At 35.5% G+C, this 266,911-nt stretch overlaps 20 protein-coding genes, 1 long non-coding RNA gene, 2 other non-coding genes and 1 pseudogene across 46 annotated transcripts; 11 read left to right on the forward strand and 13 right to left on the reverse strand.

The window, feature by feature from the left end:
- The first annotated feature begins 7,541 nt into the window (after positions 1–7,541).
- On the forward strand, positions 7,542–11,054 carry LOC121259263 (rho GTPase-activating protein 2). 2 transcript variants are annotated; one of them, XM_041160781.1, is made up of 4 exons: positions 7,542–8,110; positions 9,225–9,354; positions 9,467–9,817; positions 10,089–11,054. In XM_041160781.1, exons 1-4 carry the CDS (start codon positions 7,791–7,793, stop codon positions 10,707–10,709), a joined length of 1,422 nt encoding a protein of 473 aa, XP_041016715.1. In that variant the 5' UTR covers positions 7,542–7,790; the 3' UTR covers positions 10,710–11,054. The 2 variants fall into 2 exon arrangements, with proteins under 2 accessions (XP_041016715.1, XP_041016716.1); XM_041160782.1 differs by having other exon boundaries at positions 7,554–8,110; positions 9,234–9,354.
- Positions 11,055–12,288: 1,234 nt separating this feature from the next.
- Positions 12,289–13,522, reverse strand: LOC121259264. The gene has a single exon (XM_041160783.1). The coding sequence runs from the start codon at positions 12,833–12,835 to the stop codon at positions 12,521–12,523; it is 315 nt and encodes a 104-aa protein (XP_041016717.1). The 5' UTR covers positions 12,836–13,522; the 3' UTR covers positions 12,289–12,520.
- Positions 13,523–18,238: 4,716 nt separating this feature from the next.
- Positions 18,239–22,240, reverse strand: LOC121259265 (RNA-binding protein BRN1). 4 transcript variants are annotated; one of them, XM_041160788.1, is made up of 9 exons: positions 21,959–22,240; positions 21,685–21,767; positions 20,375–20,426; positions 20,079–20,204; positions 19,879–19,958; positions 19,568–19,747; positions 19,029–19,347; positions 18,789–18,892; positions 18,239–18,638 (listed from the first exon to the last, which is right to left on the reverse strand). In XM_041160788.1, exons 1-9 carry the CDS (start codon positions 22,128–22,130, stop codon positions 18,588–18,590), a joined length of 1,167 nt encoding a protein of 388 aa, XP_041016722.1. In that variant the 5' UTR covers positions 22,131–22,240; the 3' UTR covers positions 18,239–18,587. The 4 variants fall into 4 exon arrangements, with proteins under 4 accessions (XP_041016722.1, XP_041016720.1, XP_041016721.1 ...); XM_041160786.1 differs by having other exon boundaries at positions 18,749–18,892; positions 21,959–22,239; XM_041160787.1 differs by having other exon boundaries at positions 19,002–19,347; positions 21,959–22,239.
- A 6,395-nt stretch (positions 22,241–28,635) lies between these two features.
- On the reverse strand, positions 28,636–34,983 carry LOC121259266 (mitochondrial substrate carrier family protein ucpB). Of its 3 annotated transcripts, none has more exons than XM_041160789.1 (9): positions 34,720–34,983; positions 34,339–34,458; positions 32,665–32,726; positions 32,334–32,570; positions 32,091–32,258; positions 31,888–31,937; positions 31,251–31,383; positions 29,490–29,527; positions 28,636–29,039 (listed from the first exon to the last, which is right to left on the reverse strand). In XM_041160789.1, exons 1-9 carry the CDS (start codon positions 34,757–34,759, stop codon positions 28,943–28,945), a joined length of 945 nt encoding a protein of 314 aa, XP_041016723.1. In that variant the 5' UTR covers positions 34,760–34,983; the 3' UTR covers positions 28,636–28,942. The 3 variants fall into 3 exon arrangements, 2 of the variants coding, with proteins under 2 accessions (XP_041016723.1, XP_041016724.1); XM_041160790.1 differs by having other exon boundaries at positions 34,339–34,466; positions 34,720–34,850; XR_005939546.1 differs by having other exon boundaries at positions 28,943–29,039; positions 31,251–31,366; positions 34,720–34,879.
- A 650-nt stretch (positions 34,984–35,633) lies between these two features.
- LOC121259270 (U1 small nuclear ribonucleoprotein C) lies at positions 35,634–51,438 on the forward strand. 5 transcript variants are annotated; one of them, XR_005939549.1, is made up of 7 exons: positions 35,634–35,789; positions 35,862–35,904; positions 36,375–36,416; positions 38,108–38,363; positions 39,178–39,475; positions 40,263–40,381; positions 51,426–51,438. XR_005939549.1 is itself a non-coding variant. In XM_041160798.1 (6 exons), exons 1-5 carry the CDS (start codon positions 35,782–35,784, stop codon positions 39,420–39,422), a joined length of 594 nt encoding a protein of 197 aa, XP_041016732.1. In that variant the 5' UTR covers positions 35,634–35,781; the 3' UTR covers positions 39,423–39,435; positions 40,263–40,566. The 5 variants fall into 5 exon arrangements, 1 of the variants encoding a protein (XP_041016732.1); XR_005939550.1 differs by lacking the exon at positions 51,426–51,438 and adding an exon at positions 40,465–40,566 and having other exon boundaries at positions 40,263–40,344; XR_005939551.1 differs by lacking the exon at positions 51,426–51,438 and adding an exon at positions 40,465–40,566 and having other exon boundaries at positions 39,178–39,435; positions 40,263–40,344.
- LOC121260215 lies at positions 42,984–43,595 on the forward strand. Its single transcript, XM_041162053.1, has one exon. The coding sequence runs from the start codon at positions 42,984–42,986 to the stop codon at positions 43,593–43,595; it is 612 nt and encodes a 203-aa protein (XP_041017987.1).
- A 221-nt stretch (positions 51,439–51,659) lies between the features above and the next one.
- Positions 51,660–55,553, forward strand: LOC121259269 (zerumbone synthase). 3 transcript variants are annotated; one of them, XM_041160794.1, is made up of 3 exons: positions 51,660–51,941; positions 52,310–52,399; positions 54,554–55,553. In XM_041160794.1, the coding sequence occupies exons 1-3, from the start codon at positions 51,751–51,753 to the stop codon at positions 55,356–55,358; spliced, it is 1,086 nt and encodes a 361-aa protein (XP_041016728.1). In that variant the 5' UTR covers positions 51,660–51,750; the 3' UTR covers positions 55,359–55,553. The 3 variants fall into 3 exon arrangements, with proteins under 3 accessions (XP_041016728.1, XP_041016729.1, XP_041016730.1); XM_041160795.1 differs by having other exon boundaries at positions 52,325–52,399; XM_041160796.1 differs by having other exon boundaries at positions 52,328–52,399.
- A 1,275-nt stretch (positions 55,554–56,828) lies between these two features.
- LOC121259267 (bifunctional 3-dehydroquinate dehydratase/shikimate dehydrogenase, chloroplastic-like) lies at positions 56,829–65,386 on the reverse strand. Of its 4 annotated transcripts, none has more exons than XM_041160791.1 (10): positions 64,976–65,382; positions 64,014–64,122; positions 60,932–61,153; positions 59,863–60,203; positions 59,460–59,523; positions 58,754–58,862; positions 58,144–58,293; positions 57,907–58,055; positions 57,653–57,815; positions 56,832–57,512 (listed from the first exon to the last, which is right to left on the reverse strand). In XM_041160791.1, exons 1-10 carry the CDS (start codon positions 65,260–65,262, stop codon positions 57,469–57,471), a joined length of 1,638 nt encoding a protein of 545 aa, XP_041016725.1. In that variant the 5' UTR covers positions 65,263–65,382; the 3' UTR covers positions 56,832–57,468. The 4 variants fall into 4 exon arrangements, 3 of the variants coding, with proteins under 3 accessions (XP_041016727.1, XP_041016725.1, XP_041016726.1); XM_041160792.1 differs by having other exon boundaries at positions 57,455–57,556; positions 64,976–65,383; XM_041160793.1 differs by lacking the exon at positions 58,754–58,862 and having other exon boundaries at positions 56,829–57,512; positions 59,447–59,523; positions 64,976–65,383.
- A 10,853-nt stretch (positions 65,387–76,239) lies between these two features.
- LOC121259271 lies at positions 76,240–80,240 on the reverse strand. Its single transcript, XM_041160799.1, has 2 exons — positions 79,803–80,240; positions 76,240–76,618 (listed from the first exon to the last, which is right to left on the reverse strand). Exons 1-2 carry the CDS (start codon positions 80,076–80,078, stop codon positions 76,358–76,360), a joined length of 537 nt encoding a protein of 178 aa, XP_041016733.1. The 5' UTR covers positions 80,079–80,240; the 3' UTR covers positions 76,240–76,357.
- Positions 80,241–80,432: 192 nt separating this feature from the next.
- On the reverse strand, positions 80,433–80,523 carry LOC121261738. The gene has a single exon (XR_005939964.1). It is a non-coding gene; the product is annotated as a small nucleolar RNA snoR31 (small nucleolar RNA).
- Positions 80,524–80,640: 117 nt separating this feature from the next.
- Positions 80,641–80,737, reverse strand: LOC121261755. Its single transcript, XR_005939977.1, has one exon. It is a non-coding gene; the product is annotated as a small nucleolar RNA R30/Z108 (small nucleolar RNA).
- Positions 80,738–84,526: 3,789 nt separating this feature from the next.
- Positions 84,527–85,021, forward strand: LOC121260216 (annotated as a pseudogene).
- Positions 85,022–101,236: 16,215 nt separating this feature from the next.
- Positions 101,237–108,803, reverse strand: LOC121259272 (auxin response factor 4-like). 3 transcript variants are annotated; one of them, XM_041160801.1, is made up of 15 exons: positions 108,613–108,803; positions 108,095–108,522; positions 107,322–107,434; positions 106,277–106,372; positions 106,015–106,071; positions 105,775–105,930; positions 105,557–105,641; positions 104,428–104,518; positions 104,001–104,165; positions 103,741–103,860; positions 103,402–103,477; positions 103,113–103,287; positions 102,372–103,036; positions 101,850–102,040; positions 101,237–101,734 (listed from the first exon to the last, which is right to left on the reverse strand). In XM_041160801.1, exons 2-15 carry the CDS (start codon positions 108,201–108,203, stop codon positions 101,584–101,586), a joined length of 2,250 nt encoding a protein of 749 aa, XP_041016735.1. In that variant the 5' UTR covers positions 108,204–108,522; positions 108,613–108,803; the 3' UTR covers positions 101,237–101,583. The 3 variants fall into 3 exon arrangements, with proteins under 3 accessions (XP_041016735.1, XP_041016734.1, XP_041016736.1); XM_041160800.1 differs by having other exon boundaries at positions 108,095–108,803; XM_041160802.1 differs by lacking the exons at positions 108,095–108,522; positions 108,613–108,803 and adding an exon at positions 107,926–107,986 and having other exon boundaries at positions 101,238–101,734.
- Positions 108,804–125,565: 16,762 nt separating this feature from the next.
- Positions 125,566–143,643, forward strand: LOC121259273 (protease Do-like 2, chloroplastic). 3 transcript variants are annotated; one of them, XM_041160806.1, is made up of 22 exons: positions 125,566–125,860; positions 126,122–126,293; positions 126,443–126,493; positions 127,236–127,309; positions 127,511–127,574; positions 128,924–128,968; positions 132,188–132,295; positions 132,873–132,950; positions 133,047–133,113; positions 133,295–133,353; positions 133,557–133,656; positions 140,492–140,571; positions 140,773–140,829; positions 141,279–141,382; positions 141,553–141,640; positions 141,752–141,837; positions 141,957–141,981; positions 142,097–142,168; positions 142,574–142,624; positions 142,703–142,763; positions 142,840–143,202; positions 143,401–143,643. In XM_041160806.1, the coding sequence occupies exons 1-21, from the start codon at positions 125,685–125,687 to the stop codon at positions 143,082–143,084; spliced, it is 1,863 nt and encodes a 620-aa protein (XP_041016740.1). In that variant the 5' UTR covers positions 125,566–125,684; the 3' UTR covers positions 143,085–143,202; positions 143,401–143,643. The 3 variants fall into 3 exon arrangements, with proteins under 3 accessions (XP_041016740.1, XP_041016737.1, XP_041016738.1); XM_041160803.1 differs by having other exon boundaries at positions 125,567–125,891; positions 126,115–126,293; XM_041160804.1 differs by lacking the exon at positions 143,401–143,643 and having other exon boundaries at positions 125,567–125,891; positions 126,115–126,293; positions 142,840–143,357.
- A 112-nt stretch (positions 143,644–143,755) lies between these two features.
- Positions 143,756–145,860, reverse strand: LOC121259275 (probable indole-3-pyruvate monooxygenase YUCCA10). The gene is made up of 4 exons (XM_041160807.1): positions 144,966–145,860; positions 144,582–144,815; positions 144,103–144,228; positions 143,756–143,995 (listed from the first exon to the last, which is right to left on the reverse strand). Exons 1-4 carry the CDS (start codon positions 145,791–145,793, stop codon positions 143,831–143,833), a joined length of 1,353 nt encoding a protein of 450 aa, XP_041016741.1. The 5' UTR covers positions 145,794–145,860; the 3' UTR covers positions 143,756–143,830.
- Positions 145,861–151,414: 5,554 nt separating this feature from the next.
- LOC121259276 lies at positions 151,415–156,579 on the reverse strand. The gene is made up of 3 exons (XM_041160808.1): positions 156,423–156,579; positions 156,080–156,300; positions 151,415–151,951 (listed from the first exon to the last, which is right to left on the reverse strand). Exons 1-3 carry the CDS (start codon positions 156,433–156,435, stop codon positions 151,811–151,813), a joined length of 375 nt encoding a protein of 124 aa, XP_041016742.1. The 5' UTR covers positions 156,436–156,579; the 3' UTR covers positions 151,415–151,810.
- On the forward strand, positions 156,472–159,609 carry LOC121259277. Its single transcript, XR_005939552.1, has 3 exons — positions 156,472–156,585; positions 156,675–156,766; positions 159,558–159,609. It is a non-coding gene; the product is annotated as an uncharacterized LOC121259277 (long non-coding RNA).
- Positions 159,610–162,480: 2,871 nt separating this feature from the next.
- On the forward strand, positions 162,481–163,202 carry LOC121259278 (classical arabinogalactan protein 26). The gene has a single exon (XM_041160809.1). The coding sequence runs from the start codon at positions 162,580–162,582 to the stop codon at positions 162,988–162,990; it is 411 nt and encodes a 136-aa protein (XP_041016743.1). The 5' UTR covers positions 162,481–162,579; the 3' UTR covers positions 162,991–163,202.
- Positions 163,203–163,709: 507 nt separating this feature from the next.
- On the reverse strand, positions 163,710–166,976 carry LOC121259279 (protein NETWORKED 3C). 2 transcript variants are annotated; one of them, XM_041160810.1, is made up of 4 exons: positions 166,777–166,976; positions 166,418–166,512; positions 165,905–166,019; positions 163,710–164,502 (listed from the first exon to the last, which is right to left on the reverse strand). In XM_041160810.1, exons 2-4 carry the CDS (start codon positions 166,421–166,423, stop codon positions 163,823–163,825), a joined length of 801 nt encoding a protein of 266 aa, XP_041016744.1. In that variant the 5' UTR covers positions 166,424–166,512; positions 166,777–166,976; the 3' UTR covers positions 163,710–163,822. The 2 variants fall into 2 exon arrangements, with proteins under 2 accessions (XP_041016744.1, XP_041016745.1); XM_041160811.1 differs by lacking the exon at positions 166,418–166,512 and having other exon boundaries at positions 166,777–166,971.
- A 13,042-nt stretch (positions 166,977–180,018) lies between these two features.
- LOC121259280 (sodium/hydrogen exchanger 2-like) lies at positions 180,019–192,013 on the reverse strand. Its single transcript, XM_041160812.1, has 15 exons — positions 191,677–192,013; positions 190,475–190,681; positions 190,207–190,325; positions 189,568–189,665; positions 187,369–187,428; positions 186,936–186,982; positions 186,641–186,835; positions 184,518–184,564; positions 183,655–183,721; positions 183,440–183,540; positions 183,233–183,334; positions 182,872–183,010; positions 182,734–182,796; positions 182,323–182,406; positions 180,019–180,526 (listed from the first exon to the last, which is right to left on the reverse strand). The coding sequence occupies exons 2-15, from the start codon at positions 190,643–190,645 to the stop codon at positions 180,209–180,211; spliced, it is 1,611 nt and encodes a 536-aa protein (XP_041016746.1). The 5' UTR covers positions 190,646–190,681; positions 191,677–192,013; the 3' UTR covers positions 180,019–180,208.
- Positions 192,014–202,644: 10,631 nt separating this feature from the next.
- LOC121259282 (tubby-like F-box protein 3) lies at positions 202,645–207,278 on the forward strand. Of its 4 annotated transcripts, XM_041160813.1 has the most exons (7): positions 202,646–203,832; positions 205,358–205,445; positions 205,621–205,750; positions 205,834–206,016; positions 206,186–206,670; positions 206,957–206,989; positions 207,113–207,278. In XM_041160813.1, exons 1-5 carry the CDS (start codon positions 203,482–203,484, stop codon positions 206,655–206,657), a joined length of 1,224 nt encoding a protein of 407 aa, XP_041016747.1. In that variant the 5' UTR covers positions 202,646–203,481; the 3' UTR covers positions 206,658–206,670; positions 206,957–206,989; positions 207,113–207,278. The 4 variants fall into 4 exon arrangements, with proteins under 4 accessions (XP_041016750.1, XP_041016748.1, XP_041016749.1 ...); XM_041160816.1 differs by lacking the exon at positions 206,957–206,989 and having other exon boundaries at positions 202,645–203,832; XM_041160814.1 differs by lacking the exon at positions 207,113–207,278 and having other exon boundaries at positions 202,645–203,832; positions 206,886–206,989.
- Positions 207,279–208,636: 1,358 nt separating this feature from the next.
- On the reverse strand, positions 208,637–209,614 carry LOC121259283 (protein FAM98B-like). Its single transcript, XM_041160818.1, has 2 exons — positions 209,108–209,614; positions 208,637–208,900 (listed from the first exon to the last, which is right to left on the reverse strand). Exons 1-2 carry the CDS (start codon positions 209,362–209,364, stop codon positions 208,711–208,713), a joined length of 447 nt encoding a protein of 148 aa, XP_041016752.1. The 5' UTR covers positions 209,365–209,614; the 3' UTR covers positions 208,637–208,710.
- Positions 209,615–221,144: 11,530 nt separating this feature from the next.
- Positions 221,145–221,744, forward strand: LOC121260217 (protein FAR-RED IMPAIRED RESPONSE 1-like). The gene has a single exon (XM_041162054.1). The coding sequence runs from the start codon at positions 221,145–221,147 to the stop codon at positions 221,742–221,744; it is 600 nt and encodes a 199-aa protein (XP_041017988.1).
- A 29,969-nt stretch (positions 221,745–251,713) lies between these two features.
- LOC121259284 (protein TRANSPORT INHIBITOR RESPONSE 1-like) lies at positions 251,714–255,546 on the forward strand. The gene is made up of 3 exons (XM_041160819.1): positions 251,714–252,397; positions 253,648–254,140; positions 254,294–255,546. The coding sequence occupies exons 1-3, from the start codon at positions 251,934–251,936 to the stop codon at positions 255,089–255,091; spliced, it is 1,755 nt and encodes a 584-aa protein (XP_041016753.1). The 5' UTR covers positions 251,714–251,933; the 3' UTR covers positions 255,092–255,546.
- Positions 255,547–266,911: the final 11,365 nt, after the last annotated feature.

Here is a 266,911-nt window from a genome sequence, read left to right on the forward strand (position 1 = left end):
ATGCAATACAATTATATGAAACCTCAAATGCCACTCGTAAGGAAACTAAACCACAAAAGTCAATAAAAAGAATAGTTTTATTTGAATGTCTTTACACCATACACTATCCATGTGACATAATTATAATCTTATAAATTAAATTATAACATGTGGATGTGGTGAATAAGTTTGAAAAAATTGACACTGTGGTAATTAAGTTATTTTCTAAAAACTTATATGTTGAATTTGAGAGTAAAACTATGCGTGTAGACCAGATCCGAATCTAGACCCGGATATCCGACCATAATCGGATCTTGATCCGGGTTTTAAAACCGAGCGATTATTCACTCGGAATCTTTTCGGATCTACTAGGATAAGTCCAAGAAAAATCCGGGCGATAACCGGATGTAAACCCAGATATCTGGGTTTACTACCTTTTTTTATTTTTTTAAAAAACTTTTTAAAACTTTTTAAGAAAAATTTATAGAACTTTGTTTTTTAAATTCAGATATCATGTTTGATATCCATATTTTTTTAAAAGAAAAATCTTTTTAACAATTCAAAGGGCTTTTTTTATAGGCTTTTATGTTTTGTTTTTTATACAAAATAAATAATAATACATCAACACACACAATGCATGCATACTACATATTACATTGTTGTTTAGATCACAATGCAAAACATCAATTTACAAAGAACAAAATAAATAATAATACATCACAACAATATCAAGGTGTAACACTCAATACTATCTGTCTCCAATATAAATTATCCAAACTGATTATTTCAATTTACTTAGTAATTACTTAGTCGGTGATAAATTCAAAATATGTATATCAAGAACTAAAAATTAAGATTAACTCTGGTGAGAAATGCTACTCCAAGCATTAATTTATCACAAAACTAGTGAAAAATATGCCAAAAATTCCCAATAGTCTTGCATGGGACAATCACTCAGGCATTAATGTTGGTATATATATGACTTCAACAATTCAGAATAAGTACTCGAGAAGTTTGTGAAAATACACCTTCTGAAGACAGTATGTTTGCGTAACAAATAGGTTAAATCTAAGGCAGCTTCAAAGAAAAAGAAAAAAACAGAAAAGTATTGCATGCATGATTAATGTTAAGATTTTAGCAAGAATTTTCTCTTAAATCGTGGTTTTGGATGTTAAAATGAGATTACTTGATTTGGATAGTAAAATGAAATGAGATAATTTGTTAAAAATAGTGAAACAATTTGTGAGTAGTAATAAATTATTTGAGTTAATATGTTTTATAGAGTTTTGATAAAAGAGAGAAAAAAACTGAATAAAAGTATTATAAAATTAAAATATTATTAGAATATAATTTTTGTATATTACTTTTGTTTTAAGATTTGAAATAGTTGAATTATTTTTTGTATTTTTTTTTATATAAGACCCGGTTACGAATAACTGGTTACATAACTAGAACCGAAATTGGGTCTATATCGAATCTGGTTTCATCTTACCCATCCGAGTCCAATCCGGACGGATTATCGCCCGGATTTCCAGGTTCCGAACTAAAGCACACAAGTATGGATAGGGCTCGGGCTAGGCCCGAGCTCGTCCTCATTCCGTCCTTCGTAGTTATATATATATATATATTAAAAATATACTATTTTTATTAATAAACGACGTCACCTTTTGGAATTTTTCAATACGACTTCATTTTGAATATGAACTTAGTACTATATAATGAAAGTTGAAACTGAAACCCTATATCGAATCTTCTCTTCTCTCTCTCCCCCTCCATCTCCTCTCTTTCCTACTCTCTTATCTCTCTTTTGGGATAGCAGCACTCTATTGATTTCTTGATATCCTTTGCTCTATGGTTTCACATCTTCTCTCTCCCCCTCCATCTTCTCTCTTTCCTACTCTCTTATCTCTCTTTTGGGATAGGAGCACTCTATTGATTTCTTGATATCCTTTGCTCTATGGTTTCACATCTATAAAAGATCAACAACACCCTCCACTCTTTATTAATGTCTTTTCTCAAGGCTTAAAAGTCTAAAGGCCTGTCAAAACTTAAGGTACAAGACTTTATACATATAGTAACGTTGCAAGAACAAGTACAAAAGAATGAAAAGGAGAGAGACTGCAAAGCCTTTGGTGATGCTGCAAAGTATTGAGATTTGAGAGAGAGAGAGAGAGCAATTTCAAATTCGAATGGTAGCTTTTTGGAGGGAGTTGATCCACGTAGGATTTGTACACGAATTGGGACCCTCAAGTGGCCCCCACCTGTGTCTGCCTTTACTTTACAGAGACCAGACAGTAAAATCCAACATAGATTCAAATCCAACCCGGTCCGCTCCTTCTCGGTTCCCTACGCATGGGCCGCTCGATATCTCTTCCCCACGATAGAGTTTCCCGATTACTGAATTTACCAGAATGTCCTTGTCTACGTTAATTTTGTTGCAGGTCTCAACCATAATATTAATTAATTTATATTAATATTAATAGATATTCCAAAAGTCTTGTTCCATACAACAGATTTTGATTGTACAACAAATATTGGGACAGGTAGAGGTGGGTGGACCTGATGATGTATTCGTGTGCATAGTTCTCTATTTTAACCTTTTCAATGGTAGATTTTGAAAGCAACGAGGCATTGTGATTAAGCAAGAGACTTAGATAAAACATGCGAATCATGTGAACAATTTGAGCAACGTGATGAATTTTATACACCATATTATCTTTTCATTTTTATCTCATACACTGTGTTATAAGAAGTGACACATTTATCATTATTAAAATCAATCATACTTTCATCTTATACATTATGTAATACATCTTATATAATAAATGAGATGAAAGTTAGATGAGAACTTGGTATATAACGTTACTTCATTCAAAATTAGTAATTATGTAAATAATTTTAATGGTATATACACGAACCCATCTTGTGATATATTTTTATGGGATACGATTTCATTAAATTATAATTATATACAAAAGAGGGGTGGAGGATTTAACAAACATTTTGTTACAAATCTAACATTTAAAAATATAATTAAAGGAAAGATACTGGTACAAAAAATATAGTCCGGGCCCATATTTTTTGGAGTAGACAAGGAAATTGATGTCATAAAAAAGGACGTTTTTGTGCATTTGGAACGATAAGAAAAATGAAATTCATCATACATAATACAATATTTGCGTGGTTTAACAAGATGTCTACGTCTACAAATCTGTAAAGATTTTTATTTTCTTGAAAGTAAATACATAATGTTGCAGTACAATGAGCGGCCGTAGGAAAGAAGAATATATATGTGGTGAAACTCTAATTAAGATTATTAACGGATAAATCTTAATTAAGAGTTGGGTTGGACTGGTTGAAACCTCATTAAAAATCTACTGGAAAATCGCAACAAACTCTTATAAAGTCGGATCATCAAATTAGACCGCCACATAAAGAACCAAACTCAAAGTCGTAAAAGATAATTTTGTATTGGATGATGAAAGTGTTTCATCTCATCATTACAACTTTCTCAAATTTTTACACAAAATATAATAAACAATTCAATTTTTTTCAAATCTCAAAATAATAATAATATTCTAATAATATTTTATTTAACTTATAACTTTCATCTCAATTCATCACATCTCATGATCTCTCCATCCAAACAACTTACTTAAAACATCTCATGGATCTCCCTATCCAAACAACTTACTTAAAACATCTCATGGATCTCCCTATTCAAACAACTTAAAAGAATTTGGTGAAGTTTGCCATGCCTTTATTCTCTGTATCCTTGAAGAAGAAAATAAAAACGAATGTCTGAAAAAACTAGATTGTTGAGGAATAGGTAGAGGAAGAGGGAAGTGGGCAACTAGAGTCTAGAATAGAAGAGTGAAAGATACACGGGCGTCTAGATTAGAGTGATATGCAGTGGGTGGCTGTTGGCGATCGAGTGGACCAGTACGATAGATCATATATGTATGTTTTAATTTCCATATAAAAAAGAGTGAAATAAATAAAAAATAAGAGAAAATATAATAAAATTACTGAAAAATGAGTTGAAGGTCTGTATCCGGTATAGACAAGAAACAAAAAATCTGTCGATAAAGGATCGAAACACATGGTTTTGGGACCATGCATGCATGCATGGATGTAATAGCTAGAGGTGGTCTGTGGATATTTAATGATATAGGTCGTGTAATATTTTTGTGGGAATAGAGATGTACATCTAGGCCCATGCATGAGACAGACATGAAAATACTAATGAAAATTTACGAAAAGAAAATTAAGGAGAAGACGATAAAAAAAAAAGGGAGGATCAGATATAGAGAATGGTTATAGGAAAAGAAAAGAGGATCCCTTCCTCTCTCTTGTAATAATACACAACCATTTATATATATATATATATATATATATATATATATAAAACATTTTATATAATCATATTTTAAATTACGAGTATTTCTATAAAATAATGTTATTTTTATAAATTATTTTATTGCAATGTTCTTCATTTAAAACATAATTGTATAAAGAGTTATACAAATAATTCTAAGTGTATCACTTTTTTTTTTTTATTAGGAAGGAGTCTAAAGTTAGATAAACGTTTTATTTTTTTCTTAAAAATATTGAGAGAGCATCCAGCTTAGTGTTAACACCACCATTATAATAAGATGTTAGCATTTTTATTAGGTTCTGTTTGGATGCTAAGAATATTTCAGATCATCTGTGAATAATGATGAAATAATTTGTAAATAATAATGAAATAATAGTGAATAGTTTGTGAATAGTGGTGAAGTAATTTGGATAAAAGTTTTGTTTCCAAACATACCCTAAGATTATCTTATAATTACTCAAGCATATAACCCTAACTCGTCATCCCTTACAACAATATATACTCAATGAATATGTATTTTATTTCTTATTTCAATGAAACCAGCAAAAAGGTTGAAAAATACAAATTTATGTATATACATTTTCTGCTTTTGCATTAAGGGAATTATTAGTACTTAAAAGTCCAAAGCATTATGTCATAGTCTTAATTTTTCTTCTAAAATAATAGAATCTGAGCTTTGGACTAAATAATATCTCCTTTTGCTTTCGTGAAGTGAAAATGACAGTTGTGTTGGAAGAATTGGGTCTCATTGTTAATAAATTTTTTATTTCTAATATTAAAAACAATATGGAATCCAATGTTTTGCCCCAACTTGCATTCCTAAATCATGCAAAAGATTTTTTTTTGTTTTGTTTTTGTCTGCATTCTTATTATAAAGAATTATATCAACTATTATTCATTCTTACACTCTATACTTGATAGTTGTGTAGTGAATAGTATCTGATGAGAATAATTATTTTATTATAAAAGATGATTCAAGAGTGATTTTTACAACTTCAAAAATTACTAATTATTGATATATGCCGAATTATTGTTTTCAATTTAACTTTTTTTTTTTCGTACTTAAACTCATGAGTACTAGACAATTGAAGCCATTTATCGTATCTACGTTGATTGCAATTATTTTAACATTAAAGACTGCTAAAGTTGGAGACAAAAGAAGAAATGTTTGGAAAAAAGTTAGGAAAAGAAGAAGAAAAGCAAAATCCATTTCCCATTAATCACGCGAAAGACAAACAGATAGAAAAAGAAAGGTCATCATTGGAAATATCAAAGTTGTCCTCTCCTCACTTCTGTCTATATATGCTATTCACAATCATCCTTCCCCCAACGGTCTCCTCCATTTATTCGAAATTGCTTTTGTTTATTTTCCAAAAGGAAGCATGTCTCGGTCTCCTCCATTTTCCCAAGAAAATGACACTGTTATATCGATTATCAACTCCATGAAAGATGGTCGTGTCCCCTAATTTCCTTTACCAAATGCTATAATTACTTCCAACCTACTTTCCTTGGATTGACATCTTCTTGTGACATAAAGCTGTTCTGTTTGCGGAAGAGTAATAATTTCTACAATTGCAAATAATCTTGTGCAGTTTTTTTTTTTTTTTTTAAGAGTAAACCGTATCATAAAAATACATAAAAGAAAAAATATATTTTCGTGAATATGTATATTTGATATAAAGAGTAACACTAGATATAGTTATAAGGTAAAAGTTTCACGTATCCTTTTTTTTGAAAAAAATTGAATCTATTATTAAAAAATAATTTTTTTTTACATGGGTATCAGGTTTATTCACTTTTAAAAAAAAAAATGTACGAAATTTATACATCCTAAAATTATAAATATCATTTATCTTATTACAAAAAATGGAGTCCTAGTAGAAAAATGATTTTTTCATGTGTGTATAAGATTTACCTACTTTTATTTTTAAAGAGAATTCATGAGATTTACACTACAAATATCATTAATTTTTTTTTTTTTTTTTGAAATAACCTCATTCATTGATAACATGATCATTACAAGGATTGAAGACTGTTTGGAGTTTCCTCCATGTTAACTATGTAATTAGTTACATGTAATGTAACCTTTCCTAGTTCATGAGTAAATGAATTATCCTCACGATTCATGTGACATATTTTTCACTTCTCATATTGAGCCAATGTTTCTTTCAGATCTGAAATTATCGTTCCAAAGTAACTCTCTTGTTATTTCATCTGATGTACCTCTTTAAAAACTGTTAGGGAATCTCCTTCCAAAATTACTCTGCACATACCAAGTTCCAATCTAAATTTTGCTACTCTATGTGCTGCTATGGCCTCTAGTAACTGGAATTGAGTTTTGTATCTCTCTCAAGGTAGTCAAAAAAGTGTTACGTTCATCTTTGACAGTAACACAAATTTCTATTTTACAAATCTTCTTATCAACTGTCACATCCCAGTTGATTTTGTAAAAACCTTGAGGTGAACATTCGCACATTATTCTTCTTGAGTTAAGAGGTGAAGTTTGAGTAGCTTCTCTTGTTTGTATTGATGAGATCTCATCTTGCAGATGTCTAGCTCTTTTAATTACAGAGTTTAGGTCAATGTAAATATTCCTGAACATTTCTTCTCCATCATAAGGTCCAAAATATTGAAGTTAAGCTCTTGCATTTCATCTTTGTTCAATTTCTTGAACATATGCTGCCACAATTCTTTGAGACTCTTGACTGAGCTCTAACTTCTATATATATATATATATATATATATGCGAAATTTACGCAACTAAAATTGGTAATCTTCTTAGTCACCTAATCAGGATTTAGACTCTTGGAATTGTGTTGATATGTTCATAAATTTAAGCCGTCAAAGCTAGATGAGGACTGCCAATCAATCAAGTCAAGCTGGTGGAAGTAGCTATTTGAGTGAATGATCAAATAAAGTTGAGAAAAAAAAAGGTTTCATTGATGTTTGAAGCAAAAAAGACCCTTCCAACGTCTACAGAATAAAGGTCAAAAGTTTCAAAAAGAAAAGTCATGCCTAAATTGTATTTAATTTCATAAAAGCCGTAGCTTTGTCAATTAGCCAAGTTTTGGTGTCCTTATGAGCAATTGACTGTGAGTGTCATCCATGTAATTTTCTTGAAATCCAAGGTTCGATAATCTAATACTTTCAGATAAAAGTAACCCCAGGAAGAAACAAATTCAATTTGAAACGAGTGGCCGTTTGAAGTCCCGAGAGAGAGAGAAAGGGAGAGTAGAGAGATACAGAGAGACAGATTCATAGTTATAACTTCAAAAACCAAACTTGAATGCAACCCAACAAAATCCATTAAAGCAAAACAAACTGAGCCTCAGGCCCTCAGGCCCTCAGGGTGGTAATAAACACAGACACGGTTTCAGATAAGAGACTCCACACGGTTGGTTTCTCAGAGTGTGTGTGTGCGCGAGGAAGAGAGATGACAGGGCTCGTGATGATAACGAAGGGAGCGGGGTGTGGTGGTGGTGGTGGTAGGGGAGCAAAGGGTGGAAAGAGGTCCGAGGAAGAGCAAAACCAGCTCTCGTTGGTGGCGTTTCTCGTGGCGGCTCTGAGGAAATCCATGGTTTCTTGCCGTGTTGATCGGCGGGAGGATGTGATGTCCGCCGTTCATAACATGGAAATCGGGTGGCCCACTAATGTTCAGCACATTACACACGTGACGTTCGACCGTTTCAATGGGTTTCTGGGTCTGCCTGTGGAGTTCGAGGTTGAGATCCCTGGTCGAGTTCCGAGTGCAAGGTATCAACTGCTCTTTTCTTTTTCTTTTTTCCTCTCTTTTTTTCCTGTTTTCGTTCTGGGTGGTCTTGGCTTTGTCTGTTTTTATCTTGGTTTTCTTGGCTGAAAATATGGTTTCATTTTGGAATCTTAGATCTGGTAGAAGTAGGAAGCAAGTTGTTTTATTTACTACATTTTGGATCTTGAGGATGGGGCACAGAGACAGTAAGAGATTTGCATTGGTCCTGAACTTTTAGCTGCACTAGAGTTGAAGTTGTATAGCCTTCTAGCTGAACAAACCCCAGATTTCACATACATTTAATATGAACTTTTTATCTTTTAGCTTAAAGTGTTTGGGGTTTATAAATGGTCTTTTGAGGGTTTTGGATGTGATGATTGGAAGCCTAAAAAACCCCGTTTATTTGTAGAGTAAGTGGAGGAATAGAGAAATGACAAAAGGTTAAGCTTTATCTAGTTTGTGAGTCTTATTTCATTGCAAATTCTGAAGGCAACAAGTCGGGTAGTTCTACTGAGCCAAGTTCAAGTTATTGTTTAGTGATCTCCGTGTGTCCGCAAGTAATGAAGTCCGGCATTCGAATTATAATCTTTTATTCTTTTCCTCTAGTTCCTAAGCAGGGAACTGTATATGGATATTTGGGTTCGCATTACTCAATGAAATAGAGTCCCAAGTATATTTAAGAAGATCCGTTGAGTTTATGAGTTGGGCTCGTCCAAGTGTCCCAAACTGTTGTCATCCTCTTGTGGTTCTAACTGAGCTGATTTTTTTCGGTCATTAGACGATGCCTATTATATTTCCTTAGCCACAAAATACTAAACCGAAAATACTATTCATGTCTTTTTAATCATCATCCCTTCCCTTTGATGTGGTGACAGACATTTTCTCTTTTATCAATTGAATTTAATCCGAATTCCTTGCAGAGTCAGTTACTATGAAGTATGTTGGAATTTATTTTCTTCACTGTTCCATCATTGACCTGTTCACTTTGGATTTATTTTTCATTACAAAATCTTTCTAGCATCTCAAATTTATTGCCGGTGCTTTTCTTCTCTTAGAAATTTCTCCTCCCTGATGATTGGTTTCTGTGTTTTGTGGATTGTCCTAACTTTTATTTCTAAGATTTTGCAGTGCTAGCGTGTTTGGCGTGTCAGCAGAATCAATGCAATGCTCTTACGATACAAATGGAAATAGTGTGCCCACCATACTCTTGCTAATGCAAGAGCGCTTGTACTCTCAAGGAGGTCTAAAGGTACTAGTGTTTGATAACTTCTATTAGTTTACTTGCATGTAGTTGCTTGTTTATCATAATCTGGCTAATAGACGAGTTTCCTTGCTGGTTTCTGTAAATGATTTGTTTGTAGGCAGAAGGAATTTTCAGGATAAACCCAGAGAATAGCCAAGAGGAGCGTGTAAGGGATCAGCTGAACCGAGGCATTGTCCCTGAAAACATTGATGTCCATTGCTTGGCAGGACTCATCAAAGCCTGGTTCCGAGAGCTTCCTTCAGGGGTCCTAGATGGACTTTCTCCTGAACAAGTTCTCCAGTGCAACACTGAAGAAGAATCTGTTGAGCTTGTGAAGCAGTTAAAGCCAACTGAGGTTGCATTGCTTAATTGGGCTGTTGATCTTATGGCAGATGTTGTTGAGGAAGAGGAATCCAACAAAATGAATGCCAGAAACATTGCCATGGTTTTTGCTCCTAATATGACTCAGGTACTTGACCATGATCTGGTCAGCATTTTCGAATAACCTTTCTTCCTTATGGTAGCAAGAAAAATATAACTACTGAGAATCTGTTTTGGTTTTAAAAGTTCCAATGTTCTACCAATAATTTTCTGTGGTTAGTATTGCTTTTCATTTTCATTCTGTAAATTTATGTTTCATTTTTTTAGCACCCCCAGGATTAGTTGGGACGCTGTTCCTAGAGACCCGGTGCCAATAAAAAAAAAAAAAAAAATTTATGTTTCATTTTTTATTTGTTTAGATGTCTGATCCATTGACGGCTTTAATGCACGCGGTTCAAGTAATGAACTTGCTCAAGACCCTGATTATGAAAACAATAAGAGAACGGGAAGAGTCTGCTACTGGAGAATATTCACCTATGTCATCACGTTCTTCCCATCAGCAAACCGACGAGGATTTTGACAGTCAGCAGGAGATGGATATAAGTTGTGAATTGCAAGCACCTACGTCAGACAATGATGATAATTGCCCTTATAACCACAGCAGCGAAGATGAAGATGAGGTGGAGTTATTAAGTGAGATAGAAGAATGCTTCTTAAGGCAATTGGACGGAAAGAATACCACCACAAATAGTTTTTCAGAAGAACCGTCAAATGATTTACAGTCAGAGCATGCAAGCCCCTCGAGTTGCTTGGGCTTCAATGGGGAGTCTGGTATCAGCAGCGTTTCATTCACGGAAAGCAAAAATGGGAAATCTAGCTCAAGTTCAAGTGATGTGGAAGACTTGGAGACAAGCCTGATTGCTGTGGAAACAAAGTTTGATAAAGAGAGCCCATCAATAGCATGTGCAAGCGCCAATGACGCGGAGATGATTGATAAATCGGTGTCCACTTCGCCTACGCCATTGTTGACATCTACATGATCTGCGTGACTTCTTTCATATTCATAGTGCTTGGTAATATACTTCGTTTGATCTTGAATTTCTCTCGACAGTCACGATTACTCCTGTAAATTATTAATACAGCATTGGGTGTGAGGCTCTCCTTAAACTGGGGTAGGGAGGGAGTGTTTTGCTTGTGGATTGTGAAAGATTCAGGGTTCAGTTTAGGGCTGAACATGTGTTTGTTCTTTGTACCTTTCAGTAGTGAACCATTTTCTAACCCTTTAGCATTTTCAGATTGGAATGAATTGTCAGTCAGAAGTCGAGTCCTGTTTCCTTCCACGTCGAACAATTTCAGTCTATTGAATTCGTAGGGAACTTTGCTTTTAAATTGGCGTGCATGTTTTCATATGAAATGTCTTCTTTCCTTTTTTTTTTTTTTTTTTTTTTTGGGTGGAAGTCAACGTATGCATGTCTAGAGAAAAGATATTTGCAACTGTAAATTATGTAACTGTCGCATAATCGTTTTGAAAAAAATAAATAAACTATAAGATTCACATAAAAAAATTAATTTTTAAATAGTGGATTCTAGTATTCTACTCTTTCAAAATGATTATGCCATGTTTAATCATCTTCTGTCTATTTATGCGTATCGCACCATCATCACCACCCTTCCTGCTGCTTTTGCATTACATTACCCACCCGTCCCACAAAGTGAGGTTGGCGTCCTTCATGTTGTTTTCTCTCGTCTCATCTGATTTCTCTGTGATTGTTTCTCTCTCTCTCTCTCTCTCTCTCTCTCTCTCTCTCAATGTAGCTCGTCATTTAATTTTTATAGTCATATCTTTTATTTATTCATTCAATCGAGTTAGATATCAGAGTAAATAGATTTCACCAGTACTTGAGAGGGATTGTGATCGGTTAAAATTTTAGAGATAATAGTGGGATCCAATCCAACCATTATCCACTCCCTTTGTAATGGCATATCTTTCATATCACCCTTTATTTGTGCTGTAATAGTTCCAGCCTATAACTCTTCACTACATTATTCATTCAGCCACTGTGCTAATCATGCCAAACCCAGTTGCCATTTTCTCACCCTCATGTAATAATACTCCGTTGTCTAGCTCTGTTTTACACCATCTCGAATAACACTGTTGTCACACACGTTCTCAGCGGATTCCCTTTCTTTCACCTCGTGACAACCTACTCCTAGTCTTTACCTCTCTCCCCCTCCCCTCCTACCCCAAATAAATTAAAAGAGAGAAAAATTTGATGGGCACCAAATGAATGTGAGTTGATCTGCTAATTACAGAGCTGGGAATAGTTGGTCTCGATTGAACAAGAACAAGACAGCTCCTTTGCGATTTTGGGATCCATATCTGGCTTCGTAATTAGCAAGAACAAGAACAAGAACAAAACAAACAATAAATCGGCATAGCATGCTGTGAATAAACCGTATCTGGCTTCTACTCCTCTCAATTCATTATTATAATTTTTTTAAATTTTAATACAAAATATAATAAATAATTTAACTTTTTTAAATTTTAAAATAATAATAATATTAAAAAATAATATTTTATCATCTCAACTCAATTCAGTTTATCATCCAAATTCAACTTAAAAATGCTAGATGGCAATTCATGTTATCGTATCTAACTATCTATTGGCACAAGTTATGTACAATTGTAATAAAACCTAATCTAGATCAACAAACCACCACCGCCCCCTACCTGTCCTAGCCGTTTCTCCTTAAAAATCCACCAAGAGCTAGAGAGAGAGAAGAAAGAATACCATGAACTAGACGTACGAAAGACTGGAAAAAAGACTCGGGAAAACTAAACTCAAAAGACTTAAGAAGCCAAGCATGCCTCCCAGAACCTCCTGCTCTTCTCCGCCTCTGTCATCAACTGATCTTTTCTTGAATCGACGGAAGCACCCGATTTCTGGTTGCCTGTCGGATTCCAATTATGTTCACTATTCCATGTTTGGTAGCTATGGCCCTCCTCTTCCTCGACCTCCTCCTCCTCATCATGTCCACAGTCGTCGCCTTCGTCGTCAGATGATTCATGAAGAACAAATGGTTGAAGATCACAATCATCGAACTCGTTATCTCTAGGAGCATCGGACAAATCATAGCTACACGATTCTGCATCATCGTCGGCCATGGCAATGTCGACGTGGCCAACATCACCTTCGGCGGCGGGATCACAATTATCTTGGGAGTCCCGGTGGCTTCAAAGAGAAAGAAAGAAGAGACATCCACAAGATGATTTCTGACGTCCATAATGTTTAGGAAAGAAAAGAAAGCATGGGTTGGTACTTGGTACCCCCCAAAAAACTGGTGCTCCTCCTATACATACATACACAAAAGAGAGACACAGGCACTTATCAACAGGAAAACTGAAGTGAGAGGACGTGGGTTGTCTTGTTTGACACTATGGGCTTCGCTTCTTCTAGTTCTAACTTAATTCAAGGCACCTCCTCCATAAAGGAGAAAGTAACTGGTTGAAAGTATCTGGCAGAAGTCTTTTCTAGAAGGACCAAAAAAAACCGAAGGCATGCTAAAAATAATCCAGCACACCCTTCTAGATGCAAAAGGAAAGCAAAATGATTTATATCGATGGACCACCGAAACCATCTAGAAGGAAAACCTCGACTCCCCACCTCCCCCAATACACGCGTCGGGCACACGCGTTTTTGGTGGGTGGGGGCAACTCATTTGCTTTGCTTTGTTTTCCTGCACTGGGTTCAGTTTGGTGTTGTAGAACGAACTCGAAGTTAAAACGGTAGATGAAAACAAACATGTGCAACAGTGCAACTTAAAAGATACAGCGTGGATAAAGGGAATACGGTGGGGTGGGATTGGAGGTTTCTGTCCGAATAATGATATATATACAGTATATTGTACAATATATTATATAATAATATTATAATATAAGAATATTTTTATAAAATGATGTTATTTTTATAAAGTATTTTATAAAAATATCTTTAATTTAAAATATAATTATGTAAAGTGTTATAAAAAATATTGTGTGTAAATAATTTTTCTGTCCGTTTATATCCACCTAATTATCTGCAACAGTTTTGTGTTATCAACATTTAAGTAAAAAAAACAAAAAAAAAAAAAAAACAAAGCCACTTTGTTAAAACGACTAGAAAAATCGTTAGTGGTTTATTTAGATTACATCTTATAATACCCCTGTTCTCATTCATACTTTTTATGTAAGTTAAATAATCTATTTAGCATTTTCCATTAAAAAAATCTCTTCTTTACTTTATATTATTATTATAAAAACTTTATTAATCATCATTTTTAACATTATTTTCTCGATATCTTTTGATGTAGTATTAAATAATTGACTTATGAGTAAAATATAATAAATAATTTCTAATTATTATTATTATTATTTTGATTTGAAAAGAAGATTTTAAACTTCATATCTCTATTTTAAAAATTGAAAATTATGACAATCTGGTCAGATGCCTTTAACAATAATCTCCAATTATTAAATACAACATCACAAAATAAGAGTAAAAGATACGACGGGCAGCTAAGTTGAGAAAGGGATGGTAGCTAAAGGTATTATTATTATTATTCACTTTGAAAAAGGGGAAAAGCGAGTTCATTAAAGGGCGTCTATATAGAGTATTTATTTATTTTCAGGCCCTTAAAATGAAGTAGATAAAACGTTGCGGGGGGTAGACTACCATTTACCAAACTGAAATAATTAAAGGCTGCATGCGGAACGTTTGAACAGGGAAACGGCGTCCATTATTCTTGTTATTGAATATTTTATTTAAACGATTGAAACGTGGGTTAAGTACAAAGATCCATGGTCCACTGCTTCCTAACATCAAAAAGAATAAAAACCCAAAAGAAATCTTCAACCAAAAAATTATGTTGTGGGGGTTAGGCTGAAGTAAAATTCAATTCTCCAAAATATACCCACCACTACTTTTAACAGCAGCTTGACTTTTGTGATAAAATTCAATTCTCCTATGTCTATCCACTTCTACCTTTTACGTGTATTAAATGTACACGTAACATCATTAGGACCCGTATCACGTAACCATCTGATTACAGGAGGTCACTCGGTTGGACCGACCACATGTGCTATGCCGGACGTCTCTGATGATGTTCCATTAGACACTATAACATTGGTGTTCATTAATAATGGTTTCCACAGACAAGTAAACGAGGGAGGGGGCCCATGTCTCTGTTTTCTTATGTACATCCATACGAGAACCATCGTTTTTTTTCCCATTTCTTGTTGGTAAACCTTTGGCTCAAAGATGAAGAAAACGAACTTCTTCTTCATTCCAGTCATTTAATTCAACACACCAATCAAATCCTTTTTCAAAAGGGTGTCCATGTAGCACTTAATTGATTTGACATCATATCCTAATCCAGCACGAATCTAAGACGGCTTGGTGATAAAGACTAGGCAACTCGCATGAGACTAATCCCCCCACAATTGATGAATTTGACATCCAAATATCATACTAGCATTAAAATTGGACTGTTTCTGATAGGGAGAATACGCACCTCGCATGAGAGTTGTAGACTCACCCCCACGTCAACACACTTTTATCTATGCTGTGGTGGCATTCAGCAGCTTCCATGCACGCCAAGTAAATACGACTGTTCATCTGAGTCAGATTTTTTTTCAGCCCGGTCCGGAACCCAAAAATTTCGAGTAAAGATTCCAACTCGGGACATATCCGAGCTGGTACCCGCATGATTAAAACCAATTTTATCCAGCCCGGGTACCGGATTTAAACCCGGTACATGTTTATATCATAATGACAAGCTTAAAACTACGGCAGATAACCCAAAAGACAAATTGCTCGAGTGCTAAGAGCCTTGATCTTGGGGTTATGCTCTCGGTGTGCCACTAGGTCTAAGGTTCGAATCCTTGGATACAAACAATTTCTAGAAGCCACATCTTATCGGTGAAAAACCGATGATTTACCTAACCCGTACATGGGTCCAAAGTTCAACTAGGTAAAAAACTTGTAGCATTTGCAGTCTCTGAAGTTCTGTCATAGAAAATACTATAAATAAGCAGACAATGCCCACTCTGTCCAGACTTCTATATACATTCACCACAGGCATTGTACAGTTAGATCTTAATCTTTTTTTTTCTTTTTTTGCATTTTATCACCCGGAACCCTGAGAATTAGAATTCACAACTCAATCTAATAAGACCCAGATGCCGTGTTTCAAATATTTTTCCAGCTATACAACAAAGTTCTCCAAATAGTTCTTTTACTCAAATTTGGTATTAACAGCCATCACGTGTAAGTAACATATGATGCCAACCAGCCAAAAAAATGATGCAGCAATGGTCCAAAGGCACATATTTCTAGTTAACTTTGCCTCACAGAAGTCCTTACTAAGAAGGTGAAACTACAAGAGACGAATCACTTAATGACTAAATCAACCAATTCAGCACCAATCAAGTTCTTTTGTGCTTCTTTGGCCAAGATTTCCTGACGAAAAATCTTTTTTTTTTTTAGTAAATGATGTGAATCTTAAATCTCAGAATATAAAAGAAGCTACATATCAACAACAACAGTTCCAAATTCAAGCACATTGATATTGGTCTGAATTCTCAAAGACAAACCAGATGAAACTGTTCAAACTAAACTATTACTTCTGCTTCCTTATATTTGTAAGTAGTTCCTCTTCCTTAATTTTAAACTCACTGATTGACTGAAATCATCATAATCATTTTGGGTTGTAGTTCAGCAAAGCAATTTCTAGGCATGCCTCTAGCCAGCTAGCTATTCGTGAAGAACAACATAAGAAAGATCTTCTTCACATGTTTGGTATCATATCTGAAGGTCAGTGTGTTTAATTCTTCCAACTCTTAGCCTCTGTATATTTGAGCTTATAGTTTTTGCTTGTATTGCAGAGTACGGCCTAAGCTTTTGGTTTTGTAGTTGCTGTTGGCCCTTTTGTTATGTGTAGGACTTTTTGGTGCTAATGATGAGTCCTCTAGTCAGCAAGAGTGCCATTGGGTTTTTTTTTTTTTTTTTTTTTTTTTTTTTTTTTTTTTTTTTTTTTTTTTTTCGGGGGATGCCATTTGCTACTGCACTCTCTGTTTTATTCTTTATTCATACTTGTACACTTTGCATTACTTAATAAAAAAATAAACTTGTACACTTTGCTCCTGAAATTACGAAAACCAACACATTGCAGCCTCTTAACTTCCAAAAAGTTGCAGTGTCAGGTTTGGTAGTTTGGAGTGCAAAATATAAAATGTTGGGTGGTTGGGGGGTGCAAAGAATTTTTTTCCCAATATTGGCTGCGGCCTAAATCTAAATGAGCAACTTAAACAGTTAATACAAAGACCAAGCCTGCATACCACCATTCCTATTTCTGACATTGAAAGATAGAAGTTTCAAGAAAGGAACATCACTTGGTAATAATCTGAAAGAGTGTGGGCTAGACAATAATTCATGATATTGATGCAAAGAAAAAAAGAATGGATATTCATCATAATGGAAAAAAAACATATCAAAAGATCATTATCTAAACCAGCATAGATAAAATAGAATCTCATGGTTCAAGATGAGTTCAGTTACACGATTGGCTAAAATTAAAAGCATTAAACAAGGAAATTATGAGGTTTCGTAAGTCCAAAGGCACAATACCTTCACCAATTTTTTTACCCGATTGAATGTGAAAGTGCTTCTTTTCAATCTTTTCCCAGTCAATATAAAAATCCTCAGTCTTGCTTGGTATATCAGATTGGTTAAAGCAAGAAAGCACCAACAGAGACCTGAGATGCAGAGTCCCCAATATCCTACAACAGCAATGTTCATGCTCATAAAAACTCATTAACAAAAGCAAATTACAAACAAAAAACACACTGACTTCAAAAATAGAAAAATACCTGAACACCAAATGAGCCACTTACAAAACATATATTACGTTTTGAAATGAATGACTGAAAGAGAAGATTAGCTACTAGCATGTGATGGGGAATAATCAATATTCTTAAGGCAACCATATTTACTATAAGTAAGTTGATGAAGATAATCAAACATATATGTGATAAAACCCTAAATTCAATTGCAAGCCAACTGGCTTTGGGTTACAAAAGGATGACATGAACCCAGATGGAAGTGGCTACATGAGCATACGCCTCCACCAGATGAAACATGGACAAATGGTTTAATTAACTTGCCTTTTGAAACACCCATCTCTATAAAAATCTAAGGCCGAATGCTAAATATCTACAATTTCACAGGCATGTCACACTACACACACAGTAACTACAATGACTTACATAGAGGAAAATGCTCTGTGGGCCTTCAATAAAGAGGAACTAGAAACTTGGTATTTAACTTCAAACAGGATAGTTTACAACTGTAAATACTTTTTTCGGAAGAGTAATAAAAATCTTACCTGTCAATATTACACTGATGAGAAAACGATGATATAATGAAGCATAGTTGATGTAGCTGTGTAAAAGGCAAAAAAAAAAAAAAAATGAAGCAAAAAATCATTTTGTCATGGATGTTTCCACGAAATTATACAGCTAACAGATGTTCTCTGGGAAAAATCAATAAATTAATAATAAATGTCTAAATGAACTTCCATGATACATAAATTACATATTGTACTGGCACAGAATGGGCCATGAATTACAAGTTTCTGGGGTTTCAGTCCCATGAGGCAATTACAAGTAGGATGGAGCACCCGCATATAACCACAGATTATCTTGTCCGCTCCATATGACGATGCTGTCGTGGTAACAATATGACCTGGTTGAATGCGTCCACATACAAACAAGAATTCTGCTTTCTTCCATTACTCACCTTCAGTTCAATATGATTTAATCTCTTTATTATCTCTCTTAAGCTGAACCTTTAATTTTTTACCACCTAATTGGAATCCATTCATCACGGTAATGGCAGATTGAGCAGCCTCGGGTGAGTCATAGCTGACAAACCCTGAAAATGGTGAATGAAAATTTATTGGGGGTAAGTAAATAGTGAATGATTAGAGACAAATCTCAGAAGAACTTATGTCAGATTGAAAGTTAACTAGGTAATGTGATCACCAAAACATTTGCTAACACCAGTTGCTTTGTCGATAAAAACCTTAGCACTCAAGACCCTACCATATGCCTGAAAAGCATTGGCAAGCTCTTGATCTCCAAAATCTTGAGGTACGTGATAAATAAATAGATTGGCGCCAGGTGGACCTAAGTAAGAGGAGACAAAATACTTAATAACACCACCCAGACTCCCCCAAAAGAAAAGCATCAAATGAAAAAGCAGGAAAAAAAACAAGAACAATATACAGATAACAACCTTCAACCTGACCCCCAGAACTTTTACCAGTGTTCGAAGATGCCGTGGGATTACTGTTCATAACAGCAGGTGGCACTGACCCAAGTGAAGCACTTGGAGGCCGATGACTCATCATTCCACCAGGATATGCCACGTGATGCTGAAGACCTGGTATCCCATGATAAGCAGACCCCACATAACTTGCAGGAGGCATAGCATAATTTCTAGGGGCCATATTGGTGCCAAGTTCAGGCGTAACTCCTCGCAAGGCATTTCCTTGGTTTATTGTGGGAATGATATTATGAAATCCAGAATGATTATGCATTGGTGGCAGGCGGTATTGCATAAGTCCATAAGTTCCAGGAGCCTATAGAAAGAAGAGATGGTCGTTACATTCTGAACACATAAAGATAGTAGATCAAAAGTCAAAACAGTGTGAATGACAACCATACAAGAATGAAAAAATTTCTTGAATGGCAAGATAGTGCGATAATGGAGCATGGTTAGAAAGTGATAACAGGTTTTTATACATGCCCGCAAGTTCCAGCATATTACCTTATTAGCACATACATGACAGTGAGACTCACCTGATAGCCATATCCATTATATGAAGGAACATAACCCATTGGCAAAGTTCCAAACAATGAAGGATGTTGTGAATCAGTATTTGGCACATTAGAAGCTTGAGATTGAGCTTTCTGAGCCCTCCGAGCTTGCCTTTCTTTTTCAGTATCTGCCCATTTGACAACCAAAGGCACACTTGATCCCTAATATAGGAGAAGTTGACGATCAGATTTGCAGCAACCACAAAATAGCCCAACTACCTGGGAAAAACTATTAACAATAGACAAGATGGTTCTAAATGAATGGCCACCAGAATTTTTATAATATCACGAACCTCCATTTTATGCTTTCCATTGATAGCCTCCAGAGCTGCGATTGCTTGCTCTTTCGTCTCATACTTTAAAAATGCACAACCTACATTGTGAAAAGACATGCAGAACAACCAATGAATAGGCTGGGAACTGTAGGAGTTAAGATTTATGCGGCTTACAAGCAACCAATCAAGAAGAAAATCCAAGATTATGAAACTAGTACCTTTACTAGTTTGCTGAGAACCTCTTAATATCTGCAAGTCTTTTATAGTTCCATATTCAGAAAAGAGATCAGAAACTTCAGCTTCCGAAACATTCTTTGGAAGCATGCCAACAAAGAGCTTGTGCTCTGGATAGCAGGGTCAGTGAAAAGTTTTTTACGTAAATAACATATGATGTACAGAGACTTCATGAAGGAGAAAAGAAAAGCATCAGGCAAGGAAGGAGAACCAAAGTAGCAACAATTCATAGTAACCATCTTAAGAACAAAATGCATAATTAAAATGGTGAATATTACACCTAGTCTTTCCAACTCGCCATCTGCATACTTCACTTGCAACGGGCTAGATGCCTGAATTAGAAAGAGATAAGGACCCTTTACAATCAGAGTGAGAAAAACAAGAGCATATCATACAGTAATACGAAAGAGATTGTATAATAAGTACATTAGACTCTGGGCAAAAGAATTAGGGTGCCAAGTACTCGAGTACAAACTTACTATCTGTCCTTTTTAATACTTTTGACTAACTTGATTTGCATGGTTGAATCACTACAGATCATATCACAATTGCTATACAGGCAAAGGCAAGAGCCCAAATGAGAAGCTTGCCTGGGCAATCACTTGAAGGTCCAGCAAGGCCTACATAGGGCTCCGCCAGTCACTTTAATACCTAGGTCAGAAAATTGCCAAAGTTGCATAAGCACACATTTTTAACAACACTGGTCCATATATCAATCTGCTAGCCATGTTCTTGGTGCACATATCGTACCAAAAGATAAATTACGCATGATGCGAGCATAAATAAACTCTACCACAGCACTGTAATCATTCTCAGGCTGATTGGCATTCACCTTACATGCCTTTAACCTTATCTAATTTTCTGTTCATTATTTCACAACCAAAAAAGGAAAATGGTTGTTCATTTCTTGGGATAATGCAAGTAGACAATGGTTTTTCAACGTCAATTATCTCCCACTAATCAACATAAACTAATCTCAAGACACAAAACTTGGCCAATTTCTCATTTCATGTCATTTGTCTTGCTACTCTGCCACAAGTTGGATTTAATTGACTTATTTTTAGTTTTTTTTATAGGCACCGGGTGTCCGGGAATAGCATCCCGACTAATCCTAGGGGTGCACAGGCGAATTGACTTATTTTTAATCAAACAAGAGTCTATCCAAGTATTTACTGGATGAAATCGAGTCACAGCAATCAAAGTCCATATGCTACCGGACCTTATACAAGCAACAATGCATTTGCGTGTACATGTTCCACACCCACACTGTAGCCATTTATGATACAGTAAATCTACCCAAGGAGACAACTTAAGCCGTTGTTTCTGAATTGAATGTCGAAACCTGGCTATCAATTGCTATAAATGGTCATTATTTAATTACTGCTAACTTTTTTATCCAAACATTAACCAAAATATACAGCATTGTTTCAATAACTCCGTGGGTGAAGTCTTTTGCCACTTGAAGGTCGTCAGGTCAAGATCAGTGACTTCCCAAAAGAGCTAACTTTCCAGTTTCCAATACAAATATACTTGTGATGTTCAGAATTAAGACAAAAGAAGCACACGCACGGAGATCAGAATTGCACTAACCCCAGGGAGAGTTTTCTTGTTATGACACGCATTGACGGCCTTATCCGCCTCTTGCCTCGACGGACATATTAAGAAGCAACACCCTGGAAGAAAGAGAAAAATAAAAGAAAATTAGGGTTCTTAAACGGAGTCTTAACGGTACTCGAGCACAACGAATCTCAACGGAAAACGAACAAATTAGGCAAATCACACATTCGGAACCAAAGAGGATACTAGAGACAGAGAGGGAGGAAGGAGAATCCAGAATGTGAGTGAGAGGAAGGAGAAAACGAACCACGTGAGGCGCGCGTGGCCTTGTCCTTGATGATGTTGACCTCGTCGACGAGAGCGAACTCCTTGAACATTGCGATGAGCTGAGCCTCGGTCATGTGCTTCGGCACCTGACCTACGAACAGCTTCACGCTCTCCTCGCTGCTTGCGCTTCTCTCTCTCTTCCCCTCCGCCATTAATGCTTACACTGTCTCTCTTCCTCTCTGAGTTCTTGCTTCCCTACCTCTGTTCGGTGGTTTTCGTGTTTCCGTTTCCGTTTCGGTTTTTCTTTTTATTTTTCTTTATTCTTCGCAGAGAAAAATGGGGGTTTTCTGGATGGCAGACGTCATTTTTCGGGCTTGGATTTCGCTTGTATCTACGAAAGTGCCATTACAGCTGTTCGAGTTCTGGCTTCCGAGTGCAAGTGAAGTACGCGACAAGCAGTCTTTCGATATTTTATCTCTTTAATATTATCATTATAATTTTTTTAAATTTTTATATAAAATATAATAAATAATTTATTTTTTTTAAATTTTAATTTAATTTTCTTAATTTAAATTTTAAAAAAATAAATATAATATAAAATAAATAATACTACATATACTTATAATTTTATTTACAAGATTTATTTTATTAATTTTTTTAATTCAAATTTTATAATTTTTAACGTATGAAGAAATAAATTTTTTTTAAATACATTTAATATTTTTTATATAAAAATTAAAATTTTCTATTAATAATTTATATACACTATATATTATATTTTTTAAAAATTAATTAAATTATTATCTCATCTCAATCTACTATTCCACCTAAACGAAAACATCGAATCCTTGGCATGTTTCGTTTCGGTATTTAAGAAGTGTGCAATGAACTGACAGTAATACCCCTACCTGCTGATTTGTGATACATAAGACAGCATGTTCATGTAATCGCATTTAAGGTGTGTCCTAGTTGTATTGTCAAATCATAGGTTTAATAATTGTCTACTTAATAGTCGATGATTGATATATATTTTTTTTCGAATTTTAGAATCTATAAATTATAATTTATATTCGACTATGAGTAATTAGATTATAAATTAAGCAACTTAAAATTATACGATTTGATTAATAATATTCAAATTTCAAAATTTATATTTAAAATCAAATTATACTATATGTAAACATTTTATTAAATGTGTTTTACACACAAGCTCGAGAGTCAAATTTTTATTTATTTTTTAAAACTAAAAGAAAAAAAAATCCCAATTTATATTGGGACAAGTTGCTATCCAGCAGTGATGAAGATATTCAGAGACTCTGGAATCACATGACTTGTGATTTAGGATGCTAATTATGGTAATAAATTTCAATGAAAGCAACAAAATCCAATCATAACTGTGCTTAACTTTGCTTTCCCTTTCTCCATCTTGAAATTTAACTCAAAAGGGTTGTCATATCTTTAAGCTTTGCTTTATTTGGTCATGGCTCAGTCACAGCATGCACTGCTTCAAAAAAGGAAGACATCCCATTCATCTTTTGGCTTTTATAACTCATTTCCTCTTTGGTTCACTTTATATGGAAAGGTTTTTTGCATATATATGGATGCATATTCTTTGTAATTTATACTCAAATTTGTAGTCTAAAACACATGCATATTAAAATTGTACGATGTAAATTTTATAAAGAGTCGGGCTACTATATCGTTTAGAGTAGCTTGCTCATTTTGACCGATAGTGCTTTTCTAACTTTTTTTTTTTAATTTTTCTATTCACATTTTTTAATATTTTTAAAAAATAAAAAAAATATACCAATACACTTAAAATAACTTCTTTAATCACTAAATAAATAAAAAATTATCAAGCGGTCAACTTGAGCGGTCAAATTAAGAGGCAAAGTATTTTTTTCCTTTTATAAATAAGTTAGTCTACATACAATCTCCAAATTGGAGGCTACTAATACAAACTCATACAGTTATGTTTAAAAAAATTTTAAAATTACAATGATATCCTTTTTAAAAGAGTAATGCTGCGTACAATTCCCATTTTCCCCAAATGGGGACTGCTCATGTAAGCTTGAATGATTTTATCTTTAAAAGTTTTTTAAAATTACAATAATATCACTCTCAAATTACAATAATTTCTATTTAATGAAATATATCAATAGGTCTGTATACACAATCCTCACTTGGAGATTGCAAATATAATTTTTCTTTTTAAAATGATATTTTTTCTTTTTACAGTCATTCATCAATAGGACTGTACATACAGTTCTCCACTCAAGACTGCAAATAAAATTTTTCTTTATAAAAAGATAAGAGTAATGAGATTCATAATCTCAAAAAATTTATTCCAAATTTTAAAACATAAAATAGAAGAGAGATAAATATATAAAATGAGTCTTACAATATTTAAAACTGCACGAATAAATTTATTAAATAACATTAAATACTCAATAAATGATATAAAATACGCTTTATATTTCTATATTTTTGTCACTCTAAGCCTACGTTGCACTCATAAATCGCAATAGTTACTCAACAAACATCGTGAAATAGGTATCGTTGTGTTTATATATCCTAAAATCCAAACAAAAATATTATTTATCTACTTAGATTGTAAAATATGGTATAGATGATAACAATAAACCATATACATTGTTGAATAATGGCTTCAATAACCACTATAGGTGGAAAAATGCCCAACACAATCTCCATTATTACCTAAAGATCTCGATTTAATGTTTGAAAATTTAGCACATGCCCTCTGATCAGTTGATTTTTTTTAAACACAATTAATTACGTGTAAATACGGTTTCCTTTTTTTCATATTAATTATTATTTTTTTAAAAAAAATCAATCGTATTCAAAGATGATAGCTTAAAATCGAAATAAGATAGAAAAAAATATATATATATTTATTGTCTTCCGTAGTTGACCAACTCTGTCTGGTCCGTGTCATTTTCATGGAATACGGAGATGGTTAGATGGATGATACGGTAAAGGAAGAACGGAAGGGTAGAAGCGTAAATAGAGAGAACGGAGGGGTAGAATAGTAGATAATCGTGGAAACCGAGGCATAAAGATAAGTACGCCAGACTGTCCCCTCCCGCCAAGCTGCTCCTTCTCTCTTCTCTGTTTCGCCTGCTTCGTCTCCACACGCCAAAACGACAAAACAAAACCACTTGCCGACGTCAGTTCTCTTTCGTAAATGGATTAAGCTGTATTTAGACGTTGAATTGAAATGATTTGAGTTGAGTTGAATTGAATTGAATTGAATTTAGATAAAAAAATATTATTAAAATATTATTTTTTAATATTAATATTATTTTAAAATTTAAAAAAATTAAATTATTTATTATATTTTATATTAAAATTTTAAAAAATTATAATAATAAATTAAAATAAGTTAAGATAAATTTACGAAGCAAACGAAGCTATTTTTCCTAAAACCAAATTTTGCTTAATAATTTTAAAATATATTACTATATAGCAAAGAGATCAGAGGCCAAATTAAAGAAGAGATAATACTAATTTTACATAAATGTTTATAAAAATGAATTTACGTGGGACGGAATCATTTTTTTTTTAAATTATATAAATCAAACTTAATAAAATGTTTATCTGACATTATTTATTTAAAAAATAAATTTTAAAATTCAAATCTCATAAATCAAATTTTATTATTTAAGTGATCTTGATAGTTGTTAAAAATATAATACAAATAATTAAATCTATATCTTTCCGTCAGTATAAGGTTTTGGGATAATTAGTAATTTCATATGTTATAAAAATAGAGATCTAGAGTTCGAATTCTAATTCTATATTCTATCCTATTTATTTAAATATTTTACGTATCATACCATCTATTAAAGGAAAGTTTAGCCCATACATGAAAATGAGTATTAAAAATATAATATAAATAATTAAATCTACTACTTCTTATTAGTGTAAATTTTTGAAAATATTAATAATTTTACAATAGCGTATTTTGTACACCAATTTAAAAATAGAATAATTAACTTTTTTATACCGAAGCCAAAAGAAGTGGGAAATACTAAAAAGTAGAGATTGATTTGCAGCGGAGGGAGCTGGGGGAAAAGGGGTTCGAGAAAATGGCTAGTAGGTTCCCCCCTTACATGCGCCTTGCGGGGTTGCACACTTTTTTTTATTTTTTCAGTTTTTTAAAAATTAAAAAAATTATATTATCAAATCGTTATATAAAATACACATAATAAAATATTTATATGATATAATTTAATTTAAAAGATAAAATTTAAAATTTAAATCTTACAAATCAAATTTAACTATTTAAATTATATAGATAATATGTTTTACACATCGACTCAAGAATATAATAATTCTTTTAAATTTAAATTTTTTTTTGTTTTTTTTATAAATTTTGTCTGTCGTTATTTGCTTTTTCAATTAGTATGTTAGTTTTTCATTGTATGTTATTTTTTCATTTTCTTTAAAATTTTGTTGTTTTAGTTTTTAATTTCATCACTAATTTTGGGTTTCTTTTAAAACGTTTTTTGGATTTTATATGTTTCTCCCTCTTCTTTTTAATCTTATTTTCTAGGTTTCAATTTATTTCTAAGAGTAATGTTATAATCTAGACGTGCAAGTCTAGACGTGCAAGTGTCGCATACTTTATTTAAAATAGTGAGACTTGTTATTAAAAAATAAAATTTTTATGTAGATCTCAAGTTTATTATTTTTCTAAAAGGAGTGTGCAGAGTTTGTAAACTCTAAAATCTATAAAAGAAAATGTTATGTGCAGTCAATTTTACGTATTTGTTATGTATTCCACTAATATAATTAGTTGCATCGCTTTTTTTAATATAAAATAATTAGTTTGGTCAATCACATCAGTAGAATGCACAAAAATATATATTGTATGTAGCAAAACTCAAAATCTATTTCCTTGTTATTTATTTATTTACTTAGAAATGATTTTAGGCTTGATATGATTTTTCAACTCTTTCAAGTAACTCAATTTCAATTTTCCAGTAGATTAATAATGAAATGCGACTGGTTCTTGTTGAAAAAATTTACAACCAAACGAGAGAAATGATAAAATTGAAAACCATAGAATTAAACAATAATCATGCAAAGCTTAGAATTTTTTTTTAAATATAATCCTAAAGAGAATTACAAAATCAATTAGATGCAGTACATTAAACTTACCATGTCGAATTATATTCAATTTATTTGATGAATTTATTGTTATTTTCTTTCTAGGATATGGTTTCATTTTAATAAAACCTCTTTTAAACAACAAAGAGACGCCGTAATTACAACTTCCCAGTTCCCATCTTTGAACTCAAACCTCTTGAGAAAAAAAAAAATATATATTATTTTAAAGGCAATGTGATTTGCAAAAGAAATTTACTACACATCAGTTACTATTTACTCTCGCACTCTACCTATAACTTTTTCACAGGGCGTATGAATGTTTTTTATAGGATATGAAGATATTTTCTTTTATAAAATATGATGTGGTAGATAGCGACTGATAAGAATATTTTTTCTTTACAAAAACTTAAAAGTTTATACAGAGAATATTATCTATTTAGATGGTGTTAACATATGTATGACTCAAATCAGCCCCCCCATGAATTGACGATATTTGTGAATCGAGGTGACAGTACTAGAATTTATAGGTATACATATAAAAATCATAATTTCGTATGGAAAACACATTCTTTGGCAGGCAAGGAAGTTTGTCACTGAAACCCTGTTTGTTTCCCAGGAAAATTGTTTCGATAAATCCTTTCACTTTAAACGCGAATGATAGAGACTTGCATTTATTATGTTATTTCAAGTTACACCATACATTTCTACCTAGTTCCAAGATGGGTTTTTCCCGTCAAATCAAAAAATGCCACGTACACAATATCCACTTCGGATATTTTGTGCGTGAATTGTGTGGATTGGCACTTGGCAACTATACCAATAACCAGAGAACAACTTAGTGCGACCCTCAAACTTTTGCATGCCATGTTGGAATATCTCTTTTAGGTCAAGTTTTAGAAAGTAGGCTGCCGGTGACTCGTGTTTTCAAACATTCTACACTGCACATTTTTTATATTTTAAAATTATTTATTGTTATCATTTATTATTATTTTATTTTATTCTTGTTAAAATAATTAAATTATTCAACTAATCATTCATATACCACATATTTATTATAGAAAAATGAAAAAAATAATATAATATATAGTGTGCAAAGATGATAAGTAGAATTATTCTTTCAAAACTACTGTCAGACTTGGACTTAGTCATGCCCAGCTGGCTACAAGGCATTGGTTGGAAATTATTGGAGTGAGATCGAGACCAAAATAGGGGTGGTTGTTGTTCGAACCAACGTGGAAGATATAAACAATTAACAAATATGAGAAGAAAATGAAGATTAGAGTATATTTTAAACCAATTGGAAATTTGGAAAAGATTAGAGTATATTTTAAAGAAAAAGCAGGACAGTCATGACTATTTTAGAATTGGCTGGAATGATGGACCCTATTGTGAAAAAAACACAAAAAAAAACTCCTTCCAAGTCAAATGCTGAGTTAGTTGTACCTAAATCTTTAATCAAGGGAGTTTGGCTTGCAAGCTGTTCCTCAATAGGCTGTCAACTGATCCAAGTCAACACAATAAAGATCTTGATGGACATCTTACCTTAATTTATGGAAAAATAATAGAAATAGCACCATGGAAATATAGAGAAGCTCAGCCATCTTTACTGAATATTCAAAGAGAAGCTACAAATGGTTTTATTAATACAATCATGGCAGTCATACAAGAAGAACATGCATTCTGTTCAACTGGATTTAGCCGACCCCGGGAAAAAAGTGGGAACGGCAGGCAAAGAATATTATTACAGTAAAATATGAAGAAATGACCTCAATTGATCATCTTCATGATGGAATGAGGTTCCTGTCACCCCACAACTGAATATGAAAACTTGAAAGAGATAAAGTAGAGATAGTCAGAAAATGATGGTAGTTGCAAACAGACAACTCCAAGACTAGATTGCGTTCAATCCAGCAAGCGTGCGTAGCTTCTCACAGAGTATAAAGGTAATTGTAGTCTGTGGGCCTAATCTTGCAAATATGGCAAGCCCCCTGATAAAATATAGAGGTTAGCCCTTTATGTACATAACTAAAAAATACTTGAAAATTCTCAACCTGATAATTTGGCGATTGCAATGTTTCTGAGACAAATAATTGAGGCATCTGATGTAGTTGTAACATTATATAGGTTGCATTTGGGTAGTGAGGTATTTTGAGGTATTCTGTGAATAGTAGTGAAGAGGTAATGAAAGAATAATGATAGAGTAGTGAATAGTAGTGAAAAGTAGTGAAAAGTATATGAAAAGTAATAATAAAATAATAAATAGTAGTGATGTATTCTTAGTACTCAAACTAGGCCTAAAACCTAGTAGTGAAGATATATCTGAAAACTTCATGAAAAAACTTTGCAATTACTCATAAATGTCATGAATCTTTGAATGTAACAAAGAAGTAAACATGTACGCATAAACTACATGAGACCATTTTTGAATTAAGACTCACCCCTTGTAAAGACCCCTAGGACCTTCAGTACGCAAAACCTGAAATCATACATCACAAATGCATTAGACAAAAAAGAACAAACTATACTTTTTCCAGATGAGGGAAAAAAATAGAAGGAATAATTCCCACCACTATCACTCTAGCCAATATTGGTGTCCCCAATATTGGCTACAAAGAGCCAATACCATGGAAAATATATTAAATCAAAGCACCCAAAAAAAAAAAAAAAAAAAAAAAAGAAGAAGCAATGCAGAATTTGCAGGTAGAACTGCTAAAGACTGCTAAAAACACTTTTTAGCAATATGTATTGGATACTAGAGTTTTTAAACTTTTTTCACAAAAACTCTTCAAATTCAACCCAAACATCTTTAAAGCTTAAAAAAATTCATATTTCCCAAAAAAAAAAAAAAAAAAAAAACCCTTTTATCTAGATCTCTGTGAAAAATAAAAAAGACAAACTAAGAGAACTTTCACCAAAACCCAAAAAACAACCCTAAAAAATTATATTAAAACAACTTTTCAAATCTACCTATCCATTTTAAAAAAACCAATAAAAAACATATTTAAAAAAAGTTGTCCAAATTTTCCCATCTACTTTTAGAATACCAATAAAAAAACACATCTCAAAACTTTTCTAAAACAATGCTCAAATATTGTCAAAGTTTTCATCATCCAAACAAGCCTTAGTTCTCCATAGAGAGCAGCATTATGGAAGATGATTCAGTGCTGTTTGTTGTGGTGTATATGGAGAAAAACAAATGACCATAGGATGGTGGACTGTGAAAGATATCTTTTTTAAAACCTGTTACAATTGGATGGTTGCTCATTTTGGTTTCTGTTTTTAGTTCTCATAATTTCTTAGCTCTTTTTTCTTGGTATGTGTTCCTCACGACACATCATGTGTACTCAGGCAATGTGTTTTCTACCCCAAGCACCAGCATCGGGAAATAAACCCAATGGAACCCTAAATATCAAAGTAAGTCATAGAATTTGTAAAATACCTTCCAGTACCATAATAGTACATTAAGAAAAAGCAATTACTTCAGCTGAAATCGACCAAAAAACTACCAAGAAGTTTTCCTATCCCATTTCAACAATTCATATTCAGGCTACCACCATTTACAAAGCTAACTTCTAGTAATCACCTCATGCCCAATATTCTCTTTCAGTAAAATGTTCATGAAATGCCTACTAAAAACCCATGTTCCATTTGGGCTTATACTCTAAAAGGACTAATCAAAGTTATTGAATTATACACCAAAATGACTAATCAAATTTACAATTGGAGCCATTTGAAATCATTATAATCTAGAAATTACTTTTTTTTTCAGCAAAGTGGGATACCATTTTCTACCCCCTCATTCTAATTCTTGACTGTTACTATCTTCCTCTTAATTCTCCGATGTTCTTGTCAGGCTAATTTCATTGTAGGTGGCACAAATCAAGTCTGAGACTTCTAGCTGGAAATTGACTATGATATCATTGGTAACGGTCCAAGGGAAACCTCCAGCCCATATATAAAGCTCAAGCCACATCTAGGCTTATATTTTGAAAATGTTTGTGAAGGTTACTAAAGTTAGAGTGTTTTAGACCAGATCTACCCCTTTAAAAAGAAACCTGACTGAGATGGGTAGAAAAAAGGCTTGGTGATATTAGTAATCAAAGTTACAAATTCCAAAAATAACAATATGAATCAACATACACACGTAAGGAAGAAATGAAATAAAACATTCAATATAAAATGAAAACGAAAGCCAAAACCTGATATGCACAATGAAATCCAGTTTTGTAGCTCCCAACTTCTTTCGATTCTCGTTGCAGCATGAGACGAGTTTTAATCATGTCCATGGGTGCAGTTATCAAAGTACTCACAGTGCCTGCAACCATACTTGCACTTCAAAAGGTGAAATATACAGTTAGCTATATAAGCTAAATGTTTGAAACAAAGAATTTGCCATACTTGCTATGTAACAACTTAACATTAGGATGAGCTTATAGTTTATACATGCCTCAAGTAGTGTTTAACATCACCGGGCTAGGTTTTTGACTTCATCAGTTTTCACCACTTTCTGAGCAAATCTGATTAGATGTAATGCATTATAGTATAGATAGTTCATATTTCTGATATACCATTTTTGTTTATGTCTCAAAAATAATGAAATTTCCTCAATCATTTATTTCAAAATAGACTACAGACTTACCACTGTTTAATATTCTAGTTTATACACACACACACACACTTTTTGCAAAATTATTTTCATATCGATGTAAACAATCTTCCTCATCCTGAACTGCCAGATTTTGCAATTTATATGCGGAGTCACAGTTTTAAAACATTTTGAACACATTCTAACTCAAATTGCATAATTGGGAAAAAATGAAAGCTAAGAGTGTATACATGAGATGAAGGGGAAATCCTTCTTCAAGAGGTGTTCGACTGATCAAAATCTGCACATATAAGAGCCTTCACTAAACAGAAAAAAGCAAATAAATTAAAAGAAAAACATTATTTTATTACCATCAAATATAATTACTATTCAGAAACAGTGGAAATTACTTCGAGGATATTGAAACTGAAAAAGATCATGCTAAGAACTTGACCCGCTTGGATTCATCATATATTGCCAGCTGTGATGCAGTCAAAGCAGCGGCCCTGGACATAGCAGGACCAACTCCCTTCCATAGAGCTCGAATTCCCTCTTCAGAAATAATTCTTTGCAATTCTCCAATCGGTCCTCTTCTCAAGTTTGGATTCATTTGTAGCCGTACCTGTTGACAGGAAACTGCATTTTAAGATCAAATCTCAGAAGAGAAGTCAAAATTCAACTGACAGGATAGCATTACCTTTAGAACCTCAACTGGATTGGTCAATGCAGTTGCAATGCCACCAGAAAATGCTCCAGATGCAATCTTGAACAAGATATTGGTGGAACCAAAAGCCCAATTGCAAACATTCTTTGAGGGTTCATACAAGCCTAAACGAAGACCACCATAAAGAACTGACCTTGTCAATGCCGGTGCCAGTCCTAGATACATAGACCTTGTTCCTTCATTCTTCAATACTTGAAAAAATAACTTCCCCTGTGCAAATCCATATATAACAAACCTCAGATCAAATTAATATGATAAACTAGATCAAAATTGCAAAACTACACCACAAAGGTTTGGCAAATACCATTCCCGTCAAAGGACCTCTCCGGCCAACAAGTTGCATTTGCAGCCTAACCTTGAGTACGTCTGCATTTCAGTCTGAGTTCATTAGAAAACACACCAATAAAATGCCAAGAAAAAAAAACAGCAATGCAATGGTTTTTCTTCATAATTTATTGTTTTCTTGTGCTTTTATCTTATATCTTCTTTGGTATTATCAAAAGTCCTCACTAAATCCAATAGAAATTCTTGATCTAATGCCACCCTTGCAACCAATTATGTCGGGTCTACTTGTTTGAAGATCCGTAACTCTGTCTTTACCTCAAGTTCATACTGTTCTTGCTAGCATTCATGTCCCAAAAATCAAGAATGGTTGCTAAAAAGATTATTTCACATGAACATCCTAAGAAATTCAAAGACATTATTGTAACAACTTCCTTTCTTTTACACGAAGATCCCCAGCTAGCAAGATTAAAAGGTCACCAACCTTTAAATTTTTACTTGATCCATAAGCTATAAGCTGCAAGGCCAGTAGACAAATAACACCAAATATGCTCAAAATGCAAGAATGAACCTTTAAAACGTGACCTAACAACATAGATGGCCTTCTTCAATTCAAGTAGCTTGGAGATAATGTTCTACAAGATTCCCAAAAGTTTGGGGGGATTGTGGCAAGAAAACCATCTGTCTAGCTACTATAGATCATTCACCGTTTGCATAGAGCCAGCAAGACAAACTTTATTTTAAATACACAATCTTCTCTAGAATATGGATCCACTTGCAACTTCACCCTCGGCCAAGACAGCATCGATACAAAAAACCAAGAACATTCCTCAAGGAAAAAACCTTCATTCTTAGACAACTCGAATCCAAGGCTACCAACAAACACAGTTTTGTCCATTTATCAGTCATCAAAGGGCCGAATCGGTCGATTGACCATGGTCGTGTTTTGCATCAGGTGCACAATTTATTGCAACAGTTCGATGCATTTGTTAATGTACTTAACGGTCAAGTTCTCATAGTTGATAAAAATTTTAGAAGCTCCAATATACCCATTAGATCCAACATACAATTGCATTGCATCCCAGACCCCTTTTAAATTTCAATGAAACCACCACAAAAATCCTTTCTTAGACGTCAATCACATTAGCAATCAATGATAGAGAATATGTAACAATTTCTAAATACCATTCTCTATATCCAAACTTATTAACCATGATGTCTACGAACCACACTCCATTGAGTTTTAATCAACCATTTACTTCACATAAACACCAGTAAATCACACTTACATGATCAAGTACACACACATGTGGAACTTTTTGAAGAAATTCATTGGCCTAACACGTATCATAAAACTGGTTCTATAAGAGAGGATTGTTTATTTCTTATAAACATATTCAAGACCTTGTCCACATACAATGTAAGATTATTCCTCAATATCCTCCCTCACGTGCACACCAGTATTTTTCCCAATCCTTGTCACGGGATAAGTAGTGTGGGCCCCAATTTGTCCTGTGACAAACTCTAATACCATGAAAAAATTTATGAGTCTAACTCATCTCATAAAATCAGTTCTACAAGAGAGATTGTTTATTCCTTATAATCGTACCCAGACTTTGTCCACGACACTTTTTTCAAGTCACGCATATAAAGAAAGCATAGAAAGGGAAGAAGAAGAAGAAGAAGAAGAAGAAACCTAGAGGATGGGTAACACCGGTGGCCACAGCAACTGATAGTCCGCTTGTACCAAAGTGATATAATAAATAAGACGGCGAGACCATCCAACTTCCCTTCTCAATATTGACTTTCCGAGACCCTGATTTGCTAAATAATTATTCAAGCAAAAATGTATTGAAATGAGGTAAAAAAAAAGCCGTAATTACATGTCAGCCAAAAAAGTCAAAACATTCCTCGTCGTTTTCGTTTGGTTGCCGAGAAAAATGTTGGAAAGACAGCCTCGCTTTTACACGATTGATGATTTGTTTTTTGTTCCTTTTGAGAATAGGACTTTTTTCCCGCGGCTTTTATCGGCGACCAAAACAACGAGTAAGATTGTTAGATGAGAGGCAGATAGAACCTGGGATTGAAGATTTCAGGGAACCGGGTTGGTCATCCATTTTCCGATCTCCTGGGTGCTCCAGCTCGCGTCTTGAACCAGAGCATGCGACAGAGTTCGCACCAATTGTATGCGATTATAAGCAATACGACGGCGTATTGATTTTAGTTTTTAAAGAGGGATACCACTTTTAAAGTTTCTGGTCCTGAACCAGGTTTTATATCTTCCGCTGTCAAGCCCTCACGTCATGACTCTACAGATTTTGTCATGATCTAAATTACGAGAGTAATTCTACGTATACGTATAATTATAATTGGTAAATATTGTATAATTATTTTTAAAAAAATAAAATTTATTATTAAAAAATTAATTTTTTATATAAATCTGTATTTTATATATTTTTTTAAAAAAATTACGTCACAGTTATATAATTCATAATTAGAAATATATTTTCTCAATTTTTAAAATAAAGAAAATCTAAAACCCTAAAATATGAATATTAAAATTTGAAATTTTAGTACAATCTTTTATTGGGTTAATTTTGTTTAAATAATGATATATATATAATTTTTTTACAATTATTTATATAACTATGGTTTAAAATGAGAATGTTTATATAAATTGATATTACTTTTATGAGTTATTTTTTCAAAATATCCATAGTTTAAAATATAATTATTTAAAAATTATAAAAATGATTATATTTGTTTTTTTATTTTATTTACCACTTAAGTCTAAGGTTATATTTGATTATTGAATCAAATTCAACTCATCTCAAATTAATTATCAATAAAATTTATTATTTTTTAAATTCATCTCAATTTAAAAAAATTACACCTCAAAATTTATAAAATATTACTATTTACCCCTAAACTTTTGACTGATCTCAACATCCGGTTAAAGTTGTTATTAACTTTTATAAATAAAATATCGTTAAGCAATGTATCTTCTCTCCCCTTTACCCTGTGATGAGTCAACGCTCTCATAGACCTAGAAGCTTCTCTCTCCTCTAGGGTTTTGCTCTCCCCTGCACCCTGGGAAACCCTGCTCTCCGATCAGTTACTATTCGAGCTGCACACGGCCATGCCTCGGTATGGCCTTATTTTTCATCTCTGCTATTCTTACCTCCTTGCGATTTTCTCATGCCTCGGTCGATTTTGCAGGTATTACTGTGATTACTGTGACACCTACTTGACCCACGATTCTGTAAGTCCCTCTGTGTTCCACTTGATTCTTTTTTGTTTTTGTTTTGTTGGGGCGTTTGTTTTTAATATCTGGGGCTACTGTGCTTGATGTTCAACTTCAATTGGCAATCTTGATATTACGTGTCCGTTCTAAGAGTTTCTAACTCTCTCTCTGTGAAAATTTTAAGGTCTAGTGGTACGAAATAGCAAAATGATGCCAATGGGGTTAAATTGTGAAACAAAGAACTTAATGCTTTGTTCTTATAGTCAAGGAAAATGTCGTGGTTTGCAAAAAATAAAGAAAGAAAATAATGTGGTTCTTATTGAGCTTAGTGTTTAAGGTGACATTATTCTCAGTGGCAGCTTCTCTCAATCAAGCGGAATTTTTGTTGGTATCTGTTGTCAACGGAATTTTGTCAGAATAGGTTTTCTGGAACTTTTCTTTCGTTCTTTTTTCTCTCCAGAGCTGACTGTCTCGTTTTTATATTTCAGCCATCTGTAAGAAAGCAACACAATGCAGGTTACAAGCATAAGGTATTTTACATCTCTCTTGCGATGATACTTGTGTGCTGACTGGTTGATGATGCTTACAAAGGATTTAAGAAGAAATCCCAACAATAATCAATAAAATGGTAAAGACGAGAAAATAAGACTAAAGTAGGAACAATTGCTTTGTAGGCTTCAAAGAGTCTAAGAAATCAGAACTCTGAAATTGCTTATTACAAAAGAGTCTAAGAAATCAGAAATCTGAAATTCCATATATTAGAAAGAAGTCCCGTGCAATAACTTAAAAATTTGCTATTTGTAACAGCCTTTATTAACCATATAACATATCTTGTCACCTTTCCCAGAACAGATAAATCTTAGCTATCAAACTTAATTACTTATCAAAGAAAGCTATCAAACTTAATTACTTGTCAAAAGAAAGCTATCAAACTTAATTAAAAGTCATGTGATCAATAGATTCATCACTAACTTCTTTTTTTGATAAATGGTACTCATCATTAACTGGCTCTTTAAAGCCCAGCTGCTAAATGCTTCTCATCGGTCACAATCCATACTTTAACTAGCTCTTTTAAGGCTCATAATGGTGACTCTCATTTAAAACAACTCGAATAGAGAGGTTGTTGACTTCTACCTATAAACAAAATAGATGTTGTTGACGTCTATGTGTACCTAAATGGACATCCCTCTGTTTCAATGAGTGGAATCTTCCTTACATATCCATTGCAGAATTGGCTTCCGCAACTTCACATTCATTTGCAAGGTTGGTTTTTGGCTTGCATTGTCGAGCATGTTGCTCTTCGACTCTTTTCCCCCATTGTAGACTTGTAGTGCAACCCTTCAATTTAAGCTTCACAAACAACATATTTTTGTCTTCACTTATGGGCTTCCACTCAAAATAAGTCTCCAAACTAGTCCCAATGGAAAAAAAAAAAAATAAAAAAAAAATCTTCTGCATGCATCTTCCCAAAAGAACCAGCAACTTCTATCTTGATTCTTCTACCACTTAAGTCAAGTACATGCACCGATCTTCCTCGTGCTGTATGATCTATGGTTCCAGCATCATGAAAAAGCTCCTTTATCTTCTATGCCATCACTCTCATCCTCAAGACCACCTCCCAGTGTCCAAAGCCTCACAGTTGCCTTCTAGAATCTCCATATGGGTTTCTCACTGGTTCTTGTCACCAAATAGCTTGTACAGCTTGCAACAAATATTCAAGCATACACCTAATCTCATCCATTTTGGTCTGCTGGCCTTGATTTCATCTACCCTGTGGCCTTCATAATAAGCACGAATATGGTAAAGAGGAGTAGATGGACTGAACTATGAAGAATAAAATCAACTCTTTCTAGGCCTGAAATTAATCGGTTTTGTTATGACTAATAATTCATCTTTTATCTGAAATTTCATCTATTGGAATCATATACTTTATTAATTCTAGAATCCTAGCTCTTCATCTTTTGTAGCACAAAAAAATCTTAACCAACCAACTCCATAGGCCACATGCTAACCACATGACCTTTAAAAAGAATACTGAAGACAATAGTATTTAAAAAAATACTGATATAATAATACTTATAAAAAAAATACTGATATAATAATATAACAATATAACAATAAAAGACTGATCTTGTAATAGCTAATGGGCTGGATAAATAGACTGGGGGCCTTCTTTGATTTGGACTCAGATGCTCTTGCATCACCGTTGACGTAAATTCAGGCAAATGTTCGAACATACTATCAGCAATTTGAGGAACAACAGACCCAAAGCTTGATTGATCAGAGGATTAAAGAACATCTTGGACAAGCTGCCGCATTCCAGCAGGTTGGTGCTGCTTACAATCAACATCTAATGGGTCAGAGGCCCCGGCTTCCTGTTCTACCTACACCTTTAATGCCACAGTTACCTGGAAGTTCACCATTAATCCCAGGGATTAGGCCACCTGTTTTGCCCAGACCAATTCCTGGAGCTCCAGGTAAGTTGGAACATCAGTATATTTCTTTTTATTGGCACCTCACTTGTTGTCCATGCATTGATTCATGGGTCTGTGCATTTGCATATAAACTCTCATATTTTGCAGTGTTTGGCTTTGTATGTGCCTGCTATCCTTTCTTTTAGTTCAAACCATTATCATTTATCTGAGTTGATGGCTTTGCCACTGCTAGTTGATATTATTGCGCATACATGTTCTCTTCGTTCTATTGTTTTTCTACTGCTGTAGGTCATGCAACTTTCATTAGGTTCCACGTGGTAAATAAATGCTAGATGGATAAGAACATTGGTGATTACCTCATTATGTGTCTGCATGTTTTTATAAGAAATCACCAACCCTTAGGGGTTAGCTCTAGTGGTAAGGGCCTTGGTCTTGGTGGTATGCTCCATTCATGTCTAAGGTTTGAATACTCTTGGATGCAAAGAATTTCTAGGGGCCATCAGACTGGGGGAGTTTCCCCTTGAATTACCCAATGTGCACTTGCAGGAAAACTCCTTATCGAGGACTTGTGCACCCCTGGGATTTGTTAGGGGTTTTTCTCGGACACCCGGTGCCAATAAAAAAAAAAAAAAAGAAAAAGAAATCACCAGATTTTTCTCAATCAAAAAATGTTTTTCTGTCATGGTCTACCAGGTTGGACACTTGCAATACAATTTTGAAGCTAGTTACCTCCATATTTGTGGTTAATGGTTATATCTTCATGCCACCACCTTTGATCCATTTGCAACACATGCACTCTTTTTTTTTTTTGTAATTAACGATGTCATATATTCAATATTTCTCTTCTGTTTGCTAGGGTACGGACCTTCTCCAACAATGGCACCTATGATGGCTCCACCTGGTGCTCCTTCCTTACCTGGTCAGCTAAATGCTATTCCAAGGCCAACCACAACAGTTCCTGGAAGCACACCAGCATCTGCTTCCCTTGGTGCCCCACCTATGGTCAACCTGCCAGTGTATCAGGCCAATCCAGTGGCATCAACAAGTGGAGGCTACGATATTCTCAATGCCAATGCTCAAGCTCCCGAGGCTAACCATTAGGGTTGACAAACTGGTTGGCTTTACTTCTATACCTAATGTCTAAATGAAATGAGGTATTTAATGTAATTCTAACATACAATGGGGTCTATGGGGCATGAAGCATGTTGAAAATTTATCTGATACAAAGAAATGATTAAAATTTTCTGTATGCAGTGCATATAACTCATATTTACCGATGGATAGGGTGGGGAGGTGCTTGATATTTTTATTAATACCCTTGAGAACCAAATGTAGAGGGATTTCTACAGCACTTTGGTCCTAGGCCATTACCAGCACATGGAGTAACTAAGAATGAACTTTATTCATGTAGTAGAAGTCACTGAACAAAGATAAGTGTGAGGACGAAGATTAAAAGAGGACGGGGTTATCACATATAAAAAAAATTGTTGTTGTAGAATGAAGAGAATGAATACAGGAGGGACTCTTAAGGCAGCTTCAAATGAAGTTTCCACATTGTTTTGTTTTTCCTTTAGTAACTCTTCAAACTTTTTCCTTCCAGTTACCAGTTAATTCACGGTAACTGCTCCATGTTTATTTACTTGCAAAACATAATTACTCCATGTTTTTAAGGCAATTTTTTTTTTCTTGTTTTTGTTGTTTTGTTTTGCTTTGATAAGTACAACTAATTTACCTTTTGTTTTGATCTTTTTCTTGTTCTTGCTAGTTGGTTGTATCCTTTTGCATACTTCTTGGGTACTACGGTTGCGCCCCCTCTGTGCATTCAATAAATTGCAGTAATTCATTATTTTTCCTTGAGAAAAAAAGTTCATCTGTATGATACCTCGAGTATTATACCCGATATATGTGATTGTGACATCAGTGATATGGTTCTTGACACAGGCAAACAAAGGGAGCCAAGAAATTATCGTGGTGCAATACCTGTATATGGGACTTCATCACTTAACCTCATGATTCTCACTATGTAATGCCCGTCAAGAGCTTTTCACCTGATGCTGAATGTCTCATTTTTGTGCACATTACAACTATGGTGTTCGCTGCCCGGAATTCTTATCAAATTTAACTGGCTCTTATTCTGTGGCAGAGATTGTTGCATGAAATATGTATTTGGAAACCAATTTAGAAGCAAATGCTAGATGAAGAATGAGACAGATTGTTTTCGGCCAATCCATATTATAGTAGTGTTTGTTATTTAGGGATCTACAATAGATTGGGGTTTTTAACTTTGTGGACTTTCATATATATGATACTGCTTTGTCGAAGCGGTTTATTCTGTAACACCCCATTCTCGTAGGATAGGGATGTCACACGTGCTTATATAAATAAAGCTAGGCAAGAGATTTCTAATTTAATAAATCAAACTAAATAAATAATTAAATAAAGTCAGGGACTAAATCGAATTGCTCCAACTAAGCATGGTCCGTTTGCTCGTATTGATTATAATCCTCACTTGGTGGTTTAAAAATATGAAATAAAATTAAAATGAGTCGAATATTTAGTAAGAAATTCATCATAATGTAAACATAATAAATGCAAAGTTTTTATAAAATTTTTCATGCTACGAGCTTAAAATTATGATTTTTCATTCTGATGTTTATGCTAAGCATGATTGATTTATCTGAATTACTGATTGATCTAATTTATTTGACTGATCTAACTAGCTGACACACTTAACTCTATGTGAGAGGTTGTGCCCCACGTCCCGCTGTTGCAAGGGGAGCCGCTGATAGTTTTGGCATACTATGGTGGACCACGCTTGCTTGAGTATGTGGCTTGCACATCCACTCTAAAACTGCATTGGTATCATGCATCTGAATGGTCATATGATTAAACTGATTTGATCTTATATTGTACTTGAACTTAAAATAGCTTACGTGTTTTATGCAATGTGAGATGCATGGCATACATGCTAATATAAATAATTGTTAAGTGTTGAATTTGAACATGATGAAAAATGACATGATCGTGTGCTATGCTGGATGTCATGTTTGTATATATCATGACATGCATGGTACATAAAAAGTGACTATCGAGAATTGGCCTTAATAATAATAATCTGACTATGTGTTAATCCTAATTTATGATTAAACTACTTACATCGCTGCGCTGCTTCTTGAATTTTTCTTCATAGCCCATTACGAATCGTCACTAACGTTTCTAACAAAACTTGCCGTAATATTTTACTTAATTAATACATACCATGGAGAATAATTTAATAAATATTATGTTTCATACAAAATCATTGAATACTAATATTATATAATTAATTAAATAATAGTAACATATTTTCACTTTAAATTATAATTTAGAAGAATAATTAGACTTTATATGAGTAGTTAAAATAAGTCGCAGAAATCTTAATTCATAAAACAACTTAATTTTTCAAAACATTAACATAATTATTTGATTTTATAAGAAATCTAATAAATACTAATATTATTTAAATATTCTTAACATATTTCTTTATTTTCTAATTATAACTATAATAGAACAAATTTTATCAAATTTGACGAAATAAACAATGGCATTCATTTCATAACTAGACTTAATCACATTTAAAGTATTTAAAACAAAGATTAAACTCTTTCTATATTACCATTGAATTCTAGTTATAAAAATTTAATACTTGATAACACAATTTAAATCCTTACATATTTTTCTGTAAGAAAATAAGGTTAATGAAAAATAAAGTTTTTTTTGGGCTAATCATAGATTAAAACTGAGTTCAATTTAAAAGTCAAAGTCAATATAAAAATCGGTAACATTTTCAGAATATATAAACTAAACCCATGTGAAAATTAAGCCCAACCCACATAAATGAGACAAGCTTAAACAAATACTTAAAGTTCACAGGAAAGGATGAAATTATAGTTTGATAAGCATCACATTGAAAGGGAATTTGTCATGGGAGATTGGATTTATCTAAGGCTTCAGATTTATAGATATAGCTCATTAGCAATTAGACGAAATTTGAAATTATCACCCAGATTTTTTGGTCCGTCCCAAATAATGAACAAGATTGATCAAGTAACTTATAAACTCGATCTTCCATCACAGTCCGAGACTCCCAATTACATTTTGTGTTCCATATTTCATGTTTCAAAAATAAGATGGGACATCATGTATCTCCACTGTCTACACTATAAAGGATGATTCCTCAAATTAAGCTCAAGATAATAAAGTTGATTCTTAGGCTAAAATCAAGGTTGTAATAGCTAGGAAATTGAAGCCACAAACTCAATCTAATTCCATAAAATAAACTCTATATAATGTGAATATATGTTGTACGATCTTGTATATGAAGTGTGTGAAAAATCTTATTGATTTAGAGCAGTGAAAATTTTTGTCAATATTAAAATTCTATCATGGCATCCACAGAGCCAGCCTCTCATGAGCAATCGATCCCCTCCTTAGAAATCCCTTCTTCCACAACGCAAACACCCCTCACAAACCCCCTCCAATCGATACTACCCTGATTTCCCTCAACATTACTGCTCAGGTCAATGAGAAACTAACACCATCAACCTTTCTCCAATGGCGCGCCCAATTTGAAGCCCTCCTCATTAGTTATGATCTTCTTGATTATGTCACCAAAGACAACCAATGCCCCACCCATGTTGGCTCATCCACTCTGTCCTCCAAAAGACCCATTGGGTTCGTCAGGATAATCTTATCCTCAGTGATATTTTGACCTCCACTGTCACCACCGTCACCCCTCTCATCTCTATAGCCAAGACATCCCATGAGGCATGGAAAAAACTAAATGCCATGTATGCAAGTAAATTGCGAACAAGAGCCGTGCAACTCAAGGAGGAGCTTACCTTGATTAAGTGGGGAAATCGCACAATATCGAATTCCCTGCACACATTGAAGGCTCTTGTAGATGAAATTGCCCTCATAGACCACCCCATATTCAATGATGATTTCACTCTCTACATCCTCAATGGTCTGGGTCCTGACTTCCGTGAGATTGCTGCACCCATTAGAGCTCGGGAAAAATCCTTGGCCTTTAAGGAGCTCCATGATCCCCTTATCGGCCATGAAAGCTACATGCGCCGTCTTGAAGCCACCACCAAGCAGCTAGTTGCCACAACAAACTACTCCAACTGCCGCTTTGTTCGAACACTTCGACTGGGAGCCCTTAACAATGAGGGTCTTATAAGTCAAATGGGCCTTCTCGTCCTTCAGGCCCAGCTCACAACAATGATGACCTGAATTGTGATAATAGGAGGACACATAACTCCACAGGACAACCCAATTCGGGCTAGCATCGCTATCAGCCCAAGTGCTAGTTTTGTGATCAACTGGGTCACACTACAAAAAATTATCCTCGGTTGCACTCTTTTGATGCCACCATAAAATGTGCCTCCACTTCTCATGCCAAGGATAGTAAATGGCTCATTGACTCTACTGCATCTCACAATATTAGTGGTAATCTGGCTAATTTATCTATCCACTTTGAATATGATGGTACATATGAAGTTGTCATTGGTGACAAATCAGATTTGCCTGTCTCACATACTGGTTCTTTGATGTTTCAATTACCTACCTGCACCTTCCTTTTAAACCAAACACTTTGTGTTCGAAGCATGCACAAAAATTTAATCTCTATCCATCATTTTACATCTCAAAATAGTATTTTTGTTGAATTTCACCCTCTTAATTTCTTGTGAATGATCAGATCATGGGGATGATCATACTCAGAGGTGCATGTGAAAACAATGTCTACACACTCCGAGACTCACTGGTGGCTTCTCCTTCAAAAATGGTTGCCTATGTGCATGAGTGGACCTTGATTGATGGGTGGCACAAGCGTCTTGGACATCCGTCTCTCAAAATTGTTCACAATCTAGTTAACTCATTTTCCCTTCCAGTAACAAAAGAGCGAATGCCTCATCTATGTACTTCTTGTTCAATCAATAAAGCGTATTAAACAACCATTTTGTTCCACTAGTTTTCAAAGTCATGCTCTCCTTGATCTTATTTACACTGATGTTTGGGGGCCTTCTCATATTGTTGGACTTGATGGCTCACGATACTCTTTGATTTTGGTTGATCATTTTACCAAATATGTGTGGTTCTATCCTATGGCCACCAAATTCGGTGTAAGTAGTATATTTCCAAAATTTAAACATCTTGTTGAAACTCGATTTCAAACCAAAATCAAAAGTCTCTACTCAGATAATGGTGGTGAATTCTTTATTCTTAAATAATATCTTTCAATTCATGAAATTAGCCATAATACCATCGCAGCCCATACACCACAGCAAAATGGGTCTCCAAACGCTGTCATTGCCACTTGGTGGAAATGAGTCTCACTCTCTTACATGATGCCTCATTACCCTTATCCTATTGGCCTCATGTCTTCCATATTACCACATATCTTATAAATCGTCAACCCACACCACTGTTAAATAAAAAATTCCCCTATGAAGCCTTATTTGGTCAGCCCTCAAATTATCTCAAATTCAAAAAATTTGGCTGCCTTTGCTTCCTGCTCACTAGGCCCTATAACACCCACAAACTTCAGCCCAAATCTATTCCTTACTTGTTCCTTGGCTACTCTAAAACCCAAAATGTATATAAGTGTCTACTCACCACCAACTAGATGTATATCTCTAGACATGTTTTGTTTGATGAAAGCCAAAGCCCCATCAAGACCCAAGTCGCACAGATCGAGTGCCCTCCATCTCTATAGGCTGCTTCACCAGCACTAGTGCTGCCACTATCGATACTGCCTCCAGTGACTCCGGATTGTGTACTTGCCGCTTCTACATCACTTCCAGGTAATCCTTATGCTTTATCTTCTCCTAATTTGCATAATTTCTCCTCCCATACCCCTTGTACTGAACCACCCACATAGCACCACAACGAGGTCAATGTGAAAGCCTGACATCACCCACCCTTGTGAACACCCCGATAGCTGTTTCCTCCTCTACACAGACCGAGTCACCTCCTGCCCAACCACAGAGAACCCACCCTATGACCACCCGATCTATGAATCAAATTTACAAACCTAAACAATTTTATTCAGTCACAAAACACCCAATCCAACCCACCATTGAACGAAGTTGTGTGAGTCAAGCACTCTGTGATCCTCACTGGCGAAATGCTATGTCTGACTAGTTTACTACCCTAATGAGGCATGGTACATGGGAGTTGGTTCCACCTCCTAAGCATTGTAATCCAATGGGTTGTATATGAGTGTTTAGGGTTAAGAGAAAGGTGGATGGGTCCATTGATTGATTCAAAGCTCGGCTTGTTGCCAAGAGGTGCAATCAGCGCCTCGGGTTGGATTACAATGAGACATTCAGTCTTGTTGTGAAACTTGCTACTATTAGGACCATCTTGACAATTGTTGTGATGTAGAAGTGGATATTAAAACAACTTGATGTGAACAATGCATTTTTGCATGACGAGCTAACTGAGAATGTGTATATGGTCCAGCCTCCAGGGTTCAAAGATATGTCCAATCTTGACCATGTTTGCAAGTTATGCAATGTAATTTATGGTCTCAAACAGGCTTCTCGGGCGTGGTACTCTGCTCTGAAGAACACTCTTATTGATCTTGGTTTTCAGAATTCAAAAGCTGATTCGTCACTGTTTATCTATCAGTGTGGTTCTGTTATATGCTATTTTCTGGTTTATGTGGATGATCTTGTTATTACAAGCAACGATCCCAACTTTGTCTCTTCCATCATTCACAAACTTGGAGTTCTCTAAAAGACATGGGGCTGATCATTTTTTCTTGGGTGTGGAGGTCATCTCCATTGCAGCAGCTTTATTTTTGTCGCAGCATAAATACATTCATGACCTGCTATCCAAAACCAATATGATCGGTGCTAAGGATGTCTCTACTCCGCTATCTACTAGCATTGAACTAAAATTAGTTGATGGTACTTCTTTTATTGATAGCATATAATTTCACCGTGTGATCGGTACTCTTCAATACTTGTCACTCACAAGTCCGGATATCTCATTTGTCGTCAAAAAATTGTCTCAGTTTATGCATAAACTGACAATCACACATTGGATAGCTGCAAAGCAACTTCTTCGCTACCTGAAGCAGACAATTTTCCATGGCATTCAGCTCCACAAGAGCACTAGTCCAGTTCTCACCACATATTCCAATGCCGATTCGGCTAGTAACTTTGATGATCATACATCTACATCCACCTATATAAATTTTCTTGGCTCTAATCCCATTTTTTGGAGTTCCAAAAAACAAAGGGTTGTCGCTCGTCGTCTACTGAGGCCGAATACAGAGCCCTTGCCAATCCTACCTCTTAAACAATGTGGCTGCTTGCCTTGTTCAATGAGCTAGGATTTCCACTCAAGTCTCCGCCAACACTACTATGTGATAATCTGGGAGCAACATATCTTAACTTCAATCCAGTTCAGCATTCACGGATGAAGCACATTTAGATTGATCTACACTTTGTTCATGACATGGTTCAACGGGGCATAATTCATGTTCGTCATGTCAACACCCAAGATCAGCTTGCGGATCTTCTCACAAAACCATTGTCACGACAACATATGGAGCTTCTTCGAAACAAGGTTGGTCTTGCCGATGGCAGCTCCATCTTGCAGGGGTGTATAAATGATGATTCCTCAAATCAAGCTCAAGATAACAAATATGATTTTTAGGCTAAAATCAAGGTTGTAATAGCTAGGAAATTGTAGTCACAGACTTGGTCCAGTTACTTAAAATAGACTATATATAATGTGTATATATGCTATACGATCTTGTGTATTAAGGGTGCTACCCGACTCCTATAGGGCGGGGTAGCCCCCACCCCACCCCTAGCCCTTGCATGGGCGGGGTCTCATGTTTTCATCCTGTCCCCTGCCCCCAGAGTGCGGGGGTGGGATACCCAGTCCCAGATAACGGGGTGCGGGTGGGGGGGGGGGTTAATCTGCCCGCCCCCTACTGGGCCAAAAGCCCAAAAACCGCTGAAATTGGCCTCAAATGGCCCAGAAACAGCTTTTAGGCCATTTTAGGCCCATAGAATTATAAGTTTAAAAAAAAAGAGTTAAAAAACCTGATTAAAAAAAAAAGTTACATAAATAAAAATAATATATACATGATACAAATTTACTAATTTAGACTATAATGAAGTACTACTACAGACTACAAATTTACTACCTAATAAACTAATAAATAATAATAATAACTAAGCTATTACAAATATAAAATGGAAAGTCTAAATAATTACAAAATTACAAACAAAAAAGTGTCAAATGGACATTGTATCAACATTACAAAATTACAAATCAAATACATAATACGTACAAATGATTCAAATTTCAATATTCTAAGAAATTAAGAATCTAAAGATAGAGGCGAGCTGTTTGAGTCTTTGACTGTGACATTTGGGGCAACTCGGATGGGTAGTCTTTTAAGGCTTGAGCACATATTCATATTGTAGTGGAGGTAAACATCGTTTGAGTCGTCTCATGTGTTGTTACAACAATCAATATTAAAATTAATACTGATGAAATCGAAATGCATATAAATAAATCAAAATAATAAAATAAAAACAATAATTACAAGATGGTCCAGATCCAAACTGATCACCACCCTCTTCGTCGGTCTCCTTAAAATCTAAAACATCTGGAACATAAATATCATTTTCCATCATCCAACTCTATGTACATATTAATGCCTCCACAGTTGTAGGAGACAATGAACTGCAGAAAGGATCCAATATGCGCCCTCCGGTACTAAAGACTGACTTCGAGACATCGGTGCTAATAGGGATGACCAACATATAACGGGCAATCTTAGAAAGGATGAGATATTTCTTTGATGCTGCCTTCCACCATCCTAATATGTCGAAACCATCATCATCTTGAATAAGATGCCCTGACAAATAGTTGTCTAACTCTGAAACCACCTCCGTAGATTAACGGACTAGTGTGAGATTATGTGCGAGGGTCTTAGTCCATGCCAATCTACGCTTCTTTGTTGCCTCGGTGTTTGGAAGAGGTGTTAGGATAGGTGTAGGTGTAGTAGATGCAGTGCTACCCTTAATTGCATTAAACTCATCATATAATTTAGTCAGGATATCTCGGGCCATCTCACCAATAAGATCAGTCCATGCCTGATCGTGCACAAATCTCAAACCATATAACATGCTTGAAATTTTCAGACGGGGATCAAGAAGAACAGCCACATATAATAAAATATTTAGTCTAGTCAAATCTTTCCAATACTTGTCATATTTGATCCTCATGGTCAATGTCATTCCCCTCATCCTTAGATTGGAACCCCTATACATGTCTTCTAATTATTCTTTCACTCTACATATTTGTTGACAAAATTCATGGGATGTAGGGTATAAAGAAGCAGATAATTTCAATGTGACAACGTAAAAAAGCTCAAGAAAATCAACAACAGTAGAAACTACCTCCCAATCATCATTATTAAGCTTTCCTAATCCCCCGTGCTCATCAAAGTATTTGACATATTGAATGTCTTTATCACCCAATAATTGAAAGACTGCCTTATATTCTTGGGCTGCCTCCAACATCAAGAAGGTTGAGTTCCATCTGGTAGGAACATCAGTACAAAGACTCTTCTTTGATGTTATGTCCATAGTCTTCACAACGATCTTGAATTTCTCCAATCTAGAAGGAGAATACCTCACAAATTTCACAGCCAGTCTAACTCGTGCAACCGAGTTATCAACATCTTTCAACCCCTCAGTCACAATTAGATTCAAGATATGTGCAGAATATCTAACATGCAAATATTCACCACCCAAGAATGTCTTATTTTCCTCTCTAAGATAAATTTTCAGATATCCCAATGCGACATCATTAGAAGAGATATTATCAACCGAAACTGTCAAAACCCGTGCCAACCCCCACTCCTTTATTGAGACCTCCAAGGCTTTCCCAATCGTCTCACCCTTATGATCAGTTATTTGACAAAACTTAATAATCTTTTTATGAAGAATTCAATCATAATTAGTAAAATGAACAGTAAAAAACATATAATTGAAATTTTGGACAAAAGTTCAAGTATCGGTAGTGAGGCAAACTACCAAACTCGCCAATTGGCCCCTCAAAACATCTTTATCTTTCTAATACATCTTTTTAATATCTTTTGCCATAATGTAGCGAGAAGGAAGTATAAATTTAGGTTCTAATTCTTGGATAAATTCTTGGAATTCTCTCCCATCCACAAACTGAAAAGGTAGCTTGTCTATGATAACCATACGAGCTAACTTCATTCTACATTTATTAGCATTATACTTCGTATACCCCTTCAACGTTGGACCCATACTACTTTTATCCGCCATTTTTTTAGTCCAATTTCTAGTCTAGATTGACTCTTCTCCAGTAAGGATCTTAATATTAGACTCTTCTTGCATTGTTCCTCTAAATGAGCATTTAACTGGGATGTACCATGTTTCTTATAGTGACATCCATATATTTTTCCACAACAATTACATTTAGCTTGAGGGTTATTGGGGTCATCATCCTCAAGTTTGGTAAAATGAGACCAAACAACGGAAACAGGTTTCTTGCTTTGTTTGGGCTTGGGGGCAAGGTAAGGTGTACTCCCACTCCTTGGGGTTGGAGTAGGGTTAGGTTCTGGGACAGGAGTACTAGTAGGAGTAGGAGAGCTATCAGTGAAATCTCTTTGATAAGACATTCATGATTCCACAATACGATAAAAATTTATAAAATCAATCAACACACGACATAAAAAAAAAATCATAATAATACACCACACATGAAAAAAAAGGCAAAGTACAAAGCCAACACAATTTAGGGGTTTTGAATTGAAACCCCTAAATCAATTTAGGGGTTCAAATTGATTTAGGGGTTCAATCCGAAAATCCTAAATAAATTGATTTAGGGGTTCAATCCGAAAATCCTAAATAAATTGATTTAGGGGTTTCAGATAATTATAGGAGTTTCAATTAATTTAGGGTTTCGGGTTGAACCCCTTCTAAATTGATTTAGGGTTCCAAATTCGAACACTCAAAAATACAAACTACAAAAAAAAAAAAAAAAAAAGAGCCGACATCAATGTCAAACACATGCACAAATCAGAATCCATAGCACACAAATTCACAATCATTCCCATCCTCCATCTCCGATTCAACTTATCCTTCCTCCAATCTCCAATCCAAAACTCAAAAAATAAAATCTAGGTCCGGAAGTCTTACCTTTGGAGTTTGGCGTAGCGAATGCGAAGTTGCAAAATGCAAAGTTCAAATGACGGTGGATCGGTGGTGTTCGTGCAGTCATTCGAGAGAGAGAAGAGATCAAGAGAAAGAGAGACTGAGAGACTGTGAGAGAGTGAGTTTGAGAGAGAAGTGAATTCGAGAAGGACACAACGTGAGGGAGGGAGGGGAGAACTTAAACTAAAGTTGTAACGACACCGTTTTGTCATGGTGCCGTTTCACTTACTTATGGGATTTATATATATATAATTTTAATTTTAATTATATATATTTATTTAAGAGTGGCGGGGGAAAAGCGGATGGAGGCTTAGCCCCCTCTGTTCCCCACCTCTGCTGGCCTCCAGGGGTGCGGGCGGGGCCCCTCGCACCCCGCTCGAGCGGGCCGGAACCTCTACCCTGCATGGACTGGGGGTGGGGCGAATCGGGGGGGGAGGCAGCGGTACTCAGCTGCCCACCCCTACTGTGTATGAAGTGTGTGAAAAATCTTATTGATTTAGAGTAGTAAAAAATTCTGTTAATATTAAAATTCTATCATACACTATCACCAGTAGATGTCCACGATGAACTTATACCTGAGCCTCAACAAATTATTTAGCGTTGCAACAGGAAAGTCAACAATAGAGCCTTGGTTGAGGTCTTAGTACAGTGGCAAGGGACATATATTGAATAAGCCACTTGAGAACCTTGCTGGAAGCTTCGACGGAAATTTCCTCATCTCATGGGCAAAGTGTTTTGAAGGGGAGTGTTATGTTGTGTAGCAAAAGCTAATCCAGAAGAGTATACTGTGTAGTGGAGAACTGAGTCAGAAAAGCCATTGCAATTTGCAATGAAGGGTAACAAGGCAGAAATAGGAGGAGAAAGAAGATGGTAGTTAAATTCGTTAGTCGTGTAGAGGCCTTGTCGTCGTTTTGTCATTTGTGTAAATAAAACCTTATCGTTTTATTTTAGTCTGAATGTAAAGTCTGTGTAAATAGAGCGCATCGTTTTGAGTATTGAGTTCTTGTAAAAGAACGTGTAGAAGGTAAAGGATGAATAAAAAGGAGCGGAAAACCCATGGAAGTTTACACTGATTCTCATCTCTCTTCTCTCTTATTCTCTCTCTTCCCTGTTCTTGGAGAGTGACGATCTCGAACTCCGAGGCCCATTACAAAAGGGCCTTTAATTCCATGCATAAAAAATGGGTGGGAGCTGGGAACGGAGCACGTTGCTGTCCTTGTTTACCCCTCTCCCATTGTTGTTCTTTTTCACTGTCGCGTGAACTCAGCCAGAAGCTCAAAACACAACACAACTTTCTCCTCTCTCTGCGGAAACAACCTTTTACAAGAACTGAAGAAACTATGTTCAGGGGTGGGCTAAGGTTGAATTTTTTGTATTTCTCGAAGATTCAGTTTTTTTTTTTTTTTTTTTTTTCTTTTTTTTGGGGGGGGGGGGGGGGGGGGGGGGGGGGGGGGGGGGGTGCTGCGTGGGCAATATAAGGCATATATGATTTCAAATTCCCATTTTGAGAGGAGGACTCAGTTGTCGACAATGGATTATCAAAATGGTCATTTTTTCTGGCAATTTGCAATTTGATCAAGATGGGGGAGAACCCCATAAGCCTTGATTTGAGGAATTTTCTTTTGAGTTTTTTTTCCCCCTTGTTTTTAAAGGTTTTTGGGGCTGATGAATTTGCGTTTGGTTGCTTTCTTACTTATGCATGCGGGACTGAATACATCTCATAACTAGTTCCTATTGTTATAGCAGCAAAAATGTCTCCATATCAAGAACTTCGCTTGTTCGCGGCTTCTACAGGTTATTTTCGATCCGGACTGGAAGGTTTGTCGAGTTTCTTTTTCTTTTAATATCATTTTAAACTTTACTTTTGTATCTTGTTCTTTTTTCTCATTGCATTCCTTTTAATTTGTTGGTAGCTTGGATATGATGGCATAAACTACATTCTTATCTCTAAACTACATTCTAATATTTATTGATATGACCTTTGAAATCTTTTGAAACTAAGCTCACCAAATTTATGGTCATTTGATGCAATATTGGATGATGTGGCTCAACAGGAACAAAGCTATTGCTTCGAAAATTATATATACTATAGAAAAGTTTTACAAATAAGGGCCTGCCCTCTCTTATATTTGATCAAAAGTTTGTTGGAAACTATTATAAACACATACGTTTCTTTCAGAAAAGAAAAGTGCTCTGGACTTCTAGTAACTTGCTGTCGGCAGTTATTTTGAAAGTATGTTCTATGGTCCCCTGTGGTTGCGGCTGGAGCTGCCATAGCTTATGGCTTACCTATATGTGAGAATTTGACAGTCTTATCTCATTATATTCTTGATTTCCCTGGATGAGGATCCAGAGGTAGTGGGCATCGTAATCTCTATCGAAAGCATTAAGCTAGTTGAATGTGGTTCCCTTTATTGGTTGTGACCTCCAATTGCAACTCATCGTTCCACCAGATGGATCACAACAAACTGCCTCTTTTGGCGGTAATCTGTATCCCATTCTTCAAGCATTGTTTTGTTTGATCACAGATTGACAGGTGATCTGTCCTCTCTCTCTCTCTCCCCCCACCCGGTTGTTGCCAGAGGGTCTTGAGCTAGCTTCCTTGAAGAGGCTTGATGGGAAAGAGAGGTGAAAAAGGAGAAGGAAGGTCTCTCTCTACCTCACAAGCTCTTGGATTCCATGGCTAAGGCTTGAAATGGTGAGGGTGGAGTAGGATAGGTGGTGAGTGTAAGATAGAACCTCAGGATGCTAGGGAAATTGTGGCATATAAGAAGGGTGGTGCTAGGGCTCAAGGCCATTTTGAAGGGGCTTGTACCTTTAGCCTTTTGTCTCCTTTTTATTTTCTTTCAAGCAATGCGTCTACTGCATTGGGGCTTTTGTTTGGGAGCATTCCACTCCTCTTGTACCTCTGATTTATATTGATTTTTCTACATAATGATCTCTAGAAGAATGAGAATGACTATTCTAACCAAGCTCTTGTGGAGGACTTTAACATTTTTTATGGGAAAAATACTGATTCTACCCTCCAACTGACGTGTTTTATGCTTCACACCTGAGACTATAAAAACTGATAAATTGCACCATCAAATTACCAAAAAATGAAAAACTAGCTTTCATCTAATTCTAACCAACGAGATGGATGAAAAATAAGTGATGTGGTACAATGTTGATAATCATATTCTTAACAAGGGGTATACGTTTTAACTTTTTGGGAGTTTGAGGGTGTTATGTGTATGTTTTAGTAGTTTAAGGCCTCGTTTGGTTACGCAGTTCAAATGAAATGAGATGAGATGTTTTGTTAAAAGTTGAATAAAATATTGTTAGAATATAATTTTTATTTTGAGATTTGAAAAAATTAAATTGTTTATTATATTTTGTGTGGGAGTTTGAGAAAGTTGTAATGATGAGATGAGATGAGATAGTTTTGTGTATCCAAACCGAGCCTAAGATTCAAAATGTAAAAAGCCTATTAAATGAAGGGTGAAAATTGTATTCCCCCCCCCCCCCCCCCCCCCCCCCCCCCCCCCCCCCCCCCCCTTTTTTTTTTATTATCATCTGGCAAATTCTCCTGCACTTTCTACTCTCACCGGTTTTACTGTTGGTATATCTAAAATAGTTGTGTAGGATAAGAGAGTGCATATTTTTAATCACAGAATTGTTGTTGACGACTATAAATAGGGTTTTGTTGGAGGTGCCTCCATACAAATAATTAATCGGGCAGTTGTACATCCACTGCCATCCCTATAGGCTCATTAGATTCAAACAATTCCTATTTCAGTCTACTTTAAGTTCGCCAGAGTTATGCTAACCATACATCCTCACCAAAAAACAAAACTGCATTGGACCATAAAAATCTCATCATGTCGTATTTATCTAAAATGACCCTCTCAAATTGCTCTGATTTTATATTCCACCCAAGTTGGGATCAGTTTTGATTTGATGGCTAAAATCCCTTCTTATGTTGTCACATAGCAAGCTAGAAGGCAAGGTAGCATTAATAACTGGAGCCGCAAGTGGCATTGGAAAGGCAACTGCAATCAAATTTATCAACAATGGTGCCAAAGTTGTTGTTGCTGATATCCAAAACCAACTTGGCCAAGAAACTGCAGAAGAGCTTGGACCCTATGCTACTTTTGTTTCCTGTGATGTCACTAAAGAGTCGGACATATCAAATGCAGTTGATTTTACGATCTCTAAGCACAAGCAACTTGATATCATGCACTGCAATGCAGGGGTGCCCTGCAAAACTCCCCCCAGCATTGTAGAACTTGACCTGGAAATGTTCGATAAAGTCATGGATATCAACGTGCGGGGAGTCATGGCCGGGATCAAGCATGCATCACGTGTAATGATCCCACGGCAAACTGGCTCAATTCTTTGCACAGCTAGTATCACCGGACTAATGGGTGGGCTATCGCAGCACACATATTCTGTGTCCAAGTCTGCTGTCATAGGCATTGTTAAATCTGTGGCTGCAGAGCTATGCAAGTATGGAATCCGAGTCAATTGCATATCCCCGTTTGCCATTCCAACTCCATTCGCAATGGATGATATGAGACAGTTTTTTCCTGGCGTTGATGATCAACGGCTTGTGGAAATGGTTCGTAATGCTGGTGTCTTTGAGGGTGCATATTGTGAACCCAGCGATGTCGCTAATGCTGCGCTCTATCTTGTGTCTGATGATGCCAAGTATGTTAATGGGCATAATTTGGTGGTCGATGGGGGTTTTACTTCTTTTAAAAGTTTGACTTTCCCTGCACCTGATGAACTTCAGTAAAAGCTTTAGTGTTCAAGTATAATTTGAAAAGAGAAAAGAGCCACAAAAACAAGTTTTACAAGTTTGGATGATATGTTGTTAGCACCAAAAGTCTCATATCATGGATTGTGAGGCATCACATGGATGTGAAGTAACACCTTAGGTGTTCTACCAGGCTCTATTGCTAATTCTAGAGAACTCTAATTGCAATTTCAACTATTTCTGTCTGGTTGTAACACAAATATATATGTATAGATGCCATTTAGGGGCAGAGAGATGCCACGGTTCCCCAATAATATCCAAACCCTGCTCCTCTACTCATCTAAAAAAATTATAGAAGAAAATTAATCATGAACCCTAAAATTATTTGAAATAGCCTCTTTAATACCCAAAAACCAGTTAATACTAGCATTAGCATTGGATTGGCTATCCATTAGGTAAACTTTACACTTTTTTGCCTTTTGCCTACCTATTCAAAACTTAATCACATTAGATTATCCCTCTAAACTGTTTATAATGATAGAATATTAATTTAATTTTAACTTTTTATTATTTTTAAAAAAATCTTTTGGTCATATTTTACATATCTATTGTATTTTATTTCTTTTGAAAATAATGGTTATGTAGTTCATTTTAATTAAATTATTATTTTTACTTATATTTTCAATAATTATTATTTGCAAGTGAGAATGTAACGGTAAATATCTAAAATTCTATGAAGTTTGTTAATTTAATATTGGACAAACTTTTCTTGTAAGTTGTACTGTTCGACAGGGGGAAATAGAATACAAAATTTTAGTTTGGATTCAAAATCACTATCAACTCATCTCATCTCATTTTATCTAATCATTACAACTTTTCTAAACTTTCAAACAAAATATAATAAACAATTTAATTTTTTCAAATCTTAAAACAAAAAATATATTAAAAAGTTATATTTTATCAATATTTTATTCAACTTTCATCTTATTTCAACTCAACTCGCTATCTAAACTGATGGCTTCTTACGGCTGAAGCCAAATTTGTTGAATCTCTTTCAATTACTGTAGCTAAAAGCTAGGATAATTTCATTTTGGCAAATACAATGGATTTCCATTAGCCATTTAATGGATCCCTGGCAGTGGTCTTTTATGAAAAAAAAAAAATTAGAGATGAGGTATTTTGGGATTTGTGAAAGTGGCAGACCTATAGAAAGTATTTATGAATTGAGAAATTTTCTAAGAGTTTGAAAACAGTGGGGGTTCTATTGAAAATGTTGGGTTAATTACAAAATCATTCCTAGAGTTTTCACAATTTTACAAAATAATCTGAAACTCCTCATTTTTTGCACCGTCATACATGGATTTTGAAAAGTAGAACTGATATTTGTAGTAATGCGCAACTATTGCGCACTCATTTTAAAAAAAGTGTAAATATGTGATCCGCGTGAAAAAATTAATTTTTTTTTATGATGGACCCTATTCTTTTACAAAAGGAGTGTCTAGCACGTGCATAACCAATGACTATATTTAACATTACTCGATCCTCTCACAATGAGGCTAGATGTTCTGATGTTCATGGTATTTGTATGGGTTTCATAAAGTGACTCGTATGAAATGTGGAGGTTGAGTTGGTGATCTGCTTGGGTTCACAGAAAATGTATGGATTAAGCTGTAGGGGAATATCATATGCATGTACATTTGTGATCATTCCACACTCGGACTGTACTAAACATTGAACGGGGGAATCCCTTCTTGTTCTCAGCAAAGAAAAAACAGGGGATAATCCTTCTTGCACAAGGATGAGAGAATTTTCAAGGAACCTGACTGAACTCTCTTTGAAGCAATTGTTGCTCAGTCAAAGTGACACAGTAATCTCGGACCACCTTGCTAACTCCACCAAACACATAGCTAGACTCAACCAAACACATACCTATCTATAATCTTACAAGCCTCGTACTGGCATTCTATTTTACAACAGAGGCAGGGGGGAGGGAGAGGCTCTCGGCATTGACAAGCTGGTGTAAGTGTAGTACAACCTCAAACATACCATATAAGCTGAGGTATTCATAGATTTATTACTTTGGTGCCGAAGATGAAACTGAAGGAATTTACATCAACCAATTTGATCTCGGCATGCTTGGGTATAAGAATCAGAATTGTTCCAGAACCAGCTTTCGCATGAAATCCTCTGGAGCTGCAAAGCAATACAACCGAAGTGTTACCCAACTACCAAGTTTCCTGCCGTAAGAGGAGATTTTAACCAAAGATATATTGCTCAAATATAGCATGCAAGTATGATAGAGTGATGGCTTGTCTTTGGAGGAAGATTGGTACCTAAGCCACCAGTGAACAGTCTGAACTGCCCAAGGGCCTGCCTGATAAACATCTCAACTCCACTCACCACAGTGGCCCCTATCTCTGCAGCCTCTTGCAAGAGCCGTGTATTTCTAGGCGTATAAACCGCATCAAAAACTAGTCCATATGCTCTCAGGGCGTCCTAAACAAGCATGAAATGAGAATCAATCTATTGATCAGTATGTGGTACTTTGAGCAATATGTGCTCTTTGATATATAAGGAGAGAGAGAACCTTCGAAACAGGAGTTTGATCTGAATTAGGTTCCATTCCTATTGCAGAAGCATTGGCAAGGATCATGTCCTTCTCTGGGCTGAATCTTTCTAGACATTCATATGGAAAAGCTTCTCCTGAAACTGCATCTGCAAGAGCCTTTGCTCTTTCTTTTCACAAAAGAATGTCATGGTTAGAGAGGATAAAGCTGTATTTTTTTCTTTAATGTTATGGTAAAGAGAACATATGGCCTATTACCATAACTCCTGTTGAATATGACAACCCTAGCTCCTCTACTTTTAGCTCCAAAGGCAAGTGCTCTTCCTGCACCCCCTGCTCCAACCAAAACAAAAGTTTTCCCAGCTATAGGAGAAGTATCTGATGCTTCTCCTTTGAGAAGTCGTCTATCTGCTCACACAAATGAGAAATTAATAATTTTACCCAGACTATCACCTGATTGATCAATCTATAATGTTACCTACACTATCATTATACATGGTCTTCCATCAAGGAATCATCCTTTTCAGATTGCTTGTAGTTCTGTTTAAGAAAATCTTCATATTAATGATGGTATTGGAAAACAACATAAGTATAGCTCATGGACCATTCTATGCATAATTCAATAAAGTAAACCAGTATGAAACTTTGAGAGATTCCATCATAAAGAAAGTACACTTTTCTCCCGAGAACAATACCCATTTCAGCCAGTAGGCTCTCTCAACACCACCTTGAAGATAGAAAAACCACCAAATCATGTTCTTAGCCACAGTACTAACCAGGTTTTAGGGTATGGTAGATTAGAAAGGCGGATAGAGGCATACAGCCAGATTCCAAATAGTCAACAAAGTCAAACTTGGTATTTTAGTACCTCTTAGTGCATCCTCAATTGCAGTGATAGAAGCCTCACAATCTGTATTATAACCAATCAGCTTCCCATCAATAGGCCTTCTTACTATAGTGTTCACAGCTCCTATGGACTGATTGAGAAAGCACAGCACAATTTAGAAGATATTGTAAACATGATCCCACTATTAACACAGCAAGTGAAACAAAATAGTGTGCCTTAGAACTGAAATTATCAAATACGATAATTGATGTCTAGTATCTAAGTCTCCATGGATGCTTGTAAATGTCAAACTGATGGATTTGAGCAAATTGCAATTACTGAGCTGAGGCCTATATATCTTCTACACCTTCATACCAGGACTTGTACCAGATTCTTCAGCTCAGGATGGAATTTGGCTTCATAAAGTAATAGAGCAGGTAACAGTACAACACCGGATAATAATAAGTTCATTAAACATAACCTCAATTTGTCTGACAGGGGATTGCGCCCAAAAGAAAACCGACCCAACCAAAGAACCAAGCTGGAATACATAGTTTGACCCCTGATGTGTCATCCAACACGACTTTTCCAAGCAAACCATGAGGGAGTGTGTGCTTAATTAGCTAACTTTTGGCACTTTCTTTTCTTGTTCCCGTAGTAATTTGTTTACCAAAAGAGAAACTAATTAGTCAACATTAAGTTTAATTTAGAAGAAGAAAACGCAATGCACATTACCAAGTCTACTGACCTTAGCCAATGGATGTACTTCATCACAGCATCCAACAGCTGCTTCCTTGTGTGGGATTCCAACACTACAATTTTTGTCAAATAGAGGGAAAAACATTCATATGAGAACCAAGAATCGAGAGCACTACAATTTATAAATACTGACCTGTGCAAAAATGTGGAGCACCACATTGAAAAAACAAATGCCTAATAAGCAACATTGGATTCTGACAACCAATGAACTAAATTGCGAAAACTGAACCCTGTTATGGATTGTGAACAGAAGGTTTGGGTAATAATAGGAGTTCTAACAACCTAGGTGGTAAAATTATCAGGAAGTTTAGAAAAGGAACCAGGTTGAAAAGACATAAACCTAGCTCGACAAGCAATGGGAAGCTCTTCTTTTTCTTCTATCATAAGCATACCTGAAACCTGCGAAGTCGGTGCCCGTATAGGTTTCAAAGAACTCCTTGATATCATCGACGAGCATGGGGACGTAAATTCCATTATATCCAGTGTGTCTGAATGCGGGGTTGTGCAGAATGGGACCCTTGCTATGGCCTACCGGGTTTGAAATGAGACCAAAAACTTTCGTATCTGCGTTCAGGTGTTCAAGCTTGTAAACGTGTTTAATGCTGAGTAAAGTTGGCAACCCAGGTATTGATTTGCATTCCAGAGATCCATAGACTAGAAAACCACCAAATTTAGGACCCAATAGTTGGCTTATTAGACCTCTACTGCCCGCTGCAATAACAATTAATGGCACCTGAATAGACATAACAGCAGTAAATATGCCTGGTGTTGTTTAAACAAAAAGACACAAAGGAAAGGAGAAAGAAGAATACGAGTTTTGCTATGCACCAGAAAAGCTTTTCATTTTTCAAAACAAAGGAAACACTAGAGTTGCAATCGATTTTCAAAGTCTGCCTTTTAGTTTTTCTGTGTTTAAGCTGAATGTGCAATATTGCTGAATTTTATTGCTGTACAAAACACATTTTTATTGCGGAATAATCTCACATTGCCTGTGGACAAGGTCTTGAGTATGTTTATAAAGAATTAATAATTCTCTCTTATAGAACCGGTTTTATGAGATGAGTTAGGCTCATGAATTTGGTATCAGAGCCTGCCACAGGATGAATGGAGGCTCACACTACTTACCCTGTGATAAGGACCATAAAAAAATACCGGCCACCACGTGATGGAGGGTGTTGAAGAATAATCTCATATTGCCTGTGAACAAAGTCTTAGACATGTTTATAAGGAATACATATTTCTCTCTTATAGAATCGGTTTTATGAGATGAACTAGTCTATAAATTTCTTCAATTTTTAGGCACGATTTTAACAAGAGGTACTTTGCGTTCTCCTAGAAAACATTTGAGAGCAATTACAAAATCTTAAGCACGAAAGTTTAGAATTTGTGGCGTGATTATGAAAGACATGCATAAACATCATTCATGTATGTGAATCATCCTGGTGAATTTTCGGAAAATACCTGGCAGCGAGTGAGCATCTCAAAAACCGGTGCTAGATCAGTGATATAATCCACGTCAATTACAAGCTTGATAACATCTGCCCCAGTAGATTGCATGCATGCAATCAGATGACCCAGTTTCTCTGTCGAAGGTTTCCCGCCGTTCACATAACTTGATACGATAATTCTGCTATTCACACGCCCGTACAAGTGCTCAGCCATGACAATAATATCCGATGCTACCTGCAGCAAAGCTCCATTAATTCAGCTACGTTAACGGACAGAGCAACACGTCTACAAAGCAGATGTACGTATATCTCCTTATACTTAAAAGTGCCTATCGCCCCATGAAAAGTGAGATAAACAGTAATGAACAGTAACCATTTTCTTCCTCCCGTCACGTCCCTCTCTACCTCACAGCAAAATCCCCACTTCCCCCTACGTCCCTCTCTGCAAATTCACCACAAAATCACCACATACATGTCCCTCTCTACCTCACAGCAAAATCCTCACTTCCCCTTACGTCCCTATCTGCAAATTCACCATAAAATCACCACATATACTTCCCTCTCTACCTCATAGCAAAATCACCACAAAATCACCATACAAATCACAGAATTACCAAACAAATTTCCACACAAATCACAAATCAACAGATCCGTGAAGAGAGAAGGGAAGCTGGGGCTTCGACTAGAGGAGGAGGGGTCGTCGGCGAAAGACGATGCTGCTGGTGGTGGTGCGGTGGCGTAGGGGTGGCCAATGGCGGCGCTACGGGAAGAAACCCGTGCGTCAAGACCTATTTCGGGTTGGTCGCGTGCGGCTAAGGAGGACCTGCCAAGGGGCTTCGAGAGTGGGGTTTGCTCGCCGGCGTGAGGGGAAGCCGGTGAGGTGGTTGGTTACGCCGCAGGATGGCGCACAATGGTGTTGGGCTGCTTGAAGGAGGAGATCGGGTGAGAGAGAGAGAGGGAAGACGCGCGCGGAAGGGAGGAGCTGCCAAGGGACTTCGACGGTGGGGTTTGATCGCCGGCATGAGGGGAAGCCGGTGACGTGGTCGGTGAGACCGCAAGGTGGCGCACTGCTGCTTGAGGGAGGAGATTGCGTGAGAGAGAGGGCGGACGAGGCTGAGCGGAAGGAGAGAGAGGGAGAGAGAGAGAAAGTGAGGGGAAAAGGATCGTTTTCGGATTTAAATCCAGTCATTCATCATAATCTCTAAATTTGATTCAATGGTAAAAATTTAATAATGATTAAATTAATTTAAAATAATTAATTAATATATAAATATCATATCATAAATAAATTATCAAATTTAATTTATAAAATACTAATAGTTTTGAGATTTAAATTCAATTCTTCATCATAAATCTCTAAATTTGATCTAATAATAAAAATTTAAATACAGATTTAAATTAATTTAAAATAGATAATTAATATATAAATATCATACCATAAATAAATTATCAAATTTAATTTATAAAATATTAAATTTTTTGAGATTTAAATCTAACCCTTCATCATAACTCTCTAAATTTGATTCAATGGTGAAAATTTAAATACTGATTTAAATTAATTTAAAATAGATAATTAATATATAAATATCATATCATAAATAAATTATTAAATTTAATTTATAAAATACTAATATTTCATCATTAAATAAATGATGAAATTTTGTTAAATATTTTAAAAAAAATAAAAATATATAAATAATTAGAGTTTTAATATAATTTAAATATGATAATATTCTTAATTAACTAAAGAGAACTGCTACAACTACAGAAAAAGTAGTTCGAAAATGTGTCCTGAATGTGTCTTTCACTTTTTTATTTTTCTTTTATTTTTTTCATGTATTTTTTTAATCATCATAAACATTTTTTAAAAAAATAAAAAATTAACGACATCATTAAAAAACACTTCCTTAATTACTAGGTAAAAAAAAAAAAAAAAAAAAAGGCCGAGAGAGGGAAGACGTGGCTGAGCGGAATGAGAGAGAAGGAGAAAGAGAAAGCGAGACGAAAATGAAACTTTTTAGGATTTAAGGGTTCGTTTGTTTTCAGAGATGAGATGAGATGAGATTAAAGTTAAAAAGTTAAATAAAGTATTATTAAAATATATTTTTTAATATTATTTTTATTTTGATATTTGAAAAGGTTGAATTGTTTATTTTATTTTGTATTGAAAGTTGGGAAAGTTGTAATAATTAGATGAGATGAGATGTTTTCTGAAAACAAACGAAGTCTAAATCTAACCCTTCATCTTAACTCTCCAAATTTGATCTAATGGTAAAAATTTAAATACTGATTTAAATTAATTTAAAATCGATAATTAACATATAAATATCATATCATAAATAAATTATCAAATTTAATTTATAAAATACTAATCTTTCAAATGATGAAATTTTGTTAAATATTTTTAAAAAAGTATAACTATATAAATAATTAGAATTTTAACATAATTTAAATATGATAATATTCTTAATTAACTAAAGAGAACTGTTACAGCTAACAAAAAAGTAGCCCGAAAATATGTCCTGAATGTGTATTTCATTTTTTTATTTTTCTTTCCTTTTTTTTCATATATTTTTTTAATCATCATAAACATTTTTAAAAAAATAAAAAATTCACAACATCGTTAAAAAATACTTTCTTAATCACTAGATAAAAAAAAAAAAAAAAAAAAAAATAGGCAAACGTCCAATATATATATATATCACAATTACTTGCACATAATTTTCAAATCAGCAAACAGCTTCATTGTCAAGCTTTACTTTGCTCCCAGAAAATTGGAGAAATCTTCATAACATGCTGATCAGAATCCAACTATATGCTAACTGTAAAGGAAAAGGAGTGTATTCGTATTGTGATATATATATCTATATATATGAAAGTTGAGAAATACTTAGTATATACAAAAAAAAAAAAAAAAAAAATCTTACAAAAAGTAAATTTATAAACTACTGTGAATAGATTATGTCAGATGTCACATCTTAAAAATCTTATTATTGCAAAGTATATCTAACGTGTCACATATCAAGTTACGTTAATTTACTTTTATAAGAACTCTATGTAGACCAAACATTTAACATGAACAAGTGAGAATGCACCTCATAGTCCATTTCAACGAATTCAACATCTACTTCAAGAGCTAGTCTCAGTACTTGCAAGCAGAGAAACTTGCTGTCTCCTTTGCCTGAGGTCCTCGACGATTTGAGCCTGTATTTCAGCAAGTATTGGAGATTACTCGATGGATCTAATTTCTCTCTTATTATTTATTACTAATAGTCGTGTAAAAGCAGGGAAAAAAATGTTAGTTTTTAATAATGTTTATAACTTGATTATGAAGTATTTTGGAAGTGTTGGCATTTTCAATTGCTGGTATCCTTGGAAGAGATTAGAATCGAGTCCAAGGGGGTGTGAAGTACGAAAGATATTTTTTTGTTCTCTTTTTTCGCCCTATCATGTCTGATCTTATCCTTAAATAAGCTGCAGTGTAATATAATAAAAAGCATAGATCAATAAAATGAAATCCAGATATTTATGGAAATTTGGATTCCCATTGTGTAGCCTTTCATTAATTCAAGGGAATGTGGCATTGATCTTTAGTCAATGATCTTTTGGATGCTGGTTTTCGTTCAACATTGTTTTATTTACACGTTTGGATTTAGAAATGAGTTGAGATAGTTTTAGATAAATTAAATAAAATATTATTAGAATATTATTTTTAATATTATTATTTTTTTAAAATTTGAAAAAATTAAATTATTTATTATATTTTATATAAAAATTTAAAAAATTTATAATAATAAAATAAAATACGTTAAAATGAGTTCTGAATACAAACCTTTGTGTTACTATTTGATCAGGAAATTTTATATACGCCATGTTATAAAAGTCTTTTTACTGTGAAGTAAATGTAATATACGAGATTTTTTTTCAGAAGACTAATATGCAATATTTAATGATATAAAAAATGTAAAAACAAAAAGGATGTAGGTAGGGATGTAGTGCACAGATATGGACAGAATTAAGGATGAGTAGTACTAGTGATAAAATAGTAATAGGATACCTGTAAGAGACAATGGCAGGGAGAGTTCTGTGCTGAATGAGCTTCTTAACCTCAGAAATTTGGGAGAAGGACATGGAATCGACACAAAGCTCCACAAGGTCTGCACCTTCTGCCTTGGCTAACTCCATGGAACCCACCATTTCTTCCTCAGTTTCACATTCTAGTGGTGTGCAGACTAGGATGTTGTTCTTGAATGCCATTTCTGTGTATGTGTGAGTCAGAGAGAGCGAGAGAGAGAGAGAGAGGAGGGCTGAGTTTTTCAGTAGCAACCACTCACCATTGGTCATGCCCCGTGACTTTAATAGCAACGATGTCGCTGTAGAAGAGAACAGTACCGAGAGTGACTGAATTTATGAATCATCGTGATCTACTGCTTCGCTAGTCTGAGAGACGGGTTAGAGAGAGAGAGAATACCAGCGAGAACAGGCCACGTGTTGAGTTATATAACCAACACTCGGTAGGTCACCCGACAATAATTCTATTTATTATTTCAATTTTTATTACTTTATAGTATTAAGTGATTGAAAATTATTTATAATTTTTTTATAAATTTATTATTTAATGCAATATTATAAGATGGTAAAAAAATAATAAAAATTAAAATGATGAATAAATTTTTTCTAATCGAGATCCATTAATTTCAAGTACGAGCAAGGCGGCGTTAAGTTTTTTTTTTTTCTTTTTCTTTTTTTTTTTTAAAAAAAAACCCAAATGGTAGCGAGTCTAGGGTGGGAATCGCCTACCCGAATTTAATCCGCTTATTCGCTTATACATATAAAATCCAAGAAAAAAAAAAGCTAAATTTTTAGAGTAAAGTTGCGTTTGGATGTTGAACTGAGTTGAGTTGAGTTAAGTTGAGATGATAAAATATTGTTAAAATATTATTTTTTAATATTATTATTATTTTAGAATTTTAAAAAGTTAAATTGTTTATTATATTTTGTGTTAAGATTTGAAAAAGTTGTAATGATGAGTTGAGATGATTTTAAATTCCAAACGAAACCCAATTGTAAATAGAATAAAATTGTAGATACTCTCAACCTATCTCATTTCATCTCATTTTATCATTATAAATTTTATAAATTTTCACATGAAATATAATAAATAACTCAACTTTTTCAAATTCTAAAATAATAATAATATTAAAAAATAATATTCTAACAATATTTTATTTAACTTCTAACTTTCATCTCAATTCACTATCCAAACCTAATTTAAATGTAACAAAACCTACATGGTAATGTTGTTGCTCGTTAGGAAATTGGAAAATAAATCAATTAAAGGAATTTGATTGCATATTTAAAAACCAAACAAACATCTATTTCTAATTATTGAAGATTGAACTTGTTAAGACTAAGCTCTTGTTTGAGAATTCATTTCATCTTATTTTTAAACATTACTTAAATATAAATAATTTTTAATTTTTAATTTTCAATTTTTTTGTCTAATCATTATCTAATTATTATAACTTTTTCAAAATTTTAAATAAAACACAAAAAATAATTCAACATTTTCATATTATAAAATAAAAATTATATTAAAAAATTATATTCAAACAATATTTGAATTATAACATTTTTATTCTAATTTTTTTCCTCAATTTTCAAAATCTAATAAAAATATCTTAAGTAAACTATTTTATTATTATATATAAATTATTTTACTATTATGAACAAATTCCTTTTCACATCTCATTTCCTAAACTAGACCTAAAAAGTATATAACAAAACAAAACAACTCCTGAAAATCCATTATATAGCATGTGGTGTAATTTGCTATCTGCCTCGTGGCTAGCTACCACTCCGCTTTTCGTTCCTCCTCCCTCTCTATTAGTAATAAATAATTATGAGTTCCGCTGCTTCTCCACGTTCTGACTTCTGGGGAGACATCAATTACAGTCTCTTCTATACATGTTTCTCTCGTGCCAACCTGACTCATATCATTAATCCAATAATTTCGGTAAAAATCTCATGTACAGTATTTTTCTGTAATTTTTTTTCTTTTCTACCTTTTTTTTTTTTTTTTTTTTTTTATAATAAACAATACTAGAAACTTCTGCTCGTTAGGTTTTGATATGTGTTTTTTAGTTATTTTTTACAAAAATTCTTTTAATACTTTTAAATATTTTTAAAAAATAAAATAAATTTAGAATATTATTAAAAAATACTTCCTTAATTATAAAGTAAAAAAAATATTAGTCTTCCTGTTAGGAGCTCTCACTGTGATTTTTTTTTTATTTTACTTAATGATTAAAAAAGTATTTTTTAATAGTGATTTTTTTTTTAAATATTTAAAAGTGTTAAAAAAATAATTAAAAAAAACACATAAAAAACATATGCTAAGCTTAGCAGGAGCCCAACGATGACTCCAGCATTATTTTTTTTATACATTCTATTAATATAATTGAATGCATATATTTTTATAAAAAATAATTATTTTGATTAATTACATCATTAAAGTAAGCAAAACATATACAAAAATATGGACAAATTTGGTTGGTTGGACCACATCAAGATTTGATTGCAATTTGCATGCGTACTTACAGAATGCCTTTATTTTCCGGGGCTCAGTAGGGTTAAAAGATTCAGCAGTTTGGCGCATGAGATGGGACCCGTCACCAGGTCTGAGTTTCAGAATAGAGTAATGCAAACATGTCTCATTTATTTGAATATTAATTAATAATCAATAATATAAATATAAATATTTTTTTTTTAGAATCAGTAATCGTTTACATCATACACTTTATATATAATGTAATTTATTTTTTTATAAAATGTGAGAATATTTTTTTATAAGATATAAGAATATTTTTTATAAAATATAATATATAAAATGATAAATAATAATTGTTAAAAAGAAATTTTCAATAATTAATGATACGACGCAGCTTGGTAGGAATGAAAATGGGGCACTTTTTACAACAAATTTATCTTCTAAAAATTCGTGCAAAATGATAACTTTGGTAAGATTTGACATAAATGGACTTATGAAAGATTTGACATTTAAACCAACCTAATTATAGGGCTTAAACTTTTCTTTTTCCTAATTTTATTTTTATAATTAATTATTCGCATTTTACACCATTTAATTGAATTGTCAAATTTTTGTGTTAGCTTTCTTTCTCCAACTGGCTGGCCGTCGGTTAGGATTTTGCGGAAATGAAAGTTATGGAACCGATCTGAATATTGATACAAACGAATTTTATCAATTTTTTTTAATAGAAATAATTTGTATAAATTCTAAATAGACAAGTTATATATAAATTTTTTTAAAAAAAGTAGATCTCGCCTTAAAGAAAATGTAAAAAAAGTTATTCTTTATTAGTGAGATTTCATTTTTTTACAAAAAGATTTATATGAAACTTATCTATTTGATACTGATACTTGTATCTGACGTACTTGTACCCACTTTTTTTTTTTTTTTTAATCATATGCTTCCCTCCTACCACTAATTTATTATTTTCTTTATTTTTAATTTTTTTTTTACTTAATGATTAAGAAAATGATTGTTAGTAAAATTATATATATTTTTAACTTTTTTAATAAGTAAGAATTTTAAAAAAATACTTAAAAAATATAATAAAAAAAGAAAAAATTTCAAATATAATATATAGTAATAAATGAGTAATAGAAAGGGAAAAATTTGGGGCCAGATGAGTTTAAAATCAGTTTTCACACCAGCCAATACTAATGTGCCACTTAGACAGTCCAAAAAACACAATATGAACCCGCGTCCACCCGATCCTCGTCTGTTTCCTTCGAATCTATCTCCCTCCCCCATCATCTACACTCTAGTCCAAAAGAGAAAGCTCTCTTTCTCTCCATCTCCCGCCCGATCCCACGACGATGAACAAAAGGAACGCCATCCCTGCTCCCGCCACGACTCACGATGGATGCCGGCAAACTTAAATATTTTTTTCTCTGCATTTTCTTGAGATTAGGGTTTTCTTGACTGGAAACTAAATTTGTAGTCCTTCATTGCCTAGTTTAGTACATGTATCTAGTCCATATGTATTTATGATAGTTTGTTGTGTTGTAACTTGACCCAGACTTGTAATCAGTGTGGGTCTTTCGAATTAAGATAATCAGTATATTTAATCAAATTTTAAAGCACACAATAATTTTTAATTTTTTGGATTTAAAATATTTTTCGAATGAAGTTAAAAACTTAAAGAAAATATATATTAAAAAACATTGAAAAAATATGGAGCCCAAACCTGAACTTTGATTTTAGGTAGCCACATTAGGAACTGTTTGAGGTAAACTTTCAGACGAAATGTCCACCCCTGCTTGAAGGCTAGTGAAAGTAGTTTCACCTTGTTGAAAAATCATGCTTGGATTGAACATTCACAAATGGGGTTAAAATCTTTCAGTTTCTAATGGTGAACCCTTCACCTAACACAAAATTATTGTTTAAAATGACTTATTTACATCGACTTATAAAATGACTTATTTACTCTAAGCACACAAGATTCCTATGTACTTAGGCCATGACGACTTTTATATTATGAATAAATCTTCTACTTATAAAAAATAGTTTGAGGGTTGTATATTCAGTTTGTAAGTGGTGTATAAAATATCATATATGAAATTGATAGATTTATTTCATACCTAGAACGCTTGTGTAATTCTTCAAGGGAATTTGTACGCTTATTTCCTCTCCCTTTGGCCATAGCCTTAGGGGAAGGAGGTGTTAGAAAGGGGTGGAAGTGGGGAGTTGATTTACATTGGTTGGTGTTCAATTATAACTGTTACTAGGAGACAAACCCCATATGATCAATTTAGTGTTTATTTCTTTATATATTTTTATTCTTTTGGCATTGCATTGCATTTGATGATCATATTGAGTGCCTTAGGATGCAACCATTAGTTGATGGAGTGGGTTTTTTCTCCTCTTTTTTTTTTTTTTTTTTTTTTGCAACAATATGGAAAGTAGTGGAGGAGACACTATATTTAGCTTACGATCTATGAGGGCAAGAGATTATGTGATATCAGGACGAAGACCGATATGTTATTGCGGCATTCCCTCCAAAATGTGGACATCGGGCAACCCAAAAAGTTTTAGTAGATAGTTTTTCAATTGTCCAAATTATAAGGATAAAAAACAGTGTGGCTTTTTCAAATGGATTGATCTTGAAATGGAACAACCGGATTGTTGTAAACGAATCTTGGAATTAACACATCGAATAAATGAAAGGATAGCAACTGAACATGCAAGAATTGAACACATAAAATTTCAATCGATGAAGAAGAAGTACAAATGTGTCTTAATTGCATCTTAGATTCTATTTATTGCGTTATTTCTTACTCTAAAAGTTTATGAGCCTTCATGCTCTGTAAATCGTTTAATGCTACATTAAGATGTTCTTGGCTTATCGGGACAAGTTGTATTTATTTTTTGGATAAGTTTTTGTAAAAGACTATTTTATGGGATCAGTGGATGTGGGTTATTGAAATGGTGAGATCACCATGCAAATTAATAGACTATTTTTTGGATCAGTTTTCTCATTTCTTTTTCTTTTGGCACCACTGACGTTTTCTGATCAGTTTTTACATTTTTTGCAAATGTTGGTGTGAACTCAGGGAACATGGCATAACTTACAATACAATAAAAGCTTAAAAAGTAGAGGTGGGTCTTTTTCATAATGGAAGCAAGGCGAGAAGCTGTAGAGAAATTTTAGTTGTGAAAGCAAAAGATAATTACCGTATGTATTCAATTAAAATACCAAGACACATTAAAAAACCAAATCAAATGATAACAAAAAACAAAAAAAAAAAAACAAAAAGACAAAATAGAGATCTTAGTTTATCTTATTCAATTAAATATTAATAGCATGATATTATGTAATAGATTAATAGAAGCATGTGTTTCTCTTGGAATCACCAGGCTGTATGAAAAGATTAAAAGAATATAGGAAGATGTTATTTCTTCGTTCAAATGCCTTACAACCAACTTACAACCACTTACACAGACACCTAAATTCTACATTACAACCAACTTACAACCAACTGGATTCATCATTACAGCCAACAAAAGTATCATGGCTACAAAATATCATGTCTACAAAAAATATTGAATAAGGAAACAACAAATTTAACGAAAGTCCACTCCATCAGCTACCCAAAAATTAATTCTCTTCTAAAAAGTAAAAATTTCACGATGCTTCATACTCTTCATCTTGTGACATTGTTGGGAATTGCATATTTTTACAAATCAAGAAAAATTTTCACAAAAGGATGACAATAAGTGAACAAAGAAAACATTTAAATATAAAATAAATAAGATAAGATTAGTATTCATACATATCAAATGTTGTTGACATAGTGACCAGGTCTGGAGGTAATATAGTTGAACTTGGTTCGCCCATAGTACTATAAAAAAATATTTCATCAAGTAAAAAGTTTCACACAAGGAACATACGACATTACTCAAATAATTCTGAATATCCTTAGAAATGTAACTAATGTTATAATCACCACTATGGTCCTTACTCCAAACAGACATTATTTTTCGTGTTGGTATCACCAACTCATTTAGTGTGTCTATTAAATTTTTTTGACCCGGTGTCACCCGTCTATGCCCACGAAGCAAACTTCTACTCCGAGGTGTCAACAAATCATGATTATTCTGGAGTACAAACTTGGATACAACCCATTTGCCTCCATTCTTATTTATTTTCAACATCATTTTACACCCACACTTTGTTTCCAAAGCCTTGGGTCTTGCTCTCTCTTTAAGTTTAAGATTATACCGACAGAACCCTTCTCTCAACACACATGCTCTACACCAATTAATGATTTGTTTATGCCTAACAACTGAGTATGATTTGTTTGAGTTCTAAAACCAGTTCGTCTGGAGAAGGCTTTATAGCAACTAAATGCATCATCTACGTCGTCAAACTCTAGCCCCACATACGGCTCCACATATGAAGATGACATTATATGGCCGTCCTCGAGCATGTTCCTGTTGAGTCCAACCTCACCATCCTCTTCAATTATCTCAACTTCATCGGCGTTAGAATTAGAACTATCTAAAATCTCAACATGATCTCTTGATATACTCATCATTCACGCAACCTGATATCATTTACAAGATAGAAATGGTGAGTAGATCTTCTTGCATAGAGAATGGTGAAATTAAGATACAAGACATAAATGCTCAAGTTCCTAACCTGAAAGATACAACACAGGTAATATTATCACGTAAATCACTAAGTTGGAGTCGAGTCATGGTTATGTTCAATCGAAGTAAAATACAGGTGCAATGGAGAAATTTATTTACGATACTTCATATCTGACCATAGAAGGACCCATTTTCATTTTTTCAAATCAATAGTATCCTCCATATTCACAAACTATTTCAAATCAGCTTTTATAAGTTATAACAATAAGTGATTTAATATGTTATTATAACAGAGGTAATTCTGTCACACTCTAATATTAAGCCACTGAACTGGTTACCCTCAAAGTGAGATATTGATGTTATCCCTTTCTATAGGTAATCATTCTATAAAGGCCACTTGAATGACCCAAAGATCCCTTAGTTGGATTCAAACAAGGAAACAACCTTTTCTTCCCTACCAATTACATTAGTGGATGGCCGATACGATGAATTTAGTGATGTGTACATGCGTATGTTAAGGTTAAGATTATTAAAGCAATAAACTTATCTTGAGTTGGCTATAGTGAATTGTAAAGATTATAGGTATGATTTCAAAGAAAAATAACAAAATAATAATAATAATAATAATAATAATAAGACTATGTAACTTGTAAACGAAATAATTTTCCAAAATATCTAATCACAACCTCAATTAAGCACTAGAAAATTATCTTTAGACTTTATTAGAAGACCTAAGATGGAATTGGGGACACTTAGGCTAGCTGATCATGGGTGTAGTTATGCCCGAGGGACAATGTATTTAGCTAGTAACAATCAGTTTATATCTGGGTCAAGCAACAACACAACATACTATCATAACTACATATAGACTAGATAGATGTACTAAACTAGGCAATGAAGAATTACAAATTTAGTATCTAGTCAAGAAAACCCTAATCAAAAGAAAATGTAGAGAAGAAAATACTTAAGCTTGTCGGTGTCCAGTGTAAGTCGTGGTGGGAGCAGGGACGACGTTCCTTTTGTTCTTCTTCGTGGAATCAAGCAGGAGATGGAGAGAAATAAGATTTTCTCTTTTGGACTTCAATGCAGATAATGGGGGAGGGAGAGAGATTCGGAGGAAATAGAGGGGGATGAGGTGGACGCGGGTTCATATCGTGCTTTTCTAGAGTGCCTATGTGGCACATTAGTATTGGCTAGTACGGAAATTAATTTTAAATCTTAAGCTTTTTCCTAATAGAAAGTAGTAAATTATATTATTAATTATTTTTGACGTGACAGAAAGGGTGAAATGAGCTTTGAAGCTTTTTCCTAATAGTGTTTTTCATTTATTTTTTATTTTTTAATTGTAAATTTAAAAATGGTGGGATGCAGCACGTTCTGAATATCTCAAACCTGGATGTCCTTAAAATCTTACAAAATGGGATGAACGGCAATCTAAGACATGAATAGGATTATAGGTGCCACACCACACGATATATAACTGTCATTAGATTCTAAGTACGGTATGTATTGCAGATTTCATCCAAGTACAATCCATAAAACATGCTACTTTGATCAATCACCAATGAAGTAGTGCCAGTGGTACTAGTCTTCACAAGGTACATGGATCCCATGAATTTTTTTCTTTTGTAATGTTTGTGCAAGCCTTTTTGTTAAAAAATAAATCTATTTAAAGATCTTACTTTTTTAATCATTATTCAAAGAGTTTGTACGATCTTACATGTAACAAGTAACAAACGTATATCTACCATTATTTTAAATTTTAAGGACAATACAAAAATAACATGGTCCTCTTATTTTCTTATTAAAGACACACGTGGCATCTTTCAACTTAATATAGGAGACTCCTATCTAAAGATTCTATCAAATAATTCTTAGGCCAACAATTACAACTTTTTTAAATTTTCATACAAAATATAATAAATAATTTAATTTTTTAAATTTTAAAATAATAATAATATTATAACAATATTCTATTTAACTTTAATCTAAAACCATCTCATCTCATCTCACTATCCAAATCAGGTCTTAGTTTCTTTAAGTGTAACGTGCATAATTAAGCATGATACACCTATTTTTTGTACCTTTGTTTTCTTTTTTCCATTGATCTGTTGGACTAAGTTAATACAATAGGTACCATCTTCATTTAATAAATAATATGCATTCAAAAGAATAACTTTAGCTTAGTTAATGTTGTATCATTCTTTGAAAATGAATTATACTATTTAGAAGTTTCGTGCCTAACATATCACTTATTGTAAAATTCATTATATTTATAAAATTATCAATATTATTTTAAGAAGCAGACGTGGCATATCTCTACTTCATGATATGTCAATAAAAAAAACTTTGTAAATAAATTTATTATTTAAAAATAACCCATTAAAAATTGTATTTTAATTAAAAGGTTGGTACGTACGTACATCATTGTACGTATGATCAAGAAGGTTGCAAAATATTAGAGTTTGATGTAAATTGCTTATACAAAACAGTTTTTCTATATACAGTCGGTAGATATAATCGGTGTGCAGTCGTCCATGTCACGTTAGATTTAAAATGAATAATTCTTCCTCTCTCATCAGGTCGGTTTTTTTCTCTCATCAGCTCCAGCAGCTCGGTCTCTTCCTCTCCTCAGCTCTCTCTCATCTCTCTCATCAAATGTCTCCACGTCAGTCACGTTTGCACGTTGTTAATCCCAGGCGCTTGTAACAAGCGTTTTTCATACAAAAAGGGTCGCACAAAACAAGCTGCAGGTTCATTCGAGTTGTAAGGCTAATAGAAATGAAGAAATTCCTCAGTTTGTTTTCACTCCTCTCAACTCATCTCATTTAATCATTACAATTTTTTTAAATTCTCATACAAAATAAAATAAATAGTTTAATTTTTTCAAATTCTAAAATAAAAATAATATGAAAAAAAATATATTATAATAATATTTTATTCAACTTTTAACTTTAATCTCATCTCATCTGTAAAAATTATATGTGCACGTAATTGTCATATATACGTACATTGCCAAGAATGTGAAGAAATCTTTGTATTCTAATATTCTATATATGTATGTTAACTTGTATCCAGTATTTAGCGGTGGAACAAGCAATTTTTTTTAAGAGGAACCAACTTTTCAACCGTGTGAAACGTTTATGTAAAATAAAAAGAGATAAATATTAATCTTAATTTTACAAAAAAGCATTAAAATATAACTATATATAAAATTATATTTCAATAATTTGCTACATATATGTAGATCAAATAAAATTTTGAAAACATAATTTAATATCTATTTCAGATTTGATCCAATAACAATGTTTTGTAAAATAATATTTATCCATAATTATTTTTGTAATGAAATATATATATATATATATATATATTTTTTTTTTTAAAAAAATCTTCATAAAAACTATCAACTGATCTCTTTAAGTCATTTTTCATTTTGATATGTAAGATAGTTTATGTAGAATCTAGATATTTTCATGCAACATTAAATTTATACTATATATGCACTAAGTTTGGCAATAAGTACTTCTTAGAACATGGAGTTAGCTTTTATAAAGGAATTATTGCAGATAGTCCCCTTACTATATCAACTGGTTACCTCAACAATTCTATTCAGAAATTTCAGGTTTTTTAACCCCTTTAGGACAACTTGAATCCTTGTGTGTGTCAATGAGATCACTTTAGAGCTCGTTAGATCTCACATCATCTCATCGAATTCCAACTAAAAATCTCGCTACTATTCACAAATCATCTCAATTCATCTCATCTCTTAATCTCAGTACATTCATCTAAATCAGAATCAATCATTTCATGTCTTATAAGAAAAGGAAAGGTTCATCTCCTCCGATCTATATAATCAAATAATTCCTGGTCATGCCTTCACTAACAATTTCTCCATGTTTTAGTGCAAGCAAGCTTTAGCGATGGTATTTTGTTTCTTATTTTGCATTAACTAGATTGTAATAGATCGAAGATGGAATAGTGTGGTTTCATTGGACATAAACAAAATGGAGCAAAAGGAGAAAAGAATTAATTGAAAAGAAAATGAGCAATGGAGAATTGAACCTGTTCCTTTTGCCCTTCCAAAAAGATGCACTCAAAGTAAAGATACGGATCTTCAGTACTCAAAGAGGATCATGCAATTAGTAAACTCTGATTAACATTGATTTGCAGAAAATCAGACTACATAAGCAAGGACAGAAATGTGTTTTATTAGGGAAATAGCAGTTAGTTACTTTGAGACCGCAACCGGTTAAACAACTAAACCTGCTCTATGCGTTGGGCAATTAAGTTTACCGCTGCATTGGCTGAGGAGAACGCCCCATGAAAGCTCTCTTGGTAGGAGATGGATTCCAATTCTCTAGCCATCGTCAACAAGATTTCACCAAGGTCTGTTTGTTTCTCTAGCAAAGATTTGTAGAATGAGTTGGCAGCAACCTTGCTGATTTCCACGTTGGTTTCCTCAGGACAATACTCATCATCCAACCATTTGTGAAGGGTAAACCTGAGCCACTCAGATTCCTGAAAGAGGCTGGATTAAGCGTCAGTCACGCCATCTACAACCTGAGTTATACAAGCATGCACATTGAAATTGCTAGCAATCATCCCAAAGAAAATCACAGAGAACTCCCTTTTTCAATTAAACTATCGTTTCCTCACCTGTGAACAATTAAAATATGATTTTGGCTCTTGAAATCATGTCAAAGATATTTTCTTTTCTTTTCTTTTCTTGGCATCATTAAAAAACGCTAGAAGGTGCAGTACATGTACATCATGATGCATACAAGACAGTCATCTGATTGGAAATAAAAAGAGACATAAGATAATCATGGAGAATAAGACCTTGTTTGGGTAACAAGGTATTCTCATATATTCTCAAAACTTCTCATAATTTCCTTCTCAAACACAAAATCTAATCATTATCCAAACACAAAACCCAATACAGCTTTTCCAAACTTCCAAACAAAATACAAAAAATAATAAAACTTTTTCAAATTTTAAAACAAAAAATTATATTCAAACAATTTTTTAATTTTTATAATATTTTTATTGAACTTTTTCTCTCATTTCCCAAAATCCAATAAAACATCTTAAATCAAACCATTTCACTACTATTTACAAAATTCTGAGATACTCTCCAAATGAGCCCTAAGCCTATGTGTGCTGCTCAGAGAAGGTGAAAAAGAGAGTCTTGAGCTCCTTTATCGTCCATTTCTGATCCTCAAAATTTTCTATCATTCCTTTCCATCTTGATACACCATATGAGACATGTAGGAACCATTTTGCAAACTACCAAGATTTGTGGACAACCGCCTAATCCTCTCCATGAGTTAAAAAGGTCTACTATGCTCTGGGCATAACCCAATCCAAACCAACTTGAATGAAGAAATCATTCCATAGAGCACTAGCCACCTGGAAATGCTGTAAAAGATGGTCCAAGATTCCTCAATCCTTTTGCACACTAATACTCAATCACTCTTTTTCTCAGAATGTCCATGATAAAAATCTTCCCCGAGAGATTTGTCCAAGCAACAAGTGGAGCTCTTGGGTGTGCATTAGTCTTCCATATTCTCTTCCAAGTAAATGGGTTCGTATTAAAAGGATAAGGACATTATAGAAAAACCGGATATTGAATCTTCCTTTCTTGGATGGAGCCCAAAGCAGCTTGTCTTTACCTATTGTTCTGAAAATAACGAGTACAGAAGATTAAAAGGATGCAGTCATGGCCTCAACCTCCCAATCATGAGCCACTCCGCTGAATCTACAATCCACTAACAGATTTCACTATTTGTCTCCAAAAGGTCTGCCACTGAAGCATCCTTCACCCAAGCCACCATGTTCACCTTTGGGCAAGCTTCTTTGAGAGCCCTACTACCACACCACCAATCAAGCCAGAATTTAATCCTAACACCATCTCCTACCTCGAAACTAGTATGCTTAGAAAACTTCCCCCACCCTTTTCTTATGTCATTCCATAATTTCACCTCATATGGTCCTTAGACCTCATTAGAACGTCACCCGCCCTACAAACATCCATACTTAGTGCCTACTCATTCTACACATGGCCTCTCTCTCGTTCAGATAGTGCAAAGCCATTTTTGCTAGAGTGTATGATTATAGAAATCAAGTTTCAAACTCCTAAGCCACCTTTGGAGATTGAAAAAATACTTTGGCCCAACTTACCAGGTGTATGAACTCTTGTCCCAACCCACCCCGGAGGAAGTTTAAAGAAGTCCCTATGCAACTTTTAGGCAGTTAGTTGCATTGGCTGGGAACAGAAATAAAGATATGAAATGCATAGGCAGGCTGGAGAGAGTACTCTTTATCAAAACAATCTTACTACCTTTGGGAAAACATACTCTCTTCCAACTAGCTAGGTTTCGTTCAGTCTTCTCAATAACCACATCCCAAACTATCTTAGCCGTGAAAGTGGCCCCCAAAGGAAGACCCAAATATTTCATAGGTAAGTATGACACATTACACCCCGGAATGCCTGCCAAACTATCCATATTGGTGACTTGATCCACTGCAACCAACTCAAATTTATCCAAGTTAACCTTTAGTCCTAAGACTGCTTCAGAGAATAAGAAAAGAGCATGCACACGATGAAGATGAATTGGATTTTTCCCACAAAAAAATAAAGTATCTTCAACATACAAAAGACGTGATAGCTTTATGTTACCAATATTCCTGGCCGCCACAGGGAAAACCTGAGAGAACCCTCCATCAATCGACACAGATAACATTGTGTGAAAGAATTCCAGAGCAGGGTGGTGGAACACAAGTCTAATTCTTGCATCCCATGCGATGCAAAAAATACCAAAATATTGAAAAACATTTTTACACAAGATACCTAGCAAATCAAGAATTTTGAGGATAAAATTCTAAAATCTGCAAGGTAGAGGACTTCGATAACATTATGAGAGATGCGTACTAAAAAGGGGCAGGGATCTGGCAGTTTCAGTATGATTAAAAAACAAATAAATGAACTGAGCTTTGATACGATACTATACTTTAGCTATTTGGTGGAGAGGTCCAACAAATTAATAATCCTGCACCATCCACATTGCATATTAGACCCTACGTGCATAGATTCAAGAGTTTTAAGAATACAGCTCGATGATCAGTGGTTGCTGATGGCTCTAATAGCTGGGTTGTCTGGCTGGAATGGCACTATAATCAGCTATGACAATAGAAACAGCAACACATAACCGATCCATGCTTCAAAATGTAGAACTGCCTAGCATAGGAGGTCTGATTTCTATCTGGCATGTCACTTCTAAAGGAAGCAAGCGTCATGCGATTAATTGTATATATCTAGAACACTCGGAGAAAAGGAAAAAAAATAGTGTAGCAGCATAAAACACGGAGTCCTTAACCGGTTAATAGCACTAAGTTAAAAAGAAGAAAAAAATATCCTCTCACGAGATTCACTATAAACTAGTCTCAATCAATCTACAAAATATATACTCTTTTTTGGTATCCATCGTTGTAGTACAGCTCATGACATCACAACAATACAAACTTAAAGCTCATGACATTACAACAATACAAACTTAAAGCTCATGACATACAACAATACAAATAAGTTTGATCAACTGGGTAATATCAATGTGAATCTGGCTACTCAAATTAACCGATGGTGCTAATTAAAAATGAATTTAACGACGAAAATGGGGGTATGAAGAAACTGGAGAAGTTATACCTCCAAGGCCTTGGAGGGAATCAACCAATGCTCTGGGACCCTCAAGTCTTGAACTTGAGCCACTTGGGAATCTGGGTCTTCTTCTCCTCCTCCTCCTGCATTAATCTGTGGCTTCGGATAAGACTGGGGTTTTAGAAGAGTGACTGAATGTTTAAGAGGTTGAATTGGCATAAATGAAATTCGGAAATAGAGGTCAGGAGAGCCACTTGCGAGTGATATACGAGGATTAACGTTTGAAATTAGAGTAATTGCTGGTGTAAAATGCAAGGACCTCATAGTTATCGGATTTTCGGTTTCTTGATTTTTCTTTTTGGTTTCTTATTTTCTTATCACTTTCTCCAGAAAAGTTTGGAGAAGGATTATGAACCTGCAAATGAAGTTTTGGATGAAGACGGGAAGGGATAGGCTGAATGGACTGAAATGACGTCGTTTTACGTTCCCTCTTTAACCCTTACTTCCTTAATTAGCACATTTATGTGGAATCTGTAATTTTAAAAAAAATCTTGTTATCAGTTGGTTGTTGGGCGCATACACCCGGGGCCCACGCTCCATGTGGCAGACCGAATTCATTAAAAGTGAATCGATCCTGCATCTATCCCAACCCGTCTAGATTTATGTGCAAAAACATGCGAGGATTCAGAAGCTAATAATTTACAATGACTCGACAATGAATGTCTCAGATCAAGTGTTGGAGTACGTTGTTCTGTTTCATCCCAATCTTGATTTCACACACACAAACACATCTAAATGTCGGAACTCAAAATAAATTCATAGAAAATAATATCCCATAATAGCATAGCATTGAAAACTTCAGGGAGTATATGAAGTGGGAAAAAGATTACTCAGTGGTGGCGATAAAGTCGTAGGTTCGATTCTGCCAACTCTCTCTCTTCAAACTTCAGAAGAGGGAGCTAAGAATCCGTATCGTAACCTTCAAATTCCCCACAATATAAACTTGAAAAAAAAATGCACTCGAGCAATAGTTTGTTTGATTTCCAAGAAAATGATAGAGAATATCAAACCCTAGGAATTGGTCATTTGTAATTAAAAATGCTTTGGAAAACCAAAACAATCAAAAGAAGAGAGAAAGGGAAAGATCGCTTAGTTCAACGGGGTTTTCGACACGCAAATTTCTCCAGAGAGAGAAGCCTGCATTTCAGTCTGTTGATATCATGAACTTGACGACTGGGACTCTAACACAGAGAAGTGGAAGGTGAGGCTTAGAGCTGGGAATCATAACACAGAGAAGTGGAAGATGAGAGTTAGAAGTCGGAGTGTGAAGTGTGTACGAGTGGGTGAAGTGATTAATGCTCGGTTTAGATATACAAAATCAATAAATCTGCTCAAACCTCGAGTCTGCGGATCACACACCACACTCCTCACGTGGTGAATAAGGTTTATCTGGTAAGAACTCATGTGTTATGGCCCATGGCCAAGCCACTAGCCATGCCCATGGCCCATGCCATGGGCTAGCCTAGCCCACCCATGGGCTCATGCATGCCATGGGTCAACTTGGCTCATGTCAACTATGATATTTTTTATTATTTATTTTTATTTAATTATTTATTTTCCAATGGACCTATTGGGGTTTTCCAAGTTGTAATCCTTATAAATAGAACCCTTAGTCTTTGCATTTACATCTTTTGGCAAATTTCCTAGTGGGTAGACTATTTTGTTCTTGAGATCACCATTCGGTGCTAAGGTACTTGGGCTCTTTGGGGTGCAATCCGTGAATCCCTTAAGAGAGAATCACACCTTGCAATTCGTGAATAGATGTGGTTCAATCTATCTTGTTCTTGCAACTTGGTGCAATTCGTGAATCCAAGTTGTTGTTCTCTTTGTTATTTTCAAGTTCATCAATAAAGAGGTTTATTTCATCTATGTGCAATACGTGAATCATAGTTGAATTAGTTATCTTTTGTTCACTTTGTTCTTGATTATTTATCACTTGTTCATCGTGTTTTTCATTTGTTCTTGGTGTTCATCCATTTCATTGCTCATTTGATCCATTCCATACCTTATACTCGACCACATCTTGTTTGTCATCCTTTCTATAAGTTTGTCACTTTCCATAATTGGTTTGCCTCATCAAACTATGCCATAGCCGAAACACATGATCCTTGTTAATTCAAATTCAAACTTCAGCAATCACTTGCCTTATTTGAGTTTGCCTAGCCGCCCATTCCACTTTTCAAATCCATCCACTTACCAAATTTGGCCATCCTTAAATCATCCATCATCCACATAAGCCCTAGCCATCCACCTCAAGATTCCATAAGGAAACTCATTCCTTTTAGGAGTCTTGACTCCCTCCAATTCAAATTCAAATTCAAATCCAAATTCAAATTTAAATCTCAATTCAAATCCCCTAATTTAAGGAATTGCAAATCCTCTTCAATTCCTTAAATCACTCTTCCTACAATCTAGGGGTGGGCAGCGGGGCGCCGCCCCCGCTGCCCCGCCTCCGCATGGGCGGGCGGGCTAACCCGCTCCGCCCATGCGGGGGCGGGGTCCCCCGCCCCGCATAGAGAGGGTATAGCGGGGGCGGGGGGCGGGATGACCCCCCGCCCCGCACCATGCGGGTAGCAGCCCTACTACAATCTCTCTAAGTCAATTATTGACTTGTCATCTTAATTCAAATTCAAATTTCCCTCTTCACTCAAAGATTCCTTCCATCTTACAAACTTCCCATATCCACTCCTAAACCAACCAAATCTAGTCAATCTCAATCCACCCACCTTAGCCTCCAAAACCTAGCCTTACTCTTCCATCTCATTCCCAAACCTTAGCATCATCCTAAACTCCAACCCTAAGCCAACTCTTCCAAATCTCGAAATCCACCCTAGCCACCCCACAAAACCCTAACTATACTTCACTATACCAACCCTAATCTCCATCCAAGTGGCCCAAACATCAAGGGCAACCCCCAAGCCATCCCCATTGCATCAAACAACCATAATCAACTCTTAGAACACTCCCACTCCATCAACTTGGCGCCACTCTCCAAGAACAAACCCTAACCTCATCTCTTCCATTCAACCCTAGCCTCCATCATCTTGGCACCTCACTCAAGAACAAGTTTAGCCACCCACATTGATTTGCCTTAGCCTACCCAAGTGCATCATCTTCATCTTTCCATTACTCAAACACCATTCCTTTGGTGAAAGCCAACTAAGATAGCAAGATCACTCGGTCATCATCTTCACCAAGGCAAGCTCGTGGACCTTAGTGTTAGGGACAAGACCGAGGTCCCTAACATTATCGCCCACGTCACGGTTCTTCTCTGAGCTTCCCTCATACTGACGCCCCTCACCCCAGCCCTCGATTTCCTCTTCTCCCTTGTCGGCCTCACCCCCAGCGTGATCTTCTCCCTCATCGGCCTCACCCCCAACGCTCTTTTCTCCTTCTTCTCCCTCACCCCAGATCCTCAACGAACTCTCAAACTCGAACCCTCTCCCGTCACCTTGACGCCCCTTACCCCAGATCTCAAACCCAGACTCTTCTCCCTCACCCCTTACCCCAGCGCCACAGAGAAACCCAGACGATGCAGAGAACCCAGATTCCCAGATCTGCTGTTCACTTCACGGTAACACTGATTACGTGAGGGTTTTTTTTTTTTTTTTTGGTTGATTTTGAGTCAATTTTTTGTGTAGGAATATCAAGCATTAGAATTTATGGTTCTAAATGATTCTGTTAATATCCCAAACGATGAAAAAATGGAAAGGGTACTACATGTTAATATCTAATGTTAACTTTTGTTAATATCCTGGACGATGAAAAAACGTTTTGATGCGGTTTGGTTCATCATCTGTTAATAACCCAGACGAGCGGTGAGAAGAGGAAATCTTGTCGACGAAGCCTTGCGGAAGTGATTTGTCACATGTGGTGAGAAGAGATCCGGATTTGAGCGGTGAAAAGAGAACGTGGGATGTGCGAGGATTTATGAAGAGAGATGGATTTATGGAAAGGTTTGGCTTGTGCGCCTTACGGAAGGGATTCGAGCTGGGTGGGAGAAAAGCGAACGCTAGGTGAAGGGGGAACGCAAGGAATGGGGGAAATGCAGATTCTTGGTTTTAATTTTCAACCTCTTACTTAAAAATAAATAAATAAAATCCACGTCACCTGGTGTGGGGTGGTTGAGCTACAGTGTGGAAATTGTATAGAATGACTCATACAAAATATCTCATCTCATCTCACTATTATAACTTTTTCAAACTCTCACACAAAATATAATAAACAATTCAAATTTTTCAAATCTTAAAATAAAAAATAATATTAAAAATAATATTTTAAAAATATTTTATTTAACTTCCAGAGTGGTTTGGATTCAGAAATGAGTTGAGATGGTTTGTGAATAATAGAATAAAAGATGAATTATTTATTATATTTTGTGTGGAAATTTGAGAAAGTTGTTTTGAGATTTGAAAAAATGGAATTGTTTATTATATTTTGTGTAGAAATTTGAAAAAGTTGTAATAATAAGATGAGATGAGTTAAGATAAGTTGAGGTGGGTTTTGAATGCAAACGAGGTAAATATCTCATTTTATCTCATCTGAACTGCGTAACCAAACGAGGTGAAGAACTGGAAACGATGGGTTTAATAAATCAATTCTCCTAGGTACAAGCAATCTTGTGTACCGATTGTGCACCTATTGCTAACGTGGCTTATTATATTTAAAAAAATAATATCAGTTCCCCTTCGTCTTCCCCAAAATATGTCCCTATGCGCTTCCCTTTCTTGTTTTCTCAGCCCCCGAAAAGCTCCCCTACCGCATCCGCAGTACCACCTCCTCTCGAAGCTTCTCCTTTGCCACCACTGCCGCATTAGTTGTTGCGTCTGTTGCTGCATCCGTTGCTGCCATAGTTGCGGCATCCAAAGACCCAAAATACCTGTTTCTCCAAAATGCGCTGAATTCCCTCATCTTCTCCATAGTTGTGCCATTCTCGATTATGTCTTTGTGCAAGGGTTTATGCTAATAAAATTGGCCTAAAAGAATCTTTGGGTGAGAAATATGAGAAATTATCCACCTCTGAGTTCAAGGAAAACAAGGAGTTTAATGAAGATCTTATTGATAATGATATAGACATGACAGTTAGATTTCAAATAGTCTATAGCAAATTGAGCATCCGCTCTGTATGTAGTGCTTTTGAACAGTCAATACGAAGCAGACTCCAAAAGTTTGGCGGATCAGATAATAAAGAATTGCTACAAAGGTGAATCATCCTATGACTTAATAGTTTCTTTCCATACCAATGGTGAGTATCTGTTGGATGTTATATTTCAAAGAATGAATGACTGGAAATTGCTAAGAACTTTCATAATCGGAGGCCATTTTATGAAGGGATATCACATCTCTCTCTCATTTTCTACATTTTTCTTTGTCCGTATTGTATTCATAATTGTCGGGTGCTCTAATTTCACCATAGGAAATGTTTTCAAATTTTTCCCAAAAACCAGATCCCCTTCGTCGATCAGTACACGAAATTAGCTGCATTCAAACTTTTCCTTAATAAATGTAATATGCACTGTTTGAGTTTAAAGACTTCAAACGGTGTATTTGGGGTCAGTGGGATTAGTAACCTGTGTTATACGCAGTGTTTGGCTTTCCAAACGTTGCATTTTGATGAGCCTGTGTTGCGTATTGTTGAGTCTGTCATGGTCAGTTTAACTAAAGCTACAGTTAGTTACATGTCAAGAAATGGGAAAATAAAAGAAATCAGAGAGTGAAGTGAGAGGTATCGAAAGGCATATTTTCTGTAGTGAATTTTGGAGGTTAAGGGATTCCCTCGAAGAACCCTCTTGACAATACAATTCTCAGGCTTGAGCTATTTTATCAAACATCTTGTGTGCATCCCCTTGCTTGTCATTTGCAAGAGCATTTCCATCACTCTGGCCAACCTGTTACAATCAGATTACGCAGGTCATTTCACCATTCCATTCCTTAGTCCATTACACAGCACTATTCAAGAAGTAAACACTTAATAGTTGAGCTTGGATTTATTGGAGTCATCACTGTGATCTTTCTCTCTTCCACCCAAAAACATACAGATGGAAGAAATTCATTAAACATCGAAAAGAAAAAAAATGAAGAGAAATATTTATAGAACAGAATGGAAACCCCGAAAGGGAGAGAAGGGTGTTGGTAGCATAATCTCCAAATGGAAAAATCTTGCTGGGTTAGGAGGAAGGTGGTCTTCGTGGGATTGCTTATTTGAAATGAAATGGGGTTGTTTCTCCAAAACGCACATTTCTGTAGAGAGAGAGAAAAAAAAATTCCACATCATGAGTGGGGTGTGCAATAGTGAATAGTTGCTGATTTGTAGAAAAACTCTACCCTAAAATCTTATGTTTTTGGAAAAAAACAAAAAAAACAAGAGTAATAAATAGGTGGTAGGAAGTAGTAAGTCTATCATTATACCATTCAAAAATTCTTGCAGTTGTGACTTTCCACTATACCAAATGTTGTTTTGAAAAAGTGAATGGTTGCTTCTTTTAAGAAATTATAATCTTTTTTTGCCATTTAGGTGTAATGACTTTTTAAATGCCTTTGCCTACTATTAAGTTCGTAACTAATGAACAGGAATGGATATGGGCAAAAACACAAGAAGAATCATCATGTTTTGAAACGAGGTTTTCACTAACATGTTTTCCTAATCTAATATTTAGATGAAAAATGATATTTGCAGTCATATTATTTTAAGTCCCACGCCCATTTTGTTTTAAAAAAAAAAGTAGATAAATTTGAAATTTGCATGAAAGTCATTTTTTTAATGGTGTACCCCACTTTTAAATAGAGAAAGCGGCAACTGTTACCATTGTTGATGCTAATCTCTCATTTTCTTTGATATTTCCAATTCACACTCATGCCATACTCACGAGGTTCCGAAAATATAGTGTTGGACATAAATACACGTTATGGGTTAAGAACAAATAGTTTGCGACCAATGGCACAATCTCACGTGACTGAGGATGATTGAAGGGTAAAACTAATGCATTGTACGAATCTAGGGATAAAGTCCATGAGAGACATCATACACGAGAAAGAATCTCAACCGATCGAATCCACCAAAAATTGGAATTCATGGAGATATATCTGGATGAGATATATGCACTAGAAGGATGCTATCAATAGCATAATCGCATTTCTAAAGGGATCATACCAAACTAATCATCTAGAATTGTGCCCCCGAAGAGGTCATGCCATACAGAACACCCTAATCCTATAAATAGACTACTAGGTATATGTTCTAGTATAGATGATTGATTCGACTTAACCATCATAAGCATGCCCCACTAAGTTTCTCCAGGCTCTTTCTCTCATTGTAGGTTTGCATTGTAAGCATAGTTGGAAATTGTGGCACCCCCAATCCCCCTTATATAAATACACAGGGATTGAGACACCAGGATGGTGACAACACGGTCACATATCCCAACGAAGTGCCAGTGTGTGTACATGCAACAGTGTACAAATAAAATAACGCAGCGGATAGTCAACTAAGTACCAGAATTTATTTACAATCAAACATCAGTAAAGATTTAAATAGCAGTTATACAGTCATCCATAAAATATATTACAATAGTTTCAGATAGACAAACGAGTGATCCCAGATCACTCCTCGGGCGGAGCCGTCTCCTCAGGCTCGCCCTCCTCCTCCTCATCTGCATCAAAATCTGCGTTACCACAAAATGGTATCGCAGGTAAGTATGACCCCAAATAACAACGTAATATAAAATGCATTAAATGCAACTAACATGCATGCACATGATGAAATATGCATTTTTCCACAAGACATCATTTTTTCCGAAAATGATAATTTTCCAACACACGCTAAAATCCTATTTTGGCCCAAAATATCCGTAAAACATTTTCCCAGAAAATGATTTACCCAAAATCCAACTCGCACTATTTTTCCAGAAAATAGTGCATTAATTCCATATGCACCATGGCCTCCCCTATGGACCATCCGCACGTCCTGGCTTCGTAGCGGTGCTCAGTTCCGCGCCCAGCGCGTACATGGCCAAGCACCCACACCACGCAACGAGCGATGCCCAGTTCCGCACCCAGCGCGTACGTGGCTAGACATCCTCTAGTCCCCGCCAGCAGAAGGACCACAAAGTTGGCACGAGACCATCTCGTCGTATCCCATTGTCGCCCGGCGACAATCCAGGGGACGTTACTCAGTATATTCCGCTCCCGAATAACTAGAGGAGCTCCACCGAGTTAATGCCCCATCTCGGCTTGGGGTCGTGATACACACGCACCAAAAATCCATTCTCACATGAAAATCCAGTTTTCTTAAACATATGAACATGAATGCAATACACGAAAACCCAGTTTTCTTTACAAACATGATCATGCATGAAATAATGAAATGCACATGTACCAACACCAATCCAACGTCCATCAATAACCAGTCCCAACAAATCCAATCAAAACAACTCATCAACAACCAAACCAAATAAACCAAACAACTCCAATCACAAATCCATCCGACCCCCGAACTCCTCGGACTCAGTCCGGCATGCCAAAAATACAGTGAAATGGGTTAGTGCAAAAATACATTTAAATTACGAAAGTTCTTTGGAGAAATACTTACAGTGCAATATAACAATTTCTGAAGGATCACGAAGTTGAAAAAGGCTACGTTTGAGCAACACCACAGTGTAAAATACACTGTGGCCGTGGGTCACAAATACCAACTTTCAAACGGAGGCAAACGAAGACCCAAGATTGATAGGGTAGGGCCTAGGGAGGTCGGTGAAGCTAGTGGTGGTGAAGGTTGGCTGTGGGTAGCGGCGCAATGGGCGGTAGAAGACCAAAATACCCAAATCGGAAATGTAGATGGTGGAGCTTCACCGGTGGCGGATCGGAGGTGGGGTTGGGTCCAATGGGTTGCCAAGAGGTCGAGGATGAAGTGGTGTGAAGATGGTGGCCGGAGGTAGCGCGACGGCGGCGCAGTGGTGCATGGAACGCCGTGGCTTCAATGGGTTCGTGGTGGTTAACGGCGGCGATGGAGGAGCTGGAAATGGAGGGGTAGCGTCGCCGGTGGCTGGGAAAGCTAGCGGGCTGGGCGGTGTCGACCACCGCCGACGCATGGCGGCGCTGGGTGGTGAAGAAGGAACGGACGGAAGAGAGAGGGAGAGAGAGAGTGTCGCGCGCGCGGGAAGGAAATCAGGGGAGGAGAAAAAGAAAAGAAAAAAAAGAAAAGAAGAAAAGAAAAAGAAAAGGAAAAGAAAAATAGAGGGAAAAGAAATGAGGTCCAATCCTCATAACTTGGGTCACAAAAATGATCCAACGGAAACGATTTCAAAACCTCAAGTTAAATAAAATAATTTAAACGTAATGGTAAAGTCAAATTGAAATAATTAAATCCCACAGTAATTAAATAAATATTAAAAGTAATTTAAATGCATAACAATAAATAAATATTAAGAAAGCACATAAAAATAATTTTCACCAAATTAAAATCATAGAAATAAACTCATTAAAAATTCAACCAATTTTAAAATACGAGAATAAAATTTAAATAAATAAAAATAATCCTTTAGTAAAAATACATTAAAATGCGGGGTGTTACATCCTCCCCCCCTTGAATAAAATTTCGTACTCAAAATTGGCAAGGTCAACATTAAGACTAAGACAGGAATAAGATTCAACTAAGAGCAAACTAAGAACATACCACCAAAATAGTCCGGCAAGGCCACTCTATAAGCAACAAACCCAACCTTCTCTACGATCTGAAAATGGCCAACATATCTTGGACTAAGCTTTCCTTTCTTACCAAAGCGCTTAACGCCTTTCATAGGAGAGACTTTAAGATAAACCCAATCACCTACTTCAAATGATAAGTCTCTTCTTCTTGTATCTGCGTAACTTTTCTGGCGACTTTGCGCTTTAGCCATCTTCTTCCTGATAAACTGAACTTGATCCTTCATTTCTTGAATTATCTCAGGCCCAAGCAATTTGTTCTCGCCAACTTCATCCCAACATAAAGGCGATCTACACTTCCTTCCATACAAAATTTCATGCGGAGCCATCTGAATGGAGGAATGAAAACTGTTATTATAAGAGAACTCGATAAGCGGCAGATGATTCTCCCAACTTCCTTGAAATTCCATGATACAAGACCGCAACATATCCTCCAGAGTCTGAATAGTACGCTCTGATTGACCGTTTGTTTGAGGGTGATAAGCAGTACTAAACTTCAACTTAGTGCCTAAAGCTGCCTGCAAGCTCTTCCAAAATGGGAGGTGAACCGCGGGTCCCGATCTGACACAATACTCTTGGGTACTCTATGCAAACGCACTATCTCCTTGACATATAACCGAGTCAACTTACCTAAAGAGTCAGTATTAATAATGGGCAAGAAATGAGCACTCTTGATCAACCAATCAACAATCGCCCAAATTGAGTTCTTCCCACTAGGAGTCCTCAGCAAATCCACAACAAAATCCATAGAAATATCATCCCACTTCCACTTTGGAATAGGGAGAGATTGAATTCTACCTTGATGCTCAGCCTTAACTTGACGGCACGTGGCACATTTCTCAATAAACATGACGATATCCAACATACTCATTTTAGTCCCCCAATGACACATCACGCCCTGTAATCCCAGGGTGACTATGCTATCCAAAATCTCATTCCTCGAGAACCTTAATACAACATTCAATAAATTTCAATGATCAATAGATCCATACAATAATATGTGCCAACTGCAATCAACTCCTATTCTCCAACTTCTAAACCTTCATTGAATTCTACTATTGGAAACCTAATAGCCACTTCCAATGTTAACCATCAGTAACAAATTGCACAACCAAATGATTAATCTCCAATTACAAGTATCTTCTCAAAATTCAAGTCACCATTTATTTTTCAAATCAGCACAATTTGAACTCCTGACTACAACAAAAATACCACGCTTCTGCTGCGCACTCTGATATTCGCCACATGCATAAAACTTACGTCCTCATGAAACTAACACCATCGAGTACAAGGTGGCTCCATTCCTACTAACCAAAACTCTTATCACAATTTGGTAGAAAAATACTCTCTCCCAAAACCACGAGTTATAACTCAAATTCCTCAATTAACTCCAGCTGCCTTGATCAAAATCAAATTCCATAAAATATACCCGTGATCATTGACAGAAAAATCAATATCAAACAACCTCAACATCTCAAATTGAAATAAGCAACTTCAACTCAAAATACATTCATCTCATCTACAATAAGAAGCATACTTTAAAAGACTCAATTCCAACCTAGCGAACCAAAAAGAGAACCTATAAACTCCTACCTAACAACCTAAACCCAAAAGCTAATCACCTACATTCTGAACAACATCTAATCTAAAGGTGACTAAGCTCAATACGAACCATTATTGACTTCACCAAAACATTAACAAAACCTCCTTGATAACTCGCCTAGCTACTTCTACTCCTATAAGCTAGTATTAGCACGACTAGCTCATTCAATAACACATCACTATTAAACCTCAAGGCAAGCCCTACTGCTCAAATCATCAATCCACCAAAAGCCAATGCAAAGCACCCAAGGATCCTAATGCTTTATTACCCCACATACTTGATCATATTATCCGCTGTTGATGCCTAAGCTTCAACTTCGAAAATCTTTTCATACACCATACATGACATCCCATCAATCTCTCTTCAAGTTAAATAACCATGTCCTTCATTCAACCAACTAGATGCTCAAACTCCAAAAGAAAGTATAGCCTCAAAAATTTAAATTCCTAGGTGACCTCAAGTCACAATTAATTCCTGAAGATAATCACAATAACTATTCCCAACCATGATTTCATTGAGTAACCCACTCGACTACACACTTCGATCAACTCACCAAAAACTCCAAGCCAAGGTCTCTTAAATTACTACTATTGTGTCGACTCCTCTTCCACACCTACCAAAACCACTTCTTGCAAACCAAAATGAGACTAGGACCTGAACTCTCCGAAATATGCATAAACACTCACCACTACCATACGTCAATCTTACGCACCCTTAGCCAAAACCAAAAATGCTCCAAATGTGCAAGTGATCATCATTACCATTTCCATCACTAAACCTATATCCTCGAAATCAATAAGAATCATTTCTTAAATCATCACCATCTATTATCCTTAAAATTGATATAAATTAAATCCTCAACCTGACACTGTAACCTCAAGCTAAAAACAATTATTAACCGAACTAGATCAACATCTTCCATCTCCAAAGAAATTTTCCCCTAAAAAATTCTCATATCAGTAACTTAACTCAGATCAATCCTATTTTAATTCAGCCATTCAACTCTGCAATTCTAAAACCTTAACCAAGATATAAATCATTTCCTGAAATCCTCAAGATCGATGAACTTAAATCTAAAACATTCGCCTTATAAAACTTGTAAATTCTAAAACTCCAAATGTTATCAAATTGCTTATCGAGATCGGCAAAATAAAAAACTTCTAATCTAAGTAATCCCTTAATTGCTTGTTGAACCTACCAGCTTAAATCCCATAAACTTATTTCCTAAAAATTATGGGGCCACAACCCTTAGATGAACTTCTCATAAATTTAACATTGACATTCGTTGAACTTACAACCTCCTACCCATAGACTCACTACATAAATTCTACAGAACCTAAAACCTCAATTATTCTAATCAATTAAAAACTATTCCCCTCCTTAGCAGCAACTTGAGTACCTAATCCAAAGAGTTCACCCAGACCCTGATGTTCAAGCCTTGATATTAAAACAACCAATCACCAAGAGTTCAGACCTACTACACTAATGTTTAAGCCTAACAATGGCCTTCTCAGTCGTATCATCTTCCTGTCATAACATAGCCCTTAATCCGCCTTTCAATTTCGAACAAAACAAAATAAAATAAAATTCTATAAATAAAATAACATACGACAAAATGCATAAAACCAATGAAGTAGTTCATAATAAAATAAATAAAACAATAAAATAATCCGCCATAAAATAAAACAATTAAATTAAAATGACATACAATAAAATAAATAAACAACAAAATTATTATACAATAAAATAAATAAACACGAAAATTATTATACAATAAAAAAAATAAACAACAGAATTATTATACAATAAAATAAATAAAGCCAATAAAACCATACTCAACCAAAGGTAAACACTAATTAAAGCAATAAAATCAAATAAATCAAATAACATCAATTAACATAAAATAAAATAGCAATAAACTCATAATATAAAATAAATAACTTAACTTACACCACTTAAACAAAAATTTTATTATTTTAAAATAATAAAAATAATTTTCTGGTACTATCCTAAGGGACATGTGGTTTTACCCAGAGCCGAACTGCTCTGATACCACCTGTGGCGCCCCCAATCCCCCTTATATAAATACACAGGGATTGAGACACCAGGATGGTGACAACACTGTCACACATCCCAACGAAGTGCCAGTGTGTGTACATGCAACAGTGTACAAATAAAATAACGCAGCGGATAGTCAACTAAGTACCAGAATTTATTTACAATCAAATATCAGTAAAGATTTAAATAGCAGTTATACAGTCATCCATAAAATATATTACAATAGTTTCAGATAGACAAACGAGTGATCCCAGATCACTCCTCGGGCGGAGCCGTCTCCTCAGGCTCGCCCTCCTCCTCCTCATCTGCATCAAAATCTACGTTACCACAAAATGATATCGCAGATAAGAATGACCCCAAATAACAACGTAATATAAAATGCATTAAATGCAACTAACATGCATGCACATGATGAAATATGCATTTTTCCACAAGACATCATTTTCTCCGAAAATGATAATTTTCCAACACACGCCAAAATCCCATTTTGGCCCAAAATATCCGTAAAACATTTTCCCAGAAAATGATTTACCCAAAATCCAACTCGCACTATTTTCCCAGAAAATAGTGCATTAATTCCATATGCACCATGGCCTCCCCTATGGACCATCCGCACGTCCTGGCTTCGTAGCGGTGCTCAGTTCCGCGCTCAGCGCGTACATGGCCAAGCACCCACACCACGCAACGAGCGATGCCCAGTTCCGCGCCCAGCGCGTACATGGCCAGACATCCTCTAGTCCCCGCCAGCAGAAGGACCACAGAGTCGGCATGAGACCATCTCGTCCGATCCCATTGTCGCCTGGCGACAATCCAGGGGACGTTACTCAGTATATTCCGCTCCCGAATAACCAGAAGAGCTCCACCGAGTTAATGCTCCATCTCGGCTTGAGGTCGTGATACACACGCACCAAAAATCCATTCTCACATGAAAACCCAGTTTTCATAAACACATGAACATGAATGCAATACACGAAAACCCAGTTTTCTTTACAAACATGATCATGCATGAAATAATGAAATGCACATGTACCAACACCAATCCAACGTCCATCAATAACCAGTCCCAACAAATCCAATCAAAACAACTCATCAACAACCAAACCAAATAAACCAAACAACTCCAATCACAAATCCATCCGACCCCCGAACTCCTCGGACTCAGTCCGGCATGCCAAAAATACAGTGAAATGGGTTAGTGCAAAAATACATTTAAATTACGAAAGTTCTTTAGAGAAATACTTACAGTGCAATATAACAATTTTCGAAGGATTACGAAGTTGAAAAAGGCGACGTTTGAGCAACACCACAGTGTAAAATACACTGTGGCCGTGGGTCACAAATACCAACTTTCAAACGAAGGCAAACGAAGACCCAAGATTGATAGGGTAGGGCCTAGGGAGGTCGGTGAAGCTAGTGGTGGTGAAGGTTGGCCGTGGGTGGCGGCGCAATGGGCAGTAGAAGACCAAAATATCCAAATCGGAAATGTAGATGGTAGAGCTTCACCGGTGGCGGATCGGAGGTGGGGTTGGGTCCAATGGGTTGCCAAGAGGTCAAGGATGAAGTGGTGTGAAGATGGTGGCCGGAGGTGGCGCGACGGCGGCACAGTGGTGCATGGAACGCCGCGGCTTCAATGGGTTCGTGGTGGTTAACGGCGGCGATGGAGGAGCTGGAAATGGAGGGGTAGCGTCGCCGGTGGCTGGGGAAGCTAGCGGGCTGGGCGGTGTCGACCACCGCCGACGCACGGCGGCGCTGGGTGGTGAAGAAGGAACGGACGGAAGAGAGAGGGAGAGAGAGAGTGTCGCGCGCGAGGGAAGGAAATCAGGGGAGGAGAAAAAGAAATGAAAAAAAAGAAAAGAAGAAAAGAAAAGAAAAAGAAAAGGAAAAGAAAAATAGAGGGAAAAGAAATGAGGTCAAATCCTCATAACTTGGGTCACAAAAATGATCCAACGAAAACGATTTCAAAACCTCAAGTTAAATAAAATAATTTAAACGTAATGGTAAAGTCAAATTGAAATAATTAAATCCTACAGTAATTAAATAAATATTAAAAGTAATTTAAATGCATAACAATAAATAAATATTAAGAAAGCACATAAAAATAATTTTCACCAAATTAAAATCATAGAAATAAACTCATTAAAAATCCAACCAATTTTAAAATACGAGAATAAAATTTAAATAAATAAAAATAATCATTTAGTAAAAATACACTAAAATGCGGGGTGTTACAGAAATTGCATTAACATATAACATCTTATGATAATCATTTAAACACTAAATAATCATCAAATTCTAAGGGATAGAAAAAGATTCCATTGTTCGAACTTAAGGGTATCAAGCGGGAGGAAAAAACATAAATTTAATATTACCCTAAGTATTTAACTGTGTAGCAATAAATTATTGTTTGGCCTGTTTTATATATTTCTCTTTTCCACTTGAGAACCTCAAAGTTCTAATAATACCCGAGAAAACCTTCATTCAGATTTTTCAATTTTCCTCTAATCCTGAATCTTTGGCATGCTGATTTGCTCAAAAAATGGTCACATTACATCTCAGCCACCAATTAGTTAGGAGTAAGTGTTCAAGCAATATGTGCATCACATGCAATCCATGCAAACCACGGAACACAACTTGCAGCTAATGCAAACGAGTCCAAGCAACACACACATTAGCATCCAATGGCAGCTCATGCAGATTCCATGCAACGTATGTAGCAGCATCATGAGCCTTCCAAAATACTCTCAACAAACCATACGTTGTAACAAACGCATATTTGCTAGCTGTAAAATTGTCTTGACATTAGAGAATATTCTTTTATTCTATGTATATATATTGAGAGGCTCTGCCTCATTATATTGTAATGAAAACATATAATACAAAAAGGAGCACTGATTTTAGCATGGTATCAGAGCATACATAGGACTCATCGTCCACCTTTTTCCTTTGCCATATGGCACCATGTCTGATTCCTCCGCCACCCTCTCCTCTTCTTCCCCCTCATCCCTTCCTTTTCTACCCTTACTTAACTTCTATTATATTCTTTCAGGGAAACTTATTCCCAAAAACTATCTATTGTGGAAAGTCCAACTTGTACCCTACCTGCAAGGCTAACGTCTCTTCAAATATGTTGATAGTTCTTGCCCAGCTCCACCTGACCAACTACCTAATACCTCACCCAATCCAGAATACGAAATTTGGGTCCAACAAGACCAGCTGGTCATGTCGGCGTTGATATTCTCTCTTTTCGAATCCATCCTTGCTCAGGTAGTGGGTTGTGCTTCTACTCGTGATGTTTGGCTATCATTGGAATTTACTTATGCCTCTTCCTCTCAAGCCCGTCTAATTCAAACCCAACTTTAGCTTGCCTCCCTTAAGAAAGGTTTCGATTCCATATCCGTTTACTTTTAAAAAACCAAAACTCTCATCGACACCATGGCTACCGTTGGACATCCTCTGCCCTCCACTAAGTTTGTGCCTTATCTTTTGGCTATCCTTGGCCCTAATTATGATGCCTTAGTGTCATCTATAACCACACGACTCGATCCCATCTCTACTAAGACACTTCTGGGTCATCTTCTTGCCCATGAAGCTCGACTACAACATCACGTTGCTACTGCCTTTATTTTCTCTTCACCTAAAATCTCAGCCAATTTTTCCACTCGCTCTCCTTCTTTTAGTCGTGGTCGTCAAAACTCTGGCCGAAATCTTGGAGTTCGTTCAAGCACCAGTGGTCGTGGTTCTTCTAGTTTTAGTGGTACATCCTATACTAGTTCATCTTTTTCCTTAACTGACTCTAGACCTGTTTGCCAAGTTTGTAACAAGGTTGGCCATACGACCCTTACTTGTATCTACCGTTTCAACCAAGCCTATACATTTGTAGCTCCTGCCTCAACCCACTACAGTGCCTCCAACTATACATCAAATGGTGCTTGGTATCCTGACACAGCGGCAACAAATCACATTACGAGTGAGCTTGCAAATCTGAACCTCCAGTCTGCAGAATACCATAGTCTTGATCAACTTCATGTTGGCGATGGCTCCTCTGCCCCAATCTCACACTCTACTTCAGCTCTCTTCCCTTCTTCTTCATCTCAATTTCTTTTTACTAAGCTACTTTTTGTCCCTATCTGCCAGTTTTGTTCAGATAATAATGTTTTCTTTCAATTTTTCTCTTATTGTTTCTATGTAAAGGATTGCACTATAGGAAATCTACTGCTCCAAGGGACAACAACAGCTAATGAACTTTATACCTTCTCACCACAATCCCCTCATGCTCATTCTAGCTCACTTTCTTATGTCCCACTATGGCACTCACACCTTGGCTACCCTTCCCTCAAGATTGTATGTTCTGTCCTTTTTAAGCATGGTCTTCCTTTTGATGAAATGTCCTCTATGAATTTTTGTAAGGCCTATGTTATGGCAAAGCATCATCGCATATCAGCTTATACTAGAACCACTAAGTCTGTTGCACCTTTTAATCTTGTTTTTAGTGATTTATAGGGTCCTTCACCTCATGTTTCAGTTGATGGTTTTTGGTTTTATATATCATTTGTAGATGATTACTCTAGACATACATGGTTGTTCTCCCTGCAAAACAAGTCTCAAGCATTATCTATCTTTATTAAATTTAAGGCTTATGCTGAATTGCAGTTTAATACCAAAATTAAGCAACTTCAAATCGACTAGGGACGAGAATTTAGATCTTTCTGTGAAATTCTTTCTACCCCTGGCATTATTCACCGTGTAACTTGCCCTCATGCCCACACCTAAAATGGCATAGTGGAACATAAGCATAGGCATATTGTACACTCAGGTTTGGCCTTACTTGCACACGATTTTGTTCCATTAATTTTTTGGCCCTATGCTTTTCAACATGTCATACATTTAATAAACATGCTTCCATCTTCTTCTCTTAATAACTCATCTCCATTTTTTCTTTTTCACAAAGCTGATCCTAATTTTAACTCTCTACGTGTGTTTGGATTAGCCTGTTGGCCTTTAACTCGTCCATTCAATCATCATAAATTCAATTATAGGGCCCTTCAGTGTGTTCATTTTAGTCTAAGCCCGACCCATCGTGGATCCATCTGTTACCACATTCCATCAAAACGTGTCTATATATCAAAAGACATTAAATATGATGAAGCCCATTTTCCCTTTGCAAACATCTCCAAGCCCAAACATCTATCTGAGCCCAAGTTTGTTTCTCTCCCACTTTTCAACTCTGCTCCAAGCCGAGCTCAACAAGCCCAGTCCATTCTAGGCCCAATCCCCACTTCATCTTCTTCACCAAACCTTCATCTCAGTCCACACAACCTGGAATTCTACAGCAACCATGTTCAATGGTCACAAGCTCTCAAAGTGATTCCTCTCACTCTCGTCAGTTTACTGACGGCACCATTCGGTGGCCACCTCCACGTGCTCATTTATCCCTTGCTTCCAAAATTCCGAAACGCCCTCTTGTTTCTCTATTGCCTAGAAATATTCAGAGTGGAGAGAAGCTATGTCTAAAGAGTTCAATGCACTCTTAGTCTATGATATGTGGACCCTTGTGCCTACCTCTGAAGCTCCTAATGTTGTGTCATGTAAATGGGTCTTTTAAACAAAACATCTTGCCGACGGCACCATTGAATCACGAAAAGCCCGTTTGGTGGCCAAAGGATTTCTTCAACCCTGTTGTAAAAGCAACAACAGGGCCTTGTTGTCCGGTATTGACTATGATTTCTTCAACAGTCCAATCTTGACTATGATTGGACCTTCAGCCTTGTTGTAAAAGCAACAACTAGGGGTGTAACGGGTCCGGTTCTGTTCAGTTTTGGACAAAATTTAGAATCGAACCGGTATGTACTGGTTTTTCATTTTTCAAAACCGATTACGCCCCAGTTACCCTCCTAAACCGGTACATCCGGTTTTACAAGTTTTCGGTCCGGTTCCGTTCGATTTTCTGATTTTTTTAAAATGTAAAAAACATATAACAAAATGTTACTTCTTATGATAAAATGTTATTAATAATTTAATATATATATTATGTTTAAAGCATATGATCTATTAAATTTTCATCTTTAAGATTAAACTTTTATTTTATAAATTATAATAACATTATCTTATATATAATTATATTAATAACATATGATCAAACAAATTACAAATGTTCATATTTAAGATTAACATTTTATGTTATAATTTATAAATTATAATATGAAATTATTTCATATATGATATATAATTATATATTATATATAAAAATTTAATATATAATTATATATTATATCTAAAACTTATATATATAAATATTTTGTATAATATATAAAATTAATTTTTATATATATATTTTTTCCAACCAGTCTGGTCCGGTTCCGAAAACTACGGAACTGAAACCAGACCGGTTCCGGCCTGTTTTCATAATATAAGAACCGGTTCTGAATCGGACCGGTCTGGTTCGGTCCGGTCTGGTTTTTCGGTTTAAATTTACACCCCTAGCAACAACAATTCGACTTATTTTGGCCCTTGTTGTGACCAAAGGTTGGCCTATTCAACAATATTACGTGCAAAATGTTTTTCTCCAGGGCCCTCTGTCTGAGACAGTTTTCATGACACAACCACCGAGCTTTGCTCATCCTCAATACTCCATGCACGTGTGTAAGTTGCACAAGGCCATTTACGGCCTTAAGCAATCGCCAAGGGCTTAGTATTCTCGCTTGAGTCAAAAACTCAATGATCTTGGTTTTAACATATCCTCTGTTGATTCCTCTCTGCTTGTCTACTTTGATTGTGATGTTGTCATTTATATATTAGTCTATGTAGATGATTTGCTTGTCACAGGTTCAAGCATAGCCCTTATCACTAATCTTCTTCAAGCTTTAAATCTAGAATTTCCCATTACAGACTTCAACAAGCTACACTTTTTCTTGGGTATTGAAGCAAGCTACACAAGTGATGGACTCCTTCTCGCGCAAAGAAAGTACATTGCCGATTTACTTGATCGAACCAACATGGCTTTAGCTAAGCCTGTCAAGACACCAATGGCAACATCAGAGAAGCTAAGTCTCCACACTGGAAATCTGTTTGAAGATCCCTCATTGTACTGTAGTACCATTGGCTCCCTCCAATACTTATCATTCACAAGACCTGATTTGGCCTTTGCCATGAGTAAGGTCTGTCCGTACATGCATGCTCCTAGAGTTCTCTATTGGCTGGCAGTAAAAAGGATCCTCAGATATCTTAAGCATACCTCTCAACTTGAACTGTTTATCTGTAAATCCACATCGATGAATATCACTGCATTTTCGAATGTAAATTGGGCAAGGTGCCCCGATGACAGGAGATTAACTAGTGCATATTGTGTCTTCTCTGGTACTAATCTAATTTCATGGTCCTCCAAAAAGCAACCCACAATAGTTAGGTCCTCCACCGAAGTAGAGTTCAAAGCCGTAGCCAACGCCATTGCAGAAATCATATGGGTTCAACATCTGTATCGGGACCTTGGAATTAATCTTACTACTACTCCAACTCTATTTTGTGACAATTTGGGAGTAACATATTTGTCTTCTACCGCTGTTTTCCATGCATGAACAAAGCATGTGGAAATAGATTTCCACTTTGTGCGAGATAGGGTTCTCAACAGGTCCTCTGTGGCGTTTATTTTAGGAAAAGAACAGCTTGTAGATATCCTAACCAAACTGTTGTCTGCTGCAAAGTTCCAGTTGCCCTTCTCCAGTCTTCGCTTACATTCACTGCCACTTGACTTGAAGGGGCCTATTCAAGCAATGCATGCATCCCATGCAATCCATGCAAACCACAGTGCACAGCTTGCAGCTAATGCAAACGATTCCAAGCAACACACACAGCAGCATCCAACGGCAGCTCATGCAGATTCCATGCAACATACGCAGCAGCATCAGGAGCCTTCCAAAATACTCTCAACAAACCATCCATTATAACAAACGCATATTTGCTAGCTGTAAAATTGTTCTGACATTATAGAATATTCTTTTATTCTGTGTATGTATATCAAGAGGTGCTGCCTCATTAAGCTAAGTAAAACCTCTGAAATTATTCTTGGTGAACCCACCAAGCGTAACCTGAGGACACAAATAATAAGTTTCCCTAGGAAACATAAATACTTGAGGAGAGGATGGCTTTCTATTGCAAAGTATAGTTGGAATTTTTTGGACGGCAATAAATAAAGCATTATTATTTGTGTCCTCAGATAAATAAAGCATTATTACTCTACAAGCAGTACAAGTACAACAACAAACAACCTCGTCCATAGAAACAACACCCTGCAGCGTTCACATGACAAGCATAGCTGCATTACATATACTGTGTATATTTTTCATCCCACGTCTTCATATAACTGCATAGACATATTTTCACATAATGCTCTGACACCATCTATCTCTCTCTCTCTCATTTATCTAAGTTGATGGATGAGAAAGACGACATAATTAACCTTGACAATGAGCAACTAGAGGTGAGTTGGATCTCTTGAGTTTGAATCAGCTTGTCAATTTCATCCTTTGGGCAGATGAACATTTTTTGCACATTGAAGCAAAATTCCCTGCATATATGAAACAATATCATTAAATTAGCCGAGTCATACCAACATTAGATCTAACTCTAGCATACCACCTAGGACACATTCGTTGAAAGAGTAATATGTGGTTGGTTCTTACTGCCAGGGGCAATCTCCTATCAGCATCATATCTCCTTCATAATCAGTGTAGGTTACATGCCACCCACTGCTTCCATCAATCAAGCTTCCTTTGAAATCAAACATCTCGTCAAACTCAGAAATGAGTTCATCATACCCATTGAAACGCACAAGATCAACTGATCTACCGAGAGCAGTTCCATGCTTGAGAACCTGGAAGGGTTACAATTCACAATTTCACAAACTTAGCTTGTCCAATTATTTCTTGACCATCACAAGGGCATGAGAAGAAGCAACTTTAGATTCCATATGTCATCTTGTGCTTAGAATCACATAACCAAATGCATACACATATACACACATACACATAAACATATATGCATTTGACATATACAAAATTTAGAAATGCAGGCATCTTAATTTGTGTGATGTTACTAAGCCATAATCCAATACCCCTTACCAAGCAAGATTACAGGTAATTCAATTGGTTATTTCCATCAAGTTGTTCGAACCATGTATGAAGGAAATTCAAAAAGTAAAGTACCTTTGTGCAACTTCTGTTAGTGACAGAACAATTCTCGCATTGTTTCTTCAGAAGAATGCAAGGGCTATTCTTAGAGGACTCTGAAACCTGGATAGTTTCAGAAACACAAGACTCAGATGTTGGGGGGAAAGAACAAGGACTTGAAAGCTCACAATAAGTGGCAACTTGTGGTGAAGGGAGCTCCGGGTGACTATTGGCCAAATTGACCCCAAAAAGCATGTATCTTGCACAACTAGTTGGTTGGGAAAGTGGACCGTCATTTTCATCCCTCGATTCAGAAGACCTGAATTCATGGGACCCGGAATTGCTTATGGTAACATTTGAAACTGAAATCATGTTCCTGCTAACTGAAATATTGTCACAAACTTCATTAGCAAATATTGGGGGCCACTGGTAAGTGGGGCAAGGAGCCATTATATTTCCACCAGGACATGATATTGTGCTACGGTTATGTTGATGAAAGTGATCATGTATTGGAAAACATGGTTTATTCTCCAATCCCATTAGTCTGTGGCACCAATCAGGATCTGATAAGGGTAACAAATGTGGTATTGTTGGTAGGGTTTCTGCATCCAGTTCTTGACCACTGGTTTTCTTGTTTTCTTGACCTTGCAAGACCTCTTTGTGTCTTTTAGATGCGTACCCAATCGAACCATGAAATAAGCCTAATAGAAAAGGGAATTTTGACACGTTAGAAAATAAGAGTGAGAGTCAAAATAGTAGATAATGAAGGCAACCGACCGTCTCTGGTCAAGCTAGAAAACCCAGGCAATGATGCATTAATTGATCGTGTCCTCTTTCGTTCAGATATTGTAGAAGTGGGCTTCTTATTAGTTGATTCTATCAGCTCGATGTTCCAAGGGGAAACCCTTTCAGGTTGCAGCAAGAATGTGTCTGATGTGCGATCCCATTGCACCTGAAATGGATATATTAATGAAATAACCTGAAGTATAAAGAATAATATGAAACCTACAAAAATGTCAGTTTAAAGGTTGAAATATGTCTTAAAGGTTAGGAAAAATCCCGTTACCTTCAGACATCTCCATTCTGAACCAGGCCACCTAATACAATCGATATTTTCAACACCAACTATGGTACCTGAAAATCTGGTTGACACAGTACAACATTCGGGCAAAAGAATAGAAGGGGCAAATCTGTGCTTATAAGTTGGAAGAATATCAGTAATGACTATTTTTATCTGACATTTCTTTAAATTATAGCATGTCATAGACTGCATTCATTTTTCTAAACAGCACGGCCTTGAGCAAAAATGATGATGTATGTCTTTTCTTTTTATTTGGAAGGGGTGTGCAGTTGAAGTGATGTACGTGTGAAAGAGAGCAAGTTCAGAAAGGCTTGGCTGAGTTACCTCTTTTCTGAACATTCTTCCCCTTCAAATGGCATTGTAAACCTCGTTCCCACAGAATAGACAATTTTAGATAACTTCATATATTGCTCAGAAGGAATAATAAATTCAGAAGGACTTGTCCTGCAGAATGGATTAAATGGTCACATGATTATTACTGAAAAGAATCGCTTGCCCAATGATATAATTTGCAGAGATACAAAGTAAACCCCTACTAGAGGCCTTTCATTTGAAAATTCTATGTATATATAATTACAGCTTACCAAGGGCGATAGTACACTGTGAACAAAGTTCCAGTAGAAACAGCATGGGAAGCACTGGCAAGTATACCATGGTGCATGCTGCTGCCAGATATGACGGATGCTGAGGCATTATTTAGTAGTTTAACTGCACGGCGAACCCCTACACGAAGTTGCCCATTCTCTCCTCTGTGACACAAATACCAACGATGAGAATGGAGACACTGACTAACAATAGAAATAATGGTTATTAACAAAGTGAAAGATAACAAACAACTGAAGACAGCAAGGTACTATAAATTTCTTCAACAAAGAAAATTTATAAACGTTTCATGATTTAAATGTCTACTTGGATTCAAGAGGTGCATGGAAATTTAACTACAAAAAAAGCCTAGAATGATTCACTCACAGACATGAGAGAGAGAGAGAGAGAGAGAGAGAGAGAGAGAACCTAAGGAAGATGCATGCATCACCAGCAACAAGCTTTTTTGCAGTCACAAAGGTACTCCAACCACTGGTGAGCAAGTGTCGCTTTGGTCGACCTACATTTAATGAGAAATATTCTCCAAACCTTTGACAAATTATCTGAGATCTCAATTATAAATGTAAAATCAACCACATTGTGGTTCCATAAACATTGATCAAATATGCATTATTAAAATTGAAAAGTACAATTGGCTATATCTATTATCTACTGGACCTAGAAGAGTGGGGCTGAATAGGTGCTATTGGCTAAACTAACAATTTGCAATATTATTCATAATGGATTGATTTAAACATTATGTCAACCAATCAATCAATATATATATATATATATATATAAAGGAATTAGTACAAATGGTTCTTCAAATGAGTGGGATTGATTTAGTACAGCCCCAAAGTGGGGGTTTTTGGTGACTGATGGCTAGAAATGTGGAGAGAAGGATGGCAGTTCCAATGGTAGGGGCATGTGTGTGGTATTTTGTTAGTAGATCTATTCTCAGTAGCAAAAATAAAAGAAGAAAAAGTAGGAAAATGGGTGGAAAAGTAGGAGGAAGATGTGCGCAGAGGGAGGACTGATCTAGAGAGGAACTGGAGGAAGGGAGAAGCGGTGTGGAGTTTTCTGGAGGGTGTTTGCTTAGGAGGGGTTGTTTTCTAGGTGGGAGAATACCAGAGAGCTTTTTACAAAAATGTTAGTCCATCTATTTTGGTGACTTTTTACAAAAAAAAAATGTCCATTTGTGTCAAGAAAATATAGGTTTTTTATGGGACTAGCCCCATTTGTGTCAAAGCCAGGGGCAAATCTGGCCCATTAACTGTCTCTCTAGATATCAACCCTTTGAGAGTTAAAGTTGTTGGTTTCCCAGAAAGAAAGGCCTTGTCCTTAAAGAGACGACCCTTCTTCTATGTCAATGCAGTAACCACAGCAATGCTTCTAACCTACATGTTTAAATGATAAGTAAATCACAGTGATTTGTTCATTATTCCAAGGAACATCGGACATCCATGTTAGGTTAGTGATTTTTTGATGCACTGATCGATAATAGTAGGATTAATTCAGGCTTAGATGCTTTTAGACAAACTCAGCTTAGTAAACATACCACGGAAAACATGGCGAAAGTTCCATTCAAGCCCTTGCAAGTCTCTAGCGACCAGTTCTTGTACTGGTGGTTGCTGAGACATGTCCTGCAAGAACATAACTAATAAACATATGAATGACTGACTTCGCATATAACCTTGATGCAATCTTGATCAACCATTCAAAGGCTTCAATTAACTGTTCTCCGCTCACAATATATGTTATAGAGCAGATACTAACCAGAGGTGGGAAGCACTTGCGAGCATGTGGCTTACGAACAGAGAATCCACCATGTGTGCTTGTGTCAGAGGCAGTGAGTTTTTTGACAAAGGAACATACACTGGTTCTTGGAGGTGATGACAAAGCAGTTTCATCCTCCAAAATTAGCCTGTCTTGCTGCGAGGATAAGATATGAAACCCATTCAGTTATGCAAAAATGATTTATCAAACCCTTAAACATCTCAGCAGTCATTATCTGACCTCTGGCTCTGGAAGCAAAGTAACTTGAGCAAAAACCTCATCTGTTTGAGCTTCAGCCTGCAAAACCAAATAAATTATCAAGAACTCCATAAAAGAATAATAAAATACATAAACAAAAAAACACTATCAACACACACATAAAGAACAAAGCCTAAAGAAGTTTCTGTTGTTTTCAAGTGTCCTTGAGTTGCAATTCGAACACACGATCAGAAGAAGTAAATAAAAATCTTGAATAGAAAAGAAAAAGATAGAGATGATGTACCTTTAGATGAACATTAACAACCTTGCAGAGGATCTTAGAAGGTACATTGTAAATTGGCATTTCCCTCATACCATCTTGTTGGGTGTATGCCTCAACCTATACCGGATTCCATATAACCAAGTATGACCTCAAATAAGCAAAAGACGAGAGTGTGATACATGATAATATGTCAGGCAAAGATGTCGCTTATTTAAAACATACAGGGCACTTCGGTTACTAAATGGTTTTTAAAGCTGCGAGTCTATGATCTTGATCAGGACAAATGAATAAAAATGGTGGCACCCCAGAACTAATAACATGGTATAATTTTCAAAAATTTCACTTACTGCCAACCCTTCGTGCTTCTACGTATTATCAGATGCCAGTGGCTGCATTTGACAAATTGGTCCATCCAATTTATAAATTCAACTAGCATCGTACGTGACCAAGCATGCCCCTAAAGTTTGTGTTATTTAAGTTTAATTAGCATCGATTGCGCGCAATTTACGCACTTGTTATATATAGAATTATTCTAATCTAATTGAGAAATGATAGAACTATCGTAAAACTACTACACAATTCTCCAATAAAATATTATTTTTTAGTTTAAACCCATCAAAATCAAATAAAATTCAAATAATCGTAACTTTTATCATTTTGCTATCTAATTATAGATTCCTAAACGTGCCGGTATATATGTGCGTAAATGTACTCCAGGAAAGCAAGGGCAGACCCACAACCAGGCTTAGGAGCTTCTCCTCCAAAATTTTGAAAAATCCTAAAAAATTTTTACTTTTTTAAGTTTTTAAATTATAAAAATTAATTTCCCACCGAAAACAAAAAATATGGTTTGGCTCTGAAGTTAAATTTTCTGATTTCGCCCCTTAATTGGCTGAAAGCAAACTTCAATATGGTTCTTTTTCCTTTTCCTTCTACAATGGATCAGTGGTGATAGAAGCTACAAAACTCCCATCAGATCTCAATAAATTCAGTTCAGAAGACAAAACGGTGCAAACAGACGGGAGCCGCTAAAAACAAAGAAAAAAAGGGGAAGGGAGAGTAGAACCTGTTCCATGTGACCTTGGGGGAAGTAGAAGACCTTTTCCCCAGGACGCGGAACGTAGACACGAGGGCCCGCACAGGCATGCCACAGTTTAGCGTCCAATATATCTCTCTCTCCTAACATCATAACACAGAAAAATTAACACCCGAAGGCAGAGCCAGTTTACGTAAAACAAAACGGATAGGAATCATGGACTAGGAGAGACAGGGAAAGGCAAATCCGAGAATCCATTTCTGGGATAAGAAAAAATATAAACAAATAAAAGCCACTTTAGGGAATGATTGCGTAAAACAAGTACTGTAAAATGACTTACAGAATAGAATTATAGGAACCCATTTTTTGAATCGATGGGACAAATTAAGACCTCACAGTCATTTAATTTGCGTGATTTTTCGCGGAAATATAGAAGTAAAAACCAAATACAGGAGTGTTTATCAATTGTAATGATATTTTTCTGGTAACTTCGTAAGTTTCCCAGCGGGATTTGAGAAATTCATTATGACGAAGATAAACGGCCACCAATCGCAGCCTTCAAGTCCCAAGAAATTTAAAATTTTGATTATTTAACATAGAAAATGTTAAATATACAACTGAATGGGAAAGTTACATTTTTTCCAATAGAAATCACTTGAAAAACCAGAAATCATCAGCATGCAATATCAAACACCCCCCCCCCCCCCCCCCCCCGGGCACAGTAGACAAACTCCATAAAAGAAAAGAAAACACAGTCATGAAAAGGAAAATCTTAGTGAAGGACCCGAGTCCCAAGAGCTTACCTTGGTCGTATTGATCAGCAGGCAAGCCACCGCCCATACGTGCTCTGCTGTCACTTTCCGAAACGGTGGCACTCAAATTAGCCCCTTGTAGATCGCCAACGCTACCCATGTCTCTCTCTCTCGGAGCAAATGAGGGAGGCACAAGATAAAATGAGGAAGACCTAAAAAATACAAAGCTAAAAGAACAAGAGAGGGAGAGAAAACAAGAGAAAGGACAAAAAGGGCTTTGAGAACAAGGTATGCCGTGTCCAACTGCGGAGCGTTCAAGGAGTGAGACTGTTACACCTCGCTCTGATATCTCAGGTACCTCCACTACCACGCCAGAGCACGGAGCCTAATCTCGCTAAAAGTTTCTTTCTAACTGTAGAAGGCTCTCCCCGAGTGGCGTGATGTTTACTGTTGTCCTTGTAACGTATGTTTCTATATCTCTGCGTGCTGGAGAGAGAGAGAGTGATGTGCCGGGTGGGGGATGGAGTATAATGAGGTGAAGTGGGGGGAGGGTGGGGTGTTTGTACAACCTGCAGCGTTTTTTCCGCGTCTTTCTGATCGATTCGTCGTCTCCGCCTCTCTCCTCGACCTTGCACGCACATCACCCTCTCTGTCGTCTCTCTCTCTCTCCCCCAAAGTTCTAAACTGATGTCTAAACCTAGCTGCGAGTGCCTGGCGATATTTGCTACTTTGGTGCCGATATAATCGATGTGCTTTGTTGCCTTCGCTTTCCTGTCTGCATGCACACATGCATATGTACGTATTTTCTTTCGTCTGCCTTTCTCCGTCGGTCTATATTCTGTTTTTCGTCCGTTTTTCGTTTCCGGGTTTACCACATCTTCTTAGGTGCAGCTAGGATGTCACGGTTTACTCAAAAATAAATCAAAATTACGTCATTTCACGTGATTTATTAAATTTATTTTATAATAAAAATAATTTTATAATTTAAATTTATTTTATATAATCTCATTCAAAATATTTCGATTTTACAGTAACTAATTAGCTCCATTACTATGCTATCTCTACTTTCTATGTTTAAGAGTTGTAAATTTATTTTATTTTCTTATCATAATTTAAATAAATTAAAAATATTATAATATTTTATTAAAAATTGTGCAAAAATTATGTAATAGTTGTCTCTTATATCTAGACATAAAAAGTTGGGAAGTTTTTCTTTTAAATATGAATAGTGCTACGTATAATTACACTTACAATACTCATTTTATTAATTTTTTTTTTAAATTCAAATTTCAAATTTCATGATTTTTAATATATCAGTAATTGACATGTGTAGAAGTAAGTTTATTGTAAATTTTTCTTAAATACATTTAATATTTTCCTTGAAATATAAACGGTAAACAAATAAAGTTGTGCCCAGAGTTTTATAAATTTTTATTCAAGTTATGGTTCTAAGTTAAAAATTAATTGATAATAATAATAAGTGAAAAATAATCGTAATTGGGGTAGTCGATGGCGGCCACCACTTAGGCGGCTCGATGTGGGTGGTTACAATATTGGGCCACCATAGGGTAGCTGGTGACCACCTCATCAGGTTTTTATAAATTTATATCTTTTTTACTTTTAATAGAAAAGTAAAAATAATTTAAAGTAATAAGTTTTATATGTTTGGAAAATAGGTTAAAAAAAAAAAAAAGCTTTTTATTGTAAAGTGAAAATCACTCTATTATAGATTAATTGGCTTGTGCCAAACATACACAATAGCATTTTTGTTTAAGGTTGTATTTGGATGTTGAGTTGAATTGAGTTGAGTTAAGATGAGATGATAAAATATTATTAAAATATTATTTTTAATATAATTATTATTTAGGGATTTGAAAAAAATTGAATTATTATTATATTTTGTATTAGAATTTGAAAAAATTATAATGATAAATTGAAATGAGTTGAGATAGGTTCATGAACCAAATGAAGCTTGTAGGATTGATGGAGTATTTGTCGGAAAATGCAATAGAAATGAGCTATTAATTAATACGATCTTATTGGGACTTATAATAAGTTATTAAGTTAGATATTAGGCTTTACATCCTTAGAATTTTTCACCTTATATCTCAAACTATAAAAAAATTAAAATATATATTAGACTAGTAAACTGTAAAAAAACTTGCACATTGCATTTTAACTCTAACATAACTTGAAGCTTAGATGCTAGGGGATAATGCCAAATGTTAGCTTTATGTAGTAGTATGATAGTTTTGATAATTTAAGGGACAAAATTTAAATTTCTTCATCACAAAATGTATTTATATTATATAAATATTATACATTTGATCGGGATTCTCCCAGGGGATCAACTCTATTAACCCTAATCCAACAAAAACACAAATCTCTCACCGCTAAGTTAATACCTTTTGTAATTAACTAAGAGGTTAAACTAATAAATGTAAAGAAAGATATTGATGAATTTAATTCAACATAAAAATTATATATTGTTTAGAAATCATTAGGAGTGTTACCCACACCCCCCAGATGGGTAGTAGCCAACCCTACCCCAACATGGGCGGGGGGCGGGGGAGGGGAGAGTTGGGCCCCGAGTTCACCCTCAGTGGGCAGGTGCTCCCGTTCAGAGACCGGGGGATGGATTGGCACCCAAGGTCGTTCACCCACTACTCATGAAGAGAGAGAGAGAGAGAGAGAGACCTGGGGTTGGGGGCAACAGTAAGAGGAAGAGAGAGAGAGACTGCGATGGATGATGACCAGACAACTGGCTACAGAGTGAGCACAGAGAGAGGGAGGAACGAGGGAGGGAGGAAGAGTTTTTAAAACAAAACATAAGGCAAAATGACAACGTTTTGTAGAGTTCTCCAAAACAACGATGTATTATTAAAAGAAAATTAAAGTTTAAGATAAAACGACGTCGTTTTATTAAAAAAATATTTTTTATGTGTGTGTGTGTGTTGGGCTGGGCAAACAAGAGAAATCTCGTGTCGGCTTCTACCCGCACATCATCCCTATGCAGGTTGGTGGCCCACTGCCCAACCCTAGAAATCATCTATCTAGCTAGTATAAATAAACTAGAAATACTAGTTCAACACATAAATCTTACAAAAGTAGGTTTACAATGTGACTTCATGTAATGTGTCATATTTACTTTATAACAAAAAGCGCGTAACAATCAAACGTACCATATCAATATCACTTTGTAAAAATTTTTTTATAAAACTTAAGTGTAGACCATTTATTTAAAGAGTAATGCTAGGTATAAGTCTCAAATAGACAAATTTCATACAAGTATTTTGTAAAAAAATAGATCTTATTAATAAAGAATAATTTTTTTTATACTTTTTTAAGTGGGGTCTACTTTTATATGAATTTTATGTATTTGAAACTTATACAAATTATTTCTCTTATTTAAATAAATAAATTTATGAAAATCTTTTTTCACCATTGCGAGTGAAAAAAATAAAGAGACACCTTTTACTTGTATGTACACACATATAATAAATATTTTGTTTGTTAGATATATGGGATTTGCAAGTAGACAAAATAATTTAATTACTCACAAAAACAGCCCATTCTTAATTATTTATCCCGTTACAAACTAAGCCCGACGTAGTTTTCAACCAACCCTCAGTGTCGTACTATATATATTTCAAATTATATTTTTTCCTAATTGAACTTAATTTGTTCGTATTATATGAAAAAACAAAATTACGAGGAAATGGACCATCCAAAACAAAAGTTTAAAGGCGATGAAAACGACACGACCGTGGAGCATGCTGGGGGCATTGATGGCGAAGGTGGCTCCGCTACTGTACAGTGCCTTGTCGCCATTAAAGTTCACACTTTAGAGTTTAGAGTTTAGAGACCCACCTGGTCCAATAATTAGAGCAGTTCAGATAAGGACACGTGGTACTTTCCATCACCGACATGTGTACTGATAATTTTATTTTGAGTATCAGGTGATCTGAAAGTCACCTTTGAAATTTACCGTTTAGCGGTTAACGCTGCGTTCGAACGTTTAGCTGAAATTAATTGAATTGATTTTTTTATAAATAGTTATAAATTAAATAGTAGATAGAGTTATGTAAGATTCATTTAAATTGAGTTTAAAAAATATTTAAATATTAAAATGAGTTTAATAATTTTTATGAAAAATTGAAAAAGATTGTGGATCTCATATATAAAGATATTTTAAGTTGAAAAATGTTATGGGTCTTACGTGTATGAAGGTATTGAGTTGAGATAAGATTAATAATTTGAGAGTTGAATGTTTGGATTGCAGACTTAGTTTAAAATTTGACTGAACTTATCTGAGCTCAACTGAGTTTGAGAATCAAACACATATGGTATATAGAAACTTTCTCATCTCATCTCATCATTATAATTTTTTAAAATTTTTATATAAAATATAATAAACAATTTAATTTTTTCAAATCTCAAAATAATAATAATATTAAAAAATAATATTTTAGCAATATTTTATTCAACTCATCTAAAACTATCTCATCTCATCTTACTATCCAAATGAAACCTATTAAAAACAAAAATAAATACAGAATAAAAAACGAATTGGACATCCGAAAATATAAAAGGAGTAAGACTAAAATTTTAAGTTTCCACTACCCATTTTGTATTTGTATTTTTAATTTTTTTTAATACACCATATAGAATCACATAGTGATGTTATGTCAAGAGATCATTGAGCGGCAAGTTTCAGATGGCTAAATAACATTATTTCTTTTATTTTTAAACTTTTTCCTGGATAATTTTGAACACGAAAAATAATATTCTATACTGGTATATAGTGCACACATATTAAAATATCTATATGACATAATTTGATTTGAAAGATAAATTTTAAAATTTAAATAGTACAAATTAAATCGTACCATTAAGTATTGTGCATGGTGTACTCTACATATTGACTTGATAATATAATAATTCATTTGATATAAATGATATTACCATAGACGATAATATTACAATGATAAATTATGATAACACTTTCATGTGTTCTTGCATTTGAGAATTTGGGACCAGAATTTTACGACAATTGGATTCGATTCATATTCTACCATCTTCTTTACATTGATTTGATGCCACATTTAAGATAACAAGTAAAGAGGAAAAACACTTGTGTGTAATAAGAAATATTTATTTCATATAAAGCCCTTACTAATGTCCACTCAAGAGATAGGATTAGGAGTGCTACCCGCCTTATGTGGGAGGGTAAACCTGATGATTCGTAATCGTTGGCAGGGCGGGCATGTTGGCATTACCACCGTCCAATCATCTCATTCAACAATAGAAAAGCATAAAAAATAGCACAAAATTGCATATACCATGAAATAAACAATTTCACTAAACAAACTAAACAAACAAATTGATCATCTCAAATTTGTAGACCTGTAAATTTATGCACAGATCTAAAACGCAAACCCATGACCATGTCTAATATTGATTTGTAAAGAGGAAGAAGAAAAAGAATAAGATGAGGAAGAAGGATGGTGTGTTTAGCAAATTTGGGACGGGGATATATAGAACGAAACTATGTCTTTTTCAAGTTTTATATGCTCGAAAAATACAACCCTACCCACCCCTAGCTGCACCTAGGGCAATCCGAGGGTTACCCACTCATCCTTTAGCAATGCATCCTATCTAGAGTGAGTGTACAAAGGAGGGATGCTACTCGTACCCGTAGATGGGTGGTGCCTTTGTCCCAGCACCATATGGACAAGGACGAGGGGAAGAGGTTTGGGCCCTCGGGCTCCGCCCCATCCAGCAATCGGGCTGCGGATTAATCCCCTGGTTTATCCGCCTACCCCAGTAAATACATAGCATCCGCTACCCACCCATGGCAGATGAAAAAACTAAAACCTACTCGGTAAAGAGTGAACCACCAACCAACCAGTGAAACAACATTCCAAGTTACCAAATATCAACTAGAGAAAGAGAGAGACCATGATGGTGTCGGCGACTGAGTGGGGGCAATGATGACACCAGAAAACACTAAAACAAAGGCGCGCACGCGTACACACACAGAGGGAGAGGGAGGTGCGAGGGGAATGGTTGGGTCCTAATGGATTTTCCATTTTATACGAAATCTTATATTAAAACAACGTCGTTTTAGATAAAATCCCAAAACAACGTCGTTGTATTAAAGAAAATATATTTTTAAATGTGTGTGTGTGTGTGTAGAAGGACTAGGCTTAGCATGGGTGGGCTTGGCCCTAGCCTAGGCCCCATCCTCGCCTAGGTTTAAGATACAGGTGGGGGCCGTACTGCAACATATGACGGTCAAGGACGCATGGCCACCCAAGCAGGGTTTACCAATTGGGATGGCGAACAGGTGGCGGGCCCTTGCCACCCACTCCTAGAGCAAAGAGATAATTGCCCCTTTACATGTACCGAGCAAGTCGTTGAAGGGTTATCCACCTCATTCATGGCTTATTTGGTGACGATAGAGTGCATGCTATATATATATATATATATATATATATATATAATATCCACCTAAGCCATTGTTGCAAATAAATTCATGGAAAATGAGAGCAAGTCTCAATTTTTTTGTTTGTCTTCTTGAAACTCGTATCTATGTCTAAATTTAAAAACTTATATTTTAATTGAAAAAATACAACCCAAGCGTCTAAATCATATATAATTTTGTTTGAATTCAAAAACTCCTAGATAAATTATTTGATAGTTTGTGTAAGTACAAGGTTTATTAACGCATAATTGATTCTATTATCCTTTTTCATTTCGAAAAGCTCTCCCAAAATCTATCTCCTAAAATTCTTCCTCCGTCGTCCAGGGTGTGGAGCCTTGCCTCATCCCTCCACTATTCTCCGACAATGTCCATTGGCTTTTATCCGATCTTTTCCTTTATTTTTCAAAAATGGCATGGAGATGTGCCGATGATATAATACTTTCTAGCAACCTTCGACCATCACATGCCACCCCATAAGACTCCCTAGTGTCCATGCAAGTAGCATGTGAGATCCAAGTGTCGCTACGTCACGATCCGCATTCTATCGCCACATGCAGTAGAAATGGGATCAACGGCCTTAGATATTGCAAATCCAACAAACGTCTTCTCACCAGCAATGTCGCGTGATCACCACACGCCTTCACAACCATTGATGGTTGTCTGGCTGCATATCGGGTCATTTACTAGATGCTATTTTATTATGTTATTACTTATCCTAACCAAAGATCATGAGAAAAAAGAAGTAGATGTTTGTTTCAACCAAGTTGGACCAGCAAAGTGCAGCACAACATAATTTACTACGGCTTTTAGAGTAATGTTGTAATCCATTTTTCAGATTGCAAAAAAAGATCAAAGTGGCTTCTCCTTGTAGAAAATGGATAGGAGTCATTGGCTTCCGATCCCCTTTTTCTTTTTCTAGTATTGTATTAGCTGGTTTGAGATTATTATTGGAGCCACCCACCCTTTAGACTCTTATTTCTTGTAACTGTTTAATATATATATATATATGATTAGACAAAAAAAAGTACAAAGTTTATTACTTCCCTTTCACAAATCAATTTGGCAGTCCATGTGACACTTACGCATCAACCCTATGGTGAAAGTGGATAGTATCTGGGGCCACATATTTTTAAAAAAGTGAGTAATATTAGATATAAAAGCAAAGTGTGCAGGCCTTACATAGACATTTTTGTAAAAAAGTGGATCTCACTAAAAGAAAAGAGTAATGCTATATGTAGTTATAGAGTGTGCAAGTGTCGTACAATCATTTTGAAAAAAAGTAAGGTTTACTATTAAAAAATTAATTTTTTTCATGTGGGTCTCGTATTTATTCACTTTTTTCAAAGTGATTGTACGGTACTTGCACACTCACAACTGCAACTATTATTTCTCAAAAGAAAATAAGTGGGTAGTAATAATCTTCATACAAATCATTACTTTGGAGCTTGTACAAATCATTACTTTAAGAAAGTAAACAAAAATATATATATTTTTTAAATTATAATTCTATCCCTTGAGGGATGGTCAGCCAACTCGTGACTGTCATCTCATAGTGGAGTATTTGGGAGCCAAGCAACAAGTAGGGGTGGCAATTCGTATTTGCATGTTATGTCAAGTCATGGATATTCAACTGTATAGGTTAATCTGAATTCGACCCGTTAATCTAAATGTGTCAAGTTATCAAAGTCTAAAACTATTAATTTAAATAATAGGTCGTATCGTGTCACCCGTTTTAATCCGTTTAATAATTAATTAGAAATAAATGAACACGATTCATGTAAATGGATGGAATTAACACGCATAACTTATTTGACTTGATTAACATAATTTCATATAAAAGTTAAAATATAAATTTATTAGTAGTTACAATATCTAAAATAAATAAAACTACCTACTAACAAAAAATAACAATATTTTTCAATTTTTAACTTATAATAAAATCTATATTACAAACCATACAATAACAAATATGAGTATAGGTCCAGAATTACAATCTCAACAATAAAAATAGAAGTATATTGAAAAATATGAATATTACAACTCAACAATAATAAAATTTTAATTTTGAGATAAAATTTAAATGGGTTATTGAGGTTTGATTTCAGGTAAAGCAAGTTGACTCGTTTATTAATTGTGTCTTAACGGGTTAACCCGTTTTAATCCGAGCTCATTTATATCAAAGCTAAACCTGTTAATTTTGTATTGTGTTTGTATTCGTATTGAATTCACGGATCGTATCACATATTGTCATCTCTAACTCTAAGGTGGTGGTGGGGGATACCACAAGGGAGTGGTTTATCTCCAACCATCACCTTAGGGTGGACCACCGCCTTTAGGGTGCATCCACGTTAGTTTAGTGGCTAATGTAATCATGAGTACTACTACATTGACCATCATGTTGGTTTGCAAAGATGATTAGTAAAATTTATATTACACCTAGCTAATGCCATTATTCAATAAGATCGAATCATAGCACCGTTTTTCTTTTTTTTCTTTTTTAATCTATCTTAATGATCAAAATTTAATAAGAATGGGTTAATTTGTGCTTTCAAAAAGACGAAGATGTATGCATTAATGGCCAAATCTTGATGATTGAGTGAATTATGATTTGTTTTTTAAATTACACAAGTTATAACTTTGTTTGTTTAATTAATTAACGGTAATATAGCAAAAGTTTAGTGATGGTTTTTTTTTTTTTAAGAATAAAAGAGTGATGATTTTTTTTTCTCAGACTGGTATGTAGAGCACAATTAATAAAGTGTTTGAATGTCATAATTTGATTTGAAAGATAAATTTTAAAATTTAAATAGTACAAATAAAATTTTACAATTTAAGTAATATGAATGATATACTATACACACTAACTTAAAAATAAAATAATTCAAGAGTGATAACTCCATGCTGTAAAATATGATTTTTACATAACATGATGTATTAAGAAATTATTAAATGTATGTAAAATCAGGCCGGCAAATGCCACCAAAATAAACTAAAAGTATAATGTAAGGAATAATTTTATTTGAAAGTCTTTGCACAATACATTATCTACGTGTCTTACACATACAAATATACTACACAATTATTCCATCTTATAAACGTGAATAGACTTTTTATCTAGTTTTTTATAGTCTATTATCGTAATAAATAATTATTTTTATTGTAAATAATTCATCATGAATATTTATTTTTTAAATCGTCGATAATCTTTTAATCTTGTGATTTTAACTCTTTCGAACACAAAATGGCACAACCAAGGGATAGTCGGGAAATAGTAGTGATAGACTTAGAATCATATCATAATTAATTTATAATTCTTAATAAAATGGTATCTTTTAAATATTTAAAAATATCAAATTAAAATAAAAGTCAAATTTAAAAATATATTATTTTAATTCATAGTTATAAACAAATTGTCAAAGGTCATCATTTTTGCTCGGGGAATGATATGCTAGATCAGGATTCAGGAGTGACAAAAAGACTCATTCGGGAGTTTAATTAGATTCTTTTCATAGTTTTCGTGAGAAAGTGCTCAAAGTGGTGTAAAAGTTAATCCTAAAAAAGAAAAAAAAAAAAGATTCTTTCATTTTTTACGTGTGAGGTAGCAACGTACGTACGTAGGCGAGGTTGCAGGCCAATGTCATGTGTGACAATGTAATCAAACGTACGTACGGGGGACGCACTACTGCTGAAAGAGGCTATAGGCATATGAATCGAAATGAATAGTATTTTTATTTTACACTTTTTATTTGTCTATTTGTAATTGATTGTTATTACAGTTATGTTCAGAATGTTCTGTACAGGGTGAATAATATTTTTTTATCCAATTTGTCCTATATTTTCTTAAATTCTCATCCTTGTGTATTTTTCTTTTTCTCATTGATTATGTAAAGTATATTTTTACGATATTTCATTTATTTCTTTATTATTTTATTCTTATCTAAAGGTTAGTTGAAATCTTTTTCCTCTCACTTTCACATATTTTTAATGTCTTTCACTTTCCATTTTTTCACACAAACTTCTAAGTTCTTCAGTGTTAAAATTTTTCTTCTTACTTACAGATCTTATCGTTACGTGAGTATGAGTTTTATTCATCTCTCTTCTCTTTTGAAACTCTTTAGATTTTTAGAAACTTTGTAAAAAACTCACACGTATAATTTGGGTTAGCCTTCATTCAAAATAATGGGATCAATAGACATGCATCAACTTGGATGAAACTAGTTATCAAATCAGACGAAATAAACACTATATAATATCTGTTTAGATCCAAAAAAAGGCAATGAGACGATTTAATTGTTAACAAACACCAAATCGAACGAAACAAAAATTATGTAATATCTATTGAAATAAAAAAAATGGTGATGAGACAATTTAACAAACACAAACAGGTGAGATCATAGAGATCATTACACCGATGTATTGAGGCGACATGAGTGAAATCAAATTTATGTAAAAAATTGTGTTTATAAACTTAGTGATTTTGGAATGCAACTATCACAAGCTTGTCAATTGAATAATGATTTGTATGTTGGCCCATTTATGTAAATAATGATGTTTTTAATTAGGTATTGTTTAGAATATGTTTTTAAAGAGTTTTTATTTAATGAATTGTTACTATTATATGCTTCTACGAAGAGATTTTAAAACTTTTTTCTTTCAATCAGAGCATTGGCATTGGATTAATCAAATGCCTTTTCATATTCAAATTTAACAAATCTCATCCATATTTATTATTTGCATCACATTGAATTAGCTAAATTGTTTTCATTCAAAATATAAGTTACAGTAAATTCATTATTCTTTTCAAATATGAAAAGAACTATAGTAAGTCTAAAAATATTTTTTGAGATTATTATATTATAGATATGAGATTTTACCATCTATATACATATGATATTATTATGAGAACCGCTTCATACCGGTCGGGCTAGTTTTTCCACAAAAACAGCCCTCCATTCATCTCAAGCCACATAGGAAAAAACACTCAAAGAGAAATACACCCCACCACACACAATCAATACATATGTACTAGCCTTCTCTTCCTCATTTGCACTGTCCTCTGCCTTTTCTTCCTCCCTACTCTCTCTGCCCTTAGTCCAACGCCGACGTCGACGCAAGCATCTCAGTTCGACCCCGACGCTGACTCAACCATCACAGTCCGATGCATTTGTATCGCTGATCTCCTCCATCTCCGTCGATCATCTCCATCTCCTTTCCATCAAAACCTAATCAAACCAAAATCCACAATCAAACCATAATTCATTCAAAATCACAATGAAAACCATATCAAACCCGCAATCTCAGAGCATCAAGTATAGATAATAAGTTCAAAATCACAGTGAAACCATCGCAAACCTGCAATCTCGGGTTGAGCTTCGATGAAGGGGGTGCGATTGATTTCTTTCGAATTGAGCTTCGACCCAGGGGTGCAATTCGAAGGTGCAACTCGGGGGTGCGGATGTGATTCGGGGTTGCGATTTGGTATGGTGCGAGGGACGAAGGGGGTGCGAGGATTTCTCTGTTTGAAATCAGTTTTCTAATGTTTACTAGTTTAGGATAGATATGGTGTAAGGCATATGTGTACCTATATAAGTGGCAGACTGTTTTTGTGTGAAAACCATCCAGACCGGCCCTAAGGATTTCTCTATTATAATATTATAGATTGTTAGATTGTGAAAATGAAAAATGAATATGATGGTTGGAGGTTATTAAAAATTATAAAATAAAATAAAAATTAATTAAAAAAATATAAATAATAAAAATTATAATATTTTATTATTATAAAATAAGTAATGACTCATTTAATATAGATTTTAAATTTTAAATGATTAATTAAAAATAAAAAAATTACATATTAATCTAAATTTAAAAAATAAAAGGATCAATCTAATGCTAATACTTTCAGACGCCACGTAAAGGGGACCTTTCCAAAAAAAAAAAAAAAGAAATAAAAGAGGGGCGACATCATAATTACGGTACGATGGTATGGTCGTTTTCGATGTCCATACGTGTACGGTGTTTGATAACTTCTAAATTATAATTATAATTTACAGACCGAACGCGCTGGTCCATCCGACACATAAAGGAATCCGCGCAGTGAAGAACCATTATTATTACTCCGTTTGGGTGCCGGGCAGTTGTAACAACCCATTCACAATTGATAGATAATTTTAAATTTAATAATATTTTTTATTATATTTAAACACATCAAATTAAAAATAAAAATAAAAATTAAATATAAAATAATAATATTTTGTTACATAATTGTATACAAATTATTATTTAATAGTAATTTTATCATTTTCCTTAGATACTATCTCGTATCATGACTTGAATTACAGTCCAATATTAATAAATAGATGATGCTACGTCCACCACTCCCAAGTCCTGTGGAGCTATTGTAAGGTATAGTTGATTCTTTTTATTTTGTTGTTTTTTTCATGTATTTTTTAATATTTTTTAAAAAAATTAAAAAATCACAATATTATTAAAAAATATTTCTTTAATTATTAAATAAAAATTAAAATAAAATAAAAATTAAAAAATTTCAACAATAACATCGAGTCGTAAAAATCATTGGTGAGAATATTATTTTCCTTAAAAGATTAAAGAAAAATAAAACACTACAACCACCTATGGTCGCTCCTTGGAAGCTACCGCTAGATATTTTGAATTTTTTTTTTTTGCTTTTTTTATATATATTTTTTAACACTTTTACAAAATTTATAATATTATTAAAAAATATTTCATTAATTACAAAGTAAAACAAAAAACAAAATAATAAAAAACAATACAAACGGTAGCTCTAAGCGAGAGCTGAGAACGATTAGACTAGCATATTTATTAATAAATAGTTATATTTACAATTTATTTATAAATAATAATAAAATAATTTAAGAATAAGAATAATTGTATTCTTAAATATGTCTTAATTAATATCATATATAATTTTAAGATATATAAATTATACACATTCTTTTTAGAAAAATATAGAATTCACCATTTAAAAATTATTTATTTTATAAATTTAAAATTTATTCAGTTTTCTTTGTAAAAAAGTACCATCCTACCTAAAAGTGTATAATTTCTCATGTCATTATCTCATGAGACAGTGTCACAGTACAATGTGTTATGGATGGCCTCTCCAGTCGCAAGCATAATAGCATTCTCATTAGCCTGTTCAAAATTGAATGATAGGTAAATTTTAGTTAATATGTGCTAAAAAACTATCCTATTAAATTAAGTATCTCTATAAAATTTTCGACTTTTGTTACAGTGATTTTCTAAATTTTTAAGTGAACATTATAGTAGCCAAACATTAAAATATTTAATTCTTACTCATCTTACAAAATATGTAGGTATTTTTTATAATTAAAAAACTTGGTTCGATTTATTATTATTAAATATAAAATGTGATAAAAATAAATTAATTAGTTAATATTAATTAGAATATTAATTATTAAGTTAATTATAATGATAAGTTAATTATAATATAATTATTATTAATATTAATATTTAATATTAATTTAATATTTAATAAATGTGATAAATATTAATATTAATTTAATTAGAATATAATTAATATTAATATTAATATTTAATGTTAATTTAATATTTAATAAATGTAATAAATATTAATTTAATTTAATTATTATTAATATTAAATTGGTAGAATTATAAAATGTGATACAAATAAATTAAATACAAAAATTATTAAATTAATAATATTTTATTATTATATATAGAGTAAATAGCTAATCCAATGTGGAGATTGAATTTAAATAGAATAGGCAAATGTAAAAAAGTATGATATTGACTAAATTTTAAAAATGAATTTGGCAATGACCAATTGACAAGTCTAAAATTTGGCTAAAATCTTAATTTTTGACTATAATATTAACTTTTGGCTAGGTTAATGTATATTATATTAATCATCTTAAAATTAAAATAATAATATAATATTATATATTTTAATAATATTTGACTTTTAAAAAAAAAAATTTGTAAATACACTTCATATATTTTTTTCCTCAACCTAATTAATTAATAAATACATTTTGCCAACCCTTCACACCCAACAATTACATATACAAAGATGGCATGCACGTAAGTTATGCCTATATTTTGGCTACTGAACTACTGTTAATTAACCAAACATATGTTGTCTATGGGTACCTAGTTTTTTTTTTTTTTTTTCAACAAAAAGGGAAGGCGGGGGTGACCATGGGAGCAACCTTCATTGGGCGTGACCATAGGAGCCCATTCCCGTTATAGAATGTCTAGTTTGAGCCATAACTACTGCTCAAAGGGTGAGCCCATCACACAACACCACCAAAATATCCAGCTGATCTAAAGCCATCTCATGATCCAAAGGTCATGCTTTACTACCACAAGTGGTTTCAACTTACGCCTTGATTTGAACTCCTAATCTCGAAACCATAAAATACCATCTTATACCAACTGGGCTACCACCTTAGTGGTCTTTAGGTACGTAATTATTCGAATATGAATTGAGCTTGAACTTTTCATCCAGTGGTATTTTATGATCACAAGCCACTTTATTTATATAAAACATCTTATTTCTATTATATTTATAACTTATTTACAAATTTTGAAAAACATATACATTGACATTTTGTTAATATATTTATAAACTTACATATACATATAAATATTTAAAATATTTTTTTTTATAAATATAAAGATAATACTATAAAAAATAACAAATACAAGCGTATTCGAGTCGCGCCAAGTTTTTTAAAAGTTATATAGTTTAATAATCAATCATAATTTTGTATTTATGAGCAATTTGTTTAATAAACAAATTAAGCTTACCTTGAATTTGATCGATCCAAACTCGAGTAGCTTGTCTAGCTAATAATTTTGTTTATTTACAGCCCTAATGTAATTGCATGTGATGGTCTACCAAACGTATTTACAGTCCAAAAAACCAATTTAGGTTTGTTAGAGTCTTTGATTAAATTCTATGTTAGAAAGTAAGAGATTAGATATACAAATGAAGTAGATTTCACAATATGTATGGCTGGCCGAGTGAATGATATGGTGCCTATTTCATGTATTTACCTCTTTCATAAAATTCTGGATATCTTTATCTCTCCAAAATATATCTATCGTTACTCTACAACTCATTTTACGTGTTTATCTCTATTTTATTATCGGTCTTGAAAATTCTTCCTTATATACTAACTCTCATATAGTATATATACAACAAATATTTGAGGGCGCGGTAATTTCTTAATTACTACTGTGACCCTATGTTTCCTTCCACACAAATATATCATTACCGACCCAAGTCATTAATTAGATCAGCATAAATATTGATGTATGATTACAAGTTTTATCTATTCAAAATATTGACTAGAAGAGACCAAGCTAGCACAATATGTACGTATATCGTTCGTATTGTATGTAAATTTTAATGCATGCTGAGATTCACATATAATGTCTGCAAATTATTTTAATCAGTATTATGAAGTCTATATTATTAATGTAAATCTCTCACTTAATTATAAACAAATATTTACACGTGTACTACACACATTCGAAGTCAATTATATTGATCATGTCATTGCCAATTCCAATTGATATTTGTGGATCCATCATCCAACCATCACTCTCCCGACAATCTAAGTAGGGGTGTTAAATTGTGTTAATGAGTCGTGTTCGTATTATATCAATATATATACATTATACTTAATAGATCAACCTGAACACGACCCGTTAAGGATTTTGTATCAAAATCTTAAACTCTAATATGACTCATTAAGATAATGGGTTGACAATACACGACACGACACTACCCGTTACTGAATACAAAATAGATTGACACAATATGTCACGACCCAATCCGATCCGACCCGTTTCAACCCGTTTACGTTAATGGGTTGAACAGACCCGTTTCAATCCGTTTGACCTGATTGATTTTATATAAATATTAAAATATAAACAATATCTATAAAAAATAAAAAAACTAATTACAAGTCCAAAATTACAATCCAAACGCTAAAAATACCGACATTAAAATTCTAACAGTACCAAATATGATAAACACACAATTACATAAATATGATAAATATACATTGTAATAATATTAAAGTTACAATCTCAAATATGATAAACAAACATTGTAAAATATTAATGTTACAATCCCAAATATGATATAAATGTAAATTAAACTTTAGAGCATTAACATTGGTCTAGTCATATTTGCATAATATGGCCCTAAAATCCTCCACATTGGCTTATACATATCCAAATATTTAACTACCTATGAACAGTACTTATCCAAATTTAGATAACCACTATTCACCATACAAATCATATTTTAATCATTATTTCTCTCTCATCCCACTCTCTCTCTCACAATTATTTCATTTTCTCCCTCCTTCAACAACACAATAAATCTTCACTAGCACATTCATTTTATTATAATAATATATTATATATATTTTTTATTATTGCATTTGTATTATTAATGTCAAATGTATGTAGTGGATGCTAATTGTAAAAAATATATAAAAAAATTGATTTTAGCAAAAAATTAATAATAATAAAATAATAATATTTTGTCTCAAATATACATAAGCCAATGTGAAAATTTTGTTTGAATGGCAAAGTGGATATGCAAAAGAGGTGATTTTGCATACGCATATGCATAGACCTATGCTAATGCTCTTAACGGGTCATAATGGATTGACCCATTAAGCAATTGTGTCTTAATAGGTGCCTTTTTACCCAAACTCGTTAAAGCCATACCCAAACCCGCATTTATCATGTCGTGTTCGTGTTGGATTAACAGGTCGTGTCACATATTGTCACCCCCACATCCAAACTTATGAGTATTCATGATGCGTGTCATAGGGCTTGGTATTTCGCTTTATTAAAAGCCCATCTCTTTTAAAGTGGGCTTCGGCCCACACCTACGTAAACTAAATTACCCATATAACAAAGGAATGGGCTCCACCAGCTAACAAGGGAACCCAATTGGTTAAAAACACCGAGGCGCCAAAGGCCCAAAACTCATTAGACCTAATCCTAATCCAATTTCGCACACAGGATAAGGGAAAACCGAGAAAACAAGCTCAAAACACCGCTGAAACTGGAACTGGTGCTCCAAGCTTTAGCTTTGTGCTTCAAATGGCCGCTGCAGTCACCAGTTGCTGCTTCTCCGTTCTCACCTCCACCGTTAAATTCCGTTCCTCTCTAACCTCCCAACGCCGCTTCGCCACTTCTCAGGATTCCATTGCCTCTATCTCTCCCAAAGCTTCCGATCACAGGCTCAAGGCTACAAATCCTAAAAGAAGCCCCTCATCGTCATCTTTTTCCCACAAGCCCATCAGAGAGGTAAGCCTTAAATATCTCTCATTTTAGATGTTCGATTTTCTTTGACATTATTGCTTAGAGCTACATTTAGACCTTGTGGAATGAGACGATTTGAAGTAAATTTGGAATACGATTTATAACATAAACAATCTGCGTCCGTTATTTAGAAAGAAGCTACATTTTTTAGTATTGGTTGAAATTCCTCTTTTTTTATTTTTAAACTGTTGGGTTGCTATCAATGCAGAAACAAGCTGTTCCCCCAAGAACATTCCAGGAAGATCAAACGATGGCAGGAATTATTCGTCCGCTGATGAAAATAGTGGAAGAGGGGATAGGGGGCGTGTGCAATCAACATCTTTTAAATCATTTGGCATGCAAAGAAAAGACAACAAGGACCTCCTGTTTGATATGAAGGAGCAGCTGGTACTATCTATTTAGAATTTGGTTCTGATTGGAAATTGATAAATACTTCCTGGCTGCAGGATTCCTTGGTCGTTTCCTGTCACTCTTTTATCATACAAGTTTTTTTTTTGATCGAATTTTATCATATAAGTTGATTGCATACATTTCAGGTTGAACCAGAGAATTTTCAAGATACAGCTTTTCTTAACGCTGTTGTGAAGGTAAGAGTTTGCAATCATTGTTTTGAACTCATGCACTCAGCTTAGTGACGGTAGAAAACATTTCACGTATCTTTCCTTCATATATCTATGTTTGGAGTGGTCCGTATTGTTGTGGTGACTTCCTTCCTCCCATTATGTAACCTTAGATGCTAAGTTCACCTCGATGCTTTTGACAATTTGGCCTTTCGAATATATCTTTTACCATTACAACCCAATCTGAATTCTTTTGACTTATGATAAATACAATGAACTTTGTAATATTACCCTATATAGTCTACAGTTTTCTTTGAAAGATAATCAATCAGATTATCAACACGTTTGGGTCTTGGGAGTACCTACAGTGCACAGAGTGCATTGCTGGGCTATGCCTTTTCCTATCAATAAAATTGTACTGATCAGAAAAAAAAAAGGATGGGTGAAGAATGTGTCCTACGTTATTTCCAAGTGCAATTGATTCTGCTTTATAAGTGGACTAGATTTGTATAGCTGCTTGCATGTTCACTTGGAGAGAGTTAAGGGTTACAGTTCTAACCATTGAAGTAATAATTTACTTGTAAAAAATGATTGGAGTAACCATTAACAGATGTCGTAATTCCTCTGTGTATACAAACACTTTTGCTTTGTACTCAATTTATTGTCAATGTAAGTTCATCTGTTTAAACTCTGTGTGTAGAATCAGTCCATACTTGCTTTATGGTTATTTTTTATCTTTTAATTGGATGTCTTATTTTCATTTATCTAGGTTTACTGCACCCATACTGCACCAGATTATTCCCTTCCTTGGCAAAAACAAAGACAATATACAAGCACTGGAAGGCATGTTTTAAACCTTTTGCTATTAGTTATTCTTGAAGAATGTGAAAATTAATTTTCTTTTGAAAAATTCCAACACATTGAAGCTGGTTTCTTTGCTTCGTTCAAGTTTTGCTGTTCATCCATTGTGACTCTCATTAACAATAGTTATTCATTACGACATATCATATCTTTTTAATATATTCTTCTCTATTTTTTATGCAGTGCTTTTATGATTGGGGATGGAAAGCTTTTGACGAATGCACATTGTGTCGAGCATGATACACAGGTATAAGATGTCCAAAAATTATGATTACCCTGAAACCAGCTGTATATAAAATCACTGTCTAGGATCAAATTCTGATGACTTATAGTGTGGAGACTTGGCCCTCAAGGAAGCTTTCGTAAAGGTATTTAGTATAGCGCATGTGTAGGAGGCCTTAGTGGATAATGCACTAGAGATCTCCAGTGAATCCTCTTAGTGGAATGTGAGTTTTTTTTTTAGTGTCCCATGATTGGGAGATTGATGCCTTCACAAAAAAGTTTCAATCGTTGGTACTCCACTAGATTATGTATCGGAGGTGCAGATAAGACTAATTGGATCACTTTCAAGAATGGAAAGTTCACTATTTAATCTTTCTATCATGTCTTGTGCCTCAGAACAGTAGTTCTTTTCTTTGAATGAGTATTTGGCAGATTAAGGCACCTTTGAGAGCAGTTGTTTTTGCTTGGACAGCTCTTAGGAAGATCCTTACCATGGATAACCAAAGAAAACTATGTATCATTGTAACTTGTATGTGCAGAAAGAGCTATGAATCTGTAGGCGGCCATATACTCCATTGCAAGAATGCCAAAGCTTAATGGAATGATTTATTCGGTAGAATTGGGTTGGTTTGGGTTATGCTTAGAAAGATAGTATCTATCTTTGCCAATTGGGGAGGGTTATAGGACTGCCCACAAATTGCAGCAGTATGGAAGATAGTCTAATCTACTTAGTGTGATGTATTTCAGGGAAATGAGAGATTTTTTTTTCCTTGTAAAAAAAGGAATTTTTTTCTACTTATCTGGGCAGCTGCTATATATTTTAATGGGCTGATTTCTCATTGCCCAACATTGTACTCCAACCCTTCTCTACCTCTTTCTATTTCTAGGTTACCACTGCCCAGATCCAAGATTGGTGGATTTACTAGACGTGACTTCTTGAATTCTGTCCCACAAGCTGTGATTTTCTTGTATATTTTTCCATTCCTAATTAGGTGTTCATCTTGTACATGTCCTGTGTGGGTATGTCCTTTGCATTTTTTTAATGAAATATTCAATTACTTATAAAAAAATATATAAATAACTTGGACTTAACTTTTCAAATGCACATTAAAACCATGAATGCAGTACCTTGTATACAAAGCCCTAACTTCTTGAGCGTCACTTGGATCATTTCAATGAAACATTTTTGTTTAGGAATGAGGAGGAGATTCACAAATCCGCTTGCTAATTCTAGTACACTTTGCATCGGTGTTCATTTTGATAAGATATTTATTTTATTTTCAGAGTACGCTTTTATTAGTTTACTGAGCAATGTCTGGATTATGATTCATAATTTGTAAACATTTTCATTATTTGTTATTTCAATGATTTCAGGTTAAAGTTAAGAGAAGGGGAGATGATACAAAATATGTGGCTAAGGTATTGCTTATAAATTTGTTACCACTGTTCTTTCTGAGTATGCTCCTAAAATTGACGACATTTGTGATGCTTCTCAATGATAATAGCATATCATGATTCATATCTCGGGTGTACTTGGGTTGCGCTCTTTTGCACTTTGAATAAATTTGCCTTGCTTATTAAAAGAATTTAAAAATCTTGTTGCAGCCGAGAATCCTAAAGTAGTGGTATTACTTTATTACCTTCATAGTATAGATACAAAACCACACAACAAATTACACGTGGAATCACATTGAGCATGGATATCGCTATCAACGGTTTGGTTGTAAGGATCACTATGATATAAGTTTATCAAAAGGGTTTTGTTTCTTAAAACTATATGGTTGGTTCAAATAGGGGTGGCAATATGTGACACGACCCGTTAACCCAACACGAACACGACACGATAAAAGCGGATTAGGGTTTAGCCTTAACGGGTTCGGGTCAAAACGGGTTGACCCGTTAAGACACAATTACTTAACGGGTTGATAACGGGTCAACCCGTTTTGACCCGTTATGAAAGTTAAAATTACAATTATACCCTTACACTTAAAAAATTAAATTGTTGGGATTTTAATTTCGATATTTTTATTGTTTAGATTGTAATTTTGGACTTGCAGTTAGTTTTATATTTTTTATAGATATTGTGATTTTAACATTTATATAAAAATATGCTAAACTTAACTAGATCAAACGGGTTAATTTTGGGTCTGTTCAATCCATTTACATAAACGGGTCAAAACGGGTTGACACAACATGACCCGTTATGTTAATGGGTCGTGTTAGGGTTTGAGATTTTGACACGATAAGTTTAACGGGTCGGGTTAGGGTTGGCCTATATAATATAATATACACGTCTTGACACGACACGAACACGACCCGTTAATACGATTTAACACCCCTAGGTTCAAAGAGACGGCGTAAAATCGAGCACAATCACTCGTATTGAGAGTAACTGTCAAAAGATAATGTGGAAGTTGAAGGCCAAAAGTAAGCAAATATTTACATGATATAAAATTATTCCTGAGCGAACATTGTCTTTAATGACGTGAGGAATTTGTTTAAAGCTGATCTCCCTGTCAGCGATTATTTTAGGCCATGTAGGATTCTTGACCATTTTTTAGTAATTATGCTTTTGTTTATGTATCTAAAGTCAAACTTTTTTTGTTTGGATAAGTAAACAAGATATATTACTCCAAGAATAGGCCTAGCCCAGTATATACAAAAAACAACCCTAACTAGGAGGGTGCAAGGGAAACAAGAAAGGAGCTTGTGGTCCTTAAACTAAATGTTGTTCAATTTTTTGTTAATGTCTCATTAGCCAAGCAAAGTAGCTTGGGCTCAGTATTTTAATTTTTCAGTTTTAACTGGTAGGATCCTTATTTGCATTGATAAGATGAAATTATGATCCTAAGTTACTTCATATATGTTTTTTTTTTTTAAAGTAAAAATTAAGATAAGGGATTTCATATATGTTTTATATTAATGGTCTTTCGAGGGACTTGAATGTTCTCGACTTCCATTACTTAAGAGTGCTTTGCTTGTTATGTGGGCAAATCTCATTGGTTCATAGCTGTTAAATTCTACTTAGGGCTCGTTTGGACACTTAGGGGATGTTTGGAAACAATTTCCATCTCATCCCATCTCATCTCATCTCGTCTCATTCCATCTCATTTCCTTCCCAAATATCTTTCAAACTAATCATTACAACTTTCTCAAATTTTCAAACAAAAAACAATTCAACTTTTTCAAATAAAAAAAAAAAAAATTTTTTATAATATTTTAACTTTATAATATTTTTATTCAACTTTTTTTCTCTCATTTTTCAAAACCCAATAACTACTTACCTCAAATCATCTCATTACTATTCACAAACCATCTTACTACTATTTACAAAATTTTTATCTCATCTCATTCCCCAAGCATCCCCTTAGAGCACTCCCAATGGATTTTTCATCCCATCCTTTAAAATACATAACCAAAATCCATTTTTTCTATTTTATATACTGACTTTTACAATATACTATACATCAGTTATCTATTTTTTCTTTATATCATTTAAATATATTTTTTTATTTATTTTAAATATTTTCTCAATCTTCTCATATCTTTTAATATTTACAATATCTCCCCATCTTCAATATCTTCATCACCCGAAAACTGATATGTAACAAAAAATATCAATGGTAATGGTCTCTGAAAATAGTTTTAATAAAAAGAACACTTGTCTTCTTTTTTTTCTCCACCCAAGTAAGTGAAATTCTTCAAAACTTTCTCAGCAGCCGAACAAAGCCTAAGTAAACTGTAAGACTAGCAAAGCAAATACATACCAATTTATTCTAATCACAGAACCGAGGAAAAAAAAAGAAAAAAGAGAGAAAGAAAACTAAAGGAACACCCAAAAAGAGCAAACCCAGATTAGTAATGAACTTTGCATACTCAGGCACAACAGCAGCGCAAGGAAAAGCTTGCGCCAAACAAGAAAACAGTGAGATTTCTCTAAAGTTCAGCAGTGGGGAGGAGAGAGAAACAAATTAAAAATGTTTTACATGTGTGAACAATATCCTCTAGATGTAGCGGGATCACTGTAGCAAAATGGAAAATGAAGATGAAATACAACATCCATTGTACGTCCTTTTTGAACAAATTTCTTTATATTTTAAAGAAAAATGTATTTTACAAGAGCTATTGAGAGTGCTCTTAGAATATCTCAGAATTCTGTGAATAGCAGTGAAATAGTTTGAGTTAAGATGTTTTTGCATTTTGGAAAATGAGAGAGAAAATGTTGAATAAAAATATTAGAAAGTTAAAAAATTGTTTGAATATAACTTGTAAAAAAATTGTTTGAATATAATTTTTTTATATTATGTTTGTTCTGAAATTTGAAAAATTTGTCTTGTTTTTTGTGTTTTGTTTGGAAATTTAGGAAAGTTGTATTGGGTTTTATGTTTGGATATGATTAGATAATGATTAAATGAAAAAGTTGAAGATTTGAAATTGAAAAGTGTTTTGTGTTTGAATGATGTTTGGGAAGGAAATTATGAGAATTTTTTAGAATATCTTAGAATACCTCGTTACCAAAACAAGGCCATAGTATATCCTCAAAATTGTTCATATAAGATGCTATAAATCTTATGCATAGTACAACTTTGATAAGATGTTGCTGGTCAGTTGACATTCCTCATGGTGACATTATGGCAGGTTTTAGCCCGGGGTGTTGATTGCGATATAGCTTTGCTTTCAGTGGAAAGCAAGGAATTTTGGGAAGGAGCAGAATCCCTCGATTTTGGGCGCCTGCCATGTCTTCAGGTCTAAATCACTCACTCCTTTTCATTAGAGGCACATTAACATTTGCACTTATTTTTTCTTTCTCTTTTTAATTTCTTCCATTTGTATCAGTCCATGCATTTTGATTTGACAAAGAATTCAATAGCCACCAGTGTGATAAACAACTTTTGAAGAAGAGCCTAGATACCTAAGGAACAGATAATTGCTCAATTAAAAAGCTTTAAAAAATTGGCAGGCCTTGGATTGAATTGTTCACCTTAATTGAAGGAATGATTTCCCGTTTAGTATAGTAACAATGTTTGACCAAACAACCATGGCTTTATTGCATAATTAAAATTTCACACTCTAAAATTGAGCATTTACTTTGTTACTCTCTGAACTCGAAGCAATCTATATATTGCACGATTTAAAGGCTATAACTGTCCACCTGATCCAAACTTGAAATCACATGTTACAGGGTTGAGTACATTTCCAATTTGTTAATCTGGTAGTTTCTCAGAGTCATAGTTTAATCTGATAGTTCTCTTTGTGTGTGATGAAAACATCCCTTCCATGCAAATCTTTTAAGTTGCTTTTTGTGCTGCTTCTTAATTGACAGGATGCAGTGACGGTTGTAGGATACCCCCTTGGAGGAGACACGATATCAGTGACGAAAGGAGTTGTATCACGTATAGAGGTTTTCTAGTCATTTTGATTGCCGTGGTTATGTCTATCCCAAATTGGCATCAAACAGATAGAGTATCAAGTTTCTTACCAAACACTATATCATCAGGTTACGTCATATGCTCATGGGTCATCTGATTTGTTGGGAATTCAGATAGATGCGGCAATAAATCCTGGTAGGTAAAAGAAGCTTCTCCAAATGATGGAATTTCCTTTTGGAAGGCATTTATGTTCAACTGCTAAAAATTACAAGAACCGCCCCCCTCTCTTTCTCTAACTATCATTAGTCTTTTTGGTAGGTCTAAGCATTATTCCATATCTTTGTGATAGCAACTGCTTATACTTGCTAGATTTTAGGTAATAGTGGTGGCCCTGCATTCAATGACCAGGGGGAGTGCATTGGAGTGGCATTTCAGGTATTGTATTAGTGTTTACTTGGTCTTAAATTACTTGCATATATATATATATATATATATATATATGTCTCTATACCTTTACATGTGATATTTCTTCCACTTGCCATCTTTGGCAAATTGCACGTGTTTATTACGGGACATCATTTTCTTAGTTTTGTTGACTGCTCTTGGTCTATTATGTTTTTATGAGATGCTTCCTTTAGGTTTACAGATCTGAAGAGGCTGAGAATATTGGATATGTGATTCCAACTACAGTTGTTTCTCATTTTCTTGAGGACTATGAAAGGAATGGGAAATACACTGGTGAGAAAATCCTCTTGATCATCTATATCTGGGGCTTTTCTAACTTCTTCCCCGTTTGATCTTTGTATTTATAGGCATGATGGATTTCAACTAGGAATGGTAGGGATGTAAATTTCACGTTTTTAAATAATGTAAAAATTTATTTTAAACGACTATTAAAGTGTCTTCCTATTATCAATAAAATTCTTCATTACTTGTATAAAAAAGGTGTCTTCCCATTTCTGGTCAATTTCAGAGGTAAAGCTATTCACTATCAGAATAACATATTAATTATATTTCTGTTCCTTTGGGCAGCTTCTATGGATTGTAATGGGTTGAGTTTCCATGATTTTCCTGTCTTGTTTAATTTAAGTTAGGTGTTCCTCTTGAATACTTCCGGTTACTTGGGCTATGTCTGTTTATTTGTCTAGTTTGACTTGTTTTGTAGTAAAATTTTCAATTGCTTATAAATAAGAATTACACTTTCTGTACATTCTCCTTAAAACAAGAATCACGTCTTTCTAATCTGTTCTAGTTTCTCCTAAGGTTACACATCAGCCATCTATAGACTATGGCTCAGGACCTGTGTTCATCAATGTGTGGTGGCGTAAAATGTTGCAATTTATATGTAGAACATGTTCATCAGTAAGAAATTAAAGGAAGTATTAGACTCATGAACTAAAAACAAGACATGAGTGTTTTCTTTCTTCTTTTTTTCTTTTTTTTGACATAAGTGTTTTCTTTCTTTTTTCTCTCCTTACACCTTCTCTGGTCTCTTTTGCTTCATGTCTCTGATGAATCTTGCTGGTGATAATCATCATTACTAGTCCTACTGTAGCAGTTAGATAGAGGTGCAAGTTTGAAAGGATGGGATTAACGAAGGTTGTTCTGATTGAAACTAAAATATTCAAGCTTTTAGTCGAAGTTGGTCGTTTTATACACATTATAGAATGAGGGAGGAAGGTGACTAAAGAGCTGATATTGGGGTTACCAACTGCTTTATGGGTTGCACAAACCTTAGAAGAATGCTCAAGGTCGAATGGGGACAAGGAGTTCATCAGGACATCCAACTTAGGCAGCAGTGCTTTTATAGCACAGAGATCTTCCAATGTATATGGAAGGTACTTGATTCTAGTTGAGTATAGAGGTGGTGGTAGGAAGAGCCTTATCATCATCCCCAAAGAAATGGAAGACCAAGGGTGGAGGAAGATGTCTATGGAACTGTGTGGGCTATGTGGGCAGGAAAAAATGAAGCAAAGGAATATGGAGGGGTTGAAAAGATCAAACGGAAAATCAGCAAGCACACAGGTTTTGTGGTGGGGGGGGGGGGGGGGGGGGGGGGGGGGGGGGGGGGGGGGGGGGGCGGGGGTTGCATTATAAGACGTATGCAGAGGCTGGTTCATGCTTAGTGCTAGCCATTAACGGTTACGCTGGGAAAATCATGGTGAACTCAAAAGGGGACAGATGCAGAACTAGAGTGCGAAGGGCAGCATGGGTATTTTGCAGCAGGAAAAACTTACCATTTGTGAGACTTGCAGAGAGAGGAGGTTTGAGGCACTGTTAGCTAACAAAGCTTACACAGGAAAGGAAGGTGGCCTTCTGACCAAGGGCAAGATGTAGAAAGGAGGACTTTGCACACCCTCAAAGAACTGTTGGACTTGAGAGAGAAGGTCAGTGGTTTAATAAGCTGGGTAATCTAGGACATGGGCCAAGATATGGGCCTGGGATCGAGTCAAGCAAAAAAGAAGGCTATTGGCAAGGCATGGGCCTTGAGTTGTGAAAAGGGAATTGAAGGTTTCGGTGCTGCACACAGCTCATGGGCTGTGAAAGGGAAAATGAAAGCCCACAAGGCTAAGGGCACTATGACCCAGCATTGGCGGGCAAAACCACGAGCTTTTCGAGCTTTGAAGTTGGGTGCTCCTCTGGCACTCTCAATAACCCAAAGGAGGCAACTTTACTCCGACCGAGAACCACACACACAAAAACCACCAAAGGGCCAAGGTGAGATGGCGGCGAATGTCCTGGCAGCCGGCACCGGCGACAAAAAGTAACAATGCTGCATCTGGTTTTGTACCAGAAAATGCTGCCCGAGAGTCTCAAATGGAGGAAAACTTCATTCATCGTATCACCCCAGAAAGCGTCGTCCTTGATATTAGCATAAGTATAAGCCTTGGAAAGGATCAAACAGAAGGTGGAGCCTTTGAAGTGGGTAATACGAAGGTCAAGGAAATCTCAGACAAAACAATGGTGGTATACGACTTAGATGGGGTCGAAGGAGAGCAACGGTAGGTGCTAAGCTATGTCTCGGATGGGTTGGGTGAGGTGCAACCAGATCCTCTTGGCAGTGATGAGGAATACTGGGAAACACCTACACCACTGAATTCTTTGCACCCAAGCAGTAACATCCAGGTCTCAGGTTGGGTCCTAGACAAAGCTAGGGAGCTCCATTCAACAGGTGTGGGGATATTGTGCGATGGTTTTGAGGACCAATTTATAGCTCCCCTCACAGCTGTAGAGGCTGGACAGACTCACTCTTCACCAAGTGAGATCAATACAACAAAGTAAAGAGCAAGAGAATTAAAAAGGGTCAACTGGACAGTCAATGATAGAGCAGGAGAGAGGAGTTCTAACCGTGGAAGATCAAAGGGAAGGGCAACGGATGTTGTTTTATGAAGCCGAAAATTTTATCTTGGAATGTGAGGTGGTTGAATGAGAAGGAAAAGTGCCTCAAAGTTAGAAACCAACTTCTTAATTGGAAAGTGGACATAGTTTACTTACAAGAAATGAAATTGGAAACTATCCCCCTAAGCATTATTAGGAGCTTGTGGTGTTGTAATCAAGTAGGGTGGCATTATTTACCATCCAATGGAGCATCGAGTGGCATCTTAGTGATGTGGGATAAAAGAGTGGTGGAAAAATTAGAAGATTGTATAGGGGAGTATATGGTGGCGTGCTCGTTCAAGAACGTTGAGGGTGGATATTAGTGGGCCTTTTGCAGGAGTCTTTGGTCCTAATTTAGATCGTGCAAGAGGCCCACTATTATGGGATGAATTGGCTGGCCTAAGCAATATATGGGATTTACCTTGGTGTATTGGGGGCGATTCTAACATTACTCGATTCCCGAGTGAACAATTGGATGGTACCAGCTTCAATTCACCAATGGTAGAATTCTCTAACTTCATCTATGAATAAGATTGATTAGATCTTCAACTAGCAGGTGACACTTACTCTTGTTCAAGCAACCGAGAACACCCCTTTTGGTCAAGGATTGATCGATTCCTAGCATCACCTGCATTGGAAGTACATTACCTGGAACTTATCCAAAAGAGACTTCCCAGATTGTGCTCATATCACTTTCCCAGCCTTCTTGATTGTGGAGGCATTCATGGTGGCCCAAGACCCTTCAAATTTGAAAATATGTGGCTGAAATCATATGATTCTCGATCGAGTTTGGCAATGGTGGTCCTCTTATCAATTTCTTGGTACTCCACGTTATATCTTGTCGTGTAAATTGAAGTTGTTGAAAAAAGATTTGAAGGCTTGGAATGAACAAGAGTTTGGCAATGTGGAAGCTCAAAATTCTACTCTCTTTGAGGAACTCAAAGGATGGGAGGGAGTGGAGGAGGAGAGGGTCTTGTCTGAAATGGAGAGGGCTCGTCAAATTCAAGTATTCGCGGACCTCGAAAGGGTTTCTCTTTTGGAGGAAATATCTTGGAGACAAAAGTCAAGAGCACTTTGATTGAAAGAAGGGGATAAATGCGCTAAGTTTTTCCATCGGGTGGCTAACTCGCATAGGCGGAACAATGCCATAGAGACGTTGACGGGATGGAGCAGTTTCTTCCAACCAAATTGAGTTCACAGAACACATCGTCAACTATTACACGAGCTTGCATTAAGAGCAATTCTCTTGGAAACCGAGAATAGATGGGCTTCACTTTGATGCTCTTGACTTGCAAGAAGCAGAAGAGCTTGAGAGGCCTTTTTGAAGAAACATAAATTAGAAAAGCGTTAAGAAGCATGATGCTCCAGGTCTGGATGGGTTTTCTATTGCTTTTTTCCAAACTTGTTGGGAAGTGATCAAAGAAGATATAATGGGGTCTTTCATGAATTTCATGAAAATGTTATGTTTGAAAAGAGTCTCAATGCAACATTTATTACTCTCCTTCCAAAAAAACCTGGTGCTATAAAGATAAAAGATTATCGCCCTATTAGATTGTTGAGCGGAATCTACAAGCTCCTTTCGAAAGTTTTGGCGAATAGATTGAGCATGGTGGTTGAGAAGCTAATCTCAAAGCCTCAAAATGCATTTGTCCGAGGTAGGCAAATTCTTGATTTGGTGCTTATTGCAAAACGAATGCCTGGATAGTAGACTCAAGTCGAGATTGACGGGCTCTTGTGTAAGCTTGATATGGAGAAAGCTTATGATCAAGTCAATTGGAGATTTTTGCTTCATATGCTCGAAAGATGCGGCTTTGGTTCGAAATGGTGTTCTTGGATCAAACATTGTATCTCTATTGTTTGTTTTTTTGTATTGGTGAATGGCACATCACAAGGCTTCTTTAAAAGCACACGAGGTTTGAGACAAGGTGACCCTATATTTCCGCTACTTTTTGTTTTTGTTATGGAAGCTTTTAGCAAGATGATTTAAGGGGTTGTGGAGGGCGGGTTCTTATCCGGTTTCTCAGTGGGGGAGGTAAATACAAGCTCACTTCTCATATCTCACCAATTGTTTACTGATGATACCCCAATCTTTTGTGGCGCTAGTCATGATCAAATCCGAGCTTTGAGGGCACTCCTTTTATGATTTGAAGTTGTTTCAGGGTTGAAGGTGAACTTGGCTAAATCAGAAGTAGTCCTAGTGGGTAACATTCCGAATGAGAGCATGGCTAACAATTTGGAATGCAAGATATCCAAGTTGCTGATGAAATATTTGGGTCTTTCTTGAGGTGCCCCGTTCAAATCAAAATCTATTTGGGATTAAGTACTAGAAAAAATGGAGCGGAAACTGGCTAGTTGGAAGAGGATGTATCTATCCAGAGGTGGTATGGTTGCTTTAATCAAAAGTACTTTATCCAACTTGACAACCTATTTCCTATCACTATTTTCGCTTCCCACCAAGGTGGCTTTATGCATGGAGAAACTTCAACAGGATTTCTTTTTTTTTGGGGGGGGGGGGGGGGGGGGGGGGGGGTGAATGAGGAATTTAAATTCCACCTGGTAAAAAAGGGCCACAATGTGCCAGCCTATCTCGGAAGGAGGATTGGGAATCTGACATTTGCTATATTTTAACAAAGCCTTGCTTGGCAAATGGCTATGGAGATACCACAATGAACGAGGAACATTATGGAGAGCTGTCATAGAATCGAAGTATGGTGAACCATGGGGAGGACGGTGTTCAAATGAGGTAAATAGAACATATGGGGTTTGGTTTATGGAAACACATAAGAAGAGGATGGGACACATATTCAAGAAATATCCATATTGAGGTGGGTGATGAGTCCAAAATCAAATTTTGGCACAATATATGGTGTAGTGATGCAACACTCAAGGAAGCTTACCCAGAATTCTATCGCTGAGCAAGGATGAAAGAGGAAGTTGACGCTTTCTCGGAGTTCTATGATCTAGTGTTCTCTACCAGTATAATGAGGGGAGCTGAAGACAAGATCTTTTGGCGCCCTTCTAAGAAGGGGAAGTTCACAGTTTGCTCCTTCTATCATGCCATGATCATGCATAATACAATGTCATTCCCATGGAAGAGTATTTAGAAGACAAAAGCACCTATGAAGGCAAATTTCTTTGTATGGACAGCCTCATTAGGGAAGATCCTCACAATGGACAATTTACGAAAACACCACATCATAGTCATGGATTGGTGTTGTATGTGCAAATAGAGCAAAGAATCCATAGATCACTCTATTAATTCATTGTGAGATTGCTACGACCTTGTGGAATGATTTCTTTGCTCGGGTGGGGTTAGCTTGGATGATGCCAAAAAGGGTAATCGACCTCCTAGGTTCTTGGCGAGGCATCTAGGTAACCCTCAGATCGCAAAAGTGTGGAAGATGGTCCCAATTTGTCTGTGGTGGTGTATTTGGAGGGAGAGGAATGCAAGAAGCTTTGAAGATTGAGAGCGGTCAATGGAAACGCTTAGAAGTTTATTTTTCAATACCTTACTCCATTGGTCGATTGTTATTGATTTTAATGGAATGTCTTTTCATGACTTCCTTGTATCGCTAAACTTGCATATATAGGCGATGCTCTTGTATATGTCCCGTATACTCCTCCGGCCTATGGCTACTTTATCCTCAATAAAATTTTGTTTATCGATAAAAAAAAAACAACTAGACTTCAGGTGGGTAAAGTGTAACTTTTTAATCCACTGGTTGGCAATTCGAACTCAAGCCAAATACAGTGGGTCAGGTTTAATTTCCCCTACTCTGTAATGGTATCTTTTGTTTTGCTTGCTAGTGTTTCCCCTCTTTTTTGTCATTTTCCGGTAAAGATGTTTCTTCATTTAAGTTTTTTTTCTTAAGAGGATATATGCTTACACAGATGTCTGTGGATCTTTGTGCCTACTTGCATTTACACACAAACTCTTGATTTAGAGTTAGAAGCCAAGATAAATATAACTAAATTATGGAAGTAATAGCTTATACGAAAGAAGAGATACGGACATAAGAGATCTTAGTAGCGTAAAAATCTATTTTCCACACACAGTGCTTCCTTTCATTATTTTGATTTCCTCCTACTGTTTTAGAAAAATATTATCACTTAGTGGTGGCTACTTTGTAATTAAGCTCAATCATATCATTTGTCATGAAAATGACTAAAGACTATACAAAATGTTAACTTCCAGGTTTCCCTAGCCTTGGCGTGTTGTTGCAGAAGTTAGAGAATCCGGCCCTACGTGCGTGCTTAAAAGTACAGTCTAATGAGGTATGTTTCTTCACCTTTGTTCAGAAGGTTTTCTAGAATGAGTAAAGTAATATAAATTTCTATAAAGGTTTGCAGAGATATGAACTGGTGTGGATTCCACAAACAGAACATTTTATCCTTGTCTGCGTGCGAACTTGGTAGCCAAATATCTGCCGAGTAGTTTAGGTTTCTCACATGTTTTGTTATATCTGGCATCCGTAGGGTGTACTGGTACGGAGAGTTGAACCCACTACTGATGCAAATAAGGTCTTAAAGGAGGTATGATTTCCATTTTGCAGCTTCCAGAACTTGATGCACTTGTGTTGCATTCTTACATTCTGAAATATTCATGTTATATTTATGAATTCTTCGAGAGCTGTTTTATGCAAAGTCAAAAGCTGCAATAAAATGAGAAAAGTCAATGGAAATCATATGCTATAATGAAGAAGCTATTATATTTGGGTCCATCTTGGACTGAAACTTTATAATCCAACTCATATATCCATATCAAGTATGGATCCTACCTGCATTATCCTTGTTTTTACACGTGATTCAATTGAACATTCCTGTAATTCTTCAGAGTTTTCTTGTCCAACAGAGAAACCTTTCTCACTGATAAGAAGAAAATGCTAATTTACCATATTTGGGCACTTTTCTTTTTATTGTGTACCAAACAATGCTCAATACTTCAAATGTTAGGGACTTTAAATGTACTTGCACTTTTCCAGGGGGATGTCATTGTAAGCTTTGATGATGTTCGTGTAGGATGTGAAGGAACAGTGCCATTCCGATCAAATGAACGCATTGCATTTCGCTACCTAATCAGTCAAAAGTAAGGGCCCTAATTCTCTGCCAAGGAATTATTTAACTCAGTCCAGTTGTTCTTTTCTCATCACATCATGCTCAGGACATCCATCCCCATTCATTTTTGCAGTTTTTCCCCCCTGTAATTTGGCATCCATGATGATGTTTGTCCTTGTTAATGATAATTATCTATTACAGATTCGCTGGTGATGTAGCAGAACTTGGTATAATTAGAGCAGGAAAGCCCATGAAAGTTCAAGCGGTTTTGAATCCACGAGTGCATTTGGTATGCCATTATCATATTGATATGTATTTATTGATTGAATGCATTTATGTCACTTCTAAGTTTTCATTTCCTGATGCTAATTAATGTGGTTACTTATTCCCTCACGTAAAGGTTCCCTATCATATTGATGGAGATCAGCCTTCTTATATAATAATTGCTGGTTTGGTGTTTACCCCACTCTCGGAACCACTGATAGAGTATGTTTGTCCTTTTTTTCCCCTCAAGTTCCTGGCACTCTGCAAGTTACAAGAACCCTTTCTATATCAACTGATTCTAACAACTAACTATCTCTTGATGTATTTTATTTTTTCGACAGCGAAGAGTGTGAAGACTCTATAGGGGTGAGTTGCGAATTATAAAAGATACCTTTAACTAAAATTGTTCTACAAAGTAATATTTTATTACAAACATGCGTGGTTTTTGTTTTTAAGTTTGCTTGGTATTTCCTATGGTTAGTTGAAACTACTGGTAAAGGCACGTTATTCGTTGGCAAGGTTCAAAGGGGAACAGATTGTGATCTTATCACAGGTTAGCACATAAATCATGTCCTACATGTATAACTGAATGCTATTTGTCTTCTGCGTTTTTTTTATATGCGTAAGAACTGGCAGAGGTTATATATCCTGATTATATCTTAATTTCATTTGTGAAGAATCATATTAAATTTGAATTGAATCACTGTTCTTGTAATTTTTATCACTATGGATGGGGGTGCCCTTTAACCCAAGGGTGAGGGGCATGCTGAGATTTTACTCTAACCCAATGTGATAAACCAACAGCCTCCACATCCAGCCTGAGTTAAACCCCTACATCCTTTTCAGCCCCTTATCACCCCTGTTGATTTCAAGCTCACATCACTTAGCTTGTCAGAGATGAAACTCGATGACTAGGTGTCTGTTCAACAGTTTTGCTGATCTTCTTTTACATTCATAGGTCTTAGCAAATGAAGCGAACATTGGATACGAGGATATGAGCAATCTGCAAGTAAGTTATCTATTACTTCTTATAACTTTGACATGCACTCCCACTTCCATACATATTCTCAGGCAAAAATAATTGCAGGTTTTGAAATTCAATGGAACTCGAATAAAGAACATCCATCACTTGGCACACCTCATCGATTGTGAGTGCAAACAGCCCTCATCTGTTTCCCGTCATTCTTGTCGTAATCTAATATTTTTATGTCTGCCCTTCATCAGCATGCGAGGATCAATATTTAGTTTTTGAATTTGAAGACAACTACATTGCTGTTTTGGAGAGGGAAGCAGCTACTGCTGCTTCATCCTGCATTCTCAAAGATTATGGAATTCCCTCAGAAAGATCTTCTGATCTGTTGGAGCCATATTTAGATTTAGGGGGAGACAACCAAGCAATAGATCAAGATTTGGGCGAGAGTCCGGTTTCAAATTTGGAAATTGGCATAGATGGACTCCTCTGGACATAATTACCTTATGTTGAGAGGTCGATCTCAATTTTCTCATAGCAGCCAAACTTGGGAAGCGTAGGCCAACAAATTGGTTACTCCGAGGATGTGCTCATTTTTCCTGCTGTAACATTTTGAGGTATTTCTTTTGTCTTTTGTTATAACGATTTTTTTACCTCTATTATTTCAATTAGGTAGAGCATGATTTATGTAGAAGTTATTTCCATTGGCTCTGAAAGCAGTGTGATGTAATGATTTCAATAATGACATTGTTAAATAAGGCATTACGAGTAAGTTTTCATGTCTCTTTTGCTAAAATATCGGTCCTGTTCTGCAGTGACTTGCACAAGGCTTAACATTATTATGCATCAAAAGATGGATTTGTTGCAATGATTGCCCGTTAAAGATTGGTCTCCAGCTACCACAAGCGTGCGTCTGTTATCTCCCTTACCACAGAAGGGGAATGGAAATGTACCCTAAAAGGGTGAAAGAAGGGATTATCATTTCAAATTTGAAAAAGAGTTTCAATACTCATGGATTGTCATAGTAACTTGGCTTGACGACACAGCCACTTTTCACAGATGTTTCTGAGCCAGGAACCCAAGCAGTCATTGAAAGCGACAAACTATATCATATGATAACCGAGTTCCAAAACTGACACATTCTGTGTCACAGCTCAAAAATTTCAAATAAAAAAAAAAAAAAAAAATCTTATATTAATGCCAAATATCCAAAAAAAACACCATTTCAGAACTTAGTGCAGAACTCTACAGAAGTGACTTGATATCATCAGCAATGTTCTGTGCATCAGCACTAGCTCCATATAATCCTGTTCTTGATAGTCCAACGCAGTACAAGCCGTTCTTGCCCTTCCAATGGTTAGGGTACCTAGGCTTCGGAATTCCTTCCTCGCTCAAAAGATAATCATCCCCCTGCTCAAGACAATAAACTAAGCACTTAAATGGGGGTGGGGGATGTAAAGCTTTGATTTTTCTTGCACTTTTAACAATACAGTGCTAACATTCCTTGATACATTTACCTTGAGCCACGAGTTTGTTGATCTCTTGAACCCAGTGCAAAAAACTATTGTGTCAAATGGATGTGAGCTGCCGTTCTTGAATTGTATATTGTTGCCACTAATGCTCGTTATTTCTGCTGTAAATACCTGAAAATACACAGACAAAAACCAAAAATAAAATCAATAATATAGTGCTGTTAGAACAGAGTCAGAACTGTAGATTGTATTGATTGAGTGGGGACAACTGGTGATCGATTTGCTTGTCAAAAAACTAAAAAACAAACATCACAAAAATCTCAACCACCTCTATGCTTTTTACTATAGACAAGAACGTGGGTTTCCCATGAAAAAGGGGGGAAAGAAAGGAGAATGAAAAAAAAAAAAACACACACCAAACTTGACGGAGAAGCCATTATTATTTGTCTGACCTTACCAATAAATATAACTTGGACCATTCTATGAATTAAATTAGTAGCTATAGTACTGATCAGTAATCTTACCTGAATTTCTCCGGACTTGATCTTTTCGTAGGCACCAACGTCGATTGCCGGATACTTGCCGTACTTAGCCTTCATATAGAAAGGACCCTCTTCAGGCCTCCTTATTCCGTATTTGCTCAAGTCCCTATAAACCAGCTTGCTCAGCATGACCATCATGGAATCCACCAAGCCAACCTCGAAATGCTTCAACAAAACCAAGGCCAAGAACACCATCTCCCTTGACAGGAAATGAACCTGTACGTACTACGTGTATATATAATCCAAAACATTGGTATATCTAACATGTTATATATATAATAAAAAAGGAAAATGAAAAAAACTATATATAGCTAAGTTAGAATTAAACAGATGAATGGATATATATATATATATATATGTCCGTACCGGGCTTCGGACAACAATGGAGGTTTTGGCACCGTGATTTACCAAGTCTACTGCAATTTCCAAGCCCGAATTCCCAGACCCAACAACCAAAACATTCTTGTTTTGGAAGTCCTTCCCAGATTTGAACTGAGTAGAATGAAGAACTTCCCCAGTGAATGTGTCTAATCCCTCGATCTGATCGGGAGTATAAGGGTCGGTTGCTTCCCCAGTGGCCACCACTAAAAACCTTGCTGTATATTCCTCGACCCGATCATCACCAGAACATGATGATGCATTAATATTCCTAGCCTTCACACACCATCTCTTGGAAATATCATCGTACTCTGCAGACACCACGTTTCTTTGGTACAAGGGATTGATCTTGAAACGGGAAACATAGTCATCTAAGTATTGCAAGAACATTGTTTTGGGGACGTATGTAGGAAAAGAGGCAGGGAATGACATGTGAGGGAGTTGGCAGAATTGCTTTTTGAGGTGGAGATGGAGACGGTCGTAGGAATACTTCTGCCATAGAGAAGCAAAACAATCTTCTCTCTCGAGTAATAGGTATGGGATGGATAGCGTTGTTAGACAGGCAGCAGTTGCAAGCCCAGAAGGGCCGGCTCCAACTATTATTACTACAGCGCCTTGCTCCTGCATATTAATGGAGTCGACGCGATCGAGAGTTTTGCAAAGATGGAAGATCAGAGCCCCCCCCAAAAGACCTTTAAAGGGGCCGGGGCTGGTGGGGAGCTGCTGCCTGCTTGTAAGAAGGGTCTTTAGACATGCATCACTGTCAAATGGGTGGGATCGATTTCTGCACCTATAAATTACGTACCTGTGTAACATAATTGAAAACGTTGCTTAGAGAGCAAAACACTGGATCGATGGAATCATATGCTGCATGTTGTTTTTGTTTATTTCATTTTATTTTATTATATACAAACATATTATATATATATATATATATTTATATATTGTTCTAACGAAATGGAAGTCGTGTAAGTTATAAACTGGTTTAATTAGTACTGGAAAAAGAAGGATCAAATCCATGGGTCCAACTTCGTGCATGACAGATTATTTGAATATTATATATATATATATATATATATAAAACATTAAAAAGATGGTTAAATAATTAGAAAGAAAACAAAAATTCTCTACCAAGTTATGATTTGTAACAGGTGGCGCTTGTTCCACAATCAACTTTTTATTACGAGATATATTCACTCAATCAGTTTATATTAAACTAGAGATTTAAAAAAAAAAAAAAAGAAGATAAAATTATCCCCTTTATAATTAAAATAACATAATTCTCATCTCTTTTTATTTTTTATTTATTATTATTATTATTATTAGTAGTAGTAGTAGTGAAAAAATAGCTGCCCACCAGCTTGGAGTTTGCCACCTATTATGCTCGTCAATGCCCTGCAGTCATGGAAGTTGATTACGTACGTACGGTCGTGTCTCTCAAGACCATCAATTGTTTCCCCAGCAATCTCTCTCTCTCAAGTTGATGATTATATAATTATTTTTCTATAAATTAGGATAATGAAGACCTCCAAATTAAATTATTGAATGATCCATGTCCTGAGATGATTCAAAGGCGCGCAACTCAGATTTAATTCGAGATTATTTGTCACAAATTGTAATTTGGTTGTGTTTGTGATATTTGTGATGTTAACTTGTACCCATTTTATTGTAAATTTTCCTAAAAATAAATTCGTGAGGGAGACGATCGAGAATGTAGTTTTAGATATGGTTCAATGATCTAAATTAAACTAAGGGTAATGATATCTTTACAGCTCTTTTAGTACTACTATTTAATTACTACTTAGCTCTTTTTTTCTGTTTTTTTTCTTTTTCATTTTGCTCTTTGAATCTAGATTAAAAATCTCAGAACATAACCTTCTTGCATAATCTAAAAAAAAAAAAAAATTAATCAACTAACGTAATCATATAATTTACTTAAACATAAATTCGACTTTCTTTTACTCTTTGAATCAATTTTTATAAAATTAAATCTATTCTGAATTAATTTACATGATTACGTTATTTATTGAAGTTATTTTCTTGTAGATTTTGCAAGAAGATCATATTCCAAAATCTTTTTATCTAAATTCATATAGCAAAAAAAAAAAAAAAAAAAGTCAGATAGTAAAAAAAGTGTAAGAGTATCATTACCCCTAAACTAAATCCTATGATGGACCATAATTATTGAGGGATAAAGACTTCATTGAATTGAATTTCTACCCTCCTATGTCTCCAGCCCCTTTTTGCATGGTGGCTCAATCCCAATCTGATCACTTGCATAAACGCTGAAGAACGCCCTTAAAAAAGAAAAGAAAAATAAAAAATAAAAAAACCTCACCTTCATGGCTTATACAAGAAGATGAGTGTAATTTTTTTTTTTAAAAAAAAAATTATATAATTAAAACTTAATTATAATATAATTAATCTACTTATATGATGGCTTATTGATAAGGTTAAATATAATATATAAAAATATCAATCTACTTAATTTACAGAAAAAAAAAAAAAAGATTTGCAACTAAATAATATACTACAGTAAATTTGTGAATTTAATTCATAATTTGTGAACCATATGGGTATTGCACAAATTTTCATGCAGTGATTGTCATCAATTATTTATTCTCTTTGAATTTAAAACTAGCTAGTCATGTACTTCTTTCATGGACATGCTCTTGCGGTTCAATACATTACTCATAATTTATTTATTTTTTTTAATTATTATCTTTTCAACCTCTTTTGATATGAGATTTTTTTTTTATTAATTCTCACTTATGAATAATTATTTTTAATATTATTCCAAAACTTTGTTGGTAGGTAGGTTGAAAATTGAAATGTATTATAAGAAGAGTAGTACAATAATGTAGAGGTTTGTACGTGCAGTATCCCCAGCCAGTCATCACCACAAAGGCAAGCTGTATGTTTTCACAGAATTGAATGAAGAACTCTTCCACCTGCTTTTGCACGCTTCCTAACCTTCCCAAGTTTCTGCTTTATTATTAATTTCATTTTAAGTCCTTTGGTATATATTTTCTTGGAGTATACTTGAATGAAGTTTGCTTGGAAGTATGATTGAAGGCAACGTTTCCTTTTGGCTGGATTTAGCTGTGACTTTAATTGTGAGTTATTGGTTTAATGAGGAGCTGACGTGCGTGCACTTCAATTGTTGGAGAAGCTGAAAAAATGTCTAACGAAAAGATCCCATAAAAATAAATCTATAAATTGACATGATTTGATGTAGTATTTAAATTGTAAAATTATTTTTTTTGTAAAATAAATATAACGTATCATATAAAATTATGTCAGTTTGTAAATTTAGAATTTTTGCGGATTATCTTTTTGGTTGTAGCATTTTTAAAATGAAAAAATTATAAAGATACCTAATATTTTTTTACAATTATGTTTTAAATTGAGAACATTTTTATTAAAAAAAAAAAAAACTGTTCATTTACTAAAATTGGGAATAAAAAAGCAATCAAATTGAGATTAGAGAACAAATCATGTTTTTACTCATCAAATACCAGCAATTAATTTGTTTAATTGTAAAGCCAAGCATGTCCTTAATTACTTACTTTAAGGATGTAAAAAGTGTTTCATCTCATGTCATCTTATCATTATAACTTTTTCAAATTCTGATACAAAATATAATAAACAATTCAATTATTTTAAATTTAATAATAATAATATTATTAAAAAAATAATATTATAATAATATTTTATTCAAATTTTAACTTTCATCTCAACTCAACTCAACTCACTATCCAAATGGCACCTTAAGAGCTCAACGATAGATATATATATATATATATATATATATATATATATATATGTAAGCCTAACTTATATATAATGCATGGATGCCTCCTCATAGGTGTTAGGGCCTTATAAATAATGCTAGTAATGAATATCCTAAATCCAGATCTCATATCATTCAATTAAGTTTTATAAATTTACTTGGTGGAAAAAAGAGAAACGTGCCAATTTATAGGCAGTCCAAGTTAGAATTAGTGTGGCCACGTGGGGTAATCACATGCATTTTGATTCTTGAATACTCGTGTTCGTTTTTGCAGATAAATCATTGTACTTATAATACATCTCTCCTAAATTTGCCAACCACTTGTTGGAACAATTTGGATTTATCAACTTTTATTTCTACTTTCCGTGCGATATTACATATATATATATATATAGACCTAACAATTATTAGAATTTATTAGCCGCTGTAATGTAAGTTGCGTGGGAGTTGAGAAGTAGCTATAGACTAATTCACTGTTCCTTTATTTCTGTCTTTTGCTTCTTTCTTATTTTCAGTTCTTTTTTCTTTTTCTTTTGGACATGAGTTAATCACCATACAGCTCGCTTCTAATTCAAGCAATCAATTCACTTTAATCTCTTTATTTATTTTAAAGAAAAATAAACTCCAATGAAAGAATCTTGGATAGAGATACTTTACAATTTTTTTTATTGGATTTTGGGATCTAAAGTGTGAGAGATCTAAATACATATATTAGACTCCACAACATCAATAACTGCCGGAGTGAGTTATTTGGACAACATTAAAATTAGCTCAACAAATATTATGAAACTCACTTTAGTACGTACATGTCTATATCTCTCACGCTCTAGAATTCTAAAAGATCGAAATCTTATGCCATCTGTAAGGGAATTTTCCCCACTGCTTAAAGCCCATTGGACTTCGACCCAATACCCGACATGAGGACCCCTAAATCTATGTAGGGGACGAAACATTTACCAGGAAGGGACGCCGTATAGTTGACAAGACAGGTCAGTCTAGCATTCTGCGGCCACCTTCAGAATCCAAGGACCTGCACGGAGCGCAACAGGAAATGCGGAGGACCATCAACCTATTGGCATCAAATCATTTATGGCTCATATAGAGCAAACGCGGGGTTAGAGAATCACGCTGCATTAATGGCACTGTTGCTAAGTTACACGCCACATTTATGGAGTCAACGCAGAGCCATGCCGCATTAAAGAAGGTCTAACAATAGAAACAGAAAGGAAGGCACAAATTTTGTGGAGATAAAGACGATTTGCACCCCCTCTACCATGGTATAAATAGCCAGCTCCAAGTACGAAGAAGTCTCTTTGATCCTTAAACTCTTTTACTTATTTATAAGCTTTCAAGAATATTTACTGACTTTAGCATCAAAGGTTACCCGGCTCCAACGCCGCCCTCTCCACGTTGCACTACCCTCCATCTTTTGCATGTCCATTCCCAAAAACCTGAGTTGTCGGAGCCTTATCCAAAAGTGTGCGAAACACGACGTTAACACCATCGATCATATATTAGCTTTGAAAAGAGATATTCAATGATTTTCGGTTTGGATTAGATGGTCTAACTTAGAAAGATAAATATAGCATGGGGAGACGCTACTAGCCTGTCTGGTGTAATACCCGCTTTTACACCTGCAAGTGAGGAGCTGCCATGCATGGGTTGCAGCAAAATGGACAATACACCCGCATGCAGCTAATTAAATGTTTTTATTTTCTGTCAATTCTCTCTCTCTCTCTCTCTCTCTCTCTCTCTCCCCCTCCCTTCCTCGTCACTCTCTCTCTAAAATACTCTCTCTCCTTCGAAACCCCTCTCCCTCCCTCCCTTTCCTCGGATTGTTGCTTTCTCTCTCTCTCAAGCCCTTAATACTCCTGTCTTCACGTAGACATTTGATGCTGCACTGTCCAAAGTTTCCATCAAAGTGGTTCTTCCATTGGAGAAAGATATAAGTAGGTGAGGCTGGACACTTTTTTTCTGGCTCAAGAGTTCTCTTAGTACATCGATTGGGGAAAGCTACATAGAGGCATGCAGACATAGGCTTTTCTGTTTTATTCTGTTCTTTTTTTTTTCTTGTTTTTCTAATGGGTTGAGCGAGAGAGATTTTGAGTGCTTGTAAAGAGAGGAATTTTGTATGTAATATGATATTTCTCTGTTCTTGATTCAATCTTGAGTATTCATTGCTTCCTTTGCCGGTTGAGCCACTTACATGTGTGATATTTCTCTATTAAAAATGTAACTTGTTGCATTTGATTGTGTAAGGATTCCCTTTGATTTCCAGGTTGTATGTAAAATGACAGTAACAGAAACAATAAAGAAGGTGACGAATGCTGATGAAAATACTTGAAATGTTCATACAGTTTAAGGTATTCAAGGTCCCCAATTCCTCCATAAAAGACAAATAGCAATTAGATGAAAATGTTCCAGAGTGCATTGCAAAACCCATCTGGCGTGATACTTAACTGTTTCTAACTTAAATTACATAAAAGTCCCTTGTAAGCAAGATATAGACTGAAACCAAAACACACCGTTTTTATAGATCAAACGGTGCAGTTTACATACAGACCCATTCCCACTTAAATGATTAAACTGTGCCGTTTCCAGCCTTTATTGAAACTGTGCTGTTTAACATTACCAAACCTTAATACGAAAACCCATGCCTTCATCTTCTCATTTCTTCTTCTACACTTCAGCATCCTCTCTCTTCAGCTTGTAAAGTTCAAACTTTACCTCCATGGATCTCGAGCTAGAAGACCTCCTAACATTCCCCTTTCCTTATAAGACCTTGTCCACAAGGTGTGGATACAAAGTCCTAAGTTTCCAGAGATTTTTCCAAGTATTATCCTCTTCTGAAAGCCCTACCCATTTAATCAACACCTCTGTTGCAACCCGTCCCCTATGTTGTCTCATACGTCGATCATGCACCACCTCTAGCTCGGGAATCACTTCGCCGCCGTCGTTGGTGGGTGGGACCGTGGCCAATGGTTGAATACAATCCCCCAGTTTCCTTTTCAAGCAGGAAACATGGAAAACTGGGTGGATTTTAGAAGAGGGGGGGTAACTCAAGGTGGTAGGCCATAGATCCAAGCTTCTGAAGCACCTTGAAAGGCCCATAGAAGCGTGGAGCCAACTTCATATTCCGGCGCAACGCCACCGTTTTCTGGCAATACGGTTGCAGGCGGAGGTATACCCAATCTCCTACACTAAATTGTCTTTCGGTTCTCTTTTTGTCTGCATAGTGTTTCATTCTCACTTGAGCTGCCGAGAGGTTGTTTTTCAAGAGATTCAAAATCTGTGCTCTGTTGTGTAGTAGCTGGTCAACTGTTGTGTTGTTTGATGTGCCAGGAATATAGTCGAGTAATTTGGAGGGAGGGTAACCGTAGAGAGCCTTAAAAGGGGTTAGCTTAGTTGAGCTGTGGTAGGTACTGTTGTACCACCATTTGGCTAATGGCAGCCATTGGCTCCACTCTGTGGGTTTAGATCCTACGTAACACCTCAGATAGCCTTCCACCACCTTATTCACCACTTCCGTTTGACCGTCGCTTTGCGGGTGATAAGTCGAGCTATAGTCTAAGGAAGTACCCTGGAGGGCAAACAACTCCTTCCAGAAGGAACTTAAAAACACCGGATCCCTGTCAGACACTATGGTTTTTGGAAAACCATGCAGTTTAAAAACTGACCCGAAAAATATCTTGGCCACTTCATGAGCTGTATAGGGATGAGATAGGGACATGAAATGCCCATATTTAGTGAAACGATCCATTACAACAAAAATTATAGAGTACACCTTGGACTTTGGTAGCCCTTCCACAAAGTCCATCAAAATATCGACCCATGCTTGTTGGGGTATGGGGAGAGGTTGGAAGAGACCAGCTGGGGGCAGCGTCTCGTACTTAGAAGCCTGACATATTTCACACTTCCTCACCCACCTTTTAATGTATTTTTTTTCATACCTGGCCAATAGAAGTCCATTTTGGCCCTTTGATAGGTCTTTAAGTACCTCGAATGTCCGCCATAAAGTCGGATGAATGAACTAAAGTACTTTTAGTTTGAAAGGTGAGTCTGGAACTATAAAGATTTTGCCCTTCCTCAAAATTATTCCCAACTATACTGTTGTCCCCTTAGGAACCTCTAGCTGATTCAACAACCTTTCCATCAAACCCGAAGCTTCTGTATTGTTCTTATAGCTGAGTTTTAGCTCTTTCACCCAATCTGAAGTGGGAAATGAAATCTGGGCAAGCAATCATACTTCTTCATTTTCAATATCCCCTTTTCTCTACAATGCATCAGCCACGACGTTCTCTCTTCCCCTCTTGTACAAAATCTTAAAATCGTAGCCCATAAGCTTGCTTACCCATTTATGTTGAGCTTCCGTTCCAATTTTCTGCTCAAGCAAAAATTTCAGCGCTTGTTGGTCCGTTTTAATGATAAATGACTGCCCCAAAAGGTAGGGTCGTCATTTTGCACCGCTGTCACAATGACCAGAAACTCTTCTCATACGTTGAGAGTAGTAGAGCCCTTCCTTTTAACATTTTACTCAAAAAAGCAAAAGGTTGCCCCGACTGCATAAGGACAACACCTATTCCATTCCCACTAGTATCACGCTCCACCGTGTAGGGCCTTGAGAAATCTGGTAATGCAAGTACGGGTGGCTTAGTCTCCGCTTCCTTTAACTTATTAAAGGCCAGTTCTGCCTCTTGGGTCTACACAAAGCCATTTTTTGTCAACAACAAAGTAAGTGGGGCTGCTAACACCCCGTAATGCCTTATAAATTTTCTATAATACCCCGTTAACCCTAAGAACCTTCTCAAGGCCTTAGATGTCTTAGGGATTGGCTAATCCAACATGGATTGAATTTTTGAAGGGTCTGCCTTAACACCTTGGCCATAAATGATGTATGTGACCCAAGTAATCCACTTCCTCCATAGTGAATCGACACTTGGATTTTTTTGCATACAAGCAATGCTATTTCAGCATCTTCAAAACCTCTCTCAAATGAATTTCATGCTCCTCCCAAGATTTACTATAGACCAAGATGTCGTAAAAAAAAAAAAAAGAACAAATTTCCTCATAAAGGGTTTGAATACATCATTCATTAACCCATGAAATGTGGCTGGAGCATTGGTGAGGCCAAAAGGCATCACCAAAAACTGGTAATGCCCTTCATAGGTACAGAAAGTCGTCTTAGGAATGTCACTAGGCACCACTCTCACTTGGTGATAGCCCGACCATAGGTCGAGCTTAGAGAAGGTCACCGCTTCGAAGAGTTCATCCAGCAATTCATCTATCACTGGAATATGAAACTTTGTCTTCACTGTTTCCTTATTAAGTGCCCTATAATCCATGCAAAGCCACCAACTACCATTAGGGGTGTAACGGGTCCGGTCCGGTCCGGTTTTGGACAAAATTTAGGACCGAACCGGTATGTACCGGTTTTGTATTTTCCAAAACCGATTACGCACCGGTTACCCTCCTAAACCGGTACTTCCGGTTTTACCGGTTTTCAGTCTGGTCCGGTTTTCCGGTTTTTTTAAAATATAAGTTTCACAATTTGTCATTAAAAATTTGTTTATAAAAAAAAAAAAAAACTGATTTAAAAAAAATCTGTTTTATACTTTTATTAATATATTAGACTATATAATAGTATTAATATTAGACTATTGATTTAGTTATAAGTTATATATTAGTATTAGTTATAAACTATATATTTAATATTAGTATTAGTTATAAACTTTTAGTGATTTAGTATTAACATTTTATGTAATAATTTATAAATTATAATAAGAAATTATTTCATATATGAATATATATAATTATATATAAAAATTTCACATACAAATTTATAATTATACATAATATATAAAACTTATATATATTAATATATATATAATATTTTGTATAAAACTTATATATACAATAATACAAATATTATTTTATATATATATATATTTTTTATCAACTGGTCCGGTCCGAAAAATCCTAAAATCAGAACCGGACCTGAACCGGCCGGTTTTCATATTCTAAGAACCGGTCCCGGACCGGACCTGTTCAAAACCGGTAAAACCAGTCCGGTCCGGACAGGTCCGGACCGGTTTTCCTGTTTGAATTTACACCCCTAACTGCCATCGGCTTTAAAAACCAACAAAATAAGGGCAGAAAAAGGACTAGAACTAGGTCTAATCAGTCCCAAACTCAACAACTCAGCCACCATTTTTTCAATTTCTGTTTACCGATAATATGGGTATCGATATGGTTTATTTGTTATGGGTTGAGTGACCTCCTTGAGGACTATTTAATGGTCATGGGAACGGGGTGGGGGTAACCCTTGAGGTTCCTCAAATACCTCCTTAAATTCTTCTAACAGTTCTGAAAATGGCTCAGCCACATTCCCATACTCCCATTCTTCTTCCCCAACACACATAATTTGTAAGAAAATTCCATTCCCTCTTTCCATAGTGGCCTTGCAGACTTTTGCACTCTCCTCTACAATTGAAGGATTTAGTTTCAGCCCATTCAATTCAATGGCCTTTCCTTCCGACCAAAAGCACATCAATAGCTTTGAAACGTTCCAAGTAATAGGGCCCAAGATCTCTAACCATTGGACTCCTAACACAATGTCACAACCCGCAAGGTCTAATAAATGAAGAGGGGTTGGAGCAAATTACCTTGTACCTTCAGCTGTATTGTTCTACACAACCCTTTATTGCTTAGGCCTTGTCCATTAGCTACCCGCACCTTCAAGTTTACTAAGTAATCCACTGGCAGCTGCAACTTTGAGACCAAGGTTGAATCTATAAAGTTGTGTGAGCTGCCCGAGTCTACTAAAATCACCACTTGCTCTCCATTGATACTTCCCACCAGCCTCATAGTTCTCACAGTAGGAGTTACAACTATAGCAACCAAAGAGATCTCACGTTTGGCCTTGTCACTGGGGAGTAACTCTAATGGCTTGCTCTTTCATTTTTTTCACAAGATTCCTCTTATTCCTCTTCCACTCCTTCTTCATCCACTTGTAAGAAATAAATTCTAGGATTTTTGCAAGTATGTGTTGGGTTCCATTTCTCCTCACAATGGAAACATAGGCCATTTTTTCTTTTCTCATACATATGCATGGAAGTCACCGGCTTAGTAAAACTCATTGGTTTCTTCCATTTGTTGTAATTATCATTGGAATAAGAACGCTGTCCAGAATTTCCCCTGCAAGTGTCGTGGTCCTTTCTTCCATTGGTTTGTTGTACTTCCTAGTATTGATATGATACTCTTCCTGCATTTTTGCCAAACCATACGCTGCATTTAAATTCACCAGATTCAACATTCGGATTGGTATGCGGAGCTCGTCCTTCAAGCCGCTGAGAAAACAACTCAACTTATGGACATCCGAGAGCCCCCTCAAGCGATTGGATAATGTTTCGAACTGCGCCATGTAACCAGCGACGGAGCTGGTCTGCTTGAGCCTTGTCAACGCTTCCATGGGGTCGTTATATGCTGTTGGACCAAAACGAAGTAGTAATGATCTGGAAAAGGCCCCAATCCCTGCATAGGCCCCCATCTGCTGCATTTTGAAACCACACAAGAGCATCCCCTTCCATGTGATACGAGGCCATCAACAACCGTTGGGGTAGTGGTGTTTGGTGGAACTCAAAGTAATGATTAGCCTTGAAAAGCCATGCTGCTGGATTAACACCTTGAAAATGAGGGAAATCAAGTTTGACCCCCTTAGGATTGAACCTTCGTGGGTATGGATGTTCATTTTCTGGAGAAAATTCATGGTTGAAGGCTGGAAGGGGTAGTGGTTGGTTCTGTTGTTGGGTAAAAAGGGTATGTAACATGTCTTTAATTTCCTTTACATCTATTTTCACAGTACTCACATCAGTTTTCAAAATACTGACATATGATTTTAATTTCAGAATTTCTTGTTGGTGGTGTTCAACTTAATGTTGAAGGTTCTCATGCTGCTGGTGCTTGGATCTGGTATTGTCTGCCATGGTTAGGGTTGTAAGTCAGCCGGTCCGGACTGAGAAAACCGACCGGACCGAGAATAGGCATTCTCGGTTTCGGTCCGGTCCCGGGTTTAGGGGTTTTCAGACCGGATCGGACCGAGAAGCATTGGACCGGACCGGACCGACAAAAAAATTAAATTATATATTTATATTTTTTATATAATAAACTATGTAATTTTCATCTAACCTACCACATGGTCCAATTAACCTATCATCAATTCACCACTAACTAATTAGTAGACATCTACAAATACAAGACTACATCTATCTAGATTCTACATTATTAGATAACATTTTTTAATATATCTAAATTGTAAGTAAGTATAAAGCAATTAAAAATTTAAAAGTAACTAATGTAAATTATAATTAACTTCATGATTCATGTATGACATGAATATAAATTAACTCACTTATGAGTCTATGACTAATTCACCATTAACTAATTTATAAGTTAGAAGTTAGAACTATAATAAATTGTAATATGTTGACATACTCTAAATTAGTAATAAAGTAACAATTAACATCATCAATATAATTATAAGTTTATAACTAAACTAAATTTATAACTAAATCAATGTAAGTCTATAAGATATTATAACTAGTAACTACAAGTCTACAAGTCTATATATAGTATCAATACAACTAATACTATGACTAATGACTAATGAGTATTACTAATGAGTATGAGTAATGAGTCTATATGATATATCACTGATTCACTATGACTCTAATTTACTATTAGTAATTTAGTATAGTATAGTCCATAATTTAGTATCCATGTGTTATTATATAATATATATTCCATAATATATAACATATATAATTATATTATTAGTATCACTATTACTATTAGAGTATAATATATAATATTATCATTAATTATTTTTTCAATGAGTTACAAGAATAATCACCATTAAATAGTTTAATTAAATTTACTAATTTAAATAATTTTTTTAATTAATTTATGTGCCAAAAAGATAAAAAAAAAAATCACAAGTTTAAAATTAAAACACATCAAGTTTGATGTTAAAAAAAATCACAAGTTTAAAATTAAAACACATCAAGTTTGGAAAACATCAAACGGCGCCGTTAAAAACAAAATTGAAGTCCCAACCGGTCACCTTTTTTTTTTAAATGAGTGCAAGCTTACTTAAATGGTGCTGTTTGGGTTCAAATTTAACCCAAACGGCGCCGTTTCGTCACCCCCACTTCCCCAGTTAGCCCCTGGCCCCCAACCCCCCACTCCACGGGCCACGAAATTGGAATTCTCAGTTTCCCAATTCCGTAACCCTAGCAGCCGCGCGACAACCCCCTCTCCAGCAGCCCAGCCCTCCGTTCGGTCACCTGAAAATTCCTGCCGGCAGTCCATCGTCTGAGTCGTCTTCGTTGGGTCCCCAAAAAATTACAGCCGACAGCCCCACTCAACCGCTCCGGTGCTGCCTCAGACTTCAAAGCCTCACTCTCGGTATGTTTATTTCATTTCATCTACTTGAAATTCTCGATATCTTGATCTTGAATATTGTGAATTTGTGGGGGTATAAAATTTCGGATGCCCGAATATGAAACCCTTTTTTCCTCTTGATTTTGTTTATTTATTTGCTCTCTTGTTTGGTTGGTTAGAAAATTTTTTAATGGTGAATCGGTGATTACAGAAAAATCTCTCTTTTTAAATCATAGACTATAGTTTATTATGTCTTAAATTTTAATAACCTGATTACAGACTATAGTTTATTATGTCTTAAATCATAGACTAGTAGTAGAAGTAGTAGTTATATGCATCTATTTTGGTATCATTACGTTGCAATTAAAGGGGAGCCTAACGCCCTGCAACAATATATCAAACAGTTGGCCGACCTAATTTCCTTGAAGCCAAATACCTGCACCACAGCTAGCCATGTTTAATTAGCTTGCATGATCTACCTAGCACCATAATCAGATCAGTAACATGCATGCATCATGATATCATGCTATTTCCTAATAATTTCTTTGTTTACACTTTACAGAATACTGTGAAAACTGAAAAGTATGCCAAGCCAAAAGATGTAGGAAGCTATGGCTTATGAGCTGTCAGGAGAAGAATTATCTTTATTGTAATTTGTATTTAGAGCTTTTTAATTTTTCAGTTATTTGGGAATTGTATAATTTTTAATTTTCATTATAATTTATCTATGCTTGTGAATGATTTTTTTTTTCTTTCTTACTTTTAGAAGCCAAATCTGCTTGGAATGTTATTTCAATTTTCTTTCATTATCTAGTATAATTTTTAGTTTAACCATGTTTAAATTGTTTGGAATCTTTGGATGGATTAGTAGTAAGAAAATCAAGTAGCTATTCATTTTTTAAAGTTTTTTATGGATATAGACAAAATTTATTTTTTGTACTAAAACCTTTTATTCAAATTTATTCACTGTAATTTAGTTAGCATATTGCTTGGCAACACAAGTATTATTAATTTATTATATTGACAATTTTTTTATGATTATTTTTATTTTCCCTTTAAGTTCTTTTTGTATTTTTTGGCTTCAAATTGGATAAATTGTTAGTGGGCTTTCACCATTGGGCCAAAAAAACATAGGAAGAAGATTGGGCTTTTGGCCCATCCAGTTAGGATTGGACCGAATAGGACCGACCAGACCGGACCGGACCGAATTGGACTGGATCGGACCGGTCCTTCTGCCTATTCGGTCCGGTCCAGGGTGAAAAAACCCTGGACCGAATTAGTCCGGTCCGGTCCATAACACCTCTTTCAGACCGACCGGACCAGACCGAATTCACCCCTAGCCATGGTAGATGGTAGTGTATGGTGCTGTTTGGGTTAGTGTTTGGCTTGGAAAATGGGTAGTGAAAATGTAACGTATGGGTTAATTCAATCCGATATTATCTGGATTGGGAGTGATTGTGATGGCTGGGTATAGGAATGATGATTTAATGGATTGGTTCTATTTGGATGAAATGGGTAGGATCGGTGACTAATGATACCACTTGTAAGGATTCCTTTTTATTTTCAGGTTGTATGTAAAACGACAGTAACAGAAACAGTAAAGAAGGTGATGAATGCTAATGAAAATACCTCAAATGTTCATACAGTTTGCGGTATTTGAGGTCCCCAATTCCTCCATAAAAGACAAATAGCAATTAGATGAAAATGCTCCAGAGTGCATCGCAAAACCCATTTGGCATGATACTTAACTCTTTCTAACTGAAATTACATAAAAGTCCCTTGTAAGCAAGATATAGACTAAAACCAAAACACACCGTTTTTATAGATCAAACGATGCGGTTTACATATAAACTCATTCCCACTTAAATGATTAAACTGTGCTGTTTCAGCCTTTATTGAAACTGTGCCGTTTAACATCACCAAGCCTTAATACAAAAACCTTGTCTTCATCTTCTCATTTCTTCTTCTACACTTCAGCATCCTCTCTTTTCAGCCCATAAAGTTCCAAACTTTACCTCCATGGATCTCGAGCTAGAAGACCTGACAGATTAAAAAAACTATAGAATAAAGTAAGTCGTTTAGCAATAAACATGAACTTTTCCAGTTTACCAAATCCAAATCAAGAAACGATTAGCTTGAGAAAAGTGGAAGGGGGCATTGCCGCTGTTTTGAAGTTCAGTGGAAGAGCTTTAGAAGATATTGTCAAAAGAGAAGAGAGATGGGTTCGTTCTAGGGGAGCGAGGTACTGGGAGAGGAGAGAGAAATGATTCAATAAACTAGACCACACTATAAGATTTATAAGTCTCGTCTGTGTTGAGATTTTATTGGCCGGTGTAAAGTAGGACGGTCTGGAGGTGCTCTTTCTCATAGAAAAATTCTAGATATAAGTCTTATACTTTGCATATCTATTTAAAAACATGTCATTTTATCCTTTTATCCACGTAATGAAAATGATTCTAGATATGTTTACAAGTAAAATAAGATAAAAAAGTAAAATATATGTTTTTAAATGTGTATGTAGGGTGTGAGGCTTATGGGTAGCTCGGCTCTTTCTCATATACATATAGCATGTGGCCGGTATCTACATTAGAAATATAAATATAGCATGTGGCCGGTATCTAACTTAGAAAGATAAATATAACTTCAGGAAATTTGAGAGATTAAACTAGAAGGATCTCAATTCAATAGTTTTAGTGTTTTTTTTTGTTAAAAAGAACTTTTAAATTACATTGAATTGAAATTACTCAAGTGGGTTTTTATATAATAAATGTTTCCGGTTGTTAAGGACCTTATCATGCATTGAATTTTAAAACAATGATTTAAATTTTGCATAAAGTTATCATTATTCTATAATTTCTGAAGAGCTTTGACTCATCTCAATTACTATTTATTACTATTCATAAATTTTAACTCATAAATCTCACTAATATTCACAAACTATCTCAACTCATATTATCTCATTTTTCAATCCAAACAAGGCTATCCTTTTAATCTCTAGTTAGAAGATGAGTAATGTTAGATACAATCGTGAAGTACACAAATGTCATGCAATCCTTTTGAAAAAGAATAAGGTTCACTATTAAAAAATTAATTAATTTTTTCATGAGTCCCGTATTTACTCACTTTTTTTTCAAGAAAATTGTGTGGCACTTACACACTTCACGACTGTAAATATCATTTCTTATTTACAAGATGCCATGTCATCAAATTTGTTACATAAACTCTAATTTTTAATTGCATGTCATTCAATACAAGAAATATAATATTTTATAATCAGTTATATAATAGGATGAGGGTATTGCATGTACGTGTAATCTAAATCCAATATGATCTAATAATAAGAAATAATATTTACAATTCTATAATGTGCAAGCTACACACAGACTAAAAATATGATTTTTCTAGAGATGTTAACGCTGTTTGTAGCAGAGTAGCTCAAAAGTGGAAAAAGGAAAAATAAAAATTGAGGAACTACGTATACTCTTTTATAGCTTATGTGTCAAACCCAATCGTTTTCCTCTAAACCAGTCGTCTTGGTAAAAGACGAGGAAGAACCGTACGTGGTTAATTTGGCTAAAGTGAAGGTAGAGAGAGAGAGAGAGAGAGAGAGAGAGAGAGAGATGTGGATTTTAAAGATCAGAAGTAACAGCTGGCTAGAGCATAAAGGGATACATGACATGCAATAATTTTTACAATTCTTCTTGCAACTACATTGTTAGATTGAGAGGAATTATATAAAATTGAAAATCATATATGTTACTATATTCAAGAAAGTAAACATTAATCCTAGTCCATGCATGTGTGATTCCACAAGAGCAACAAAACATGAAGATAAATCCAAATTAACAGGATCCATAGAGATGGAATGCTCAATTTTGTTTTCCTCTATGTCTGTTTCTAGGATCGTGACTTTCATATGTTCATGTAATCATTAACTTGTACTGAAACCAAGGCATGCAGTTCTTATATTTATATATGTATATGCCAACTGGGAAGCCTACGTGACTTTGAATTAAACCTTTAACATCAGACTCTCATGGTTTAACTGAAGCAGGAATGCTCAAAAGGAAAGGAAAAAGATAACAGACACCTCATCTTCATGTGCTCAGAAGAAAATCACAAATCTACCTTGTCCCGTAGCTAACATGCAGAGCTTTATTATCATAATGGGTCCCGATGATCTTTTGCCACATTGCACTTCGTCCCCACCAGCACTTCCACAACAGTGTACCCTTTTAAGCCTTAATCATGAACATCCTCACATTCCTCTCATACTCCCTCTCTCTCTCTCTCTCTCTCTCTCTCTATCTCTCTCTCTCTGAGAAACATTTGTTGCAGTTCATAAGTAGGGAATTGATTCTATCATCATTTATGGCTTCCATTTGGTCAATCTTGACAATGTTTATGCTCTTTGCTGCCTACTCTTCATTAGCGTCAGCATCTGCACTAAATATGAAAGTTTCAACTATTTCAGCTGCGCCTGCTATCTTGCCAAGTGCTCCTGCATCCCCTCCAGTTCTATCCCCAGACATTAGTCCCTTGTTCCCTTCTCCTGGTGGTGTGGCACTTCCTCCTTCTGAGTCATCACTGCCTACTATCCCTTCGAGCCAGAGCCCTCCGAACCCGGATTTTCTGGTTGCTCCTGGGCATGACGCAGCCTTTCCACCATCTGAGTCTTTGCCGGCATCGTCCTCAATTTCTATAGCTCCATCCGGTCCTCTAGACTTTGTTTTACTGCTAAGTTTGGTGACGGTTTGCATGGTGCAGAGCCTTGGTATATGAGGAGATGTTGGTGATCAGCTTCAATTATTGTTACTAGTGGTTCCACTTAAGGAATTATGTCGATTTGTTTTTTGGGTACATGTATGGTCTAGTGTGGTTTCAGGTATGGAAGTGTAAGGCATCGCCGTGAACTGGGATAGGATAATGTCGGGAAAAAGTACCAAATAAAGAGTAGATGCTTTCAGAAATCCCATTTATTTTATATTTTGCTTCCCACCCCCCCCCCCCCCCCCCCCCCCCCCCCCCCCCCCCCCCCCCCCCCCCCCCCCCCCCTCTCTTTGGTAGAAAACATTTCTGTTGTCACTACTGGGTACTTGTATTCTTTTTCTGATACAGTGGGTCGCTGTGAGTTTTACCTTCTATTACTTTCCTCTTTTGGTTTTGAAGATTGCTCAACAAGAGGCATCCTCTGCCTCTCAAACTGTAACTTCTTACCCTTTCTTCTTCTTCTTCTTCTTTCCCTCCCCTTTACATTTTCTTCTTTTTTGTTTGTAGAGTTGGTAACTTGGCGTTTTCATTAGCATTCGCATTAGACACACCAAAGCACCATGCATACGGGCATAACCATCCATCTCTGATCTGTTATAAACTTATCTAGATGCAAGGGGACTGTTGCCCAATTACCCAAAAGACAAACTAAAAGGAAGACTATCAAAAATTGAATTACAGGTAAATGACTCGTCTGAGGAAGAATATCGAGAATGATGGAAGATACTTTTAAAAGTAGCGTTAGATTAACTTTCCGAGTTGCGTTCGAAGGGAAATTTCCTTAATATAGACATCTCTCTAGACTGTGCTACAGACTACCCTATTCACCAGAATATACCCACTTCTACAAAGCAACAACACTAACCTTCGGAGGCCCATTAAACAACTTCCCCAGAAATGCCCCCTTAAATATGTTGAACTCAAAAGGAGCCCGTTTCTTTGGGTTGGGGGAGTCTCTAGCAAGATACTTCCTCAGTTTCACATTTTCATCCTTAAGCACATCCACTGCCAAGCTCAGCTGTCTTATTACTTCTCTCTTCTCTTCATCTTTCTGCACTAGTAGATCTCGTTGAATTATGTTCTCTTCTTTAAGTCTTTCTATCTCTTCCCTCAACTTCTTCACTTCATCATTACTGACCCCACTTGGAATGGCCTCTGCCTTTATTTCTTGATCAACTTCAGTTTCATAATCTAGTTCAGGATCATCAACTTCAGACTCAACGGACTCCTCAGGGTCACAAGTCTCAGAGTAGCCATCATCCGTTTGATCCATCATACTTGTTAACTTCTCCAGTCGATCTTTAGTGGAAGAAAATGGAGACCCCAAGGTTGTAAGGAGGCGAGTGCTAGAGTCAGACTTCAATTGATCATATCGCTCAGCTAATGATCGGTGAGCTCTGTAAAACTCTTCAACCATGCTGATCAGCTCTGGTCGCTTCTTGTAATACATCTCAGCTCGTTGAGCAAATGAATCTGCATCCTCTTCGATCAATTTTAGCATGGCCGTCGTCTTCCCATCTAGTTCTGCCAGAGAATAATGGAGATAGGCATCAATACAAACAAAGCAGCAGGTTTGCATGAGGACATAAAGGGTCTAATTCTCTAATCACCATAATTAGATAAAAAGGAGAAAAAGAAAAGAATATAGCAGGGATGGATCAATGCATTATTATAGGGCCCCACATCCTTCCAACTTTCTAGTACCAGAAATCTGCTTTGCATGTTCACCAAAGTTTATTTATATTAACAAGATTTCAGGGGGTTCAAGTCATTTCAAGGCTCTAAAGAATGATTTAAACTATTGAGACCAATGCTAAAAGTTCATGTAAAAAGTATTTGACAGCTCTTGGTGGAGCTCAACAATCAACAGTGAGGACCACTATTAAATAAAATAGGGAGTACTCTCACTATTTCAACCTATTCAATCATCCTAGAACTGGCTCCATATCACCTATCAAGAACAGTGCCAAGAAGACAAGACGTGGTGCCTCTTCCAAGGAGCCCAAGGTCCGGAGTTTCCCATATTTTGACTTGTTAGTCAAATAGCATTCTATGTAAGTATTGATGGGGTCGGACTAGAGACAAGGAATTGGTTCGTGTCTTCATGGATCATTTGTTTCATGGCTGAGGCATACATATATGGCAAGGATTTCAATTGTTCTGTAATTTATGGCGTCATTGACTCAATAAAAAGAAAAGAGATAATCTTTTTCTTTAGAAGAAATTATCAACATGTAACGGCATTACTGAAAATAGATGAACCTTTTCATAAAAGGTAACATGCATGGTGTTTGATCCAAGAGAGATGAACATCCCCCCATCTGAATAGTAATTATTTGTCTCTTACCTTTATAGTATTTAATAATTTACCCAATTCAAGACAAGACTACCCAAATTCCAAAGAGAAATGCTTGGGATCCCGATAATGGGTCCCGAGCATTTTCCCAATAGTTTTTTTTTTTTTTTTACCAAGTGATTAAGTGTTTTTTATTGATGTTGTGAATTTTTTTTTTAAGAATGTATGTATGAAGAAAAAAGGCAATTTGTCTTGTCGGGAGAATCCCTCTGTGGCTGTAGTGTCACCCAATTCCAAATCACATGGGATCCATGGAGGTCCATCCCATATAAAATATTTTTCTTGTCCTTCCTAGTTTTTGGGTAATTAACAGTCCCTATATCAAGAATCTTGTTCCTATTCATCTGATGTAATAAAACCCACCAGTACACCAACCGGTCTCCCTGAGACTTGTTAGCTTGTAATTCAGATTCCCACCAAAAATAAACAAAGTCACAAAAGTAAAAAATATTCAAACTTTCAAAAAAAGTTAAGATACAGACGGAATCAAAGACAAAGAAAATCTAGGCCCACTTGATACAGAAAAATTTTTAAAAAACAAAAATTTGTAAAAAAAGAAGATTAAGGTACCGGCAAGAGTAGATTGGAGCCATGGTGAGCGCCTTGAGCTGTTGTGGCTGTCAAACCACCACCGGTGTGATGTTTGGTTCTTCATCATCATTTCCACCATCTTATCAGTCCGTACCTACTCAAAATCAAAACCCACGTCTCAAGCTTTATTTTTCTCTTTTATCAATCAGAAGCCAAGCTAAACAAAATGTGAGGTGAAAGTGACATAGATTAGAAAAAAAAAACAATTAATTTTCCTCTATTAATAACATTACTCTAAATTCTAATCATGGTGCTAATGAGGTCATCCAACGTCCTAAATGTTTAGATGGAATTACTTATAAAAAAAAAAATGTTTATATGGAATCTGGTTTTGCAGAAACTCAAATTTCTTTATTTCCTTAAAAACAAGACGGAAAAATATATATATATATATATATATATTAATAACTTACCAAATCAAAGAGAAAAGATAAGAATAAACAAGATATGGTCTCCAACCCTCGGCTAAAAAGAAAAAACCAGGCGTACTACCCGCATATACAAGCGGACGACTGTCGTTGATCTCCAGTATAAGTGCGGCCGTGTCGAGAAAACACCCGTCGCGGTTGCACAAAAGAGAATTTGTGCTGTCGAGGCACGCTGGAATAATTTCAAAGAGGCTAGTAATTTTCAAAACCCTAACCTTCCCTTTTTCCCATAAAGAAAAAATTGGTAATAACCCACCAACAAAAAAAGAAAGAAAGGATAAAAAAAGGAGTCTTTAGTTCAAGACTCAGTGAGTTAAGAACAGAACTAAGCGACCAGATAACCCTGGACTAAGCAATATATTTTTTTGAACGGCCACCATGACCATTACAAGAGAACTTCGACAAGAACAAGAGAGGTAGTACCTGGTTCCTTCGTCTTCTTCTCCCCAGATGCCAAAGCACAGAGCTGGGACTCTCTCTCTCTCTCTCTCTCTTTCTCTCTGTGGACTTCCGAAGAGAAGTGTAGAACTAGAAGTTGTAGTTTAAATGCACGTCCTCGAGTTTCGAGTCTGTTTTGTCTCTTTGTAGGACTTTAGATTTGTGGTATTTGGACGGTCGGTTTTGAGACGCAGGGTCAATGCAAAAGCGAATCAGCTTGCAATGGATTCACGTGAGATGAACTTGTAAATGAATATTGGATGCTTCTTCATGTGTTTGAAGGGGTTTTAAAATTAAAAAGACAGCCATATATGGAGGCAGGCAGGGAGCGTGGTGGAGCCATATATGTGTAACGGTCGAAAATGCCATAAAAAGAACCTTTTTCATCGTCAAAACTATAAGACACGGACCAAAATGGGACCATTTAGATTTTGGGTTTTAATGTTGTTCTTATTTTACGGCACAAAGACCACCATCCCCCAAAAAACAAAAAACAAAAATTATGTTTCTTTTCTTTTTTGTTTTGGATGGAAATGTCTTATAATTGGAAATTTTATTTTGTAGTCAGAATTTGTCATTTTGTTTTTCCGATTAGCTTTCCAAACTGTTCAAATCAACGATTTGGTATCCCAAATTATTTGCAATGTGTGAAATCATCCCATGTTTTTGGATATTATTCATGTAATGAAAATTCATTTCATTTTTCTAATTCACTTGAGTTAATATATATATATACAAACTCTTAAATCTAAGTTCTCGTAACGCTTGAATGTGTTATTAATCTTTCTTTTGAGTAATATTAGATATTCTTATAGCGTGGAAGTCTTGCATATTTTTTTTTAAAAAAAATGAATAAATATGAAATTCATATAAAAAAATTTAAAAGATATATACAAGACTTATATCCCTTAAGATTACAAACATCATTTTCCTATTTCTTATCTATTTTCAAAATTAGGAATAGAGGGGGGTAAACTTGAATTTTGCATCCAATTCTAATAGCAACATCTCGCTTTCCCATTAGGGTTTGGACAACGTTGTCACCAATTAATGGCAGCATGTCATGGATTCACGAGTTTGGGCGATTTGGGAGAAATCACAATAAGGTGTTGCGGCCATGTAGAGCCACCCCTCCTGAGCCTCCAGGTAAGTCCTCACAATTTCCCTCTCTCTCTATAATTTTCATTTTTAGGATGATTATTTGGATTGCTTTATACTGATTCAATGTATGAGAAAATCACTTGGTAATCTTTGCTTGGATTGCTTTTTATTGAAGAGTATGATTCAAAGGTAGATTTGAAGTTAGGACTTCGACTTCCTTTCTCTTTCATGCATGTGTAAGGTATCCAAGGTCTAAAATCTTGACATCCATTAATGCATAATAGAAGGAATGTTGGTGCAGTACCATTAATATGGGTACCCATTTATATACCACAATCTACCTCTAGTTTGAGAATCTTGACTTAGCAGTACCTCTAATGCTATTACACCACCCTTGTGTATTTTGGATTTTCCACAATATTGTAATTCCCAGCTTACACACATTCCTCCAATCCCTCTCTTAATTCCCCCATTGTCCAATGCCAACATACCTGATGGACACCAAGGGGTTCATATCATTACCCTTTGTCTGAGCCCATGAAGTACTCCACTAAAAACCTCAAGGTACAACATGGTGAGACTGGGGTTTGAGTAATAGATTTGTCTAATTTGATCTATTTTACAAGTTTACATTATGTCCATGGCCTCAAGATTTGGTGATCTTTGAGACTCTATACCAGGTACCTTCTTGGACTTCCCTTTTTTTCTATTCACTTTTCAACTAGGTACTCTGATTTGTTTAAGTGGGGTTTTTCTTTTGCTTCCCTTTGCACTCTATTTTGTTTTGTAGCATATGGTGTCTTTGTGGGGTTCTGGGATCCAAAGAGGTGGGTTTTTGTTTTTGGAGATCTGTATCGTTCCTCTTTACTTTGCTCTTATCTTTTGCTCTTTTGACCTTTGTTGCATATTCAAAGTTATAAAGAATCTACATTTATGTATGAATCCATTAATTTTCTCTCACTTTTTTATGCTTATTGATCCATTACAATTTCTCTCCAAGCTACTACAGCACAAATTTCTTTTTTCACTTCTATATGAGTATTTGTTTGGTCAAGTAAAGGATGTTGCATTAATATGGGTTTCTGAACCAATAAAGTGATGACATAGCTATAGCTTCTAGATCAGCTTCTAGAATTCTACAAATTCTGTGTCAACTCATCTTTTAGATCAATATTTGATGATCCAATATGTCGGTGTGGTGTGAAAGCAAACCTAAAGACTTGTCATAAGGGTGGATGGAAATTATGGCAGATGATTTTTTACTTGTAAGAATTGGCAAGTAAGATGCCATATTTTAATCATGTCATTGTGGTTGGAAACCAAGCCTAACCCACATGTTTGTTGTGGTGTTTTGCAGTATGGCCGATCATGCAAGTTTTTCACTTGAGTAGATCCTGAAATCCCTGAATATGGTATGACTATAATAGAACATCTTCAAGCAATGAATGAACAGTTGTTGGCAAATACTGCTCAGAATGATATACCAGTTCAGTATGTGACATCTAAGTTCAAGTAAAAAAATGGAAATAAAAGCTACTCAACATCAAGTAGAAACCCAAGTGGATGCACGTAAAACAAAGATGCTCATGTGTAAATATAGGGTTGCACTTATAGTGCCGTGGATGTTTTTCATATTTGTATTAATATGGCTACTACTTTACTTTAACCACTCAACGAGGTTGGAAATCTCTCTAGTTTTTTGTCAAAAACTTGTTATATGATGTTGGAGTCAGACTACATATTATGTTTGGTATTGTTAACATGAGGCAGGGAGATTTGTATATGTATGGTCCTTCAATAGTGAGCATACTAGCTTTGTTAAAATTCTTATGTTTGGTATTGTTAAAAGTATTTGACCTGATAGATTTTCTAGCTACAGACAACAATGAGTATGCTTCATATTATAGTTTCATGATCAAGGGATACTTTGATATTTTATTATTATAATGTGGATAGTACTTATGTGTTGTAAAAGTTTACTTGCTTATGTAACTAGCATTGGTGCAGTAGTACAGTTCAATAAAGAGTAGACCCCTTTCGATTTCAGACAACATGGATCTGAAGGAGGCTATTAATCATGAAAATAGCTTCAAAAAGGTAGAACTGGAGTCATTGGAATAAAAAAGTGGCTTTATATCCCTTAAACTTGTTAAAAACAACATAGGAAAATCAATAGAACTCGCTTCACACTCTTATGCAAGAAAATTATGAAGAAGAAAATGAGGATTTTAATGTATTTATTTTGAATTAAATAAAATATGTATTTCTCTATCTATTGTGGATTTGTGATAATCAAGTACTCTACTTATTCGAAACTAGAACATTCATCCACGATGACTGTGAGTAGTGTATCAGCTATAATTGCTCGTCCTGTATATATTGTGTCTTATGTCTTCCTCTCTTTCAAAGTCAAATTGATATTTTTCTCCTGAACATATAGCTATTAAAATGAATTAAAATAAATTGAATAGTGCATATGGAGATCATAAAACCATTGCTCCATTGTCTTTCTTAATATTCTGAGGAGTACACTTGTAGTATAATATGGTATGACTTAATCATTTGAATTGGTACACTTGTATGACTCGTAGACAATGCCTACCACAAGAACAACCTGCCCAAAATTCTGGCAAAATGCCTCCATACAACAGAGGCCTTCATTTTGGATTATGTGTCCAAATGTCCCAAACAAGCCAATATTATAGACATGGGCTTGTCCACATGCCCCTTCCAACTGCATCTTTCGCCTCACAATATCCAAAGAGAATGTTGTTGGAAACAAATCAGAAGTAAAATATAATCATGTCTTTACATTGAAAGTACCCGACAGTTAAATGTCTAGTACATATTAGAAATGATATTCTCAAAAGACAACAAAAACAACATAAGAAATGGTATTCTTACATAAATGAGCACCACCAAACTGAGCAACAAAATGAGCACAAAAATTAGCACTAAAATTGAGCACTAGCCTTTACACCAACATAGGTAAAATGAACGTAAATTTCACAAGCCTGCACGTAAATATCACCACACTCAGCAATACAGTAAACTGTAGAAATGCCTCAACTTAATTAAAGTAATAACTAAACTATAATATATATACCTTGTATCTTAAAAATTAGGACCACAAACATGAATTTCTTCCAATACAGCTTCTTGCAAAATGTGTCTAAAGAATGGGTCTACAATTCCAAACCTGCATCATATTGTTACACCAATGATTGTACTATTTGGAGTAAAATTAAAGTTCAGCATAAGTGTTGATCTATTATACGTACGGATATTGATATCTACATCGTGATATGTAGGAGTACAACAAGAGTTATCATCTTCTAAAAGTTGGTAAGACTGTTGTACCTACCAAGGGAAGACAAAACATCCACAATTAATATCCTCAAATAATCATATTATATATATAAAAAATAAAAAAAAATAAAAATAAAAACGTACAAACAATATCACAATTGATTGAACAGTAGAGGCTATAGGAAAATCACACCCGGCCAAGCTAGGTGAGCCAAAATCTGCCACAACGATTCTATCTAGGTGTGGCCAATTCTTTTATTCAAAATTCCAAGACGTATAGTTAATGCCGATAGGTTACAAAATATGATTAGACACATAAAATACAAAAACTACCTGACTTACTTGGGCCCATTGTGTCTTTCTTGATGTCAACATATTCACTGCATTCTCAATGATGATTGTTTCTTCTTACAAACTGGCCTCCCTTTACTACGAGCAGCTACAAGACTTTTTAATTTCTAAGACCCTTTTGTCACCCCTAATTATCTAATAGGACAATTATCACACGCTGGCTGCACCTCAACCCACTCCAACTTCAACTTACCTAAGAGTCATTAATTTCGCACCACCTTCATCTGACATTCCTGCAATTGAAGAAATCTCGTAAAATGCCTTGATCAATGTATTCATTTGGTGTGCATTTGGACTACAACTCAGATCATCGCGGCTACTTCGGACAAGTGTGTAATCTCATTTCAAGTCCTTCATCCACCTATCAAAGATGTGTTTTGAAGGCAACTATTCCTTGTCATGGAGTGTCAACACACGAATGACATGCCTACACAAAATGTCCTCAAAATCAAACAACTGACACGTGCACCTTGCTTCACAGTCTCATCGTTCAAGTCAACACATTTTACACTTTTTCTTAATCCATCCATAACTTGGACCTAGTAAGTCACATGATATGTAAAAATTCCTCCTTCATTCGAAATCAAACATCTTAACTCTTTTTGAACTTCTTTAAATTTAATATTTGTATAAACTGTTTGGAACTGCCTCTCAATGCCATAAAAATTTATGCACGGAATTTGTGTGTGGAATGAACTAAAGCCAGCTACAAGCTCATTCTCAATCTTGCGTCTAAATTTATTATCATACTAATCTACAAATTGCTTTAATATTGGCTCTGAATTTACGTAATCATCCAAAAACACATTTATACTCTATCTTATTTGAATAGTTGACATTCAGTCTTTCCTGCCCAAAAGTCATTCCTCACGTACGCTAGCACCCATAAATGATGCTTATAATATAACCATTCAAGCCAAAAGTTATCACGGAGATCAAAACTATCAAAAAGTTGCAGCCAACACTTGTCGAATTCATCACAAGTCAACGTGTCATAAGCACACTTGTGTGAACAGTTCAAAGATCGATTGTTTTCTTTCCCATAATCTGTCACAAGGAGATAACACAACATTCAAGAAATAATCGAGGAAAACAAAATACTCATGAAGCTGAATTTGGATGCCATCATATTGTCTATATGCTCCAAATTTCTTGGGAATTCTTTTCATTACATGCCACAAGTAAAATTGATGTCGAGATTTAGGAAACACATTTGCAATTGCATTTTACATAGCTTTATCTTGATCTATTGTTATGTCTTGTGGTACGTGGTCATCCATATACTTAAGCCACAACTAAAATAACCAAACGAATGTGTCCATATCCTCCCCAGAAATCAAGTCACATCCAAATCGAATCGATTGACCATGATGATTAACTCCTATCAAAGGAGCAAATGACAGTTTGTATGCATTGGTCAAGTATGCCGTGTCAAAAGTTATAACATTACCGAACGACTCGTAAGCAACTCCACTACGGGCATCCACCCAAAATGCATTCCACAATCTGGTTTCATCATCAATGTCCATGACATAATAGAAACCATCATTTTGCACCTACATACGAGTGAAGTAGTTTTGTTAGTGCTTCGAACCTCCTAACCCAAGCTGAAGTAATCTGACCTCATGTATGTATTTACGTGCATCTCTCTCTCAAAACGTGAGATTCTCATACCCTCCAACCTCAGCAACGCAAGAATTATAGTTCTTACTCAATTGAATGCCGGTCATATATCATTGTATTCTTGTCTTCTCTTCATCGGCTCATTCAACCTCTTATGACATCTAATGTATCTTGCTTTTCTAGGACTGAGAATATGAGTGTGCTCAAGGAAACCATGAGTCAAGCAAACTTTCATTCAGAACCCAATAGGACATTAATATTTGCCTTACATTCGTTATATTCCATCGATCTTGGTTTAAGAATATTCGACTATATGCTCACAAACATGCCTTGATGGACATAAGCAAGGGTGAAATATCTTATTTTCCCATTGGCTCAGATTTTAGAATTTCGCTTTGTCACTTCAAAACCAAATTGCTTTGCATATCGCATATAGCATGTCCTTACTTCCTCAACTGAGAAAAATGACATTCTCTCCTTCAACTTTTCAACAACATCCTCATCTCCAACATTTGGTTTCATCCCTACACAGACATAACATAAGAAACAAAGACAAAAAAAAAAAAAAAACAAAAACAAAAAGTGATGATAAAGACAACAAAGAAAAAAATCAATCAAACATAAAGAAAAAAAATCAATGATGCATCAAATACGGCATAATTACAACAAAAATACATGTGTTATCATTTTAATTAACGCTCACAATTAGATTGAGCATATGTTATAAGTTTAATTTATGCTCAGCAAAAATGCATCAAATACGGCATAATTACACACATCCAATGCATTTTCTTATATATCATCATTGAACTTAATAGCAGCCAAATTTCAAGTTATAAATTTATCATTTACATTTATTTTGGTTTAACTTTAATTATGGGTCAAAAAGAAAACAATTTCATATATTATAAGTTTAATTCATGCTCACAATTAGATTGACAGTATTAGAGGGATAAAAGATTTGTCTTAATAATTATATTCACAATCCATGTAAATTTTACTGAATTGATACACACATCCAATACAGTTGTTATATCTGATTTCAGAAAGGTCAGATTTTAAAGATGGCACCATGACCAAAACCACGTAAAACCACAACTAGCAAGCATTTAAAATATCGAAATATTTATCACAAAACCCCTTGTGTAGCAGCATCTCAATGCAGAATGTCAAATAGTTCAAACTTTAAGATCGTGATTTGATAAAAGATTGTCTTTATCATGAAAACTATTTCAAGTTTTGCATTGATAATCAAATTTTACTTTTATACCATGTGACGCCCCGACTCCCACGTACAAAAAAATACGGGAATCGTGACGTCGGGATGATGATAACACGGTTCACGTATCCCAACGATAGTGCCAACTGTGTGCAATATGCAAAAGTGCAAATAAAAATTGCAGCGGATAATATAAATAAATCATCTAAGTACCAGAAGTTTAAATACAAATATTCAAAACAAATTATCTTTAAAAGGTTATACAGTCATCCTAAAATATAATACAAGGCAAATACATAAATAATTGATGAAAACGAATCTCGACAAACAGGAGCAATCCCAGATCACTCCACCAACAGAGCCAAGCTAAGGCACATCATCCTCATCTGCATCAAAAGCTGCGATACCATAAAATGGTACTACAGGTAAGTAATAATTCAAAAAACTCTCGGGATAAAACGCATTAATGCAACCAACAAATAGATCTCAAAACCTCATTTTCTCCGAAAATGATTATTTTTCAACACACGCCAAAATCTCATTTTGGCCTAAAAACATAGTCTGTCATTTTTCCAGAAAATGATTCACACAAAACAAACCATTTATCGGACACTGTAGGCGGGAATCGCAGGCGGGACTATACCACCATCCCTACCACGTGCACTGTAGGCGGGAATCACAGGCGGGACTCTACTACCATCCCTGCTTACCACCATCCCTGCAGTTCCTTTCCACACAATGAATACTTATCACACACAATGAATACTTATCAGAGCACTGTAGGCGGGAATCATAGGCATGACTATACCACCATCCCTGCTTACCACCATCCCTACCTCGTGCACCGTAGGCAGGAATCACAGGCGGGACACAACCACCATCCCTACCGCGTGCACCGTAGGCGGGAATCACAGGCGGGACTCTACCACCATCCCTACAGTTTCTTTTCCCTTTTTCTCAAACCAGTCAATCCAGTCATTTCAAACATACTCAAAATTATTTCTCACATGAAAATTCAGTTTTCAAATAAACACATGAACATGTATGCAATCATGCGAAAACCCAGTTTTCAGTTATAAACATGAACATGCGTGCAAATGCAGTGAACAAGACACAACACCAATATCCAACAACCAACAAATGTCAACACAATCCAATCACAAACCAAACATACAATCAACTCCATCCACAATCCATCCGACCCCCGAACTCCTCGGACTCAATCCGGCATAACCAACCAATTCACAGATAAAATGAGTTAGTGCAAAAATACATTTAAATCACGAAAGTTCTTTGGGAAAGTACTTACAGTGCTATATAATAATTTTCGAAGGATTACGGAGCTGCAAGAAGTGGCAACACAACTGCAGAACAGTGCAAAATGCACTGTGGCCGTGGGTATCAAATACCCATTTTTGAATGGGGACAAACCAAGACCCAAAATTGATAGGATAGGGCTTAGAGACGTCGGTGAAGTCAATGGTGATGGTGGTTTGCCGTGAGTGGCGGCGCAAAGGGTGGTTTTAGGCCTAAAATATCGAAATCGGAGATGGAGATAAATAGGCTTCACCGATGACGGATCGGAGCTGGGGTTGGGTCCATTGAGTTGCTAGGAGGTCGAGGATTAAGTGATGAAAAAATGGTGGCCGGAGGTAGTGCGACGGCGGCGCTGGAACGAAAAGAAGGCCGCGGCTTTGGGTGGTTCGTGGAGGCTACCGGCAGCGCGAGGGAGGTTGAGGTTGGAAGGGTATGATTGCCGGCCGGTGGGGAAGCGAACGGGAGAGGCGGTGCGCGCACGACTGCGCGACGGCGGTGGGTTGGGAGAGACGACGTGAACGCACGGGGAAGAGAGAGGGAAAGGTGTCGCGCGGGGAAGGAAAACAGAGGAAGAAAGAAAGAAAAAAGGAAAGAAAAAGAGAAAAAGAAAAGTGGGAAAAAGAAATGAGGTCCAATCCTCACCTCTTGGGTCACAAAAAATGATCCAACGAAAATGATTTCAAAACAGCAAGTTAAATAAAATAATTTAAACGTAATGATAAAATGAAAATAAAATAATTAAATCCAACAATCAATTAATTTAAAAAAGAACAATTTAAATGCATAACAATAACAAATATTAAGGAAACATCTCAAATTATTTTTTTTCACAATTTAAAGATCATAAAATAAATCATCTAAAAATATCCGATAAATTTAAAACAAGAGAATAAAATTTTGAATTAATAAAAATAATCTTTCAATAAAAATACACTAAAATACAGGGTGTTACATACCAGATGCTCAAACACAGGAACTATGAGAATTTGAATAACAAATTAAATTCACTTGTACTTTTAACTCAAACTCCAAAAAGTTCCTTGTGAAAAATATTCAAGTGATTTCTCCATACCACAGGAGGAGCGACGAAGGTGAGACAAAAGTATCCTCACTGTAAGAGGTATGACGCGGAGGTGGGCTTGATGTTGTCTAGGCTCGATGTAGTTTGGGCTTTACGTCTCTCTCAAGCCAACTTCAACAGTGGCAACCCAAAAAATGAAAGCGACGCAAAAAGGGCCAGAGAGAGGGAGAGAGGAAAGAAGGGTCTCGGCTCGTATTAAATGTTGGCGCGAGGGAAAATTTCACATATGAAAGAAAATGAAAGCTGACTAACAAAGCTTAGTCTAATCTGGGATGGCAGAATAGATAGAAGCAGAGTTTCTAAGGGTAGTAAACAGGTAGTCTTTGGTGGTAAGGGTATCATTACCTAAAAAAGAAAAAGATCCCCACTTGGAGTGTTGGATCTGTAAGTATTTTTTTTCTTTTTTTTTTTAACAATTCTACTGAAACTACTATCTAATATGTGTTTATCATTTTGCATCTAATATTACGAGTGCTAGGTTGCATATCTTTCATTGTCTTTTTGAGGGGAGTACATCGAGAAAGTTTAGAAAAGTATTACGCCGGCTTGTGCCGGCAAAGAGAGTATCATCAAATATTTTAGTCTCAAGTTATAAATATTTCACTATTTTTAGGTATAAACTATTTGTGGTTTCTTTTCCAATCTCATAATTTATAATATAAAGTTTAGCTATTTAATATATATATATATATCTATTATATATAATAAGCGCCAATTGACCTTAAATAGTGTTTTTGTCAACACCTTTTCTTCCATTTATGTCCTTATTTTCTTTCCAATTTTGCCTTCTATTTTCTCATGAAAGTCTCATTGTTTTGTATTTTCTCTTCCTCTCACCAACTGTTTTGTTCATGCTTTTCTCAACAAAATAGAGCATACGCATATGCATGAGACAAAATCAAACCAAAGAAAATCTGTTCCAATTTATACAACTTCACTAACAAAATCATACCTATATACATGAAACTAAACTAAATCTAAACACAATTTGCAATAAATGTCTACATATAAAAAAAAAAAATCTTCAGATTTGCAAACTACCCAAATTCGGTCATTAGATGCACCAGATCTGCAAACCAGATCTACAATGACAAACCACCAGGTCTACAACGACAGCCACCAAAACGACCCAAATTCGATCATGAGACCCACCACGCACAGAGGATGTTCACCCAAAGCCGTGAATATGTCAACTCTCTTATTCTGGCACCCACATATTCATGGCTTCAAACAAATCTTCACATCAGTCTTCGCAAATCTTGTGGAGGACGATGATGATTGTGGGTCAAATATTGACGGAATAGAGAGGAGAGAAACCAAGCGTTGTCGTGAGTTACTGGAAACGACGGCGACTGAGATATATGGAGAGAGAAAAATAGAGGTGGTTTTGGTTGATAGAAGATAAATGAAAAGGAGAGGGTTGTCGGCTGATGGATGGAGAGAGAGGGAGAGAGAGAGAGAGAGAGATGAGAAAGGTGGGGGAAAGAAATGGTGTTGAGAGAAATGAAAAAAGTGTCGGTGCAGAAGGGAATAAGAGGACGGAGAGAGAGAGAAGAGATGAAAACAATTAGTTAAGTATAATAAAAAAAAAAAGTCTGGGGAGCAGCCCCTATTCACGCATCATCCAAAACACATCTTACGTGGCTAAGTAAATTGAAAAATTTATTCTAAGTCCCACAAACCTGGAATTCAAAATTCAATGAAGGAATTGCTACCAGGGGCTAATATGAGCTGCGATGGTGAGGGAGTTGCCATGACTGGGGTTCGACGGTGGGGGTTGTTGGGAGGTTGTGGGGCTCGGTGGTGGTGATTGGGCTGGTAGAGAGGGGGAGACCCATTTCGAGTTGGGTTGATCTAAGCTGTAATGGAGAGGTAGGACGAGGTTGTCATAACTTGGGTTCGACAGTAGGAGTTGCTGGGAGGTCATGGGGCTCAGTGGTGGTGGTGGTGGTTGGGCTGGCTCATAAAAAAAATCTATTCCATAACAACAATATTCATTAAATAATAAATGTTACGAATGAATTATTATTTTCATCAAAAGAAAATATATTTAAATTTATAATAAAATACACAATTCAAAGAAACTGCAAACTATATATTTAATATTTGAACTATACTATATAAAGTATCTAAACACTTAAAAAAACAACAAAAATGTAAAATTAAAAAATCTTGATATTCATATATTTATATCTTCTCATTATTTCATACAAGATCATCTACTATATGTCCAAAATGTTGCAAAAAACTTTATAGAAAATAAAGGGATCATCTATCTTGGCGTAGAAATCAATCAACTAGGACAACTGTGTCAAAAGAAACTAAACATTCTCTCCATCAGCCCTGTCGGTGAAACAACGGCATAAAATTTTGAAATCTCTTGTTATCAAACACTAATTATATATCTAAATAAAACATTAACTTCTATAAATCTATAACTTCTGTTAACTTCTTATTAGATTTACTTTAATTTTTGTAAATTGATTACATCTTTTTAAGGTTTTTTGAATTTTTTTACTTAGCTTTTGATTTCGCATTTCTAACGTAATCTATTGTATAGATGGATCTTCTAGAACATGGAGGCGAGGAAAAATGTTTATTCATCAATCTGTTTAAAAAATTTGATGCATTACTTGTCTATGTGTTTCCATCATTACAACATCACCTCTCATATTTTAAAAATATTGCAACTCAAATTTCAAAAAAAGAAGGGATGATCAATTTGGGGACGCAAATAAATGAATATGGACAGTAGTGCCAGAACAAATTTAACGTAGTCTCTGTCGATGTTGTACTTGAAGTGGGACATAAATGTTTCAAATGTCTCATTTAAAACTTACTGTTGCTGTAATATATACTTAAAAAATATCTGTACGTATATACTTCTGATTAGGGTTTTGTTAATCGTTGTATTATTGTTGTAGATACTTTGCAGATAGTGTGTGTGATATATGTTGTAAACAGGGATAAAATTTTAAAAATATAAACATGACTCCCTGTTTATAGTTTAAAATTTGAATCATTACAAAAATTATCAACTGGTTAAACGTGCAGCGCACATTGCGATGTGCTTACTAGTATGTGTGTGTAGATAAACCTTGAGTGGGTAACATGCGAGTAATCAGAATTCATGGCCTAACTCACCTCATCGCACTAGACAGACATCATGTGGAGCAGAGGAGGAAGTGTCGGTTGGCTTTCCATTTCATCCAACAAACGAGTCCTCTAATAGTTTTTGAGTTCTTTTTATATAAGAAGTCGATGCATAATGTTCAAAGTGGAACTGTAAAGGATCCCATCACTTTCGATTTTACTTACATAAATGCCTCAACTAAATTCCCAGAAATATATTAACTCTATATACCAAGTATCTTCAAAATTCGAATATTTCCTATATTTATTTCTCCCATTTCTCATTACTGGACAACTAACTCTGGTGGTGAACCGGGGGCATAGGGAACAAAGCCCCTCCCACCAAACACGGGACGCATGACAGCATCATCAAATTTCCGCCAATAGTGATGTACGGTGTTAGTCGGGGTGGTCAACAGCATACGTAAACTAGGTACCTGAGGAATGTAGGTACCACCAATAGCGACCTCTGACTCTTGTCCAATGAGAAGTGGAAGATTTAGAGACTTCTGAGAAGAAAAATCAGATATAATCGTGCTTCCTGAGTGCTTCTGTAGTGGAAGCAAGAACCTTACAAGAGGCTTTGTCAGTAATCCACCCACCTGAAAATGACCATAAAATCGAATATGAGTTACATAACGAACATCATGAGACAGAGCTTGTCCAATTACAGTTAATCATCTTTCATCATTATCTTCTTGCCAACATCAAGATGACACACATAACTAATCGGGCCTGGAGTTATCCTTTATTATGTTCTTAGTAGAAGCAAGCCAAATTATAGTCAATTGACAGCCAACCCCCGAAAACAATAGTAGCTCATGAACAGCCAACCATCAAGTACCCCCTTGTGATCCAAATGCTTGGAGGTATGGTCGTAAGAGTTCCCTACTGTAAGAATGTTGAAAGCCAATGATGGGAATCAAATTATGTGAAGCTACAAAGATCCATAGAAGTGCCAATTTCACTGCACACAACCTCACTAGACAGGCCACAGCCAATGATGTTTTTTTTTTATTGGCACCGGATGTCCAGGAACAACGTCCCGACTAATCCCAGGGGTGCACAGGCCCTCGGCAAAGAGTTTCTCACAAGTACACCTCAGGTAATTCAAGGGAAAAATCTCCCAGTTTGATGGCTCTTAAAGATTGTTTACACTCAAAGGGATTTGAACCTTAAACTGAGGGAGAGTATACCCCCAAGCCCAAAGCCACAACCAATGATGTTGGTGGATGCATTCCCAATACAGATTATCCCACCTCATATTTATTTAACATCTCTCATTCAAATCTCCCTGAAATTAGTGACTTGCTTTCTTGCCCGTTAAAAAAAAAAAGAGTAAGAATCTTTATGGTCAATGGCAAGGGCTCTGTTCTATTCATATAGTCATACCAAAATGAGATTTGGATAGTGAGTTGAGATGAGATGATATTAAAAGTTGAATAAAATATTATTTTTAAATATTATTTTTGTTTTGAAATTTGAAAAAGTTGAATTGTTTATTATATTTTGTGTAGGAGTTCGGAAAAATTGTAATGATTAGATGAGATGGGATAAGATGAGTTGAGATACTCTCTGAATCCAAACAAGGCTAATTGGCCCCATTTGGATTCAGAGATGAGATGCGATAAGTTGAGATGATTTGTAAATAATAGTGAGATTATTGAGATGAGATGGTTTTTGAAAATTTTGTGTTTGAATTGAAGTGAGATGGGATAGTTTTAACTTTTTGGAGATGAGATAGATGTGGGTCCCACAAATTATTGCATAGTGTTTGTAATGATTTTATTTTACTTATTTATAAATATAAATAAGTAATAATAATTTATAAATTACCTACCCAATTTTTATTTTTTTTAATATATTTCATAATAATATTTTTAACCTTAGCCAGCTGCAAAAAGTAAAAAGTAAAAAGCAACTGTCAGGGAGGTATTTTGTCGTATACGAAACAGATGAGATGCACTTCAAACGTTTTTATCTATACCGTTTGGATTAGAGATGGTTTTACCGAGATAGTTGATCTCAACTCATCCCTGAATGCAAACGGGGGCTTAGTGACCACATTAACCTAGTGTTAAGAAGCAAAGGGAGGGAAGGGAAACCACAAGCATGATACTATATGTGGGTAGGTCTGAAATAGCATACGTGGAAATTAGGCAAATCACTGCCAGCAAAAATATTATTCAAGCAACAGACCCCTACAAGACCTCCTTCCTCATCCTCCTATTCATACGTCTATCACAATTTTAATGACCTTAACCTGGTAGTTGACGAAAGAATGGAAGTGGAAACCACACGTATAATTTAAAATACCTTATTCAGTTATGGCAAATAATCTTGTAAGAGAACACTCCAAAATCTAAAACTTCGACCTCACTAGAATCAGGTTTCTTACCACAGTAGTAAAGAGAACAACTGTGATGGTGCTGGTGATCATTATTGCATTCCCCAGCAATTGAGTATGCCCAGACCTAGCGAACTGCACACACATCATATTAAGACTTCATCACAGGTAATAACCACCACAAAAGAGCAATGTAATTTTATGACTACATATGGTAGTGACGGATACTCAACATTATCATTCACCCTCAAATGCAAAAACATTACACCAAGGAAAAATGCACCAAGAATCAAGGAAAACGCCATCCTCACCACCAGGACATACATAATTACGAGCAAGACAAGGTGGTGTGACTCATGTAGCCCATATAGACCCAGCATGAATACGGCTCCCAACTTAAATGTTGAGAGTGGAGCAGTAACAATGGTGATAAGTAGCAAAGTCAACTTGTCCCAATTTTACCTGATTATAAGCAAGTGCCACAGATACAGCACCTCGCATGAGTCCTGCCCACCAAATGGTCACCTGTTTGACTTATATTAATGAGTCATTAAGAATTACGGGAGATGAAAAGCTCAACACAAGATACCAAATATCTACCTGCTGCTTAAACCCAATTTTGTCATTCTGAGACTTCTTAGTTAGGTTGGATATAAAAGATAGGGGGAATATAAAAGCTGCCCGTCCAATCAGAACCAAGGCAAGCAATATTAGACTCACCCCAACCGATGTCCCAGGACTGTGAAAGCACAAATGTAGCTCAGATTACAAAAATGGCACACTCTTGCAACAAGCAACTTACATTGAAAATCATTGTGACAATGATAATATAACTTCAACCTTTCACAATCGTAAAAACAAGGGCAAGTGTAGGCAGGATGAGCATATCAATAATAACATATAAAGATAAACTGGGAAGATTAAGTTATTAGATTGTTCTTTTGGTGCTGGTAGACACTACCTCTTGCTTACTACTGTCCACTTTTCGATGTCCAAGGCGTCCATACCAACATATAGGAAGATGAAAATCTCTGAGACAAATGACAATGTTGCAAAAGCGTGCCTGCATAGAGGAAAAATAGGAAAGGGAAAACAGTTCATTCAACTGATGTAGGGAGGGGAAATTATTATGTGGAGGAAAGAGAGTCTGTTTCAATAGTTAACATACTTAGTTGTGACTCTTGAACATTCAGTCACATTATGCCATGTGTAGTGTGACATGACAATCCCGCAAAAGAACACAGTGAGAATACCACTTAGATAGAACAGCTGGAACACAAGTTTTAACATCAGCGTTAGAATGTTCAGTTGTGTGAAATCCAATTATTAAATCTGAAACAAAAGCAATCGGAAGTTTCAGCTCAACATGTTAGAAAATCTCACTTCAGCCATCATGTATGAAAGGTAAGCCATTAGAATCATAAGGGCAACTTCACGATCAGTAGAGTGCCTGGAAAAAATTTGACGATATAAATCATACTAAAAAACAAAAGACTAAGAGAATAGAAAACTGTATTGTTTTCTCTTTTTAGTAATCTTTCTCCATCATGTAAAGACTTAATACAACTTAAAAGAGTAAATTATTTTTTGCCCTTTTCGAGAAGATGATCATTTTAGTGGAATGCTCGTGACAAAAATACGATTCTAAAAGCTTTATAGGCTGAAACATAATGGGCAATACTAGATAATTGCTATACATATAAAACCTTCAACACAACCACAACTCGATTAGCTGCTTTAAAAAATTGTTGTTTAATTTTTTAATTGATCATAATAATCCATAGTTATAAACCAATTCCTTATTTGAATTGTATGTAGCCAAATATTAGCTCAGCATAATCTGAAACAAAAGGAAATTAAGAAGATTAAAATCCAAATTGAACAACACCTATCATATTTAGGTAAACTCTACATAACTTGTGATCCCCCATATGATAAGGATAAAGGTAAATAGTGTATGGGATCCCACGTTGCTTGGGAATGAGACTTTCTTACTCTTTACAAGGTTCCAATGGAATTTCACTTGTATCATTGACTAGTCCTTTTGGCGTATAAGTTATGTGGCTTGGGCCTTCCGTTGGGGCGTTACAAATGGTATCAAAGCAAAGTTTCTTCATCAAAGAATACCATAGAGCTTACATGTGAACTTTCGATACCATGATAAAAACAAACAGAAACCAAAAGAAAAGAAACTTGATCGACATAATTAAAAACAGACAAAAAGGCAATTATTAGCTTTTATCTACCTGCCAAAGTACAATTTCCTTATTATGTACGCACTAAGCAATCCAACCTGCAAGTAGAAGATACAAAATGTCAATAGATAGGATTATGCTATATGCATACATGCATACATGCATCTCATATGTCCTGCAAGCACCCCACCCCAAAACAACTGCATCCACAAATAAAACATTTCTTTTGTCCCAAATGATATTGTTGCCCAGGAAAGCCTAGGGCAAAAGCAATTGGATATTACTTATTTAAGATGCGATTTGGATAATGAGATGAGATGAAATTATATGAAAGTTGAAAGTTGAATAAAATATTATTAGAATATTATTTTTTAATGTTATTATTATTTTGAGATTTGAAAAAGTTGAATTTTTTATTATATTTTGTGTGAAAATTTGAAAAAGTTGTAATGATGAGATAAGATAAAATGAAATACTTTCACTATCCAAACAGGGCCTTAAATCTTCTAGGTGAGTAATGACATCGATTTAAGCCTCTTTTGGTTATACAAATGAAATAAGATGAAAGTTGAATAAAATATTGTTAAAATATTTTTTTTTTAATATTATTTTTGTTTTAGGATTTAAAAAAGTTGAATTATTTTTTATATTTTGTTTAGGAGTTTGGAAAAATTGTACTAATTTTCTTTTTTATAAGTAAGAATCTTTATTGAATCAAATGAAACTAGGGGAAGTCCATGTACACAGGAAGTATACAAAATGAGACACCTAATTACATTCTAGAAAGCTGAAAAGAAAACAAAAACTCATGAACATTCCCTCCCTTTAGTACAGTAGCAGAAAACACTGAAAAAGAGAAGACAAAGAAATTCCAGATTTTCCCCAACTGCTCACTCCTTGTTGTTAAAGCACCTGTCATTTCTTTCCATCCATAAACACCACATTAAGCACAAAGGTATCATCCTCCATGCCGCTACCAGTTGAGAGCTATTATGATACCTATTCTGACATGCTAGTAGATCCACCACACTCTTAAACATAACCCAACTCAGCCCAACTCTACTAAAGGGCTCGTCTGGTGAGTGAGATGAGATTAGAATTTTGTGAATAGTAGTAACATAGTTTGTGAACAGTAGTGAGATAGTTTGAGTTGAGTATTTTTTAGGTTTTGGGAATGGAGAGAGAAAAAGTTGAATAAAAAATATTATAAAATTAAAATATTATTAGAATATAGTTTTAAAATATTATTTTTGTTTGAGAATTTGAAAAAGTTGAATTGTTTTTTATTTTTTATTTAAAAGTTTGGAAAAGTTGTAATGATTAGTTTAAAAATATTTGTATTTAAATTATTTTTGAGAATGAGATGATATGAGAATTTTGGGATGAGATCTATTTCCAAACATCCCTAAGAATGCCAACCCATAACTCCCTAGCCACCTCAATCCCACAATGTAAAAGTAAATTATTAATTATTAGTCGATTTTCCATTCTTCTTACACATAAAGTACCACTCTATAACAATCATATCATGTTTCCTAAGATTATCAACATTCAAAATCTTCCCAAGTATAGCTGTCCATGTAAAAAAGGTAACTTTAGACGGCACAAAAACCCTCCAAATGCTCTTCCACGAAAAAGAGATATATTGTTTGACCGTCAAAATTGTAATGATTAGATGAAATGAGATGAGATGATTTGCGAAAACAAACCAGGCCTTAGGTTGTGTTTGGTTGTTGAACCAAACTCAACTCATCTCAAACTAATTATTTATGGGATCCACTACTTTTTCAACTTCCCATAAAAAAGGTTAATCTACTTCATACATTTCAACCTAAAAAGTTAAACCCATCTCAATGAGACCCACAAAACACTACTATTCACAACTCAACTCAACTCGATTCATCTCAACATCCAAACGTAGCCCTAACTAGCCCACATGCAGGATGTTAATAAAAATTTCTTCTCACCTTATTCACAAGAGGATACTTCTTGAATTTATTAAGTACTATTGTTAAGTTTAAGGGTCTCAAGAGCACGAAGAACACAATTCATAATTCATGAAATTGAAGCAATAAGGCAATGCAAATAACCAGAGAATGAGCACACAGTACATTTGAGTGCATGCACACAAACCCACAAATGCAGAGAGAGAGACGTAGGTTAGAAGGACTAACTCCTATCCCCAACACCGTGCTGGTGAAGAATAAATATAAGAAGTTGCCGATGAATTGCAAGGCAATGGTTGAGGTGATATGAGAAAGGTCAAATCTCTGGATTGCATTGAAAAGTACTACAGACGTGGCATCATTAACTACACCTTCTCCGAAGACTAGACTATACAGTAAAGGTGTCTCTTCCTGATTAAGAACCTGTCACATTAGATGGACATTTAGAAAAGAATTTGTTTCCTAGTCTTCCACAAATTTTTAACTATTGTTCGCAACTACTGCCTTCACAATATACTTTTACCTGTAATGTGCAAACAGAATCTGTAGCTGAAAGGATAGCTCCAAGTGCTACAAATAATGAAGTCAAATAATAATCATGGAAGAGTCAAGAGAATAAAACAATATAATAGATACCACGTTTTAACCTTAAGTAAAGATATAGCTTGCAGTGAGGCAGATACTTTTTTGCAGACAATCATAGGTATAGTATTGGGAACAGTGAGTGTCAGACACAGAGCCACAGAGAGAGAGAGAGAGCCATGAACTTAAAGAGTCAAGCTTTCAAGGGGGTTCAACAAAATATTTGCATGCAGGTCAGTATTCCAACCCAAAACATAAAGCAATGAGGTGTGCGGAGTCTTTTGCTGCCCCACCTTTAAAATTGTAATCAAAAGATCCCATACCAATAGAAAATGTGAAAGTTTAAATCAACATAACAAAGTGATAGAGATTACCAAGATAATCTCCAATCTCCAGGAAACCAATATCCAATTTTTTGAATAGTTGTAGTGAACCTGGATCAAGATTTCAAAAGCCAAGAACGTCAAAAAACATAGTTCTGAATAGGTACCAATAGGACCAAATATAAAATTACAAACCAGAACCAGAACCAGAACCAGAACCAGTTCCTTTTTCTTTTTCTTGACTAACTAGAATTATTTACTTTTCATTTTTGGTGGTAGCTTCTCTCTTTCCATCCCAAGAATGGCGTGAATACTAACACTGTGATGATAAATGTGAACATGACATTGATATCCATCAAAAACATTCATGCACAAGTCCTACCCAGTATCATTTAAGTAGTCAACTTGAAAAAACATAATTTTGCTGACAGCTCCAAAGCATTGCATGTATGTCTTGGGAGTAAATATCACAAACCTTTTTTTTTATAAGTAGTAAATATCACAAACCTTTGCGGATAACGTGCACAATACAGTTTTTCCCAAAAGAGGTTTATAACATATCAAATATCTTGAGTTTCGGAGCCTTTTACATACAACCTTGTAAAAAACAATTTTGTTGTTGATAAAGTGCAACCTCATAACTAGACAGAATAACATTACAGCTGTTTTCTTAAAATAAAATCCAGCATCCAGCAGAGAATGTAACCCTATTACTTTCTAACAAAGAATATAAAGCTACCTATTGCGTCATGACCCAGAGGATTATGCATTACGATTAAATCGAATGCTTGAAACTGTTAGCACCGGAACCATTCCCATCGAATATTGTGTCCTAATGTTCAGATTCATAAGTTACTTATAAAAAAACACTTCCGATTCATAAGTTTTTTAAATCATAATGACCACTAGAAAAGATCCACTACCCATCTAGGCATGACCCCAACTCAATCCAAGTAGGCTAAAACAAGTATGCCAAAGGTAGCTACTTCAAAATGTAGTAACAACTGATCCACAATTTTCTCATCCCTCTTACACATGCAGCATTAAATAATAATTACAATATGTCACCTCCTAAGTTATCCAGTGTGAGTTTTCCCTAAAGCCACCACCCAAGCAAAGACAGCTGCTCTCAGTGGGGTTTTACTCTTCAAATGCTCTCCCATGGGAAATGCAACCGTTTGTGGGAATATAACACATGATAAAATGATTTATGTTCAAACACACCTGTCAGATGGGACCTACAACAGCTTTTATTCTCTCCCATATCTCACACTAGCTGGGTAAAACTGGGTAAAGAACGACACCGAAAAATTCATCTCCCAACCATGTGTTGCACTGAAAAATCCAACTCCCCAATAACTTTAACCATCTCAGAACTGCAAATTATCAACTACTGAAACATCTTTCACCCATGCAAAGAGACATGAAGAAGATAATCCTCTGTTTCACAACAGACTTAACATTATATAAGAGTGGTTTTCTATATATCAGGTACTTTCTAATGCTTCTATTGTAATATCAATTGCATAAAGAAATCTAGCAACAAGTTGTCTCTGATGTAGAACAGATTACAAAAAGATATATTGAGGAAATTGAAAGAAATAAAGTTCAGAGGGATTCGTGCTGGAGCTAGGTTGATGTTAGGGTCGACCACCCTTCAGCTGGATTGATGCCAATATCAGTCATACTTCAGCTGGGTTTATGCAAATATCAGCAACCCTTCAACCATAGGTACATTAGTATAGAGGTTGACCACCACATTGACTACCATTCGACTGAACATAATTATAATTATATTATGTTTTGACGAGAGCCTGCATCCTACTGTTGAATACAAAACATGGTTTTCTTCATTGTGTTCTTTCTCTCCTTGTAGGGTGAAAGATCCCAAGAAAGGACATGTTCTTTTCTTGAACCAACTTCCACTTTATCAGTCTCCCTCATGTAATCTTTCTTTTTTATTTTATAATAACAGAAATATCTATACAATTAATGCAGTAACATATCACAGGGTGCTATAGTCAATTTAAAAAAATAGCAGGCGGATCCTCATGCTAGTGTGCATAAACACTCTTTTAGTCAGTAAAATGCATGTATGTAAAACCCATATACCTATGTGTGCCTACATGCATATACTTGCACAAGAAGCAAAAGATCAGTCAGTTGTATAGCAATAAGCAATGCAACATCGTGTATTTAAGACTGCACGGTTACCATATTTAACTGATGTAAATTTAATTCTGAACATACCTAGCGTTATGATGAAGAAGGATATTAAAGTACCAACAGCACCAAACAAAATGATTGTAGAAAAATTTTGGAAAAAATGCTTCTTTTTCATCTGAAAACTGAACAGAAAAAACATCTGATCAGAAACTAAGCATCAAAAAATTATTTTAACATACTAAAGAACGTTCTTTAAGACAGGAATTGAAAATATAATATGCCAACCCAACCACAATCCTCTCACATCAATAAAAATTGACAATAATAAACACAGCACAGCAAAAGAGAACGGGCCTATCCAAAAACAGAAAGGAGAATATCAGCAGTCAGTTCAAGACGAAAGAAGCTAAGCTTTATGCTATCCCTGATTACAAACCGTGGTCCACAAGAACAGAGACAATTGAAGAAAAAAATTAAAACAAATGCAAAGATGCTACTAGACTTCACATAAAAAGCAGATAAACAAAGAAATGAACCACTATTTCTAGTATCAAGAAAATGCGAGACAAGACTTGGATATAATACACTTAAATCTTCGAGCATATATTTCAGACCTAATGGAAATCATGAGCAATGCACTGAAGTAGCAACATTGAGATGTAATGAATAAAGCAAAAGGCATTAACTAAAAAGGTGAAGGTCGTAACGAAGAACAAAACTTACCCAGCATTAAATATAATAGGTGGAAGAAGATAAATAAAGAACAGTCCTTCATTAAATACTAAGACGTGAGAGCTTTTCCCCTGAGTACTTAGTAGAATTACAACTCCACAACAAAGGCCCTGCAACCAACCCCGAAAAGAAAATTAAAATAAAAAAGGACTGAGTTCCATAATGCTGCATAAAGTAGGGATGATTTAAGAAAATATATCCAACCATAATTAAAAGTATAAGGCATATGCCTAATACCATATAAGGTAGAGAAACTCACAATCAGAAGGGCAGAAACTGATTCAGTCAGCCACCGACTCTTCTCTAGAAGATGCCCAATTATAATACAAGCACTAAGAAGCAATACAAATAAAGTTATAGCATCAACCGAGACTTCATCAGGTCCGGTCATTCCCAACCTCATCATAACAGACCCCAAAGTGAAACCCATGAAGCCACCTCAATCTCAAACGGGTCCAAGAAATCACTGTTCATTGACACAAAGATTTAAATGAATGTATATTAAAAGTGCACTGACATTTTTCTGCAACAAGTTAACAACAATTTCTTGTAAATATAAGATTATTCAAATCTTTGTAAGCTCTGCATCCAAGTTTTACTTTCAGGACAAAAACTTCAGATCACGGAATTAAAACAATGAAATTAAGGATGGATATCAAACTTACTTTAAAAAAAAAAAAAAAAAAAAAAAGGATGGACATTAAAGAAAGTTTATCAAATTTTGTCTATTTACTAGATATTAGAAAGATAGGATTAAACAACCAAACAGAGTCCTCTAATTAAACATTCGAAGAGGGAGGGAAAAAACTTGCTTGAAACGTTAAAAACATCCGCTAAATCTTGGTTATCTTCAAGTGTACCGAAATATAGAATTTTTCAATTTAAAAAGAAACGAAAAGGATTTTAAAAACTGCGGTTAACAGAATACATACCAACAATATTCAGCCTAAAACGAAGTTTGATTATTCGATTGGGAGTAGAACAAAGAAGCGCCGACCAGAAATCGTAAGCCTCGAATTCTTTTACCTTTTTACAAATTTCATCGAGTTTCTCAGCAACCAAACAAAAAAAAAAGGTACACAAGAAGTTCCACGTCACTGAAAACAAGACCACTAGTCAAAGCCAATTTATTCCTTCCATTACCTTTTACGCTAATCAATTTCAGTTTGAAGAAACAAAAACAACAAAACAATAGAAAGCTTAACGCATACGATATCGCTTTCGTTCCTTTTCCTCCATTTTCTCAGCAACCAGTGAAATCAAAACCTAAAGCAAAATAATAATAATAATAATAACATAGCCGCTAACAAATTTAGCTCTTCCACATTTAAGAAGCCGAAGATAAATTTAAGAAAAAAAAAACATAAAAAGCGTAATAGCTAAGTTTTCATTTTCCATCCCTCCATTTCATCAGAAAGCAACCAATCTCAAACAAAAACTAGAGCTCATAGACTCGTTTACCTGGAACTCCCTTCGTATCGTAATTTCTAGACAGTTGATCGTCTCTAAGCGCTTGGACAAGAAGACTTGACGCAGAGATAGAGTACAACGGAGGGAGTCAGAGAGTTTGAAGTTGGGGACAATTGGAATACCGAGAGAGGGAGAGTATAACGGAGGGAGTCAGAGAGTTTAGAGTTTGAAGTTGGGGACAATTGGAATACCGAGAGAGGGAGAGTATAACGGAGGGAGTCAGAGAGTTTAGAGTTTGAAGTTGGGGACAATTGGAATACCAAGAGAGGGAGAGTATAACGGAGGGAGTCAGAGAGTTTGAAGTAGGGGACAATTGGAAGACCGGGAAAGGACGGTGCGGGAAGGAGTTTTATACAGTGCGGTCAAGAAGGAAAAATTGGGAAATCTGAGCCGTTGGATCAATTGACGTGGATGTATGAGAGTGAAAAGAATTTAAATTCTTCTATTGCTTTCCCAATAGGAAACAAATTTCCTCCTGAGTTTGAACGGTCACAATTGCATGAGTCGGTTGTGTCCTTTTCAGTTTTCACCGTTTGTTCGTCCTTTGGAACATCAAATTTTAGAAAACAAATAATCTCTTTTTTTTTTTTTCACTTTATCTAAATTTTCCAATATAAGATATTGGATGTGGTAGAAGATTTTAAGAAAGTTTGAAAATATTTTTTTAGATAATTATTTATTAGATTTTAATGAAGGAAAGATAAAAGTTTGAATATTTTTTAAATAATGTTTATATTAGGATTTTTGAAAGTTGATGAGTATAACTTAAATGATATTTTATTATGAGTAATATTAAATACAATCTTAAGGTATACAAGTCTCGAACACTTCCTCTGAAAAATAGTAAGATTCATAATTAAAAAAATAATTATTTTATATCGGTCAAAGATTTACCCATTTGTTTTTCAAAAATAGTAAGTGAGATTTGCACACTTTAAAATTACAAGTCTCATATAAGCATTTTATAAAAAAATTGGTCACACTAATAAACAATAAAGTTTTTTACTATTTTGATTTTTGTGTTATGATAATATTTAATGAGAAGTCGGAAAGTTGAAATAACATAATTTTTAAAAAGTTTAAAAGATATTTGATTAGAGATTATCAAAATATAAGTTTTGAAATATTTCGAAAAAATTTGTTGAGAAGTTGGATCCAAGATAGGAGTTTGGGTCTCTTCCAAGTAAGTATTAAGCACTATCAAGTGTTGTGATAATGGCAACAAATAAAAAAAAAAACACCTTAAATACAATATAAGATGGGAATTCTCCCATCATATGATAAATAAGACCCGAAAATCTTATGCATATATGTAGGTAACTACTCAAGCAGATAAAATCTCTTCTTTTTTTTCAAATTTTTTGCAGAATAAATTGTGGACATTAAATTATCCTTTACTAACTTTTACATGAATAATTCATAATTTGATTTGAAAATAAATTTTAAAATTTTAATATTACAAATTAAATTATACAATATAAATAGTATATAATGTAAAAACCTTCGAATATCTCGATCGTAACTTTGGTTTATGGGACTGCTGTATCATTCTTTTGTATAAAAAAGTTGTATTGTCTAACATAATAATGACACATCCAAAGGTTAAGAGTGCGTTTGGATGTTGAAGTGAGTTGAGTTGATAAAATATTATTTGAATATTATTTTTTAATATTATTATTATTTTGAAATTTGAAAAAATTGAATTATTTATTATATTTTGTATTAAAATTTGAAAAAAATTGTAATGATGAGTTAAGATGAGTTGAGTTTGGTTTAGAAACCAAACGCACCCTTAAGTGTTATGGTAGACTTAGGATGCATCGGTCAATAACATATCGACGACTCTTTTACGATTATTTTACAAGTCATATATCTATAATTTTTTTGCAGTTGATTTCATAGTTAATTAATGTAATCGTGTCACTTCATTAAAATTAATTTCAAATTTATATAACTACCCTCCATTTGAAATACAGTTATAAAATTAGAAATTTATATTTGCAAGTAACGGTAAAGAACACATATTTTTGCATAATGGGTAATATATGATTTGATTTACTGAAAAAATTGTAAATTTTGAATCCTGTAAATAAAATGTTGTTACGTAAACAGTGTGAATGAAGCGTCGTCTTTCTTGATGTGCAAATAGAACGACTCTTATAACACAATTAAAAAAAGAAAAAAGAAATTGGCAATGGATTAAGACATATAAAGACCCAAACTAGAAGCAACACTACAGAAAAAATAACAACTTCCCTAAAGGAAGAATTTGGGGTAGAACCCTTTTGCTGCATTCAAGGGAGACCGATCGCTCCTAGAAAAAGGGTATAGAAACAATGTTGGCTCTAGTCAAGGTGTCAACAAAATGCAAAGCTTTTACCATTCGCTGGGCTTCCTTTTCATGAGCCCTAAGTTGTTGGATCCATACCCTCGACAACTTGGATTGGAGGTAGAAATTAATGCGTCTGAAAGGCCGACACCCAATTGCATGCTTCAAGAAACGAGTGTAATCAATCCCCACCCATATGAGGGAAATAAGCATTTTTTATTTGAGGGAAAAAAAAATGCATTACTTAATGGCCCAATTGGTCTAATTGCCTATTCTGATAAACATGATTCATTGACACAAAGCAATCTCTCATGTGATATGACCATGCTCTTCGACCAACCATGTTAATGCTTGATGACTATTTTGAAATCGAAGGAATCAAGTGTCATGATATTAGCTGCATTGGAAAAATTATCACCCGTCCCAGCATGGGACCTCAAGCGAAGGCTCGCACCCCAGCATCTGATGATCGGAGGAGTGAAGTGTTTTGCTGAGTACTATATAAAACAATTCTATTCTTTTTTGTTGAACCTTGTTCCTCTATTCTCTTTTTCTCTCTCTCTCTCTCTCTCTCCATCCACCGTTCTCTCTTGTCTCCTCTTCTCTTTTTCTTCTTTGGCATCCTCTCCTCTCGTCCACTTTTTCTCCTAGAAGCTTGTGTAGGACATCCATGGGCCATGGCGTGTTGATGGAAGTCTCACTCTCACTCAAGTGTTCGTGGCTTGTTGGGCGATTGAATATAAGGTTATCTTAAGGCAACACCAAGATCCAATTGGTATGATGGTGAAAATTAAGACTAACTCAGGCTAGCACTCAATTTTCAAAAATTAGAGTGACAAAGCATAAGTTTCACTTTTATTGAAAATAACGTAATAATCAATTACAATGCAAAATCAAAATAAATAGTATTAGGGTTTGGCTAGCCCTCCCTTTATCATTCCCTCCAATGATTTTTTTTGAAATCATAATCCCAAAACAAATCAATGTCCTAAATTTAAGGAAACAATCTTATCAAATGCCTAAAATAAAGGAAACAAACTCAAACAAATTAACAAATAGATGATCTCCCTAATTTGAAGGAGATATTTGGCTAACCCTCTAGCAACCCTCCCAATCCTCTAAAATCAAGGGGTTTGCCTCCTCCCCTAAGTTCAATGGATTTGCCAACCAACCCCTAAAATCAAGGAATTGATTAATAACTTGATCCCCCTCTAGTTGACCTTGTCTTGAGCGTCTAAGGACCCATCACCTGAGCCATGCATGCACCCTCCTAGCCTCGGCACGCCTAGCCCTCCTAGTGGCATTATGAATGGCCCTTCTTGGATCTCCATCAATCCTCCCCCCTTCAAGACCGACCTTGTCCTCAAGGTTCAAATATGGAAATTGATCCTTGAGAACCCAAACACTCTCCCATGTAGAATCTTCGGTTGGGAGCCCCTTCCATTGAACGAAGGCTTTAGTTGCCACTTGGCCACTCTTCCTCACATACTCCCTCAAGTCATTAGGAACCTCAACCCCTAACTTCCTCTCCATGCCCCCATCTTTCACTTCATGTCCCTCACTCAAGCCCCTCGGTTGGGAGGCCAATGTAATAGCAAAACATTGCCCTTTGTCTCAATTGCTTCTCCATCTCATCTTACTTCCTCTTCTTCCATTCATCTTGATGGTCACCCATTTGTCCCCTATCATAAACTCCATAGTCATTTTTCTATGATCCGAGACTATCTTTCCTAGCTCCTCGAGCCATTGCACACCCAACACAACATCCAACCCCACAATAGGCAAAGAATATAAATTCACTACAATTTTAAGACCTTGTGCTTTCAAACATACTTTTCTAAATATTTCTTTACACCTCATATTCTCCCTGCTAGATACCTTGACCTTGAATTGAGTGATAGAAGTCATAGGCAACCCCAAGCTCTCGGCCACTTTAGAGTTGATGAAGTTTAGGGATGAGCCATTATTAACAAGAACCGTTACCTCTATCTTGCCAATATTAGCTTGTCTTTTCATCGTTCTAGGCCCCACAACACCCATCAATGCATGGATAGAAATTTGATGATCTCCCATCACGGCTTCATCTTGTTCTTGCTCTTCTCGCCCTTGTTCTTCCTCCCTTATGTCTTCCTCTTCTTCCGACTCTATCTCTATGAGAAAATTTGCTTGGCTTTGCATCTGTGGCCCATTGTGATCCTCTCATTGCAACTGAAACAAAGCCTCTTTTCTCTTCATCATTTCATCTCTTCTCAAGGTAACCTCTTCACTTCCACGGATAATGGTTTGGTTCCACTTGATGCACCTCCATTAGGACCTCTCGGTGAGAAGTCATTTGCTAAAAGTTTGGTTTGCATCAAATTTGGAAACCATTGGGGGTGGTTTCCTCACCTCCAAGCAACTATTCTTCCTCAAATCTTAGAGTTGATCTTCCTTAATCCGTGCAACTTCCAAGGCTTGCATCAAGGTCTTCGGCTTCTTAAGTTTTACTTCCACCGCCAACTCACTTTTCAAGCCACCCAAAAAGGTCTCAGTGAGGGCCTTCTCCGACCACCCATGTGCTCTAGTGGACAAGTATTTGAATTCCTTTTGATAATCTCTTAAAAATCTGGTTTGCTTGATCCTTGAGGGAGTCTCATGGTAGTCCATATACTTAGTTGGCCCGAACCTCCTCAAAAGTTCATCGACAAACTTCCTCCATTTCAACTCCCTCCTTCGAGCCCCATAGGTTTTCCTCATCCATTGCCACCATTGGTTGGCCTCCCCCTCAAGCAAGTAGGCGGCATAGGACACTTTAGCATGGCTCTCCATGTGATTGTGTTTGAAGTATCGCTCGGCTCTACTAACCCAAGTGCTCGGGTCATTACTATTGAACTTGGGAAAGTCCATTTTTGGTTTGAGAACTTCCCCCTGCGTGCACCTCTCCTCTCACCTCAGTTCCCTTTCACTTTCCCCTATTGATTTCTCATTAGTGCTTAAGGAATCTAAAGTGGATGAATCCGAGTCCTTTACCCTCTCCCGGTGTTGGCTTCTCCTACACCCCATGGAGCCCTCAAGACTATGATGTCTCTCGGCTTTTCTCCTATGACGCCTCCCATCTCCCTTCATCATTTGATCCACCAATTGGTGGAGCACTTTCTCTAACCTTCCAAGCCTTTCATTGGTAGCGGTTTGTTGTGCCTCCAAAGTGGCTTCAAGTTTCTCAATCTGCTTCGTATGAGTTGGTTGTCAATCGGCCATGGCTTCCTCTTCTTAGGTTGGACATTCTCAATGAAAGCACCAATGATGGAAGCTTCACTCTCACTCAAGTGTTTGTGGTGTGTTGGGTAATTGAATCTAGGGTTACCTCAAGGTAACAACAAGATCCAATTGGTATAATGGTGAAAATTAAGACTAACTCGGGCTAGCACTCAATTCTCGAAAATTAGGGTGACAAAGAATAAGCTTCACTTTTATTGAAAATAGCATAATAATCAATTATAATGCAAAACCAAAATAAATAGTACTAGGGTTCGGCTAGCTCTCCCCCAATTATTCCCTCTAACGACTTCTTTTGAAATCATAATCCCAAAACAAATTAAACTCCTAAATTTAAGGAAACAATCTTTTCAAATGTCTAAAATAAAGGAAACAAATTCAAACAAATTAACAAATAGATGATCTCTCTAATTTGAAGGAGATATTTGGCCAACCCTCTAGCAACCTTCTCAATCCCTAAAATCAAGGGGTTTGCCTCATCTCCTAAGTTCAAGGGATTTGCCAACTAATCCATAAAATCAAGGAATTGGCTAATAACTTGATCTTCCTCTAGTTGACATTGTCTTGGGCACCCGTGGACCAGCACTCGAGCCATGCATGCACTCCAATGCCACCCTCCTAGCCTCGGCACGCCTAGCCCTCCTAGTGGCATTACGAATGACCCTTTTTGAATCTCCATCACATGGTTGTGGGTCTGAGGCCACGAAAATCGTGGGTTTGCAGAGAGACCCCATGATCATTCGCGGGGGTGGTCTTGCTGGAGCTGAAAGTTGCAATTTTGTTAAGATGATTTTTTTTTTTTCGATTTGTGTTTATAATCTCGTGGGTTTGTCATTGGATGATAGATATATGGAATTGTTGTTATTTTTCGGTTGGTTTTGAATTTTTCTTCTATTGTTTTCCAATTGTTTTTCATTGTGGATGGGTGGGATGGGATGAACAACCATTGGGGCCAATCCGCCTTCCGGCATGCGGATGGGGGCACGCTCAAGGGTGGGGTGCTGGGGTTTAGGGCCCAAATTGTCCCACTCCCTCGCCCCGGCTGATTGGTGCAAAACTGCAAGTGCACAGTATCATAGTTTTATAGTAAAGTGATGAGATGAGTATTGTCCTCAAGGATTGGTAACTTACTTTTGACAAAAACCGAAATTATATTAATCTCGATTTTATTTAGAAAAGTCACTAAGAGTTTTGTAATTGCAATTTAAAATAAAATTAATTCAAAGAGAATACTCAAAGGAAAAGAAAGATATTGTTCAAAGATCAAATCAATGAGAAAGAAAACTTCTAGAAATCGATTTCACCTAATTCTTCACTATGCTTTACTCATCTAACTAATTGAATTTAATTCTCTCTGTTTGTTAGCAAATCTCCACAAACATCCAAAAGCCCCTTTCAACAATCTATTGAAAATTATTCTTGTTCATCATTTTATACAAAAGTATGCAAATTAATAAAGCAAGAAATCAATAAGATCAATGATTTTAATACTACATAGGTTCATACAAGTCTTTCGATCTCTATATTTACCTATGCCGAAATATCTAAAATCTATCTTATAATTCTCTCTTTCGACAGCAAATCACAAGATTAAAATTATCTAATTAATGGCCAGTTAATTAGAAGTCATAAGCTCAGAATAAATCAGACAAATATAGAAGATAATTACTTCAAATTAACATAGAAAAAAAGTATAGTTCAGAATTAGATTACATCGTTTTCTTAGAATAAAAAAAGTTTAATTCATACTAAAAATTAAATTTAACATAAATAAATTCACTATAATTTTTATAAGAAAAATAAAAATAAATAAACACTGAAAATACTCCAGGCACTCCAAGCCTTCGTAAGTTGCAGCGTCCAAGACTTGCCAAAAGCCCAAAATCGTCGCAGCGTCCGGAGTTAAGAAAAAAGAACGCACAAAAAAAACAAAAAGTTGTTCCTCTCCCGTGCGTGTAGTAGCCAGAACCCAACTTGAATTTTTTTTTAACCCGTCCAATCCGTTTCGTGCTAGCCATTTTGAATAGAGTCCAGCTCGAGCTTGCTTCCTTCACCGTATTGCATGCCAAGTCAAACTACAGCTCTGCATCTCATTTTCAATTCAAAACTAAAAGCGCCCCACGCCTGAAACTCTCATAAAACCAAACCGCCAAAGTCATTTTCTACCCCCCTTCTTTTCGTCATTAGAAATCCACATAAAGACAAAACTTCATGCATGTCCATTATACTCCAAAAGCTCCCACTGTCTTGCTTCCTTTTGCCAAATCAAACCTCATTAGTGCGTAAAGGTTCCTCTACGTAAAACTCTCTCTTGACTTTGATTTTTTGAAGCGCCTAATTCTTCGTTAAATGAGAGAGAGTCACCGACTCACCAGACAATAGGCTGCCAAAATTAGAATCTTTATTTTTTTTAAAATTTAAAATAAAATTTAATAACGACAATAAAACTTAAAATCAATAAAAATAAATAAAATTAGACTAAAATTTAAAATTAAAAAATAATAAAATATACTAAATTATACAAATCCTCACCGGCCTATACAGTGGGTTTGGGGCACAATACTTACTGTGAGATCCATTGTATTTAAAAATGATTAAATTTTATGTAAACTGATGTGATAGACTTTCATATCAACAATATGGTTGATCTATCACTAAATAAGTTTACAAATAGATTTATTCTTCAATGAATTGGAAACTCCTTGGCACCTAGATATGAAAATAAATTGCAAGAATTTTCATAATGATAACTACTCAAGCAGAATCCAGAATAACTTATAAATAAAAAAGAATTCTTTGAAAAAAAATACAGACAAGCTTAGACCACGTCACATGAGACTTGCTGCATTAACTAATTTTTATATATTTTTATTTATTGAATTAATCAATTGTGACGCGAGATACAAGTATTGTTGATCCTTGTAGTATTTTATTCGCATACGATAAAAAAAAGGTTGTTGATGCTGCAAAAATATAGAAGGAAATAAAAGGCAAATTGTATTTCACTACATAAAACTTTACAATGCAGCAGAGCTGCTTAAATATATATGTTTCCATAATTGTAGGGATTGAGACATAGGAAGAAATAATGAGATTACAAGATTACATTTAATTAGAATAAATCTGTACAAGGAAACTAAATAGAGAATAAATCTAAACAAAGAAACTAGTGTCAACTGTTTTGCTGTCTTGGGCATGGTCTGCATGCGAGCCATCTCCATTGAGACTGAATTGATGGCTAAGATCATGCCTTTATATTTGACAATTGAGCCTTGATCTTGGTCAGCAGAGTCTGCTATGCTTGATTTGCTAACAGATGCATCCAATGCCATTCTTATACTTGGAAACTTTCTTGTTGTTCTCATCATGAATGCTAAGATATTATCTAACCCATTTTAATAATACAAATCTTTAAATCATCTTGAGAATTGGGTGGTGTCAAAAATTCAACGTTACACTAGGGTTGGAGTTTGTTAGCGATGATATCAAAATAAGAACTTTGATTTGATTTGATATTATTATAATCAAATGATTTGATTCTTATAGTTATCTCATCAAGATATTTGATTTTTATACTAACCCAATTAAACAGTTTGGTTTTCATAATTGTTGAGAATATTTATCTTATCTCGTCAACTAAAAAGATGTAAATTTCAAAATCTCTCTTTTATGGTTGCATTCTTCTCATTTTTCTTGTCTCTATTATATTATAATACTATTATATATATTTACAATTTTACATATAAAATTTATTTTATTAATTTTTTTTAAAAATTTAAAATTTATAATTTTTAGTATATCAATAACTGACATATTAGACAAAATTATTGTAGCTCGTTTTGTTTAGTTTTGGGTTCAAATCCAATGAATGGAACAAGTTTTCTATTCAAAATAAAAATAATTAAAGCATGAGATGCCACGAGCAACATCTTTAAATATATAATCAGCCATCGGATTTTTTTTTTCCGATTTATTTGATGTGGAAACACATCCAAATTAAACGTGCAAGCAGCATCTTATAGCACAAATTCGAAATGAAATCTCAAACAAAACATCAAACCCCAGAAATAATTTTAAAAGCTACTCCATACACATCAATCAATTGATGGAATGCATTTTGGATAAGAGAGCCGCCGCTGGTGCTGGGGGCTCCCGTTAGGCTTATTTTTTATTTTATTTATTCTTTATTTTTACATAGATTTTTTTAATATTTTTAAAAAATAAAAAAATTTTACATCATCGTTGAATATACTTTCTTAATTACGAAATAAAAATAAATAACAAAATCCCAGCAGGAGCCCCTAGTGGAAAGACTAATTTTTTTTTTTTTTTTTACTTTGTGATTAAAAAAAGTGTTTTTTAATGATGCAATTTTTTTAAAAAAATTATTTAAAAGTATTAAAAAATATATGTAGAAAAAGAAAAAAAATACATCGAATAGCCTAACGGGAATCCCGAACAGTGACTCTAGTATTATCCATACATTTTACTAATTAGGTATTTTTTTTATATTAATCATTTTTTTCACAAAATGTGATTTAATGTAAATGTGACAGTATATATTTATTAAAAAATAAAAATAAAAACTTTTGAAATTTGGGGTCTGGCCAATGACAAAAAATAAAAATTTTATATGTAAGTCTTACACTACACACTTTTGCCTAATCTATATGTGATTTTTCATTTTTAACTTTTATTTTAATGCTTAAATTTGTGTATTTAAATAAAAGAAAAAAAATTAAAAAATCACATATTGATCAATTGGAAATGTAGATCCGTTTGGATTGTGAAATGAGATGATTTGAGTTAAAAGTTAAAAATTGAATAATATATTATTAGAATATTATTTTTAATATTATTATTGTTTTAAAATTTAAAAAAATTAAATTATTTATTATATTTTGTATATAAATTTGAAAAAATTATAACGATAAAATGAGATAAAACCACTTCTATATCCAAATGAGACCTTAGAAATATAAAGTGTCAGATTTCTTGATAACATTTCTCAAGTTAGGTTTGAATAATGAGTTGAGATGAAAATTAAATAAAATATTGTTAAAATATTATTTTTTAATATTATTATTATTTTAGAATTTAAAAATTTTAAATTATTTATTATATTTTATATAAATATGTGTAAAAATTATAATGATGATATGAGATGGATTGTGAGATGGATTGTCTTCGATATTAAGGAAAACAACAGCAAACGGAAGATCCGAGAAGGCTATCCAATTTCTGACCCGATCCAATATCTGAGACGTAGCGAGCCACCGGATATGGAAGAGAATCGAATCCAGCAAATAGTGGTCGGGGATGGACCCCACTGGAGACAATAGTGACACTGAACAGACCAACCGAAAAAAAAAAAACACAAATCTAGGCCACTTTCGTCTGTACGACGGTGCCATCTTCCTTCTTATCCTGGTGCTTCCCATTACCAAATGACCAAAACGGGTTTCGTTCCCACTAACCGAAATGCGGGCTATCCTGTCTAAAACATGTTTCTGTAATAGTGCCCTCCGATGTTGGTTTCTTTGTTGTTTGGATCTATGAAATTCAGTTACTCGTTGCAAATGTTTGATGCTTAGTTTTTTTTGGGTGTCTGGTAATGATATGGAGAGGATCTGTTTGGGGAAAAAACTGAAAATTTGATTGTATTTGGCGGTTTTTTTTTTAAGGGTATTATCCAGTTGCTGTTTTGCTGGATTTATTGGCCCAGATTGATAGATTTAGTTGAGTTTTGGGTCTTTCTGGATCTGGGTCCGCGTGTATGTGGCTTGCTACAGTGTTATTGTCTTATTTTCTAGAAAAAGCCTATGGCCAATTCTCACATTCCGAGGTGAGAGAATTTGTGGCGATGGTTTGTCAGTATTATCGAAGTATGGAGAAACAGATGTTGGGTCTTTGGGGTTTATGGGTTTGTGTATTTGCTTTATCCAGAGATAAGTTTTGGCATTAGCTTAGTATTGTATTTCTCAAAATTTGGGAGGAATTTTTGGTTGATTTCCATGCTTTAGGGAAAGCATTAGAGTTTGTCTCTCTCAGCAAATTACAACCTTTTGGCTTTTGCCTCTGGGTTTATCATCGTTAGTGTTTGCTAGCTTGTATTTTGTGAGAAATGTGGTTTACTTTGGAGGCATTTGGAGTTTTTTGATACGAGGTTTATGTTATTAGAGTTATAAAGGCGAGGACAAAAGAGGCCTCATATGTCGATTATGAGTATCATTCAGGATATGAGGGGTGAGTTTGGGAGCATGTCCAGAAGAGGGTTTGGGGTGAAGTCTGCATATGGAATGAGATCCAGGTCGCAACGGGTGGTCCAGGACAGCTCAGTGGGGGCAATCCATGCTTTGAAGCAGAGCTGTTGGGCTAACTTGCCGCCGGAGCTTTTGAGGGATGTGCTAATGCGGATAGAGGCCTCTGAAGATACTTGGCCTCCCCGGAAAAATGTGGTTGCTTGTGCTGGTGTTTGTAGGAGCTGGAGAGAAATCATGATAGAAATTGTGAAATCACCAGAAGTTTCCTGCAAGTTGACATTTCCGATATCCTTGAAGCAGGTTTGAAACCGATATCAATTGCTGTTTCCTGATTCAACATTGCTCCTTTATATATATCTATATATATATATATATATTCTTAAATTTGTCATGATGGTATACCTGTATCTGCAATGCGCACGCGCAGCTTTACCATCTTCCTGTATATTGTAAAATACTCAACAACCAGAAATAAAAGTTTCCAACCTAATGTGAGCTGTTTTTGTAAGGAGGTGTTGCTCCCACCATACTGTGAGCTGAGATGTGATAGTTTTCGTTTCTTAAAATAACTAGACTGGATTTTAACTCGACTAGGTTTTCCCCTTCAATTTGTTTCATGGTGGATATTGGAACTGGATCGTAAACAATGACATGATTAGTTTGTGCAAATAAATTTGTTGCCTCAAAATCTTTTTGAATTTGGGGAGTCAGGAGGTTTGAGTTGGTTGGTTAGTCTACCCAACCAATGGTGCTTGACCATGAGCCTGCATGTGAGTGGCTTTTTTATTTCAGAATTTAAGGTCTAACTGTGTGTGATATACTTTCTTCCTTTTGGTTACTAATGTCCTGGAAAGAAAGAAAAAAAGAAAGAAAGCATCTTACTTGTTATGGTAGTGGGGGAAGATTTATGCGTGGAGAATAACCAAAAACCAGACATAGGCTCTCACTCCATTAGAGCATATTTTTGGATGCTTGTGAATAGTTTGAATAGTTTGGGAATTATTGATTACACAAAGCTGGAGTGCATATTTTTTTAAAAGTTGGATCATCTAGGAAATTAGGCGATTTACAAATATCGGTGCTTCCATGATGCCGACTATGCAATCAATAGAGACCTTTACATTAATGAATTCTAGCTTATTGTTGTTCAGATATTTGTGAAAACTAACGTGTTATAAATGTGAGCCCTCCACTCACTTCTCATGTAGAAAAAAGGGGGAAGAAAAAGAAAGTGTTAGTTCATCATGAAAAATATATTTCATAGGTGTGAAACATGGTTTGGGAATGAGTCAGAACTTTCCATCTTTTCTTGTAAGACTAACAAGGATAACAACACTCAAGAATTTGGAAGGTGGGTATTTTTTTAATGACGAGGATCCCGGAGACCGTGCAAACGGAAGGCCTGTAGCACTTGAGCCAACTCCTTGGGGTTCTCTTTTTCTTTTGTGATACTAGTAAAACTTGTCATCGTGATGACTTATGGATTAGTCCATGACTTACTTGTGGAAGTTCTGCTCACTTTCTCTAATCATTTATATGTATTTGGAGTGCTGAATATACAGAATTAGATTAGAAAACAGACTGTCTTAACTAGTTGTCGCTAAACATTTTGGACTCTCTTGTTGTCATCCTTGTAAATAGTTGTTAGTTTCCAAATACTGTTAGTTTACATCCCGGATTCTAGAAACTTTCAATTCTGTTGAGTCCTTCATGATGTGTCTGGAAAACCATGCTCTTAAAATTTCCTTTTAAGGTTATAGTCTTTGAGGCATGCAGCCTTTTGGCATCCAGCTAATCGTCAAAATCCTTGGTTATATTTTTGCAGCCTGGCCCAAGGGACTCCCTCTTTCAGTGTTACATCAAACGAAATCATAGCAGCCAAACATATTATCTTTATCTCAGCTTAAATCGAGGTCGAGAATTGAACTTTTGTTCTTTGCAGACTTTCATTTTTTTTTTAACTTTACCGAGATTAGTTTGATTAGTAGAGAGTTGGGGTTCCTACTAGAGAAGGAAAGTTCAACTTTTCTTTGGTTTCCTCTCTGAGTTGTTGACATTGAAGTCTTCTGCATTTTTCTATCTTGTCAGCCTCAACCGATGATGGCAAGTTTCTTCTTGCTGCACGGAAGTGTCGACGCCCTACTTACACAGATTATATCATCTCTTTGAATTCCGATGATGTTTCAAAAGGGAGTAGCACCTTCATTGGAAAGTTGAGGTATTTTGTGCTGGCATGTGACATCATTGGTTCTTGATTTTCTTGTTTGCGTAAGTGTACAATTTCACTTTCTGTGATAATAGATCAAACTTTTTGGGGACCAAATTCACAATCTATGATGCGCAAGCTCCACATACTGGAGTGAAAGTCGTCACCAAATGTCGTTCTACCAGGCTAGTTAATTTGAGGCAAGTCTCCCCGAGAGTCCCCGCTGGCAACTATCCCATTGCTCATATTTCATATGAGTTGAATGTCTTGGGCTCCAGGTATGAAAGATGTTTCTAAATTATTCCCTTATCTACACAGTGAAAAAAAAAAAAAAAACCCATAGCACTGGAATTAAGAAAGCTATAGTCTTTGACTTGTATGCATCCTATTTAGTTACTACACTATTTTTTCTATGTGAAACTGAAGTTTTCTTGCCCTGGAAACCAGAGGTCCTAGGAGAATGCAGTGTGTCATGGATGCCATTCCCGCCTCTGCTGTTGAGCCAGGAGGTGTGGCTCCCACACAGACTGAATTCCTTGTCAGCAGTGTGGATAATTTTCCATCTCTTCCTTTCTTCAGATCAAAATCAATGCGCACAGAGAGTTTCCTATCTGGAAATTTGTCTGGTGAGAGTGAGGGAAGGCTGGTTTTAAGGAACAAAGCTCCTAGGTGGCATGAACAACTCCAATGCTGGTGTCTGAACTTCAATGGACGTGTGACAATTGCTTCAGTTAAGAATTTTCAGCTGGTTGCATCTCCTGAGAATGAAGCTGCTGGGCACGAGCATGAGAATGTCATTCTCCAGTTTGGCAAAGTGGGAAAGGATACATTCACCATGGATTATCAGTATCCAATCTCAGCTTTCCAGGCATTTGCCATATGCCTCAGCAGCTTTGACACTAAGATCGCCTGTGAATGACTCGCAGCAGCAGGTTCAAATTGTCTCATTAGTTGGAGTCCCAGTGGTTAATTGCTATATGAGTAGAAGATAATAATAATAATAAATAATTCCCCCATCTGCTTCTTGCAATGTCTGAATATGGAAAGTAATTTAAAAGTAAAAGAAAAAAAAAAAATTGAATTGTGCTTAAAATATTTTATATTGTAACGTGGTGACTTGCTTCTCAGCTAATTGTCTTTGTTGTAGTCAGCTGTCAATCTTTTCTGATCAGCTACAATGCCTTTAAGACTTTAACTTGGGTCTTTTAATATGAACAGCGATCGATCTCGCCAGCTCAAACTTATATTTAGGTTGGTATTGACTCCCACACGGAAGCTAAGCTCACATCATGTCCTTCTAGTCTGGATTTTTACTAATCTTCTATTGTTTTAGATTTGAAAAGGCAGTGAAAGTTCCAGAATTTTATCTGACAGGTGTTGGCAGATGCAATAGAAGTTGATTGCAGGAGGGGACATCTGGTGACAAAGTTGTTCACGAGTGGAGTTGCCATCTTGGCTGTTAGGCCCTTTGGCTTTTTCTCTGTACATAAAACTGTCGGTGTTATGAGCAATACATGCCTATGATGATGGTTTTCTTTTTTGATTAGTAGCTTATGGTGGCTGCTCTCTTGCTAACATAGTTAGGCTTGGCCATTTTAAGTGCTTGTTGAGTTGTATTTTGTGTGAGATATTGGATAGACAACTGAGTTGGGACTACTTCGTGAGTTTCTCAGTGCAGTTTTTAACTTTTTGCTCTGGTGGCCTGTGTTTTATTTTTTTGTTATATATGCGGTTTATTGCTACAACTTTTTTAATTTGGAGATGCTTTACCAGTGTGTCTTCTCTCTCTGTGGATTTTTTTTTTTTAATTCAAAGAGTGTTATTTGAAAGCATTTATACCTCACACTATCCAGATTGCCTGATTTATTTGTAAGATTCAAATATTAAAATTTATCTTCCAAATCAAAATATGTCAATGGATGGTGTGTGGTGTAAAACTTATACAAAAGTCAGGGCAAGGTATTGTGCTTAATTTAATTCTTGACACAACTAATGCTTTGTGTTTATGATAATTAAGGCCTTGTTTGGATGTAAAAACATTCAACTCATCTCATCTCATCATTACAACTTTTTCAAATTACAATACAAAATATAATAAATAATTTAATTTTTTCAAATTTCAAAACAATAACAATATTAAAAAATAATATTTTATTCTACTTATCTAAAATCATCTTATCTCATCTCACTATCCAAACAAGTCCTAAAACTTGAGGAAAAAGAAGCGCTAAAGGGACGTGTTGGCATGCCTGCAGATCCCATTTCCAATCTCATTCGAGTTCACCTTATCCAACGCTGTGCTAAATCTTCCTCAAATGTATGAATAGCAAGAGGGAAGCAATCCTATTCATCCAAACACTTGATCTATATGTAGATTCATCGTATACATGTATCTCTAAACCATCAAGCCATCTATATCAAGTCGTACGTATGGTATGTGCATATCAATCTAAGAGGATGGAGCAAGATGAAATTTCGGATTACCTCTTTGACCATCATACTTAAAACCAATTAGGCAGCAAAAAGCAGTATAATTCGGTCGTCTTAAGTTCAATTGTCCCCTGAATTAACCAGAAGTACACTTGAGGGAAAGTGAGATTTGTTCCGAGGGTTTGTAGCACTGAAAATCCACCATTATGCTTAAATTATCTTTTGCACAAGTTATGGAGCTACCTAGGTAGAGGTCATGTCATTTGGCTGCCAAAGGAAGTGATCGATCTCTTGCAACTTTGTGTGCTTATGTATAATATTTACTAGATTTGGCACAACACTACACGATGGACAGGCATTCAACATGGCTTATAAATCCGTAATCAGGATGTGCTCCTGATCACAAAAGTGCAGAAAAAGAAGGATCGAACAAGCTTCTAAAATGAAAACAGATTCCACAGACATGGCTGCCTTAAAAACATCTCCAATTCCCTTTTTAACCTTCCAGGGTAATAAAGCATGAAACGCAGCAGCAAACCGAGTCAGCATTTCAATAATATATCATGGATACAACCAACCATTATTATATGACTCCAACGAAACAGAGACCATTTCAGTACAGCAAAATGAAACCGATCAGAAAGGTGGAGGCCCCCGCCGGGAGGGCCATATGGGCCGCGGGGTCCACCAAAGCAATCTTGCAGCAACCAACAACAGCATAGGCAGTAGAAGCTGCAGTCAAAGTCCCCGGAGATGGGGAAGTAAAAAGGAATGAATAAAATCCAGAATCAGTGCCAGTCCAAGGACAATCCAAAGCAATACTCGAAACTAATGAGGCAGCAATGTTCTATTTCTGGCATACCAACATCAAAGTTACTTGCCAACAAAGAATGTATTGACTTGCATAAAAAAAGATATTCGACACTGAATTGGACTTACCACGAAGAGATCATGCTGCATAAACCATCAGCAAATCCACCAAAGAAGCCACCAGGTCCAGGCCAAAATCCAGGACCTCCAGGCCAGCCACCAGGACCTCCAGGCCAGCCACCAGGTCCTCCGGGACCAGGACCCCAGCCACCAGGTCCTCCGGGACCAGGACCCCAGCCACCTGGTCCGCCCGGTCCTCCAGGACCCCAGCCACCAGGTCCACCAGGTCCTCCTCCTGGACCTCCTCCTGGACCTCCAGGTCCCATCTCTAGATATCTTCTACAGCACCGACACCAGAGCTGCCCCCTCCTCCACCAGAAAGAGATGCCAAGCAAGAGATGGTAGTCTTGAAATGCACCTGATCTGATCTTAAGCCAAAAACTATCAAAAGGGTCGTGCCTAAGGCCTTATTCCCATAAACTTTAACTAGTTTGTGACATATATATCAAAGAAATCTCTGTAGGAATTGGTGCGGCTTCCTTATCCTCGAAGCATTGAATTACTAAGCAAGATTTTCTTCCATGCTCTTTGTGTGATAGCTTCCAGTCAATCAGGCAACTAACCCCTATTCAAACCTACCATTCTAAGCGATATATCAATACAACTGTACGTATACTTTCAAGCCACCGATATGTACCCGACCATTAGATCATAGTCATTTCATAGAACCATTAAAGAACAGTTCTTTAAGAATTATTATTATTTTTATGTAAGTAGCTGGATTATTATTACACTCTGAAATATAGAAACATATAATTGGAAGAGCTATTATGCCCCTTGCATTACCAGCCAGGGATATCAGCTCAAGACACGAAATACATCATATTTTATATGAAGGCAATAGAAGTGCGATATTCACTTTCATGGAGTTTCATAGTTCTCAGATAGCCCAGGCCCCAGGCGTCCTGAATGAATGAGATATAGAATTACATAGATATGTCATACTCGCTAAGATCACGCTGAGTCAAACGTGAAATAATGCCTTGTTTTAAACGTTTGGATCTTAACAGCCATTTGGTTCTTATTTAGAACAAAGCAATTGTATATGTAATGGATCATTGACCAAATAATCATCTTCAAACTGAGGACAAGTACAGAGAACGACACTTCTAGTCCAAAGTTTCATGTTTGTTTCTCAAACAAAAGTTTGTCTGCGGTCTCAGTTTCAAACGACAAAAACAAAAATCTACAAATCGATAAAAGTTCCTTGGGCTAAAAAGTTGTTTCCAAGACTTCTTCAACAACAGAACAAAGCATCATTTTTTCAGATAATGCTTGGGAGCCTCAGATTAGCATTTTGGCACATTCTTCATCGCAACAAACAACCCATGTAGGATTTCTACACGGAGCGCAAAATTTGTTGTTGCAGCTTCAGGCCATAATGTTTGTCATCATCAGCAATTACCCCATAACATTTCACACAACAAAAAAGAAAGAAAATAAAAAACAAATCGAGCTATTCCGTAAAAGCACAACAAAAAGACCCAACTGGGATGAGATTCTTGTTTTCTCAATCGCCAAACAGTTTCAGATGAAAGTAAGATTTGATTTCCAGCTATTCGCAGTGAATTTCTTTGCGGAGGAGAAGGTATGAGGTCTGGTCCGGTTAGGGTTTGGTTTACCGATAAAAAGTATTTATTGTCACAAGTATTTGCAACCGTACCCTTTTAATTTCATGTATTTCTATTTCATGTAAATTAATTCATTCCCTTCAATTTCTCAAATTATCCGGTTTCTTACTTGTTATTTGGCTCCCATATATTCATACCCCTAAACGGTATTTAGTAAAGGAGTAAAACTATAGAGTTTCTTTTCTTTTTTCTTTTTTAAACAAAACGTGCGTTTTGATTCTCGGTTGATTTTTCTTCCCCATTCAAAATTTTCCCACGAAATACCTCCTCTCTCGCCCGCATTGTGTCACCTTTCCTCTGCCCAGCACCACCTCGCTCTCATCCGTCTGCCCAACGCTGCCCCTTCCTGCGAGCTCATTTAATGCAAACTAGCGACACTGCTCCGATGGAGCTCTCTTTTGCCTCCGTCCCTTGGAGGGCATCATAGGTAACATTTTAAGGACCAATTTGGTTTCTTCTTGTGTACTGAGAGAGGTGAGTTTTGGGTTATTGTGAGATGGGTATTGCAACTTAGGGCATGGAGAAAAAACAATGTTTTTTGCTTTCGACCTAAATCATAAAGTGAATTCCTTTCCTCTTGTTCTTTATAGTCCTATCCTAACATGTCCTATGTGCATTGTTTTTTGCAGTTGGTCTTCTTACCAATCTTATCGAAATCCATCAAAATGTATCTTAAGTTTTTGTCCGCACCTCCTAAAATAGATGCTCACATTGCTCAGACAATGATCAATGTATGTATGATCTATCAGAGTTGATTTTACTAAGCTGTTCAAATGGTTTACATTCATTGCATGAGTATGAGCATGAGCATGACATAATCCAGCCTATAAAGAGCTTTATGTGATTTCCACAAATAGGGTTGGACAAAGGGCTCTAATGCCTAAATCAACTCAAACAGGCACTCCATGCTGTCCATATAAGTCAACAAAACATTGCAAGGTCTGACGCGTGTGCTTGTTTGGTTGATTGATTGTTGTACATCCAATCTGAAGAATGTTGTGCTTCAATTTGACAACTAGAATGAACTCTTCCCTCCATTTGAGATTGGAATTTACACCTTCTATAATACCCCAGATTGTGTGATGATGTAGGAAAGCGTTGAATGCGTTCTCACATTACATGGGAGATAAAATTTACGCCCTTTATAATTGATGATTCCAAGGGGCTTCAATTGTAACATTGATTAATCCTTTTGAACTATGGGCTTAGATGTGGCTTCGACCTTGCTTGGGTCATTACACTTTCTATATAAATTTTCCTGGCATGTCAATTGATTCTTATTGAATGTGTGTTTAAGCATGCTGGAACTATATATGTTATCATGATTGGTCAGAATTACTTGTACAATTAATATGTTTTATTTTTTTATGGCAATAACCTTCATTTTCACAAAGATGGGGAAAGAGTTATATATGCACAGAAATATGCATATTTTTTCTGGATTATGAGAACCTGAATGTAGTGCTATTCGGTCCTCCAATATGGAATTTAGAGTAGCATGGACAAAGCCTATGACTATTTTGCGTGAGCCTGAAAATCAAGATCACCATTATGGGCAAAACTATTCTGCATTTACTGAGAAAAGGCTGAATTCTTTAAAGGACATCTCATTTAACTACTCTTGCTCAATGTATTTAATTTCAATGGGAATCTCAAATGTTATTATCTTTATTTGGTTGTGTTAATATTGTGAATAATTGTTCCTATGCTCTAGCTTGATTAAGATCTTTGGCTTTAGTTATTCATGATAAGATTGTTGGATTTATTTGCAATATTTTGTTTACACGACTGTTGGTTTGGATGCTTGAGAGCGAGTTTTTAACTCAAAATCTTGTGAAGTGTACTTAAAACAGCATTATAAGGTTTGAAGATCCTCTCCATTTCATTATTAGTTTGCCTTACTTTATTAATAAGCAAATTGATCGGTTAGAACAGAAAGACTTTTCCAAAATGGAAATAGGATTCGAAGGATTAAAAAAAAAAAAAAAAAAAAGGAAAACAAAGAGGAAGAAGCAGAAAAGAAGATCAACTTAGCAAGCTTATCAGATGCTTTGACTGTTTACAAAGTTCATCCTACTTATGAGAATCGACCAAGCTTTTGTTTTTAATTTTTTCCTTTTTCTTTTTTTCTTTAATACCTTTTACAGAAAGGACCACTTAGTACTTTTGCAGCTATATATATTAGTAGTTTTGCAGCTATATATATTAGTATGGTAGTGTATGTATTTTAGGTGACTGAATGATTTTGCATATTATATTGTTCTTATTAGATTCCCGATCCACAATATTAATATAATTTATAATATGTTTCTTTTGCTTCTTGTACAACTTTAATTTGTTGAAACAACATATATATCTCAATAATCTTAATTTGTAAAACCTTATCTCGTAATGATTTTTAGTTAACTGATCTAATTTTATACAGAGAGCTAGCTAACTATGCATTGTTATCAATTATGATGATCATAAATACACTGTTCCATTTACACTCTTTTCATTTTTTTACTTTTCAGATTTTGCATTAACTTTTAGAATTTAATGTTCATTTTCTTCTTTTGCCATCATGTGCTTGTCTTTAAAGTCTCGAAGACATTCTCAGTTTTAGTGTGATGGGGGAAGAGGAAGATAAAATGGCACCCAGGCCTTCAATGTCGACTTCACAATCATTAATGACACCTCAAAATACATATGGAAATCCAAACGTTTACCATGTGAGTAGTGTAACCCCTTCCGCTCCTTTCTTCTTACGTAAGCTTCTCTCTTTCTTACGTAAGGCTCTTCCTTTTTTACGTAAGCAAATTTCGATGACGGAATTATGCAACAGTCTACCATTCTTTCTGGCGACTGCGAGCATCGTCATGTGCGCCGAACCATGACGACGTGCCTCTCGAGATATTAAGTGACTTCTAAATTACGCCCAGTGTTTAAATGTACTAGAAATATTCATATGAGGTACTTCCAGTATCGTTGAGTTAAACTTCTTTTTAAATGAGACAATTATAATATTTTGAAGAGCTCCAAAATATTATAATTGTCGGAGATCATTTTAATATTAATTATTAAAATGATTCCAATTATTTGAAATATTATGGGATTTAAATTATGTTGAAAGCTTTAATTAATTTAATAGTTTTATTCTCTTAAAGATATTAAATAAGACTTCATCATTTTATTGATGATGAAGAAATATTATTTTATAAACTAAAGTCAGTTTAAAATAATATTTACCTTAATTCCTCTGAGTGCTTTTAATTAAGTTAACATTTACGCATTTTCAAATCAGTATTTTAATATCTCAACGTTAGATCGTTTTGAGGACCCCAAGACGAAGAGACTGGATTAAGTACCCAGACCCCCTTTCTTTCCCCCTCACTTTTCCCCAGCCCTCTCTCTCTCCTCCCTCTCCCCAGCATACGCGATAAGCGGCTCCCCCTACGCCCGAACTACCCCATGCCTCAGCCCGGCGCCGCCATGCGTCGGCAGCTCTCACCGCCGGCACCGTTGGCCTCCTCTCCCTTCTGCGAGTCCATCCACAGCAACCTCTCCCTCTCACGCTCTCTCTTCCTCTCCACTGGAAGCATAATGCCCGAATGGGCTTGTTGTCCTTAGCGCCGCCGAGCGCCATTCTCCGGCGCCACCACTTCCATGGCAGCTTCCTCTGCCACCGGCCACCACCCTCCAGCAATCTCAGCTCCTCCCATGCAGCCACCTTCCCCCTCCATCGCACACACGCACGAGGAGACCCACGCACGGCTTCACCGTGCGCGACCTCTAGCGCCGCTGTGTGCGGCACCCACGGCCACTAGGTGCCACCATGGACCTCCCTCTACCTCCCCCTTCCTCCTCCACGTGAACCATGGCCAGTAGCCTCTCACTCACGCATGGCCTCCCTCCCCCTCACACGCACGGGTTGCACATGGTGGGTAACCACCGTCATCAACTTCCTCAGGCCATCACGAAGCCAACCCAACCTCCCACGACCCTGATCTGCCACCCATGCACGCACACTCTCTCTCACTCTCCCACGGCCTCTCACCCACTTCACAGCCAGATCCGCCGCCGTGAGCCACCGTGGCGCCACCTCGACGCCACCACGAGATCCACCGCATTTTCCTTAGCCAAGCCCTAGGTCCAAACCACCACTTTACGTAGTGGGTAATCATTGCACGCGATGGACAGTCACTGCATGTGACTGACCGCCATTGTACACGGTTAGGTATATTGTGTACCGCCCTTCATAGCCACCATCATTAGCCATTCACGAGCCCTTCCAAGACCACACTTAGCTATCTAAACGCCCAAACAGTCAACGTACGTGGGTTAGCCGCCACATACGACCTCTCCAACGTCATTAGCTGTGACGATCAACGGGCAACGCGCGGGTTATCCCGTCGATGATATAACTCTCTATCCCTTTTAATTATGATAGATATTGATTAGTTGATTAGGTTGTGGACTGTGCTGTTAGTATTAGAAGAATGATTGGGTTGTATTGAGATGCGCTATGTAGTACGCTGTGAAGTGTTGGGCATATCTGTGTAGTGTGGAGACGTGAAGTGCTGTGTATGTGAAGTGTTAGGCATATCTTTGTAGTGTGGTAATGTGATGTGCCGTGTATGTAAAGTGTTAGGCGTATTTGGGAAGTGTTGTGGACTGTGCTGGGTAATGCAGTTGTGGAGGTTGTGTTGTAATGATGGCATGGTTGTGCTGTGCAGTGTAGTTGTGGGGCATGTGCTGTATTGGTGACGTGGCATATGTGGAGTGGGAATAGTACACGCTGAGTGTACTCTGTGTGTGGTGTAGTGTGAGATAAGGAGAGTATATGTAAAATATACCCTCCTGGCGTATTGTGGAACAGGATGAGTACACGTGGAGTGTACTCCATGTAATGGAGTGACGCACCATACGGCGGGTATGCCGTAATGGTGATGTGGCGTAACGTGTATGGAGTACACGTAAAGTGTACTCTATATGGCGTGATGTGTGTAACGGGAGGATGGAGCGATGCACCATACGGCGGGTATGCCGTGATGGTGATGTGGCATAGCGTGTATGGAGTATACGCGGAGTGTACTCCATGTAGTGGAGCAATGCACTATACGGCGGGTATGTCGTGATGGTGATGTGGTGTAGCGTGTATGGAGTATACGCGGAGTGTACTTCATGTAGTGGAGCGATGCACCATACGATGGGTATGCCGTGATGGTGATGTGGCGTAGCGTGTATGGAGTATACGCGGAGTGCACTCCATGTAGTGGAGTGATGCACCATACGGTGGGTATGCCGTGATGGTGATGTGGCGTAGCGTGTATGGAGTATACGCGGAGTGTACTTCATGTAGTGGAGCGATGCACCATACGGCGGGTATGCCGTGATGGTGATGTGGCGTAGCGTGTATGGAGTATACGCGGAGTGTACTTCATGTAGTGGAGCGATGCACCATACGGCGGGTATGCCGTGATGGTGATGTGGCGTAGCGTGTATGGAGTATACACGGAGTGTACTCCATGTAATGGAGTGATGCACCATATGGCGGGTATGCCGTAATGGTGATGTGGCATAACGTGTATGGAGTATACGCGGAGTGTACTCTTTATGGTAGAGTGATGTATCGTATGGCAGGTATGCCATATTGATGATAGGTTGTAGCGTGTGGAAAGGGAGTATGCATGGAGTGTACTCCACGAGGCAACGACACTCCGTGTGACGTGTCACAGAGATAAGGATGGTTGTACAGTTGATGGACGTAGAACGTAGTGAATAGTATCAAAAATTGTGAAACAATGTCCCGAAGTAGTTATGATGCAGCCTGTAGTCTAAGATGACAAGTGTCACCGTGATGGACTTATGGCTAGGAGTATGCATGAAGTAGCAGAACAAGTGTAAGAGTACGTAGCGGAAGCATGACAGGGCAAGGTCACGAAGCGACGTGGTTATTGACAGTCGTGCTTGTGATGGATGAGACACTGGTGTAGAACGTGGTGAGTTGTGTGGGGAACTGTGGAACAGTGTCCCGAAATAGTTGTGAAGCGGCTTGTAGTCTGAGGTGACAAATGTCACTGTAATTGACTGCGGCTGGAAGTATGGGTGTAGTAACAGAATAAGTGTAAGAGAGCGCAACGGAAGCATGATTGGGCAACGTCACGAAGTGACGTGGTTACGGATAGTCATGCTTATGATGGGTGAAGAGTTAGTGTGGAAATGGCGTAACGGGAACGTGACGAGATGTCACGATGTGACGGGAGTACGTGAGGAACCGTACTCGTGATGAGTTAGGAGTTGGCGTGGAAGTGATGTAACATGACGTCGGGTGACGTGACAAGGTCACAGTGTAGCTTGGGAGTAGTCTCGAGCTATATGACATGACATAAGGCGTAATGGTGATTGGAGCTTTGTCGCACTAAGTGTTGTGATGAACTGTAAGAAGGGACAGATAGCATGAAGAGTCATGCTAGCCGAGTCAAGAGAATGTTGGTATCAGAATATGGCCCTCATCCCTATGAGCAGGTGATCAACATGTTATATGTTAATCTTAGGTGATAAAGGGGTAAGGTACATGTGTAATCTGGTGAGACACGTGTACCAGACGGATTCACCATATGTAATGGGTAGTCTGTCCTGAGCACAGTTACACAGTGCTTAAGCCTTAGAGTTGGCTTAGAGCTGTGTGACTTGTATGGATGGGAATGAGGATTAGTATGGGCTAGGATGTATGTAGGTAGTGACGAGTGTATTGTCTAGGATTGAGATGCGTGACTTAGTTGGTCTGAGTCATGCATCAAGATGAGTTCAAAAATGAGAATAAGACGAATGTCTTAGTGTCTTAATCCTAAGGTGAATCATGGGTTCACTTTAGTGGATGAGCACTCGAGGCAAGACGTTGAGTTGGAAGATGTGGTGACAATAAGTGGTCTCTGAAAGGTTTTAACGTAGTGATGGGCACGTAAGTGCACGGGATAGAATGAGAGTGTTTCAAGTATAGCGTAGTTCTATTTATAGTTTAAGTTGCTTATGCATTAGATAGAGAATGACGTTAAGGTTATGTATGCATGTAGGTTGCCAGCTGACACGCGCATGAATAGACTGCATGGTATGAAAGTAGCATGGAGTCTAGGTAAGTATTACGTTCATGCCCTTCTGGAGTTTTCAAGAAATTACGAAAAGAAAACGAAAAGCTTTTATCTTTAAGAAAATGCTTATGAAAGAAGATGTCATGCTTTCAAACGTATATGTACGTACGGCTCCTCCATGGAAGCTCCTTTTTACGCACCCAAAGTTATTAATTGTACGCATGCGAATGGATGACTATAAGATGTATCTATTGTATGTATTTTCAAAGAGACGAACTGATGAAAATGCACGAAAGACGAGCTTGAGCCAACGCCTTCGTGGATCCTATGGACCGACACTGTCGCGAACGCCGCGAGGTGATACTCGTGGACGCCGCGAAGGCCGACGTTCAAGGTGATGCTTGCGGATGCCGTGAAAGGCGAAGTTTGAGCCCGTGCTTTATGTTTTATGGACGGTGCAAACTGATACTTTTATGAATGCCACGAGGTGATGCTCGTGGATGACATGAAGGAGGACGTTCAAGCCCATGCTCACGAAATGATGTTTTCTTATGAAAAGAAATGTTTTCTCATGAAATGAATGTTAAACGAAAGAAAGAACATGAATGAATGAAAGCTCCAGCTCTTCGGAGCTGCCATGAATGAATGAAAGAATGAAATGAAAGCATGAAATGTATGAAGATACTTAACAGCCACATTAATGAATGAAAAAGGGGTACCCAATGAATGAATGAGCAGATTGCAACGCCGAGCAGTAGTACTAGTAGTGCACCCAGTGCTGCACCCTAACGGAATGGGATTCCACCCCGTGGCCACGGGCGAATCCATTGGCCATAGGGCCGCTAACCCTAACACACGGGGCGTAACAGTGTGTACTGGCCTATGAAAGTGAAAAGAAAGAATGTATGTACGTATGTATGTACGCATGCACGCACGAACGAATGCACTTTAAGAATTGAGGGCACTGCACTCTTGTAGAAATGAAAGCACTGACGGGTGAAACGTTTTACGAAAAGAAAGGAAAACCCCGTCTAGTGATGTTTTCAAATGAACGCACATATGCACGCATGCATGTATGTATAGTATGTACGAATGATGAATGCATGAATGAAAACCTACGTTGTTATATTTTAACTGCATGAAGTAATGCTTACGAGTCTTCGACTCATTTTAGTTTTTATGCATGTCCCTCCCCCCAACAGGGAAGGAAATGAAGTACTCGTCGGGACGGACACGGCCCATTGGGAAGAGCACGGAAGTCTAGACACGAGCATTTAAATGTAAGAGAGGCTTTTTTATTATTAAAAATGATGTTTTTCGCTATAAACCTATTTTATTGTAAAAGCACATTTTTATTTTATAAACGTAAAGTCTCACACCCTGGAAAGAAGCAAAAAGTTTTAAATCGGACGGTAATTCCTATCGTCCTTTCTCAAAATATTTTATAAAAAGACCCACCACAAGGACGGGTGTTACAAGTAGGCAGGTTGATGTCTTTTATTTTTCAATAAAGTGTGTTTAACGTGCTCAAGAATCTAACTAATTGCATAATTGGAGCATCTTTTTTATGTAAATGTACCCTACCCTCTGCTGAGTAATCTGGAGAACTTTAGACGAGTTGAAGAGTCATTCCAGGTATGACATCTCCTAATTTCTTTTAACTAATATTCTACAATTAACATGTTAATTTGTTTAAAGTCATTCTAATTTTTCCTAACAACACCCCTGGTTGATGAATCTGCTTATATATGCCCTACTCTCCTTCGAGTAATCTGGAGGACTGTAGGTGAGTTGAAAATTAATTCCAGGTATATTTCTCTGAGTTTTTTACCCAAATTCCAAAATTAAAATGTTAATTTGTTTAAAGTCATTCAATTTTTTCTAACAACGTACCGGTTTGAGCAGATATCACCTTATATGTAGTACCCTCCATCGAGTAATCCAAAGGACTTTAAGTAAGAATTTTCTAAATTTATAGAATTTGAAGAAAATGTTAGAAGTACATTTTCTGATGCTACTGATGGTATTACACTTTTGTCTACTTTCACTTTAATGACGTTAATATTGAATTGTTGCTAATTCATCCCTATGTTTCCATGTTTAGAAATGTTATTCGACATAGATGAAGATTTAGAGGGTACCACTTTTGTCCCGGATGATGAGGTACAGGTTGAAGCACCAAGGTATGGAATTCAAGAGTGAGAAAGAGTTTACGGCCTACTATAAGCAATATGCCAAGCAAGAGAGATTTGGTATAAGGACACAGAAGACTAAGAGAAATGATGATGAGAAGTCTGTGTATGTGACTATTGGTTGTGCCCGTGGCGAAAAATACCAACCTAAGCACAATAATATCTCGAAGCCACAGCCAACAACTAAATGTGATTATAAGACGAAGGTAAATACTACATTGAACAAAAATGACAAATGGGTTATCATCACTATTGAAAATGCGCACAACCACATTACTGTGAGCCCAAGAAGACAGGACTCTTGCGATCTCACAAGTGTCTAGATGAATACAGTCAAAGGATCTTCAACCTGAATGATAGAGTCGGTATTCAAATGAACATGAATTATTATTCTCTTGTCGTTCACGTAGGGGATTTTGAGAATCTAGATTTTCAAGAGAAATATTGTCGAAATTTCATTGACAAGGCTATACATTTAAGGTTGGGTAAAAGAGGTGACGAAGCACTTGATGAGTACTTCCAAAGAATGAGAGATTAGAATGATGGCTTCGTTTCTTCCATGGACGTGGATGATGAGGGAAGGTTGTGGAATGTGTTTTGGGCTGATGCACGGAGTCAAGCGGCTTATGAGTATTTCAGAGACGTTGTAACCTTCGATATAACGTACCTAACAAACCGGTATGGGATGCCTTTTGCTCCATTTATTGGTGTTATCCATCATGGACAGCCCATACTACTAAGGGCGGGGTTGTTGTCAAGCAAGGACACACATACCTTTGTTTGGTTGTTCTGAATGTGGTTTTCTTACATGAATGGTCGAGCGTCCAAAGCCATCATAACTGACCAAGACCGGGCAATGAGGAACACAATTGCAATTGTATTTTTGGAAACCCGCCATAGATATTGTCTATAGTATATAATGCACAAATTTTTAGAGAAGTTAGGATCTCACTCCCAATTCAACACAAGGTTGAAGACCTCCATTTAGGTTGCATTGTATGATTCATAAACGTGCACAAAATTTGAGGAGAGGTGGGGTCAACTTCTTGATAAGTATGATCTCAGAGGTAATAATTGGCTCCAGTCCTTATACAAGAAAATGACTTTTTGGATTTCGGTTTACTTGAAGAATGTATTTTGGGCCAGTATGAACATGACACAACGGTCAGAAAGCATGAATACTTTTTTCGACGGGTATGTCCATTCCGATATGACCTTGAAGGAATTTGTCAACCAGTTCAATAATACTCTAAGAAAGAAGGTGGAGGTAGAGACAATGGCTGATTTCAACTCCAGCAACCAAATGATCCCCTGCGTTTCCCCTTTCAACTTTGAGAAGCAGTTTCAGAAGGTATACTCAAATGCAAAGTTTAAAGAGTTCCAAAAAGAGTTGATGGACCTAATGTGTTGTAATTGCACTCTAGTAAGCAAGCGTGGATGCATTTCAACCTTCAATATCATGGATGAAATATCTATTGTGGACTGCACAAAAACAATCCACTACACACTTTACTATAATGAAGAGGACTGTGAGTTAAAATGCACGTGTGCATTGTTTGAGATGGGGGAAATTCTATGTAGGCATGTACTTAGAGTTTTTCATTTGAAGAGGATTAATGTGCTGCCAGATAGATATGTCTTGGATCGCTGGAGGAAGGACGATAAGAGGAGATACACATTGATCCAAAGTAGTTATGATGACTTGCGGGCCAGTAGAGACGCACAGAGGTATGAGATGGTGTTTAAAAGATGAATGAAATTAGCAGCTAAAATATCCCCAAGTGATAAGTATGTCAATGCATTCCTGCGCTATGTCGATGAGTTTCATTCAAGATGTGATGATATAACATTTGGGTTGAAATTTGAATCAATGAAGGTCGGATCGAGGGTAGTTGCGGATAAGGGTAAGAAGATATTAAGCCCCCACAAAGTCTGAAGGAAATGGAGACCCCCAAGTAAGAGAAAGGTTCCGCCTGTGTAGAAGATGGCAAGAAAGAGAAAGGTAGTGCAATTGTCGAAATTTCAGTTAATAGTTAGTATTCTAATTCTAATATATGTCTATTTTTTGTTTTGAAACTTAGACTTGCAGGAAAATATTAGATGATGAAACACAATTGGGTGACACTCTGGGATCTCAACACCACCAATTTGATAATGGGGTTGGTGTTGGAACACAAAACAACATTGTCACACAATCGATGCCATCAGGAAATGAGGAGGTCTTCAGCTATTGGTTAACTATGTCTTTTCAATATTTTTTTCGATTAAAGATTGCAAGCATAATTGAAAAGGTGTAATTATAGTTGCTTTCTTTCAGATGTATGACCATATTGATGCACACTTGTAACTCCATAGTGATGGTGTTTACATTTTTGTGCCTGTTGGAGAGGGTATGGTATAGTTTGTGGAGATGATGTGTTTTATTTTTGTTCCTTTTAGAGAGGGTATGATATAGTTTGTGGAGATGATGTGTTTCATTTTTGTTCCTCTTGGAAATGGTAGGGTATAGTTTGTGAATATGCAAAGGTTTAATTTTTATAACTCCTTGAGAGGGTATGTAGTAGTTTGTGAATATACTTCCGGTTTAATTTTTGTACCTCTTTGAAAGGGTATGTAGTAGTTTGTGAATATGAATTTTTGTACCTCTTAGTGTAGTTTTGGTATAGTTTATGAATATGGCGAAAGTATAATTTTTGTGGAGATGCTATTCTTAGTTTTTGTACCTCTTGAAGAGGGTGTTTTGGTAGCATGAGCCGACTAGTCTACATGCAGAGGGTTTTTGGTAGCATGATTATGTATGTTGATTAACTGTGTCTTTGATGACAGGCTACATGCAAAGGTTTGGTTTCTTTCCATTCTCATTTAAAAATTTATTGTACTAATATTTGAGTTAAGAAGGGTAAAAAAAATTGGGCATCGATCCCATTTGTTGTGGCAATAACTAGGAAAGTTGTGATAGACCTAATAAATTGTCTTCCTTGAACTAACTTTCCTTACCCATGTTGCAGATATCGCTTCAGAAACTGACCAAAGTTACGACTTTTGGAAGTTCTTTATCCAATTCCAGGGAAAGGTAAATCCTTGTTTTCTCAGCTAGCTTTCCCACAACATGAATTGGCTAGCTAATGAGTAATCTGAATGCCTAATTGTAAGACGACTTCTTTGCATTTTCGTAGTAATCAATCAAATGGAGCGCAAGATGTGTTTTATTTCTATTTGGATTCAGTTACCTGTAGTCTATAGATCTTGTTGTGGATGATAGTGTAACAAATCTTACAATTTTGTTTAACCTTTGGCTTTGAACAATATATAGACCTAAGACAATTCGTTCGTTTTACTTGTTTCTGGACAAAGTAATGGAACGTGAAATTTATTTTGTGAATGTGAGATTATTTCATTTTTTGTGAAAGGATCCAAACATTGCTGGTTGTGAAATGAGTGATTGCATTGTAAATCAAATGCTACTCATTGTTTTTCTGCTCATTTTTTTATGGCCCATGAGATCATTTAGTGGTTAATTGTTATTTTTAAGAGACTATGATTGTACCACCAGAAGTTTTCTCATTTTAGTAGGAACTCGAGAAAGTTAAGGCAATTTCAAATTTTTTGATCGATAATGATCATAAATGCATGAAGCTATTATTGATTTTATCATTTGCAGAGTGTACATGTGTGACTTGCATTTTATTTTCTTTGGGAATATTTTTTTGGTAGTGCAATGCTACTCTTCATTGTATATATTATTAATATGTTAATTTGATATTAAAGTTAACTTTGTTGGATTTCTCTGCATATGCACTTTTACGACAAACGAAGTGGGACACTTAGTACATCTTTCTTAGTTGGATCTATGAAAACTTGGGTCCCCATCTTCAACAATAACCCACATGAAAGAATAGGTTTTGAAGAAAAAGAAAAAAAACCCAAGATTATGATGAATGATTATGGGTAACTTGCTGCTTTGTACTGCAGGGGATGTGTAGAATTGAAGAGCAGAAGAGGAAGAAGAGATGATGATAGAAGAGTTACAGAGAGAAGGCATCCATAGGCGTTGGGACAATGGTTACCGAATTGCTACATATTTAGTTCTTGTATAGTGTTATTACAGTGGTAGCATTTTAATTTGCTATATATTTAGTTCTTGTATATTGTTATTACACTGTTATTACACAATGTTATATTATGATTACATGCTTGAAAGAGTTATTACAATGTTATTAAAGTGTTATTACATTGTATATTTCACTTCAAAGAATTATTTGACAACAATTTTTCCTTGAAAGAGTAGTCCTCTTTCTTTGCTTTTATGTTCTCTTTCATTTCTCATACTTTGAAAACAGAAAGTAATTAATAGAACTGAAAATAAAGTGAGCATCAACGATAATTACAGTGCTAATTTGTTGTTAATATAACTGTTGTTAGTGTAATGTAGGTATCAAAACTACTACTTGAATTGCTTGATAATTGACTCAAGCTAGACGTGTTTTCCAAACTCAAGCTATCATAACATGCACTTATGAGAAGAGAGCATCATCATTTATGGTGATTGATGCAATAGATTTTAAATAATATTAATTAGAATTACTAAATAAAAAGCTAAATAATAGGAAAAAAAAAACAATCCATTCAGACTTTAATGAAACTATGACATCCGAATATATATAGAATATGTATCTCAAAACACAAAGAAACAAATGAAAAATCTATCTACACTTGTGTCGTGTGAATTATAGATTATATAATCATAATCGATCAAAATAATTACATAAGTCTTGGCTAAGTTTACAAAGTCAATTGAAGTGTAAAAGATGTTTTCATTACACAACTTGCTTCCTCAAAATACAATTTATATACATGGTTTTCATCAAACCATGTGCACAAACTGTTTCCATTCAAAATTCAACTAATCCATACAACGTACTTTTTATATGGAATTTATCCGAACCAAACAAACACTATTACAAAGGTGACAATTTAGTACAAACACAGTAATTTTTGCTTTTCATTTTTTAGATTCTTCTCTATCTCTCTCACTTTATCTTCCATTTTCCGAACATCGTACTCGCACTGTAATACATCATCCCACGTCTTCCAAGCCTTATTCTCTCTTAAGAAAAAGTTCTCTTCTAGCAATTGAAGTATATCCGCCCATACAAGGAATTCACACCTCACATCTCCTTGCACACAATAAGAACTCCCAATTAACATGATAAAGTGCACCCCGCAATCAGCAAATCGATATGCAAATATAAAGTCATTTTACTATATTATACTTTGGGTAGACAAAAAATCTCCTTCCAGGATTTTTCTTAGTGTGGGACGTTTTTAGCTAAAGATAATGATTGGGATGATGCCATGCGTGATTCTAAAAAACTAAAGACAAGTTCAAACACAAGAGTCTAGACTAAGAGAGGGACATCAATGTGTATAGAATGTGTGTATAGAAATAAAATACGAGAGATTAAACATCAAAATCAGCATCTATTTCACCACACACGCACACACACATATATATATATATAATTCAATGCGGGCTATTTTACTGTCATTTCTAACTGGTATTGTCATATTCCATTCACACATCATCAATGTACTATCATTTCTTTCTCTTAGCTTTTTACTTCCTTTTTCAAACATAAATATTAAAGCATGAGGCATCAAGATAAGATTGCTTGAGATAAAAGTGCAGGATCACAAAGGAATTGTATCAAACAAAAAGCTTCTCTTACCTGGAATACCAACCCACTTACAATGACCTAAAGTGTAGGAAGGAAAAGCATTAGCTAAAGAAACTATAATCAAATAAATAAATAAATTCATTGATGTAAAGAAATTTCAAGTATGCAACAACTTGAGAGTAAGTAACACTTAGAAATATGCTACGCAAATGCTACAATTTGTAAAGAGAATCAAAAGTCTCTTGAAAACAGCCCCCATGTTTGATAAGTATTGACATCCATTTGCAAAAAAAAAGAAAAAAAAAAGACGACAATGTTTCATGAGGAAGAGGCAAAACCCAAAAATATTGACATCCATTCAAAACAGATATATGTATGGTGCATGACTCATCTATGCATAGCTTGCAAAAACAATCAGCCCATAAATCATGACAGTTAGGCAATCACATAAATGAACTAGGAAATAATAATGTATAATCTCATATATCGATATTGCAAGCAGAGGCAAAAGTGTGTGAGTTAATTGATGAGGTGAAGATGCTAGAAGGTGGATATAGTTAATGCAGTTTTTTCAAAGGAGGAAGTTGAGACTGTAAGATCAATCCCCATTAGTCAAGGGGGCATAACAGATAAACTTGTTTGGGGCCAAACTAAGAATGGGAAGTACTCGGTGAGAAGTGCTTACCATATGGTCCATCAAAGGATGTTGCAAACGGGTGGTGAACTTTCTGCTCTAAAGAATAAAGATGAGGTGTGGACAAGGATTTGGGGACTAAATGTGCCAGTTGCTGCAAATATTTTTATGTGGAGAGCAGTTAGTGACTTATTGCCTACAACGAATAATTTATGGAAGAAAAATATCGTAGAAGATCCACTGTGTCCAATATGCAAAATGAAGGAGGAAACTATATCTCATGTGATGTGGTCTTGCCCTATTGCTGTTGATGTATGGGGGATACATTGAGTCCTATTAGTAAGTAACCTACTGGTGATTGTGACTTTATACAGATGTGGTTGGACTTATGTAGGTGCATAGATAAAAAAAAATTATAGAAATGGTGGTTGTAATAATGATGGTTTCTGGTACAGAAGAAACAAATTTGCTTTTGAGCAGAAGTTTTAGGGGCCAATTAAGGTTGTACAAACAGCTGTCACGGGGCTTGAAAGTTTTTATTCTGCAACTGAAAAGAGAGCTGGTATGATAAGGGGGAGGAGGGTGGGGGAAGAGAAAGATGCCACTGGAGGTGCCCTACTGGTGTTGCTTTTAAAGTCAACTTTGATGGGGCTCTGGATAAGGGTCTCTAGAAGATGGGAATGGGTGTGGTGATTAGAGATAGGCAGGGGGAGGTGGTGGTTGCAATGAGTGCTTCAAGAAGGGATGTCCAAAACCCTTTTTTGGCAGAGGGTATGGCTCTCTGGAGAGCCATGGTTTTTTGTATGGAGACTGGCATAGTGGATGTGATTTTTGAAGGGGATGCAAAGGAGTTGATAGAGGCTGTGACGTCAGATGAGGAGGTGGACTCATGGGGTGGGCAGATTGTTGAAGACATTAAGTAGTTGAGATATCAACACAGGAACTGGAAGGTGGTGTTTAGTCATAGGGAAAGCAATGAAGTGGCTCACATTTTGGCAAAAATTGCTCTCTTGAATGATGAGGAGCAGGTCTGGATGGAAGAAGTACCAATTTTTATACAAAAAAATACTGTAAAGGACAAACTTTGTAACAATTTACAGTGAATGAAAGTTTTATGAATGATTAAAAAAAATGTACAGTCTGAGGAAATTGACGATAAGCCCAGTCACTAAACTAGTTTAGTAGAGTATGTTTCTTGTTCTTTAATACAACACATTAAATTGTTTACTTATTGGAAAACTAGGAGATACGGTTACCCACGACATCCAAGTTACCATACTCATATCTAACACAACTTAATCACAAAAGCTAACTTATTTAACATACCAAGGGAAAATAACACAATTTTATCAGGTATTTTCTTTCAAGTGCTTTAGAGTGATTACCCAATTTGAGTAAAAAGAATAATAATCTCAGGCAGACTTCAACAAAGCCTGGATTTATTTATATAAATCGAGTTCTCTAGTAATCTATACTCAACACCTATATGTATTCAATACATAAAAATTCCTAGGTAAAATTCAACAACAGTAACTCATCCAAGTACAAACCTGAACAACTTCAAAGTATAATCATATATAAAATCATATCCAAATAAGAATAAAAAAGACACCAGACATGAAAATATATGCCTAAACTCTGGAATCACATAGAAAAACAGAGATGGAGTAAACCCTACAATTTCATAGAATTTGCCACAAACCTTAGAATTTCATATAATCCTATTTGAAGAAGAGTACTTTAATAAATACCTTAGGTGAAGCACGAAGTCGAAGAGAAGAACTGATAGAGGGGAGGAGGGTCAACAGTGAGGGGGTAACTTTGTAGAGGATGGAGACGTGGAGTGGGGGTATGGGAGAGGATGCGCAACGCGGGGGTGGGGGTGGGGGGAGAGTGCAGACAGAACGTAGGGTGGGGATGGGGAGAGGAGCTTTGCTGGGCATTTCAAATGAGTGAAATCTGAGAGAGGGAGAGAGAGAGAACGTGTGTTTTGTTGAAGGGAAAAATTGGTTACTTTGCTAGGCCATGTAGGGTGTGATCTGGCTGTTGCCAAATAGTGTCTACTTATCATTTCACCCTATACACTTTACATATTTTAAAATTATTTTTTATTATTTTTATTTTATTATATTCTTATTAAACTAATTGAGTTATTCTACTTATCATCCATACACCATATACCTGTTATAGGAAAATTGAAAAAAATAAATTAAAATAGGTGTGGTGTGTGAAGATGATAAGTAGAATTATTCTTTAGTAAAAATAAAGAAAAATACGATTCATCATCCCCACACACCAATTTTTTTTCTCTTACCAAATATGTGGTATATGGATGATGAGTAGACTAATTCAATTAGTTTAAGAAAATCAAACAAATAAAATAAACAAATAAAAAAAAATATAGTGTGTGATATGTGAGAATGATGAATAGTAAAACTAAAAAATAAAAGGGATAATGATACCTTTATAATTTCTTTATAAATATTTTACAGCATATTTTAAATTAACCAATGTAATTGTGACATTTCATTAAAAAATATTTTTAATTTTACATAATTACCATTATTTTTAAGTAGAGTTCTAAAATAGTTGTAGATTAATTGTAGATTTATCATTTTCCAAAAAAAAAAGAGACTCCACATCGCCACCATATATTCTCTCCCGGGGGGTTTTTTCCAAAATCACATAATAGCACATGATCTGAAGATAAATACGTGATCTAAATAAATATTTTACAAAAGTAAATTTATAAGATGATTTGTCTTGACGTGATACATAATATTGTAAAATATTTATTATTAAACGTGTTATATCAAACCAAATTATTGTGTAAGTTTGTATCTATAAGATCTCAGTGTAGATGAAACATTTCTTATATTCGAATAAGAGATTGAAAAAGGAAGCCCATAATTTATCGATTATAAAAACCTTTCAATTTTATTTATCCAATTAGACGGTCTAATTCAAATAAAAAAAAAATTGTATGTACCAAATATTATTTGAAAAAGAATAATAATATAAATGCAGCGTTGTTCATAAAAGTCATTCAACATTAAAATACTATAAACTTATCCTACCATATTTATCTCACCGAATTTAGAACATTGTCTTTCTCATTTGCCAGCTAAAATTACCCTACGACGTGGTGCCAAGCAAGTACATGTGTCTGAGCAGTTTTGGGCTTGCGCTTCGTAATAAACAAATATTGGGCATAAAATCGACTGGTTCTGTATTATCTGTATGTGGTCATGAGGCCCAACCTGTGCTCGTTCTCTGCATATAGAACTAGTATTATACTAAACAATGACACATTGCAGACTGAGGCCCAATCTTAGATGGACAGACTAAAAAGGCCCAACTTCTTCAAATATCCAATCAATAGCCCCCCAAAAAAAAGCATGCAAATCTCGTTTATTTACACAGATAAAATAAGGTAAGATGATATAAAAGTTGAAAATTAAATAAAATATTATTATAATAAAATTTTTTAATATTATTTTTATTTTGAGATTTGAAAGAGTTGAATTGTTTATTGAAAAACTCTTCTCATCAGTCACTATTTATCACCTCATACCCCACACCCTATGAAAAAACTATACGTGTGGGGTGTGAGAGTGAATAATGGCTAATGCATAACATTCTTCTTGTTTATTTTATTTTGTGTAAAAATTTAAAAAAATTATAATAATTAAAATGATGTGAGATGATTTTTGAAAATAAACCAAAAGTAACGCCTACTTTAAACGGGGGAGAAGTATCCCCAAAGGACTAGTAGTTCGAGCAAAATGCGTGTGATCTTTTTGGGGGTTTTTTTTTTGTCTGTACAACGTGTCTACAGTACAGCTACTCCCACCCAACAATGTGTTATGGATAAAACTATACAGCTTTTCAACACTCTTTCATGATCACAGTCCAGTATCAACACCATAATGTCTATCTCTACTATTTTATCTCTTTTTAATTTAAAATTTTCAAATTTACAAGAAAAAAATATCTAAAAAGAGGAGAAAAAAATGCCCTTTATTTTACACACTCCACGCGTTAATTTGTGGCAACTGCGACTTCTTGCATGCAAACATCATATAAACAGCCCAGGGCAATGAGGCATGCATTCTCTTCATGAAAGCATGCCATTGTCCACCGGCCACGCATATAAAAAGCGAATGCTAACTTTTTCTTTGTCCAGTAATTGGCGTGTGTGGAAAGCAGGGTCCAAAAACTCTTAATTGGACAGAAAAATGAGACGAGAAATGCGAGCAGAGTTTGGTTAAGTTCCAAAAGGCATTGTGATCATGGGGGCATTGAACTGGCCGCGCGCCGCCCCTTGGCCAGAGTTATGGAACTCCAAGTGCGAAGAAAACAAAACACGAGTCAGAAACCTTAGCCTGAAACACGTATCTCCCCACTAGAACCCACCCAGAGGAAAGAAATTATATGTTCAAAGGAGAAGAAAAATAACAAAAACTACTACCACCAACGTGCATGCTAATTCGTCTTTAAGATATCGAAGGAATATATATATATATATATGGGTAGTAAAATAACCAAGGATATAGCATAGATTCAGCCTCTTGTGCATCGCCATGGCACATTGTTAAAGAGTTAGATTGACCCTTGGACGAGTGGTCCACCTGTAAGGGGACCATCAATGGCCAAAAAGCATTAATATATAGCTTAATCAATGAGTTACAACCATTGGATCCATCAAGGGATTTCACTGTCAGGACCACTGTGCTTTAAATGGAGGAAAAAGTTTAGCAGGGACCATGACAAAAAAATGTACTAGAAACCTACACAAGGATTTGAATCATGGAAAACACCATGCCCACAGAGGATTTCTACTGATTTTTTTTTTTTTTAGTGATTAAGTAAGTGTTTTTAAATGAATATGTGATTTTTTTTCTTTTTAAAAAATATTTAAATAGTTTAAAAAAACAGTGAAAGAAAAAGTGAAAAAAATAAAAAAAAAAAATTGTCAGTGATCGGTAGAGAATTTCGGTAGAAATCTTCTGTGGACCTAGCAATGTCATTTGAAACATTTGATAACCCAAAGCTATATCCTTTTGGACTGGTCGGAGAGTTTCCTAACTAGTGGTGTAGTACACTTACATTCATATATAACAGTTTAGGCTATGTTTTGATGTTATGATGAGTTGAATTGAATTGAGTTGAGTTATAAATAGTAGTATTTTGTAGGTCTCATTGAGATAAATTTAATTTTTTTAAGTTGAGATGAATTTTAACTTTTAAAATTAAGCTAATACATCTCATCAATAATTAATTTACAATGAGTTAGAATTTGGTTTAACAATCAAATACAACCTGAGAGTTGAGAACTTAACTATTTCTGATGGTATGATCCGTGAAATCATTTAAAACGTGTAAAATATCAGTAAGTATGACCAAAGATAATTATATTTAGAATGAAAAGTAGCATTTCTTTGTAGCGCTTCGCAGGAAGAGCAGAAGGTTCAAATTAATGTTTTAGGTCTGTTTATCTTCTTCTTCTCATTAATAAATCATGCATGGACGAGCTAGCTAACTGCAGCTTCAACGTTTTTGGCTGACAATTTCCAGGAGATTGGAGAAAAAAACAGTACCACAAAAGGACACGACCTTAATACAGTATGAAATATGAATGCCTTTCTCGTCATGTTATGGTAAGTTTCAAAATAGTTGTGCGGGTGGGTATAGAATATATATATATATATATATATATATACACACACTTTATGTCTGTAGTGGCAAAACAACCTTCAAGAATGTATATAATTTCCAACAAATTCTGACTCCTTAATAGTATAATAAAATTGATTAAGTCAGACTCAAGCGTGCAGAATCTAAAATTGTCATCTAGTGTACCAACAGTTGGCAAAAAAGGATTTCAGAATGAGACACAGTTTTTTAGAACATGGCTACTTCTGTTTGTGAAAAATCAACAACTACTGTACGTGACTATATATATATATATATATATATATATATATAGGAGATCAGGCAGATGCACGGTTTTGATCTTTCTTATTTCCAGTGATTGGAAGACTCCAGAAACAATGCTAAAATATATGACCATCTACTTGATTGGCTAAATCTGATGTGAAACAAGCTGCTCTTTTTGAAGCTTTATTTTTCTCTCTTTCTTTTTCTCCCATATATACATCCAAAAGGGACTAAAGTTGTATTTAGATATTGAGTTGAATTCAATTGAGTTCAATTTTTTCTGAATAGTAATGAGTTGAGTAGTAGATGGAGTTATGTGGAGCTCATCTAAACTAAACTTAAAGTATGTTTCGATGTTAAGACGAGTTTAATATTTTTTATAAAAAGTTAAAAAAATTATGGATCACATGTATAAAGATGTGTTAAGTTTAAAATTATTATGGGTCCTACGTGTAAAGATGTTTTAAGTTAAGATGAGTTTAGTACTTTGAGAGTTTGGTATTTTGATGTTAGACTTAACTTAAAATTAGACTAAACTCAGATGAATCTTGCAACCAAACAAAGTCTAAGATTATCGGTATTATAATATAACAGTGCATGACATTCCACAAAGCCAAGTATAATGCATGCAGGGAGCTAGTCAAGGACAGTACTCTCGATACATTTCATTTTGGTATTAACTCAGCTAGCTAGCACACTTGTTAGCTTTCTGTTGGACGTTGGCGTCTCTATTTGTATGTGAGAATTTCTTGCTCAAGCTTCTCTATCTAGGAAGGAACTTTTCGCTACTACTACATACGATACACTGTTGAAAGGCTTGAACTGACCCAACAGAGTACTGATAATCCAAACATTTTGAAATTGCAATCCAAAGAGATACATGTCCTAGTTGCCAATAGTAAAGAGATTTGGTGCTATAATCCGAAATTTTATAAAAGTAAACTTAGAAACTGATGATGCGAGTACTTAATATGATATATTATATATCTCTTATAATAAAAGTAAATTCATTATTTGATATACTTTATCGAATCACGTCAATTTATGAATTTATTTTTATAAATTTCTGTTATAAATAAGACATTTCTTTATCAATGGTAAGTTACTACTTTAGATGTAGTTCCGAGTGATAAAGATCCAGTCAATTTAGCAAACGTCCTACATTTCATCTACTTCATGCGTACTATCTTGCTTTCATAATGAGTCCATTATAAGCATTTCTTTTTGGGTTGTGAATTCGTGGAATGGTATGTAATGGCTCTTTTTGCTTGATGATCAGGTCTTAATAACCTCCTCTTTGCCCATTGTTATTGGTGGAATAAAAAAGAGTTTTACCCCGGTCGATCGATCCTTCAATTATCCCAATATAAAAATAAAATACATAATGTTTTGATTATTTTACTTTTCAACCTAACCTTTCTCATCAAAACATCTACATGCATGCTTTTGTAGGAAATGGATTACCCTTTCATTTCATTTGAAATAAAGAGGGTTACATCCCGCAAAAGAGATGCTTGAAATCATTTACAAAAGATAAGAAACAGTACAAAGTTGGAAAAGTTGTACTAACTGATAGGATAGGTAAACATTACCCAAGTGGGTCGGGAACACATAGCACGGGAGGATTATATATATAGAGAAATCGATCCATCCTCAAAATAATCCCAAATAATGTTTTGATTGAAATAAGGTTAATCTCATATGGAGCAAATTAAATAAATGGAAGGCCTCGGGCTAAAAGTCGTTTCTATAAAAAAAAAATAAAAAAAAAAAAGAAAATTACTTAATTGTGATCAATTATTTCTTATAAAAATGATTATTTCTTATCAAAATGAGTCTACTTTCATCGCACAGAGTCATTCTTGTCGCAAATTAACTTTTACGGTCATTCTACCATTATCCAATTATAATATGACATATAACATTCGCATAATTATTATAAGTTTGGGATGGGAACAGAAGACTGCTACTTATAAAGCGTTATGTTGCTGTCCTTTTTTGTTAATATAAGGCTTAATTCTCATACTAGTTTGGACTTATCAGCATTGGAAAATAAAGACGTACAGATTTTTAAGCGAACAGATCATGATTTGGAGTGTCTTATCGATCGATCTATAGCATGCATTGGGCCGGGATTTTCTGCAGAAGGAACATGTATTTATTATTCATGAAAGCATGCAGCTCCATTGACCTAGTTAGCTAGTGCATGCAAGCACCACAAAAATGCTTTGATTTTGTTCAATGATTATTATACAGAGATGAATAAATCATGAGAGGACTCGCTAATTCACTATAACAAAAAGACTCTTTAGGAACGAATTTTTTTATCTCAAATTATAGTCATTTTGTCTCAAAAGATATTTTGAGATGAAAAAAATTCATCCCTATCTCATTCCCACAATATTGTCTCAAAAGATATATTGAGACAAAAATCACCATTTTATCTCAAAAAATATCTTTTGAGATGAATTTGAAGAAAACTGTTCGGATACGTTTGAACGAAAATTTCTTTTGTTACGGTTGAAATTCATCCTAAAATATCGTTTGAACGCTTATAATTTTACATTCGAACAAGATTAATTTGTTTGAACGATTGCAAAATACATTCGAACAAAAATAAATTATACACACTTTCGTTAAATTTAACTTTCTGTTCGAATGTTAAAGGGTCAAATCGAATGGTATAAGCGTTCGAACGGTAGAAGTTATGTTCGAACAGTACAAAAATAAATGGCGTTCAAACGTTATGTGATAGTTCGAACACTACGAAAATAAGTTGCATTCGAATGTTATGTGATCGTTCGAATGCTACGAAAATAAATTGCGTTTGAATATTATGTAATCGTTTGAACAATAACTATTTTATTTAAACTCAATAATAAAAAACCAAATATACATTCATAATATTTGAAAAAATACATTAGAAACTGTTTAATACTCACAAAAGTTTTATAATAAGTGCGAACTAAATAAATAACCGTGAGACTGGCATTGTTCGTACATAAATAGATAATCTCAAAATTTGTACTAAAAAAACTATCAGTTACTTAGATGCCTGTACTGTTGCATAAGATGTTGCATTTGGAATTGCATCTGTCTTCTGAACTCTTTTTTGTTGTTCTTCATGTTGTTTGAGGCGCATCTTCATGTCTACTTGTTTTGTCAATTGAGTCTATAACTCATGTTATCTTGCAGTCAATTTTTTGAATTTGAAATTCGCATTTTTTAGCGCTATAGAAGTCATAGATGCAAACCCGAAAGAAGAGGAAGATAGAGAACGCTTTACACAGCGACCCAAACCCCTCAAATATCCTGAACGTTGATCCAAAACTTGTGTAAAAATATCAATATCACTTGTTGAGAAATTTTGATCTGACGCAGATTCAGCATATAAGACAATCATTTTATCGTAGACATATATAAGATAAAGAATTAATATCATCATAAATATTCTAATATATTTAATTAAAATAAATTATAATACTTACATAATTTTACGCAAATAACCGTGAAACTGGCATTGTTCGTACATAAATAGATAATCCCAAAATTTGTACGCAAAAAACTATCAATTGCTTGGATGCCTGTACTGTTACATAAGATGTTGCATTTGGAATTGCATCTGTCTTCTAAACTCTTTTTTGTTGTTCTTCATGTTGTTTGAAGCGCATCTTTATGTCTGCTTGTTTTGCCAATTGAGCATCTAACTCATGTTACCTTGCAGTCAATTTTTTGAATTTGAAATTCGCATTCTCTAGCACTATAGAAGTCATAGATGCAAACTCAGAAGAAGAGGAAGAGGGAGAACGCTTTACACAACAACCCAAACCCCTCAAATATCCTGAACGTTGACCCAAAACTTGTGTAAAAATATCAATATCACTTGTTGAGAAATTTTGATCTGACGCAGATTCAGCACGTAAGACAACTATTTTATCGTAGACATATATAAGATAAAGAATTAATACCATCATAAATATTCTAATATATTTAATTAAAATAGATTATAATACTTTCATAATTTTCACGGGTATCAGGATGAATCCACTCTCCATTACGATCAGTGTGCAATGCAGTATATAATTTTGTCAGATCATAATTGGTATCTGAATCTTGTTACAATAAATATGTATTAATATATAAAGTCATTATGATTCATCCAAATAATTAACTATATCCAATAAAAAAAAATAGCAATACAAATTTTTTAGAGAGGCGATAGAAAGATCTTGAGCCTGCATGATGATTAATCTTTAATTTTGATCTATTTATTTTGTTTATAGAACTTCGCTTCTATAAATAAATTATTATTATCTAACAAGAAGTTCTTAATTAGCTGCTTGCAATATCCTCACCTCACCCTAGCTTCCACAATCTCAAGTCTGCAAGCATGAGGTGTATCTACTACCCACATGCTTAATTGCTGGTATGAATCATGAGAACTTTGTTCATGAGCATAAGCACGATCGAGTTGTAATTAACTAGCAATAACTAGATGATATCATCCCCTGTTTACTTTTTATTAGATCGGGGATTCCTATATAAAAACTCTTGCTCTGTCATGTCTAGACTAACCTAACTTCTAACAACTCACGTACGAAGATTTGTTTTAAGATTTAATAGCTATAAAATTCATTGATCACATCCACTTTAAGAGAAAGAAAGTCTTTGTTTAAGATTATCTTGGATGTGGATATTATCCACATTTTAGTTGTGAAGTAATATTTTTAAGGTGAGTTTAGATGTTAAAGTGAGTTGAGTTGAGATAATAAAATATTATTAGAATATTATTTTTTAATATTATTATTATTTTAAAATTAAAAAAAATTAAATTATTTATTATATTTTGTATTAAAATTTAAAAAAATTATAATAATAAATTGAGATAAATTAAGAGTAGTTCATGTTCTAAACGAATACTTATTGTCAAATCCATTAAGTTTCGATACTCTTTCATATATATATATATATATTCTGCGCACCTCTCTGTTGACCCACATTAGCACACCATGATACCCACATCGCCGAGTGTCATCTGTAACACACTTTGACAAGACCCAAAAATTAGGTAAAATTGCAACTTTTGCAAGGACCTAAGGTTACGTAATAATATTTGCTGAGAAACGAAAAATAATAACAAGTTTTTATAATGATGGTGAATTTTAAAAATCACAGTCAACCCGCATGCAGTATTTGGATTGAGACGATCCAGGGAGGCAGCAAATCAGATATGGACACGCAAGTACGATATATATGAATGAGAAATAATATTTACAGTCGTGAGTGTGTAAATATCGTATAGTTATTTTAAAAAATAAATAAATAAATACGAGATTTATATAAAAATAAATTAATTTTTTTAATAATAAATTTTATTTTATTTTAAAATAATTATACGATATTTATATATTTTTATGAGTGTATGTAATATAAAAAAGGGGCCGGGGGTGATGAGGGGTTACTGTCGTCGATGATCATATCTCAGGGCTGATACTTTTGGAAAGCTTCCTTCTCTTTTTCTATTTTTGCGTCAAAACCTCGTTGCAGGACACAAATAAAGCTCACGCTAAGTAAGAAAGAGAAAGAGATAAGGGTTAGAAAGAAAGAAAGGAAAGCTCAAAAGAAAAAAGTAAAATGTCACACAACTTTGATTGGATAGTGCAGGCCGGCACTAGGGCAGGCAGACTTGGGCCCCCTCTTCTCCCCTGAGCCAGTTTTCGTTTCATGGTGGGGGGGCCCGCCCCTGGCTTTATTGGGGCTGTAATATCTGGTTTACTTCTTGCCGTTGTTGGCTGGTTGGTTGGTTGGTCGGTTTCTACAGTAATCACTGCTTAAGTACTTTTGTGGTGATGGGACTGTCTTCTATATGAAATCAGCTGATACGTACTAGGAGTTTAGTCCACTAGTTACTTACTCGTTTCCTAAGACATGTTGTCCAGCGCGCCACCCTGCCAAAAAAAGAAATATTTTAACCGGATTATCTTAAAAACCGACGTAATTTAATCTGATTCAACAATTCTAAAATTATTTTTATTATATAGTTTTTAAATAACAGATCTATTGATTAAAAAAAGGCGTATCGTGTAAGATTTCTAGCTTGTAGCATTTCCCTATCATGAATTAAGCATTCAAGTACCATAAATATGCCATTATTAAGCAAAAAAAAAGTCTTGTAATTTGATCAGTTCGAGAAGGAGATTAGAAGATCAACAACGATGGATTAAGGCAACGCATGCACCCAACTTCAAGTTTGCAAGGAAAATTAGTTATTCATTCCAATTTATAGGGTTGAATCAAGAATAAGTTAATCTCAACTCTAACTTCATTTGTTTTTACAATTCGTCTCAACTCATCTGATTTAATCATTACGATTTTTTTAAATTCTCACACAAAATAAAATAAACAATTTAACTTTTTCAAATTTTAAAATAAAAATAATATTAAAAATATATATTCTAATAATATTTTATTTAATTTTTAATTTTAATTTCAACTCATCTCATCTCATTTGTAAAAACAAATAATAAAGATACCTAAATTAATTATTTGATTGTTTCTTCCTTGATGCCTACATATATTAGTCGTCAAAACTTTTTTTTCTTTTCTGAAAATAAACCTATATTAATATATCAAATACAATACAAATGTTATGTCTAGATATTACACAAAATGTAGATCTTTGCCACTATAAAAAGCAAGAAGGCATGAGGAATAACAGTAAGGGGTATGCTTCCAATAATATTATTGGAAGCTGCCCACTGTATAAATTTATGCGCACATCAATTACGAGATCGATATATCTTAATCGCCTCCCAAGAGGCAAATTTATTTAGCAATATTCTAGTGTCCCTGGCAATTCCTTTTGCCATCCAATCTTGATTGTTTTTGGGATCGTTCAAAGCTACTATTATTCTTTAAGAGTCTCCTTCCAACCTGATTTTCTCCAACTGTTTGCTTTGGGTTTCTTTGACTCTAATGTATGCAGCCAATGTTTCACTTTGTGTGGATTGCAGCTAGTTGAGTGCGCTGATACAAAAAACACTATCTCTTTATTGTTCCATCCTATTGCCACTAATGTGCTACCATTTGTTCTTACGGTTACATCAAAATTTATAAACAAAAAAATTCTTTGGGGGAGGGGGGGGGATTACCCTGTTGCTGATTTTTCTAATCCTAGGCTCTACGATACTCATGATATGATTTTTTAACCTGCTCTAGGAACTGATGAATAGACTTTTTATCAGAGTTGTGGATCACTTGATTCCTGTCAAACCAAAAATTGTCCATAGCAACCACCACAAATAATTGAAAATTATGAATGTCTTCCTCATCAATATGAAAATATTCAATAGGATTGAGAATACCTAAGATCTAAGTGTTAGTCCAGGAGCCCAATGGAGGTAGTATTGATAGGCCAAGGTGATTGTATCCACAGGATCCTAGAGAAGGGACACTGCAGGAAGAGATGAGACAGATTTTCTTCACCTGAATTACAGAGGAGACATTCAAGGAGTTCATCCTTGAGAGAGAGACAGTTTTTTAGGAGGGCTCTAATGGGGAGGATATTATTGAAAACTTTCCATAAAAGAAGTTTCAATTTATCTTGAATCTTAAGCTTCCAAGTTTCAATTTATCTTGAATCTTTTTTCTCAAAACACGGTGGGTAATTAGCATCATAGGCAGATATAACAGAGAAATTTTCCGAAAAATGATGCTTCCAAATGGGCCTATCTTTAATAGTATGAAAGTGAAGAGCTAAGGGAATCTTCTCAATTTCCTTGACCGTGTTTTGAGAAAAAAGAGTACTAAGCAGAAGAGAGTTCCATCTTCTTGGTTCCTCAAGAGTCAACTCTGCAACAGTCATGTGGAAGTCCTTGTCAATAATTGTTGTGGAGGGAACGGGGATTGGTGGAGAGAGAGTGGAAATCCACGGGCCAAACCAAACTTTTGTATCCAGTCCATTGTTAATTGAAAAACACGTGCCAGAGACAATGAATTCTCTTTGTTTGAGAAGAGACTTCCAAAAGATAGAGTCTGTTGGCTTTGCTTGAATGTTGAGCCAGGACTTATCTTTCAAGTACTTCTCCTTGAGCAGCGATTTCCACAGAGAGTTATCATTATTGAGAAGATGCTAACCTCATTTGCACAACAAAACCTTATTAAATTCAGTTGAAAGTCTTATCCCTAGTCCCCCCCCCCCCCCAATAGATTTAGGCTTACAAATGGATTTCCAGGATTTAGGGATAAAATTGTGGCTCTTCTTTGGATTGAAGCCCTACCAGAATTTCATCAGAGACTGATCAATTTTCTTTGAGACAGACTTAGGAATAAGGATGCTTGACATCCAGTATGAAGGAAAGGCGCTAGCCACTAATTTGATAAGAGTGGTTCTACCAGCTTGAGAAAGAAGTTTTAGCTTCCAACCCGAGAGTTTTTTCTTTTTAATTTTCTCCAACATTTCATTGTAGTGACTACGTCCAATTCTTTCAAAACCTAATGGAAGACCCAAATATTTAATTCTGGTGGAAGATTTTTTGAGATAAAAGATATCTTTGATGGTGCGAGTGTCAGCAAGAGAGGAGTTCCTGCTCAGTTGGATGGATGATTTGTTCTTGTTGATTTTTTGGCCTGACCACTCTTGGTACATATCAATACATTTGCGGAAGGCGTTTGCATTGCTGGCTTGCTGGCATTGGGTTTGCCAAAAAGAATTCATCAGCAAACAAAAGATGGGTGATGGAAGGCTCGCCTCTACTAATGTTGATACCCTAGAGATTGCCCTCTCTCTCTCTTCTCTTATGATAAGCCTGGAAAGGACTTTGCTCCCAATTATGAAAAGGAATGGAGATAGGGGATCCCCTTGTTTAAAGCCCTTAGAAGGATGGAAGTGACCAACATGATCCCATTGATCATCACTGAGAAGGATAAGTTGTGATGCATTGTTCTATCCAATTAATCCATTTCTGATGGAAACCCAGAGACTTGGAGATTTTTAAAAGAAAGCTCCACTCCATAAAGTCAAAAGCTTTCTCCATATCAGTTTTAACCGCCATTAACCCTTTTTTTTTCCCATTTCTGTTAAGGTGATGAAAGATCTCTTGAGCAACAATAATATTTTCTTGAATGATCTTACTCGGGATAAAAGCCGATTGATGAGGAGAGATGAAATTATGAAGTACTTTTTTTAGCCCATTCACAAGAATTTTGACAATCACTTTATAATAGATGTTGGATAGACTGATAGGCCAGAAATGATGCACAGTGCTTGGGGAGACAGTCTTAGGAATAAGCACAATATAAGCGTGATTGAGAGCCTCAATGCTATTCCCAGACTCAAAGAAATTTTTTATGACTTTTATACAGTCCTCTTTTACTATTTTCTAGTAGAATTTAAAAAAAAAAAAACCTATAAAGCCATCGGGACCAAGAGCTTTAGAAGAAGGGGTTTATTTTATAATGGAGACAATTTCCTTATTGTTCGGGATTCTGCAAAGGAAGTCATTCTTAATGGCCGAGATTTTTTATGGGAAAAGATCATCAAAGTCTTTATAATTATCATTTTTATACCACATACTTGTTAAGAAAAAATAAATAAAAAATAAAAACAGATATATGATATAGTTATGTGTAGATTTTAAAAAAAAAATAAATAATAATTTTATTTATTATAATTTGTGGATTATAATCCTCCACAAAATGAAAGCTTTGACAAACTTAAAACCGGCCCCCACCCCTCTCTCCTAGAGATGAGGCCTCTCTACGTCCCACCGAGTGCTTCCCCTCTTAGGAGTGTTGGTACTGACTAAAAATAAATCCTCACTTTTCTCACCTGACCTCATAAACCAACTGAAAGCCAACCCCACCTTACACCATTTCCAGAAACATATTGCCATCAACCCTGCACACAAACCTCAACCATTCCAAAAATGGAACAACAACAACCTGACATAGATAGCCTCATCCAACAAGCTCAAGCCATGATGTGGAGTGATCTTCATCTGGAACCAAACAACACCCTAGTTAACCACTTGTCTACCTTCACACTAGTAGGCAAACTGGTAGCCACAAAGCCTCTAAATAAGGTTTCATTGCATGCCACCATTCATGTAGTGTGGAGCTTCATTCCTGGCTTGATCATCGAGGATATTGAAGTGAATAAATTTCTCTTCACTTTTCCGAACCAGCAGGACAGAGAGAGTGTCATGCTCAAAAGGCCATGGAACTTTAGAGGTTATCATATGGTGCTTCGACAGTGGCCACCTAGTCAAGGCATTCATGAAGTAGTCTTTAACTTCTCACCTTTCTAGGTACAAATACACGACCTTCCAATGGAGATGCTGACAAACAAAAATGCCAAAAGGATTGGCCATGTGTTGGGCAATCTTCTAAAGGTAGATAAAACCTCCATCTTTGGAGTTTCCTTACATAGATACCTTAGGGTGTTGAAATGAATATCAAAAAATCACTACCGGACGACTTTGATCTGCCAATCCCAAACAAAGAGCTAAAGAAAATTTTGATTAAATACGAGAGGTTATCCGACCTTTGTTACGCAAGTGGCTCTAGGGTACCTTGCACCCTCATGTCCTTCGTTGGCAATGGTTCCTGAAATATCAAATTTCGGTGCATGGGCTAAAGCTGACAGCTCTTCTTTTAGAAGGAATGATCCGTATGGTGGTAACCAACGTAAAGATCAGGTGCAGGACCAACAAAGGCCACTGCTACCTCCGGTTCATTTATGAAACAATGAACATCCAACTTAAAATATGTTTCACTCGGGAAGTAACAACCCAAGAGATAAGGGCAAAGAAAAGTTAATTCCAAAGAGGAACTCAAGCTTCACTATTGTAGAAAATTAGAATTCTGATATTCACATATTTGCTAGAACTCAATGCATGGGCCACTAGAAAAATACTTCATGCACAGGAAGCAAGAGGAACAATGTCGAGTATGCACCAATTCGGCAAGAGGATGAACAATGGTCATCTAGGGGCTAGGTATTCCCATTTAATACATTCAATTCATTGACTCTTAATTCACATCTACCAAATAATCATCCATAATTGACATTCCCCACTCAATCACCATCAACTTTATCTTAAGAATCCCACCAGAAAATCTTTTCCTTTCAAGCACAACAGACCAACTCTAATTTTCTCAAAGACAAACATGCCCTCTGGTCCATAATATTGGGGCCTGCACTCTACAAAAAAATGTTTTCCCTTCCAAGTGCTGGGCCGAATGTCAAGCCCATCAATCTTCCATCAAATCTGGCCCACTCAGCCTGCTCAACTCATCCATCAACTTTTAAACCTTTGGCAAAGAATTGTGGGTCTGATTCCATACCTGTGGCAACTAGTTAGCCTGATTCCATATCCTTGGCAATTCTTTTAGCTTCATTGATTCCAGGCCCAACTTCCCTTTTCACCCTAGCTAAAACACCCAAAGACCTGGACCTTCCTCTTCACATTAACCCCTCTGCAACCAACTCTCGCATGGGCCACCCAACCAAACCTACTCTTGCATCATCCACCAAGAGATTAATCCCCTACTGAACATCGCCCATGAGACAACTATCCTACCAGAAATAAACACATCAAAGGTGGCCAACCTTCCACTCGAAATGTCACAACCCAATTTCAATAATCCAGGATCTGAAAAAGCCTCACCATATTACGTCCCCTCCCCCATCACCAACCATCAATCCCTCAGTGGAGTTCCTTAAGTAACCTATCCCAAAGATTCACAAAAATCCATATCCCACCCCTCCTGTCAAGACAAACAGTCCTAAAAAAAGAGAAGGAATTCAGTTGGAGGAAGAATTCCCAACAAAAAAGAGAGCACTTTCTTTGGAGGCAAGTGATCGAGTTGACAGAGGGAGTTCACACGCAGTAGCTGTTCAGGCAAGGAGATGTGACCGTAGAACTCTTTATGTTCGAAAATATCTGCGTGGAAGGGAGTCCTCAGCTCTATCGAATGGTAACCCTTAAATCCATTTCTCAGCATATGATGTTTTGGCTATGGTGGGAGAGCCTATCTTGCCACCAGGGTCAACATGAGGATTTTATGTTAGAACTGTAGAGGAATTGTCCAACCCTCTGTGGTTCCGCCTTTGAGGGAGGTTAGGGAGCACCACCCTGATCTTGTTTTCTTAAGAGGAAATATTTTTATTAGATGAAAAAATAATTGGTGTTGTTGCCGCTTATGTGGGAGCCATCAAATATAGTATAGTCAAAGTGATGGCCCCCTCTTCTCTCCTCATTCTGGATTTTAGTTTTCAAAATATGGTCAACAAAAGTTTGCCGTTGGGTCCCGTTTAATGCTCTCAATAACTGGGCCTTCCCCTTAGAATGATCAGACTATAGTGTTTTTATGATTTGTATTCTACTTTTAATTTGGACGTTGAGTTGAATTGAATTATATTTATTAAAATATTATTTTTATTTTAAAATTTAAAAAAATTAAATTATTTATTATATTTTATATTAAAATTTTAAAAAATTATAATAATAAAGTGAGATGAATTTAGAGATAAACGAAACCTAAGAGTTATGCATTTTGGAGGTATCTATGCGCGGAGAGAGAGAGAGAGAGAGAGAGAGCGCTTAATAAATAAATAATGGAGTTTTAGCTTTGTTTCATGTGCTGCATGCCTTTAGTTTCTATGATTTGTATCACTCGGTTTGCAGGCATGAGTCATGAGTCATGACTTGTATATAAAAAGATGGAAGTGCTTCTGACAATGTGCCCCTTGTGCTTTAATTCGTTGCAATTTAATTCATGCTGTTTTGCTTTCTCTCTCTGTTTTTTTTTTTTTTCATTTGAATTCAACAGATTTAGAATATTCCTGAAAATCTTAAAGGCAGTGGTGTGTGACTCCCTCCGTGAGTGAGAAAGAACATGGGAAAATCTAAAAAATAAATACTTTGTTAGGTTTTTTTGTGTGCCCGATTTGATGATTTATTATGAATTTTTGTAGATTTTTACTTTTAGAATGGTGCTAGCGGTACGGTAAACACTGGACGTACCGTTAGTTATAATTTGTTATTATTTTTTTTTTGATTTTTTAGTAATTTTTTAACATTTTTAATTATTAGAAAAAATAAAAATATATATAATTTTATTAATAATCACTTCCTTAATTATTAAATAAAAAAAATTTTAAAAATTTAAAATGAGCTATAAGATTGAAAGGTAAATTTAAAGAGATGTCTACTAACATTTTCTAACTTTTATTTTTCTAAAGCATTTCAATACTGAATCTAGTAATCATTCTCAAGTCTGGCAGCAAATATGGACGAACAAAAACACGCGACGCATTATGTAAGGTTGCGTTTGAATGTTGAATTGAATTTAATTATTTATAAATAATAATGAATTGAGTTATGGAAGAAGTTATATGAGATTCATCTAAATTGAGTTTAAAGTATATTTAAATGTTAAAATGAGTTTAATACTTTTTATAAGAAATTGAAAAAAGTTATAGGTCCCACGTGTAAGAAAGTTTTGAGTTGAAATGAGTTTAATAATTTGAGAGTTGTATATTTAAATGTTAGACTCAATTTAAAATTAGACTAAACTCAACTGAATATTGTAATTAAACGCAACAGTAGCACAATTAGCAGCATTTTGCTTCGCTGTCACTGTACAATTTGCATCTTCATTTTTTAATTAATCCTCCATATCGATTCTGCAGCTACCTTCACGTGTAGCCTATTAACATATATATATATACATATATATATATATATGTATATATAAAAGAAATATATATAAAGTGCACAACTATTAAGTATCATGAAAAAAAAAAAAAACTTAATTGCAAAATTATTAGTTAAATCTTCATTCTTTTCTGATGGAAAAAACGTGTACACACTTAATATACTGCCGAAATACATTTTTTCTTTCATAAGTTATTCGATAAAAATATAGGTATAATGGATCATGCAACAAGTGGTATGCCAATCAATTTATCACGATTAAAAAATCTCGCTAATCAACCTATGACATGCATGTCTCAATTTTGCAATTAACCAAAAAACTTGCAACCGAAAAATACACTTCATTAATATATTCTTATCATATCAGCAATTTGAACACACATTCTATCAGTTTGTAAAATTTGAAAAATTATACTTGCAGTCGTGAGTGCGTATACGATGTATGATCATTTTAAAAAAGTAAAAATAAATACGAAATTCACATGAAAAAATTAATTTTTTAATAGAATATCACGATCTTTTTCAAAACAATTATACGGCGATTACGTACTGCACGACTGTATGTAGTATTACTTTTATAAATAAGATTATAAGTAACATAAAAAAAAAACGAAGAAAAAAAACTTAGGAATGACTATAAAGAAGAAGATAGAAAATTGGATTGGTTTGATGAAACTAAAATTGAATAGTAGCAACTACTGTGATTAAAATTGTTCTTGTTTTTCTCAGCTTACAGCTCCCGATTTCCGAAAACTTCATTTTCAAAGATAATAATAATATAGCCAAAGAGAGATTCCCGGAGAACCATGCGTGGGCTTCATAATTTATTTATTTATTTATTATTTTTTTGAATCTTAATCAAGATTTCTCATCATTTTAAAAAATACACTTTACATGCAAAGACAACTCAGCTGAGCAATAAAATATCCCCTCAATCCCAACTCAATGAACCGACCAATACCTAATTTTTTTAAGAGATTATTACACATATATTATATGAAACTCAAATCTCTTACTTCAAATCTTATAATTTGAATTTAAATTATAGAAAATCTCCATCCCATAAAATATTATGCTTCGGTTTAAATTTATCATATTTGATTATATTACTTAAAGTAATGAATAATATTAGATATAATTATGAATTGTGTAAACATTGTACTCTTTTTTAAAAAGACGTGGTCTACTATTACAAAATTATTATAAAATTAAATTTCTTAAATGTGTCTCGTATTTATTTGTTTTTAGAAAAAAAAAATATGCATCACTAGCACACTTTATGAGATCGTAAATATTATTTCTATTTTTTTAAAGAAATAAAAGTTTACATGTCGACACTAACGTGACCGAACCCATGATACGATGTCGCTTTTGCGATCCGAGAGAAATGCCCCTCATTCATGTGAGAAAGAAGAAAAAAAAAAGTGAACCACTTTGGATCGGTCGGGCTATTGTTTTGGCTTTAACAACCCCTAATGAATGGTGCCACATCAGCAACTCTACTCCAAGAATTTTGAAAATTATCACACTCGATAATTATCACACTTGGTCCTGAAATGTTTTCATCGCTCAAGCCTTCATTAGCCCTACTATCATTCAAGTCGCAGGAGTGTTGTCCATAGCCTTCATCACCAAATTCCGCTGGTTTGGAGTTGTTTATCACCGTCATCCGTCACTCTCTGTCCAGTGCCACCATCCCCTCAGCCACTTACATGATAATCTTTTCTAATTTTTATTTTTTCGTATGGGTTTGTAGACTTTGTTTTGAAGTTCACATCCCCTTCGTAACTCATTAGATTCTATTTATACAAGATTGAAAAGGTATAAATCAACAAGTCAAATCTATAGATGCTGAAACGTTAAATTCTATTTTTTCCAAAAAATGTTTTTTCCTCATTGTTTCCTGGATTTTGGTAGGGTTTTCCAAATTTTGGGGAAGTGGTTTTGTTCGAACCTTTGTGGGTAAAAATTGTCTTCTTTTCTGCTTGTAAATCCCTTTTGTATGGGTCTGATTTAGACATAGGAATATGGGTCTGGGTTTCTTTTATTTTTTCCATTTTTCTTAGCAACCAAATAGAGTTGCTACAATAAAATTAAGCTTCTATTATAAAAATAAACAGTTCCAGAATGAGCGAATTCATATGACACAAAGCCGCAGAGGCACAACAGCTTGCTTCATAGTCTATCTTCCTCATATGGCTCTTCCTTTTTCAAACCCTGTAAGAAACTCTTTCTCTCTCTCCCTCCAACCAAATACAAGAAAGAGATTGAATTTTCTTGGAAAGTGCAGATAAAGAGGATTTAGAAAAGGGGCAGAAGAAAAGACATGTGAAGAAAAAGAGTTTTGCTATATACAAGCAAGTTTACTTACCAATCTGCGTACTAATGTTGTTGTCTTCATATTCTAAATTAAAATTAGCACTCTTTTCAATAAAATTTACTTTTTGACTAATCATATTGAATGAGTGAGCGTATTAGTGCGTAGAATCGCTTACAATTAAATTTTTTCAAAGAAAAATAAAAGTTTTGCATGCAGGATTCGTGAGAATGGTAAGAAAGAAAGGTCTTTAATTTCTACCCAATTTCATATGGGAAACTAAGATGTGATAATAATAAATGGTGTTTGGTGTTATTTGAAATGGCAATGAAATTGGGGCCCAAGTTCTCAGAAATTGTGAAGGGAAAGCTACAGTTGGAGGCAAAAATAATTCAAGGAGGAGGGAGGGAGAATATATTCAGACAGATTTTCAGAATTAGAGAAGGAGAGCAAATTTTGAAAGCTTCGCAGTGCTACTTATCCAATTTCCTGATGTTTGGTCATATTGTAGTTCAAATGGAAAGTTTATACTAATCTATTAGAAGGCTGTTTTTTGGTTGAAGATGGACCGCTTATAAGATTTTCTTAAAAAAAATTTTGTTATACATCAGTTATTATTTACCCCATACTCACATCTGACATTTTTTTTATAAGATATATGGTGTTTTTCATAAGATGCAGAATGTGTTGTAGTAAATAGTGACTGATAAAAAAATCATTAAGAAAAAAACAATGACACGCACACAAATTTTTACAACAATTTTTACGTTATTATTTTTATGAAATTGAATTTAAATTTGAGAGTTATATAAAATTCGAAAGAGAAAATTGTATATTATATCCATAATTTTATCTTATCTGACTCAACAGTAGAGGACGTGCACACGCTAATATTATATCCATATTACTCTTATAATTTTAATCTGATTTGAATATTATTTTCTGGAAAATTATTTATGGAGTGTACGTGATGCTGTCTGCCATATATTTTACCCTCCGTCCGTACGCTGTATCGAAAGGTCTTGATTAGGATGCTACGTGCAGTTTACTTTATTATCTTCTTTGCTCCGCTGTCACTGTTTCACAATCACAAGCTCTCCCTTAATAATAATAATAATAATAATAATAATAATAATATCTCTCTTACCCATTAATATTTTTGTATTTATTTAAAAATTCTATTTACAAATCCTATTAACAACAAATGTGCTATTAACACTTTAAAATCATAAATAACATGACTTGTAATTATATATTATTAATACCACACGATTTAATAAATTAAATTTAAAAAATTAGTATTTGATCTGGCTATATATATATACATACAGAGTGAATAATATTTTCTCATACCAACTTATAAATAATAGAAAGATTATGTTTATAATTATTTCCGCTATTATCTACACATTTCAAGTTTGAAAAATGATATTTGTAATTATAAATTGTGCAAGCACGGTGTACTCTTTTTACAAAAGTGAATAAATATAAGATTCATATAAAAAAAATAATTCTTTAATAGTAAATTTTATTTTTTTTCAAAATAAATATATAATATTTACTTAATTCATAATTATATATAACATTACTTTTTAAATTTTAACCCATATAATTAAGGGTTATGAAAATTTAGGCTTCGTTTGGAACCACAATTCATTTCAATTCATCTCAACTCATCATTATAATTTTTTTTAAATTTCAATATAAAATATAATAAACAATTCAACTTTTTCAAATCTTAAAATAATAATAATATTAAAAATTAATATTTTAATAATATTTTATCATCTTAACTCAATTTAATTTAATATCGAAACGCAACATAAATATTTTAAAAATCAACAATGCAGTCATCAATGCATCAATTTAATTTAATTATTTTTTTAAATAAAGATCCTCACTGAGTTGTCAAGCAGTGATTATTGTTGAGAAAGAAAATTAACATAAAAGTTGACAATTCAATTAAAGGTTGGGACAGCAGATAGATAAGATATTGTGGCTGCAACATGTAAATCATTAATTATAAACAAAAAATTAAAAAAAAAAAAAAAACAGAGTTTAAGCTCATTTATGAGGGTTCTCATTAGAGATGATTGAGACTGGATATGGTGGTGGTACTTTCAGCGGTGTAGTGTACACATCACTGATAAAGTGTGTTCTGTACACCCACTACTCAAACAGACCCCGAGTTGAGTTGTACAAGTATACGATTCAAATAGTCACGTATGATTGGACGGTCATGATGTCATCATAACCACACTTCACATCATATCATTCCTCATTATTTTTTTTATCCTTTTATTTCATTTAATTACCTTTTTTTTTTTAACGTAAAATAAAATGAGTGGTGCCCGCAATATCCTCGCCCTCAGATCCAGCCGTGCAATCTGAATCATGAGATTCCCCCACCCATCTCGTTACACATCATAACACTTTAGCATTCGTTTGTTTTTTTTGATAGAGTGTGATAAATTAAAATTAAAATTAAAATTGAATAAAATATATATTTTTAATATTATTTATATTTTAAAATTTAAAAAAATTAAATTATTTATTTTAAAAAATTATCATAATTAGATAAGATGAGAAGAGATGAGTTGAAGAGTTTTGTAAAAATGTAAGAGAACTTAATTTATTAAAGAAAATAGATGATATTTTATTGCATAGTTATAACATATTAACATATAGTACTTCATAAAAATAATTTCTATTTATATTAGAATTGTGAAAATAGTCTAAAAATAATGATCACTTCAATTAAAATGAAGAGGATCTTATTTATAAAAAAAATTGTATCAACATCATTACTCAATTATTTAACTTTCCATTAGAATGATTATTACAAAATATAGTTATTTGAGCGACATTTATTTGATGTGTTATATTTTAATTAATTTCATATATTATTTAAATAAATAATTATTTAAAATATGTCATATAAAAAAATATTAATTTAGTAACTTAGGATAAAAAATAATTTCATTTTATTATATTGATGCGATGTTATTTAGACAATAGAAATTACCCTGGTTAATATATTTAAAACAATTTTGTGTATGTAATAAATATATTCTATAAATTTATAAAATGTACTAAATATAGTATTTTTAATTTAAAACGAAATAAAATCCCTCACAATAATTGAGTAATAGGCATGCGAACTTGGTTGGAATATTCCAACTTCCAAAATAGAAGATGGACTTCAAAATCCCCTCCCCTTAAAAAAAATAAAAAAAAAAAAAGAAAAAGAAAAACTAAACTAGGTAAAAGGACGGTATACATAGCATTTTCGTTTTTTACGTTACAAATGTTTTGTGCGGCTGCCATCAACGGCAAAGGATAAGATGGCATCATAGCCGACCACGTGTCCGATAAGAACACAAGCCTGCCTCGTCCTCTTTAACCCCGGTTAATTTTTTATAACCTCACCGGGGGCGGTACCAAACAGACTCCTTATCTTCTTCTACTTCCGAATCCACTTATAATGTCAAAGCTCTCTTTCTTTCTCTCTCTACCTCTGTCTGTCTCTCAGATCTAACTCTCTTTCTTTCTTTCCCTCCGCGTCTCTGTGAGTTTTCAAGATAAAAAGGGTGTTGCACTCTAGGGTGGTGGTGGTTTTTAAGTTTGGGCGTGAACGACATCGTATAGTGTGATGCTAAGAATGGGGTACTCGTTCCCGGAGGAGGTTCTGGAGCACGTGTTCTCGTTCATACAGAGCGACCAGGACCGGAACGCGATCTCGGCGGTGTGCAGGTCGTGGCACGATATTGAGCGGTGGAGCAGGAGGCGGGTTTTCGTCGGCAACTGCTACGCCATCAGCCCCACGATGGTGATCCGACGGTTCCCCGAGGTTCGGTCCATTGAGCTCAAGGGGAAGCCGCACTTCGCTGACTTCAACCTCGTCCCCGAAGACTGGGGAGGCTACGTGGCCCCCTGGATCTCTGCCATGGCCTCGGCCTACCCGTGGCTCGAAGAGATTCGGCTGAAACGTATGGTTATCACGGACGAGAGCTTGGAGCTCATTTCCAAGTCCTTTAAGAACTTCAAGGTCCTCGTGCTGTCGTCTTGCGAGGGCTTCAGCACCGAGGGCCTCGCCGCCATTGCTGCCAATTGCAGGTTAGGGCTTGTTCGTTTGGTTTGTTCGGGTTTTGTGTGTTTGGCTGTTGAGAAAACGTGAGAAGCAGGAAATGAGGAACTGGTTTTGCTTATTTGTTGACCGTGATGTTTACTTTATTTGGGTTGTTTTGTTTGGTCGCTGAGAAGATTAGTGAGGGTAAAAGTGCACAAGTTTGGATCTTTAATCTTTATGGTTATGTTGGATTAGCTTCAGTAAGAAAGTTCGCTTTTTAGCTGAGCTAAATTACTGAGTTTCCTTCGATTCAGTTAAGGGCTTTTAGTTTAAACTGGTCCTAAATGCAGAGAAATCTGTTATTTCGAAAGTTGATTTTCTTGCCTTTAGCTACATTTCTGCTTCTCCGGTGTAGCATTGTTAAATTTTTGGTGTTTTATGGTGTTTCCCTCCGAGCTTTGAAGAAGGAAGACTTGGCTAGTTTGCGATTGTAATTTATTTAGTTGCTTGTTCACGATTGTCTCGCTAGAACAAAAAAATTAATTTGATTTCGTTTGCATTATATGGTTTACGTGTCTGGGATTTGGTTTATAGATGGAAGATCCATCATGGTTGGCTACGGTCACGTTGCTTTGGTTGCTCATTTTTTCGTTCTTGTATCTTGTAGATCTGGGAGGTCCCTTGCTTTTTCTTTTTGATTGGCTAACGTGGAAAATCTAGTCAAGATCACTTAGGTTGCCTTTTTTTTTTTTTATTTTTTATTGTTTTTGCTGTTTTGTTTGTTTATGGACTTTTGCGACGTGGGATTGTTTTCAGACTTTTGGCTGACTATTTCTCGGAGAGTGTGGGTTTCTTTTGAACTCGCCAATCATGTTCTCTTTTTCTTACTTTACATGGAGTGTAGTCGGTATAATCGATCTTGATTTATTTGGCTTCCGCGTTGTTTGTTTTAAATTCGGTTCTAATTTCTGAGTCGTTGTTATGACTTGTAGAGAACTTGTTTACTTATTTTCTTGGAAATTTTTGTTCTTGAATCGATAAAGTGTTTGTCCTTCTCGATGATGGGTCAATGAAAACAACAAAAGAGATGAAGAATAGTTCCTTCTCCGAGAATCTTTATGGTTGGAAGTCATCTAAGAAGAAAAGACTAGTCTTTGTCATTACCAATGATATGAATGGTGAAAACCTTGCTAATATTTAAAGATGCTAAACTAATTGTTAATATTTCAGTTCATTGTTAGAGTGGAAGCCGTTCCAAGGTACTCATTTTTGCAATTGGCTTGTTGGTGCTCTGCAGGAATTTGAGAGAACTGGACTTGCGGGAAAGTGAAGTGGAAGACCTGAGTGGGCACTGGCTGAGTCATTTCCCTGATAACTACACCTCATTGGTGTCCCTTAACATTGCCTGCTTAGGGTGTGAGGTGAGTTTCTCTGCCTTGGAGCGCCTGGTGGGTAGGTGCCCCAACCTGAGGACTCTGCGGCTCAACCGTGCGGTGCCCCTCGACAAGCTTGCAAACCTACTTCGTCGGGCGCCTCAGCTTGTTGAGTTGGGCACGGGGGCATACTCATCTGAGTTGCGACCTGATGTATTCTCAAACCTATCAGGAGCTTTCTCTGGATGCAAGGAACTTAAGAGCCTGTCTGGTTTTTGGGACGTAGTTCCAGGCTATCTTCCAGCTGTTTATCCTATCTGCTCTAAGTTAACATCATTGAACTTGAGCTATGCTACCATCCAGAGCCCTGAGCTTATCAAGCTAGTTAACCAATGTCAGAACTTGCAGCGCTTATGGGTATATATATCTGATTTAATGGATTTTTTCTTCAATGTGTTTTGTTTGTCTAGTTTTGATCTTGCTTATTTTTTATTTTATTTTGAGTGATGAGCACAAATCTGTTCCTGCTGCTTATTCATTTTATGTCTATTTTTGAGGGCATGACTGCAGGTTCTGGATTACATTGAAGATGCTGGCCTTGATGCCCTTGCAGCATCTTGCAAGGATCTACGGGAATTGAGGGTATTTCCATCTGATCCGTTTGGACCAGAACCAAATGTGGGATTGACAGAACAGGGCCTTGTTTCTGTTTCTGAAGGCTGTCCTAAGCTCCAGTCGGTTCTCTACTTCTGCCGGCAAATGTCTAATGCTGCCTTAATAACTATTGCCAGGAATCGACCAAACATGACCAGGTTTCGTCTTTGTATCATTGAGCCCCATACTCCCGATTACCTTACCCTTCAACCACTTGATGTGGGATTTGGAGCCATTGTGGAGCACTGCAAGGATCTACGACGTCTTTCCGTCTCCGGTCTTCTCACCGATCGTGTGTTTCAGTACATTGGGACACATGCCAAAAAACTAGAGATGCTCTCCGTGGCTTTTGCTGGAGAAAGTGATCTGGGACTCCATCACATACTGTCTGGTTGTGAAAATCTTAGGAAGCTGGAGATTAGGGACTGTCCCTTTGGTGACAAGGCTCTTTTGGCCAATGCTGCGAAGCTGGAGACAATGCGATCCCTTTGGATGTCTTCTTGCTCTGTAAGTTTCGGAGCATGTAAGCTGCTTGGTCAGAAGATGCCAGGGCTTAATGTTGAGGTTATTGATGAGAGGTCCCCCCCAGAGTCAAGACCAGAAAGCTGCCCCATTGAGAAGCTTTACATATATAGGACAGTTTCTGGGCCAAGGTTTGACATGCCTGGATTTGTTTGGACAATGGCTGAAAATCCTGCATTGAGGCTTTCTTGACAGTTCTCCCCATGTATTTTTATCCCCAGTAATCAAGTGGCCCCTTGAACATGTAAATGGGTATGGCAGGTACATGCTCTATATGGTACCCAATTGTTTTGCCTTTAACGTAGTAGATTGATATAATTGCAGCCCAAATTGGTGTGCAAGCAAAAGATTGGGAGGAGGGTATACAGAGGCTCAAGGGCTCGATTGCCACTAATTTTAAGCTTGGCTGAGCTATGAAATACCAATTAGTAATAATAAATATGTCAAGACTATTGCTGTTGTATGTTTTATCTAATTAGAGAAGATCGTATTTTTTAGGGGTTCACCAATTGGGCAGACTTTTGCTTGCATGTTTATGGATTCATATTTTCCCTGTTTTAATCAGGAGGTAATTATTATGTGGACTTAAGTTGTATCAATTCTAGCCTTCTGAAGAAATAAGATTTTATGTCCCAATACATCCCATTTATTTGTTTTAGACAAATTTTTTCCTTCTTTACATAGAACTATTTGAAGTAGTAGTGGTTACTGTATTCATTGTGTTTCTAGTTTCTTTATTAAGAAGTCGAATAGATTTGAAGATAAGTTGAGATGAGTTGTGAATAGTAGTGAGATTTGTGAGTTAAAGTTGATGAATAGTAATGAATAGTAATGTGATGAGTTGTGAATCATGTTCTCTCTTGCTTTAACTGCGGTATTGTATGAGAAAATCCCAGTGCATGTATTTCCCGTGGTAGTCACAATGCTGACAATCCCGTGGTATCTACTGTCTTCAACACTTACTCTTGGACCTTGCCCATTGTCTAAAAGCATAGACAATAAATTTTGTGGTGACATTGTCAACACACGGTTCATAACGGTCGAAATTACCTGCAAACCGTTCTCCTTTCCCAATGCAAACCTCCACTTCTCAGGTTTTTACCACTTCTAACTTTTTATTCCTCCATTTCTTTTGTCCGGTTCTTAGGCGAATTGGATATGATACATTTGTATCCCTTCTCGTTTCTGTGTAATGGAGAAGATGCTTGTCTCGTGTTTGTGGGTGAAGCCTGTGTAGGTTTAAGACATCTAAAAGATTGGATCGTTCATTTATGACTGTTCAAAGGCATGTGAGAACACGTGTACCTGTTCTATGATGATTACCCATGATTGCCAAAATTCTTGTCAATAACAGTGGACACTGGACTTAACGTATGGTTCTTGCTCGTCAGTGCTGTGTCCTCTTAAGTAAGTTGTACATGTGGGAGAAGAAATTTCAAAAGTGTAGAAAAAAGAATGGGAAAACAGGGAAAGTAGCTTAAAAAGTGAAGGGGCTGCTAGCCAATCTGTAGCTAATATCATAGGTTGCTCTTTCTGAGTTTCTTTTTGTTACGTCCGAAAAAGAACGAGAAAATATGAAAGAAATGGTGATAAAAAAATTAGTTTAGTAAGAGGGGAATGGTTGTTCAGATTGTACAATTATGATTGGATATTGATATAAGATGAGATGATTTTAGATAAGTTAAATAAAATATTATTATTTCAAGATTTAAAAAAGTTGAATTGTTTATTATATTTTGTGTGAGAATTTAAAAAAATTATAATGATAAAATGAAATGAGATAAAATTAGAAAAGATGATTTCCTGCAAAAGCTTGAAAATGGGGGGACAAGCAGGGAAGCCTAGAAGAGTTGTATCTCCTGGGGAAAGCTAATAATAGGGAGAGTTGGGGAAGATAACATTGTTATCAAAGTTTTTGCACTGCAGGAAAAAGGGATATAAAGATGGGGAGTTGAGGTATTTCAAGCCTCTGTCTGACTCGCTCTCTCTCTCTCTGTCTCTCTTTGTGGTACTTCAAACAAGCTTTTAAGACATTGCACATTAATTTTTACGAATATCTGATCATCAAGCAAGAGCTTTGTCTCTCCAGTCTCCAGCAATATGTGGAGTGACTTACGGAGGAGGACAATCAGGTAATGAACTTGCAGCCAGCCCCAGCAATTTCACTGTCAGTTTCATAACCTCTGGAAAATGTTCTAAGGAATGGTAACTTTCACTTTTATTTGGTTCGACTTCGTTGGAGAGAGAGAGAGACCTCGACTGGAGAGCCACGTGATAGATTCGGTGACATTGGATGGTGTCCACAACTTTTTGCTACATTCACGCTTTGCTTTTTCTACACCACCACCTGGTAAAATGACCCAGCAGCCTTGAGCTCTCTCTCTCTCTCTCTAAGTTTGAATATGGAATAGGTATATTCTTGTCTTACTGATGTAGTATTATTTTATTATTATTATTATATATATATTTTTTTGGTCTGAAACCTCTTGACTTTATCTCTGCAGAGTAAATCTCGATTTTAAAAAATTATTTACACTCATGAAATGTTAAATCTTAGATCTTGAAATGAATGATACTCCAAGATCAAAACCTTATCACTTGGCCAACTCTTTGGGTTAGTAGTATTTATTATTTTAACAAATAAGAATAAATTTCAGATTCGTATATATGATAGCTATGCTATCTTTTTTTATTATCTATTTAATTGAGTTTTGTCATTAATGAATATTGTGCGTCAATACGATTTATAGTGAAATTCATTATAATTATAAAAAAAAATAAAAAATTGATACTTCTTTTATTAATGTGAGATCCATGAGGTGTTGAGTGTGTCAAATAACCCTTTCTAAATAGTTATTTTCTAATTTGGACTCAGGTATCGCAGGGAATTAAAAAAATATAAAAATAAATTTATTTCCCATAAATTTGTGAAAATGAAAAGAAAAACAAGAACAAAAAGATAGCAGGACAGGAAGACAGACAATAACATAACACAGACACCCCACCAGACTGACTCAACAAAACCCAAAAAAGAAAAAAAGAAAAAAGAAAAAAAGGAGAGCTGAAAGAGAGGGGACCTGTGTGTGAAAGTGGATGGCATAATCAAATTGCAGACATTTTATTGGTTGATGATGGTCGCACGTTTTATGTTGATGATGATGATCATCATTTATATTCTCTACTTGTAACTATTATTATGATTTCTTTTGCTGATTTCATCACTCTGGTTTTATTCTTTTACCCCACATTCATTATGATATTACAATTACTTATTCATGCTTGTGTTATAAAGTTACAAGGGTTCATGAGTTAAAGTTGCAAATGGTTCAGTTTATGGATGGCCCCAGACCTTTGGTACCAATTACCAAGCCAGTGACTATTAATCCTAAGTGGGAATTGCAGTATGAATCTCATCAAATCTCAAATGGGGTTCTGGGACTGATATGTGCATCATGATTGTGGCTTCCTCCTAACTTCAGAGTTACAATGATTATGGTATGAGGATAGCATGGAAAGAAAGAAACTTATGTATTAATCCCCTTTATTAATATACCCAATACATCACTGTTACTGATACAAGAGTTTTTGAATGATTCTGTTTCCTTCCACTTCAGAGTTCGATCTGTTTCCATCTTAGCACTCTTCCTACCCTGAGCAGGACCAAATTCTACTTGACAATCTGCCATGGTTAACTCTTTAGAATGAATGTTCAAATTCAGAATAGTTGAAATCAAACACATGCAGTAAATATTCTGATATCCCTTACAAATGTATGGAGCTTTCAGTTTGTATCTGTAGCTATGTGGGTCTTCCTCTATTACATTTCGTTGTCGTGGTGGGCAGAGTGCATGTATTATGATTCCTGTCCCTGAAGGTGTCTGTATTTGGGGCCTGCCAGGAGTTATGGCTCTTATACCATTGTCGCCTCAGATGCGAGGCATGAAATCTACAGGTTTTCTTTCACTTTGATTCCAGAAAGGAAAGAAACAAAGAAAGACACAAGCTTTTGTCCCTGCTCTCAGAGTTTGGGCAGCTAAGCAGCCCATCTGGGTGGCTTTGGGCTCAACTTTTTTTTATGCCAAAAAGGAACTATTATAAAAAATTGAGAAAATATATTTATAATTGTCCAATCATCATCGTGTAATCATTTTAAAAAAAATAAATAAAATATGAGATTCATATGAAAAAAATTAATTTTTTAATAATAGACTTCAATCATTTTCAAAGAGATTATGCGGTGTTTATGCAATACTTCACGGTTGTACGTATAATTATTCCAAAAAATTTTATAGGACCTTTATTTTTTTTTTTTAAAGGATTTGTTCGTCCACAGATTATTACAAATTAATTAGGTCTATTCCAGAAGAGTTGGCAATCCGCGTGGTTCTGATTTGGACGTAAAATCTTTTCAAAAATTAAAGGCCACCGTCCACTGGAAAATCTCACTTGGTCATATAGAAAATTATAGCATGCAAACAAGTTAGCAATCAGCTTATGTCAATGGTCTTCCTCTCTTCTCATTGGAGCATACTGGAAGTCATTGGAAGTAATGTTCCGAGAAACATCATAGTAATTAAAGTGAGCGGAAAATAGATGCGTTCCGAGAATGTTCAAATTAAATGAACGTGAAAATCAAGTAATTTTTTTTTTTCCCCCAAAGTCTGACTTGATTTTCAGCAGATAGAACAATCCCCATCATATTTCTGAGACTTGGTTTCTTCTCGATCGGAAGAGAAGGGACTACTGGAGGAGGTTCGTGTTTGAAGAGTTAATTTGGTGACGATGGGAAAGCTAGTTTGCTCGGAGTTAGAAGGTGGTGGTCCGGATCTCTCGGGACTGCTCGTGGCCTTGGTGATAGCTATTACTCTCATGATCATCTGCATGACTCCACCTCCACGCCGGGCTGTAGTTGCTGTTTATCGCTATCATTGACAGCTAGCTAGCGTTCTTGGCCAGACATCGTCCTCGCCCAAGCTAGCGTGTTTCTTGGCTGTCTGAGTTCACTTCTCTCCAAGCTGTCTGAACTTTCTTGGTTTAGTTTTTGTGTTATGACCTTGATGAATCGTATATGATAGCTGGTTTAATTTTAATGATGATATTCTTCATGGCAAGGATACTGCTGCAATGTTTTACCACAAAAAGCACTACTATCAATTTAATAGAAAGTTTTTATAATTAGCATAATTATCATCCGTTTAAACCTGTTTTAATTTGATGTTGTAATGATATTATAAATATATATATATATATATATATATATATTTATATAGATTAACGCACTCAATGAGGAGATTAAGTTCTTGGTCTTCTGGAGAGAGAGGGATACCATATTCCCCCGAAACACGTTGCGATTTATGGACGATGGAAGACAGCACATAAAGCATCAGGTATCAGGACTGCTTTGAGCAGAACAGAGACTAACAATAGAATATATGTATATATACAGCATCATGGAATGGATTAAATGCTCACTTAACATATGATAGTGATGAATCGAACCACTACAGAACAGTTTGAATACAGATCTGCAGCTTCTCTCCCATTTGAAATCCTATTTTTTCTCATCAATTGTTCAATTAACGAAGGAAAAGGAAAAGGGGTAGAGGGGCAGGGGAAGAAGGGTATTTTTTTTTTTTTGGGGTTTATTGGACTGCAAAAGATAGAATATTTTCAATCAGTTTTTGGTAGAATTTTGAATAGTCTCCATAAGAAGGTCGATCCCGTGCTTCATAACAGGGTGGCCCAGCCTCCCTCCCGTCTTCTTGAGCATCTTTTACCTGGCAGCCTTCCTCCTAGCTTCGGCCTCTTCTCTTTTATTTCCTTCTTTGACTGATTAAGAGCCTCTGTCTCAGTCCTTGGCATTCTCTTTCTGTTCATGTTTCGTTTCTTTGAAACTGGGTATACCGTAATTCTTGCTGTTGTTGAGGTCTCAACCCACTATCGGAGAGAAACAGAGGCGGTGGAGAGGGGTGACAAATCTGAGTTGGGAGATCCTATTCGGTTTTTCTCTCCATTTTTTTAAGAAGAGGTTTCTCTTTATTGGAATTGCATGTGTTTTATTATTAGAAAATGATTTAATTTACAACTTTGTTATTATTATTTGAGAATTACATATATATGAAATTCAAACTCATCTTTATATTTTTCAAACTACATACTTGGAAAAGATATATTTATAAGTTGATGATGTAACTTTAGGTTTACGCCGGAGGGAAGGAAGACGGCGGATGGATCAACCGCCGCATAAGTTGTGGAGTAGAGTTAAGGTAGAGCCAAGTGTATTTAATCGAGTCGAGTGAAGGCATCGGCAGAAGATTGGGTTAAAGCGGTTGCGCCACCACTAGCTCGGGAAAAACTAAAGTGGCACACATTTTTATCTCACTAGCTAATGTTATAAGTTTTAGAGTTATTCCACTTAGCAGTCTTTTAATACCTACATCATACATCTGTTGAAGGAAAAAAATATAAAAAATAAAAATAAGTGTACGATATAAAACTGTTGAATATAATTTTTCTAAATTTTAATATATATGAGAGCTTAATTCTAAATTTCGCACTAAACAATTCGTACACACCAATATTCATTAAATTATTTATTTATTAATTATTAGGGACAATATATCCCCGAAAGCGAATATATTTATTAATTATTAGCGGGGTTGTTATCGGTTATTCAGTGGAGGGTTGGTGAAATTAGAGACTTGTCAATCAATGCTGCCCGAGACTTTAATGGCATCACTAACTTTTGCCTTCGTTTAGTGAACTTTTCAAAAAGAATATTTTCCAATTTCCACAATCCATACAACTTTCAAATTAAAAAAAAAAAAAATTTAACTTTTCAATTTTTCATCAAATCATTTATATATATATATTTATATATAAAGTGTGTATGAGACGGAAATTCTTATTTTAACATTTTTTTCTTTTTTCTTTTTGGGTTAAATTTAACGGCAAGTCTTTAACTTGATCTAATACAATTAATCTCTATTGAGATACCACCAATGTTTTGAATACCATACCAGACGTTATACCGGTCAAGATAGTGGAACGAAATATTTCAGTACCGATACCGTTTCGGGATAGCGTTTCGAGATAACGTTTCAGGATAACGTTTCGGGATAGTCGATATATAAATAAATTATATATATAAATATATATAAAAATTATATTCCAAGATAATAGTCTATATATAAATAAATTATATATAAATACATATATATAAATTATAAATAGTCTATTCTGAATAAGGGGTTAAAAAAATAAGCTTGTAGTTTGAAAAAATAATAAAAAAAAAAACACAGGCCGAAATATCGGCCGGTGTTTTGGCCGGTACGGAATATGTATAGTACTTGTATCGGTCAGACGGCCGAAACGAAAAATTTCGACCGTACTGGCCAGTACGGTACAAAATTTAAAACACTGGATACCACCATTTTCTGGCAAGATGTTTTATTTTACCAGATATTACCAACATGATGGGCTTGCCTTTTCGTATTGAATCTGCGGGCTCAAACTCCACTTTTAAAGCAAAAGTGTATATATATAATATATATATCTTTATATATATATAAAGTGTCTGTGAGACGAAATTTCTTGTTTTAACATTTTTTTTTCATTAAAGTTAATGGCAAGTATTTAAATCCTATTTTTCCCGTTAATTTCTGACTCAACACAACAGTACTTCTTCACTTGCACACTTACTTTTCAGCATGTGGAGAAAGGCCAGCAAAAGTAAAGATAAATGAAAATGAAAATGAGAAGAGAAAGTAAAGGAAATCAAAAGTAATCGGTATGGAAGTCAAGCCATACCATAATAAAGATCGAAGTCCGCTAGAAATGGGGGTTTGGGAATCCATATTTGACTTTCTTAAGCCTGAGATCTTCTAGCAACCTATTTACTATTTGGATGGAAGGATCTAAAAACGGTCAAGCCTCGAGAAAGAAAATAAAAGACGATCTCGATTCCAAACTGATATAAAGGAAAGCACCAAGTTGGATAGAGCAGACATGGAATCCCGAAAAGATTGAGAGAAAGAAGGGTGGTCGTAGATCAGAGAAAGAAATAAAGACTTTCTAGCTTTTGTATTTTAGTCAACGGAAAGTCATAATAGAGGTCCCCTAAGATAGATAGGCATAGCTATGTGTCAACTCATGGTGGAGACCGTAGTTGAGGCCGAAGTCAAAGAAGATGAGGATTGAGATTTCGAAAGAAAGATGAAACTGAAGAAGAAGAAGAAGAAGAAGAAGAAGAAGAAGAAGAAGAAGAAGAAGAAGAAGAAGCGAACGGCGCGCAGGAGGAAAAGAAATAAAGCCCCATGGGCTATGGCCAAAACGACGTCGTTTAGAGAGAAATGGAGGACTGGGCTGCAAGCTACGGGCTAGGCTTCAAATCCGAATGGGCTGGGCCCAAAAGAGAATAAAACACACTAAAACAAGCCTAGTTCAAAAAAGAAGGGTTCAATAATAATAATAATAATAATAATAATAATAATAAAAAGTACATTAAAATAAGAAAATAAATTTCACAACTTAGTAATTATAAGTACCAGAATTCTATAAACAAAACCACAGCAGTGAAATATCCTCAACGAGGTTATACAGTTATCCAGCAAAATATAATGCAAAGCGAAAATATATAGGAAAAAAGGAAAATAAATCTCATTTGGCCCAAAACACGCCATTAAATACCATCATCTTGATGATGCAAACTCAATCATCTTGTTAAAGTATTGATTGTAGTAGTTTATTTGTTTGTTAAAGTTCATTTGTAATATTCTATTAATTATATTACTTGTATAAAAGTTGAAGTAATGTCTTCTAAGCTATATATACTATCAACTATTTTTACAAATTTTGAAAAATAACATATTATTTTTGTAAAACAATTGTTTGATCTAACTAGGCAAACGTGCTTTGCACGTTGCTTTGACCTAGTTCTATTAAAAAGTACAAAAAATAAAAACCAAAACAATCTTTACAAAACCCAATACAAAAATGCTTTTGATATTTTTATTTAAAGAAAACCATTGTTGAATTGACACCCTCTAATTAATATGTGCCACGTAAGCGTCTCAATTTTATTCCAGAAGACCCCACCACATTAGATTGCAGCAGCTCTAGTCATGTCATTCCTCCCTTCAACGCAATATTACTGATCAGACTCCTTTATCTCTTGTTTGGGAGGCTTATATGTCATATACACCTCATGATATCTTGCTCGGTGAGCACGAGCTTTTCTGCTGCACGCTGTTGCACCCAGGCCGGTGAACCCTTTTGCTATAGTGCGAATTTCTCCAAAAGGAGCTTGGTCTCAATCACGTGGCTACTGAGGGGTGTTGTGTCTCTATTCTCTCTCTCTCTCTCTCTCTCTCTCCAGTTTTTGTCGTTTGGGACTTCTGCTTCGTCTGGGTTCACGTTGACGACCTTCTCTTCTCATAGGCTTGATATACTTGACCAACATTCGTTTGAGCTCCCCGCTTCCTGCTAGGTTGGCAACCCTCTTTTTCAACATTAAACAATCTTCTATCTAATGAGTGTCCGACTTGTGGTACTTACAATAATGTTGCCCTCTCATCGGTGGGTGTGCTTCCTCCCTAATTGCCACCTGGTCGTTTTCTTGTACACTTAGATTATTGTAGATGAGGTGGTGCCTCTGTTCTCGTTAATTGTAGTATCTTTCACGCCTCCCATCTTGATGACCCTGCCTGGTCTTTTTATCTTTGGAGCCGTTTGAGTTCCTTGTCTTCGGCTTTGCACTTCCTGTTTTCTAGGCTCTAAAAGAGCCTGCAACGTGTCCTTAGTATTGACAAAATTGTCTGTCCTATCCATGAACTCCCTCAAGGTAGAGGGGGTCCTCCTGGCCAGCTCAACCATGAATGGGCTTTGAGGCCATATGCTCCCCAGGAGGGCAGCTAGTGTGATCTTTTTATCTTGATCATCCGTGGCCAACTTCTCCCTGTTGAAGAGGGTTAGATATGCTTCCAGGCTCTCTCCTCCTCTTTGTTTGATGGTAAGCAGATAGGTGGCTGGTCTTTAGTGCCTCCTACTCACCATGAACTGCGTTAGGAACTGCTTGACTAACTTCAAACTGCTAATGGATCTTGGATGTAAAGTCTCGAACCAACCCCGTGTTATTTATTCCCTTTAACGTTAATGGGAAAGCTCGAAAAGCCACCTCTCCGAGAAAGCCTTGGAGATTCATGTGCACTTTGAAGTTCTCCAGGTGATTTATAGGGTTCTGCGACCCGTCATAGATGTTGATCTAAGGAACCTTAAACTTGGGTGAGAGGAGTACTGCCATTACTTCCTCGATGTAGGGAAGGTCGGTTTGGTTAAGCAGCTGTTCCACGGAAGAGGACCCTCCCATCCTTCTTGCCATCTCCTCATACTTGATAACGATGTTACGTAGATCGTCATGTAACCTATTCTTTTCTAGCTCTTCACTGTTCATGCCTCCTGCACTGTGTGCATCTCTTTCCACTTGACCATTCTAGACAGGTGGTGTGGTGGTGTTCTGCCATTTCAACTCTTCATTCTCCTTTTGTAATTGCCCTACAACCGTCACAACCTTTCTTAACTTCTCCTCGGCTTCTGTCAGCCTTGATTCTACCTTCGCCACATTCATCTTTTGATCACGGGTTGCCTGAGATCGCGTAGTAGTTGGCATGTGAGAATCATGTTGAAGTTTGTAGAGATCCCATAGACAGAGCAACTGTAAATGACGTGTTTCACACCACCAACTGCACAGAAAATCTATAACAGATGAAAGGGTGGCATTGGATGTCTAGAGGAACTCTGATGCCTAAGTTAGAGAAGCGCAATGTCAATATGAGTATATAAGTAAAAGTGCATTATCTGTTACCTTTGGGTGTTATTTATAGAGGTGCTGATGATATAAATTGGCACTAGTTATTCCGTAATAAGTAGATGAGATAACTACCCTGATCTAGCAGCGTTATCATATCACACGGTTAGGCCCATGGCTCACATGAGTTCTTGGACAGTGCGTCCCCCAGTCTTGGGCCCATAGTCTGAACTCGTCTTCTAGTCGTGGGCTTATTACCAATGGACCTAAATGTCCCTTCCACACCCATAGTCCAGGTATCATTTGTGGTAATTTTTAAATTTATTTGCTTTACTCTAATGAGCAATTTGTACGAGTAAATAGATTGTAGGACTGGGGCTCCTTTCACACTCATTTTGGTCTGGTGGATGCCGTCTCTCTATTGCTGATGATTTCTTCGACCCTTTCACTGTTCACTTTTAAAGTAATACACACCATTGGTTGCCCGTTCTCAGCTAAGTTAACTCCACCTATAGATGTGTCTCACTTAATTTCCATTCAACATTTTTTAAATCAGGTTTAGTGATTGGGTGGAAAGCTGAAAGCCAGAAGGAAACTGTGGATTATTTTATTTCACATTTTTTATTTAACCAATCAACTAAGGTATATATATATATATATATATATATATATATATATATATTTTTTTTTTTTTTTATAAAGCAACTAAGGTATATATGTTGATGCATGATTAAGTGATATAGTAATTCATCAAAACAAAAAAATAAAAGAGCAAAATGTAGAGCAATGTATTTAATGCCATCATTTGTTTTAATGTTTTATGTTTTTAGCTATTGCATGCTTATTATTTATGAATTTGAATTATATTCATTTTCTTGTAGAAGATGGACAGTGATAGTGAAGAAGTTGCAATAATAGAAGAGATAGAAACTGATGTAGAGATTACAGAAGAACATGGTGTGAATATGCCCAAGAATGTTTGTAGTCAACCAATTGTCATGTCTTCTTCATTTAGCTGTCTATCTGAGCCATGCCTTAGTATGTATTTTGATGATGTAGAAGATGCGCTCACTTGTTACAAGGCATATGCAAGGCGAATGGATTTTTCCATTCGAACAAATCACACTTGATTGTCAAAGGTGGATATATCATTAGTTGGCATTGAATATATTTGTTGAAGGGAAGGGTTTCGTCGTCAAAGTTATAAG

Source organism: Juglans microcarpa x Juglans regia, chromosome 4D (genome assembly GCF_004785595.1).
Source record: "Juglans microcarpa x Juglans regia isolate MS1-56 chromosome 4D, Jm3101_v1.0, whole genome shotgun sequence".
Lineage (NCBI taxonomy): Eukaryota > Viridiplantae > Streptophyta > Magnoliopsida > Fagales > Juglandaceae > Juglans > Juglans microcarpa x Juglans regia.

Coding starts and splice junctions, on each gene's coding strand:
- LOC121259273 (XM_041160806.1), top strand. CDS start 125,685: ATGGCCGCTGCAGTCACCAGTTGCTGCTTCTCCGTTCTCACCTCCACC. Junction 128,969..132,187: donor ATACAAAATATGTGGCTAAG/GTATTGCTTATA, acceptor ACATTATGGCAG/GTTTTAGCCCGGGGTGTTGA. Junction 132,951..133,046: donor GAGTTGTATCACGTATAGAG/GTTTTCTAGTCA, acceptor CTATATCATCAG/GTTACGTCATATGCTCATGG.
- LOC121259280 (XM_041160812.1), bottom strand. CDS start 190,645: ATGGGTTTCACTTTGGGGTCTGTTATGATGAGGTTGGGAATGACCGGA. Junction 189,666..190,206: donor CCTATTATATTTAATGCTGG/GTAAGTTTTGTT, acceptor TTTTCTGTTCAG/TTTTCAGATGAAAAAGAAGC. Junction 186,983..187,368: donor GGAGATTGGAGATTATCTTG/GTAATCTCTATC, acceptor CATTATTTGTAG/CACTTGGAGCTATCCTTTCA.
- LOC121259266 (XM_041160789.1), bottom strand. CDS start 34,759: ATGGATGACCAACCCGGTTCCCTGAAATCTTCAATCCCAG. Junction 32,571..32,664: donor GAGGTCCTTTGACGGGAATG/GTATTTGCCAAA, acceptor GGATTTGCACAG/GGGAAGTTATTTTTTCAAGT. Junction 31,384..31,887: donor GGATTTCCCCTTCATCTCAT/GTATACACTCTT, acceptor CACCTTTTGAAG/TGCAAGTATGGTTGCAGGCA.
- LOC121259265 (XM_041160785.1), bottom strand. CDS start 22,130: ATGGCGGAGGGGAAGAGAGAGAGAAGCGCAAGCAGCGAGGAGAGCGTG. Junction 20,205..20,374: donor TGGCGAGTTGGAAAGACTAG/GTGTAATATTCA, acceptor CCTGCTATCCAG/AGCACAAGCTCTTTGTTGGC. Junction 18,639..18,748: donor TGGTGTTAGCAAATGTTTTG/GTGATCACATTA, acceptor CACCATTTTCAG/GGTTTGTCAGCTATGACTCA.
- LOC121259279 (XM_041160810.1), bottom strand. Junction 164,503..165,904: donor GCTCCAATCTACTCTTGCCG/GTACCTTAATCT, acceptor ATTCTCTGGCAG/AACTAGATGGGAAGACGACG.
- LOC121259282 (XM_041160816.1), top strand. CDS start 203,482: ATGTCGATTATGAGTATCATTCAGGATATGAGGGGTGAGTTTGGGAGC. Junction 205,446..205,620: donor TTATCTCAGCTTAAATCGAG/GTCGAGAATTGA, acceptor CTATCTTGTCAG/CCTCAACCGATGATGGCAAG. Junction 205,751..205,833: donor ACCTTCATTGGAAAGTTGAG/GTATTTTGTGCT, acceptor CTGTGATAATAG/ATCAAACTTTTTGGGGACCA.
- LOC121259283 (XM_041160818.1), bottom strand. CDS start 209,364: ATGGGACCTGGAGGTCCAGGAGGAGGTCCAGGAGGAGGACCTGGTGGA. Junction 208,901..209,107: donor TGCAGCATGATCTCTTCGTG/GTAAGTCCAATT, acceptor CTTTGACTGCAG/CTTCTACTGCCTATGCTGTT.
- LOC121259271 (XM_041160799.1), bottom strand. CDS start 80,078: ATGAGGTCCTTGCATTTTACACCAGCAATTACTCTAATTTCAAACGTT. Junction 76,619..79,802: donor TTCCCTCCAAGGCCTTGGAG/GTATAACTTCTC, acceptor AGCCTCTTTCAG/GAATCTGAGTGGCTCAGGTT.
- LOC121259272 (XM_041160801.1), bottom strand. CDS start 108,203: ATGGGTAGCGTTGGCGATCTACAAGGGGCTAATTTGAGTGCCACCGTT. Junction 106,373..107,321: donor CCCAAGGTCACATGGAACAG/GTTCTACTCTCC, acceptor AATCCGGTATAG/GTTGAGGCATACACCCAACA. Junction 103,478..103,740: donor GAAGAATGTTCAGAAAAGAG/GTAACTCAGCCA, acceptor TGTGTCAACCAG/ATTTTCAGGTACCATAGTTG.
- LOC121259276 (XM_041160808.1), bottom strand. Junction 151,952..156,079: donor TCCGCATACCAATCCGAATG/TTGAATCTGGTG, acceptor GATTGGGTATAC/CTCCGCCTGCAACCGTATTG.
- LOC121259264 (XM_041160783.1), bottom strand. CDS start 12,835: ATGGCCGACGATGATGCAGAATCGTGTAGCTATGATTTGTCCGATGCT.
- LOC121260217 (XM_041162054.1), top strand. CDS start 221,145: ATGACACAACGGTCAGAAAGCATGAATACTTTTTTCGACGGGTATGTC.
- LOC121259270 (XM_041160798.1), top strand. Junction 36,417..38,107: donor ATGCAGGTTACAAGCATAAG/GTATTTTACATC, acceptor ACGTAAATTCAG/GCAAATGTTCGAACATACTA. Junction 38,364..39,177: donor ACCAATTCCTGGAGCTCCAG/GTAAGTTGGAAC, acceptor TCTGTTTGCTAG/GGTACGGACCTTCTCCAACA.
- LOC121260215 (XM_041162053.1), top strand. CDS start 42,984: ATGCCCCACCCATGTTGGCTCATCCACTCTGTCCTCCAAAAGACCCAT.
- LOC121259275 (XM_041160807.1), bottom strand. CDS start 145,793: ATGTTACACAGGTACGTAATTTATAGGTGCAGAAATCGATCCCACCCA. Junction 144,816..144,965: donor CCATTGTTGTCCGAAGCCCG/GTACGGACATAT, acceptor TAGTACGTACAG/GTTCATTTCCTGTCAAGGGA. Junction 143,996..144,102: donor CAACAAACTCGTGGCTCAAG/GTAAATGTATCA, acceptor TGTCTTGAGCAG/GGGGATGATTATCTTTTGAG.
- LOC121259267 (XM_041160791.1), bottom strand. CDS start 65,262: ATGACCAATGGTGAGTGGTTGCTACTGAAAAACTCAGCCCTCCTCTCT. Junction 61,154..64,013: donor TCGTTGAAATGGACTATGAG/GTGCATTCTCAC, acceptor GCTTTGCTGCAG/GTAGCATCGGATATTATTGT. Junction 60,204..60,931: donor AGATGCTCACTCGCTGCCAG/GTATTTTCCGAA, acceptor ATGTCTATTCAG/GTGCCATTAATTGTTATTGC.
- LOC121259269 (XM_041160794.1), top strand. CDS start 51,751: ATGCATAAAAAATGGGTGGGAGCTGGGAACGGAGCACGTTGCTGTCCT. Junction 51,942..52,309: donor ATGTTCAGGGGTGGGCTAAG/GTTGAATTTTTT, acceptor TCTCATAACTAG/TTCCTATTGTTATAGCAGCA. Junction 52,400..54,553: donor TTTTCGATCCGGACTGGAAG/GTTTGTCGAGTT, acceptor GTTGTCACATAG/CAAGCTAGAAGGCAAGGTAG.
- LOC121259263 (XM_041160781.1), top strand. CDS start 7,791: ATGACAGGGCTCGTGATGATAACGAAGGGAGCGGGGTGTGGTGGTGGT. Junction 8,111..9,224: donor GGTCGAGTTCCGAGTGCAAG/GTATCAACTGCT, acceptor TTTATTTCTAAG/ATTTTGCAGTGCTAGCGTGT. Junction 9,818..10,088: donor TTGCTCCTAATATGACTCAG/GTACTTGACCAT, acceptor TTATTTGTTTAG/ATGTCTGATCCATTGACGGC.
- LOC121259284 (XM_041160819.1), top strand. CDS start 251,934: ATGCTAAGAATGGGGTACTCGTTCCCGGAGGAGGTTCTGGAGCACGTG. Junction 252,398..253,647: donor GCCATTGCTGCCAATTGCAG/GTTAGGGCTTGT, acceptor GGTGCTCTGCAG/GAATTTGAGAGAACTGGACT. Junction 254,141..254,293: donor AGAACTTGCAGCGCTTATGG/GTATATATATCT, acceptor GCATGACTGCAG/GTTCTGGATTACATTGAAGA.
- LOC121259278 (XM_041160809.1), top strand. CDS start 162,580: ATGGCTTCCATTTGGTCAATCTTGACAATGTTTATGCTCTTTGCTGCC.